Below are 229,916 nucleotides of genomic sequence, written 5' to 3'. Positions count from 1 at the left end.
TTTGCCCCCTTGTCTGCGCTAATTAAGTTTACCGGTCACATACGTCATATCTGAACCTGTTTTGAGGCCTCTGCTACATTGACGCGGCCTGAAATGAGGACCTCATACTGTGTGTAAATGTCGATATTGGGGATACAAAGGTGACCGGGTGTGGAGCTGACTGCGCTCTCTCAGCCTCGTGCACTGCGCCGCCCTTCGTAGGTCATATCCAACAAATTATTGCTATGGTCTCGAAGGCTAAATGGCGAGGAGTCTTTTATTTTAATGTAAGTGTGCGTGTGGGCACGTATATACCAGTACGAAATCACAAATTCGCTGCCAATTTCATAACGCCCTCGGTAGCTCTGGCGAGCTAAATTCTACCTTTGCATCGCTGAATGTGACCATCGCTGAGAGTCTGTTCGAATCTAGAGCTGCCACCAGAAATTAAAACCAAGTGCTCCGTTGCAGCGAGCTGCTGGGGTCCAGCTCGGTCATCAATAACTGCGCAGAGAAAGCACACCACCTCATTGGTTATACGTTTGCTCAGCCCAACCGAGGACTATATCCATGCGACAGGAATGCAATCTTGCTGTTGCAGTGACACCCGCGCGTGGAAGGAACACCGAATTTTGAAGTGGTTCCGTCAAATCGTTTCCAGGGTCATTCCCCCGAGCCGCCATTGCTCGGCATGAATGTGGAGGGCATTTCTCAATGGCGGTTTCTTCCCCCTCGTACACCGACCGACGATGAGATCGCACAATTTGTGAAATCCAAATAATGTATTCGGTGTTTCACAGGAACCCAAATCTACTATGCGCCGTGCCGAAAGCAGACTTTCCAAAACGCCAAAACGGAAAGTTCCGTATTGGTCATAGTTTTGCTTGATGAACATAGTCTACTTTTCTTAATTCGGTGCAAATTCACAATTTTGAGGAATTGGGGATGAGCACTTCTGAGCGGATTAGTAGGAGTGTAACGCCACCTACTCAACATCAGTATATATGTGTGTGTGTGAGGAAAGTGCTTTTTTCACCTTGTACAGTCCGGATGGTCAAACTAGATCATTCTAATTAACAGGAAGGAATTGCCTTCTATATCATTGACATCAAAAAACCACAACCCATGGCGCCTGTTCTCGAGGTGCCCTCACCTGCTACTTTGTCCGAGGGATCCCAATGCAGTATATCGATGGCTTGGGAGATCCTCGTCTGTTAGGTCAGACTCCAGGTCCAGCCGTGCAGGGCATTCCATTGCTGCTTTTTGTTGCATCTCAGAGTATTGTTAAGGGAATTTGTGGTTTTGAGGGTACGTGGGATTTGGGTGCAGATTGAAGGTCGGCGTTCGCCATCCCCTCTTGAGACTTACGAACCATTGAGGTTCCGTGATACGAGCGGCAGGATCGCACGTGTGTGCTTTGTTGACTCACACTCCACATGATGCGAGTATTTTAACTCTCCTTGGCATGGAGTTAACGTGGTGGATCCCGCAGTCGGACTCCTTGGTGCCAGGGTTTGTGCCGATGCCTCATCCGGGACTTTCCCCCCGATCAGGGGGTCCATGTCAACCGTGAGTTTGCGGCACTTGGACCCAGCCGCCACGCAAATTGTGACAGATGTGGCTTGTCCCTGCGGGATCACGTACTTCAGGCAGTCACGTGGGCTTGGCATGAGCGTGCGTTTGAGTCGCACAGTTTATAATTTGCTCAGGGATCAATGTGACGCATGCATTCGGGTCTCTTGACACCAGGGCCGTATGCATCGTCTCGTTAAGTCTCGTTACTTTGGTCCAAGTAAACTGTAAATCAGGTCTCTCAACTCCTGGTTCATTTAGTTTCATTTATTTGGTATAGCCCTGTGAGCCATTCGGCTCTTGAATCGGGATCGTGTGATATAAGGGTGTTGGATTGCCGTGCCTCGGGAACCTTATGAACAATGTATCCCAAACTCCGCAACCCAAGTTTTACTTTTACCAGGTATGTTTGGTGTTGTATTCAGTTTGGGAAAAATTTGCATCTTGACAAATGTAACTTTTCGTCTGATTTTTTTATGTGCCGATGCCTCCCATCGCAAAGAAACGGGTAAACGTCAAAGTGTTTGCTGTAATCTGCGCCACGTCAATATGTGCGTCTCGTACTTAATCTGCATTGAACGGAGATGATTGGTAAACGTGGGAACCTTCTCCAAGGAGGACGTGAGCAAATAGCTGGTGTTTGTAGGTGCAGGTTCGTGCACGCGTAAAGAGTGGTTACATTTGCGGGCAGCTAGACGTGCCAGTTCACCGTTGATTCGCAAATGATAGGGAGGTAACAACGTGCAATAATTACCAACGCCAACCATCATTGCAGGAGGAATTTTTGAGCCTGAGAGGCTCCTATACATTGCATGTAAAGGCATGAATTGGCCACATCTGGGCCTCCACTGTCATTCTGATTGCACAAGGCCTCAAATCGCTTCAGGCCGCTTGCTGGGCACGATCCGTCCGATTTGTGATACGCTGGACTAAGGCATTAACTTGACCCATATGGCAAAGTGTCCGTGCCTCTGACCACACGTGGACCATATTGTGATGTAAACAATCGTACAACAGACCTGGTGACCGATCGGGAGAATTGTGCCAGCGACGTATAAACTACTGTGGCGAGTGTGAGTGTAGAAGGGACTTTAATGCAAACGTCTCCCTAACCTTTATCTGTGGGCTGATTTTTGAAGTCGAGCGTTGAGTTATGCTTCGGAAGTGAGAATATTGTTCAAATGCCTTTTTGTCTTTAACTTATTCATCCAAATGACGATATATGCAAAACAATGTAACTTGAAACGAATCGGAAATCACCAAAATGCTTTGTACATATACGATGTGTACGTTTTCAGAAAAATGCAATGTCTTAAAATGCGTAACTTCTAACTGTTGTTGGAAGATGGCAAATGGTGCGCAGTGACCGAGAAGAGTTTAAATTTATTCAAAGTTTAAACGTGGTCCAAAATGGCACGTTTTTACTTTATTATAGCAGTAAGCCGGAGGAGGGTAATGTAGGCCCTGCAGTTGTTGGACGGCAATTTCTGATTGACCACGGTGCGTTGTAAGCTTCTGCTTAAGGTGTAACAGAAGAGTAGTAGCACGGGGTACAGCTGAAGGGAATCCACTGAATGTGTGCTTCTGGCAAGTGGCAAACTCGTTCGGAGGTGGCTGCCATCTGCCGATACGTGCATCTGCTCAAGAGACCTGTCAGAGATGTACTGAATAAATTTGGTTAAAAATAATGGATGAAAGTCAACGTCGTGTACAAAAAGCATAGGCCTTCCAAAGCAAGTAATGCAATAAGTCAGTAAGCAAACGCTCATACAGCATTAATCCGTAAAGAATCGCCGTGTTCACAGTGAGTTTTTACTTAACCCGTTCAGACGGTATCTGGTTGACCATTGCCCAAGGAACCATTGGCCCTGCGCATTCCACTGCTGGATATGAGTTATGTAGCAGTGGCACCTGAATACCCAACAGCATATTTCAAATAGAACCATTTTGCTCCACGTTCTCGAGACACACACATCTGGTTCGTGAGTTAAATTTCGTCATTTGTATTTCGTAACTTGCCGTGGACGCCAATGGCCTCTGTTACTTGGCCGAGCCGCTCAAAGACTGATCTCAATTAACTGAGAGCTGGGTCAGTAGAAACGAGCACCATTAACGACAGGGGTTAGGAAATCTGTTCATTTACCGCAGGCCATCCAAATACCTTTTGGTGGACCACAGTAACACAAACACCTCCGCAGGCCATTCAACTACCTTTTGGTGGGCCACAGAGTAACACACACAATTGTCACTGCAAGAGGGCTTTTGCCATGACTAAAAGTGACTTGAGGCCACCAAAATAGCAAACTGTGCTGTCAGATCAGACATATTTCTGTCACATGTACCTAAAATAGCGTGCTTGCGAGAGAAGTGTCGGTTTGCAGGCCTTTTCCAAGTGGTTGGAGCCCTCATGTGCCCGTGGGCCGGGCCGTTTGAAATGAAAACGGAGGGGGGGGGGGGCTTGTAAGCTACCTTCTCCACCCCTGATGTACGACGTTCAATTCCAACAGCTAGCTCAGGACCTCCGACAAAGAGATACGCTCTTGTTTAGAACATCGGGACAGTTTACCTGCTTTTATTTATGTATTGGAATTACGTTAATTTATCATTTTTAAAAGGGCAAATTATAATACAAAGTACTTAACTACAATCATATCATGAAGAAAGATTATATGCATTTAGTGTTGAAGGCTTTAGCTGCTTAAAGCTTTAGCATGGGAATGAATTATTTCAACTATCGCCGGTTTACATATGTTTAAAGATGTAATGAACATAATTTCAATTTTAATACGTGCATGCGTATTTATAAATCACACACAGATGTGTGTTTAGTTCGCAAGTGTAGGTACTTAATTTTAAAATACGCATCGGCTCTATATGCTGTGTACACGAGTAGAGGGCGGTTTGTCATATTTGGCCACTTGAAATTGGTCAACTCAACATGAGATTCTGTGTAAGCTGGCTGCAGCCGAAAGAGCGTTTCGCTCACCGCCAGAAAGTTTCAAGTTCAAAATATTGGTTGATGGTTTGTCTCCGCTCATGGACAGTGTATTATTGAATCTGAACCCTGTCATGGTAATGTAGAAGAAAATCCATGTTAATGTAGAATAATATAAATGATCCCCAAAACATTTGAGCACCCATCTTGTATTTACACAGTTTATATGGCGCACATTGTTTTTTTATATATATATAGATACGTTTCCAGTGTGTTGTTTGTAAATATGGTAAGTGTTTTTATAGCTCCGTTGATTCAGAACTGCCGTTAAAAACTTTATTTTATGACGAATGGACTCCATTTATTGATGCATTTTCTCCTTAAAGTAATATCATCCTCTTTAAAGTCAACATTTAATTGCGCAGTTCAGCTTTTCTCAAACTCCAGTTTTGACACAACTACCGTGGTGCACGTTTCCAAGTCACGATAGGCCAACCCCATGCCCCTTAAGTTTACAACGTGAAAGGGGTAGCCACGGAGAGATGTAGAGTATAGGTCAGCTGGTTATACATGACTCCAGCAGTATGGGTTATATCAGCCTCAGAAGCAAAGCGAATGCCAAGGATAGCTGTGTGTGGACAAGGAAAGATGAGAAATGCATTGAGGCTATCCATCAGCGGGCTTGACAAGCATTTACTTGGATAATGTTGATATGGTGTGGAAAGGTTTGACCCTGGAGTGGGATGGAATGACGGGAGTCTTGAGAAGATAACTATCTAAGGTTCCATCACCAAGCGCAAAGCATAACTCGTTCAAGTGTCGCCAAGGACATTGTTGCACGCTTTACACTGTTAAAAACAATACATTACATGCTGCTTTTAGTTTTTTTTTATGAATTGCTGTTGTGTGTGTGCTTTGTTGGCAAAAGTCATCTTTGTGACGGGCAGTCATTTCCATTTCAAATCATTCAGTGAAGACTGAGCGAGCATCCTTAATGCGAGTGCTTGGAATTTGGTCGTGGGTCGATGAAGTGAGAGGCTGCTGTCATGGGTTTTGTTCACATAAGGCTGTATGGAGAATGTCAATCAGTGGTGGTTTAATTCCATTGTATACTTTACTGCATGAAGTAAGACAAGTCACGTGAACTTAATTTTAAAAGGGAAATTATATTGGAAGTGCCTGTATCATCGTTACCGGCAACCATTCTAGATTGCGATGCTGGACATAACATGTTTTATTAATGTGGAGTAAAAACACTTTGCATTCACAATCTGGAATTGCCATGCAGCAACCACTGACTCGGTATTGTACCATTAAAGCGTGTGGTTGCTGACTTAGAAATTAATTGCATTTTTTTAAATTAAAGTTTGCAAAAAATATATATAACAATGTATTGGTCATTTGTATTCAACATTACACTTAAACTAGGTTAAAAAAAATGGTTGCATTAAGTAAAGAAGGTGTGCTGTGCACACGCCTCTGGTGCATCATGTGCCTGAAACCTGCAACTCCGTGAGTGATCTTGAACGTTGCTGCACAGCCCAACGTCAACGCGCTGCTGATGATGGTGCACGTGGAGTTTTGAGTGAAATGCCCCGTCGTCGCATCGTCCATTTTTTTTTAAACACTGCGTTTCACAAAATAAAATAAAAACCCTCTTTGTCGCATTGTGCGATAAGTCAGCACGAAGGTTCGGCGCTGTTTTAGCAATAAAAATCGTTTCTCCTAAAATTTGAATCTCGTGTGGCGCGTTCACTTTGCTACAGCTGCCGAATGCACGAGTCTCCATCCAGGATCTGGGATTTGTAATTGGCGTTAATTGCAGGGGTTCTCAGTCGTTTTGTTTCGAGGGAAATTTATTCCAGTTAAAAAAAAAATAACGTTTTAAAATCAGGATGGATAAAAAATGTAGAGAGTACACCCTTCCACAAAATCCAACTTTTGATTTAAAGCTTTCGTGACTGCAGGGATTCATATTCTTGTTTTTTTCGGTAAAGTCACGTAGAAGGGAAACAATAAAATAATAAAAATATAAAACAATACAATTCTCGACGTTTCGACTGCAACACAAGCAATCATCATCAGGTGTGAAAACCACAAGAAAATTTGAAAAAAGTGGCGTTTTTTTAACGTTAGTACCACGGACAGCGATTTTTGGCAGTTCAGATGGATGAGTCCATCTATGTTCGGAAAAGAGGAGGGGGGAGAGGAAGATAATGGAATGCGGTCTGAAAGTCACCGTAAGCGTGAACACAAGACCCGAAATGGTTTATCAAATCCTTCCAATGATTGCTAAGCCAGAATCCATCTTCTCTGTTGAAATTGTCTCTGTGTTTGTATACGTGGATAGCCTCATGAACGAATCTCTCATGGTAGTCAGATGTCTGGCAGAGAACCTCTGTCTTTAAGAAGTCAATGTCATGTGAGCCCACTGAATTATAACAGTGATCTGCCACGGCCGAGGTGTTGGTCCTACCGTGTTTTAGGTCTGCTTTGTGTTCACGGATACGGTCCGATACATGTTTGGTTTCTCCAATGTAACTACTACCACAGAGGCAACTCAGTTTGTAGACGCCAGGGTACTGCATGTTCGGAATCACATCTTTTACAGACGGAACCAGATCACAGATTTTATGTAATGTGTTGAATCGGACCTGGATCTTGTGTTTATTTAAGATTTTGGAGATCTTTTTTGTGATCCCCGCAATGTAGGGTAAGGTGATGGTTTTGAATGGCTCCTCAAGAGGGTCCTTCTTCATGGTTGGAGTGATGGCTTTGCGGATTGTGTAGTCAGAGTAACTATTAGCCTTAAGAGCTTGGTGTACGTGCTTGAGTTCACTGGCAATGTGTTCCTGGTCGGAGATGCATTGGGCTATTGGGTAAGGTCACGTAGGTGAAAATAAAATAACAAAAAATCACGTTTCGGCCACAACACAAGCGGCCTTCATCAGGTGAAGGGACGAGACTGTCTGGAGGACAGCGCTGGAGTGGAAGAAGCCACGCTTAGATCACGACCTTTAAACTGTGTGAGAAGAAAAAGACCACGTGCCTTGACAAAGGAATTAGCATATAATTTAGCATTGAAATGGCTCATTGAAATAGCTAAGTTAAAGTATACACATCCGCAGAGGTACCCCTTGACAAAGGAATTAGCGCTGCTTGACAAAGGAATTAGCATATAATTTAGCATTGAAATGGCTCATTGAAATAGCTAAGTTAAAGTATACACATCCGCAGAGGTACCCCTTGACAAAGGAATTAGCGCTGGAGTGGAAGAAGCCACGCTTAGATCACGACCTTTAAGCTGTGTGAGAAGAAAAGGCCAAGTGCCTTGACAAAGGAATTAACATATAATTTAGCATTGAAATGGCTCATTGAAATAGCTAAGTTAAAGTATACACATCCGCAGAGGTACCCCTTGACAAAGGAATTAGCATCGAATTTAGCATTGAAATAGCTGAGTGATTAGCTTGTAACTGGTCACAGAAATAGCTATGTTAAAGTTAGAGCATATACATTCACCGAGGCACCTAGTACTCATCAAACAGGAGAATTTAGCGAAACACAACCACGCTCAGACATCGGACCTGTGTGCGAGCAAACAAGGTGTTCTGACAAAGAAATGAGCATAAAAATTAGCATTTGATTGGCGGATTTTAGGAAAGAGGTGGTGTACGTGCCGGTGGACTCGCAGTTTGGCGGGGGGGGGGGGGAAGGAGGGAGGGGGGAGTTTACCTATTGATGGTGTGAAAAGGGGGAATTTATAAGAGCTGCGAAAGTTTGGGGTACCACTTCACCTACGTGACTTTACCCAATAGAACCAAAGAGTATGGATCCTAGCAGTCACGAAAGCTTTAAATCTAGAAATGCATTGGGCTCTATGGTGCAGAGTCTTGATGAGGGAACGCTTGGCGTGTAGTGCCGGCCCTTACAGGATAGGGTGTGGGAGTGCCGGACATAGAAATGGGGTTGACCCGAGAGGACACGTGACCAGTAAAGTCTACACAGGGCCCTCAGGTGGAGGCTAGGGGGTGGTCACGAGGTCGGGGTCCAGATCCTGCTAGAGGATTCTAGAAGGTGGTCGTGGCCAAGGGCGGAGCCAGCCACATCGCAGAGGATATAAGCCAGGTCCCCCAGAAGGGCCGGTGTTGTTGTTCACCTTCGTCGACATACTACGTTCTACCGAGTCTCCAACACGTGGACCGGGACCCGAGCTGTGGTCCAGTCCGTTGTAGCTAGTTACGTTGTAATTAGTGTAGTTAGCCTGGTGGTCACCACCATAGGTTATTCTGTAAAGGGGCAGTTACCTCGTGTGTTGGTGTTAAATAAATGTGTTGCCTCCAGGAGTACGTCTGCGACTCAGTTGAACTCACTACAGTAGTAACTACTGACTATCATAGTCTCTACCGACTCTATAGTAGAAACTACAGATTGTACAGTAGTATCTACCGACTCTACGGTAGTATGTAGTGACTCGATAGTATCTACTAACTGTATAGTAGTATCTACGTATTGTACAGTAGTATCTACCAACTCTACAGTAGTAACTACCGACTTTAGAGTAGTATCTACAGACTCTATAGTAGTATATACTGAATCTAGATTTGAAGCTTTCCCACCTGATGACGGACGCTTGTGTTGCGCCCGAAACGTGATTTATTTTATTTTATACCTACGTGACTTTACCAAAATAAACAAATAGTATAGTATCTACTTAGTCTACAGTAGTACCTACTGATTGTAGTAGTATCTACCGACTCTGTAGTCGTAACTACCGACTCTATAGTAGTACCTACTAACTCAAAAGTAGTAACTGCACACATTGGGGTGGTGGGGGAGAAGAGGACATCATACTGTTCAGGTTTTACCTCAGCGTGTACTTGCAGCAGTAACTATGCTTGATTTTTTTTCTTGTTCACCTTTTTAATGCGAAGGAGAAGCTCCCTCACGTCGCCGCTCAGCGAGCTCATGTGCATTGCTAGGGGCAACAGCGAGTCAGCGTTCCTGCGCGTGTGCAGATGCGTGCTTTCGGCGCCATGATCAGTGTAATAATACATTGTTATAAAGAGTGAGTTTATTAAGTTTATATTTAAGCGAGGGGAAAAACAAATAGCGCGTTTTCGTCCTGGAGCTTAGTGTGTTGTATCTGTGTACTTTGTTGAAACGTAAACCCAAGAGTTTGTCAGATAAACGCGTTGCAAGGCGTGCGCAGACAGACAGACAGAAAGACTGACAGACAAAAAAATGACATTTATAGGTAAAACTAGCAGGAAGTAATCGGCTTTGCCCGGGGGAAAATATATTTCAAAACTTGTCTTCTCTTAAAAAAAACATAACATACACAAATACTAAAAAGTGTTGTAGATGTAGTGAATGTTCTCGTCACTGTATGGTGCCGGGGCTTGCGAAGTCACGGCGAGAGAACTTACGCCGCGCGGGCGGTGCAGCAAACAACCGCTGGTGGCCAGATTGCGGAGAGGACACCCGGCAGGCACGGGGGCATGGCAGGAGACTTGGGAATGGGGCGGCGAGATGTGGGTCGGCGATGAACCCGCGCCCCATGAGCGCCACCACGAACAGCCGCCGGGCAGCCAGGCCACCGAAATGGTGCCCGGCAGGCTCGGCTGCAGGCAGAAGACCCGGGAAGGAGGCGATTCGCAGGCCGCACGGGGCAGAGAGGTGTGGGATGCGGCTCAGCGAGCACCCGCCGACAGTCAAACAGCCCCCCCCCCCCCAGCAGGCGTGGGGTCAAGCAGCACTTGTGGGAGACGGAGTGGCGCCCCCAACCAAAGCAAGATCCTTTCCAAAGTAATGAAACACAAAAGAGGGCCTCCAAAGTAATCACACGAATAAAACTGCATAACAATTATGGAGAACAGAAATAAAAAGAAAGAAGAATGAGTTGGGGATGAATAGATGGACAGGAGAGGTAGCGGATGGCTGCTGCTGCTGGCAGCTTTCGCGTCACTGCCGCCTTTTGCTGCCCCCGCTCCCCCTATCAAAGAGCCTCTTTGTAAACAACATTCTTGGTCTTGCCTGCTGGTGCAAAGCAATGTAAATGTTTTTATTTGCCGATGTTGCTGCATAACAAGTCGCTATAGGTCACTTTACCTGCCACCACGATCACGGGGTAAACTCCCCCCCCCCCCCCTCGGGTGGCCCGTGACCAGAGGTTGACACCCCAGACCCCCAAGGGCTGGGGGCTGGGGGGGATAGAGACCCCCCACTGATTTTAAGACCCTTTAGGATTTAAGACCCTTTAAGACCTTCCAGAAGGTTCTGGAGGAGGGGTAATTATGGGAGGAGTAAGCCCCGACCTGGGGATAAAAAGCCGACCCTCTGAACGGGTCCGGCAGTGTTCACCAACTCAAGCCTGAATCCATCCAAGACCTGAAGACTGGACCAGCACCCGAGGACCCTTAACCGAGGCTCTTGTCAGAGCCGGGTTGTAGCGGACCGGTGGTGGGACCAGCACCCTGGGACCCTCAAGCGAGGCTTTGGTCAGAGCCGTGTTGTAGCAGGAGGAGCTCCCCCATCCCCCCGGACACCCGACCTTAACGACCCCGTGCCATGTCACCATCACCGGCACCCCCGGGTCCCACCACCTTGGGGGAGGCCGTGCCCGTTGGCGGCCCGGCCATGAGGACCCGGTCCAGGACTCATAGATTTTCCTGACCCCCGACTCACTTACGCGCCGCACACACATTTCACATTGAGTCAAGCACACTTTGCTCCTTTTAGTTGACCTTTATTGCTCTATTTTGGGATACATTTGTTCAGTGAGTCCTGGGGTCACTTGTTCACAGATCGTTGCCTCGCCTTTTCATTGGTTAGCGGTTGTGTATAGTGTAAATGTGTACAGATGGGTTAAGGTATTTATGGCGGGTCGCTTACCTTCCTCGCAGTTATTGTTGTTGCTTTTGCTGTTATCTTTGTTCCTGTTGAGGCTCGCGTACCTTGTTCGTTAACTTACCCTTTGGGATTGTTGCCAGCCAGGATGGCTGGGTGCTATGTAGGGGAGGGCGATGTTGCGCCATAACAAGGTGCTGTAGGTAGCTTTACCTGCCACCACGGTCACGGGGTAAACTCCCCCCCCCTCGGGTGGCCCGTGACCGGAGGGTGACACCCCAGACCCCAAGGGCTGGGGGCTGGGGGGGATAGAGACCGCCCACCGATTTTAAGACCCTTTAGGATTTAAGATCCTTTAAGACCTTCCAGAAGGTTCTGGAGGAGGGGTCATTATGGGAGGGGTAAGCCCCGACCTGGGGATAAAAAGCCGGCCCTCTGAACGGGTCCGGCAGTGTTCACCAACTCAAGCCTGAAGACATCCAAGACCTGAAGACTGGATCAGCACCCGGGGACCCTCAAACGAGGCTCTTGTCAGAGCCGGGTTGTAGCGGACCAGTGGTGGGACCAGTACCCTGGGACCCTCACCCGAGGCTCTTGTCAGAGCCGGGTTGTAGCGGAACAGTGGTGGGACCAGCACCCTGGGACCCTCTCCCGAGGCTCTGGTCAGAGCCGGATTGTAGCGGACCAGTGGTGGGACCCGTACCCTGGCAGGGTCGGGTCAGTCTAGCCTCCCTTAGCGGCCGTGGCCAGGGACCTGGGTGTAGAGTAGCAAAAGGTGTGTAGGACACACTAGAAGGAAGGCTGTACCTCCGTTTGGCTATCGGGTTGAAGGGGCCGTACCCCTTCATGTTACAGTCGGTGTTCGTAGAGTTGTTGAAATAAACGCATTGCCTCCAGAAGTCGTCTCCGTGTAGTTAGTTAGACACACAACGCCTACACGAGAGTGTCCATAAAGCTGCTTTTAAAGAGTGTCCTTGCGCCTTGTTAGTGGACATCGCAAAGTTGAGTTAGACAGGGGAATTTAAGCCTCTTAAATTCAAAGACTGTTTCATTTGGCATTATAGGTATGCGAGGGAGAAAGACGTCTTCACCTTCAGAATTGTAATGATTTTTAGCTATGATAACATTTGAATGTAATTTTCACAATTAACCTTGTGCCATTGCATAGTCTAGGTGGGTCCAAGGGGATAACCACATAGCGGGTCGGGACAGCCACCATGCTGCCAGACCCACAGCTTGCAGAGGGCGAAGACAGGTGTCCCAATCTTTAGTATCAAGTTATGTGGTAGAACACCCGGGAGCTCCAGATAATTCAAGAATTCAACTGTATAGTGAACAATTTGATCATGGTCCAACAATGAGTCAATAGACTTGTAGGACTTGTTCTCTCCAGACACTTTCTGCAACAACATGGAATTTATTCCATCAACAGCATAATTTCTTTGGAGCCAAAATAGCCCTCTTCCATTGTTACATGTGTAGTGCGCTAATTCACAGACACTAGTAGGAGGTACTCTATTTTTTTATTCCGGCCTTCACAGCCTTAGGGGATAACCACATACCGGGTCGAGACAGCCAACATGATTCCAGACCCACAGCTTGCAGAGGGCGAAGATCACGATGACGACGGCATGACGAGTTCCACTCTAGATCGCAGCAGCCCCGACTGAGTCGGAAGCTCGCCTTATGTCCTGAACAGCATGGACAGGCTCTGCCCTCGGCCCCACACCCCTCTGGATCCCCCAGAGGGCTCCATGCCTTGCCCACAGGTGCAACTGGTAGAACGGGCTGTTACCCCTAATTCTATTGCCTACCAATCTCCCAGTGGCACGTGCTACAGTGACTCATTCAATGTCACTATGCATGTTTTGGTACACTTTTTCCTTAAGCTCCTCTTCTGAAGTGGAAAGGATGCCTTTAGACACGGTGATAAGTCCATCTGTGCCATCAGCAAGAAAACTGCCATTTCCAATATCAACAAGAGCTTCAGCAAAGTTTCCTGCCTCTTGGCCTCCATGGAGATACGCGTGAATGTTTGAAGTTTGCTTCAGGTTTATCACGTGTCTCCAGAGGAATGATGACTTGATGCAGGCGTTTAATTAATCAACTTTGCTTCCTAGAAGTACTACAGGTAAGGTCTGTCGGAAGTCACCAGTCATGAGAAAAGTTACACCACCTATAATCCTGCAATTGTCCCGAAACTCCTGCAAAGGAATGTTGACAGCCTCAAATGCTACCTTGCGGGACATGGTGCATTCATCCAACACTATTAATTCACAATTAACCAGGACCTGTGCAAGGGCAGTCCTCTTTGAAATATTGCAAACAGGGATTTTTTATTGGGATAGATCCAATGGAAGCTTGAATGTGGAATGGGCAGTTCTTCCTCCAGTCAGCAGAGTTTCCGCAATCCCTGATGATGCCAAAGCCAGAGCAATTTTCTCTCTCTGGAGAACCTTAGCCAGAAGCAGGCTGAGCACAAAGGTCTTCCCAGTACCAGCAGGTGCATCAAGGAAACATATACCTCCATTTTTATACTCAATATCTTCCAAGATTTTCGTGTAGGCTTCTCTCTGTGCATCCATCAGCTTTGTTTAATTTTCCTCAAGAAAGTTAAGAAGCTCTAAACCATAGTAGGATATTTCACGTAGTATATCTTGGGCAATGGCATGCTGGTTGTCCCTGGAGGGTGTTGGTAGTCCGATAGACTTAAGGTCTCTTCCACCAATGGAGTGAACTGTGTCAAGGAGGATGAGGGCCTAGTTAAAGATGACATCAGAAAAGTTAACCTTGAGGTTGAGATTTCCTCGTTGAGCTCTGTGGAGGATGTCCTCACTCATGCCTTCCTTGTATTTTTCCAGTCTCATGGGGTTAGATGGGCTGCAAACTTGAAGAATTATGCAGAAGAGTCTCAGTTGAGAAGGGGACTGACTAACAGAAGCTTCTGTTATAGCTTTATCAAGATGCTGATCATCTTCAAGAATTTCACGAAGATTGTAAGCTTCCCTGTTTGACAGACAACTCCTTCCACTGTTCTTAGGTCTTGGAAAGATTTTGGTCCTTTGACAACACGGGAAAAGCGTTAGCAGAAAGTAGCACTCCTGATTGTTGGGATGAACTGTGTAGACTCTTCCGAAGGCATCGGATCCACTATCACAAGCACGTCGCTTCCATTTTCTTTTTAGCAGTCCAGGTATAGTAGGAGGGAATTTTATGATAGAGCAGGTTGGAAGCAATTGGGTCACTTTGGCATAAAACAAAATATGCCATAAGGGTCGTATCTCGTGGAGCCAGGGTCTATTTTTGGGCATTTAATTCAGGTGAAGTAGATGCGTTGACCATTTTCGAGGTGAACTGCCAAATGGACCGCTGACGGGGGGAACTCTCGTGGAAGGGAAGCCAAGAATTCTCCAAATGGCCTCGTTGCTGCTGATATATCTTCCTTCGTCAAAAAAGTTGAACTTCATCCACACTTTCCCCTCTTTTTGTAAGGCAAACACAGCCATTACGGACCCTTTGTTGATGCATTTGCAAACATTTTATGGCTTTTACAGAATTGCATAATTCCATGTTAACGTGGGCCTCAAAGATCTTGCACACAAGAGGGCAGTAGGGAATGATCCACTGGTTGTCAACCTTTATTTCAGAGTTAGTGCTAGGTCTGATCATTGTTTCAAATCCACCATCTTCAGTTCTTCTGTGACGATATAGAGGATAACCATCATGCCCTGCCCGAGTTTCTTTCAATAAGTTTCGTGGATACTTCTTGGTACACTTGCGGTCTTGCATAGATGGTGAATTTGGATTGAGCTCCCCACATGGGCAATGGGCCATTTGCTTGCAGACCACATCTTTCTTGGGGTCAGGTAGCTCAGCACTGACAAATGTGTCAATTTCACTTGCATGAATTTTTCCCCCTCAACCATAGCAATGTGGGTATGAGGAAGACCACGTTTTTTGCCACTCAATGGTGTGCAAGTTACATCTTGTCTTCCCAAAGATGCCGCCTTCCTTTGTCGTAATAACCCTTGCGAGTTTATTAACTTTGAGTTTAAACACCCTTGCAATGATGTCGTGTCTCTCTGTTGGCTTTTGGTTTTGATAAATCTCAACCTGGATCTCGTTCCATTTTGGATCGCAAGTGAAGGTGATAAAGAGATCGGGCCCTGCCATATTGCCTGACGTAGGTCATTGCATCGCGAGTCCTCTCACGCGTGTATCTTGGTCCACCTGTGAAGGATGAGGGCAAAATCTTGAATTTTCATCAGCATTGATAGCGTCCCTGGGATGAACATGCTGTTCTACACGCAGGCGTTTTTGATTGAGTTTAACGTAAAGAAGGCGCTCACTCTCAATTTTGGCATACTCATCCACAACATACTGGTGAAAAATGTTGGCGCACCTTAATATGCAGTTTCCTCCTTCTCTGTCCATGATCATGCAGGAATAGAAGTCCTTAGAGGAGACTGTTTTGTCAGGATGATTTTGGCGCATTGCTTTGATAATTTGAGGAATCTGGAAGTGGTACCCATTTTGCCCATGCCACAGTATCATGGGGCATCATATGCTCTGTTTGTCTCAGGAATTCGTTTGATGGTGTTGCCTTGGTATCGAAGCACAATGCCTCTCTTACCATGTTCTTCGCCCACCATAAGAACAGCAACCTCACCACAAGTTGGGGCATTGATCCTCTGTGCATGCTCCACCCCTTGGCCCCTTGGATGCACTGATTACAATTCTAGATTTAAAGCTTTCGTGACTGCTAGGATCCATACTCTTTGGTTCTATTGGGTAAAGTCACGATGAAGACCGCTTGTCTTGTGGCCGAAACGTCGTGATTTTTGTTATTTTATTTTTTACCTACGTGACTTTACCCATTAGAACCAAAGAGTATGCACTGATTACAACCTGATAATCATTGGAGAAGACTTGTTGTGCTGCATGTTTGAAACTTGTAATCATTAAATTGTGTTGGTTGAACATGGAGTGAGAGGACAATTTCTAGTCTGGCACCAGGAATATTGCTGCATTGCTGGTTACCTTGCTGGCCTTCATCTCCCATGAAGTATATCTGAATAAACTTGTGCTCTTCACCAGGCAGTGGTTGAATGGATCCGATTCGATGATAGACTTAGTCTTGAACTTTGAAGGTGGGCATAAATCCTATTCCTTTGTTGCACGATGTTGTATATATTAGGTTTTAAAAATGTGGGAAAAAAATGTGTAAGTTTCTGAAAATATGCAAATTTATGTAATTATGCTAATTATTCATTTATGCTAATTATGCTCTGCTTCATTGCCGAGGCGTATTTCCTATCGTAACAATAAAATGAAGGTGTAATTGTATGAAGTTATGCAAGTGTATGTAATTTATACTAATTAGGCTTGGCTTCGTTGTCTAGAGTTGTTTTTCATCATAATAGAATGATTCTCGCTTTAACTTTTACTGATTATGTTTTAGTGTTTATACCAGGTCTCAAAATTCAGATCTCCCTGCAGGATACAGTTCTTACAATTCAGATTATTATGCATGAACTTAGGAAGGGACCACTAAGACTCTTCTGTGTTAAGCAACTTTAATATCTAAAAAAAAACAACACTCTAATATGCAAACTCTTATGCGAGGAATGTCAACACAGTACTCCTGGAAATGTGCTCCTCCTTGATCCGTACATTTAACCTTCAATGGTTACGTTTGTTAAACTGGGTAAGAGAACAATCGGCTAATTCCTCAGAGTAAAGCAACCATACACGGCGACAGGAAAAAGTCCTTAAAAATGAACGTGACAATATTCATACAAACAGTAATCAAGAAAAATGTGCCGAAGGCAAAAGAAAACATCAATGAAATGTTTTGTAACAATGGTGTGCAGCAGTGTGCCTGCTTGTCTAACAAATGCTTATCAATTGGATAAGAGCTTCAATAAATTCGCAGGCAAGATTCTGTGATCAAAAGAAATATTTTAATACAATAGTATATCTGTGAGTGTGTAGATTCGTAACATGTTTATAAATGTTTTGTTTAATCAATTAATTCATTGGTACAGTTATGCAATTAATGAAAACGAATGACTAAAATACTTCTAAACGACCGTATCCACGTAACTCAATGGGCAGCAATGCTTTTCACGATCAGCTAATATTTAATGCACCCACTTTAGATGACCACCCTTTTTGAAACACAAAAATAACTTTCGGAGCAATCTTATTAGTCCCAATATGTGCGTTGTGTGGGTGTATTGTTTTCGTGCTCCACTTTTTGAGTTAAGTGGTTCCCTGCCAGGTGGTTAGTCGTGTATGCGTGGGCGTGTCATACACATAGCGCTCTCTCTCTCTCTTGGCAGCAGCTCCAGGCCTCTCCGTTACAGGCACGATGCTCATCTTTGAAGGTGCCCGATTGCGCTCGCAGCTCGTCCGCTGATCGCTAGCGCCAATATTTTTAATCGGTTCCGCTGGTTACGTGCTCTCTCTCCTTCTCCGAGCTCTCCTTCGGTGGTGCATGACTGCGCTCGCAGCTCGTCCACTGGTCGCCAGCGCCGACACTCTTGCCCACGTGGTATGTATGGTAATACTGCGGAGTACCAGCTTTTGACGACAGCCTCTCTCAATGACAAAAAAACGAACAAAAGAAAAACTCCGCGACCCGTGGCTTCTGCCGATGCCTGTCATGGGGGCAGATTCCCGGAGCCTGCCACTTGCACAACTAAATTGTGTGTTCTGTGTCCTTGCTTATATCTGAAATTCTCCCCCCTCGGTGGATCTTTCACAAAGGAAACGGGGATCCCTTTGAATTCGCTCTCCTTTGTGGTTACAGCTGCTAGTTGCCCCTCCGAGTAGAGCGAGTGCTTTTTTTCTGCCATAATTAATCTGGAAGCAGGAGGGGGGTGGTTCCTTTTGCCCTTTGTTCAGCTGCGTTCCCCCCTTATCTTCCCTCACAGTTGGGGGTATTACATTTTTCTTGTTGTCTCTCACAAAGAGGGGCGCTGTCTTTTGAAGTGTGTCCTCTTGTCACCATGTTTTCCGTTCACTCTTACGGGTTTAGAGAAAAATAAATATTATTTACCGCCCTTTATCTTAGTATTTTTACAGCACTTCGTCGTGATTTGGAATATCTTCATGGTGTTTGATATATCAAGGGGAGGCGCCCTCCCTGCCTACGTAGTTTATTGCTACCATGTGCTGCTGGAAGACAAAGGCAGTTGGGGAGGCTCTGATTTTATGGAATGCATTTTATCTTGTCGTGTGTGATGGACCTATTTCGCCTTGTATCTCTTCTGAATGACTCTAGGTCTAATACTTCATAATTATGATTTGGTTTATGTTCAACCAAGATTTGTGATCTACCATAGTTGTTGTATTAACCTTTGTTCCCAGTCTGTATGGCCAGGGATCCGTGCTTCTCATTCTCGAGTTGTGAGGGGTGAGGGGTGTATTATTTCACCCTTTTTTGCCCCATGCTACACCCCGATCGATTATTACAACAAAAATATTGGCAGAATTACTCAATATACATTTTGGAAAAGGGGCATATATACAACAACCAAAATAAGTCATTTGAAAGCAAGAATTGTACTTCCTGATGTTGGTCAGAAAATGTTTACAGAAGTATGGCCAGATACCAAGGATTTCAGTGGCTCAGGGGGCGGGGAGGTGCACAAGGCAAAGTTTGACTTTTCCATCACTGCAGCACATTCCCTTGGATTCTCCTTTCCACTTTTTAGTAACGCATTCTTCGCAAGTAATTGATATAGAGCCTAATATCACCATAGACTGATAATAATCGATCTCAGATTGGTAATTTAAAGCTGCTTTGTTCCAGTTCGGGTTATTTCTTCTTGTTCTTGATCCAGCAGCATGATGGAATTGCCTATGACATACCATTTTTTTATTTTGGGGTTCCTCAGCCTGTGCTGCTGCAGTGTATGTGCGGTCCCTGGCTTGTCGAGATGCACGATGTTCAGGGTTTTCTGGAGCCCGTGCTGCTGCAGTGACTGTGCGGTCCCTGGCTTGTCAAGATGCATGATGTTCAGGGTTTTCTTCAGCCCGTGCTGCTGTAGTGACTGTGTGGTCCCTGGCTTGTCAAGATGCACAAAGTTCAGGGTGTTCTTAAATCCGTGCTGCTGCAATGACTGTGCGGTCCCTGGTTTGTCGAGATGCACGATGTTCAAGGTTGTCTTCAGTCCGTGCTGCTGCAGTGTATGTGCGGTCCCCGGCTTATCGGGATGCACAATGTTCTGGGTTGTATTCAGCCCGTGCTGCTGCAGTGACTGTGCGGTCCCTGACTTGTCAAGATGCACGAAGTTCAGGGTGTTCTTCAATCCGTGCTGCTGCAGTGACTGTGCAGTCCCTGGCTTGTCGAGATGCATGATGTTCAGGGTGTTCTTCAATCCGTGCTGCTGCAGTGATTGTGTGGCCCCTGGCTTGTCAAGATGCACAATGTTCAGGGTGTTCTTCAATCCGTGCTGCTGCAGTGACTGTGCGGTTCCTGATTTGTCGAGATGCACGATGTTCAAGGTTGTCTTCAGCCCGTGCGGCTGCAGTGACTGTGCGGTCCCTGGCTTGTCGATATGCACGATGTTCAGGGTTTTATTCAGCCCGTGCTGCTGCAGAGACTGTGCGGTCCCTGGCTTGTCAAGATGCACGAAGTTCAGGGTGTTATTAAATCCGTGCTGCTGCAGTGACTGTGTGGTCCCTGGCTTGTCGATATGCACGATGTTCAGGGTTTTATTCAGCCCGTGCTGCTGCAGAGACTGTGCGGTCTCTGGCTTGTCAAGATGCACCAAGTTCAGGGTGTTATTAAATCCGTGCTGCTGCAGTGACTGTGCGGTCCCTGGCTTGTCGAGATACACGATGTTCAGGGTTTTCTTCAGCCCGTGCTGCTGCAGTGACTGTGCGGTCCCTGGCTTGTCCAGGTGCACGATGTTCAGGGTTTCTTCAGCCCGTGCTGCTCTAGTGACTGTGTGGTCCCTGGCGTGTAGAGATGCATGATGTTCAGGGTTTTCTCCAGCCTGTGCTGCTGCAGTGACTGTGCGGTCCCTGGCTTGTTGATATGCACGTTTTGCTGTAGTTTCCTTAGCCCGTGCTGCTGCAGTGGCTATACGGTCCCTGGCTTGTCGAGATTCACGTTGTGCAGTAGTTTCCTTAGCCCATGCTGCTGCAGTGGCTTCGCGGGCCCTGGCTTTTCGAGTTGCCCGTTGTTCTGGTGTTTCCTCAGCCCGTGCTGCACAACTGCATGTGCAGTCTGTAGCTTGTCTCCATGCACACTGTTTAGGATTTACCTCGGCGAGTGCTTCTGCGGAAGTAACTCTGCAGTCTCTGTCTTGTCTCCATACATGCTGTTCAGGATTTACCTCAGCGTGTGCATCTGCAGAAGTAACAGTACAGTCTGTAGCTTGTCTCCATGCACAATGCTCTTCAGTTTCCTCAGGCCGTGCTGCTGAGGTGCCTTCGTTGTTTGTTAACTGTTGAGAAAGCCGCTGCTCCTCCACTGTCTCTTTTACGCACAATGGCACCATTTTCTTTCTGTGTTTTTTTTTCTGGGAGAGCCTTGATTTTTTTCTTTTTGGCATTTTTCCTCGAAGGAGAAGCTTGCTCCCGTCGCCGCTCAGCAAGCTCGTTTGTGTTTCTAGACAAAAAATTACGTTTTTAGGTAAGATAGCTCGGAGGAAAAATATATTTCACAACTTGTGTTATATAACATGTGCATGAACAAATACTAAGCTATTGTAAAAGCTTAGTATATGAATGGTTTCCAAAAATTGACAACCACTCCCCTCCAAAAATCTTTTTACCCCCCCCCCCCGCAGCCAATTTTAATTTGACTTAAAGCTTTCGTGACTGCAGGAATTCATATCTTGGGTCTTTTGGTAAAGTCACGTAGATAGCTTCTACGTGACTTTACGTATGCAGTAAAACCTTGGATTGCGAGCATAATTTGTTCCGGAAACGTGTTTGTAATCCAAAGCACTCGTATATCAAAGCGCTCGTATCAGTTGTGATCAAGTGACGCTCGGAAGACAAAGCGTATACGTACTACTCGTATTGCAAGACCTCGCTCGTTTATCAAATTAATATTTCTTTAAAATGTTTGCTCGTCTTGCAAAACACTCACAGACCAAGTTACTCGCAATCCAAGGTTTTACTGTATATAACTACACACCCTACATACAATAGTCCGTAGTATCTAGTGACTATAGACATATCTGGCTCTACAGTATAATCTACTGACTCTATTGTCGTATCTGCTGACTCTGTAGTTGTATCTACTGACTGTAGTAGTATCGACTAACTCTATAGTAGTATCGGCTGACTCTATAGCAGTATCTGCTGACTCTATAGCAGTATCTGCTGACTCTATAGCGGTATATACTGACTCTATAGTCGTATCTACTGACTCTGCAACAGTATATACTGATCTTGATTTGAAGCTTTCATGACTGCAGGAATTCATACTCTTTGGTTCTTTTGGTAAAGTCATGTAGATAGAAAAACAATACATCTTTATGGTAACCCCTGCTAGGTATCTTTTGGTATGTACCATCTATATTCTTAGTTTTTTCGGTAAAGTCACTTTGAAGGGAAACAACAACATAATAAAATATATAAAACAATAAAAAAATATGTATTTTATATATATTTTATTATTTTGTTGTTTCCCTTCAACATGACTTTACCGAAAAAACTAAGAATATGAATTACTGCAGTCACGAAAGCTTTAAATAAAAATTTTATGTACCATCTGTTAAGTTGTGCCTGCGGTAGCAGTTACATTGGGGAAGCAAAACGACATGTATATTCTTGGTTCTTTCATGTATATTCTTGGTTCTTTCGGTAAAGTCACGTAGAAGGGAAACAATAAAATAATAAAAATATAAAACAATAAAAATCATGATGATTGCTTGTGTTGCAGTCGAAACGTCGTGAGAATTTTATTGCTTTATATTTTTGTTATTTTATTGTTTCCCCTCTACGTGACTTTACCGAAAGAACCAAGAATATGAATCCCTGCAGTCACGAAAGCTTTAAATCAAAACATGTCTCGGACCTTGTTCGCGAACACAAGGCAGATCTGAAACACGGCAGAACCAATACTTCTGCTGTGGCTGATCCCTGTTTTAATGCTGTGGGCCCACACGAAATAGTTTTTTTCCAAGACCAAAGTACTATGCAAACCTTTGGGCTACCATCAAAGATTTTGATTTAAAGCTTTCGTGACTGCAGTAATTCATATTCTTAGCTCTTTCGGTTTGTTTGTGTTATGGTCGAAACGTCGTGAGAATTTGTATTGTTTTATATATATTTTATTATTTTATTGTTTCCCTTCAACGTGACTTTACCGAAAGAGCTAAGAACATCAAATATTTGTTCATGAAGCCATCCAGACACATAAACACAGACATAACTTCAACCGAGAAGATGGATACAAATTAAGCAATCATTGGAAGGACGTAATCAACAAGGTAAAGTTGTATCTTCTTCCATATTCCCTTCATACCAGCCAATATTAGCCGAGTTGCAGTGCTGAGTTTTAGTTTCAGCCTCCCTGCTTTTCTCTCTTTCACTTGAAGACGATTGCTTGTGTTGCGATCAAAACACCTCTCTCTTCTGCTCGTTCCCTCTTTGGATTTCTCACTCGCTTAGTCTCATGCATTGCCATGGCCCTTACCGAGCTTACATTTACAAGCAAATTTCCGGACCCTAGCCGAACTCAACCCTCACCGAGCTTATATTTACAAGCAAATTTCCGGACCCTAGCCGAACTCGACCCTCACCGAGCTTACATTTACAAGCAAATTTCCGGGACCTAGCCGAACTCGGCCCCCGTTGAGCTTCCCCCAACATTTACAAGCAAATTTCCGGGCCCTAGCCGAACTCGACCCTCACCGAGCTTACATTTACAAGCAAATTTCCGGGCCCTAGCCGAACTCGACCCTTGCCGAGCATCCGCCTCGCTCTAGCCCGATGTGGCACCCCCCCCTCCCCCCTCTCTCGGGTCTATATAATGCCTTGTCTCTGCAGCCTGTTTCTCTCTCTCACCTGAAGACAGATGCTTGTGTTGCGATCAAAACGTCGTGATCTATTATTTTTCTATCCACGTGACTTTACTGAAAGAACCAAATAGTATATACTGACTGTAGTGGTATCTGTTTGTAGTATCTACCGACTCCACGGTAGTATCTACCGGCTCTATAGTAGTATCTACTGACTCTACAGTAGTATCTAAGGCCTATAGTAGTATATAATGAATCTATCGTAGTATCCATTGACTAAAGTAGTATCTTCTGACTCTATAGCGGTATATACTGACTCTATAGTCGTATCTACTGATTCTACAGCAGTATATACTATGGTAGTATGTAATGAATCTTTACTAGTATCTATTGACTAAAGTAGTATCTGACTACAGTGGTAAATATTAACTCTATAATAGTATCTACCGAATCTATAGTAGTATCTACCGACTCTACAGTAGTATCTACCGACTCTATAGTAGTATCTACCGACTCTATAGTAGTAACTACCGACTCTATAGTAGTAACTACCGACTCTAGTAATATCTACCAACTTTACATTAGTATCTACCGACTCTATAGTAGTATCTACCGACTCTATAGTAGTATCTACCGACTCTATAGTAGTATCTACCGACTCTATAATAGCATCTACCGACTCTATAGTGGTATCTACCGACTCTATAGTAGTATCTACTAACTCTACAGTAGTATCTACCGACTCTATAGTAGTATCTACCTTCTCTATAGTAGTATTTACCGACTCTACATTAGTATCTACCGACTCTACAGTAGTATCTACCGACTCTATAATAGTATCTACCGACTCTATAATAGTATCTACCGACTCTATAGTAATATCTACCGACTCTATAATAGTATCTACCGACTCTACAGTAGTATCTACCGACTCTACATTAGTATCTACCGACTCTACATTAGTATCTACCGACTCTACATTAGTATCTACCGACTCTATAATAGTATCTACCGACTCTATAGTAGTATCTACCGACTCTACATTAGTATCTACCGACTCTACAGTAGTATCTACCGACTCTATAGTAGTATCTACCGACTCTACAGTAGTATCTACCGACTCTACAATAGTATCTACCGACTCTATAATAGTATCTACCGACTCTACAATAGTATCTACCGACTCTATAGTAGTATCTCCCGACTCTACAATAGTATCTACCGACTCTACAATAGTATCTACCGACTCTACAATAGTATCTACTGACTCTATAGTATCTACCGACTCTATAATAGTATCTACCGAATCTAAAGTAGCAACTGCACACATTGAGGTGGGGGGGAGAGGATAGGACATCACACTGTTCAGAATTTACCTCAGTGTTGTGCTTCTGTAGTTTGTTTTGCCTTTGTAACGCGAAGAAGCTCCCTCACGTCGCCGCTGGGCCAGCTCGCGTGAGTTTTATTGGGCCGACCGCGAGAAGGCCTTTTCCGCGTACGCAAATTATTCTAAAGTTGCGATTTAATTCGTTTACATTTGACGGGAGGGCAAAAACAATTGGCGCGTTTTCGTCCGGGGGGCTTCGTGCGTTGCACCCGTGTACTTTTGTTGGAACGTAAACCCAACAGTTTGTGAGTTAAAAGCGTTGCAAAGGATACGTGCGGGCAGTCAGACACGACTCCCGTGTTAAACTGATTGAACAAAGACGCTGGAGCCAGAGGGAATCCCTCTGCTCTGGCATTGCGCTCCCCCCCCCCCCCGCCCGTTAGAAGCCCAAGAAACTCGCGGACTCCGTGAGGCCGGAAGTGACGTTGCGTCGTTCTTTCGGGTTGGACAAGATGGCGGAGCAACGTGGCGCCCAAGTGGCCGAGGCGCGGCCGAAGCGGAAAAAGATGAATAAGAACAAGAAGAAGAACTGGGTCAAGTGCAGCGATGTCACGGACGTCGAGGAGTTCCTGGAGGACGTGAGGCTGCAGGAGCGGACCACGGGGTGAGCCCACGAGCGAGTTATGATGCCAGGCCGCGAATGCAAGCCTGCCTTTCTTGGTTTACCCGCCGCCGAGCGCGACTCGATGCCCGCGGAGCTAAGGGCTGCGACTTACCCCCCCCTCCCCCCACACACCACCCCTTGTTTGTGGGATTGAGGCTTCTCAATTAAAACGGGAACCAATTCAGATAATTATGTTATAGATGCTTCCCTATGTAGTGTGATTCAGAATTACCCGGCGCGCGTGTGAATCATCGGCTTAGGTTTTACCGAAGTGACAATCTCGCATCGCCTTGGCCGCGTGTCTCCTTGTACAGGGGGCTGGTGAAAGATCAGCCGGATGCAAGCATTTTCTTCTTCGACACCAAAAATAAATCAAAAGGTACGTTTTCGCCGATAATATAAAAGCATACGCATGCTTGAGTCTCACAAAGGGCTGTAAGCACAAAGTGAAATGTTCACATCAGACACGTAACCCAAACCGCACCAGCTAACCTGTCGCTAACCATAATCACGAGCAAATCAAACTTTAAACTAATCGCACTAACCAGCGAGATCCTAGCACTAGTAATTAAACCGATCAACCAGATACTTAACTCTACACCGCTGACCATATTGTAGACGGTATAACACGTGCATTGAAACTTGTTTTTAAATAGTTCTAGAAATAATTATATCACAAGCCAAACTGTATAACCGCTCCCCATCTTTTGCTGTTTCGTTTTAACTCGAGAACTCGGTCGTTTAAGATTGTATTGACTACCTTTCTTCCCCCAACAGACCGAAATTCGAACAAAGGCCGCCAGGACAGGCCCTTGAAAATCGATCTCATTCTGCAGCCCAGCTCCGGAGTAGACACCCCCCTAAAGTGAGTGTTCCTCGAAATTGAGCTTTAAAACAACGACAGTCCTGTACCTGGTCCAGTGACGTGGAGACGAAGGATTTATAATGTGTGCATGGCTTTGCCACTACCATTATCACCTTGGTTGCCGTGCAAAGCTAAATTGGTTCTCACGATCAGAACGTGGCCCGGCAGTCTATACGTCTAAAATAAGTAATTTGGTCGTGATATTGTGAGTGTGTTAAGAAACATAGTTAATCTTTAAACGAATCGCACTAGTGTATTAATAATGTGTAAAGTGTTATAATGTGTATTAATATATAATAGCGTTATTGTGTATAGGATATGTCTACTTTTGTGAGTGTACATGGTGAGTAATATGTAGTGGTTCGTGTGTGGGGTTAGAATTCTACCATTATGGATTTGTTTCTAGTGCAGCAACAGCAAGTGATATCTCGATATGCCCTATGCACGCATTGTCTATTCAACCTTAAATGAGTGCCTGATGCTTTCTATGAACTTAAGCACTTGCGAGACCGAGGTTTTCAGGCTTGGTGCTCTACAAAATTGGCAGATCATGTGGAAATTCATAGCAGCCAACTACTCTTAAACGCCTGTTTCTAAATGTGGAGGGGAAAACCGGAGGACCCGGAGAAAAATCCATGCAACCACGGGGAGACGGACATGTAATCTCCAAATATACAGCAGCAGGCGTCAGGGTCGAGATCGATCCCACAACCTCCTGGATACCAGGCGAGGTAGTTTACATCTCACCACCGTGGCCTAATACGTGCTGACAGAAAGCACTCCGACCGTCAGTCTCTAACGCCAAATGAGGGACCTTTGCAATTGCAGACATGCATGGTGTATATGTATGTGGGTGTTTTTTTAATCGACAAATTACAATAAAGGAACGAATGCTGCACGCATATGCAAGGGGGAGAGTGGCGTTTGATACGAGCGTGGCGCTGTCCAGCCTGAGCGTGCAGCAAGTCCCTGGCGCACGTCGCGCACGCCGGCGTGTGGCGCGGTGCGAGCGGTACGGGCCCAACTCCGGCGCCGACGCTCGTGCCGAGAGGCTGCTGCTTGCGCGGGCACGTGCAGCGCGGAAGCGAGCCAGCGCCCCGCCTGAGCCAGGGAAGGCCGAGCGCCCATTCTATGACTTGTGGGATAGCAACGGTGAGGCCACAGTCGGGGCTGTTGTTGTCTGACAGCTGTTGCGGCCGGCGATTCTTGTTGTTGCTTTGTTTATACAGCTATATTCCAATTGGTGCTGTTGCGGTAATTTAGTCACGAGGTTTTGAAATGTACATTCAAAACTCAACATTGGGACACCTTTAATGATGTACTCTGTTCACAGTGCTTATAGCATGTCGATCATACTAAAATATTTAATCTTTGGGAACTAAAATATGTGGAATTAGATGCTGAACTAAAGTGTTATATACTTTTTTTCTGCAGTCATTGGTGGCTGAGCAGAGACCATTGACTCCATCGTAAAATTGACAACTTGGTTGAATCGCTTGTGGCTGGGATGCAGATTTGAACCCAGTTTCTCAGCAATTCCTGCTCACTGCTCCATTATAGTATCAGCCCTCTGAGCTACCAAGCCACCTGCACGGCTAGATGTAGTCTGGTTATGTCGAGCATTGAGCAAGACATGCCCAGGTTTAAGATGTTTCAGTATGCACGCAGTGGTTCCAATCACACTACAATGTAATTAACTATATCCATAATTGATTTGTGCATGAAACATTCCATATATTGAATGTACACTCAATTGTTAAACTAAAATTATATGAAACAAGATCGTTGAACTCCTTCAGCACCGTACATAGCCAACCGCGCTAATGGGAGGTGCGGGGGAAGGACAACAAACTAAACACAAAGCAGTTCTAAAGAAATGTCATTGTGATGTCGCCGTGTGGTTCAGGGCCCCTGGGCAAGGAGCTGCAGGGCCAGGATGATTGGTTTCTTGAACAAACCAAGCGCAAACGAGTGAAGGTGAGCCCTGCTCACAGCCTCGCTGTTGGCGCATGCTGCTTGTACGCATTCACCACCTGTACGTACCGCTTTCAAAATTCTCACTGGCACCATATGATGACTCCTGCTACATGCTCATTTCGATACTTATTGATCACTTTCCTGGTATTCCCACCCATGTGGGGTCAGTGTTCTTGGTACTCTTTTTAACCACCCAATTCTTTCCAGGGCTTTACCACATTCACTGCACAATCCTTCATACCCTGACTCAGCACTTGGACCATATGCATGCCTCGGTCGATGGCTGTGTTTAGTGTCATGTGGTTATGGTGTATTAATTTGGTTCTGTTTGTGGTTGTGAATGTTTGTGTAGTTGCTTGTCTGCACGTGTCTGTGGGTTGATGTATTTCTGTTAATGCAGTTGTGTGCTCTCTGCTGGTCGGATCTTGCATGGTTTTTCCTTTACAGCCACACATTCTGATGCTGGAAAAGCCATCTCGTGTCCCAGCTGTAGAAGCTCCCCTACCAGGCCTCTCTTACAACCCCGCCTACGAAGACCACCAGGTGATGCATTGTACTTTAAAACACCTCCTTCTGGCAGGCAGACTAATGCACACTTGCAGGCCCAGGTGGTGCTGAGTCACCTTGTGCCGTATAGAAACAACTCACTGAGGGCTCCCTTTCATCTCACTACCCTGGTGCAGTGGCAAGATGTTTACTCCCTCGCCTGGTAAACAGGAGTGCGTGGGTTCGATTCCGACCCTGCCACCTGTATATTCGGAGTTTGCATATTCTCCCCATGGTCATGTGGATTTTTCCCCGGGTCCTCTGGTTTTTCCCTCCACATGATAAGAGACTTTGTTGAACTATCATTTGTGGCCAGGTTGCTTCTGAAAGAGCTACATATCTCAGTGGATAAAATAATAAATTGTTTAGTTGATAGTTTTAAATGGTTAAGACATACAGTATGTAGTTTGTCATGTGTAAAGCGCTATTGAGATGCCCCTTCCTGGAGGAGGGTATTCAGTGTTTTATTATATACACACATGAAGCATGCATGTTGACAATAAATATATCAATGACCTGGAATCAAATCCAGGTCACCAGTATCTGCACAACTGCTTTCCACACCAAACACACAAAGATTCTCTAAAAAGCCTACATAGACTACTGGCACACTCATGAATATGCAAATACTACCTAACTGATAACCAGATGGTCTCTTTCCTAGCTGCTGGTCAAGATGACACTAGTTAAGAGTTATGAGCTGAGCAACAGTGGGGTATGGTTATAACCCACGTGTGCTACTTTTGGTCCTAGTTAATTTGTTCATGAAGGAGGTTTGAGCTGAATTATTAGTGATAGGGCTATAATATGTTGAGTGGCTGCTGAAAGTCATTGTGAAAAGCCAGTCTTAGATACTTTAAAGGGCGAGGTTAATGAGCTAGGGCAGAGTTGAAGCCTTGTTAGTTGGATCATTATGGCCAGTGTTGACAGCTGATTCACATCCCACCGTACCAGCTGTGCAGTCACTTACCTGACCCCAGTGAACCTTCAAAAGTGCCTCTGCGGTGCCCAATGATGAAAGCCATCCTTGCGCTCCCAGTATTCGTGGCCGCAAGGCCAGAATGTGACGACCCGTGTGGGACCCCGTGCCGGCCTCGTTGGCCGCGCTTGCGGGGCTGAGGGCACCGCACTGTACACCCCCCGCTCCTCCATGGGGCTTGCTTCATTCCACCAGAGCTCAGTTCAATCCCAGGCTTGGTTTGAGTCACAGGGCTCAATTGTTGAGAGACTTTGTGAAACTGGACTCTGCATCTGCGCCAGACAACAGGTGCCTTCTTTGGAAATGTTTAGGACGGACAACATTAATTAAAACCAGCTGACAGTGCGTGTTCTGTGTACGTGTGTTCTGGGTGTGTTTGTGTGTGTGCGCTTGTGGGCATGTGTCGTTCACAGATGCTGCTGTTGGATGCCCATGCGGTGGAGGTGAAAAAGTTGCGTGAGCAGAAGAAGCTGGAACGACGGCTTCGCTTTCCTGCGGGGCAAGAACGGCCCACTCAGGTCTTCACCTGCACCGTCTTACACGATACTGCACCATGGTCCCCTACCCTGCACCATGGTCTCTACACCGCAGCATGCTCCCCTACACTGCACCATAGTCCCCTACACTTCACCATAGTCCCCTACACTGCACCATACCATAGTCCCATACACTGCACCATACCATAGTCCCATATACTGCCCCATGGTCCCCTACACTGCACCATGATCCCCTACACTGCACTATGGCCCTAAGCTACACACTGGACCATGATCCCTACATTGCACTACACCACAGTCCCCTACACTACACCACCATTCTACACCACACACTACCTTCCTACACTGAAGTACTCTACACTTCAACCTCCACTGTAGTTACGGCTCATTCTGCACTGCACACTGCACAACGGTACTCCATGGCCCCATCGCTGCACTTCAATGCTCCACTTTGCACTGCACTCAACTTACATGAATATCGTTGACCCATTCTCGCTGCTTCTGGGCTGCACACAGGCATCTCTGTTCAAAGAGATCTGCGAGGGCCTCTTCGAGGAGTCGGAGGGGGAGGCTGAGAAGGCGGACGTGGAGGAAGGAGGTGCCAAGAAGGTGTCGGTCCGCGCCGTGAGCCGGCTGGACAAGAAGACCCCGCAGCAGCGGCGACGCGAGAAGGCAGCCAAGGATCAGGTGGGAGACAAGCACGTGCTGGGGCACACTGGGACCACGCCAGCATTGCTGAGGATCTCATGGAATTGTTTGCGGGCGTAATATTTCAGGGCGCTGCAGTATAAAATGTGACCTCGTGTATAATTTTAGTCCAGCGTTCTTCATTGCAAGGCCCGCAGCGGGGCCACCGGCGGACCCTTGGTGGCCTTTAGTGCGGCCCCTGTACAATACACAAATGTGAAAACGCCCCCTTGCAGGCGGTGTGGTGGCCCTCTCAATGGTGATGTCTCTTGGCGAAAGTGGCCCAACCTCTGAACATTAGTGAAGAACACCGATTTAGTCGATATGCCTTCTTGACACGCATTCCAATTTCATGAATAATTTCATGAATGAAAACCCCACTGTGATGAGTCCATCATCACGGTGACAAATGGGATGCGAGAGTAACAAGGGAGGATTCCAAGGCGAGGGGCTGACACCGTCGTCCCGAGCTATTTCACCCCTCCTACAACCCATCTGTAGCCATGGAGTCATAGTCTTAACGTTAGACAGGCTTAACAGGCCAGTGAAACCAAATGAGAAAATTCAATGTAATGGAACAACAAAGAGCAAAGGTGCGCTGGATTGACACGGAGACGCAGCGTTCACCCCACGATGCACACGTGAAGCCTCGCCGCACATCGCAGCGCACAGCAACTCACTGCGATGGCCCACACGACCACTCCCCTTACGCCACAACCGTCACACGCGATCACTCGCTGTGATGCGTCTTGTCGCAAGCGACCACTTGTCGTGCCGCGACGAGCGATGCGATTTCCCTTGGCGCCCTTTGGTGGGTCGTGACATGCAGCCGATTATCCACGCCGTGCTGCGTGACGTTTGCCCGTGTGTGACCCTCTTTAACGTGTAACGTCTTGTTTTCCCTCCCGCCCACTACCGCCCCCCGACGCGTGCAGGAGCGGCGCCGCAAAGCTGAGAAGGTGGCGCGGGTACGGGGGTTGGAGGCGCAGCAGCTGCGCAGGGTGCGCAAGGAGGTGCACGCCCGGCAAGCGGAGCTGGCCCGGCGTAAGCTGCACCGCCAGGAGAAGCGGTTGCGGAACATCAACAAGCCCAAGAGGCTGGGACGTCTCAAGTGAGCAAAAATAAAGATCCTCCCCCACTCCCCCCTGTAGCCTTAACAGACTGTTGAGGCAAGTGCTGTTCACGAGCAGCGCCTGTGAAGGCCGGCATGGCTACGCATGGGGGTGGGTGGCCAGCACCATGCCCGGCACAGAGACGCACACACACACACGTCAGGGACATGGGTGCGATTCTCCATGCGGCATGAGTAACAGCATTCCTATGCTCTTTTAAAGTACTCTATTAACCAGAAGGAAGCTTCTGCTCTTTTCAGTATACACTGTTTGATGCGAGGAGTTTCATGGCAGGACGCTAAGCGGATGTGTGTGCACTTGTGCTGCAGATATGCGGAACCCGATGTGGACTTGAAACTGAGCGACGAACTCGTTGGCACGCTGCGTGAGCTCAAGGTAACGCGGTTATACGCGCACTGCATGCTTAAGCATGTACTGTATATACATGTGCAAACTCGGATGCGTGTATTCGCATGCTTGTGTGAACGTCTGCGCATGCTCTTGCACAAGCTGTGTGTATGATCGTGCGTGTGTATGCTTGCCAATGCGTGCCTGCTTATTACGTGTATGTATGTATGCATAAGTGTTGTTCCTCCACTTGAATGGGTATCCTCAACATGTTTTAATGGAATTGGCTGGTCAAAGTCATTGAGGCTTTCCTGGATGTAAAGGGCACTGGGCCAGCTCGCACACAAACATACGGAAGCATGCGTGTTTGTATGCTTAAATTTTAGTAGACGTGTTTGCATGATTACATGTGTGTAGGCCCTCCCATGTGATTACGCATGTTTGCTTTGTGTGTGTGCGCATGTGCCTGTTATATTGTACGTGTGCTTGTTACCACATTTTGCATTGTCCATGTAGGCATTAATGCACTGGGAGAACATGATACAAACGGCAGTAATGTTCATTCATTGTTTGTCTACCCTCGTCGCAATTTGTATTCTTGCATTGAAACAAATAGATTTCTCTTCTGGACAGTTATCGAATTGATCATTTGTGATACGAATCTGGCTCACCATTGGCTTGCAGTTGGATATAACTTCGCAAGGTTTTACGTTTTCCCAGCAGACATTACCAGACGACAGAACCAATCTACTCCGTGTAAACTGGCTTCGGACACCTTTAGACCTTGTTGTCCTGCCTTAACGAGCCATGGGGTGGTCACTCAGCACTCACCCTTAGAGGCCACTCGCTAGTGGTGGAAACTCCACAATCCCAAAATGGTGGTGAATCGTGAAGTGCTACTCGATTTATATCATATCCCTCGAGGGGTGATTAGTCCGAGTTTACCCTTGACCAGGATTTGAACTTGGAAATCATCCACTTGGAAGACCGAGCACTCTATAACCACAATCCCACCAAGGCTGGTGGTTTGCTTTGTGATGAAAGGAAATATTGTAAGAGGGGGCTTTCCAGTGATAATTATAGTGTCATTTAACACTTTACGCGTGGAATTATGCAGCAAATTATTATGCCCGTGATACATGATTCCATTCGTGAGCTAGTAATCCATTCTTTACGATTCATACAAATTATTTGGCAACGTAACATTTAGAGGAATGGAATAGAACAGAACTTTAAAACAGAGACCCTAAGGGATTGATAGAAACTTGCAAAAAATTATCGATCCTTGAACCATCACCCCCAAAGTCATGACAACTACATTGAACCACTTCAGGGTTGGATTGTTGTTGAGTTGTTGCTTTGCCTACAAGTCTTGTTTTCCCACCTCTTGACTCCCTTAGCCTGAGGGCAGCCTGCTGATGGATCGATTCAAGAGCCTTCACAAGCGGAACATGCTGGAGCCCAGAGAGAGAGCCAAGTGAGTGGTCGCTCAAGCATAGCAGTGACAAAGCAGTAGCAGCAGTCACTGTCACTGGGTCCCATTGTGGTGGCATCACCATGTCCCCTGGGCCAAGCTCAGACATCATCTAAGGCCACTCGGAGCAGCATTGTGTACATTCATGCGGACACACGTACACACGTACACACGTAGTAGTCCACAGTCTATGTATGCACTTTGCTTCTAGGCATACAGCATGGACGTTATATCCGGTACCCTTTTTGCCGGTATCAAGACTCTCAAAAATAAAAGGCTTTACCCTCTGGCAATAATACAGGAGTTGTCCTAAGATGTTCAAACACCAAACAGACACCTATTACATGAACCACACATTCTTGTGGTGAAAAATGCAAACAAATATGCTTTGATAATGTATGCATTGGCCTTAGCTGATTGTCCTACACCAGAAATAGCCTCTTTTATGGCTTTCTCACCAGTTTTAATCACAGCATCACCTGGCTTGGGTAAAGGATTGAAAGCGTTCCATAAATCTCTTGTATTATTGCTTTCGTAGTGAAACATGCATACGCTCACCCATGCAACCTTCACACGAGTGCAAGCTTATTGCAAATCACTGGTGCAAGCGGGACACCACATTCAGCTTCCCTGCCATGCGTATTTGCAACACTTGCCGACTCTGTTGTTTGAAGTGTAAACCTTCATTTGCGTGCCTACGTTGACATCTATACACGCATATCCTTCCGTCCCAGGTTCAAGAGGAAACACAAAGTGAAGTACCAGGAGAAGAGAGCCTTCCGAGAGATCACGTACGTATGCACGCATTCATCTGTCAAAATATTTAAACTATTACTATCAACTATTTTGTGTTCTACCAGGTAAGGCCCACTGAGCTATGTAGCTCTTTTTCATAAGCGACCTGGCCACAAAATGATAGCTCAACGAAGTGGCTTGTCGCGTGGAAAAATGTAATAGACAAATTCTCTAAATGCGTGTTTATTATAAATGTGGAGGGAAAAACCGTAGGACCCTGAGAAAGAGCCACGTGACCACGGGGAGAGACGTGGAAACTCCAAATATGTAGGTGTCAGTGTTGGGATCGAACTCACGACCTCCTGTATACCAGGCGAGGTAGTTAACATCTTGCCACCGTGGTGTATCTATCACTAAATTCCGTGGTGTATCTACCATTCACTAAAACACTGAAGAGAGCGCGTTAAAGCAGAGGCTGCGAGGCACATAGCGATGCATCATTTGTTTAAAATCGGTTATGTCACCAGCACTATGTTAACCTTTCATTCCCCCAATATTTGTAGGTGACTATTGTATGTCATACTTTTTGATTTTGCACAAGTGTACAATTGTAAATAAAGAAATATACGGCTCTAAATTTAGATACATTTGTTATGTAATGAAAACTTTTATGTAATAAATTTCGTTTCCCAACACGATTGACTTTGTATAACAGTCTGCCCCTCACCATGTTTTTGTTGCTGGGACCACCCCCGATTCCTACAATCGATACAGTGAATCATGTACCTGAGAACCATTTACGCTTCATGCAAGCGATATAACGTGTAGTCAAGTGGAATGAACATTACTGCACAATCGTGACAGAAAAACACACGAGGAACATTACAAAGGAAGACGGTAAATCGAGACGGAAAGAACCGGCGTTGAACCGGGTTCACCAGGTAGGGTGAATCTCGCCGTGCCTAATGTCCACCGCCAAGTCCAGTGTGGGCTCCAGCGTGGATGCAGCCGTACCTTTTTGTTGTTTTTTTTTCCCGGATTTTTCTGTTTGCGCAAAGTTACTTAAAGATGTTTTCTTGTTCATGTTTTTTTTTATTTGTTGCGGTGGCACCCTATTCAAGAGCCGAATGGCTCACAGGGCTATACCAAATAAATGAAACTGAAGCCTTTTTGGTAGTGCAAATGGCACCAACCTGACAATTGTGGACAGCCTTGGAAAGCACGCATGACCCCTTGTTGCTGCCGATGTTGGCCCAAGTGTGCGAGTGGGTAGCAGCTCGCTAGGCATGCTCTGATGAAAGTAAATTCTTATGCCAATGATAGATGTCAAATTGTTCTTAAAAGTTACCTATTTAATTTACATTGATAATATTCTTTCCGGCCAATGGAATGAATGAGACGCGGTACAAGTGAGACATTGAATGAAGCCATTCACAATTCCAATGAGATGTTATAAGTGTCCTAAGCTTCCCATCGGCAGACTCAGCCTTAAATAATAAATACCGGTTTTGGTATTATATTCATAAGCATTCAATGGTCATGGGCATGATGCTGACCACAAAATCAGCCCCTTGTGGTGCTGGCTTAACAGGGGCTCTCAAAGGGCACTTGCCACGACATTGACTAAGACTCAACAGGGACCTCTCTTGCGTGTGTGGTAATTGTTGGATGCTGTGTGCATCTGGTTCTCGTGCCTCAATTCGGAAGACTAAATTGAATGTTTTTCTGCCCCCTTGTGTGCAGGCTATAAAGACCACACTTTACCAAGTTTCAGCAGTCAACCCCAGCGCTGTACAGGCATCAATCCGTAATTAATTCAACATTACAACAAAGAAGTTGATAGACTCAAAAGACCGGCACAGATAACAGCCCAACACAAATTTGTACAACGTGTAACATTTTGTGTTTAATGTATATTCTCAAAACTATTCCATCAACGGCTCGGCAATAAAATGCGTTTTATATGCCTATGTAGTGGGTGGTGCAGAGTGGTTTGCACGTCATTGTTTCGGTCATTTATTTGATTATTTCGGATTGCTATTTCAAGAGCAGAAACCGAGTGCGTAAAGAGTGGGGGGGGGGAAAGGTCAAATATGTTAGATGGCTAGCAACTACCCATAATGTTTAATCATTTACGAGACGACTGCAGTAGTGTGAAATCTGCTGTGGTAATAGTCAGGGCTCATCTTAGCCCATTAACTCTCTCACTACCATTTTGTTGGCAGTCAAGTGGTTGTCCAGTGGAGACACTGGCCCCAGCCATAACCGAGTTTGAATTTCCATCCACGGTTCAAAGCCACCGATGGATGCACTACACCAGGGAGACACTTTGATTTAAAACTTTGCTGTGCCTTGATGAAAAAAAGAGGCACTTTTAAACTCTTTAGGAGCATGAAGACCTTTTTATTATTGTCCTATGAGATATTTGGCCAATTCTTACATTAGATATACAAGTGGAAAAAGAGCCTGGAGAAATGTTTATATAAACTTGGAGAAATATATGCAAACGCAATAATGCTCCGTGAAAACCTATTTGGGTGTAGTGCCACCTCGAGGCACCATCTCATTACATAGAAAGTGGCTATAAATAACAACAATCATCATCATCCTTGTGTGAGCCACCAAACTGACCGTTGAAATTGATGATGACCAGCAGTTCAATACTACCACATCAAGCTGCAGTACCAACAATTAGTTCACAAGGCAATAGCTGCAAGCTACAAGCAAGACACAGCTTTCTGCCTGCAGGGTTCCAATTATGGATCGGTGATCCACCATGAACGTTTACATGGCAGATGGCGTGACAGCCAATTTATTAATTCTCACAAACTATAAGAGGGGATGAAAGTGCTACAATCGTTACGCGTACTAATGCATGTAACAACGCCATGCAACTTCAATTTGGGGATGCGATTCAATTTAAGAATCGATTTTGCCACTGATTTGTCAAATTAGAACGCTTGAATAATCGATTGCCACAAGTGCAATTCTTAGCACACATTGCGAGCATAATTACCCATTTCTATTTGACTCAATACACTGCCACATGACCAATGCGTAGGCACTGTGACGTTGATGCTCAACAATCCCATTGTGGCTTGCCTGTACTCCACTACGCTAAAGCTTCTCTACAGAGGGGGCCTCCCTTTGTTTCTACAAAAAAACCGAGCGAAACCGCCTGTTCTGCAAGTGGCGGTGCTCTTTGCCCACACAATGGCCTACCGTTGGCAAAACATTTTTTTTGAAACCATTGGGCAGCGTGCCATTGACTACCGCACGATGTGATGCTGCGTGTGCCCCGGACAAGCCAGACATATCTTGACTTGGATACGGGGTTCGGCTTGCGCTGGCAGATCGCGCGGCCACGGTTGCACCAGCCCCCCCCCCCCCCCGCCGTTCCTGCCACCCTCGTGCTGTCCAGTAGGGCTGTGGCAGGGGGCACCGTTACAGGGGGCTCACGAGCACCAGCTGCTTGCCAATGTTGCCGCCCTGCATCATGGACACGAAGGCAGCTGCGGGCAGGGGGCGAGGACACAACGTGCATTGTACGACGACCCATCGGGCAACGACGCAGCCAGTGCCAACCTTGCAATGCATACTGGCTTGATGCATACCGTGGCCATGGTCACAGTTATGGCTCCGACCAAGTTATAAGATGGGCTGCGGTCACACTACGATTATACGGTAGTCAAGACATCCTGGATTTTCCTGACGCAAACTACACCGTGTTAAATATGCTTGTGAGAATTGCTATAACTCACCGGTGTGAGTTTAAACGTTAATTGGTGCGTTGTTAAACGCTAGTACACCATGCGGCAATTTGTTTGGCTTTGTCGAGTGGTGGAGGGTCTTGCGGCAAATTTAGCCAAATTGATCTGGCCTGACCCAGAACCAATTATGTACGAGTCATAATATTTCCTTTGGAAACCTACGTCTTAAGTTATGTACAGAACCTGAAGCTAAATGGTGTATTGAGACATCTGTTCTACATGCTGTAGAGCCACCGTTTTCATGTTTTTGTATGTTGAACCTCTTTCACACCATGCGTAGCCAACCGTGCCAATCGGAGGTGCAGGGGAATGACCACAAACTAAACACAAAAAGCAGCTCTAAAGAAACGAGCTTGTCAACTAGATTTAAAAGTGCATAGCTCCAGTGACTTCCCTAATATCGGAAGGAAGAGCAGAAGGACATCTGAATGCGTGCGATGCAGTGACCGTCTTTGTTCGAGTTTGCGCGATGGTTTATGCTCCTTAACGAGATCACAAAACTAATGTAAGTAACATCTATTATGGATTAAGAGTAGTCGGGCAATGAGTGTGCCGCTTTTACACAACTCGGTTCCTTTTGTAAACATCTGTAAGGCTGATCCCTCTTCTACCGTTTCAGTTTTTTTTTAATCGTGCATTTCATACACACACACAATGGTGTCACCGGAAGTTTCACCACCCCGAGCCAGTGGTAAAACTTCCACATTCCAATGGCAAGGGTCATTTCCCGAGGACAACCGCTGTCGAGTTGCCACAGATTGGTACTCGTTAAGCCCAACCCCAGGTGGATTGTGGACTACACGCAGTCGAAACTTTCTGAACATGCTCGCCGATGTTAGCACTTGGACAAAGTTCCAAGCAAATGACAAGTGGCTGTTTCACGCCGCGCTGTGTTGTCAAACTAAAAACTGCATGGGTTTGGAAGCGGTTGAATCGGTAACCAAGATTTGTTTAACGCATCGGCTTTCGCAACCAGTATTATTCATAATAAAGGTTTTTGGGTTAGATCGCATTTTTATAAATTTCACAACCCTCCACTACCCGATATGGCTAGTCAGTAAAAAAAAGTGTTACGTTGACAAAAGACAAATAGTTCACTACTTTAGCCTACCGGTGTGTTGAGTGAATCCACAACATTTACAATTTGAGTACGACGTTGCGCTGGAAATTAAATCCTTGCATCTTCGGGCGATTTGCCAGAATTGTGAAGCCATCCACCTGCTTCCGGTCTTAAATAGTGCAGGATGACATCATTGTTGAGCCCCAACAAATTGTAAATGTTGTGGATTCACTCTTCAACACACCAGTGGGCTAAAGTAGTCTATTTGTCTTTTGTCATCGTAACACATTTTTTACTGATTGGCCATGTTGGATGGTGGAAGGTTGTGACACATTTATAAATAACGCGATCTAACCCAAAAACTTTAATTATGAACCAAGATTTGGTTAAATGTTCAGTCTTGTATAAGTCAGGCAGGTTCAATCGGTCATCTCGGCCACTCCAATTGATGGTACCACACTTTTCCATTGCTTCCTAATGCTAGGTTCATTAGCCACCGCGGGAGTTAACACTTCGTCTCCCAGGACTGCTCCGATCAACACTGCCACTTTGCCGACGGTAACTGACCTATGGGTGCCACTCCAGGGCTGTGGTATTAACAATACTGCTGTTGATGCCCCACACACACACCTCATCTCGCAAACATTTCATTAGCTGAGATCCTCTACCGTGACCTCTGGGCTGCTGATCACTGCACAATTCCCATGCTAGTAATCTGCACTCCGTCTGTAACAACAAAACCCCACCCCCTTTCCTGCTTACATCGGCATTATTTGTTAAAACTTCCAAGCTGCCTGACCTACCTTGCCATAAAGGGCACAGCGTCTCAAGATTCATGACCGCACCTTTTTAACTTGGCTGCAAGAGGGAACCGTTGCTACTATCAACACGCCTAATCATGTACTGTCACTTGTGTCTTAAACTCAATCCTTACCTCCAACGTTTTCTATCCCGTCCATGATTGTCTCTTTCACCTGTCAACGGAAGGTAACGGAAGCAGCTGTTAATCATTTCACGTTGCACCATTCACGGCTTTCCAAGCACAGTATGGATGCAGCTCCAATCTGTCCACCAATATCCAGGCGTACGTGGGCACAGGATTTATACATTTGGATGAGAAGCGTTCCATTGAAGTGACTCGAGGTGTGACTTCGTGGCCTCGATGTCTCTTCCCCGCACCTCCGATTAGCGCGGTTGGCTACGTACGGTGCGAATAAAGTTAAGCGTACACGCATACATACCCGTTTCCACACAACACCAGGAGGCTCTGCCGTTCCGCGCGGAGATTTTCATCGCCTCCGATAACGTCCCTCCCGATAGCGCAGCTGGCATGTCAAACTCGTTCTGCTTTAGTGCGAGTAATAGTCACCTTGAGCTGACCGCTCTGTACCCAGCTGGCGAGCTGCTGCAGACCCTCAGCGTGCTTGTCCGGGTAGTTGAGCACGAGGAAGCGGTCCCTGGATACAAACACGGACGTGCGTTAGACTCCGATCCCAGTGCGCGAGATGGCCGTGTGGTGCGGGGCTCAGAGCTTGTGAGCCAGCAACCGGCTCCGTATGGGTTCCAGTCCAGACAGCCGCCTGTCATAAAACCATGGTCGTGCGTGTAAGTGGAACGTTGATAGTCTCGGCTCAATGACCAACAATATTTATACTGGAGGAATCTGATGAGCTATAAAGCTCTTTTTCACATATATCCAGTAGGGGCGTGGGGAGAACGTTACAACAGCAAACAATACAAAAACATGATGGTCGTGCAAATTACAAGGAAGATAAATCGCCCAAACACATACAAATACAATCTAAAACCATCCCCATTCTGTCAAGCAAAACCAATCATTGCAACGAGAAACTGTCAACTTAATTTGGTGTTTCACTTCGGTGTGGCTCATTTTAGCCGAGACCTAAAATATCTGATCCATTAAAATGTGACAAAAGACTTCATGCAGGGCATATTAAAGATGGCCCTCGAGCGTGGATGAAGAGACATTGAAATTACTTTAGATAGAGCTCTCCAGTGTATTTCAGGGCTCTTGTTTAGTGATGTAGCTGCCAGAGTTTGTACGTTGATTGTCACTGGAAGGGCTGCACTGCTCTAGCTGCTCGAGTTTTCAATCGTGACAGTAGACGTTATGGCCTAGTGGCAGCACGTTCCCCGCTTGTTGCGGATGATGGCGGTTCCAATCCAGCGGCCGCTCCGATTGTTACTGCCGGGTGTAGTGAACCATAAAGCAGTTGGTAAAAACCTAGTTTTACAATGCACACATTTTTATTAGCACCTAAAATGAGACAATACATTCTTTGACCACATTTAAACAAATTTGATGTGCTGAATAAAAGTGGGTGGCTTGCAGAAAGAATATTAAACATATCAAAAGGAAACCACCGACTTTTATTCAGTACATCAAATTTTATATATTTTGGGGTAAAAATATTTTTGTTTCTAGTTTTGAGTGGATATAAAAGTGTGCGCATTGAAAAACCTGATTTTTGTACCTGATTTGTATAAATGTTTGTAGTGTTTTAAATTTCAATTATTTTTAAAAAAAGATCGGCAGGACCTGGACCAGTTCTCTAAAAATATTAACAGTCAAAAGATTTGAAAGACTAATAAACAGACAGCAGAGCAAGTTAAATAAAAGTGTGTAAAATAAAAAAAAAATATGACACGGCGTCCATTCCACAATGGACGTTATAGATCCCCCCACACACTTTTATTTAACTTGCTCTGCTGTGGAGCGGACGTTAAAGATCCCCCTACTCGCAAGAGTAGGCCATTACTTGCCAGCGTCATGGTCCAAATTTGAAAAGTTACCCACAAGTTAATTCTAGATTTGAAGCTTTCGTGACTGCAAGGATCCATACTCTTTGGTTCTATTCGGTAAAGCCACGTAAGTAAAAAAATAAAATATAAAAATAAAAATCACGACATTTCGGCCACAACACAAGTGGCCTTCATCAGGTGAAGGGACCGGACTGTCCAGAGGACAGCGTTGGAATGAAAAAAGCCAAGCCCAGGTCGCGTCTATTAAGCTGTGGACGCGACCTGGGTTTGGCTGTTTTCACTCCAACGCTGTCCTCTGGACAGTCCGGTCCCTTCACCTGATGAAGGCCACTAGTGTTGTTGCCTGAAACGTCGTGATTTTTATTTTTAATGGGGTTTTTTTTTACCTACGTGACTTTACCGAATAGAACCAAAGAGTACCCACAAGTTACTTGATTGGAATAATACGGAGCAATCACAGCCACCCCCCCCCCCCCCCCCCCCGCAAAGACTTGTCAGGATCCTCCTGAAAAAAGAGTCACAAGACGGAGGATATCCTGGGTAAACAAAGCGTAATTAATTCAGCACAATTGGGACAGTGTGGGGTGAGTGGAAACGACAGTACAATTGCAAGTAATCGCGTGTGTTCCTGATTCATAAAGTGAGTAATCGTGTCATGAAAACTGCAGCCACTTTGGATTCTGCGTGCACGATGAAGGCCACAGAGGACGAGTTTTGTCACGAAAGAGGGAGTCACGAGACTTGATTGCACTGCAGAGGAGTGAATCATGCCATGCTTAGTACTGGTAGGAACCTCTGGTTACACCAGCCCACAGGGGATTATTGTGTTCGTCCGTCGTGCATCCAAAAATGGGAGGGGTGGGGCTGGGTGGAGAGGGGAGGGGCTGGGTGGGGAGGGGCTGAGTGGGGAGGGTGGGGCTGGGTGGGGGGTGGGGCTGGGTGGGGAGGGGCTGGTCACCCCGTGGTGCCCTTATAAAACTCAACGTTTAACCTACTCACGCTGGTCTGTGCCCGCCCTCGCAGTTGGTCATTTGCGGAATACACCACGTGGTGGTGCCGCCGTTGACCCTGGCCATTGACCGAGCAACCCAACGTTCCTACCAGCTCCCTCCGCAGGAATGTGTTTACGTACGCACTCATCGCATGCACGTATCCCGCACTACATAAGCGTACGCGCCACGTTAGATGCGGCGTAGCAAAAGCCAAAGGTGAGCCTCTCCCTGCTCGAGCAATAGAGTGGCAGTAACCCCCATTGGTGGTGCTCGGTCAGTGGTGAAAATTATACATTACAATGTCGGGGGGGGGGGCATGTATGTATTAAAGGATTATGTGGATGAATGCATACCTCTGCAGGTGTGTGTATGTAGGGCACCCCTCCTACACATAGCCTTGCCACGAGTTTGTGTGCCCATGTGCGCGTGCATACATGCGCGTGCCTGTTAGTGTGCGCCCGTGTCTGCCCATATGCTGCCACAGTGGGGAGCACAGGTGGTGCATATGCCAGTCATCTCAGCCAGTACACTCTTTTTAACACCCGAGCCTGTCCCGTGACCCACTTGCCAGCAGTGAGTCTTGCACACTTCACGGAATGACTTCAAAGTGTACCGAGCCTGGCACAAGCTCTACGGTGACGTCACTCGGTGGTAGAACGGAGGGCAAAGGCACAACGCTCACAACAACGGGCGGAGCGCCGGGTGGCTAAACCGCAGAGGGTTGGCACAGCTGGTGCACCAGCCAGTCATCTGTCAACCCATGGCACCTGGGTCTGTCCCGTGACCTCCTGCCAACGGGCCTTCGACACTTCACGTAGCCTGAAAGTGCACCTCGCATGGCACAAGCGCCGTGGTGACGTCACTGCCACTTAGTGGCGAGCGGCGGCAGGTTGTTGTCATCATCGTTATGTGCACATGCCTGCTGATGTTGCGTTCCTGCAGCACGGTCTGTGTGTGCAGTGGGAGAGGAGGCGGGTAGGGCACGTCCTTGTTGTACTGGGAGATCTGCCCACACAGCACCACGTGGCCCCCCACATTCATCTGCAAAGAGTCACGCACACCAGTTACCCACAACACCAGTTGTTCTATCCTTCCCCCACGCCGCTTATTAGCATGGTTAGCCACATACGGTGCGAAAGAAGTTCAACATACATACAATACACCACGAGACGAAAATCCCCCGTCTACCTGTTGGGGCAAGTGCTGTTGTAGGCCAACACAGCCAGCACACAAGGGGGTGGCGTGGCAACCACCACGCCTGGCTGCCCTTGTCTCCCCACTGCTGATGCTTACACACTGTGCCAGGTACTTTTTTAACGACACAGTCGACCTAGGGAAGGCCCAGGACCAGTTCGGATATTCGTCACCGATGTTGGCCGTGATTGGGAATTGAACTTAAGTCGCAAGCAGTAGCGAAATAATTACACTACTGCTCTCCGCACACCTAAACCTCACGCGCACATACGCATGTATGTGCACATGTACAGTGGGGGAAAAAAGTATTTGATCCCCTGCTGATTTTGTACGTTTGCCCACTGACAAAAAAATGATCAGTCTATAATTTTAATGGTAGGTTTATTTGAACAGTGAGGGACAGAATAACAACAACAAAATCCAGAAAAACGCATGTCAAAATATTATAAATTTATTTGCATTTTAATGAGGGAAATAGGTATTTGACCCCCTCTGCAAAACATGACTTAGTACTCGGTGGCAAACCCCTTGTTGGCAATCACAGAGGTCAGACGTTTCTTGTAGTTGGCCACCAGGTTTGCACACATCTCAGGAGGGATTTTGTCCCACTCCTCTTGCAGATCTTCTCCAAGTCATTAAGGTTTCGAGGCTGACGTTTGGCAACTCGAACCTTCAGCTCCCTCCACAGATGTTCTATGGGATTAAGGTCTGGAGACTGGCTAGGCCACTCCAGGACCTTAATGTGCTTCTTCTCGAGCCACTCCTTTGTTGCCTTGGCCGTGTGTTTTGGGTCATTGTCATGCTGGAATACCCATCCACGACCCATTTTCAATGCCCTGGCTGGTGGAAGGAGGTTCTCACCCGAAGATTTGACGGTACATGGCCCCGTACATCGTCCCTTTGATGCGGTGAAGTTGTCCTGTCCCCTTAGCAGAAAAACACCCCCAAAGCATAATGTTTCCACCTCCATGTTTGACGGTGGGGACGGTGTTCTTGGGGTCATAGGCAGCATTCCTCCTCCTCCAAACACGGCGAGTTGAGTTGATGCCAAAGAGCTCCATTTTGGTCTCATCTGACCACAACACTTTCACCCAGTTGTCCTCTGAATCATTCAAATGTTCATTGGCAAACTTCAAACGGGCATGTATATGTGCTTTCTTGAGCAGGGGGACCTTGCGGGCGCTGCAGGATTTCAGTCCTTCACGGCGTAGTGTGTTACCAATTGTTTTTTTGGTGACTATGGTCCCAGCTGCCTTGAGATCATTGACAAGATCCTCCCGTGTAGTTCTGGGCTGATTCCTCACCGTTCTCATGATCATTGCAACTTCACGAGGTGAGATCTTGCATGGAGCCCCAGGCCGAGGGAGATTGACAGTTCTTTTGTGTTTCATCCATTTGCGAATAATCGCACCAACTGTTGTCACCTTCTCACCAAGCTGCTTGGCAATGGTCTTGTAGCCCATTCCAGCCTTGTGTAGGTTTACAATCTTGTCCCTGACATCCTTGGAGAGCTCTTTGGTCTTGGCCATGGTGTAGAGTTTGGAATCTGATTGATTGACTGATTGCTTCTGTGGACAGGTGTCTTTAATACATGTAACAAGCTGAGATTAGGAGCACTCCCTTTAAGAGTGTGCTCCTAATCTCAGCTCGTTACCTGTATAAAAGACACCTGAGAGCCAGAAATCTTTCTGATTGAGAGGGGGTGAAATACTTATTTCCCTCATTAAAATGCAAATCAATTTATAACATTTTTGACATGCGTTTTTCCGGATTTTGTTGTTATTCTGTCTCTCACTGTTCAAATAAACCTACCATTAAAATTATAGACTGATCATTTATTTGTCACTGGGCAAACATACAAAATCAGCAGGGGATCAAATACTTTTTTATCTCACTGTAGGTATGCACACCTCAACTTCGCAAACCCACACATACACACTACCAAGAAGGCAACATACAAACACATCAACTTGCAAACTGCAATATACCAATTCACACGTATGAATTCCTGCAGTCACGAAAACTTTAAGTCAACATGTATGTACGTTGAACTTCTTTCACACCGTACGTAGCCAACCGTGCTAATCAGTGTTCTGCGGAAAAGACAACAAACTAAACACAAAAAACAGTTCTAAAGAAATTAGTTATCAATGTACATTTAAAAGTGCATAGCTCCAGTGGCTTCCTAATATCGGAAGGAAGAGCCTTCCAGACGGCTGCAGAAGCGCATCTAAAAACGCGCGATGTGGTGACCGTCTTTGCTCGATGGCGAGTCAAAAGCCGCTGCGCGAATGGTGACCGGAGTTTGCGTGATGGTTTATGCACCATGACAAGACAAGCAAGGTATCGTGGTTCATTTGTGGCAAGCACTTTGTGTGTAATGAGTGTGACCTTGTAATGTATTCGTTCAGCAAACGGAAGCCAACGAAGCTCGGCGAGCACCAGACACACATGGTCAGATGTTTGTTAGAGTACCCGTCACGACATGTACCAAATAATTTTTTGCACACGCATACACACATATCCACACAACCCAACACACATCCCTATTCAAAAACCATAAATAATGTTCAGAAACCCACATACACTTCAACACAATCACACCCACGCATGCATACCTACACACACACTGACCTACACAGACCCACCCCTACGCCGATACACACGGGCATGCGAACACACATGTGAGTCACTGCCACGTCCTCTGGTGTGCTATGTTTACAAATCGCGAATATGATTTTGAGATCAGTATCAGCATTACCTTAGGTCACGCGGGCACACTGGGTTTGTAATTACGTGTTTTGCTGAACCGATGTTATTTGTAGATATACAACTCTCTTGCAAATCTGCTGCCGACTCGGGGCCTCCACACGCACCCATGCGGTCGTGGAGGACGTTGGACCATACCGCGCTGGTTGTTTCATGGCACATAAACTAAACTATTTAAACTAAACTATTTTTTATTTTACAAGGGTAAGGCCCACTCAGCTATGTACCTCTTTTTCAGAAGCGACCTGGCTATCACAAACGATAGCTCAAGGAAGTGGCCGGAAATGTATACCAGTGAAATATTCGAGAAGCACATTGATTCTAAATGTGGAGGGGAAAAACCGGGAGGACCCAGAGAAAAATCCACGCGACCACGGGGAGAGAGACGTGCAAACCCCAAATATACAGGTGTCAGGAGTGGGGATCGAACCCATGATCTCCTGCATACTAGGCGAGATAGTTAACATCTCATGGCGCCACACTGCGTGTGTAACACTCGCGGGTTTGTCTCAGACCATCGACTCAAGGGAGAGTGAAAATTGTGGCCAAATTTCTCCTGCTACACTGCAGATACAGGCCTCCACCTCGGAGCACGGCAGAGAGTCTCGCACAGTGGTGTGTGCGTGCGATCCACCAACTCCGCGTCCAAGGCACTGGGGTTAGAGGCGTGCGCCCCGTGTCAGTTCCCGAGTTTATTTCGTTGAACCAAAAGTGAGAACTCAAAGAGACCGGGGTGACCTGGGTCACCAAAATGGCAAAAGCAATTAACAAGCACTGAGCGCCAGAGGAAAAACAACCGCACCGAATAAAAAAAAATATCGAAAATAGTGGAAAATAAAATAAATTTCCCGAAATTTAAGTTAATATGGGAAAATTTGATTTAAAAACAGAATGAAATGAACACAAAACATGAACCCATATCTAACAGAGGGGGTCCTAGCCTATAAACATCTGGCAGTTCACCAGGATTGGTTCGAGCAAGCCTGTCTGCTGACGAGGCACTGAATGTCAAAACCGATCTAGAGTTTGCTTGTATTAGACCAATGCTGGTGAGTAGGCCATGTGGCTGATGAGATGTGTACAGCATTCCCTCGTTATTCGGGATACATTCCGGAGATGCTCGTGAAAAGCAACTTTTGCAGGATGATATTGGCTCGATGAAAACCTCGAATGAAATACCTTCAATAAATACAGTAGCTATTGAACATGTAAAAATTATCATAACACGCAAAAAAGTGGTTATAATAAACATAAAATGCAACTAACTAAAAGACCCTGCGAATCTTAGCAGCGTTAATTGAAGCTCTATCGTCGCGACAGTTTTGTTCTTTCACCTGAAGAAGGCTGCTTGTGTTGTGGCCGAAACGTCGTGAGAATTTTATTGTGTTATTTTATTTTATTATTTTATTCTCATTCTACGTGACTTTACCGAAAGAACCAAAGAAGATGAATCCTTGCAGTCACGAAAGCTTTAAATCGAAACTATTAAAGTATTAAATAATAGTTTAGAAATGAACTTACCTTAAATGATGATGATGATTATGTTGTACATCATCACTCTCTCTTGAGACGACTGTCATTAAATATACAGTGGTACCCCGGAGATCGAACTTAATTCGTTCCAGAAGGCCATTCGAACACCGATTTGTTCGAACACCGAATTAATTTTCCCCATAAGAATGAATGTAAATGACATGAATTGGTTCCAGACACAAGACATCTCTCATTATAAAGCATTTTTACACGAAGTTTACAGTAATTACATGCATAGAATCATACAAAAAAACAAGAAACACGATAAATAAATGGAATAAATGAATAAATATATGGAATAATGAAATAAATGAACATTGAACTTTACCTGTAGTAAGGAGAGTTGATGGCTTGAGTGGAAGGTGGTTAGGAGGAGGACGTGGTAAAACCTTTGTCTGGGCAAGCGTCATACACGCTGCTGCCACCACGCGTCTCAGCCGTACAGGTTCTTTCAAGTCGCGATTACCGTTCGACCTCCGAATTTCGTTCAGTTTCCGGAGCAAAAAATGTTCGGAAATACTAAATATGTCGTTCGAACACCGATTTGTTTGAGTTCTGGTGCGTTCGATCTTCAAGGTTCTACTGTATTTGTTTTACATGCGGGGACCGAACGAGAACGGCATAGCCGTCTGCAAAGTAGCACCAAGTTACAGAAACAGCAACGTGAGCTTAGTTTAACGCGTGTAGGCTTTCACGACCAATATTATCCATGTGTGGGTTTACCCTCCAACGCACCGGCGTGCCCAAGTAGTAACTAATCGGCACGTTTCGTTTTCGTGATAAACCTTACCGATTGGCGGGTTTAACGACACATTTTACATTCAAGCCATCTGACCTAACCCCCCCCCCTCCCTAAACCCCCCCCCTACTTTACGGACAACGTGAGTACAGGACGCGAGCCCGAAAACCGCCAAGGGCGGCGAATCTGCCACGTCGTCGTCGTCGTCTCGCCTGCTCGATGACGGCGTCGCTGAGCGGCCCCCCGACGTTGTCGAAGTAGAGGTCGACCCCCTTGGGGCACGCCGAGCGCAGCTGCCCAGCCAGGTCCTCCGCGCGGTAGTCAACCGCCGCATCAAAGCCCAGCTCGGCGGTGAGCACGCGGCACTTGGTGGCCGAGCCGCACACCCCCACCACCTTGCTGCAGCCCTCCAGCCGTGCGATCTGACACCAAAGACAAAGACCCCCCCCCCCACCCCACCCCACCGTATAGCCTTAACATACTGTTGGGGCAAGTGCTGTGACCGGGCACATGCGAAGGACAATGTGCGGGCAGCAACCACGCCCAGCCGCCTTTGTCTCCCCAGTGGAGATGTTTTTAATTCGCACCGTGTACTGTGTAATGACTCTCGGACGACACGAACTGTACTCATTTAAATCTGAGTCAACCTCGGAGAGGCCCACAACCTATTTATATATTCGTCACCGAAGTTGTCCGTGATCGAGAATGAAACGTGGACCACTGGATCTGTAGCGCAGTCTGCTAACAACGACAACCGCCGTTCACCTCTATGTGGTGGTGACATCACCACGGCGCTTTTGCCAGGCTAGGTGCACTTCAAGGCCACGGCTCGTTGGCAGGAGTTCATGGAACAGACCCAGCAGGTGCCATGGGTTGACTTGAGGTGACTGGCAGACGCACCACCGACACTACTATACACACATCCACAACAGCAGCCACCATTCACCACTAAGTGGCGTTGTCGTCATTGTAGTTCTGTCCAAAAGGACTCCAACCTGCTCTCGACCGCCTATCTTCTTCACAATATGCGCACTGTTTCCCTGTTCTTTCCAGCAAATGCAATAAAATATCACCGGAAGGTTGCAGCGATGCTTGAAAACTCCGATTAGCACGGTCGGCTACGTACGGGTGTGAAAGAAGCTTACCATACACGCATATGCATACGAAACAAATACTTATCCAATGACTCAAACAGTACGATAACATACAAATGTAAATAACTTCCGAGGAACAACGCGTGTTGGAAGCCTTTACAGAATCCACGCGTGATTTTTTTCATCCTTCTGTCTTTGTAATCACTGACACCCATCAACGCGTTTTGTTTTTTTTACATTCGGACGATGTCCCTGCCCACCTTGGGGGCCCCACGCTCACCTGCCCGACCAGATGCCCACAGGCCCCGGCCGCACCGCTCACCACCAGGGCCTGCCCGCCGCGTGGCTCGATGTGGCCCCCCGTACGCAGCCCCAGCAGCGCCGTGAGCCCCGGCATCCCCACGGCGCCCAGCGCCAGCGAGGGCCGCTCCGCCAGCCACGCTGGAGCCAGCTGCAACACAGGAGAGGCCTGGTTCACCCTGTGGAGGGCTCTACTTGCACAACAAGGAAATCGGTTTCCTTCTCACGGCGAAAGGCGAATCGGTAAAAAACTAACAGCCCGCGGGGGGTCCTTTGGATGTGATCGTCGGTCCATCCCTCCCTCCCTCCAGCCAGCCAGCTAACCAGCTATACTTTTGTCTAATACAGTTGTAGAATATGATAGCGTATCCCGTGCGTTGGCACGGGTACCGTGGCATGGGTTGAGGGAGTGTGGGTGGGTGCTTGATTGGGGGGAGGCGTAGCATCAGCTCGAACCACGAAGCCAGTTCAAGGATATGAGATGCGGGTGGCATCACACAGATGTGCGCTGTGACGTCACCATCCACGCACACGCAATTGTGCACCATGCCAGCCAGGCAGGCGGGAATCCAAGCAGGAAGCCAGCCAGCAAAAAATATTTCTAATATTGTATAAAACAGTCAAAACGTTTCAAGCAGGAGCCTCTTGAAGAAGGGTGTTGAGACTCTACTGAGAGGCTTTGTCGTCTTTATCGTGTTTGCCGAGTTCCATCCTAAAGGACTATCATGCAAAACAGCCAGTGACAGAGATAATTAATGATAGTACAGCAGATGAGAATCAAAGCATTGCTTACATTGAGCAAGCTTATAGGAACAAGGAGGGAGTTCCAAATCGGAGCAATGCGAGTAATGAAGGAAGACAAATGTTTTGTCCAGGATGAGATAAAAACTCAATCCTTGACATGGGTGTAGGTATCAAGGCGTGAAGTTGATTAGAATGACCGTGGTATTAGTACAAAAGGAGCGATAAGTGACCAAATTACAGATTACATCTGAGTAGCTATTTTTAACAAGTACATTGGTGTCACACAAGTCCAGGCATTGTGTCTACGTCACTGGGAGAATAGTGCAGTGAGTTAGTCACGAAGCTACTGCTTCTCCCTGCCTGGCTGCCTGTCTCTCCAGTGCTCATGTTCACACACTCCATAAGCTATGCATGTTAAGGCTGAGCCAACCTTAGTGAGATCCACGTGAGGTGTTGATACAGTACACCTTTCCATTAGTGCTGTTAACCCTTTCCCGTTCCAAGACGTATGCAACTTGCAGGGTGGGTTTCACCGTTCGCCACTGAATCTCGGAACACGCAAGCGGCACGGCGTTCATTTAGAGAGGCGTAGCGCCGTTGTTTTTAAAGGCACTGTAGTCACCACAGAGAACTGTTGTGACACGACCGCACTCTACGATAGCTGGCGCGAAACTGTGCCACGCGCCCTCCTGCATGGCCTTGCGGGAGCCTTGGTACCGATATTTTTATTCCGGTTCCATGTCGATGACGTACGTCATCATAACGGAATCGAAAGAAAAACTGATGACGTCCCCTCTCAGTGATGCAGATACAATGGCCAACATCTGAACCTGGGGTTAGTGACTGCAACACCACTCCATCGTCTACATAAGATCCAAAGATCCAAACACACAACAACATAATATATCTCCATTTTTACTCTTCACGCAAAGAGATAGGCACATGGACACAAGAAAAATAATGGACACATACGTACACACAAGAACCCATAGAGACGCAACAAAGACAAAGATCCCCCGTATAGCCTTTTAACAGACTGTAGGGGCAAGTGCTGTTAGCACTTACCTATTAAGGCCATACAGATAGGCGCACGCACACACACAGAGATCTAGGCATGTAAAAAAGTAATTGTATTCACATACACACGTATGTGAATACAATTACATACACACGTACGAATAACAACAGCTGCAGTTACCACTAAGTGGCGCTGACATCATCACAGCACTTGTGCCATACAAGTTCACATTGAGGTTACAAGTTCAAAGATCATGAAGAGTCCCAGAAAGGCAATGCAACAATCCACTCTCCAAAGATCTGATAACAGCAAGATGTTTGGTCAATTCTATACACACATGTGCAGAAACAGTGACACACACACATGTACAATGACAAAGATTAATCTTATAGCCTTAAGTGGATTTGGCTTAAGTGCTGTTAGCGAGCACCTATAAAGATTGGCATGGCACATGATGGGGTGGGTGGTCAGCACCATGCCCGGCCGCCTTTGTCTCCCCAGTGGCGATATTTACACCACACCAGATACTCATTTGAGGTTGAGTCGACCTAGGGTAGGCCCAGGACTGTTTCAGATAATTGTCACCCGCCAGAATTGGCCATGAACAGGAATCGAACTCGGGTAGCTGGTTTCATAGTGCAACATGCTAACCGCTACACTACCACTCCCCAAAACAAAGACAAAGATCCCCCGTATATCTTCAACAGACTATTGGGGCAAGTACTGTTAGCGAGCACCTATGAAGCACAGCAAGGCATACTTAAGTAAAACTGACAGATGCACCACACATAAGTACATAGCAACAACAGCCACCATTCGCCACTAAGTGGCGGTGATGTCACTTCAGTGCCTGTGCCAGGCTTGGTGCACTTCAGGGCATAGATAAATAAATAACAAAGATCCCCGTTAAGAGCCTTAACAGACTGTTGGAGCAATTATTATTCGCGAGCACCTACGAAGGCCAGAAAGGCACACTAGGGGGTGGGGTGGACAGAACCACAACAATAGATGGCGATGATGTCACCACAGAGCTTGTGCCAGGCTAGGTGCACCCTAAGGCTATCACGTTAAGTGTGAAAGTCTCGCTGGTGGCAGGAGGTCACGGAACAGACCCAGGTGCCATGGGTTGACTGACTGAGATTACTGGCACCACACTCACACCTACTTACACACACGCAGACCCACACACTTGATTGAACACACGCGGGAGCCTGGTAGAGAGACAGCGGGCGGGTGTGCACCTTCTGCAGGCCACTCGCGGGCAGCACGGCGTGCGTCTGCCAGGGCCAGGAGAAGCTGGTGACCACGTCCCCGGGGCTGAGGCCCTCGCCGCGGGAGGAGAGCACCACGCCCACGCCGCCGCCCTCCGCCACGCCACCCACCGTCCACGCCGACAAGTAGTCGGTACCTGGGTCCTCGTTCATGCGGCAGCGCTGGGCACACGCAGACCGGGTACAGCGCGGGTGGCAAAACATCCAAACAAACTGGTGTCGGCAAATCCATTTCAAAGGCAATGTATATATTATCAGACCATGTTTGTTTGCATGTTCACCACAAGCACCGTGTGTGGTTAATGCAGACTTGATTCCTTGCAAAAGGTTTCTCTATTTGGTGTTTGAACATCTTAACACCTCCTGTTTTATTGCCAGAAAGGGCAAAACCTATTCTCATTTTTGATGCCAACTGCAAGAACTCCTGCTGGAGAACGTCTTTGCCTCATGACACGATGCAAATGAAATAAGTGAAACAAAAGGAATATATCGAGGGGGAAGCACACAGCCTCTGTGGATTATGCAACAACCATCAGCAGTTCCTGCAGAAGTGCATTGTGGTCCTCTTGTCTTAAGCCACCGTCGAAATAAATTTGAGAAAATATGACTTTACTGATAGGCAGCAGTAATATGAGATGACTTTGGGCTGGATTCACACTTACTAGGGCTCATCAACATAGTATAGTCACCAAAGCCCACTGCTTCAAAGTCTGATTCTACAAACCATATCTGTGGAGTTCCCACTTGCACACTCCCAGAGGCAAGAATTTGCAGCACTGAGTATTGATAGGTATAGTCGGTCACATTTGCTCACGTTTTATTTTGATGGTGACATACGACAAGAGGATCACAATGCCATTCTTCGGGGACTGATGGTTTTTGCATAATGCACAGAGACTGTGTACTTTTTCTGTGGGTTGTTGTTGTTGTTTGAAATGCGTTGTTCGAAACGTACGGTTTTCCTGCCTGCACTATTAATGGATTTGTTTTATCATGAACACATTTAATCCAAGTGGGTGAAATAGCCAAATAAATAAACATCCATTTCGGTGACGTCTGCTACATTACGGCGACTTATGAAACGGCCGTAAACGACTGTGCACTCGTTACCAGGCAGTGTCTCACCGGGATGTCTCGGTGGTAACTCTCCCCTGGGCTCACTCATCTGTAACGGTTACCTTCAGCTCACCTCACATAAGCTAGGCACGGGCACGCACACCCCAGCAACGTGTGTGCATGCACGTGTGTAGTGGTGAGTATTGCACTTGTATGGACAAAGACAAATACAAAGATCCCCCGTATAGCTTAAACAGAATTTTGGGGCAAGTGCTGTGAGCGAGCTTGTATACGCACGCACACGCGTGGGTGTGCGTACGACAAGTGCCGTTAGCAAGCTACAGTTTTAGCCACAATGCCGCAAAAGGGGCCTAAATTGGAGGTAAGAGTAATAATACGCGCAATCGGGGATTATTTGACAGCCAATGTGACCATAAGTTCAGCCTTTCCATGTCACATGGCATTGCTACACAGCCTTTTTTTTAGACTGCAGACTCAATGATTTTTAATTGTGGCCATGTAATTATTAGTGGTATATATCATGTTTGTGTGATGACACCAGAGAATTTGAAGAGAGAAAAACCCCACACATATGAGAGAGGGGATACAAGTCAAAAATGTATATCAGAATCAAAATCTTTATAAAGACTGGAGGAATCCAATGAGCGATGAAGCTCTTTTTCACAGATGCCCAGTATCGGTGGGTCAGCAAGTTACAACAACATACAATACAAAATGGTTAGCAGGTCACTCGATATAAATAAATAAAAAGATACATTTTTTACATAAGTCCACATTTATCAAGATTGGGCAAGGCAGCAAAAGTAACAACAAAGGCAGTCCCAGACCACACCAAGATAGCTTGGTCACCCGTTTACCACCCTGTTATCCACTGGCCACTTCATAGCCTGGGAGTATTACAAACGCATTAAACCGATTCCCCTGGAGTAGTCCCATTGCATGTGTTGCATGAGTGTGTGTGTGTGCGTTACCATGTAACGCACACACACACATGCCCCCCAGGTAGCGGTTAGCGTGCTGTGCTATGAGTTCGGTTCCCGCTCACGACCAACACCAGTGATGATTATCCTGGGCCTCCCCTAGGTCGACTCAGCCTCAAATGAGTACCTGGTGCGATGTGTAAACATCGCCACTTGGGAGACGAAGGCGGCCGGGCGTGGTGCTGGCCCCCCACCCCCTAGTGTGCCGTGCCGGCCTTCATAGGTGCTGGCTAACAGCACTTGCCCCAAAAGTCTGTTTAAGGCTACACGAGGGAACCTTTGTCTTTGTTACCATGTAAGGGTCCACAGAGAGGTAGATTGTCTTCAGCACAACGTGCCCTTCGGGGGGCTCCTCCACCACCTCTTGCTCCTGCACCTTGAAATTCTCCATCCTGGGTTCCCCGTCGGCACCTATCGTAGCACCATGGAGAAGTGCAATCTCAGCAGTATCCGTACACCTCTGATTCCTTCCCCCGCACCTCCAATTAGCATGGTTGGCTACGTACGGTGCGAAAGAAGTTCAACATACATGCAAGGCAGGCTAGCAAGTGGGAATCGATCAATTCACTCCCACAGTGATTGTGTGAATCTTCTATTATAAAAGCCCGGCGTTCCGTTTGTCTGTCAACTAAATTATTCGAGCCTTTCGGAAGGCCAGGATCAAAAAGTTGTAGAAAGTGGACCCCCCTCCCAGATGTGGGGGTAAAAAGATGATCCAACAGTTTTCCAAAAATTGTTGACCCCACCCGAAAGAATGTCACCCACCCCAACCAAAAAAAATATCTTTTTTGAGACATGCCTACAGCCTACACACCCTACATACAATAGTCAGTAGTATATGTACACATTGGGGGGGGAGAAGAGGACATCAGTGGGGGCGACAAGCGAGGGGCAAAGTGCCGAGAAGCCCTCCGGAATTTGAGTGTAACAAATTGTCACGACTTGGAGTCACTATTTGAGTCAAGAATCAATTCCCATTGTTTGGCTTGAACCATCTCCATCTTGTGTCTCATTATTACACGCTTTTTTTATTAACGCACTCTGTTGTTGCTGTTGTATCCTCAAATCTTGTAACTCAATTTTAACCCACTTCCCAATGTGGTATCGACTGCAAACGTGGTATACTTATGTCATACTGATGACAATACTATATTCTATCATAAAAAATAAAATAAAATATTTTTAAACATTATTTTTGTATATGTTATGTTTCGGCTTGGGTCTAATTGTCCACGCTCAACTGACGTTGGCTGTAAATCACCACGGTCCCCTTACGTTGTGTCAAGCTTCGGGAACACTTACTGGAGTCGTGGAGTTCTTCCATCACGAGTAAGGGTACATTTAATTAAAGCGTGTTTTTAAAAAAGTTTTTTTAAACACTACTTTTATTGTCTCATCACGGTTCTGTTTGCTCCGTACGCCTAAATTATACTTTCACGTTTCACGTGCATTACATTTCCATCATTGTTATTTAAAAAATAATGTGCTAATTGTCAACATAAAAACGGATTAATGGAAGCATTGGTACAAGCCTAGTTGCCTGAAAGTGTATCAGATGTGGCTGGAAAGTGTATCATATGGTATAAATGAATAAAACAACATGAACTAATTAAATCCATAGCTTAGTCAGCTCTGTTGCTTTATGACTAATATTTGTGGCCACATTCGACCTGCGAGAGCTAGCGTTGCAATGGTTGGATGTTTAATATTCATAGAGGAGTGGCGTGGGAGTGGCGTGGAAGTGGCAGGAATTCATCCCATTATCCATTGTCTGTTCTTGGATAATTCATCCACAAATTATTTCCAGAGAGAAGCAACTTCATATTTTCATCAGACTTCTCACAAATAAAATGATACATTCGAAATTTGCGAAAAATGCACCTACAGTGTTTACAATTAATTACCTGTCGGTTAACTGTGGTAAGGAGTTAATTTTTTGTATGACTAGGCACGAACACTGCAGTTGATGCTGCCAATACCGCGACCTAAATCAACGTGGACAAAAAAGGCGTTAGCTTCACTTTATTTTTCTGGACGTGCATTGGCACCCAATAAGCACACTGACGAGCCCTAAGCAAGCGTGAAACGCTTGAGTGTAAATATCGTTCACGCAGTGCACTGCATAATACTATCGTGGAGGGCTTTCAGCCGATTGCCTAAGCCGTATTTGTTTAGCCAATGCTTTGTAGCGGATGCAGGTGAAGGGGGAAAGGTTAAAATAATAATAAAGGTGGTCTAGCCATGGGCCAGCTGTGTTGATGCGTGCTGCTGCAATGTGGTTCGTGTGTGCGGTGTGAGGTCTGCGTCAGTGTGTGCAGTCAAACCCCCATAGCGGCTGCGCGTCTGGTGTGGTACATGGACATCACCACTGGGAAGGAATACAAAGGCGGCCGGGGATGGTTCTGGCCGGCTACTCACTCACCCCCACCCCCCCCGGCTGGTGTGCCGTGCCGGCCTTCACAAGTGTTCGCCTTACAGCACTTTCCCCAACAGTCTGTTAAGGCTACACGGGGGATCTTTGTCCTGGGTGTTGCGCTTCACGTGGTGAGCACGCAGGCAGTATAAGTGAGCGCATGGCCCCGGGTTCACCCACGGTGGTGAGAGATGTGTGGTGTGTGAGTGTGTGGTGTGTGTGACACTGAAAGTGAACGCATGGTTCACTCACCGGGTCGGGACGCCAGGATGACCGCCTTGGCCTTCATTGCCGGTGCCACGATCCCTTCTCCTCTTCAGTAGCCCTTCCTGCTGTGGTTAGCGCCTTGCCCGCCCCGCGTGTGCGGAGAGAAGCGACAAGGACGACGAACACCACCGCCGCCGTTGTTGTTGTTGTTAGCTGCTTGCTCTGCCTGTTGTTCTCTCTGGCTCAGCGCCTAGCCGGTGTGTATGTGTGTGTGAGACACACAAGGTCCTCTCCGTGTTCCTCGCCGGATACGGCTGGACGCAAATACTCCTCCTGCCTTGGCCACCGCCCCCCTGTGTCAACGACTGTGTTCATCATCCACCTCGGGGGATAAATCATCCACCTGGGGGGGATAAATCATCCACCTGGGGGGATGAATCACCAAGGCAGAGAGAGAGAGAACGTTGTTTGGTGCCACCTGGGATTCTCGAGGTGTGAACCCAGCGACCAGCTGAACCTGGCCCCCCTCTGTTTGAGGTGCTGTGAGCTCATAATGGGGCTCGCTTGTTATCCAACAAGCCGTGCACCTACCTTTAACCGTGCTGGGCATCTGTGTGTGTTGTGTGTGTGTGTGGATTGCAAGAGCTTCATAGCTCATCGGATTCCTCCAGTGTCGCTAAAGATTCTGATTCAGGGCCAAAGAGAAGGTCGATGTCTATAATAAACAACTGGCAGTTCAGCAATTTGTGGCACGCAAAGCCTGCATTGCTGATGAGACGTTGAATGTTGAAACTAGGCCCACAGTTTTGATTTAAAGCTTTCGTGACTGCAGTAATTCATAATCTTAGCTCTTTCGGTATTATTTTATTGTTTCCCTTCAACGTGACTTTACCGAAAGAGCTAAGAATATGGCCCACAGTTGTGTTGAAGCTACGCAGCTGAAAGTATGCATTCCCAGGCGGCCCACGTGGTTGATGGGATGTGTTATAAATTACTTTTATTTTTTTTTGTGAGGGGAGGCGAATTGTCCTTACAGTATTTATTTTTCCAGTGATAGACTTGTCAGGACAGGTTGAGATTCTATATGGTGGTCCAGATATCTTGTGACCCCCCCCCAATTAATTGACCCCTGTCATTTTTTCCCTTTCGCATATTAATTTGTTTTAAATAAACCTTGCTTTAAAATAATATTTTTATTTAAAGCTTTCGTGACTGCAGGGATTCATATTCTGGGTTCTTTCGGTAGAGTAACGTATAAGGGAAACAATAAAATAATAAAAAATATATTGTTTTAATTTAATATATTAAGTTTTAGATAATTAAATGTGGAGTCACAAGACATGTGGACCGCCCTGTAGGTATAAAGCCACCTGTGATGGCACCAGGACCTCGGGTGTAGTGAGCCTACGGGATCAGTTTACCTGTGAATTAATGAATATCATCAGCCATGATCACTCCACTGCTGCCTCTACACAAGCCGCCGTGATCTTCCACAGGCCTGCGATGCATTAGCGTATGGGGGGGGGGGAGAAATCGCGGAAATGAATGCTCCGTTGAATTTCCCTAAATTTGGCCTTGTTCGAATAATGTTACGTTTTAGTTTTCCTCGAAGACGTTAAGCCGGATGAGATGGCTCTAAGACAGAACGAGCAGTCCTCGAAGGACGTATCGGCCGTATAATAACAGCTGGTGGTAGTCAAACTCCAAAAAAAAACCCCCACCTTGGACGTGTGTGCACACTATACAACAGCTGTGAAGTGTGGCAGAAGGAAGGAAGCGATGGCCACGTGTGTTGGGCATCAACGGTATTGGCTTTGATGACCTCTTGGCATTGTCCAAAGACAAAGATCCCCCGTGTAGCCTCACCAGACTGTAGGGGCAAGTGCTGTTAGCGAGCAGCACACGAGTGGGGTAGGGGTGGCCAGGCACCACGCCCGGCCGTCTTTGTCTCCCCAGTGGCGATGCTGACACACCGAACCAGGCACTCATTTGAGGCTGAGCCGACCTAGGGGAGGCCCAGGACCTGTTCAGTATAATCGTGAACTATAGGAATCGAACTCGGCTCCACCATCTGGCATCGTCAATCATGCGCAGGAAGTCTTAGAAGCAAACCACGCGTGGGTGGGTTTCATCAGCAGTACGGCATACAGGAGGGGACTTAACACGGGTTGCGTAACATTGGCGCTCATCAGCAAAGCCACGGCAATTCAAAAAGTGTGTCACGAGGAAATGATGCAGGGGGATTAATGTTGCAGAGCTCGTAAAGAACTTCCCCTGCGATGTGTTCTGCGACGGTGGCGCGCAATGCAGCAAAATGCACTGTGATGGACTTGTATTCTCTGAACGAAACGCACTGTTGCACGGCGTTATGAACTATGGTTACACAACAACCACCACCACCCTCCCCAAATCGTGACCCATTAATAGGCGTGTGGGAAGGTCGTCATCCAGCAGAGGACTGACAAAAAATAGTGCACGAGTATTGTACGCTGTAATGAACGGCCGTGGACAAATGCACGTTTAATTTAAGCAAGTAGGTTCAATTGCATTTTAAAGTCAATCTTTAGACCAGCTTTGCAAAATCGGACGCATTGCGTTTGCACGCGGGGAAGGGAGGGAGTGACATCACCACGATCAGAGAAAGGTGACGTCGGCAGCAAGCAGGGAGAGATGACGTTGTTACTGCGAGCGGGGAGACATGACGCCACCGCAGGCCAGCGTTCCGATACAGAAGTCCGACTCGCGGGCTACGGAAGCCGACGGCTGCCAAAAAAATCCATAACCGCGATTCGATATTTACACGCGAGGAATCCGCTTTAAAAGCGTTCGTTCTCATTTCATTACGTAACGCATTACAATGTTTTTTTTCTTCTGCTATTTGGCGAATGCTTGAATTGAACCTCATGGCGGGACACCGGGGTCAAAATCGTAATTAATTAATTTATATTTGGCGACTCCGTCCCACCGCGCACATAAACGCCGCGACCCACCTGGCACGGATCGTTATGTCGTCATGTCACGTCCAAGCGCAGCAGCAGCAGCGATGACGAAGGCGCACAAGAGCTGGACAGGCATTTGCACTCCATGCTCGGGTATGGGCAGGATCATAACAAGTCTTATCAAAAGCTGCTCAAACCGCCTACACTACTTAAGTCCTTAATTGTCATCACGGTATGCATAATAATACAGTGAAACTGCTCTCTCTTATCTTCAGTATTATTTGTGACCTACCAATGTCTGCAGGCAGGATCAATCGATGACAATCCTATTACCTGCAGATGTTTAACAGGCGAGATGCGTTGCACCGTTAATTCCTCCTGTTTGATAATACTTCTCTTGTCCGTATGCATCTGTGCAGATAGGTTTTGTTTTTGCGGTTAAGCCATAGTCCCCACATACTGACGACCCACTGCTCTGTAGAGTAATATTGGTATAAACACTTGTTACAATATGAACAACGCATTGAAAACGCGTAATAGTTTATGTACTGTTTACAAAGTGTGTTCACAAATACACACTTGACGTCATTTATGGACGGCCCCTAAGTAATTTCGTTGAGCTATCATTTGCAGCCAGCCCGCTTCTGAAAAAAAACACTATATAGCTCAGTGGGCCTTGCCTGGTAAAATAAAAAATAGTTTAGTCTATCACTGCAGGAGGGTCCCAGTGAGCTAGAATGTTCTAAATGCGAGATTCCTGCATTTAAAGCAGATGTTACACCTAGCAAACATAGTTTCAAACAGGGAGACTACAGGCGAAGTTACGTAAAGATCCAGGCGAATAAAAAAAACTCCTGTACGCGAAAGATACAATTAAATGAGCAAATATTGCATTGCAAGAATCATGGCACATTGCACACACCAAAAATATTGTCTTTTAAACAGAACGATATATCCAAGCGCGAAAATTAAAAACGAAACATCCATGGTAAGATAGCGTCTTGATAAGTAGAATTGATGGAATCTTATTAAAGAACGATGAAATTACGAACCAAAAGCATTTACAACTAATGCAGGAATTTATATTCCAAGTGATCTAATGTGACTCGGCAGTGAATGTGCCGTTCTAGTGTACATTAAAGTAAAGTGGACTTTAAATGCATTTTCAGTTTAGCCCGAGGTTTGGAAGAATGCACTTCATAGAGCTGCAGAGTAGCTTCATTACAGGTGCCGTGTAGCTCTCATACAGGTCCTGACTAGCTCCAGTACAAATGCAGTGTAGGTCAAATATAGATGCAGTGTAGCTCCATTACAGGTGCAGTGTAGCTCCAGTACAGGTGCAGTGTAGCTCCAGTACAGGTGCAGTGTAGCTCCATTACAGGTGCAATGTAGGTCAAATACAGATGCAGTGTAGCTCTATTACAGGTGCAGTGTAGCTCTCATACAGGTCCTGACTAGCTTCAGTACAGATGCAGTGTAGGTCAAACACAGATGCAGTGTAGCTCTACGTGGTGCAGTGTAGCTCTATTACAAGTGCAGTGTAGCTCTAGTACAGGTGCAGTGTAGCTCTACGTGGTGCAGTGTAGCTCCAGTACAGGTGCAGTGTAGCTCCATTACAGGTGCAGTGTAGCTCTATTACAGGTGCAGTGTAGGTCAAATATAGGTGCAGTGTAGCTGTAAGAGGTGCAGTGTAGCTCCAGTACAGGTGCAGTGTAGCTCTCATACAGGTCCTGACTAGCTCCAGTACAGATGCAGTGTAGCTCTAAGTGGTGCAGTGTAGCTCCATTACAGGTGCAGTGTAGCTCTATTACAGGTGCAGTGTAGCTCTATTACAGGTGCAGTGTAGCTCCATTACAGGTGCAGTGTAGCTCCATTACAGGTGCAGTGTAGCTCTATTACAGGTGCGGTGTAGCTCTATTACAGGTGCAGTGTAGCTCTATTACAGGTGCAGTGTAGCTCCATTACAGGTGCAGTGTAGCTCTATTACAGGTGCAGTGTAGGTCTAAGTTGTGCAGTGTAGCTCCAGTACAGGTGCAGTGTAGCTCTATTACAGGTGCAGTGTAGCTCTATTACAGGTGCAGTGTAGCTCCATTGCAGGTGCAGTGTAGCTGTAAGAGGTGCAGTGTAGCTCCATTACAGGTGCAGTGTAGCTCTATTACAGGTGCAGTGTAGCTCCATTACAGGTGCAGTGTAGCTCCATTACAGGTGCAGTGTAGCTCCATTACAGGTGCAGTGTAGCTGTAAGAGGTGCAGTGTAGCTCCATTACAGGTGCAGTGTAGCTCCATTACAGGTGCGGTGTAGGTCTAAGTGGTGCAGTGTAGCTCCAGTACAGGTGCAGTGTAGCTCTATTACAGGTGCAGTGTAGCTCCATTACAGATGCAGTGTAGCTCCATTACAGGTGCAGTGTAGGTCTAAGTGGTGCAGTGTAGCTCCAGTACAGGTGCAGTGTAGCTCCATTACAGGTGCAGTGTAGCTCCATTACAGGTGCAGTGTAGCTGTAAGAGGTGCAGTGTAGCTCTATTACAGGTGCAGTGTAGCTCCATTACAGGTGCAGTGTAGCTCCATTACAGGTGCAGTGTAGCTCTATTACAGGTGCAGTGTAGCTCTATTACAGGTGCAGTGTAGCCCCAGTGTATGTACAGTGTAGTAGCCCCAGTGTATGTACAGTGTAGTTGCCCCAGTGTATGTACAGTGTAGTAGCCCCAGTGTATGTACAGTGTAGTAGCCCTGGTGTATGTACAGTGTAGTAGCCCCAGTGTGTGTACAGTGTAGCAGCCCCGGTGTATGTACAGTGTAGTAGCCCCAGTGTATGTACAGTGTAGTAGTCCCGGTGTATGTACAGTGTAGTAGCCCCAGTGTATGTACAGTGTGGTAGCCCCGGTGTTTGTACAGTGTAGTAGCCCCAGTGTGTGTACAGTGTAGTAGCCCCCAGTGTATGTACAGTGTAGTAGCCCCTGTGTATGTGCAGTGTAGTAGTTTCCAGTGTATGTAGTGTAGTAGCTCCGGTGTATGTGCAGTGTAGTAGCCCATGTGCATGTACAGTGTGGTAGCCCCGGTGTATGTACAGTGTAGTAGTCCCGGTGTATGTACAGTGTGGTAGCCCCGGTGTATGTACAGTGTAGTAGCCCCAGTGCATGTACAGTGTAGTAGCCTCCCGGCGTATGTACAGTGTAGTAGCCCCGGTGTATGTACAGTGTGGTAGCCCCGGTGTATGTACAGTGTAGTAGCCCCAGTGCATGTACAGTGTAGTAGCCTCCCGGCGTATGTACAGTGTAGTAGCCCCAGTGCATGTACAGTGTAGTAGCCCCGGTGTTTGTGCAGTGTAGTAGCCCCCGTGTATGTGCAGTGTAGTAGCCCCGGTGTTTGTACAGTGTGGTAGCCCCGGTGTGTGTACAGTGTAGTAGCCCCCAGTGTATGTACAGTGTAGTAGTTCCCAGTGTATGTACAGTGTAGTAGCCCCGGTGTATGTACAGTGTAGTAGCCCCTGTGTATGTGCAGTGTAGTAGTTCCCAGTGTATGTACAGTGTAGTAGCCCCGGTGTATGTACAGTGTGGTAGCCCCGGTGTTTGTACAGTGTAGTAGCCCCGGTGTATGTACAGTGTAGTAGCCCCGGTGTTTGTACAGTGTAGTAGCCCCGGTGTTTGTACAGTGTAGTAGCCCCAGTGCATGTACAGTGTAGTAGCCCTAGTGTATGTAGTGTGGTAGTCCCAGTGTATGTACAGTGTAGTAGCCCTAGTGTATGCACAGTGTAGTAGCCCCCACTGTATGTACAGTGCGGTAGCCCTAGTCTATGTGTAGTGTAAAGCAATGCAGTGGGAGTGTGCAGCAGTGCGGTTGCCGGCACGGTTGCAGGGCTCCCCGCTGCTAGTTTTGTATTTTTATTAAAACATCACTTAAAGAAGAAGAATAGCGAGTGCCCCCAGCACGCAGTCAAATGACAGCGTTGGAGTTGTTTGTAGAGTTGACGGAGCTCGCTTGTTTGATCGCCGCCCTTGTTGTTTGTTATAAATCACCGCGCCGATTTAAAATGTGCGCAGTCACCGCGTGGGATGATGTCGCCGTTGTCTTTTAAGGGGGGAGATAACGGATGTGTGTGTATTTTTTTATTTATTTGGTTCTTTCGGTAAAGTCACGTGGAATGAGAATAAAAAAATTAAATGTATATTTTATTTTGTGTATTTGTTAATTTTAACACTTGTCAAATTATTATTTTATCGCGACGTTATCGGCGCGCCATGCGCTGCCTCCTTTTACCCTTGCCCGTACGTATATTTGTTCTAATTAAATGCGCTTTATTTATTTCGCAATGAAATGTTAATTTCACTTAGTAACTTCTCCCGCGGAGGGATACACCGCACTCACCTCGCCGTACAGCTGCTCGCAGCTGAGGCATCAGGCTCCGGCACGCACGCACGCAATGTACAATTACAGCGCTGCCGTCACCACGAACGTCTGTAATCCATCGGAACTTATAACATGTGCGCTTGTCTCGCTCTCTCTCTGTGTGTGTGTGTTGTTTTTATCGTCGCTGCTGTTGCATAAAGTGTTTGCAAGTGTAAGTTTGCTGACGGCGGTACTATTTGTTCATCGCGTAGTGGCCGGGCCGGGCCGAGGTGCCGCGGCAAGAGTGACGTCACGCAGCACTCGTGTGTTTGCAAAATCGGGTTCACCTCATCATCACCACCACCATCAACATCATCAGAAGCAGCAGCAGCACCACCACCTTTGTGTCCTCGTCGCGTCACGACGCCTGCTGCAGCTGAGCCAGTTGCTGGTCCTGCTGTTGCCACTCGCTCCTGGAGGGACTTAAAGAAGCCGCTTGGACTGCACGGGCCGCAACATCAACATCCTGGGTCCATAACCCGGACCTTACCTCGTCATCCCACCTCCTCTGCTTTAGCATCGCCCTCACCTCATCTGTTAGTCTTCTCTCTCCAGGTCATAGCCTTCTGTTTTCACTTGCTGAACTCTCCCAGTTGCTCGGCTGCATCTTTTTCCTTCCACTCACCCAGAACCTCTCTCTCTCTCCCGGTCACCTCGTTTACCTCATCATCACCGTTCTTTCACCAGGCCATTGTCCTCAGTCGTTCCCACCTGTAGCTCCTGCAGTTTTGCTCAAATCTCCCTGGTTTCTCAGCGCGTCTTCAACCTGAACAACAACAAAAAAAACTTCATAAACTTATCTCCTATTCCCGCCGTCAAACTCTTCAACCTCCTCTCTCCTGGACCCCATCAGCTCAATCTCTTCGCCACCTCGTAGTCTAGATTAGATTATTACAATCACCTCGACAACGTAACTTACGACCTCATCGCGGCCGCTTGGAAGCTCAGCAGTGAAGGTGACGAGGTGAGAGCGCCACAATTTTTTATTAATTCAAGGCAAACTTGCGTTTACTCCATTTATGTGTGTGTGCGTGCAAAGTGCTATATATTTGTGTGTATGCAGAGTGTGTGTTGTGACCATACGTCACCCGCTATAGTTATTGATATTTCGTGAGAGCGGGGAGCATAGAAGTATACTGTATTACACACAATGGACTTTGCTTAACTGCAGCAGCGCACCACGAAGCCGCGTAGCAGCGGATAACCAACATCCTGCAATAACAGCCACCCAAGCAATTATTCCAGAGGCTCAAGACCCTGCTTAGATCATGAGATAGGATGCATAAGCGTGGCCGAGGCTCTCATCCAGCAGTGGATTTAGAAAATGATTGTTGTTACGTGTATGGAAATTTGGGGCGGGGGGGGTAAGGTGTTCAATAATAACACAATGTACCCGTGGGCAGTTGTTTTGGTAGGGCTGGCGGTCAGGTCCCCCTCCCACATTTTATGTGGCAAAGATCCAGCCAACTTCGGCTAGCAACGTTTCAAACTTTCTCAGTGGGAGCAAAAATTGCCGGGTCATCAGCATCCACGTAACGTGGTTGACCAGTAGGGAGCCGTTCCTCAACTTCACCCGTGCGCCGATCCCCCACCCCACACACCGTTGCATCTGTACCAGATAGAATGGAAATTCGACTGCAGCAAGCCACGGTAGGCTTCTCGAACTACCTATACAGTACACGATCAAAGTGGTAAATAGTTTTGGGGGAGCAAAGGACTTCTCTGTTACACACACAAAAGGACGCGGTCTCCATCCGTGAGCTCCTCCGGCAGGCGAGGGAGGCTGCGTTTGCTGGCTGGGTCACGTAGCCACCGCATGCATAGCCACCGCATGCATAGCCACCGCATGCATAGCCACCGCATGCATAGCCACCGCATGCATAGCCACCGCATGCATAGCCACCGCATGCATAGCCACCGCATGCATAGCCACCGCATGCATAGCCACCGCATGCATAGCCACCGCATGCATAGCCACCGCATGCATAGCCACCGCATGCATAGCCACCGCATGCATAGCCACCGCATGCCCGAGCGGCTGCTGTAGACGGGGGGGGCAAGCGGGCGCGGCACGGGCTAGAGACGAGCTGGACTGATGCGCGCTACAGGAGGGGGTGTAGAGCTGAGTGGATTTGCCCATGACTAGTACCGGCGGTGTTTAAAATCGGCTTCTGTGGAGGAAGTTCGTGAAGAACGCTGCCACTGGGCAGTTTGGAGGAAGTCGCCCTCCAGCAACAGCGGGGGGGCGGAGGAGAGACGCTCACAACAACGAGCGGAGCGCCGGGCGGCTAACACTACCGCGAGTTGGGGCAGTGTGGGGTATACAGGTTGTTGCATATTCCAGTCGTCTCCGTCAGTCAAATAACACATGGGTCAGTCCCGTGACCTCCTGCAAGCAGCGACAGCCTTCTACACTTCACGTGGCCGCCTCAAAAGTGCACATATCCTGGCACAAGCGCCGTGGTAACGTCACCATCGCGTTCGGGGTGAGTGGCGATTGTCGGCTTTGTTTGTGACTGGTTTATTAGGTCGGCGCAAACAGCGCTCGCCCCAATCGTATACGGGCTGTGTGTACGCAGTGCACGTGCGTGCAGTATGCATGTGTACGGGTGTATGTGCATACGTGTTTACTGTGCATATGGTGGAGCAGCGGTTAGCCCACTGCGATACGAAGCGAATTCGATTACCGCTGACGACCAATAACAGCGACAACGAATATTCGAACTGGTCATGAGCTTCCCCCAGGGTGGACTCGGCCATAAACTCGTACCTGCTGTGGCGTGCAATCGTCAGCACTAGGAACGACGAAGGCGGTCGGGCATGATGTTGGTCACCCACCCCCTTTGTGGGTGCTACTCGGCAACAGCACTTGCCCCAACAGTCTGTTAATGGCTGCAAGGGGGAGCTTTGCCTTAGTGTGTTACTGTCCATGTGTGCTGTTTGCACATACCCAGTATTGCATATGGTGAGCGCTGAGTGACTTATAATCCTGTCTGCGGCATTCTCCACGAAATTAACTCGGCTTGAATTGAGTGCTGTGTGTAAACAGCAGCAACTGGGGAGACAAAGGCGGGCGGGCGTGGTTCCTGGCCACACTTCCCGCCTCCCAACGTGCCCCACGCCGGCTTAGGCGCTTGCGAACAGAAACACGTGCCTCTGTAGTCTATCAGGCGTCTCGTGTTACAGTGCTGTAGTTTGCATTGTAATCGTTGAGGAATTCGCCGATGCCCGGGACTCGTACACCACCCCGGACTTCAGGTGAGTGTCGATGTTGGATCTCCGGTTCGGGTCTGCTCTGCTTGACCGTTCTTGCCTGGATTCCCAGCGGGCGAAGGTGCGAGGCGCCCGGTAGCCAAACAAGGCCCCGCCACCCGAACGTTTTCGACCCTTCGGCCACTTTATGCACTTTATTTTTTTTAGATTTTTTTGGAAGATTTAACTTTTAAAGACTTGTTGTACGTGACACAGATGTTAATGCCAACACGCTGTGCAGCTGAGAGAGCTGAACAGTGCTGAAGTTATTGGTTATTGATTTTTTTACAAACTGCAAGTTGCCGGGGCCGAGCGCTTCAATGCGTGGGAAGGCGTCACGACGTGCAGACACTCACAGACACACACAACTCTTTTTCTCATCTACGCGCTCTTAAAGACACTTGAGCGCGAATAATAATAACAACAACATACACGATGCAAACGGGTCTCTCTTTCCTCGTTAGTGTAATGTGATTGCATGTTTCTTCTTCGGCACTGTAACGTCTTAATTCTCTGCTCTGAGCGAAGGCGTTCGGGCAGAGCAGACGTGTACCGGCACGCAGCCGCTGCCATTCTTAGGTTCCCAATTCAATGCAGTACTTGCAACATGATAGAACAAAGTCTTTCAGTCGAGTTGCAAGATCAATAGGTCAAATTGGCCACCGTATTTCGCTATCGGTTTCTTTCCGTTGCTAGACCCTGCTCTTAATAATTTCACCACCACCCTGACTTTAGGTTTTCCTCTTATTGCACGGTAGACACGTCCTTAAAAAAAAATGTCTACTGTTGTATTACAGTCGCATTATCACCAACGACCACCGTATTGGCTTTAGGCCTCATCCTTGTATGCCGATCTATGAATGCAACCCTTCAAGTGCCTGATCATACAAAACTCAGAACAGTTGCACGCGACAATTGTTGAGACCATGAATGGAAAAGTTGTGGTTTAGCATCGACTCGGTCTCATAACCACGATCCTCATCTTGGTCTCTCCGGGGGTCGATAAAACAGTACCAGCTTGCTGAGCCTGCAGCGTTTGGTGCTGGAGATCGAACATTGGTGGGAGTTGTACAACATAGAACATGTTGTAGTGGGCCCGGTCTTGTAAATGCTGCAGCTGCTCTAAGGTGGTTGGACGTCAGAAGTAGTTGTGTTAATTAATGTATTGCACCGTGGGCATGTGGGATTACAATCGCTTTTGTTTAGGGAAGTCAAAGGTGCTCGACTTGTTTTCCCCGAACTATTATTTCTACCATAGAAACGTGGAGTTTACACACACCTGATTTAGTACCAGCAAGGAGATGAGCATCCATTCATTAGTATAACGTGGAGGACACTTTGTGACATTTAGCTTAAGCTGTGTGAACAGCACTCGAAAAACCTTAGTGTTACACTCTGACGATCCTAATGTATTATTTTGTGCGGAGAAAAACTTGAGTTTGCGGTTACTGGCCTGAAAGGAGGCAGAGTGGGGAAGTCGCGTTGAAATGTTACATGTTTAGCTGTTGAAATGTCACGGAACTTTGATTAATACAAGGACAAATATCCCCCGTGTAGCCATAATAGGCTGTTGGGGTAAGTGCTGTTAGCGTATACGTAGTACCTATGAAGGCCGGAACGGTGCACGAGGGGGTGGGTGGCCAGCACCACGCCCGACCGCCTTTGTGTCCCCAGTGGCGATGTTTACTACACACCGCACCAGGTACTAACTTGAGGCCCAGGACCGGTTCAAATCATCGTCACTGGTGTTGGCCGTGAGCGGGAATCGAACTCGGCGTATCGGGTTCGTAGCGAAGCGCGCTCACCGCTGCACCACCGCTCCCCATTACCCACAGACACAAACAACGCAACTATTGTCTGCCAGTCGAGTAGATTTTTTGCCAAGTTGTGAAAAATGAACCCCCCCAACATTACTCATTTAAGATTGTAACATAGCAATAATCGTAGTGTATTAATTAATACCATTAGCCGCCATTCTCCACGAAGTGACTGTGAACGTGACCACAGCGCCTGTGCCAGGCCAGGTGCACTTGGAGGGCACCTGAAGTGTCGAAGGCTCGCTGACAGGAGGTTACGGGACAGAGACCCAGGTGCCATGGGTTGACTGGGATGACTGGCAGATTAATACAAAATAATTAATACACTACCACATCCACATGCTAACCCTTGCAACACGGGAACCACAACACAGTCGTCAATAACACTCTGGTCTTAAAAAATATATATGTTAAAGGCAACGTTTTGGGCAAATGGCCCATCATTGCAAATCTTACAATACGGGAGCTTGGCAATTGTCTTTGTCACCTCCATACGGAACGTACAATTTCCTGCTATTGCATTAGGCTAGCCTGCATTTGGCTAGTCAGTCAGAACGTCTGGAAGAGAAGGCTTTAGTACTTCAGCAGTTTACGTTGGTGTATGAGAACATTTTTTGTACAAACGCACACTTAAGAAAGTTCGGAAAATGGAGCCATTATGTGAACTGCAGCAACGCTTCATTCATTGCCTCCTGTGTTTGCCTACGTAGTGTGAGGGTGGAGTCATTTGTGCATCGCCAAGGAGAATTCATGACATTGCACGCGCGATTAGCACGGTTGGCTGCGTACGGTGCGAAAGCAGTCCAGCATGCGTACCAAATATCAATACCCGTCATTCGCCACTAAGTGCCGGTGGCATCGCCACGCCGCCTGTGCCAGGCCAGGTGCACTTTGAGGCCACGTTAAGTGTCTAACACTGGCTGACACGAGGTCATGGAACAGACCGAGGTGCCATGAATGAGATGGTGCCAACGGGCTGCATTTTATCACCCGGCGCTCCGCTCGTTGTTGTGAGCGTCGCTCTACCCTCTTGTTGCTGGAGGGCGACTGCCTCCACCTGCCCAGTAGTAGTATCCTTCATGAGCCTCCTCCATATACATACGTACGTACATGCGCGAACGCATTCGCAATGCCGTGCAACCCACCACACTCGCCGAGTCGAGCACAGGACAATGCGCGACTCACCAGAGATAACAAAACAGCACCCGAGGGCAAAGTACAGGCAAAGGGGGGAGGCTTGGGATCTGAGAGCAAGATGTCTCGCTTGTTTTACGACAGTTGTGTGTATTCAGAGTGCGTTGTGTGCGCTCGTGTTGGACAGTTGTTTTGTAAAGCAAAAAAAGCGTCTTCTGTTTGTGATCGAGGCGGAAATGGATTGGCGAGAGCAGCGGGCACGTGAGGCGCTCTCTCTCTGTGGGCAGCGGGGCGCGGTGTTTGCGTTTGCCCGCGTCGTTTTGGGCCGTGTCTGCGGGACGTGGACCCCCCCCCCACCCCCAATCCTGACCCCCTCCCCTCCCCCTGGCCATGTGTGCCCGTGGGGGGAGTCCTGAGTGTTAATAGAATCAGAATCTTGAGTTTTTCTGGAGAAATCCGATGAGCTGTGAAGCTCCTTTTCACAGATGTCCCAGGGCGCCACGGTGGCGAGATGTTCACCACCACCACGGCTGGTATGCAGGAGATCGTGGGTTCGATCCCGACCCTGACGTTTGTATGTTTAGAGTTTGGATATTCTCCCTGTGGTCGAGTGGAGGGAAAAACCGGTGGGCCTGGAGAAAAATCCACGCGACCACAGGGAGAACATGCGAACTCAAAATATACAGCAGGTGTCAGGGTCGAGATCGAACCCACAACATCCTGTATACCAGGTGAGGTAGTTAACATCTCGCCACCGTGGCGCCCCACGAAGGAGGACGCATCACAGCATCGATGCACCCACTCCGCTACTCCTGTATATATGTTGAACTTCTTTCGTACCGTACGTAGCCAACCGTGCTAATCGGAGGTACTCTTAACGCAGTTATCCTGGTTCAACCACGTCAGTGTAAAATTATAGCTGTTTCTCAATATTAACATTAGCCGTACGACGAAGAAGACTGATAAGGCATGCGCACAAATGAATGAAGCACTGCTGAACTACTCACAACGACTCCACATTCTGCACTTTTGTAGAATGTCTTCATTGCCAACTAATTGACAACATGTTAACGTATGGTACGAACACTTTGCATACTGCTTAAGATGCCCCTTGTGTAGACATGTGGCAGGTTCTGCAGTCGTATGTGCTGTAGAGGTTGTATAAAGATGGACATATCATTGTCAAACTTCTGTATTTTTAAGTTTTTGGCATTCGGTCACACGGTATCCGTTTCCTAATTAAGGTGCAATGTTCCTTCAGCAGCTAAACCTGTAAAATATTTCCACGTGACTTCCTCAGTCTGGCACCCAAGCACTGCCAGCCAATGAGTGCTTTTTGTCACAACGGGATAAGGCTCACACCGCCATACTCTTGACACCAGCAACTCAAGTCAAATGTCCTGGCCATACATTATTACATGTGTAATTATCAACAACAAAATGTGGTTTGTAAAGTTGACTTGGGTCTGCTTCGGTCTGACTCGGCCTATGTGAGTACACAGAATCATCAAACATCGCTGCAAGAAAATAAGGGTTGACTGAACCAGCGTGATGCTGTGTACTCTACTTCATTGTGTGTTGTTCAGGATTAAATAGATCCTTGCTAATAGGATGTATTCCAGCAGGTCTATAAGGACAAATGGGGGATCTTTGCCACGTGTATGTGCTGAGTGGTGGGTGTATTGGTAATTTAAGTTTACAGTTATACAATCGAAAGTTGTTTTTATTCAGAACCTTATTTCCCCGAGTAAAGCTCATTGAGCTTAGAAGCTCTGTTTTAAGGGCGACTCGGCCGGGAGACAACATAACATAACAGTAGTTGATTGAAGCTCTATTCTTAATTATTAGCATCTGAAACTGACTTGGGCCTCCTCTAGGATGACTTCCTCAAATAAGTATTTGGTGTGGTCAAAAATGGGTACTAGATGGGACTTACAGTGACTCAACCTGTGTGATGGCGGCCTTCAACGTTTCCTTGTCTTTTATGTCAGCCCTCCATAGATGCTGTCTGACCACACGAAACCAAACAGGCCTGCGAGGCCAACCTTGGCATCTGTGTGTGCTAGGCAAATTATTAGGCAGACAAGAAGGTCAATGTAAGGTGCTTAGCATGTTAAAAGGTTGCATTGTTTAAAAGAGTCTAGAACACATTTGCAGCATACACAGACACCCCAGGCTAACTTCAACCACAGCTACATTCAGTGTTCTGTTGAAATAAGCAAAACTACCACTCGGCATGTATTGTATTCAGCGTGCGCCGTTGCTTGAGAAAGACAGCATCTGGTCAGGCATGATACAGCATTATTGGTTAGGGTCACTGTATCAGGAATCAAATACGGCGTGTTATTTGCTTTTTCCAAGTATTTGATAATGCCCTAAATATAGTTATCTCACTCTGCTTATGGTACACTTGCAGAACTAGAAACGTGGCTTCGTCATCGTTCACTCGGGGGCGGGGGGCTATGGAGATTTAACATTGCCTCTCTGATTTTTGAACACGGAATTTTTAAAAACTTTCGACTGTTAACAAACTACTGTTATTCTACTCCAGTTTTCTACAATGCACATGACTCCGACTTTTAAATCGCGATTAGGTGGAGGCGCACACAGTGATACACCCTCTCAAAGACAATTGTAGCAACACATGTTATCTTCCAAATAGACTCGTGTGGGGTAGGCAGTGCTAGCAAGCACCTATTATAGTCGGGTTACTGGTGTGTGCAGCAATACACGCGCCCAGCTGGCAATGTTCATTAAATGAATGGAACTGCATCGGGTGCAATCTTTTTGGGCTGAGTTGACCCACGGGGAGGCCCACTCAGGTTTAAGGTATCAATAGCTGCTGCTGATGACTAATACGGTCTCTCGTTGCGGCGGTTTGTAACCGTGGGTTGAGTAGGGAACAAAAGATTCGCCACTCTGAGCACGTATGCCAACACACGCGGCAGTAATTCTAATGACGTTTGCACCTATTTAAACGCGAGTGGCACTGGGTAGAGCGGGTGACGGTGTAATTGCTTAACGTTGCTTGGCCTCCAAGTGCCTTGCAGCTATTAAGTGTGTTGTTTACAGCTGTGACAGTGCTGATGTTAATTTGTGCAGTGTTATACTGTATTTCTAATAGCACACACACTACCAAAGATTAAACCAAAAATCCCATATATCCTACATACGCTGTTGTTGGGGCAAGTGCTGTTAACAGTCACCTTTGAAGCAAGCACTTGCTTTTGCATGCATATACACGCACATGCAATATATATCCTGGTACGAAGACAACAAAAAAACCACTTGCATGTTATTGCCAGAGCCATGCCTGGCTGCCTTTGTCTTTCTGGTGCTTATGTTAACACATTGCACCAGGTACTGAGTTACGGCTGACCTAAGGGAGACCCCGAGGGCCAGTTCATATCTTCGTCACTGATGTTAGCCGTAGCCAGGAATTTAACTCAGACCGCTGTGGTCGTAGTACAGTGCACTAATCACGATGGCACCGCTGCATCAGCACACACACTGGCACATACACAGTTGCTGACTCTTGCAGGTTGAAGATACCAATACTTGGTTTATATTTTCAACTGAAAAAGGCCGAATTAAACCTCGCTGTGTTGTTGGAGCTTTATGATAGTAGGTCCAATTTTGATTTGTTAATTGCCAAATTAACCTAATAACAAGTGGACTTCAATTCGAAATAAAAGCTCCTGGCATTTGAACATAGGTGTTGGATGCCTTGGACTGTTATGCTATGATAGGGTAAGCAATTTTAAGTTAGAAACAGAGCATACCAGGAAAACGTGTTTTAGGCATAATCGGGTAGATGAGGTTGCAATGAGCGGGACGCGTGTGCGGAATGGATGAGGGCTGGTTGTTGAGACAGGCATGGGAGCAGTAGCCAGACCTCGGTGACTGAGGGTGACTACTCAAACCAATTGGTTGGGCACCGTATAGATGAAACTTGCAGTTTGGGTGTTGATCGTATTCCATTTGCAAGTCCCAGCATAATAAATGCAACTATGGTAAAGGGAAAGACGCCGAGAGTATGGTGGCATCATCAGTGTGGGCCATGAAGACCTCCTTGCCTGCTGTGTGTGCTTGTTTTAGATGGTGCATTCTCTCTCTGTGCGGAGTGGCTTTGATTGTTGCTTTGTTGCTTCAACTCATTGAATGCTAGAGCCACCGAGATGGCAGACTGTGGGCATGTGGCGCAGATAATGATGGCGGTGGCTGTGTTCCAGATTTCTGGGAATGAGCTCATTTGTAAAGGGGCTCTATTAGCAGGGTGGGGGAGGCAGAAGGACTGTTCCAAGTCGTTTCTATACCACCCCTCTCCACACCGCACTGCTAAACACCCATCTTACACCCACTCACCCCTCTTAACACCCCAAATGCAGCACGCAAAGTAAAATACCCTGTAAACCCTCGTGAGGGTCGGCCCAGCCTCGGTTATTTTAAAGTAAGTTGGACTTTCATCGTCGTGGTGGTCGGTGGGGGGGGTCTTTGTAATGCGTTCAGCGTCTTTCCTGCACACGTAGCGTTACGACGTTTTTAGCGGTGGCACGAAGGTTCGGGGCGGGTTCATAACCCAGCAGATATCCACTGGATTGCCCAGTCACTCAACTCTCCAAACATCATCAACTCTGTTATTAGCACAGTAATATTACATAAACAATATATGAAGCTATTGTTTCATGGTGTGTAAAGATGCGCCCACCTCAGGATTAGATAATTCTCACAATTCGATTAAAGAATAAATACAGTATTTTAAAAATAATAATTGTCAAAGAAATTCAACATACGCAGTCATGTAACTAGTGGCTGCCAAGACCATCTAACCAATTACATACAACATACACAACTTGAAACCAATTAATTATTACACACCCATTTCGTGATTGTATCTTATTTTAATCGAAATCTCATTACGTGCCTAACCGTCCCCATATGTTTTTCAGTCACAAAACAGTGCCCGTGATGAAAGTGAGTGCTTTAGCCGGCTGGGCTGCAGTGTGTCCACGTTCGAGTGTTATCCTTTCATACCGCATAGCGCGCTTTCAGTTGCGCTTCTGAGGCCGTCTGGAACGCTCTCTCCTTAAGATATTGGGAAGCCACTGGAGCTATGCACTTTTAAATCTACAGGGTAGTCCAGATGTCTTGTGACCCCCCCCCCAAATTGAATTCTCTAAAACGTAAAACATAATTTAGGTAAGGTTTATTTAAAACAAAACAAAAAAAATTTGGTAGTCCATTAATTGGGCATCTGGACCACGTTCTACATTGAAAACTATATTTTTTAGAACTGCTTTCTGTGTTGAGTTTGTTGCCCTCCCGCATCTATTAGCACGGTTGGCTACGCTCGGTGTGAAATAAGTTCAACATGCAGTACATACATATGCTTGGCCTTTCTCCGGATACTTTTGATTTCTTCTCACAAGCAAAAGCAAAAATGAAGCGAGCTTTCCTAAGAAGTCGAGAGCAGTGGTTCTTCACCTGGGTGTGCGAGATGCCCTTTCTGGGGCCAGATTTTTCTTCGAAGGTAAATCATCGAAACACAAATTGAGCTTGGGCACCTCAGTACATCTACTTTGTTCCATCAAGCCAATACATTAACATATATTTTTTAACGATTTAGACCAAAAGGGGTGCAAGGCTGCATGCAGTAAAGGTTAAGAACCACTTCTCTAGAGGCTAGGCGTGAAGTTTTTTTTTACTGGGTGACTGATAAATATCAACGATGACGATTGTTAAAATAAACTGCTCTTAGTACGTGTAGCCCAGACGGGCTAGTCTTCGAGGCAGCTGTAATCTTCAACAGGGGCGATTTGTTTGAAGTTGTAGGTGCAGCCACGATGTGTCTGTGGCCTTTGGGGAGGGGAGAGGGACGAAGACCCCTTTTTTTTGTTAACAAGGATTCAGCTTCAAAGTTAATCAGTGATTAAATCAGAACTCAAGAAAAGTTGTCCGTGACTAATGAAGGTATTGTGTGATTTCTTTTTTAAAAACAGGATTTGTAATGAGTACAAAGATCATATTTGTACTGTGGGGAGAAGAGAGTGAAGCAGCCTCTTGTGCTCTTGTTAAAAGTAACTAAAATGTAAATAGAGCTCTCTGGACGCGAATCAGCATTTTAATTAACTTTTTGAAGAATGGGGAGGATGGGGGAGGGGAGGTGGGATTGAGTGAGCTCCTTTTGTACTTTTGTTCGGGAATGTTGGTAACATTTGAAAGATCACAAATGTAAATGGATGCATAATATAAATCTGCATTTGCCTGTACTCAGAGTCCCAGCACGCATGGCCACTGAACACAGTGAAATAAAATAAACTCTTTATTTTACCAGGTAAGGCCCACTGACCTATAAATCTCTTTTTCAGAAGCGACCTGGTCACAAACGATTGCTCAACGAAGTGGCTTATCACGTGGAAATGTATAGCAGCAAAATACTCTAAACCCACGTTTATTCTAAACGTGGAGGAAGAAAAATCTACGCGACCACGGAGAGAACACGCAAATATACAGCAGGCGTCGGGGTCGGGATCGAACCCACAAACCTCCTGCATACCAGGCGAGATAGTTAACATCTCGCCACCGTGACACAATAGTCACAGTGGTGGACAGCTCCACCTGGCTGCATGTCCAGTGCTCGCTGCCAACGCAGCCCAAGCAGGAGGCACCGATTCCGCCCGTGGCTTTAGTGATGTAACTGTTGAGCAATTGAAATGTATTCTTATGGTCAAGGCGAACTTGTGCTTGTTTTTGCACGGCTGGATGCCGGCTTGCCCACAACGTGCAGGGAGTGGGGGTTATTTGACTGTACTTTGCCACACTGCTTTGTGTGGGTTGTTGAAGGCAGGGAGCATATATGAGCACAGAAGTACAGTATAACAATGTATTTTTTCTGCACCTGCCCTTTGCTGCCTACCACGCAGCCTATAACAACCTGTTTCTGCGTCGTGCTCACTCATACAAGCACTATCCAGGATGCAGCCTCCTTAGCCTCTTGACAAGATCGGGCACGTTCTTGATCATTTAATCAATGGCATGGTCAGGATATATTCTTTGTATTGCGTGTGAAAGAATGTATTACTTCCTATAAAAACCTCCTCAGGTACATTACAAACACTCCCCTTTATCAGATATATATATTTAAATTGTACGTAAAGAATTTGGGAAGTGGTGCTTCTACAGGATAGTAAGGGGCAGTGACTTGGAGATAAATTATTTAAGACCACAATTTACAACGTGGTACCCAAAATCTTGAAGTTGACATGTGGATAGCCTTTTTTTAGTCGTACCCACGTAAATCTGCAAATCATCGCAAAGGCAATAGCACGTAATTGTGAGTCGAATCGTGATGTGGAATAATGACGGCTCATTGAATTGCGGAGGAGAGGGATGGGAAGGGGGGAATCATTACATGTCCGGCGCAAACCGAAATCCTTGACTCCGTAAGTTGCTGCTTGACGGCTCACACTCGGTATCTCAACACATCTCATTGTGCTCCTCCCGGCTGGTGCTAATTCAGCGATTATTCACAGACGAGCAGTTGCTAAGGCGGTCGTTACGTCGCGTCCCGAGAAGCGACCCTTTTTTTTCTCACCCGCTGCTTCGTGTTCTAAGCAGGTTTATAATGCAACAGGAATAGCCATTTGGTACGCAGTTGTGCGGCGCGGTGGCTTAAAAGTGCTGAACTTGCAATCGTAATTTTTTAGTTTCATTCCTGCTACCAAGGGGTTGACTCGACCCATCGTCATTTCATCATCGTTATCGACTGCTGGATGAAGGCCCCCCCCCCACAAGCCGTTGCCATCCCTCACGGTGGTGCCGCCTGGAACGCTCTTCCGGTATTAGGAAGGCACTGCAGCTGTGGACTTTTAAATTTAGATTGAAAATTAATTTCTTTAAAACTAGTTTTTGTGTTTAGTTTGTTGTCCCCCCCCCCCTCGCATCTCCGATTAGCACGGTTGGCTACGTACGGTGGGAAAGAAGTTCAACATGCATACTGTACATAATGTATAGATTTTTCCACTGTCAATGGAATGTGGAATGTTGATTATTTCATCAGGGTCGCCTGTCGAGATGATGACCATCCCACGACCGGGATTTAAACTGGAAACCTTTTTGTTTGTGAGTCGAGCACTTGAACCAAAGTGCCACATGGCCAGTGCATTTTAATTCAAGGTTCCTAAAACATCCTGTCTTTATTTTTTGCCAGTTATGTATCATCATTCATAATCGTAGTGTCTCGATGGCATGCGACCGCTTTTGGACGGCGTTGCTATGAAAGGTGCGATGAGTTCATGTGATCCGCGCGTTGTTTTTGTGCCGGCGTAACGTAAGCCAGTAAACAAGTAGTCGCGTTGAAGCATTAAAAAAAATATGTATCAACACTTAAAAGGAACATGTTGAGGCATGTGTTTCTAATAATCCCAGAAGACACACGTGGGGATAACGCAAACAGGAATTGTGCTCGTTGTAGTCGCTGTTAGAAAAGAAAAAACAAGTGCACTTAAAGGATAACTTTGGCATATTAGAGGGAAACTAATGGACATATAACTCTGTCACGGAAGCAAGAGTGGAACCATCAAAGGGTGGAGGAGTGATGACGTAGAGACGCGAGGCTGTGATGGGGACTGCAGCTGTGCTGGGGTGGTGCCCTGTAGCAATGGAATGCAGAGACCTGCATCGATGGCACTGAGCATTTTGTTAAAGCAGCAGGGTTTTAAACGCCGGTCGTGGATTTTGCGTACCCACAGAAAGCTGCCATCAAAGTGGGGCCTTTGGCAAAAAATCAATTACCAAAAATATACCTTCGTGCAAGCACTTGCCGACCACACGTACACGCGTGCACGCACGCTTACACACGTGAACATGCACTTAAACAACAACCGCTCAAGTGGCAATTTTGTAACGTATGTGCTTGTGCCAGGCTTGGTACACCTATATCCATCTGAAATGGTGAAAGCTCACTGGCAGGGAGTCATGGGACAGACCCGCGTGTTATGGTTTTACTGAGATGATAATTGGCAAATACACGTTCCGTACTCCCACCTCTGCCAACTCAGTGTTTTATCCACCCAGCCCTGAGCTCATTATTGTGAGCGTTGCTCCTCTGCCTTGTGTTGTTACTGGAAGGCAGCTGCCACCAACTGGTTGGTAGCATCTTCCCGACAAAGATCCCCCCCCATTAGCCTTGACAGTATTGGGCTTGCCGGGTTCGTAGCGCAGCACGCTAACCGCTACACTGCCGCTCCGTACTTCATCCTCCAGGCTCACACATGTACACCAGCATGCACATGTACACCAGCATGCACATGCATTACTTGGCAGGACTCCTGTCCACGTGAACACGTCTAGAAAACCCCCCACACACAACCTCCCACAACCCCCTCTGGGTCATGACCCTGGTGTCAGAAATCAGCATTTGCATGTGTGCACTGTTCTCTGTGCTCTGCGGTACCCAAGCACCTGTCCTGTTTGTCAACTAAGACATAATGTCACCATCAGCCATTTTACCAGTTGTGCAGCACTGTGGGGGTTAGAGAGATCTATCGGGTGTTCTTTGAAATCTCGGTAAAGGGTCGAATCGTATCTCTCTGGGGTCTAAAAAAAATGAGAACTCCTTGGCAGGACTCCTTGGCAGGACGTCAGAGATTGGCCCACTGCCATGGTAATGTGGAATGTTGACCACTGGTTCAGGACCGCCAATGGAGCCCACAACTTTAATGTCGATGGAGCGTTTTGCAACCGTCATTAACCGTTTCATGAAGTGGAACTCGGGGGTCATATATAGTTTTTAATCTGGTTTGATGGCATGTTTAGGGGTTGGGACAACTTACTGGCCAGGCTTGTAACTTGCTGCCCTTCGATTGTGGCGGGCGGGGGGGGGTGTGAACATTGTAACCACAGGGCCACGCGGCCACATAACAAGCCGCCCCCTTGCTCATTGGAGCAGGGAGACACTGACTCGCAACGTCTGCTAACGTCTAACGAACAAACAAATCCCCACCCCTTCCCCCCCCGTGGCTTGCCAGCGTCCGTGTTCAGAGAGTGTCCCCCGTGAGTGTGGCCGGCAGGGGGTTACGCCGTACACATGCTGCGATGTGTGTGCATTCACGTTTGCGGAGTGACGCGTGTCCCTGCGGGCGAGCACAGAGTGCTGGGCAATATCAACGACAATGCTGGAGAGGGAAAGTAGTGGGTTTTTTTGGGGGGGGGAGGGGGTATACGGGTCGATGTATATGTGCTGTTGTATGTTGAACTTCTTTCGCACCGTACGTAGCCAACCGTGCTCATCGGAGGTGCGCGGGGGGGGGACAACAAACAAAACACAAAAAACTCTTCTAAGGAAATGAGTTTTCAATTTAGATGATTTAAAAGTGCATAGCTCCAGTGGACTCCTAATATAGAAAGGAAGAGCGTTCCAGATGGCTGCAGAAGCACATCTGAACACGAATGATGCAGTGACCGTCTTTGTTCGATGGCTAGCCAAAAGCAAAGTGTGGTTGGCTAGGGGTTAGAAGCGGGACTATTGGCTACTATACTTTTGCTAAAAGGTGCCTGGCTTCTCCTTTCAATGGAAACTCAAGCTTCTTTCCTGGAGTCAGATGCACGTGTTGGTAGGCAAGCGTTGCTTTTAGTCTTTCTTTTTATTATCAGTGACAGCTTTAACGATGTCTTTGTCACCCGACAATCGGAGCAAATTGCCAAGCAGCTTAAGACGACGATGCATTTTTCACCGAAGTGAATCCGGGCCCCCATGTCGTTTACCGGTTGTCTCCCGCGCGCGCGCTCAGGATCGCACGATGCATTAGGATACAAGTGGCCTGGCGGAGAGAAGCCGCCGCGGCTGACAGTCCCCATGATGTCATCGTGACATCATGCTCCCCTTCCAAATGGGGGGGGGGGGGCACGGAGAGGGCGGAGGGGGTGGTGCGTTTGACCGGGAAGCGAGAATGCGTGATGAGTTGTTAGGTGGCTTGCGCTACAAAAGGAGGAGTGGTGGTGCTGGGGTAGGCCCTTTTTTGTTTTTGCATGTTTTTGGAGCGGCTGGATGAGTGGGTGGGTGGGTTGGTTGCACCAGTTTTCTCAAGACTTGTGAGTGCGCGTAGTCAAATAGAACAGCTCCGGTAAAAAAAAAAATGTTGCACCCTTTTTCGTCATACAGCCTGTGCGGATGAACCCCATTTCTTTGAAGGTGGAGATTAATCGCAGGCAGCATTTTTTTGAGCGGCTACTTCACTGCCGTTTAGCGCAGGCTTGTGACTCGAGCAACCGCTCTCAAAAGGCATTTAGTGCTTTACAGCTCCATTACGTTATTGCCCCTTAAACTTCACGGTTCAATGTTCGATAGTTTCGGTTCGGTCCACGTTTTGCAGCCCGCGACTTTTTTTCCGAGCTTAGCGCGGGTACGGATGAGTGACGTGCGAAGTCAAGTCGGAGGAGGAAGAGCTGTGGCGTGAGCTAGGCGTTGGCTGCACCTTCCCCTCCTGCTGCGGTCTTGAGGAAAAAAAAACCCGGGGTGGATTATTTGTGCTTCAAGCTTGAAAAGGAATGCGAGTCCTGCATGCAGTTGCATTTTCCTCTTGGAGGTGAGACGGACAAGCGTTGAACCTGCGCACCCATCAGGCCACCGCTCGTTTAGCGTTTCGGGTCATCATTGTGGTAGTAACCTGCCTTGAAATAACATTTCACTATTCCAAACTATTTCAATCATCGCCTGGGTGAACGAGCAACAACGTTCAAACGTTCTTGCATAGCGGATTCCTCTTCCATCGAATGCGAAGGTAGTGCTCATCAACTGTTAACCCGGAGCTCATACACAGTATCTCATTACTCAACCTCATCATCGTTACCGAGTTGACCCTGTCCAGGATTTGAACTCCCAACTTTCCCCGTTTGCGAGCCATGCACTCTGGCCACGGCGCCACCCCTGTCGGATAACCGTATGTACTCACTTGCTTGCAATATTTCATCGCTGTTCACGCCATCGCGGTTGCTATTGTTGTCCCATTGTTGTGAGATGATTGTTAAAGATCTTTGCGTTTGTACTTTATATCCAGGAAAACCCCCATTTAAGTACACTGCATTGGTGTTTTTTTGTGCTCGGAGGGTTGTTAAAATTACGCTGAATCAAACAGAATTGATGCTATTACAGTGTAATTAATGCGTGTAATAAGTTGATGGGAAGCGTGTACGTGTCCAGTCTACAGCTGGATGAATGAACTTCCCTCGCCGTGTGTGTTATTGACCATAATTCATGCTGGTGACTGCCGATTGGTGAAGGCAGGGAGCATATGCATGGGGGCATAGAAATACTGTATAACAATCGATTTTGCTGCATTGCACTATGCTCCACACCTTGGAGCCCTGCAGCCTATAACAACCTGTCTTATGCATGTTAATCACCCATCCAATCACTATCTAGGGCCAGCCTTGCTTGGCTTACGACGTTTGATGAGATGTTGGGCACATTCGGGGAGGGTCACGTGGTTGAAGGCAACAGCACACTCGCGTGGTAATTGCAAGATTCGGCCAAATTGAGTGATGACCGTTTGTGTTATGGTCGAAACGTCGTGAGAATTTTTATTGTTTTATATATATATTTTATTATTTTATTGTTTCCCTTCAACGTGACTTTACCGAAAGAGCTAAGAATATGAATTACTGCAGTCACGAAAGCTTTAAATCAAAATTAAACTTCGTTAAGTTTTTGTGCAGCGTGCGTTTCTTGTGCAATCCCTTCACTGGTTGGCGAAGACCGGCAAACTCTCCAAACTAGAGATTCTGGTTTTACCTCTCAATGGAGACAGTATTCAAACGCACCGGGGAGTCATCGCTGGTACTGTGACGTCGACATTGCAGCAGTCGGTCGTCTGAGCTGCTCCGGCCACCTTTTTTTACGCAAATGCAAATCACCTGCCCCCCCCCCCCAGCTTCCTTCTGCACGGCTCGCTTCGTATTTTTCGGCGTCTTAACTAATTTGTCGAACCGAAAGTGTCCCCATGAGTCGTAATTTCTGAAATTATTAACTTGGCAAATCGTTCCTTGTGTTGAGCTGCGATAGCATTGCTCGCCTTGCCAATGCTGTGCACGTTGCACCAATTGTTGCACCACCACCCTGTTGTATGCTGCTACCGCGTGCAGTCTCTCTAGAGGCCTTGCAGTACGTTCTGTGCAGGGCGGTTTTTTTTCTGTGCATCAAACAATGGGAGAGGCTGCTTATGCTCTCGGGAAGGTAGAGGAGCGAGATTTCGGATGATTTGGGATCGTGTTGGGATGAGACGAACAAGATGCAGTGAGAAAAGGGCTATGGAGATGCCACCATTGAAGAGCAGAAGGAGTTAAGAGGGGAAATCCGAGGACGAAATGAAGGATGCAGTGGAACGGAGATGAGGACAGTGGGTATGATGGGTGAAAAAAAAAGACGCAGAATAGAGGCACGCGGAGGTAGGAAATCTGAGCAGCCGACCCGGTGCAAAACGAATGGGACTTTTGGCTGAAAAGAAGAAGTAAAATTTTAAATTCAGTATGAGTTTGCGTCACCTTAAATGTACAAAAACAACCTGTGGCGGAGTTCTCTAGCCAGGGGAGGAAGTGGCGTCAATTTGAAAGGCATCTCATCCACAATGGATGTACTGATAAGAGCATTTGTCAAATGGAAATGCAACGAAAATTATTAATCTTTTTTTGGTCATTTGCTTAACTAAACAAAACATTTCATCAATTTAATATAAATGTATTTACTTTATGATTTTGTACTCTGTTTTTTTTTATGTGTAATTAATAGTGACGAGCACCTCACAACACTTCATAGCCCGGTTTAACCGGTGCGTTTTTTTCCCAGATTCAAAGCCAGGATCTCATCTCTAAACTCTGCCCCAATGTCGGCCCTCTGATCGTACCTGCTTTCCTGCAGTGAGCTGCTCGGGCATTTGGTACAGGGCTCACTGTTACCTGATTAAAATGTAATAGATAAGCAGACCGTGTGTCTCCTTAATTTTTCTGTCCACGTGGAAAATATGCAAGTATTTCTTTAACAAAAGCCTTCTGGTAGTGCGTCCTTTCGGCAACATTGATGCACTACAAGCAAGACTATGGACCGGTTTTGACATATAGCGTCTCATCAGCAGTCAGGCTTGCTTGAATCAATGCAGGTGACCTGCGAGATGTTATAAACTACTAAACTACAAACAGTGTTTTATTTGTATATATTTTTTACCAGGTAATCCCCACTGAGCTATGTATCTCCTTTTAAAAGTGACCTGGCCACAAATAATAGCTCAACGAAGTGGCCTATCACGTGCAAACGTATAGCAGCCAAATACTCTCAGCGCACGTTTCTAAATGATTGCCAATGGACCCTGTTTTAAAGATATGCTTTTCACTCTGGACCCATATCGACAAGGACGCTGTTGATTTAAAAAAAATAGACTTGTTTGCACCACTGCTTGCTGTGTGATTTAGTTTTGAGATAAATTCTAATCCCTGTGAAAAATGCAGCTTGTTTACGTTGGGTTCTCTCACATTCCCTTTGTGTGCTGCTCTGAGATCACCGGTAACATTTGTCGCAGCACGAGGTGGAATTTGTCTCCTCCATTCTTCATGTATGAACTTCTCAGATTGATTAAACCTCAACGATTTGAATGCACTTTCGCGAAGGCCGAGTGCATCCTAATTACTGTGCACGTAAGGCCACAGCTGTACAGTAATTGGAGAACAATTAGTCGGAGGAATTAAAAACAAAAATCCTCCCTTAAACTTGACCGGCATGCCTTATCGCTTAACATAAGCAACATCAGCAGCAGAGGCTCATTTCACTATGCAAATTAGGGTTTACAGTGTGTCCGCAGAGCACACAAAGCGCATATATATTGCAGCGTTTGCAGTGGGATGTTTGCGTCATCATCCTTCAACCTCGCCCATTCAGGGTTATTCATGTGTAAACCGGTAAAACAATTATTGCGCCTTTAAAGTTGGTGTAAAAAATATATTTCACTTCCGCCCTCTCGTTTGTGTATTATTGCAATCGATGCGTGCCTCTACAGTGAGGGGAAAAAAGTATTTGATCCCCTGCTGATTTTGTACGATCGCCCACTGACAAAGAATTGATCATTCTATAATTTTAATGGTAGGTTTATTTGAAAAGTAAGAGACAGAATAACAACAACAAAATTCAGAAAAACGCATGTCAAAAATGTTATAAATTGATTTGCATTATAATGAGGGAAATAGGTATTTGACCCCTCTGCAAAACATGACTTAGTACTTGGTGGCAAAACCCTTGTTGGCAATCACAGAGGTCAGACGTTTCTTGTAGTTGGCCACCAGGTTTGCACACATCTCAGGAGGGATTTTGTCCCACTCAGATCTTCTCCAAGTCAGAGGTTTCGAGGCTGACGTTTGGCAACTCGAACCTTCAGCTCCCTCCACATATTTTTTTGGGATTAAGGTCTGGAGACTGGCTAGGCCACTCCAGGACCTTAATGTGCTTCTTCTTGAGCCACTCCTTTGTTGCCTTGGCCGTGTGTTTTGGGTCATTGTCATGCTGGAATATCCATCCACGACCCATTTTCAATGCCCTGGCTGAGGGAAGGAGGTTCTCACCCAAGATTTGACGTTACATGGCCCCGTCCATCGTCCCTTTGATGCGGTGAAGTTGTCCTGTCCCCTTAGCAGAAAAACACCTCCAAAGCATAATGTTTCCACCTCCATGTTTCACGGTTGGGATGGTGTTCTTGGAGTCATAGGCAGCATTCCTCCTCCTCCAAACACGGCGAGTTTAGTTGATACCAAAGAGCTCCATTTTGGTCTCATCTGACCACAACACTTTCACCCAATTGTCCTCTGAATCATTCAGATGTTCATTGGCAAACTTCAGACGGGCATGTATATGTGCTTTCTTGAGCAGGGGGACCTTGCGGGCGCTGCAGGATTTCAGTCCTTCACGGCGTAGTGTGTTACCAATTGTTTTCTTGGTGACTATAGTCCCAGCTGCCTTGAGATCATTGACAAGATCCTCCCGTGTAATTCTAGGCTGATTCCTCACCGTTCTCATGATCATTGCAACTCCACGAGGTGAGATCTAGCATGGAGCCCCAGGCCCAGGGAGATTGACAGTTCTTTTGTGTTTCTTCCATTTGCGAATAATCGCACCGACTGTTGTCACCTTCTCACCAAGCTGCTTGGCAATGGTCTTGTAGCCCATTCCAGCCTTGTGTAGGTCTACATTCTTGTCCCTGACATCCTTGGAGAGCTCTTTGGTCTTGGCCATGGTGGAGAGTTTGGAATCTGATTGATTGATTGCTTCTGTGGACAGGTGTCTTTAATACATGTAACAAGCTGAGATTAGGAGCACTCCCTTTAAGAGTGTGCTCCTAATCTCAGCTCGTTACCTGTATAAAAGACACCTGGGAACCAGAAATCGTTCTGATTGAGAGGGGTCAAATACTTATTTCCCTCATTAAAATACAAATCAATTTATAACATTTTTGACATGCGTTTTTCTGGATTTTTTTGTTGTTGTTATTCTGTCTCTCACTGTTCAAATAAACCTACCATTAAAATTATAGACTGATTATTTATTTGTCAGTGCGCAAACGTACAAAATCAGCAGGGGATCAAAAACTTTTTTTCCCTCGCTCTATTTGACCGTTTGAGGAGCGCTTTGCTTTCAAATGGCTGCTGATGAAAATCTGCTCGTATCAGCTCGATGCAAAGTTCTCAGTATTTAAAGGCGTCGTGCACTGACTTGTGAACAAGTTGCAAGTCAGTCTGGCTGCCCTGCACTGAAGAAGGTAAATTGCCTGAACCGTTGGCCAACTGTACATACTTCAGTCGTATACGGCAGTGCTCATGCCAAAGGTGGAGAGTCCGTGGTTTCTGATTGCAAGGGTTTTCGCTCCGTGATGATAAATTTAACCGTTTCTATGTATACCCTCTTCACCTGATAAACATCGCTACTCTGGTCAAGTACCATGCTTTTAGCATTTGGGGATTTTTCTGTTTGTCCCTACTCATTTGGCTGGTTTCTTGCAGCAGTTTGTCAAAGGGCAAATAATTATTTTTTCGTTGAAAACTTCCTTCAATGGCAGACACACATGAACCTGGAGGATGAACCCCCCCCACCCCCCCCCCGAAAAACGATCTCGTTGCCTTTGGCATCTTCTACGGATCCCTATCTTACCTTGAATTTGAACATCTAATGTAGTTAAAGCGATTACCTGTTCAAACAAGCGGCGGGCGGCGCTCGTTTGCACCAAAGGCCCCTGAACTAGTGACGGATATGACACATTTATATTCATAGGGTGGTTACTGCCACTCTACAGATGTACAGGGGATCCTAAATCTGTGTCATGGTTTACGTTTCATTGACTGGATCGAGACAATGAACTCTCTGGACTACCGAACATAGTTTAACCACAGGTGCGCGGCCTGGTTTCAAATCTCTTTTTCCAACGGTGCAGACCCGATGCTCTGTCATGGACATTGTGAGTCACCTGAGCCACCCCGGTTGGATATTAATAAACAAATGTTGTACCTATTTGTTGCGGTGGAAATATGCAGCTATGTGTATACCGTCGTGTTTTTGCCTCATTACCATATGTTTTTTTCGTTTGAAAGACGATGTTACTTGATTCCCAAGAGCAGGTCGTTGCATGCTTATGTCACAGCCGAAAAGTGAACATTCCTTGCGCCCTGATCTATAAAAGTGACAGACAGACTCGGCCAATGTAACGTGTAATCGTGCTTGTGAATAAATTAAGGATGCCGGCAGGCTGGATTTGGTGCGTTTGTCATGGTGGGGGGGGGGGGGTGACCATACTTCACCACGCAGCGCTAAAAGTCGAATGTGGGTGCTGGCACGCTTGGAGCTGGTGGCAAGCTCACTTTGTGGACAGGCCTGCTCAGCTTGTATTGAGCGTAGGCGCGGCAACTGTATATCCGAGCCTCGCCAAGTTATCTATTGTGGTTGAATTCTTGCGGGGCAGGGAGGGAGGGACAGAGAGAGAGAGAAAAACACCAGCTCACGGAGCGTTAGTCCGGCTCGCAACTGAAAAAAAGTCTTCCGCCTTTGACTTCGTACCGGCTGTGGCATGCGCAGAGTAGTGGCGCATCGTAGCTGCAGTGATTTGCCTGCAACCTCCAGGAATCGTAGCTTCAAATCCCAAAATGAGACTCGTGATTTAAAGGAACACACTGTTATTTTCCAGGGAAAGCCACACTGCGTACAAAGCCTATTTTTACTGTCTAGCACACATTTGATGCCTCTTTAGCAGGAAAACAAGACTTAAAATGTCCGTTTTGAAGACGTATATTAGGGACATTGCCGTGGGGACAGTTTGAAAATTATGTCAGTCATACCACTGAGAGAGTCACTTTAAACTCATGAAAGTACAAAACTAATTTTAGACAGACGGTTTTGGTGTGAGACAAACAAATTTCTTTACATCTTATGGTGGGTTATGCTTGGGTATATTGAGTTGGGCACATTTAGCCCATTCGCCGATGAATGTGAAAACTAAATGACCCTATCCTCGGATACATAAGCTGCTACATCCGACCGGGCGGCGTCGGGGTCAAATGCTTAAGTGAAAATAAAAAGGTGGCGAGTTCAAATCTCGGTCGGGAGTCGACTCAGCCCCATCGTTCCCTGTGGGGTCAATAGAAAGGTGTACCACTCTGTAAGGAAACCAACGTGGAATAAATATACAACACTATAGTAATAGGTTTTACCCTTTTAACTGGCACAAAAACTGACACCTTTATTCAACGCATCATGTTTGCAATAACGACAACACAAGCAGTGAAAATGCAAACAAAAGAGACAACTCTGATAATAATATGCACTCCTTGAATTTGATTGGTCCACACCCGAGACGGCTTTTCTTAGAGCCTAGTCTCCACTGGTGTTGGACCAGAAGACAATCAAATTCAAGGACAGTGCATATTATTATCAGAGTTGTCTTCTTTGTTTGCATTTTGATTGCTTGTGTTGTGGTTATTGCAAACATGATGCCTTGAATAAAGGTGTCAGTTTTTGTGCCAGTTAAAAGGATAAAACCTATTACTATATCTTGTTACTGGCAAAGGAAGTCTCATAATATACAACACTAGTTCAAGGCTTCCAATTGAACACGACTAGTGCATGTCTCATTGGAGAATGGAGTTTGACTTATTGACTTTGTAAATAGACTCTCGCTATTGATTGCGCTGCACCTCTGACTTAAAAAGTATGGGGAGAATGCACTCAAAGTTGCAGCATTAGTGGTGTCCTCAAAAATGGGTAAAGAGATCAATCAGATGGGCCCATTAAAGTTCTAAGTATGCCTCCTTGCCTTAAAAAAATGAAAAAAAGTGTGCAGCTTTGCAGAAACTGCCGAGTTAAGTAACGACAACATTTAGACCGTGCAACTTTGAGCGGCGAGGCTGATTTGAATGGGCCGTGTGGGTGTTGGAAAACCCCCCTTAAAAGTCTGTCCATCCTTCCTTCCTGCCGATGGGGTCACTGCATTGGACCAAAAGCACCACGTATTTTCACAAAAGAGGAAAGATCCCCCTGTTAACCCTGAGAGACTTTTGGGGCAAGAGCTGTTAGCGAGCACCTGCTGGTTGGTACACAGTGTTGCGTCTAGAACAGGGGTCGGCAACCTGCGGCTCCGAAGTCGCATGCGGTTCATTAAGGGACTGTTACGACTCTTTAAATATTTTTTTACCGAATTAGAGAAAAATTTTGCTCTTCTTGTTATTTTGGTTGCTGACCCCTGAACAGGGAAGTCCAGTTGAGCATGGAAGTCCAGTTGAGCATGGGCAGGGGTCTACACCCTGCGGCTCATTAAGGACTTTTTCGTGACGTTATTTATTAAGGACCACATGCATTGTGGCTCTTTAAATATATATTTACCAAATTCGAACAAAAACATATCTCCTTGTTACTTTGGTTTCTTACCCCCTGGTCTTAGAACCGTGCACACTCAGCCGCCTTTTATCTCTTCCTACTGCCGTTTGTTGACGCAGAGCACCCGAAAGTAATGCGATCTTTGTCAGTGCCTGCGTGCTTCATAGCTGTGAAATTAGCATATTCCCTGCGGGATTGATTGCCGCTACGCAGAGATAAGGAGCGCTAAAGTGGGAAAATGTCTCCTGGTAGGGTGTCCTTTGGCCGCGTGAAGGCTAATTGGTTTATTTGCTAATTGGACCTAGGCAAGGCCCAAGCCAGTTTTAGTGTGTAGGCTAGGCAAGTAAGATGCCAGGTTAAAATGGCAAAATGCGATGTCTGCACGTGACCATCAATTGAACTGCTGTTGCCATGCATTCATCATCATGCCCTCACCATGTGCATGTCCACGCACGTAACGTTTTTTTTCTGCGAGCAAGATCCAAATGACAGGCAGCATCAAATGTGTCAAGACAGTGGCAAAGGGAAGCCAGGTTTGCATCATTTTTCTACTATTCCCCCAAACGAAACCGCCCACAGGGGAAATTGCGAGAGCCGCAGCCAGCTGTCCCGTGCTCGCATGTGTGCGTGCATGCGTACTTGCGTGCAAAAATCATGCCTCTGCAGAGCTGTTGCGTGAGTGGAACAACAATAACCAGTCGGTACGTCAGACTTCATCCAGGGTCAAGGGCACACCTGTGTCGCAGTGTTCCCACCGGGCTAATCGTCGCTCATCAGCGTCTGCCGTGTAATGCCAGGAGAGACACCCAGACACCATTTCGTGGGCATTGCTCAGACCAGGAAAAGACGTAGGGATTTAAACAATCCGACTCATTGACTTTGCAAGAACCTGTTATTTGCGACAACAAATAAATGTCGCCAACATGTCACCAGCTGACGATAAGGTGCCTTGTTTTATTCCTTATTTTTTTAAACGGGGAGTTTTTTTTTGGTTTGCCATCTCCCGTTGTTTGCTGCAGTCCGGGCATCACTTGAGTGATCAGTAAAATAAAAATGTGTTTTTGTATGCACAATAAAAGAATGGAATCATGCGTTTAAAAATCGTCTTTTTACAGTTTATGCAAACTTGCACAGAAATGATATGCTATTTTACATGAAAGTAAGGGAGTGAACAAAACAACAGACCAGATAGAAACAAGTTAGGAAAAGTCATGTTACTTTCCAACATGCGTCTTTGAAAGTATTTTATTTCACAGTACAGACAAACGATGGGTATCTGTCAGGGCAATCTGCATTTTTCATATTTGCAAATAGTTTATTTCTCAGTTTTTGGCGGTGCTTTAATCGATTTGGCCAATTTTTAAGAGGGCAGGGCCCAACAGCAGCACAACTGTATTCTGCAGGATTACTCATTGGAGCATCTTTATGTCCACCACTGCCCCATTAGAGACCGATGTACAAATCTAATCCATAAACTCTTTCAACCGTAGTTTTAAAACATTAACAATGAGAATGCAAACAAGTGCGGATTAAACATAACTATAATACATAATTGGTTCGTCGAATTGCGACCCAAAATGACGACACTTCGTGGAATCGCTGGAAAGGGAGGGGGGGGGGTGAGAATTGTTACACGGCTGGTACAGTGCGTTTGTGGAGCCCTGGCACTGCCATTCCGTGGTACGAGTCGGGCTCTTGTGGCTCCGCTGCAATGCGTCAACGCTGCGATTGCGATGAGACTGAAGTCGCCAAAAGCGTTGCACATTGCTGCACGTGCCCAAGGGAAGGTTCTGGTCCCGTTAAGCAAAATGCAGCATTACACAACCATTCGCTCGTCCCCACGCTGGATGGCCAGGCACACTCCGTGTGTTGTGGCTGCGTCATTTTTATTGTTTTGTACCGTGGGTTGGGGAGGACCTGGCTGGCCGCCAGCATTAGCTATGTGATCCGCACCACTGTGTGTGCGCACGCACGTGTTAACAACATCTCGCTTCCATCTTTGTCATTAGCTTTGCCCTGTAACATAAAAACGCGTTATTTTATAGCATTAGCCACAATAATAATGAGGCCTCTTCAGAGCACATCGAAGTGTTGCTGCGATCAAACACGCAAGAGGCCGGGGGCGCGGTGCACATTTTTGTTGGTGCCATAGAGCCAGTGGTGGCAATTTCATATTTCTGTGATGGGATCAAGTATATCCATAGCACAACCACTTGTCTTCCCACTACGTCATGTTGACTTTATTGACCCTATAGATAGGTTATGGGGCAAGTGGACTTCCTCCTACGATTTTGACACGTGCGGCATTCTGATTGTTGGTCGAGTTCTGTAACCACAGTGCCGCATGGCCAGACTCGGTGTGCATAGGGAGGGCAAGTAGAAAGAATATTTGGACCTCTGAGCTGCAAGTCAAAACATTTAACTGGTAAAATATAAATTTACCTGGTATCCAACTATCAAGCAAAATATGCTGGCAGCCCTCTCCTGTGAAGAATGGTCATTGCCCTAAATATTATTAATAAATAATCATGTTCATCCCGTTGTCAATCCACTGCTAGATGAACCCCCCCCCCCCCAACAGTTGTATACATTTTGTTTAATCTTGTAAGGCAGCATTGATGACATGTAGGTAGGCGTATTGGCTGTGTTTGTACATGACTGGTGGCACATATCTTGAGGTTTATGTGGTTTTCAGAGCGAGATGGTTTTGTCGTCAGTTTTCTCAGACGTCGGGACAGGATGCATTTTTTATTGAGTGCCGAAAGCACACCGGTAAGATTGCAAATGAGCTATATTACAGCACCGTGGAGGTTGCTTGCATAACATAAACAACAGGGTGTCCCTGTGCTCGAGTGAGTGTTGGGTGGATTTTTCTTCATTGGTGGCGCAGGATCATCGGTGTCAATTCCACGTTGCGATGCTCAGCACTGTGTCTGCGTTGGGCAACCGCTTCTGACTTCCCACAGTTCCGAAATCCAGTTTGGCGGAGGAATGCACTCTCAGTCGGAAGGTGCGTTCGTCAGGGTGTTCTCAGCCCATAATCTCTCTCCTACCAGTCGGAAGCTAACTGCTGTGCGCTATTCTATGGCAAAAGTGACCACAACTATAGAAACGTAGAATTTCCACACGGGCTCAGGGCAGCCGATGGTCATGGGCGCTCCCCGGTGCTCAATTTAAAGTGTGGGTCCGATTTTAAGATAATAGTGAAATGAACCTGCATTCATGCTTAAGAAGGCCCTTTAAGGGGGATGTTATACTCAGATATTTCACCAATTCCTTGAAGGTTTTTTTTATGTGGGGAGAAAATTGGAATGCATTGAGACAACCCATCCAGATTAGGTTAAGACATCAAAACTCTGGTATTCAACCACTTTGCTGTTCAGAAACCTTCTTGCTCGACTGCACTCTTAATCATCTGTGAATCATTTTCAGGATGCATGTCTTTGTCGTTTTCCTACCGTATCCTACCCATATGCATTGCAGGTGCATATTGCACCTTCCACACTCTGTGTGGCTAAACCAGCTGAGTGTTTAGTTTTAAATGCCATTGTTTGTCCAATATTTTTTTCAACTGTGTCTAATTATAGTGATATAGAATGCCGGTATGTCTAAGTGAGAGGTCACCAACAGGAAGTCCGGAAGTTCCGTCTCTTCTCTCCCTCCCTCCTGGGTATCTCCCTCCGTGTTTATGTTTGTGCCTATGTGTGTGTACATGTGGGGAGTGGCAGTATAGCGGTTCGTGCACCGCGCTACGAACCTGGCCACCCGAGTTCGATTCCCGCTCACGACCAACACCATTGACGATTATCTGAACAGGTCCTGGGCCTCTCCTTGGTCGACTCGGCCTCAAATGTGTACTTGGTGCAGTGTGTAAACATCGCCACTTGGGAGACAAAGGCGGCCGGGCGTGGTGCTGGCACCCAACCCCTCGTTGCCGTGTCGACCTTCATAGGTGCTCGCTAACAACGCTTACCCCAGCAGTCTGTTAAGGCTATACGGGGGATCTTTGTCTTTATTGTGCATCTGCGTTTCCATGGATATCTACGTGTGTGCGTGCCAGTGTGTGCGGAATGTAAATGGACAAGTGTGCATGTTTGGAAATGCATATACGCATGTGTGCTTCTTAATTTTACGTGTTTTGCACTCATGTGTGTAAGTGCCCATGTGTGTATGTTTACATATCTGTGTGTGTGTGAGCACATGTAAGCAGTGGGTTGCCAAGTAGAATGCTGCAGTTTGAGAAACATTGGGTGCTAGAATAGAGCGAGAGGAATGCGAGAGAGGATGCGATGCATGTCGGCGCCATGGAGGAGAGATGTAAACTCCCTCGCCTGGTATTCAGTAGGTCATGGGTTCTATTTTGACCCTGACGCCTTTATATCTGGAGTTTGCATGTCTCTCTTTCTCTCCTCCCATGGTCGGGTGGATTTTTCTCCGGGTCCTCCAGGTTCTCCTTCCACATTTATAAACATGCGCTTAGAATATTTGGTTGTGATGAATTTCCACACGATAAGCCACTTTGTTGAGCTATCATTTGCAACTGGGTCGATTCTGAAAGAGCAGTAAAGCTCATTGGGCCCTAACCTGGTAAAATAACCAAAAAATAGTGTGTGCGGCATGGTGTCAGAGATCAGGCAACAAGGGGAGTGCGAAAAGTCAAATGGAGCTATCGATGTAAAATTTTTCCCACTTTTACAGTTTTATTTATATTCACCTTTTGATTATTACCCCCCCCCCCCATAGCATATTTAGTGGTAGAAAGAAAAAAAACCCTCTATAAATGCATCGCTAAAAAGATTTCGAATTTTATAATGCATCATTTTATTCGTGCCAGACGAGTGCGAGAATTCATTTTAATTAACAAGTTGTTACATCCCTATTTAGAGCAAACTTTGAAGGTCACGTGTGAGCTGTGCAACAGCTGCAGGATGTGGTGGAAGCCGGGGTGGGGGCGGGGTGTGTGATGGTCAAGTGCAGTGGCATGAGCCGTGGTGACCTATTGATCTTTGTCGTTCTGCCTTTTTGCCGGCCCTAAAGCGGGAATCGAACCTTTACGAAAAGCAGCTGAGCAGCGTTTGCTGCGGCTGCCATTGCCGCCCAGGGGGTACCCTGTTGTTCCTGCTCATCGGCCGTCATGACTTTACCGCGCAGAAATTCCGAGCCGCTCGTCTAAGATGCATCAGTCGTACAAATACCGTAATTACATAAGTGGGTTCTGGCTTTAGAATCCCTTGTGATGAAACCCTCCCCCTCCTCTGCCCTCATTCTGTGAGTAACCTCGACTCCTTCACTGCCACACACACACACACGCGTGCCCGTGTGCCACTCGGGGCTTTTGAAAGTGGACCACCAGAGCAGTGTGTCCGATTCGGTTGAGTGTATTTATTAATACGTGTGTTCGGGGCGAAGGTGGGTTGGGGTTAAGTTGTGTAATGCACACAGGGCGAATGGCACTAAAAAAAACAAGCGGAACCCCACCCCCCCTGCTCCTCTCTCTTGCCAGGAGAAATGTAGACATGTTCCTTCTTCCTTGCCGAAAACAACACCACCCACACTTTGCCCCACCACAAGCAATATTGCTTTCACTTGTCACTCGCCTATCCAGCCAGGTGGTGCAGTGGTGAGAACGCACGACTTGGCAGTCTCGAAGGTTGTGTGAGCACAAATCCTGGCCAGGGGTTGACTCAGAGCCACATCCTTCCCGGGTGGATAAATATTCGTGGCAACTCAATGGAGAGTCATCAACAGTTGTGCTATCAAGTGACCCACCCCTGCCATTGGAATGCGGAATTTACACCATTGGCTCAAGACTATTAACAAGATTTGTGGACCCATGCCACATTGGTTGGAGTGGGAAACCAATGACTTTGGATTTTTAGTCAATTATTGGAAAATATGAATCTCCCGTTTATCATTATTAGCTTGTGGTGCAAGTGCTATTAAAAAGCACCTTGAAGAGGTGATGTAACTATGTACATCTGGCCGCCTTTGTCTTTCCATTATTTTTGTTAATGTCACCACCACGATTGCTCACTTTCGTTGAGGTCACCTAGGGTAGGCCCAGGATCGGTACATGTGTCACCTTGTCATTTATGATCGTGTGTATCCTGGTCAGGAATTGAACCTGAATTGGCCGGGTTCATATTGTGCTCACTAAACATGTTGCCTTTTGCACACCGACAAAATTCCCGTGCATTGCTGTGTAGGCTTGTTGGGACAAGTGCTTGTAGCAAACACATGTAGTACAGTATTAAGGCAGATATGCATTGTTGCACACACATTTACACAGCAAAAACTAAAAAATCCCCCATTTTCCTCACAGATTATATGGGTGAGTGCTGTTAGCCAGCATCTACTAAGGCCTTTATCCCTCTGACGTAGTTTACGCACTCGTATTTATTTAAGGCTGAGTCAACCTACCTAGGGGAGATCCAGAACACATTTGGATACCGCTTGCCGGTAATGTTGGTGCATGGCAACAAGCTTCACCGAGACCATGGCTCAGTACGTGAACCATTGCGCCACTGCTTCCCAGATGCTTGCAGACACTGGCAGAGCCAGTGGGGGGTGGGGTGGCACGTGCCCCCCCCCCCATGATCCGATAGAAATCCCTAATTTCGATCGGATCATTGGGGTTTATTAGTAATAAATTGTCATTTTGCGACCCCCACTGCCACTGTGTAGCATATTATTAGGTGCCAGGGACTCTATGAGATGATAGGACAATAGTCTGAGTCCATAATTGGCAATAAGTTACGGCAAAGCAGCTATAAGTGACTCACAGAAGTGTGCGCAGTTGCGTATAGAGGACGCGACTTCCCTGAAGGCAAACACCTTCAGCGAGCGCGATGCCGATCACACACGGTTCGTGTGCCGTGCCGGCCTTCATAGGTGCTACTCGCGAACAAGCACTTGCCTCAACAGTCGTTTAAGGCTGTAAGGGGATCTTTGTCTTTGATGCAGTTATTTGTGCAATGTGCTGTAAACTGGGTTCCATCTCCACCATGCTCAACATCCGTAGCATGTGGTCTCTCCACTCTTCCCAAGCCTTCCCCATATGCATTGCAGGTGCGTATCGCACCTTCCACATCTGTGTGGCTAAACCAGCCAAGTGTTTAATTTTAAATCCTGTTGTTTGTCCAGCCGTTTTTTCAACTGTCTAATTACAGTGATTTCGAATGTCGGTGTTTCTAAGTGTGGGGACATCAACAGGCAGTCAGGGACATCCGTCTCTGCTCTCTCTCCCTCCTGGGTCTCTCCCTCCGTGTCTCTACTCATGTTTATGGTTTGCCTGTGTGTGTGTGCATGTGGGGAGCGGCGGTGCAGCGGTTAGCGCACCACGCCATGAACCTGGAGACCCGAGTTCGATTCCCGCTCATGGCCAACACCAGTGACGACTATCTGAACCGGTCCTGGGCCTCCCCTAGGTCTTCTTGACCTTAAATTAGTACTTGGGGCGGTGTGTGAATGACAGGAATGGGGGGGGGTGGGGGTCGGAGGCAACTGGGCGTAGTACTGACCACACCTCTCCAACGCACCCTGCTAACAGCACTTTCCCTTACAGCCTGTCATGTTAAACAGCTGAGTTTATCTTTGTGCATTAGTAAAGAGAACATTTTGCTTTGCTACACTCCCCGCCCCTACCCACATGCATCCACACGCGGACTGAGATATGCCTGCACACGCATCCTGTTATCAGGGCTGTGTTGGAATGCCAGGCCTTGGAATTGTGTTGTCGATGCCTGTTAACAGAGAATGCACCGCCGAAAACTTTATAGTTTGTGAACCCATGTGGGTATGTGCTTTTGTCACAATCACATATCAAGGTATAAACGGTACAAATATGACCGTCCTAAATGTGGACCAGGCATGTATAAAACATTGATTCGTTGGCTCAAGTGGATTGTTAAGGCTCCTGGTGCATCCATCTCTTTGTGTGAGTGAGACTCAAACATTTACCATATATGCAAATAATATTTTCAAATGTGCTGCAAGCTTGTAACCGTTTTTTTCCCCATGCGGTTATCGCTGTAACGTAAAAACACACTGTTTAAACAGCTGTAATAGCAATTGGATACCAGAAACATTATTCTTGATTTAGAATCGCAACTTCAAATCGTGAAAATGAATTTCATCACTGGACCAGTACAGCATCATTACACGCCTCATAAACACTGTATCATAGTGCTCTGTGTATATTGTCAATTTCGCACGATTGTAATTGCAGCAAAGAGCAAACAACATAATTGGCCTAAATCGTACCGCCAGTAACGTTTTCTCAGTTTTAATGGCGTCAAGTGCTTTAAAGCAGGCCAGTGGGAAGCACCCAAGAGCTCGTTTCTGTGTCATGTAATTCAAATGTACACATGATGAGAAAACCCATCCCAGCTGAAAAACTAATGCAGGCTGGAGACGGATACATTGAACAACACACAGGTGTGCGTGCATTGCGTGTGCAAAATCCCTCGGCCTTATCCAGACCACCAGCTCAAAATAACTGAACCTGTGGCCATTTTGTCGTTCAGACGACCCAACGCTTCGATTTTGAGAAAGTGTGGCCATCCCATCCTCATGTTTGAGCTATCTTCATTGTGATTTTAATTTCATTCTCACCAAGATCAAAAAGGGTCCACGCTGTCATTGCCACTGATGCCACCACACCTTTGCCAGCGCTTCTGTTATAATCCCTCGGCTGTGGGCACAGTTAAGAGCTGTTCTCACAATCCCGTCGTCACCGGATGGTTCCTTTGGCTTGCCGACTTCTGAGTGCCACTCTCGATGCGCGTCCTTGGCAACGTGGCCATGCGTCCTACTCGTGTGCCCAACACGTGCCTAATTACAGGGTTTGTGAGAAGGAGGTCACGATACGTATTCCACCAACACTGTTGTTTTTTGATGGACTACGTAAACCACTTCGAAAGAGAACAGAAGTAAACGTGGTTGTTAAAATGTATTTGTTTGACTCCGCGGCAACGCCTGTGATATTAACTATAATACTGGTATCTTCTTGGTTCTTTCGGTAAAGTCACGTAGAATGAGAATAAAAAAGAAAGAACCAAGAAGATGAATCCTTGCAGTCACGAAAGCTTTAAATCGAAATTTACAATACTGTAATTCTAATTCACCATTACTATAGCATTTCCATTATTACACTTTGTCTACCATGTTCTAGTTTGGATTTCAATGTGTGGCGTGTGTTCCCGTGGTACTGCGTGACTGAGATTTCTCTCAACTTGGTGATGTCGTTTTTTTGTGTGGGAACTGCACACGCTGTCAGTTGCAGGATTCGCAGCAGGCTGGGCAGGATGAAATCTTGCTTTGCACGTCTGTTTACACTGCCAATTTGCTTTGAATGGAGACCCCATGAGGAGTGTTTGGTCTGTTTGATTGGCATGCTTGTGGCAGTATAATAGCAGGGCTACTGAACGGCTGTTGAATTGATCATTTAGGCAACCATCTTTATTATTTATAGAGCACCTCCCATGCAGTTCATCTTGAGGCACCAGACTCACTCAGCAAGGAAGTGATTCAGACTAAATAAATTGTGCAGAAACAATGCAGTGTGGACAATATAGATGGACGAATAAGAATCAACAAGTTTGAAAAGGGGCTCGAAGGCTCCCAGCATCCTCCAATTAGCACGGTTGGCTATGTACGGTGCGAAAGAAGTTCAACATACATACACAATCTTTTTTTATACGACACTTCTGTGCTCCCACATCTATGCTCCCACCGTTACCTGCCTGCACTCAGCCGTATGTACGACCTGCACGGTGTGGGGAGGTCCCCTCATCTAGATTATTTAAAAGCATACTGCACAGGAGTTTTACCCTTAATGGGAATCGCAAGTGAGGCACGGTCTCCTGATGCTCTACACGATGGATATTTAGCAATAATAGGGTTTTTCCCCTTTTTTCTGGCAACAAAACTGAAACCTTTTTTACAAGGATTCATGTCTGCATTAACCACAATACCTGCAGTCAAAATGCAAACAAAAAACATACTATGATAATATATGCATTGTCCTTGAAACTGATTGGTCCACACCAAAGGACGGCTTTCTTTTGAGCCTCGATCCAATTGGTGCTCGACCAGATGACGCAAAAAGGCGTCACACAGCTCAAAGACAATGCACTATCAAAGTAATGAGGGCTCGGGGTGAGCATCTACATCATTAGACCTCCTTTGCCAGTACCAAAATGTAATAATAGGGTTTTTCCCCTTTTTTCTGGCAACAAAACTGAAACCTTTTTTTACGAGGATTCATGTCTGCATTAACCACAATACCTGCAGTCAAAATGCAAACAAAAAACATACTATGATAATATATGCATTGTCCTTGAAACTGATTGGCCCACACCAAGGGACGGCTTTCTTTTGAGCCTCGACCCAATTGGTGCTTGACCAGATGACGCAAAAAGGCGTACAGAAAAAAGGGGAAAACCCCTATTATTACATTTTGGTACTGGCAAAGGAGGTCTAATGATGTAGATGCTCACCCCGAGCCCTCATTACTTTGATAGTGCATTGTATTTGAGCTGTACGCCTTTTTGCGTCATCTGGTCGAGCACCAATTGGGTCGAGGCTCAAAAGAAAGCCGTCCCTTGGTGTGGACCAATCAGTTTCAAGGACAATGCATATATCATCATAGTATTTTTTTGTTTGCATTTTGACTGCAGGTATTGTGGTTAATGCAGACATGAATCCTTGTAAAAAAGGTTTCAGTTTTGTTGCCAGAAAAAAAGGGGAAAAACCCTATTATTGCTAAATGTCCGTCGTGTAGAGCATCAGGAGACCGTGCCTCACTTGCGATTCCCATTAAGAGTAAATCTCCTGTGCAGTGTGCTTTTAAATAATCGAAATTGAAAACTCATTTTGCTGATTTTTGTGTGTAGTTTGTGCTTCCTCCCCCGCCCCGCACCTCTGATTAGCAAGGTTGGCTGCGTACGGTGCAGAAGAAGTTAAATACGCAGTACGAACATGCTGCTTTAAGACTGCGTGACTGTAGAGAGCTGGCCCTCTGGTCAGTGCGCTCAGCTTATGGTCGGAAGCGTACGAGTTCAAACCCTGGTCAGATTCGATTCTGGCCACAATCTCTGTGAGGTCAATGAAATATCTGTCATGGCGGTTGTCTCCGGGAAAGGTTAGCCTCTGCCATAGCAATGTGGAATTTTCACGGCGAGCTCAGCGGGACATCGCCCAACGATTTGAGCAGGAAGGACCTTGCCTCGTGACTGAGTTGGGCGAGTCTGCTGTACACACACAAAGTGCTCTGATAGATTTGCAAGATTTTATCATTTTTGTCACTAGACTTGAGACATTCTGGGTTCCTCTAGGAATGTTCCAGGAACAGTCTGGCACGGTCTGGGTCGCCGGGTTCTTTCATCTTAGTGTGTGTTATCTGAGCATTAGTCCCCTGGCAGATAAATATCATGCCAGGAACGTTTTCGTTAGTTTGTCCTTTACAAAATGGGGCAAAACCATTAAAACACGCAATATTACATTTTATTCCTACACTAATGAACATTGTGCAGGACTCATCTCAAATGGAAGCTCTGAGCCAGTTATGGAAATTTCATATTCCAATGGCAGGTCTATTCTCTTCATAAGACAATTACTGAAAAATATACGCAACAAGTCTTTGACGCATACCCACTTGGCGAGAGTTGAATCTGCTTCCGACCAATGAGATGACTCCTCCACCCAGGGGCGGAGCCAGGGGGGGTGACAGGGATGACATTCTGCGTACAAAGTGTACGACACTCGGTCTGGCGAACTCCGTGCAACTGCATTGTCAGAGTGTGTCGCCAACCGATGGCGTCTAGTTCAACAGCCTGACTCTCTAATCATTCTTGAAATTAAAATTTGTTGAATGTCACCCCGGCCTGAAATCCTGGCTCCGCCCCTGCCTCCACCTCCCTACGTGCCACTCAGTCAAGGCCCTGGGGCAGGAAGTAGGAAATATGGTGCCGTTATCTTAGCCCAACAACTGGGAAGTGCAACCCACTGCGCGCTCCCTCCGTTAGCGAAATCTTGGCGATCTGTGACCTGGTTTGCATTATTGCATTCCTATAAATATCACATGTATTTCCACTGTTCACGTCATTAGCTTTGCTGGATGTTTACGTATTTGATATTTTCATTTTGACATTTTAATGACGTGCAGCATAATAATTTTAATAGGCAGTTGATTCTTGAGACATGATGAGACTTTCTTACGTGAATTATTACATTACTTTTTTAGAGAAGTTGAAAAAGTTTGTCTCCTGATTCAAATTACCATTGGGCGGTGCTCTTTTCTTGGTTGATGACCCCGAGCTGGTCATGGAATTTCCACATTCCTGTGGCAAAGGCCATTATCTCTTTATCACAACCTTTGTGGATGACCACTGTTGACTCAATTCTGGAAGGACGGCCTAGCCGATTCAACCTCCACCTAGGATTTTAACTAAAAATCCCTTCCGCTTGCGAGTCGAGCTCTCTCTAACCACAGCGTCAGCCCACCAGACTAACATATAAAGGGTTATTACCCCCATGCTGTGATCTCACAAGCACATAATAACCTTCGTTCTCACAGCTGATTTCGAGCTATGCCCAGGACTAATGCAGCCACTTACGTAGTAGCCCCTTTGGCTCAGGACGCTGCCTGCTTTCTGTTGGGCCACTCATCGGATTCTTCCAGTATAAATGTTATAATTGCGATTCTGACGTGTGACATCACAGGTTCAACGGGGAAGAGACCCCGTAATCGTTTGTGGTGCGTCCAACAGGTCTGCTTTAAGGGCTGTGCTTTATATCGTAACTAGCTTTACTACCCGGCTTCGCCCGAGACTTGGATTCTTGTCTTGGATTAATACACGGCCTACGCGGAGGGTGGCGGGGGGGGATGCGTGACGTCAGAAGGCACACTGCGTGACGCTGACGCATGCGGGTGACATCACAGATGTGACGTCACCGCTCACTTTCCGTGCAAAATATATCTATTATTGCGCCCCCCCCCCCCCCAAAATACAAAAGTCTATTTTTATACTATAGGTACACATACATGCGCTTGCTGCAGACACACAACTTTCAGGGTGCGTACGGCAGTAAACGACTCAAATAATAAAGCAATGTTGCGCGAAGAACGCCTTAGACCTGCAACACATTTGTATGGCACTTTACTCGTGGAGGGTTGGGGGGGGGGGGATGCGTGACGTCAGCAGGCACACTGCGTCACGCTTCCGCATGCATGTGACATCACAGATGTGACGTCACAGCTCACTTGCCGTGCAAAATATATCCATTATTGCACCCCCCCAAAAAAAAAATATACAAAAGTATATATTTTAATTTTTGCATGGTGTACCACATGGCAAATTTCAAGTACCCACATGGCAAATTTCAAGTTTGTTGCATGTCTGGAAGTATGCAAAACATTTCGAACAGACACACATTCACAAATTCCCCTTTTATATATATAGATTTCCATTTTACATACAGTATATAGATAACACGGCGGATAATCAACCTACATAGATTGTAGCTTGGGATAGCAGCAGCTACCCCTACTACATTATACTGTACACCCTTCTGGCTGCAGAGGAGGAGGGACTGGGCGAGGGGCAGAGGGGAGGGGCTAAACTCAAGGAGCTCCCCGTTGGGACTGGACTTGAGACGTGCTGGGTTGCTCCAGGAATGTTCCAGGAACGGTCCGGCACGTTCTGGGTCGCTGGGTTCTCCCTGCAGCCCTGGACTGATGATTGCCAACAGTGGTAAAGCCCTAAGACTTCTGCTGCTGCTGCTGCTATTGGGGCCTGTTAAAAGTCTCCTCGACAGTTCAGTGTGCCTGGAGAAACTGCTTCATTTGATCCGCGCGTACGCGTCTATCGCACTGCGACCACTAACAGCGCAGTCGATAATAGCAGTTTGCCGGCCGGTTGCAATGGGGATAACACAGTCGATGCATCAATGTCGTCGTAAGCACGTGAGGGTCGCTCTGCTATTTTATTACGGCACTTATGGCATTGATCAATAAACCACATCGGGCGGAAAATGGCAATATTCGCCGATGACCCCGCTGTGTTGCATGCTGCCGTCACGGAGGCGCTTGGCGTGTAACAACTTTAGGCTGTGGGGCCGGGCACCCCTACATCGTTGTACAAATCTTTACTCCTGCAGTGTGCTGCTCACAGTTTCATTATAATGCCACTTGACTTGGTATAGGAATAGGTTTTACCCTTTTAACTGGCACAAAAACTGACACCTTTATTCAAGGCATCATGTTTGCAATAACCACAACACAAGCAGTCAAAATGCAAACAGTTAAAAAGGGTAAAACCTATTCCTATATCTTGTTTCTGGCAAAGGAGGTCTCATAATGCCACTTGACTTGTTTACGTTGGAGTCCCGAGGGAGGGGGGTACCCTTTGTCGACAATGCCCCGCACAAGCACCGATTTAAAAAAAAAAGAACCAGCTCGCTATGTTTGTCATTAATACTGCGTGATGACAGAAAACAAATATATAATAAGTGAACATTTGAAGCATTGGTACTCTTTGGATTGTTCCTGCTTAAGATTAACTTTGTAAATACGGGTTGTTACGTCAAACATTAGCCATGGCTACGTACGGTGCAAAGGAAGTTCAACATACACATATATTAATATTCATCTTCTGTAAGGCATTGTGAATGACAGACGTGGTAGGTTTACTTATGCCATATTTGCGATGTGATTGACATTGAGACAGAATGCCTCACTGCAGTCAATGCACCATTGATGAACCAGCCAATTTCTGCCATCGTACTGTGGACATGTCCATGGTCAGAGCATTCCACCAAAACAATAGCCCACTTAAGTTTAAACATACCCCACCACACTGCATCAGTCTCAGTGGCACCCAGGGTTACCTCTCACGATGCATACTTTTCCCTGTGCATGTAGACTAAGAAGCTCATAACCCTGCACAGTATTTGAATATGGAGACATTTTCTAAACGTTTGAAGCATTTGTATTTTGCACTCTTTTTTAAATAAGGAACGCTATGTTTACATGAAGCTATGAAAACATGTTTTATTTTAAAGCAGTCCATGCATCATTGAGCCAAAAGTCTTAACAACCGGATGTGAGTCCAAAAAGTTATTACAAGTTGTTTTTGTATGACCATTTCTGGGCATGGTGCCAGCACTGCTTAAAAACCTGGGTTCAACTCCAGATGAAACCTTTTTTTAGTTGCTAGTCTCAGCCTGGTAACTAATGACTCTATATTTAATAAATAAAAACTCAAATTGGTTTGTCACGTAATTTGTGTTATTCCAGCGTTGATCAATTAGAGCTTTGGTTTAATTGCCCGATGACGAGAACACTGTGGAGGGCATATAAGACTACGCTGCATCGTGCAGATAAGAAACCCAGCAGATGGTCTCTAGAGGTACACAAGTACTGTACAGGGTTTCCAAGGCATTGTCTTCTGAGGTTGTTCTCCGTCACAAAGTGAGACACTATTCACTGACAGTGTCTTTCATTGATATTGTGTTACTCATTGGTTTTTTCGGTAAAGCCACGTATGTAGAAATACAATAAAATTATATTAAAACAAAAAACAATAACGACGTTTCGATCACAACGCAAGCGATCTTCATCAGGTGTCAAGAACAAATCACGGAGGTAAATACAACAAAAAGATGAGAGACCAGAATTCAACAAACCTTAAAAAACATTATGTGAAGCACATCCAGTCAGGCCAACAACACAGTTAGACACTTCCTGGCGGACCACGAATTTTATAAGAGTGTTAAATTTCGTGTTCAACCTTTGGATTGCACATACCAGCATAGATAGAATGAAAAATACGAGGTACACGGTCGGTAGAAATACATATACAAGTCCACCAAGAGGTAAGGAGGGAGGAAAGACGGACAGGGAGGCAGAGAGAGAGGGGGGGGGGCGGAGGGATGAACAGAAGCTTAAATAGGAAATACGGTTGGAGGGGGGGAGGGGCCAGAGCGAGAGTGGCAGCTCAAACACGCACATCTTACGCATTGTGTTGTCTCATGGAATTATGCTAAGAGTGCAATTAGAATAACATTGTAATGAGTGATTGATTTGAGGGACATCAGCTCTTCAAACATGTTAACCTGCTTTAGCCACATGTGGCTGACGCTTTGATTAAACCGGAGGTTCCCAGTCGTGTCAGCTCAAAGTCTCTCGCAAGCTTTAGCTCCCTCTTTATTTGTATTTTAAACTGCAAAAACAACTTTTGTATTTTACTAGGTAAGGCCTACTAATCTATACTGTATAGCTCTTTTTAATAGCGACCTCTCAACGAAGTGGCTTATCATGTGAAAATGTATAGCAGCCAAATATTCTAAATTAATATTGCTGAAAGGAAAAACTGTAGGACCCGGATAAAAAATCCACACGATCACGGGGAGAGAGAGACATGCAAACTCCAAATATAAAGACGTTAGGGTCGGGATCACGACCTCCTGAATACCATATTCTTGGTTCTTTCGGTAAAGTCACGTAGATAGAAAATAAAATGTAAATAAACATTTTAAAAATAATAAATTTATTATTTTACTTTTATTATCTTTATTTAATTTGCCATCTACGTAATTTTACCGAAAGAACCAAGAATATGATTTCCTGCAGTCACGAAAGTTTTAGGTCAAAATCTCCTGAATACCATGCGAGGTAGTTAACACCTCGCCACCATTATCGGCAATGGCGATGTTTGCCTCGCGACACAACTCGACTTTAATAGCTGCCGTTGTGAAACGGCAAAGCAGCAAGTTTTGTCATGAAAGTGCCGATAGTGACACTGGTTTTACCTATGTGAACGTGACCAACGGTAGGAGAGTTTCCCTCTGCAGCGGGAATACTTGTAAACGTCACGCTCTCCAGTGCAAGTCACAAGCGTGGTGGTATGAAGAGCTCGGCAGTGCCAGTGCTCAATATTTGTAAACAATCTGCTGCACCCAAACTCCAGACGACAAGCCCTGCCCTTGTCACATGACAGCCAATCGGCAGCATGCCACTGATTGGTTGAGGTGGGGGGTAGTGGGAAGCAGATGGCTGGCGATCCAGGTGGTCAGCACCCAAGTTTATTTTCCTGTCTTTTGACAGCAGATTTAGATATATTGGAATATATCCTATCAGTATGCAGTCAGTATCCAAGGACGATGACCTCTTTTGCATCGGGGAGTCCAGTAATCCTTCGGCACCTTGGACGGTCGTTATGTTTTGGATTCTGGTGAGTTCGCTCGTGATTAGCAAGACCAGTGATTTAATGACACACCCCTCCACAGAGATCACAGGCAAGATCAAAACCCAGAAGATCCCTGGGTTTGATCTTTCATGAATCTCATGGTCCACCATAAACCACATCTGCACAAACCATGGCAGATGCGGTTACCCGATGGACAAATGGAAAATAAAAAAAAAAACTTTGGGTGCAGCAGATTGTTTACTGTGGTCAACCAGAGCAATACCGTACAGCATGTAACGACGCAATACCCCGATCCACAAATACAAAGGAGACATCGCAGCGATACACTCTGCTGCTTCTGACACGGTTATCTGGCTTGACCACCTGATTGTGAAATTGTAGTTGTTGCTTTGCCGTCTACATCAGCCGTACGAAAGAAGATACAGGCACTGTTGGCTGAAGGTAACTCTGGAGATCTATCTCCAGCGGTCGACACAGCAACCACCACTCCTGGACCCTCTTCTCCTGGCTTCTTGTTGTTGTTGTTTCTCCGTGTCTTCAACTCGCTGTCTCTCAAGCAACTAGAAACTTTGCGAACATGATTGATTGTAGCCATAAACGATGGGTCTGGATTTTCCCCCTGGAAGACCACAACAGAACTACTTCCAAAAGATAACTCGCCCACTGGGCATATGCATAGTGTCCACAATAGGCGGAACAGTTTGTTATTTTTAGTACTCTACGTGTCAAGTACTAAAAGAGGATTTGGCCGAATGTCTTAAAGCAGAACTCCTCTGAGAAATAACCCTGAATCTGCAAAAAGCCTTTCCTGGTTTGAGTAAGGACAATTATGACATGAGTCGGCTGGTGTTGCCGTTAGAGCCGTCGGCTTTGCATTAGTCAGTGAGTTCGAGTTTGTATCGAGGTCAACTTTTCTGATCTCATAGCCCAAGTCTGCAGCACCTGATTTTCCCAGGCAATCTCCTATCCAAGTACCTCACCAGGCTCATCCTGCTTAGAATCAGAGATTGGTCACATTCATGGTGATGTGGACGCATGTACAGCGTGCTCCAGATGTCTTCTGACTCCGCCCACCAATGAATTGACCCCTAAAATGTTTTTCCTTTGCGTATTTATTTCTGATTTAAATAAATATTACTTTTAAAATATATGAAGTTTTAGAGAATTCAATGGGGGGGGGGGGGGGGGGTCACAATACATCTGGAGCACCCTGTAGATTGCAACACTGCTGTACGGCACAGTCACAAGTCATGACCTGGGGCTAGCAGTCTCAATCTCAGTACTCTGGTGATGGCTGGGTCAGCTCAATTGTCACAGTAACCATCCCCCCCTTGAGCCACTTAGCCACCGGTCTATAGTGGTGTTGCTGTTATTTTTCTAGCAAATGGTAACTTGGTCCTTCCACTGACGCCCAGCGCCACTGTAGTGAGGTGTTGACTACCTCGCCTGGTACACAGGAGGTCGTGGGTTCGATCCTGACGACTGTATATTTTGAGTTTGCATGTCTCTCCCCATTGACGCGTGGATTTTTCTCCACGTCCTCCAGTTTTTCCCTATGTCCCCCAGTTTTTCCTTACACATTTATAAATATGCGTTTGGAGTATTTGGCTGCTTTCAGTTTCCACGTGATAAGCCACTTCGATGAGCTGTCATTTGTGGCCAGGTCGCTTCTGAACAAGAGCAATATAGCTTGGTGGGCCTTTCCTGGTAAAATAAAAAAAATAGTAAAACAAAAATAGTACGGTTTTGGTTTAAACAGGCTCAGTGGCTGGGGCCTCTTTGTGGTATGAAGCCCTGTGGGCACTTGCGCTGCCGCTCCTAAATTTACCCGCGGCCCCGTCCGCCATCGGTAAACAACGGCATGTGACTGCCCTCCCCACTCCCCGAGTGTTCGCGGTCCGTGTTGACACTGTGGCAAAGTATCTGTGACCGGTGTAGGGTTCACCACGCTCGCTGGCAAGTGCTACCTCCGTGCTATCTCCCTGCTAGTGCAAAGTGCGTCTGTGCGTGCGCGTGTGCGGTAGTGCAGTGCGGTTAGTGTGCTGCGTTATGAAGCCGCTGCCCCGAGTTCTATTCCCGTTCGCAGCCAACACCAGTGACGACTATTTGAACTGGTCCTAGGCCCCCCCTAGGTCGAATCAGCCTCAAATTAGTATCTGGTGCTGGTGTAAGCATCGCCACTCGGGAGACAAAGGTGGGCGGGCATGGTGCTGGCCACCCACCCCCTCATGTGCCGTCGCAGTCTTCATAGGTGCTACTCGCTAACAGCACCTGCCCTGACAGTATATTAAAGGCTATACGGAGGGTCTTTGTTGTGTGGAGGGGAACGGCAGTGAACTTGTACTGAGCCTCCGCTTTGTTTACTTGCATGTGACTGCTTGCACAAGTGATAACCACTGGCGGAGCCAGTGGGGGGGGGGGGGGGGTAGGGTGGCACGTGCTCCCCCAATGATCCGATCGAAATCCCTAATTTCGATTGCATCATTGAGATTTATTTGTAATAAATCGTCATTTTGCGATCCCCACTCCACTGCCACTGTGTAGCATATTATTACGTGCCAGGGACTCTATGAGATGATAGGACAAAAGTCTGAGTCCATAATTGGCAATAAGTAACGGCAAAGCAGTTATAAGTGACTCAGAATTGTGCACAGTTGCGTATACAGGACACGACTTCCCTGAAGGCATTCGCCTTCAGCGAGCGCGATGCCGATCACACACGGTTCGAATTCGACCCTCGATCGATGGCTGTGCCATCGCCGCACACGCGTCGAATAAAATGCAAGGGAGAAGTCCTTACTTACTAACAAGTCATCATTTTTCATTGCTGGAGGGGTTGCCCCCTCTACCTGAACCACCCCCTCGTATGTTATGCTGGCCTTAATTGGTGCTTGCTAACAGCAATTACCCTGACATTGTGTCAAGCTAATTGGGGGGACCTATGTCTTTGTGTGTATACGTATATGGGGGAGTAATAGTTTAGAGGTTAGTTCACCACATGACCATCTCAGCCATCTGGGGTTCCATGGTGGTGAGCTGTTAACTACCTCGCCCGGTATACAGGAGGTCATAGGTTTGATCCCGCCTGCTATATATTTGGAGTTTGCATGTCTCTCTGTCTGTGGTGCCTGGCTTTTTGTCTGGGTCCTCCGATTTCCTCCCCACATTTAGAATCAACATGCTTTTTAGAGTATTTGGCTGCTTTAAATTTCCACGTGATAAACCACTTCGTTGACCTACCATTTGGGGCCAGGTCACTTCTGTAAAAAACTCTGTAACTCAGTGTGCCTTTTCTGGTAAAATAAACAATATAGATGTAAAAGTTGTCATCTGATATCAGTGGCAAGTTGTTTCTAAACCTGGCCTAAGTCGCCTCGGCTTTAAATTGATACCAGGTGTGGTTGTTATAAATGTCACAACCGGGAATACAAACTTGGCCGGGCATTATACAGGGCCACACCATCCCCTCCTCGTGGTGTGCCAACCGCAATAGGCGTTTTCTAACAGCACTTGACCCAATGTATTTAATGCTCTATGGGTTTCTTTGTTTTTGTGTGCAAGTTAATCGTTCATAATAATACTCTGAGCCAAGATTGAAATGGAAAACATTCCATTGAGGATGTCCATCTGAATTAAATAAATACTGCCACTACTGCAGCTCTTTACTGTTAGTTGGTTGTGCTTTCATTGTTAGTGATTTAATACTGAATCTTTGTTTATCCTGGATAAATCCAATGAGCTATGAAGCCCCTTTTCTGGGCCAGAACGTTACAACAACAAACAATACCTTAAACGATAGGAGTGCAAAGTATAGGGAAAGGCAAGCAAATCACTAATTAGAAATACATCAGAAAAAGTATACAAGTAAAAATTGCACAAGCACTTAATTTCCCAAGCTTGGGCAAGGCAGCAAAACAACAGCAAACACATTCCCAGACGATACCAAGGCAACACACATTATCCCAATAGAATTGCATATAAAAATTGGACGGTCGATAGATGGGTGTGGATCAAAGTTACAAATCACATGAGAAATGTGATTGTATTCAGCACTAATTTTCTGCTTCTGGATATTACTCATGTCTTTATCTCATTGATAAGTCCAAACCATGAATGTATGTATGTTGAACTTCTTCCGCCACGTACGTAGCCAACCATGCTAATCGGAGGTGTGGGGGGGAAGAACAACAAACTAAACACAAGTAAATTAGTTTTAAATCTCAAACTCATCATCGATTAATCCACCATCCATGCAATGTCCTGGCGGTGTCGCTGCGATCCACGCAGCTTTCTCCGGACTCCTTGGACTGGTTGAAGAAAAAAACGTAGCCTTCAACTATAACACGTTTCAAAAACTGTTGCTTTTCCCGACTGCCATATGAATGAAGAAGAAAGAGTTGAGAAAAGCCAAACCTTTTTTGCAAAGTTCATCGTGGTAAGCGTTGACATTATTTATAGTGCACATGCAGTTGTGTGTGTGTGTTTCCAGTTATTGAACCATTCGTATGTGTAATTTGATGTCCCCTTTTGTGTGTTCGTCCTTTACAGTGCTTGGGTGGCTGAGTCACCAAGTGAACTTGGAATGTCCAAGTCACTGAGCCCGGCACTGCCTGTGGTCTCTTGGGTTCTCATCCAGGCTGCGGCTATATGTGGCTTAAACCGGGTTCTCAAGTGTGTCGAGTTGCGGTCTCAGCCGACATCACCAACGTCTGATTTAAAATGCCATCCAAGTTATATTACAAATGCGCTATGAGTGTCGTGTTAGGAGATTGTTCATTATTGATTTGAAACTGCTGCCTTGTGTTAGAACGGCCCTGGAAGATGTCAAAAGAATTTTATCTCAAGTAACCTGCAGTATTCCAGTTGATTGTGTGTCAATGTGCCCTCCTCTGCAAACCGAGCTTACCATGTCCTCTATCCACAGTCATCTGAAGTCACTTAAACATCCTGTTACCATGCCATGTGACGCAGCCTAATATGTGCAGCAAATTGTGTTCATCGTCACATGGCTATCAAACCAACAGTTTGAATCCTCAGAGCCGAAGTTTACCAAATCAAGCTTTTGCATTCACTGAATTCGATTGCAAACTGATGTCGATCAAGTTGTTTTATGCAACCAACCACTAATCCCTGGGCCATCTAAATAAAGGGTACAGATATTATAACGTAGTCACGCACACAAATGCATGTCTCTGCGTCTTGCATGGGCTTTACATGCGCACTTGCGCGCTACTTTGCAGGATTGGTAGGCACTCGTGTGTGCACGTGTGTGCAGGCCTGTCCTTTGTGTGTGCATCCACGTATGTCTGCACATGCCTGTGTGCGTCTGTGCGTGCAAGTGCACCTGCGTATGGGTCTCCGTGTGCGCGAGTGTGCACTTGCTCGTTGTTTGTGTGTGCCTGGTGCGTAATTTTCAGGAATTTTAAGCCGCCCGGGTGTCTGACTTGGCAGCACATCGGCTGGAACGCCTGATGAAACAGCAGTGACATTCAATGCATCTGACCTGGGCTCTGGCGTTCGGGCCACTCTGCCCATGGTCACACGTGCAGTGGATACAGCAGCATTGCTGTGCTTGTGTCAGCTTACAGCCGAAAAGTGCTTTTAATAGCCTCAGTTTTACTAACTATGGCCCGTTGGGGTTATATTTTATACATACACTTGGGCAGGTGTGTGTGTGGCGGCTTTTGTGCAACTGGACAGAAATCGTCAATGCCACCTTGAACCATTGCCGACATTAACACTCGCTCAGAATCCCTCGCATCGCGCCACCGCACACCCTGTCAACGTTCGTCGCTGTGGATCAAACGAAAGTCGAAGCCGCCCGCCTGCCCGCCTGCCCGCCTGCCCGCCTGCCCGCCTGCCCGCCTGCCCGCCTGCCCGCACACGCGCGTATGCGCGTGGGCGGCGGGCATCTCCGTTGCCCACCCAGAGGCATTGGCGGAATTGCGCATTTCCTCGGTGTAGGCCAAAGGACAGCCTATGTAGACCCTCCCCCCCTCATGAGTTGGTGGGTCTGGGCCGAGTCGGGCTCCAACTGGAATTTAACTTTTTTTTACTTTTACCTTTACCAGGTAAGGCCCAATGAGATTCGTAGCTCTTTTTCAGAAACGACCTGGCCACAAATGATTGTATCAACGGGGGGTGGCTTACCTTGTGGAAATTTAAAGCGGCCAAATACTCTTAAATGCACACTGATTCTAAATGTAGAGGGAAAACCTGGAGGACTCTGAGAAAAAAAATCCACTTGACCAAGGGGAGAGAGACGTGCAAACTCCAAACATCCAGGTGTCAGGGTCGAACCCACAACCTCCTGTATACTAACACAATTTAACTGGGAACTCGCACAGTGATCAGTATACCCACACATTGTGTTGGAGAATAACCCTAGAACAGGGGTTGGAAACCTGCGCATGCCACATGCGGCTCTGTATGTACTACTGCTTCGTGACGTAATATATGTGTGTATGTATTCACATGCATTGCCGCTCTCGAAATATTGAGCTTTGTACCGAATTCGAAAAAAAGTGGTCCCTTTTGTTGTTTTGGTTGCCGACCTCTGCTCTAACCGCATGTGTGGTTTTTAAATGTGGAGGGGGGAAAAAACGGAGAAATAATCCACTCGGCAAAACGATAGTGAGTCGGATGCTTTGACAGAGGCGCCCACCTTGCCACTGTAAGGAGATACATTTCACATCTGGAGTTTGACACTGGCACATGATGTTTCCGTCCTTGAGAATGCTGATGATGATGTCGCCAACGAGTCTTTAATGTCAACTTTTCGTGATTCCCTGCAGAAATTGCTCACCATTGGCCAGACCTGAGTCGTGCAGTCGGTGCAAACTGGCCCAGTGTCAAGTGCATCGGTGGCTGTAGAATATCGCCAGTTCATAACATGTAATTTTTAAACATTCACGACACTCAAACACACACAACCACGCTTAATCCAACCGCGTCTCGACCCTGTGCATGTGTTCATGGCCTACATCGTTACCTGCCAAATGTTGTTCTACTTGATGTCCGAGTTAAAATGTCACGTGCAGTACATAAAATGTCATATTAAAACTTACTTACGACGCACAATCACACGCACGTGCTCGTCGTGTGACATGTACGCTCCGAGAGGACCCTTGACGGTGCGTATGTGGGCTGGCCGTGGTGGCGCCATGAGGTTATTAAGGAATTAAATAACATGCGGTGCATAATTGACACACATTACATAAAACATGACAACGCATGCAGTGGGCGAGCTGTGAAAATGCAGACCGTTGCCACAGAGGTGCGCAAGCCTTAAGGATATGAAGCGAGATAAACGGTGGTGCACGCTTGCAATCCCGAACTTTGACGGCGGCAGTAGGGTTACCGTGAGCTGCGAGACTCGCAAACCTCCAACTGGACTGCAGGTAGCGGTCAAGACTGGCGGTAGTATGGAGAGTAGGATACCGATCGGCTTGTGTGGACTTTCGAGTGTTATCCCTTCGGGTGTCCTCCACATGCAAAACCCTTCGTAAAGGAGTTGGCCCAACAGAGGTTGCATTCGCCACTGTGGTGTGCATCGAATCTAGAGCCCGCAAAACTGTACACGAACCCACAGAGTTTGTGTTGTTACCCCCATGTGTGACTCGAGCGTGCGTCGTGAGAATAATGAAGTACTTTAGCTGCAGAATCTATGCGTCGCTATAGGGGAGCCTCAACTGAGGGTCAATGATCTTAATTTAAAAGGTGCCTTGCAAACCGGCCAGGTCACACTGTGGTTATAGCACTCAGCTGACAATCAAGAAGGTCTCAAATTCAAACCTCTGTCGGTGGGGTTTGAGGTGGGTTGTTATTCTCGAACACAATGTGAGGGTATACTAATCACTGCGCGAGTTCCCAGTTAAATTGTGTTTATATACAGGAGGTTGTGGGTTCGACCCCGACGCTCACGCCTGTATATTTGGAGTTTGCGCACGTCTTTCTCCCCGTGGTCGTGTGGATTCTCCATGTCCTTTGGGTTTTCCCTCCATATTTAGAAACGTATGCTTAGAGTATTTAGCTACAATACATTTCCACGTGATAGGCCAGCCTGTGTAATTTTAATATACTCCTAAGAATAATTACACGAAGCATATAAGAGATGCATGCCAAGTATTACTTACGCTGAGCGACAGAAATAGGAAGACATGGTTCAGGGAATGAACACAAATGATAAACATATTGATCACGAAGGGAAGGTATGTTTGGTTGGGCAAGACGCATTGTTGTAGGGGAAGTTGGCCTATGGAGGAGACTGGTGGTATGAGAGCAAGATGAATGTGGGATTCACAAGGCCATGAGGGATGACAACACCATGTGGAGGGCCTTTATCCGGTAGTGGATGGACCGTTGCGGAGTTCACATTTCTTGTAATTTCTCTGTTCATTATTTTTATACGGTTCCTGACTGGGATGCTGGGCAGCTTCCTTAATGAATAATGTATTTTTGCGCGTGGGAGGAAGCCAAATTCCCAGAGAAAACTCACACCACATGGGGATGTGTTCATTCGCAGATGACTCAGTGGCCCACTTGCTATGCGGCTTTTCAACAGGCCCCACTTCTTTTGTCTTGCAGCTCAAATGACTCGCGCACGTGACGATTCCTGCTGGATTACTTTTGTGCATCATGTCGTGCGTGTAGAATAATGGGAGTTCGTTCCATGAGAAGCAATTAAGGAACGCCCATATGTATGTGTATATATGTTGAACTTTTTTCGCACATTACGTAGCCAACTGTGCTCATCGGAGGTGTGTGAAACATATGGATCGGTCACTTTTAGATGCCTAGCACGTAGCTCATCAGTCACAAGCGAATGCCATCCACCCACCAATTGCCTTGAACAGGGCCCATAAACCCGAGAAAATATCCGACAGTACTTGTGGTGCTGCGGTTGCAGCACTAAACTCACTGTCTCAAAATGTCAAGTTCCAGTCGGAGATTTACTCCGATAATAATTTCCCCGGAGTTTATGTAACGACGACTACTTTTGTAATAAGTCCACAGTGGTTGAGGGGCGTGGGAGAACATGGGGGTGGGGGCATTGGGGGGGGGGAGGCATGTGGGTGGGGGCATGGGGGGATGTCATCCCATTGCTTGCTTGAGAATTCAGTGATGAGTCATTCAGCAGTGGGTAATTGTGGGTAATTTTTTTTTTTCAAATTTGCAAATGACAGCAAGTAAAGGCTTGCTCTTGCAAACGGTGACGTGTGCTTTTGTTGTTGTTTATGCCTGAGCAATTATTTTCACGTAAAGTTGTTTTTTTGTTTATGACGAGGCATAAATGTGCAGTCGCCGTTTGTGAATGCACCACGTGATCCAATAGCATCCACTTGGAGATGTGGCCTTGGAGAACACAGCATGTACGTTTCTGTTAGCAGCCCGGATCTTCGTGTTGGAAATTCCACATTCCTATGTTGGGGGGGGGGGGTTCATTATTTGACTTAACGCAGAGGAGCACTCAATTTCATCAACTATGGAAGGTTTATAGGCCAGGTCCACCTTCAAGCAGGATTTTAATTGGTAACCTTGCAAATGTCAGTCAGTGGTTCTACTCCTACACGACAATGATGCGTTTTTTTGATGCAGTTATTTTTGACCGGGCCGATCGATGTCAACTGCTTTGTTTAAAACCAGATGAGGACCTTTTTGAGACTGAAAGTTATCTTTGCAAAGGGTGATGCGATACACATGTTACAAATACAATGCACATGTAAAAACATTATAATCGCAAATGCAACAACAGCACACAGGCTCGGAATTTTAAGCAAAACAGAAACTCCTTAAATTAATACGAAACATCAATGTAACGGTTTATAATGTAGCTATATAAGATTTAAGCAGCATCATCATCGCGTTGCTCAAAAAAGTGTGTACATCCGTGGTTACTTTTTGTTTTTTTCTGAAATAATTTTGGCCAATTACGCACGAAGAGCGTCGTGGTAACATAAACGGTTAGCAAAGGTATAAATCACTCTTGAGACGTAGCACGGGAATTTTCCCCGCTGCGTCTTATAATGCAAAGTTTTACGTGTGTCGCACCGCTGTTCCGTCACGCGCGACGGAAAACCTGGATTCTGACTCTGCATCCCGGAAGTGGCAGCAGCTCGACAAACGCCCCGAGCCACCATCCAGCCTACGAAGCCAGCCTGCTCGTAGAGTCTTTGACGAGCCACGTGCGACCCGCGCACGCTGGTGCCTCTTGTAATTGCGATTGCCCCAGCAGCATTAGGCGCAATTTAGGTGTTCTAGCCGGAGGGGGTGGGGGGGGGGGCGTTGGGGGGTCGTAAGTGGAGCACGTGGAGCACTCAGTGACGAGCCACTGCAGCAAAAACACCTCGATTACTGCCACTCCCTGTGAGATCACTGCCTATCGCCGAGCGTGGTGTGCTTTTGCCCGACTGTTTGCAAAGGCGACGCCGTGCGTACAACATTGAGACCGCTGATGACTTTATAGCCTGGGCGGGGAGAGCCTAGGGCCGCACGGGCCTGTGCCTTCACACCGTGACAGGGCTAATGATCCTGGAAGCACGGAAGAAGTTGTCATTGGGCGATTTTTCCCCGCCTGTTGCTTGCAACGCCGGGCAGCATTGAAACAGCTGACTCTGTGGCCAGGGCAGAGAGCCTAGGGCCGCACGGGCCTGCGCCTTCACACCGTGACAGGGCTAATGATCCTGGAAGCACGGAAGAAGTTGTCATTGGGCGACATTCACTTATAATGCAGTTACCCAAAGATCTGCACTTTATTTATCAGATGTATTAATAGCGCTACAAAATACTAAAAACAAATCTGATTGTTTACGATTCCTAGATTTCATACGCAACTTTGCTTAAAGGCGTTTTGTGTTACTGCTGCTCCAAAGTTTTGTAACCCACTGCTCTCGTCTCTGGGGATCACCACTCTGCCGTCTCTAACTCTTTTAAACAGACATTATTGAGGTCGAAACTATACAAATGTGAATGTCCGTAATTGTTTTATCAGATCATTTGGTTGTAATTACTTTTATTTATATATTTTTTTTATTTCATATCGTGTTTATTAACTCTTGCTGCCGTGTATCTGCTGGCCGTGTCATCATTGGGCTGTATAGCTCAATGTGTAATTTACTCGGATAATTTATACACTTTTGAAACTTCTAATAAACTTCTGGTATCACATGTCCATACAGCCTTCAAAAAGCCCCAATCGTTGTTTATTTATCATATTAGCCACACGCCCACTCCAATTGGGTAAATAAAGGGTAAACATTTCAACATGGTAATGTGTTTCTAATATTAGTACACTTAGTCACTTTTGTTGCAGCGACAGCAGTGACTGGGGTGTGTTAATGGGAGCCCCTCAAAGGAATTTGAAAGTCCAGCCCTTGGTAAAGAAACAAAAAGAAATGCCCCACCCGTGCTGTGTTTGTTGCCTGAACCGATGTTGGAAACGCGAGATCGTATTAAAAGAAAGCAACGTATAAACGTGCACAAAATAGGAATTAGCCAAACATTCCGAGGAAGGGCTCTCCTGAAAGAGTACCGTGGGCCAGAAAGCTTCATATGAATGAATAATCACAATAACTGTTGTTATTATTGCGATTAAATGTGTCGCTTTTTCTTTTTAAATGTCATTGCATTCCAACATCGGCGGCGATGCTGTGGAGGAACATTAAGAATAAAAAAAATCCATTTTGGGATGACTCGGCGCTGAAGGAAAATGACTTCTGCCTTGTGTCAAGTTTACTGATCATCCCGTGAAGGGAGAAACTGGCCACCACCATTCGTTATCAACGTGGATTGTGAACCGTTATCTCGATCTCCCGACAGAGATGAACGCTGCTTAGTGCTCAGTTGAGCAGTGTGATCCATTTCGGCTTTTGTAATTATTACTGATTGCTGCAGCAAAATATAGAATGTTATGTTTTCCAATATTTAAACCCAGCTCTGCCTTGCAAAAGAGACCTGTTAATTCACTGTGCAACGCTGATGCACGTATACTCTAATTTCAGTCTCTTATTAATATAAATTTTATGTTTACTAAATGGAATGTTCTTTGAATATACTGTAATTATGCTTTAACTGCCATTCAAGCAACACCAAATGAAGTAGGGGAAACTTAGTCTTTATCTCCTGGATACGTAAACCGTGGGGGGGTTAATCCAGCCCTGATTTGCACCTTAGAAAGATCCATAATATTGGCCCAATATTGTCAAATAATCGGATTTCTCGCATTTCTGAACAAATCACTTCAGTCGTTGATTTGATACGGATAATGAGCTGTCCCTCTTGTGGGCTATTTTCTGCTTTGTGGTCAGCCTATTTAAACTAAACTAAAACTATTTTTTTATTTTACCAGGTAAGGCCCACTGAGCTGTATAGCCCTTTTTCAGAAGCGACCCGGCCACAAATGATAGCTCAACGAAGTGGCTTATCATATGGAAATGTATAGCAGCCAAACACACGTTGATTCTAAATGTGGGGGGTGGAAACCGGGGTACCTGGAGAAAATTCCACGCGACCACGGGGAGCGGGACATGCAAACTCCAAATATACAGGCGTCAGTCAGAATCGAACCCACAACCTCCAGTACAACAGGCGAGGTAGTTAACATCTCGATGCTGCGGCGCCCTCTGTGTTTCCACCTTGCGCTCCTCATCTGTACGCTTTTGCTTAATTCCTGTGCAGTGTGCGTATCATCTTCCAGATGCAAATGTAGCGCATTTTGGATTGCTTTAAAAGGCATTAGATTGTAGTAAAGTTTTCCAACCACAGCAATATATATTTTCCCCTCCATTTGCAGACATCACCAGCCAGTGTAACTACTGTCATCCACTTTGCTTCTCCTTCCGTAGGGGGGGGGGGGTCTGACTTTAAACATTGAACACTATCGTGAAACCGGCCAGATGGCACCGTGATTGAAATGCTTGGTTCTTGGCTGTGATTCACAGCACAAGTTGAAATGTTATCATAACCTAGCACGTGTATCCTCTAGGTCAACCTCTGCCTTAGTATCTGGCGAGGGGCGTTGTGACCAACATCAGCACTGACGCATTCAGGCGTGCACAATGGTGGCTACACACCATCCCTATTGTGCCATAAATACCCTCTTACCAGGTGCTCACAGCGCGTTGCCTTTCAGTCAAAGAAAATAATACTGAATCAAACTTTACACGTTTTTTTCGTGGATTTTTGACATTTAAGCAACAACAACAGAAAAACTTTGGCAAAACTGGGCACCAGTAATTTGACAATGGCACCAGCGCACGCCTGCACGCCCCCCCCCCCCCCCCCACGAGACTGGTACAGTGTTGGCTTTGGCAAATTCAGGGCCTGGGTGCCAACGCCGTGTGCGCTATCACTACGGTTTAGCCTTGATTAGACACGACTGATGGCATCTAAATGGCCAATGGTAGTAGCGGCAGCAGTGCCGGGCCATAGCCTACGCTGCCGAGCTCTCACACACTCGTGGCTCGCCTGTCGCTATTTCTGTTGCTCGCTGCAGCGGTGCATAGCAGCGCTGGCTTTTGGACCAGTCGCACAGCTGAAGTGAAGCTTTTGTGTGTATGTAATGTTCTTGTCATTGCTCCAGTGACACTGAGAAGGCTGATAATGACCGCGTCAAGAGCACTGAACCGGCACTCGCTGCTGTGATGCTATGTGCGTGCGTGAGTCTTGCGTTGACGGCACTGTATTGTGATTGAACCAGATTCTCAAGTTTAGCGATGTTGATGGTCTCGCCACAGTCACGAATGACTGCGCACAAAAAAAATGTTACTTCAGCATTTTCATTTTCTCCGAAGACTAAACACCAGGGTTTTTGACGCAATGGCTATAACTTGGCAAGGCCTACGAAGGCGCGCCACCTGGTGTGGATAAGTGGCCTAGCGAGGTGACAGCATCTTCCCCACGAGCCGGCAACCAAAATAACAAGAGGGGCCTATTTGTTTCGAATTCAGTACAATATTTCAAGATCCGCAATGCATGGGAATGCAACAACAACCGCCATTCGCCACTAAGTGGCAGTGATATCACCACAACACTTGTGCCAGATTATGTGCACCTTGAGGCCACGTGAAGTATCGAACGCCTGCTGGCAGGAGGTCACGGGGCAGACCCAGATGCCACAGGTCGACTGACTGAGACGACTGGCTGATGCACCACCTGTGCCCCCCACTGTGCCAACTTGCTGTGCTTTAGCCACCCGGCACTCCTCTCGTTGTTGTTGGAGGCGACTGGTACCAGTCATCGGCAAGTCCACTCAGCTCCACATCCTCCTGTACCACAAAACTCCATCTCTTCTCTGACCCGTGCCGTGCCCGTTTAGCCCCCTCTATCCAGCCGAACAAAAGCTGTTTGGGCATGCGGTGGTTGGGCATGCGGGCTACATGGCCCAGCCAACGCAGCTTTTCCTGCCGGAGGAGCTCACCGATGGGACTTTGTCTAGATCTTTCAAGGATTTGTGAGCTCCTCACTTAATCTAGCCTGGTTAAACCCTTGATGTATTGTAGGTCAGGCCAGCCTAAATATGTATAACTGGCGAAGATGTTCCATTAGGGGGGACCACGTTTCGCAAGCATAGAGAAGGGAGGGAATGACTGTGGCTGAGAAGACCTGAAGCTTCGTGCGGAGCGACAGACCAGGTAGCTTCCACACAGCGTTACGCAACCGATGAAGAGAATGCCGCTCGACTGATTCAGAGTGAGACCTCTGCTGTTAAACCGGAGCCGGTCATGAGCACACTGCCCAGGTATGAGAAACTCTCCACCCTCTCCACAACTGCCCTATCACCAATTGGGAGTTGTGGGGATGGAGTGTCCGATGGTACAAAATATCCAGGCAGGTACTTAGTTTTGGTGGGGCTGATTGTAAGGCCCCACCTCTTAGTGGCAAGTTCCAGGTTAAGCAGCAGCGCCTCCAACTCCTCCTTTGAGTGAGCAGCAATTAACAGATCATCGGCATACATAACATGGTTGAGCAATAGGGAGCCATCCCTTGACCGCACCCGGGCATCGATCAGCCTCCCATTGTATCTGTTCCAGATGTAAATTCCTCCGGTACAGCTATTGAAGGCTTCACGAACTACGTGGTCGAAATAGATGTTAAATAATGTGGGAGCAATAGGACATCCCTGTCACACCCCAAGGTGTACAGGGAATCGCTCCGACTCCCGGCCACGTAGTTTTACCCGGGCCCGCTCACCATCATGAAGGTCCTTAATGATCGTGAGCATAGGGTCAGGGACTCCGAAAGCACGAAGAACAACCCAGAGCCCAGGCCTACTGATGGTATCATAGGCCTTGACCAGGTCAATAAAGCAGAGATGTAGGTCTTGTTGGAATTCCCTACACCTCTGCTGTACCAGACGGACAGAAAATATTCCTCAACAGATGATATCTGAGCGAGCAACTCACAAGGGATGACTTCTTCTTCCAATATTTCAGGCACCGCAGCCTCGGCAGGGTCATCCCCACTTTGTCCCACGTTGTTTTCCAGGATGAGGGATTTCCCCTCCCGCAGGACCTCACAGAAATGCTCAGCAAATCTGAAAACCTGTTCCTGGGGGTCGGAGATTGGATCACCGTTCTTTCCCCTAATGATGGTAATTCTGTATGGCGCTGCAGGTTACTTTTTTGATGGAATTAAAGAGCGATTTGTGATCACGGGCAATTGAGGCAGACTCCATCTCCTCAGAAACCCGCGACCACCACCCATCATTATAGCGCCTCACGGCTCTCCGAACCTCCGAGCGAAGGCTGCGGTAAGCCTCCTCATTCTCCGACGTGGGATGCTGTAGCCGATGAGAGTGGGCTTGTCACTTTTTCTCAGCCAGCTTGAACACCTCCTCTCTCAGCCAGGGTCTCTGAAGATGTCTGAACCGTGTACCAAAAGCAGCCATTGTAGCTGCATGAGCCACAGTCCTAAACCTTGTCCATTTCCCCTCGACATCAGGAGGAGTGGGGGACGATGCCATCCCCAGCCGCAAGCGATGATGAAATTCTCGGTTGCAACTTTGATCAACTAGCTGAGACCATGCCACTAAGGGTTTGAATTTGATCCTGGGTGTACACCCACCACCGGAGTGGAAGAATGGCAGGCGCATCTTCCAGATGACAAGTCGATGGTCAGTGGGCAGATCAGCTCCATGGTAGGTCCTGGTGTCAAGGACATGGGCCCGCATCCGCTGTTCCATCACTATTTAGTCCAGCAGATGTTCTTGCTTGGACCCGCCATGCATCCATGATGTTGTGTGGATGCGCCGATGCCGGAACAGCGTGTTGGTAATTACAAGCCCATGGGCAGCACAAAAATCTAGCAGCCTCCTGCCATTGTTATTGAGCTGATCTGGCCCATGCCTTCCAGTCACTCCAGACCAGGTGCCAGCATCATGACCAACTCGGGCATTGAAGTCACCAAACAAGATGACTCTATCCCAAGGGGCCACTTTAGCTAGCACCTGTGCAGGAGGTCATAGAAGGCATCTGACTCATCGGCTTTGCCTGCATCCCTCCACGGATGTTCGTCTTCAGTGGGGGCATAAGTAACCCCGACCACCACTCCTCGCCTCTGGTTGATGTGTGTTGGCCGTGAGCGGGAACCGAATTCAGGTCGCCGGGTTCGTAGCGCTGCGTGCTAACCACGACCCTACCGCTCCCCACTCATACACACACAACATACATTACGTCACGAAGCAGTCTGTAAAGAGCCGCGCGCGACTCCGAAGCCACAGGTTGCCGACCCCTGCTCTAGCACAATGTGAGGGTACACTGATCACTGTGCGAGTTCCCATTTAAATTGTGTTTGTCTCATGATACCGATGGAACAATAGGAATTCGACTGAGAGAAGAAAAAAAGATGCAAATATGTCGAGTGTCATAATTTCATGCGCGAGGCATTGCTCATTGAGTACTGTATAGAATTGCAGTACAGTACAACAATGGATTTTACTGCACTGCCATCTGCTGCCCACTAAGCAGCCCCACAGCCTGTAGCAACCCGTTGTGTAGAGTGCACCCATCTAAGCACTATACAAGCTCAAGTCTGCTTAGCTTTCCAAGCTCTGATTAAATGAGGTGTGTTTAGATTATTACAGGTGTCAGGGTCGGGATCGAACCCACCACCTGTGTGCCAGGCGAGGTAGTTAACATCTCGCCACCGTGGCGCCCTAAGGAGCGTGGACGTTGCGTGTGCGCATTAATGACAGCAGAACCCCTTTTTGTGCTGCCGGCAGGAGGGGCGTTGAGGCCTGCGTGGGAGATGTCCCTGCACCCGGGGTCGGACTACACTCGCTCGAGCCACGCCGTGGGTGAGCGCTCCAGCTGGAGACACGGAGCCACAAAACCAACCCGTTACACCCCTAACATGCTCCCGTCTACGGACAGCGAGAAACTAGGTCTGGGTCGGCATCCAGAGGTCAATAATGCCATCGCACCTCGCTTTTTCCGCTGCCTCGTGCGAGGATCTCTCGGCTGTTACACAGCTGACATTTGATTTCGGAGGTCTGCTCTAACAGTCGCATCACCACCACCACCGTCCTGTTATTTTCCCCTTAGTCCTCAGCTTCTGGATGCCACTTGAGTTCCCGTGCCTTATCAGCTGCCGCCGTTCGTCGTGACCTCCTTTTCCTATCATGACATCGACAACGCATTGTCACATGGCATCAGAACGTCCATGTGGGCTACCCTATATCCTGCTGTCAAATTCATTGCGTCTTCCTCGTGCACTGTTACCCAAAAGCCCAGAAGTTGTATTTTCCATTTAACTTGTTAAAGAGCAGCTCCTGGAGCTGGAGACTTCAGTTGACACGTCTATTTTTAAACTTCACTCGTTTTTTTTAGGGACTGGACACAACAGGTTCCGTTCAAACAACATCCTATTCACACACACACACAGAGAGCTCAGACTTTCACTTCCCCCCATAAAAGCCTTTGAATAGATATAGACGCTATTCTGAAATATTGCAATCTTACTGGAAGTGGTACAACATTTCAAGCCAAGTAGCTAAGTTTAAATTCCAATCAGGAGTTGGTTCATCTCATCAAACCCTCTAAATTTCCATGAAATGAGTACCACTTTGTGGCAAGTGAAAAGTGCTTAACCTCTTTCGGTAAAGTCACGTAGAAGGGAAATAATAAAATAAAATAAATAAAACATAATCAAATAAAATGATCACGACGTTTCGGCCACAACACAAGCAGCCGTCTTCAGGTGAAGAAACAGAACTGTTGGGAAGACAGCTTTCCAATGAACACTGCTAAGCTTGGCAGCGTCTTTTTAAGCTGGGTGGGAGGAGCAGAGTACCTTGACAAAGGAGTTTACGTATCAACAGAATAATTTAGCATTGAAGTAGCTAAGTTAATGTGATAGATTATGGATATATTGGACCCTGGCATAGGCATTTTATATTTTCTCTGCTTGCCACCAACAGATATGAGCACTGCCTCATGCTAATTGTGCAGGGAATAAAAAAACGTTTAATGGATATAGGGAGACCATACAGAAACACATCCTTCATAAAGGGTCACTCGAACCCGTACACCACATGCCACTTGTAAACTCATGGATGTAGCTATAGAGGTGCCGGACCTGAGCTTATAAAAATCGGAAGCGATCTTTCCCTCTGTCTCACCTTAATGGAATGTTATGCCATGCATTGTAATGTGGAAACACTAAAAGAAACACAGCCCCGGATGTGTTGGGAGAGAGCTTTACACGGTTTTGATATTATGTCTTGCAGGCCGCAGAGGAAGATGAGAGACCTGGGCCCTGATTGGACTAGTGTCGCCATCGCGTCCGTCCCCGCAATGTGACCCACTCCATCGCAGCACGGGAACGGGGGGGAGAGAAGACCCCAAATACGCACAGAGACACGCTCACAAGTGGGAAGACGGATATATATATCGAAGTCCCTCCAAATACAATGCAGGTTTGGTTGGCGGTAAGGCCTGACAACCTCCATAAAAATAGAGCGATAGTTTAATACATTTTGCGGTGTTATTTTTCGACAGTGAAATACTACAAGTGGCAATTCACGAGACGCACTCGAGCTTTCATGTCTCAGGGACCCGACGTTTGGTTTTGTCATTGATTCGGAGCAACGGCAGTGTCGACAAAAAACCGCCCCCGACGCGATTATTCCTCTTGCACATTCCTGATGACGCTGTGCCCACACTCACCCCCGATCACCGTAGCCGTTTAGTTCCTCCCATGCGTTTTATTTATTTGACCTGAGCCAAATTGCGGTTACCGCGGCTGGGAGCGCGCGAGAGAGACATGGAGGAGCACTCGCGGGATGGCGGGAAGCCTCCAGGCGCCCCACACTCGCACCTGTATGGCAGCGCGTTCGCCGTCGACGCCGCCGCCAACGCTGCCGGCGTCGCCACCGAGGCGCAAGTGGCGGGCGCGGCGGTCGGAGTGTCGGGTCCCGCAGGCAAGCAGCCATCCGCCCTCCAGCCGCCGCTGCTGCCGCCACACCGAGGCACCGGTATAGACCCGCCGCCACGACCGGCGAGCCTCCCGCACACCGTCAACCATGGGGGCCAGGCAGCGGCGCCAGCGGACGCCGGCATGTCGTTGGGCGAGTGGCCCAACAGCGTGGGCGCCTACGTGGGCTACGTGGGCATGCAGTACGGCGGATACGGTGTGGAGCAGCAGCAGGGCACTGTGCATGAGCGGCAGCAGCAACCACAACAACAGCAGCCACAAAAGCAGCAGCAGGTGCAGCAACAGCAGCAGCAGCAACAGCAGCAGCAGCAGAGGGCGGCATCTGGAGCCTTGCATGACTTGAACTCCTTCACGCAGACATTTGCGCAGAGATTGCAACCGCCACCCTCTCAAGTGCAGCAGCAGCAGCAGCAACAACAACAACAGGCCACCCTCCAGGGCAGCACTCTGAGACACCTTTTGGTGGTAAAACCTGAACAGCCCACACAAGTGAGCACTCAGCAGCAACAGCAGCAAATTCAGATAGAGATGCAGCAACGGCAATTGCTGCAGCGGCAGCAGCAGCAAATGCAGCAGCAGGAGCAGCAGCAGCAACAGCAGCAGCAGCAGCAACAGCAGCAGCAGCAACAGCAGCAGCAGCAACAACGTTTACAAGAGCAAATGCAGCAGCAGCAACATCTGGCCGGGCTGTATCTGCTACAACAGCAGTTGAGGAACAGCAACTTGCAAGTGCAACAGACTGCTGACATGCAGCCACAGCTGCAGTCACATGCCATGCAACAGCAACAGCAGCAGCAACAACAGCAAGGCATGTCTTTGTCGCAACAGCAGTTGCATCAGCTACAACTGCAACAGCAATTTAAGCACAACCCGATTAACCAAAAACATCCGTACCAAATCCAGTTAATGCAGCAGCAACAGATACAACTACAGCTGCAGCAACAGCATCTGCAGCAACAGCAGCTGCAACAACAGCAGCTACAGCAACAGCTGCAGCAGCAAGAGCAGCAACAGCATTTGCAGTTGCAGCACAGCGGCAACAGACTGGCGCAGCTGACTGATGGAACGCAGCAGGCGGTGCTCGCAGGGGCCACAGCAGCAGCAGCTTTGGCGCAGCAGCAGGCACGGGAACAGCAGCAGCAGGCGGTGGTGACGGTGATCGGAGCTGGCCTTCCTGTTGGAATGGCTGCACTGGGGCCCCAGCCACCCACGCACAGCAGCGAGCAACGGTAGGAGTCCGCGTGTGTGTGTGTGTGCGTGCGCGCGGGAGTCCATGGTACTCTTACAATAGTCTTGAAAGGAACATGAAACGAAAAAAACAATCACTGGGTTCTGTTTAATGCAGTTACCGAAATAGCGTCCTTCCATGTCTGGCTTACTAAATGGGAACCGCCCCGATTTAACCCGGGGACCCTTCGGTTGTCCTTTATGCAAAGTTGCACTCTGCTTGTATGCAGGCCGGTGCCAGCAAGTATGCAGGCAGACAAGCCAGCAAGTGAGCCATGCCCACCAGAGCTATCCCAACATGCCTTGGAGCACTCAATGACCACTCCGTTGTCGGGAAGCCTGGATGCCGACGTTCGATCTGAGGACGTGCCCTTTTTCCGGGTAAGTACTGCTGGGCGGGGGTGAGGGAGGGAGAATGAGGTGGGAAGGGGGGGATGGGGGGGGGGTCAACATCAATAGCGAGGTCCCTTCAATTGCCTCTTCCACATTGTGACATGCCCTGATATAGAGCTGTGCATCCCCTGGGTTTTAAACCAGCAATGTTTAATTCAGTGCTGAAATATTCTAAATTAAGTAAAGAACCACTTTTTCATATGATGGCGTTGATTTTTTTCGTTTAAGTCATTGGGTGTGGGGGTGTGTGACTGTCAAAAGTGTGGCATACATTGCCTTTTTTGTTTCTTCACGTTTGTAAACAAAAATAATAACATTACAATTTTACGATTGGCCTCATTACAAGATAATCTTTATTTGGAAATATTTGCACCAGGCAGCCTCATACCCAGTGTTAGAGATCAGCCTCTAGGTTTCCCAGCCTGGGAAGCATTTCACAGAACTGCTGCAGGTACATTACTACGGTGTTAATCCCACAAACTACATTAGTGGGCCCTTTCAAAGTGGGCAGCCTCATGTTGGCTGGTGCAGGCCTTAGGATCCCTAACCCTGCACTGGGCAGACACATATATAGTATTTCTGTGTGGTGCTGTGGTTACAGCCTCCTGTTTACGGTGATGATTTTACAAAATAATGCCAACGACGGCGGCGCTGGTGGTGATGATTGGGACAATTTATTGTCGTCCGGAACGAGCAGGACCCGGACGAGCAGCAGGGCGATCCGGCACCGTTCGTCATGCCCGTGTCGGTGCCCGTGTCGTCGGTGCCTGTGCGCCCGCTGTCCGGCGAGGGTGTTGCGCCGGATGACCGCATGCCTGTGCTGCAGCGCGTCTCCGAGGCGGGCCCCGCCAAGACTCCGCCGCCTCCCACGCTCGCCCCGCCGACCCTGCCGGCCGTGACGCCGCCCACGGTCCTCGCGGACACGCCGCACGTGCGTGCCGCACAGCTCGCGCGCACGGCAAGAGCGCGCGCACGCATAGATGTGCATGCTGTGCATGCCAGTGCACGCATGCACACACGCACAACAACATCCACCGCCGTTCGCCACTCAGCGGCGGTGACATCACCACGGTACTTTTGCCAGGCGAGGTGCACCTTGAGGCCAAGTGAAGAGTAAAATGCTCGTTGGCAGGCGGTCACGGGATAGGCCCTAGTGTTTTCGTTTGACTGGGATAATTGGCAGATGCACCAACTTTGCACCAACTTTGCAGCACTTTAGCTGCCCAGCGCTCTGTTCATTGTTGTGAGTGTCACTCCTCTGCTCTCCGTTGTTGGAGGGCGACTGCCTCTAACTGCCCAAGGGCATTCTTCACGAGCCTTCTCCACAGATGTTGATAACACTAGGACAGGTTATCAGCAAGTTCAATCAGATCCGCATACTTCTGTACCACATCGTTCTATCATACTTTTGTACCACATCAGTCTATCTCTTCTGAAGCTCGTGCCGCATCCATTTTAGCCCCCTCTTTCCATCCAAACAGCAGGTGCTTGGGCATCCAGATACACACACCACACACGCAGACAACTAAATGCAGATGTGTGTTTGCGTACAATTGTGTACGTGTAAGCTGTACACCCGCACACGAAGACAGAGCATGTGAGCATACACACTAGGCCCGGGGCACACAACTGAGGTTTTCAAGGGCTGCCTTCCTGCAGGGTTTAGCGAGATGTTGAAATCTCCAACTGCTTAACAGCTTAAAACAATGAAAAAGGTCCAATTGACAATTGAGGGTTTATTAAGTAATTGAGAGCTCATGTCGAATAAAAACCAGAAAACATGTGCCCCTCCCCCCCCATGTGATGCAGTGAAATGTCAAGATTAAAGAATCGATTAATGTACTAGCCTGTAATCACAGCAGGGATCACATGAAACCGTTACATTAATTGTTAATTAATAACTGATACTCGTACAATGTTGTGCATGTATCATGTGTGGAAGAATGAATTCCAGTCGATGATGAAGCGATGCATTGTTTACGCGCCTGCTGGGCACCTAACAATTCATCAATTACAAATGGTTCTTACCATTTCAGGTACGTGCGCAAAATTGTGCGTGTAAGAATTAGTTAAAATGTACGCAGATGTTTTCTTTAGGCCGAGACAGTAGTATACAATTGGAGAGAGTACAAGAATTAATCTTTATGTTTAATCAAATCGTGGAATTTGTGTGCTTTGGCATACACACACAACACATACACACAACACACGGACATCGGGGAAGCCAACGTTCCGTGCTCAAGCCAGCCGCCTCAATGTCGTTCCCACAGCGTCCATCGTCGCGGCAAGAGGTCACACGCAAGCACTCTGTGCCGGGCAAGTGGAAGTACCGGCATCGCCCCGACCCGCTCATCATCCCTCCGCCGGGACCCCTGCTGGTGTCGCAGTCCTACCCGGGTGCCACACTCTACCAGAGCCAGCTGCGATCGCCGCGCGCGCTGGCGGCCGACGCCGCGGTGCCGCCCTACACACCGCCGCCCATGCTCAGCCCCATCCGCCACGGCACGGGCCTCTACTTCAGCACGGTGCTGTCGGCGGCCGGGGCTCCGGCCAGCGGCGCCGCCACGCCAGCGTTCACCACGCCGCGCACGCTGCTCAACCGCACCGGTGAGGTGGCCGCGACGCGCCGCACCGGTTGCCGTTGGCGATTGGTCGCGCGGCACTTTTGAGAAGCTATGGGGCCCCTGCAGGCCACATGCGGCCCGCTGTTTGATTTACAATTATTATTTTTTTACTATTTTTATTTCATTTTACCAGGTAAGACCCACTGAGCTGTATAGATCTTTTTTTTCAAAGGCGACCTGGCCAGAAATGATAGCTCAACGGATGTGGCTTATCACGGGGAAATTTATAGCAGCCAAATACTCTAAACGCATGTTTATAAATGTGGAGGGAAAAACCGGCGGACCCAGAGAAAAAGCCATCGACCACAGGGAGAGAGACATGCAAACTCCAAATATACAGGCGACAGGGTCGAGATTTAACCCACAACCTCCTGTATACCAGGCGAGGTAGTTAACATCTCGCCACCATGACGCCCTCAATGTTGTACTACTCGTGGACCACATGGGAAACATTTCCCCACCCCTGCGCTATTTGTGCCGGGGGTGTTTGCTGTGCGAGTGTGTCTCATTCGTTGCATGCGTTAGTACGCATATGAGTGATTAGAAGACTGTTTCTGGGAAATAGTGGCACACTTGGCCACGGAGTAGTTCACTCACTGCACCCTAAACTTAACACTCTTAATTTCATTCCCTGCCATGGCTAGCATCAGTGACGAGTGATGTCTGTACTTGTCATTGACCCGCTATTGATCCACCTCAGCCTTAAACGAATACCTTGTGTGGGGTGTGTAAACATCAGCATTGGGGAGACGAAGCTTGCCAGGGGTGGTGTTGTTGGCCATACCATGTGTACCAAACAGTCTGTCAAATTTTATATTCTAATTTGTTTAATATTTGTGTTTGTGTGTGTTTGCTTACACTTGGGGACGAGTGACAGAGTCGTTCACCTCCTGTGCTACGATCCCAGCAACTTGCTGTGTGATTCATAGGCCATGTACATACAAGTGCCCGTATCGTCAATGAGGCTAAGTGAGGTGTCTTTGTGGCGTCGTCTGGCCTTGCAGTGAGTGCAGAGACAAGCAGTGCGGTCACATCTGCAGGGGAAGAGATGCAGATTGAGCCGTGAGTTAAACATGCACTCGGACAAAACGAGAACAGACCTCCATACACACACACACATGTATGCGCATGTGCACACCAACGTATCGGCTCGCTCACACAGACAGGCGCACACACAGACACTTGAGCGCACACACCCCGTGAGCACATGCACACACGCAAGCAACAACAACCGCCATTCGCCACTAAGTGGCGGTGACGTCACCACGACGCTTGTGCCAGGCCATGTGCACCTTTGAGGCCACGTGAAGTGTCGGACGCCTGCTGGCAGGAGGTCATGGGGCAGACCCAAGTGCCACGGGTCGACTGACTGAGATGACTGGCTGATGCACCACCTGTGCCCCCTACTTTGCCAACCTCCTGTGCTTTAGCCACCCGGCGCTCTGCTCGTTGTTGTGAGAGTCGCTCTTCCGCCCTCCGTTGTTGTTGGAGGGCGACTGCCTACAACTGCCCAGTAGCGTCCTTCACGAGCCTCTTCCACAGAGGCCGATCTTAACACCGCTGGTACCGGTCATCGACAAGTCCACTCAGCTCCACGTCCTCCTGTACCACATCACTCCATCTCTTCTCTAGCCCGTGCCGCACCTGTTTAGCAAGCACACACAAGCACACACACATTGTTGCACAGCAAGGCCGCGTGGAAGGGGAAGAACTGACACGAGATCATGAGACTGACCAAACTATGGTTGTTAATTCGTTCTCACAAAAATATTTTCCCCAACAGTCTTTGAAGAACTAGTGTATGGATCTCTGTTTCGTGTATGTAGAGGTTTGCGGTGATGTAGCGGTTAGCGCGCCGCGATACAAACCTGGCAACCCGAGTACGATTCCTGCTCACGGCCAACACAAGTGACGATTATCTGAACTGGTCCTGAACCTCCACCGAGGTTGACTCGGCTTCAAATGAGAACCTGGTGTGGTGCGTAAAAACACCCCCTCGTGTACCGTGCCGGCGTTCATAGGTACTACTCGCTAACAGCACTTGCCCCAACAGTCTGTTAAGGCTATACGGGTGATCTTTGTCTTTGTGTGCAGTCATATAAACATCGGGCCCGCGTTCCAGGCCGACATCCCCCATCTTCGTGATAAGCGGCTCGTGGAGAAGGACAAGCACCCCGCCCACATGGTGTGGCAGCCGTGGCCCGACCTCGCCAAGCCCGACACGATGGCCCAAGGTGACTGCTGCTTGCTGCGAGGATGGGTGCTTGCTGCGAGGATGGGTGCTTGCTGCGAGGATGGGTGCTTGCTGCGAGGATGGGTGCTTGCTGCGAGGATGGGTGCTCGCTCGCTTGCTGCCCGGGTGGTTCCCTGGGCTGACTCGTGCAGTCTGAGCACTCGATCCGGCTGGAGCCCCCGTGTGTTCGTGTTGGTTCTTGTAGTGGGGAGCGGTAGTGTAGCAGTTGGCACGCCTTGCTACGAACCCAGCGACGCGAGCTCGATTCCCGCTCACAGCCAACACCAGTGACGATTACCTGATCCGCTCCTGGGCTTCCTGTAGGTCGACTCAGCCTCAAATGAGTACCTGGTACGGTGTATAAAATCATCGCCACTCGGGAGGCAAAGGCGGCCGGGCTTGGTGCTGGCCACTCGCCCTCATGGTCCATGCCGGCCTTCGTAGGTGCTCTCTTACAGCACTTGTCCCAACAGTCTGTTAAAGGCTATACGGGGGATCTTTGTCTTTTTGTTCATGTATGGGGGAACGGTGGAGCAGTGGTTAGCAGGCTGTGCTTCGAACCTGGCAGCCCGGGTTCGATTCCTGCTCAAGGCCACCACCAGTGATGGTTCTCTGAATCAGTCCTGGGTAGGTCGACTCAGCCTCAGCATTGGAGAGACAAAGGCGGCTGGGCGTTGTGTTGGCCACCCACGCCTCTTGTGCCGTGCTGGGCTTTTTGTAGGTGCTCACTAACAGCACTTGCCCCAACAGTCTGTTAAAGGCTACGCGGGGAATCATTGTTTTTGTGTTTGCTTGTATGCTAAGGTACGTGGCGTTGTGTGCACGTTTGGTTGTGAATATGGAGCAATGGTGCTGAGGTTTGTGGCGAATGGTTTGTCTAAACCCATCCTGAACCTCACCTTAGCTGACTCAGCTTTCAATGCTGTGTAAACATGCACTGGGGTGTTACAAAGTTCTTTGGGTCCGGAGCTGGCCATATCTCAACCCCATTGTGTGCAAGCCTTAATAAGTGCTCACTAACGGCACTTGGCTTTCACAGCCAATAAGGCTATATGGGGGTAACATTGTCCTTTGTACATGTGTATGCTTGTGTGCAAGTTGGTGCATATATGCTCATTTGTGCGTAAGTACTGGCATGTGCGAGGGAGTGTGTACGCGCATGAAGTGTCAAAGGATGCCATCGACACTTCACGTGGCTTAAAAGTGCACTGTGGTGACGTCACCGTTACTCAGTGACAAATGGCAGCTGTTGTAGTTGTTATGCGCGTGTGTGCCTGTATCTTTGTTCGGCTCCTATGTATGCTTGTATAATTGCGTATCTATTATTGTATTGGTGTGGATGATTGTGCTGATGTGTGCGTGCACACGTGTGTGGGGAGCGGCAGTGTAGCAGTTGGCGCACTGCGCTACAAATCTGGTAACCCGAGTTTGATCCCCGTTCACGGGCAACACCAGTGGTGATTATCTGAACCAGTCCTAGGCCTCCCCTCGGTCGACTCGGCCTCAAATGTGTACTTGTCACGGTGTGTAAGAACATCACCACTCGGGAGACAAAGGTGGGTCGGACGTGGTGCTGGCGTCCAGCCTCTCTTGCGCTGTGTTGGCCTTCATAGGTGCTTGCTAACAACATTTGCCCCAACAGTCTGTTAAGGTATTCTTTGGGTCTTTCGGTAAAGTCACATCGATAGGTTCCTGAAGACGACCGCTTGTGTTGCGATCGAAACGTCGGAGTTTCTTGTTATTTTCTTTGAACCTATCTACGTGACTCTACCGAAAGACCCAACGAATATGAATTCCTGCAGTCACGAAAGCTTTAAGTCAAGATTTAGTCTATTAAGGCTACATGGGGGGGGGGTCTTTGTCTATGTGTGCTGCAGTGGAGCAGGTGCTGAACCTCGCGTGCTCCAGCGCCCTGCCAGGTGGTGGGACCAATCGCGAGCTGGCGCTGCACTGCCTACACCGCACCCGTGGAGATGTCATGGTGCGGCTCCTCCTCTCTCCCCCCCTCCTCCTCATGTCCCCGCTGCGTACTCCCCCCACACACACACAGTGCCCGCCTCATAACTCCGATTTAGCACGGTTGGCTACGTACGGAGTGAAAGTACAAAGGTCCCCCATAATATAGCCTTTAACATACTGTTGGCGCAAGTTCTGTTTGCGAGCACTTATGAAGGCCGGCACGGCAGAAAAGGGGGTGGGTGGCCAGCACCATGCCCGGCTGCCTTTGTCTCTCAAGCGGCGATGTTTACACATCGCACCAGGTATTCATTTGAGACTGAGTCGACCTAGGGGAATCCCAGAACGTATTCAGATAATCGTCACTGGTGGCCTTGAGCCAGAATCGAATTCGGATCAATGTGTTCGTAGAATAGCTTGCTAACCACTACACTACCACTCCCCACCTCCTCCACACACAGCCCATAGACAACCGATTAATCGGGGAGAATCAGTGTCCCAGTCTCCTGAAAGGAAGACCCAAACCAAAATAATATTTGGTGAGTGGCTTAGCTATCAAGTGTGCAGGCAGTGAAACTGCAACCGGGGCCCTCGAGCCAGAGAAGTTCGTGGTTGTAAGGAGGAGTGACATTGGACAGGAGGCCTTATTTTTTGTTATTTGCACCAAGGCTGGTGATGCCTCGCCAAAACACGGCAGTAAAAGCCTTCTTGCGTTAACAAAGAAACCGAATGCTTTGCCTCTCATCCTGGCTCTGGGCTGCAAGGCCGTTGCCACCATAACGGGCTTCAAATCTCCCGGCATGCGCTGGGCTCCGTTAGACTAACTGGGGGAGGCTTCCAGCATGCACCACCACCTGTCATGGACGTAGCCGGGGTCAGGGGCCACCACCTCCTGGGTGGAGGTGAGGGGGCTCCAGCGTGGCTGTGTCGCCACTAGACGGCGCTGGCTGCAGTGAGTCTGAGGGTCAACGTGGCTTTAACTTTCGACTTCTTTTTTCTCATTTATGAATCTTCAAACGCCTGTTGGACATTGCGTGACACAGCCTAGGTGTGTATCTACAAGACAGCATCTCTTTGTTTTTTTGGGTTGCGTCTTTCATTCACGATAAATTGAGTCGAATGCAAATTGTATTGCCGGTGTTAGGCCAGGGGGTTTAACACACTTTCCCCACAGCAGCGTATAATGCAGGGGTAGGGAAAGGCATAATATGACTTTAATAAAACCTTTGGGTGAGCAACATTACAACGCACCGCAGTCGCACTTCTGCCACCTCAAGAGGTCCTTGCCAGATAGAAAGTAGTCCCTTCTAATGCCCAATCAGAGTGACTAAGATTATTTCAGTAAAGGATAAGTACCGATTGTGGGTCGTTAGTAAGTAGTCGGCCTCGTATGGCCACGGGCCATATAAAATGAAGATTTGAGGTGTATTTGGCCCACAGAAATAACTGAGCGTGCTAAAATGAGAAACGCAGTGTTACCACACCGAAACTATTCCCCTCTACTGTCCGATCAAGCTTAATTTGCTTGCAGTGACCGATTAATGTCGCTTGTGGGCCATTTAAAAGTGGTAAGCCCCACGTGGCCACAGGCTGTATAAAATGAAGCTGTCAGCTCCCCCACCTCTGCTGTAACGGTTGCGCGTGTCACCTCCTCCTCCGCGTGTGCCATGCGTGTGCCATGCGTGTGCACGTGTCTAGGCTGCAATGGAACTTCTCCTGCTGCGCGGCCCCACTCTGCCTCCCTCTGACCCTCTCTCCAACTACCACTACGCTGGTGAGCGAGTCGTCACTGCCTGGATGGATTGTTTTCTTGTCCCCCCCCTCCACCGCACCTCCGTTGAGCACGGTTCGCTACGTACGGTATGAAAGAAGTTCAGCGTAAATACATTTGTGCGTCTTTTCTTTGACGGCATCAAGGTACAGAATGCTTCATATGAAGATCGCTGGGTATCACTGCATGAAAGCTATTATGCACCAATTACTGCCATGCAGATCTACGGGCTGCCCACAGCTTAATATGTTCATACTCGGTACAAAACACTGCCACGTTAGACTTTTGGTCATGTTACATTTATTAGGCATTTAACAGTGAATACCCCAGCATTTAAATAGATTTTCATGATTCCTGGTCGCAATTTCAATCAAGATTTGATTAATTCTTTCCATTATTTCATTGTCTCACTAAGGGTTTATTTTTTCACGTGTTTATAGTTTTTGTAGTTCAGTTAGCCTAAGTGTATGGATCACATTGTGTCGTTTGCATGTAATTTGCACAAATTGCTAATAATCTACTTGTACCATGAGCATTAGGATCGCTCTTAAACAGATGCATTGATGCATCGCCGTAACATTCCTAAGAGTAATGTACAGTGTCGTTTCCCAGCTGCAAACGAGTGTTGGGGGGGTCCTTGAACCAGCGGTGGAAATTCAACATTCCTACGGTGGGGACCAGGCTCTCTCGAAGATCAACCGCTGCTTTCCACACAGTGGTCCTCAATTTATCCCTACAGAGAGATGATGGGTCGAGTTGACTCCCAACGAGGATTTAACTCGCAACCTGATTGCGAGTCAAGTGCTGCCATCGCCCCGGCACCGCCTTTGCCCATCTATCAATATAAAGCAGTGGCATTCACCATCGCAATACAGAATACTGGAGTGCCGTTTTGTGTATGTATGTTGAACTTATTTCGTGCGGGCTGTAGCCAATCATGCTAATTGGAGATGCGGGGGTGGGGACGACAATATATCATGTGCGAGATGACTGGATTAAAATAAAGTAATTTAATCGTTGTAGTGACACCTAGTCCTGCCTATCCACAAACACACAGTGTATATCATCGCATTACAAACAGGTTCAAGTCATCAAGTGTCTCCATGCTAGGAGTTCGAGGCAGTGCCTACATGCAGCCTGACAGCCCTGAGCCAGTCATTTGTGGACAAATCCGCATCGTGGGGTTCATCTCTCTGTAATAGCACAGCCAATGTTAACTTATTGTGCTGGCTGCTCATGAAATGCGTCATTGATTATCACCTCGCACCACTTGCAGGGTCGGACAACTGGACGCCACTGGAGAAAAAGCTCTTTTACAAGGCAATCGCTGCTCACAACAAGGACTTCATCCTGGTGCACAAGAAGGTGCGCGCTTGTGTCTGCTCGCCTGCTGTAGCGTTCCATGTCCCCTGTTGTATGTATAACTTCTTTAACACCGTGTACGTAGCCAAATCGTGCTAATTGGAGGTGGTGGTACGTCTGAAAGCCTTTAAACAGGACACTAAAATGTAGTGTAATCTGTTAGGGCTGGAACATGTCGTTTAGCTATGAACTCCCTTGATGAATTGTGGTGAATAGCAAATAGGTGCTTGGGTTTTCTTCATCAACAGTTATATTTAGTTGGGCATGGGAAGATTCAACCCGCTAGTGACCCTATGAATTGTATCACTTTTGAGTTTAGATTTTATTCCAGAATCTGGCTTTTGAACTCATTTCCATATAATTTACCGAAACGTAAATTTATTTTGGCACACGTGATTCGATGCCTGAATCATGTACGAATGACTGAATGACATCTGCATATTTTTCTACGTAGAAAAAATAACATTTTAGCGGTGTTCATAGACTGATCAGATTATAATCTTGATATTACAACACTCGTGTCAGGAGAAAGGGGCCCTTGGTTTGTTTTTCGGCTGGTCTAAACATACTCTTCCACAAGCGACTCCCCCTCACTTTCCTCTTTTCGCACTGCCCTCAGGTGCTATCTCTTTTCGCTTGCCTTTCCCCCTCCTCTTCCGCTACCCCTACCAGCACCACCTAATGCCCTTAATGCCTCCACTGCCGTAGCCTCCACCTCGCTCCCTCCAGCCTAGTCATTACCCGATCCTCCATCCCTTATCTTTACATTTTGTGCTTTAGTCAACAAGCATTGTTAAGCACTTTGGTGAAAGGCGCTTTATAAATACAAAATAGAATAGAAGAAACCACACGCATAAAACATAGACAAAACGTATCAAACGTATGTCCCCCCCCCCCGATCTCCAGCACGCTAGCTGTGTGAGCGCTGCTGCTCTTAACGGCACGTGCGCGCCACGCTCATTGCCTCCAGATTAAGAACAAGACGGTGGCACAGTGCGTCGAGTACTACTACACCTGGAAGAAGGTGATCAAGTTCCGACGACACCACACGCGGCTCTGCGGCATGCGCCCCGGCGACCTGGTGAGCGGTGGGCTTGGTTTGTTTGCGCTTGTGTACGGTTAGAGGAGTGTAAATACCTCGATGGTTTTCAGCGCTTTGTAAGTTGCCTGCCGAGCGAATGCCTCCTATGCCCTGCGTCGATCGTTGGGAGTTGTTCGATGGGACTTGACCGCACACGTCAGTGCGGGGTTGGTTAAGGGGAGAGAGCCCAGGACCAGTTCACTTACCACTGATGTTTGCCGGGGGCCAGGACTCGTACTTGGGTCATCAGGTTCATAACACGGTACAGTCTAAAAACTGCCAGATTGATGGGTGGGCATGTAAAATATTAACAATCATAATGACAATGCCAATGCTGTTTCCTTTGCCAGGAAAGCCTCACTGAGTCCCAAGATACTTTTTCAGGAAATTCCTGCTTTTGGATGTTTGGCCAATGTGGGCGGCAACCCGAGTATAAAGAGAATACCGATGTACATTTGGGGAAATGACAATCAATTGGCAGCACAGCAGTGGAATTCTCATCGGTGGGGCCCGTCATGGGATCGTGGAATTTCTACAACTAGCCCAACTGATGAAAACATAGATGACCAGCGCCGCACCTCCTCTTGAGCAGGGAGTCATTTTGACTGGGGGGAACCTCATAATTCAAACCTTTGATGATCAACCACACTTTAGTTGAAACGTTGATCACACTGGGACTTTGTGCTCAGAACTATATATTCTTTGGATCTTTCGATAAAATCACGAAGATAGGTTCAAAGAAAATAAAAACTACGACGTTTCGATCGCAACACAAGCGGTCGTCATCAGGAAAAGTGGGTTTGCTTCTAACGGCAAACTGTTTCTAAAGGTTTGAAATAGGCGTAGCCCAAATGTCAGCAGCATGGGCGGGGCAGCTAATGTTAATGTGAGTGGTGGGCGGCGACCGCGATGGTGGTGGGTTTTCCTCCAATTGAAGGGCTGCCAGGTAAAAATTAACATGTTGATGTAAAATCGGTAAGCGGCCTCCACGGCGAGCGTGCTGAGGTTGCTATGCTAATGTGAGATATTAGCATGTTAATGTAAATCGGAGAGCCAAAAATAACAACTAACATTGGAAGGTGGTAGAATGGGAACATCACAGCCAGTTATGACTTAAAGTGGTTGATAACGTACTTCCAATGATTGCTCAGTTTGTACCCATCTTCTTGGTTGAAATTGTGTCTGTATATATGGATGGCTTCATGAACGAATCTTTGTTGATAGCCAGTGGGTTTGCAAAGTACTTTCATCTTAGATAAATGTATTTCATGTGAGCCCACCACATTAAAACAATAATCAGCCACGGCTGAGGTATTGGTCCTACCGTGTTTCAGATCTGCCTTATGTTCACGAACACGGTCCGAGACATGTCGCTTAGTTTCCCCAATGTAACTACTGCCGCAGACACAACTTAGTTTGTAGACGCCGGGGTATTGCATGTCAGGGATCACATCCTTCACGGATGGGATCAGATCACGAATTATACGTACTGTGTTAAATCAAACCTTGATCTTGTGTTTGCTCATGATTTTGGAAATCTTTTTGGTGACCCCTGCTATGTATGGCAAGGTGAATCGAAGTCACGGATATGGTCCACCAGCGGTCGTAGAGGTTCCCCTGGCCCCCCCCCCCCCCCTGGTGTTCGCCGACGCGAAAAGTGCGACGTCAAAAAACCGCCGCGGCTTCGCTCGTCATTTCAGGACGAGCTGGAGAGCAGCGGCTACGACCCTGGGCGGTCCTCGTCCCCCTCTCCGTCGCTGTCATCTCCCACGTCGTCGTCGTCGGTGATGGAAGAGGAGGAGGAGGAAGGGGAGGTGATGGCTTCGCACCGGGGCTCCCGGTCCTCGGTGGCCGCAAACCCTCTGCCGCCGCCTCCCCCTCCTGCCGCTGCCGCCACGACGTTCACCTGCGACGTGCCACGCTGTGGGGCGGTGAGAAATGCAGACGATGCGCGTGTGCGCTCTGCGTGTACACACGCGTTCATGAAAATAGCGGATGGGGGACGTGGCGCGTGATTGGTTTGTTGCACTTCCCCCGCACGGTTGGCTACGTACGGTGTGAAAGAAGTTCAACATACGTTCATCGCCACATGTAATAATCGTACTTCTGGCTGCTACGTGCTTATCCTGATGAGTGTTGGTAGTGGTCTGTATAGCCTGGCTACCTTCCTCAGGGGGTTGCTGTCGCGGGCCGGCACTAGTAAAAAGAAGCAAGTGTGAGGCCGGAGTTTTCTGCTGCTGTAGTGCCCAGAAGCACACTTTATGACACACACACAAAGATCCTACATTTAGCTTGCACAAGCTGTTGGGGCAAGTGGTGTTAATGGGCACATAATTATGGCCGGCATGGCACATGAGGGCATTGTTGTGTGCGAAACGCCACACTCGGTCGCTTTTGTCTCCACAGTGGTGATATTTACACACCATACCAGGTACTCATTTAAGGCTGAGTCGACCTAGGGGAGACCTAGGACCGGTTCAGATATTCGTCACGCTGCGCTACGATCGCCGGGGATCGGAGAGCAGCGTGCTAACCGCCATGCTACCCGCTACACACGAGCACAAACAGCACCAGGAGTCTGCTCACACTGCCGGATGCCCTCTCTTCCCCAGATCTTTCCATCCAAGCAGGCGCTCAACGGCCACGCTCGTGTGCACGGTGGCATCGACCTGGCGTTCCGCACCGGCCTCGCCAAACCCGGGCCGCCCGCCATACCGCCACCCCCTCCCTTCCGTGGGCCCCTAATACGGCTGCCCAACCCAGCACCACCGCAGCCGCCGGCCCCGGCAGAACGGGCCCAGCACCCCACGCCCGTGCCCCCCTCCAACACCGTGCCCCCCTCGGCAACGGCGCAGCCCCGGCTATCCCCCGTACACGCGGCCACGCACCTTGGTGGGCCCAGGCTACCGACCTTGATGCAGCACCAGCAGCAGCAGCACCAGCAGCACCAGCAGCAGAAGCAGCAGCAGCAACAGCAGCAGCAACAGCAGCAGCACGTGGCGATGACGGTGACAGTGAGGGCTCCCCGGCCTCCCGCGCCGTCCGTCGCGTACACGGGGCCTCGCACCAAGACCTCGTCGTCGAACCGCACCAAGGCGTCGATGGCCGTGTGTCACTACGACGAGGACGGCACGGAGATCTTCCCCTGCAAGGAGTGCGGCAAGTACGTGAGGCCACCCCGACACGTGCTCGCTCTCGCGTCGTTCGTAAAGGGAGGCATTCCACTGTCCACATAGTGGCTGCCTGTGCCAGTGAGAATGCTGCCCTGAAGGATGACATGGGTGCCATTGTCAATTATGAGAAGTGCCTTTTAGATAAGACGAGTTTTGACTTAAAACTTTCGTGACTGCAAAGAGCTCTTTGATTGGTGTAGACCGACTGCCGGTGCCGGAGACCTCTCCTACATTAACATTAGCTGCCCCGCCCATCTCTAAACCTTTATAAAACAGCTCTCTGATTGGTGTAGACCTACCGCCGCTGTCGGAGACCTCTCCTACATTAACATTAGCTGCCCTGCCCACCTCTAAACCTTTATAAACAGCTCTCTGATTGGTGTAGACCGACTGCCGGTGTCAGCCCTCTCCAACATTAACATTAGCTGCCCCGCCCATCTCTAAACCTTTATAAACAGCTCTCTGATTGGTGTAGACCTACTGCCGGTGTGAGAGACCTTTCCTACATTAACATTAGCTGCCCCGCCCATCTCTAACCCTTTATAAACAGCTCTCTGATTTTACATTATGAGACCTCCTTTGCCAGTAACAAGATATAGTAATAGGTTTTACCCTTTTAACTGGCACAAAAACTGACACCTTTATTCAAGGCATCATGTTTGCAATAACCACAACACAAGCAGTCAAAATGCAAACAAAAGAGAGAACTCTGTTAACAATGTGCATTGTCCTTGCATTTGATTGGTCCACACCCGAGACGGCTTTTCTTAGAGCCTAGTCTCAACTGGTGTTGGACCAGAAGACGCCAAAAGGCGTACAACTCAAAAACAGCGCACTATCAGAGTATTGAGGGCTCGGGTTGAGCATTTACATTATGAGACCTCCTTTGCCAGTAAAAGGGTAAAACCTATTACTATATCTTGTTACTGGCAAAGGAGGTCTCATAATGTAAATGCTCACCCCGAGCCCTCAATACTCTGATAGTGCGCTGTTTTTGAGGTGTACGCCTTTTGGCGTCTTCTGGTCCAACACCAGTTGAGACTAGGCTCTAAGAAAAGCCGTCTCGGATGTGGACCAATCAAATTCAAGGACAATGCACATTATTATCAGAGTTGTCTCTTTTGTTTGCATTTTGACTGCTTGTGTTGTGGTTATTGCAAACATGATGCCTTGAATAAAGGTGTCAGTTTTTGTTCCAGTTAAAAGGGTAAAACCTATTACTATATCTTGTTACTGGCAAAGGAGGTCTCATAATGTAAATGCTCACTCCGAGCCCTCAATACTCTGATAGTGCGCTGTTTTTGAGGTGTACGCCTTTTGGCGTCTTCTGGTCCAACACCAGTTGAGACTAGGCTCTAAGAAAAGCCGTCTCGGATGTGGACCAATCAAATTCAAGGACAATGCACATTATTATCAGTTGTCTCTTTTGTTTGCATTTTGACTGCTTGTGTTGTGGTTATTGCAAACATGATGCCTTGAATAAAGGTGTCAGTTTTTGTGCCAGTTAAAAGGGTAAAACCTATTACTATAGCTCTCTGATTGGTGTAGACCTACTGCCGGTGTCAGAGACCTCTCCTACATTAACATTAGCTGCCCCGCCCCATCTCTAAACCTTTATAAACAGCACTCTGATTGGTGTAGACCTACTGCCGGTGTTAGAGACCTCTCCTACATTAACATTAGGTGCCCCGCCCCCATCTCTAAACGTTTATAAACAGCCTGCCTCAGAGGCTAACCCTCCTTGTTCCTGATGACGACCGTGTTGCGATCAAAACGTCGTGATATTTTTATTGTTTTATATTCACTTTATTTTCATTTTTATTATTTTTTCTACCTACGTGACTTTACCAAAATAACCATAGAATATGAATAATTCTAGATTTGAAGCTTTCGTGACTGCAAAGATTCATACTCTTTGTTTTTTTCGGTAAAGCCACGTAGGTAAAACTAAATTATTTTAGAATATGAATAAGACAAGTATTTAGAGTGTGCGAGTCCATGGCAAAGTGTCCAGTCGTGTGTTGCGTGTGCGCGTGTGGATTTTGTAAGGTGTGTTTTTTGTATTTGTGCGTATGCCGTGGATTTGTGTGTAATCGTATGTGTGGTCGTGTGTGTATGTGAATGTGTACACGTGTGTAAGGCATGTGTTTGCATGTTTTTGTGCATACACGTGATTTTTGTATGCATATACATGTGGAAGTGTACTTTTAACACGTAGACTTTCGTGACCAATATTATGATTCATAATTGATCCTTGGGTGAGATCGCGTGAGTAAAACATGTGTCGTAAACCCTCGTCCACCCGACAGACAATTTATAAGGTTATCACGTGAACAAAATTGGCAATGTGTTACCGCTTCAGCAGTGTGTTGGACATGGTCCCCTCCAAAGACGTCAAGACGTTTTCACAATTCTGGCTACTTCTAACTATTATTGAAACATCATACCCAGTTGTTAAATGTTGTTTCATTGCTCCCCACCACACTAGTGTGCTGCTGAAGCAGCAATACATCGGCACTTTTGTTCATCATGTGACAACATTATTAATTGGCTGTGTTGGGCGGAAGAGGGTTTACGAAACACATTTTACTTACACGACCTGACCCAGAAACCAATTATGAATCGTGGTTGTCTGCGTGTGCTTTTTGTGTGTGCAATGTGTGTGGTCATACATTTGATCATATTTGTTGTGATCATGAGATACCATGGTGGTGGGATGTTAACTTCCTCGTCTGGTATACGGGAGGTCGTGGGTCTTATTCCGACCCTGACGTCTGTATATTTGGAGTCAGCATGTAATCCCCGTGGTCGCCTGGATTTTTCTCCATATCCTCCGGTTTTTCCCTCATTTAGAAACATGCGTTTAGAGTATTTGGCTGCTATTATTTTCCGCGTGATAAGCCACTTCACTGAGCGGTCATTTGTGGCCAGGCCACTTCTGAATAAGAGCTATATAGTGGGCCTTACCTGATCAAATAAAAATAGTTTCTAGTTTCATCATGTGTGTCCGAGTGTGGTTGCGTGTAAGCATGCCTTCAATTGCGTGTGGATAGGCGCGGTCGTATGCGCGGTCACGTGTACGGCCGTCCGCATGATCGTGTGCGCGCGTGCGCTTTTATTGTGACTGACCAACCTACGCGCGCACAGGGTGTTCACCAAGGTGAAGAGCCGCAACGCGCACATGAAGTCGCACCGCCAGCAGGAGGAGCAGCAGCGACAGGCGGCTCGCAAGGCGACGGCCACCGCACAGGCGGCGATCGCGGCGGCGGCGGCGGCGGCGGCGGCGGCGGCGGCAACAGCCGCCCACCCGCCGTCTTCGGCAAGCAGCGTGCACGCCGGCAACGCTCATCCGCCCGCCGAATCCAGGAACATTGGCACGATCGCAGCAACGGCAGCAGCTGGCGCGGTCGGAGTCGTCTCCGTGCAGCCCCCGTTGCAGCAGCGGCCGCCTCCGTCACTCGCGAGCGTCCACGCGCCAAACGCTCGGCCACACAACGCCACCGCCAACTCGTGCGCCAACGCGCACACGGCTGCCCCCGTGCCCCCCTACTTGGGTGGAGCCGGCGGCGGCAAGAACAGCAGCGGCGCGGTAGATGGCGTTGGTAACACGCGCATCGACGGTGGTGGCGTCGTCGTCGGCACCCAGCAGCAGGCTTCGATTGTCTTGGTGCCGAGTGCGCAGGGAGGAGCCGCTGTTCACCCGGACACGTGGTGTGACGAAGAGATAGACATGGTCTTCATCGACTCCGACCTTGTCATCGACGAGCAAATGTGAGGCCGCGGGAATTAACGAACAAGCCCTGGAGGTTCGTGTGGATGAGCGCCAAGAGGGAGAATGGGACAGATGGGGTTCAGGAGATGGGCAGATCTGAGTAAGTTTGTGAATGAACAGCATGGGCAATGTGGACGCTTCTATCTGCTGTTGCCAACTTTACCCCTCTTATCCTGTGCACCATTCTGCCAGCACCTAGTGAAACGTATCGGCCTCGTGGCGGTTGTGTCAGAGTGATCAGTGCATTCTTCTCCATATTCACTTAGTGCTTCCCCAACCACAGGCCTGTTGGAGCAATATGAAGCGTGGGCAATTACACAGTGCTTTATTTACCTGGGCTCAACATTGATGTGCCATCCAGCAGGGCCTGCCTCCAGCCATCTATTTTAACTCCGTGTTGAACGTACACACTGTCTATATCCAGTACCCATTAGGTAATTTAGTTTGCAAAGTGTTCGCACACTGAAAGGTTCGTTGAGGTGGGCCCCACCACCCACCCTGTTGGCAGTCTTGAGCCAGTGCTATAAGTTCCATGTCCTTGTAGCTGTGGATAATCTCAATGTAGAACAGCTGCTTTTTGCCGACTTCCCACAGAGTGTTACTCGTTTTATGGACCCAGGGTGATGTTTGACGGTGTTCGGAGTCAAATCTGTCAACCGTGATCTCAACTAGTGTCACTATAACTGCGAGTGGAACACTCGAATCGCCACGCCATGCAGCCAGGGAAAGCGGTTTAAAGTTACCACCACGTCGCCCTGCACAAATCAGTGGTGGAGCTGCACTCATGTTCATTGGTACCCCAGGGCCAGTAGTGGAAATTTTTACAATCCTACGAAAGCATCAAACAAGCCCCCCCAAAGGGAGGAAATACAACCAAAAGTACATAGCCTGCTCAGATGGAACGATCAGCATGCATTTGCTCATTGGGACAACGTCCTACAGAAGTGGAGAGGATATGTTATCTCTCTCCCCTGGTACGCAGGAGGCCGTGAGTTCGAACCCGACCCTGACGATGCCTATAAATTTGAGTTTGCGTGTTCTCTCCCCATGGTCGTGTGGATTTTTTCCGGGTTCCTTCGGTTTTGCCCTCCACTTTTAGAAACATGCGTTTAGATTATTTGGCTGCTACTATAAATTCCCACGTGAAAAGCCACGTCGATAAGCTATCATGTGTGGCTAGGTCGTCACTGAAAAATAACTAATAGCTCTATGGGCTTCACCTGGTAAATTAAATTCTAAAAAAGAAAGCAGTATATTCACAAAGAGCTTAATATTCTCATTTATCTAATATACGGAAGCCAGCTGTATCTCGGAACATATCATTTCTCCTCACCTCTGGCTTTCCACATTGTCCGTGTTTTCAGCAAAGGATGAGCACCAAGCAGCAATGACCTCCCACAAAGTGTTAATTCCTTCACCGTGGAGAGATGAACGGTTGAGTTGACCCCCAACCCTTCACACCTCCCCTTCTCTCCGACTTGCTGCCTGACCTCGCCTCCTCCAACTCCCCTCTAAAGCTCACCACCTCCCCAGCCCCCCTCCTCCCTTCCCGCATCAGCTTTACCAACCTTCATTTCAAGCCATGCTACTGAGCTGTGACCAAATGCCACATTTCACGACCACTGTTGTTGCACCGGTAAGAGCACTCGCTCCCTCCTCGGTGGCTCTCAAACAACGCTTGTGCTTAACTTGTTCCCACCACCAGCTCTGGGCCCCCAGTTGAGATGCGCATCACCACTTTGTTCCAGCTTGGCATTTTTTTACAGTATGGTGCAAGTGCACTGCCTCGGCGAATCGTGCCATAGTTGGTAAATGGAGGCATCAACACGTTCACCAGAAATTTGATTAAAAATGACTGGCCAACTCGTGATTTGAGCCTATTGAATTGAATCAAACAGCCGAACAACCAACAAAAACAGGCTTCACTGCAACGATTTATTTCCATCCGTTTATAACATTGCACAGTACCGTTGCTAAATCTCCGTCACCTCCCTAAGCCAGTGGTGGTGAATACATTTCCATGGCAGGAACAAGTCTCTCAACCAAAGTTGACTGCCCACAAAGTGGGTTACTCGTCGACTGTGGAGAGATGACAAAGTAGATGTATTGAGTTGACCTCTGACCATCACGCAACCCCCAGTGTACATTACCGAACCCTAAATATATATAAATGCAACGACTGGAGCCTTCAGGATCTGCAGGTGAAACCTCCCGATCAGGCGACATTGGTAAAAAAATGGAACACTGTCGAGAAAGTTGCGTGGCTATGTGTGCTCGTAGCACCAAAAAGAGTTTATATTACAGAATATAAAAACACAAACTCGTTGTAAAAAAAACAATCATGATGAGAGAAAAAAGTTATTTATCGTTCTGCGTTAAGAAAATTACCTAAAAATATTTGGTGTACATATATTTTATTTGGAAATACATTTTTATAGGCTAAACACTTTGATACACACAGCATAACGTTGCGTTTGTTGGAGGGCGTGCTGTATAATGATGGTTCTGCTGTTGGTTATCTATGCAAGGTATGAAGGGCAGGGATTCAGAGGTTTTTTTTTGGATGAATTTTTCAAATTCAACGTCTGAGACGCATGCCGAATAAAGTTTTTTTTTTTCTAATGAACCTTTCGGTAAAGGGATTTCTGTTTTTTCTGAATTGTATTTGAGATTTTACATTTGACTTTTTTGGAATTGTTCAATAAGAATACATATACGGTTGTTTCTTCCAGTAATAAGTATAGAGGGTTATTTTTGTTTTATTTTGTAATGAATGGCATTGACAAGAGTTGGGTCAATGGGAACACTATTCGGAAATAAAACTTGTATACTGAACTCAAGACCTCTAAGCGTGTGTTTTCGTCCCCTTGTATGTACAGTGAGGGGAAAAACGTATTTGATCCCCTGCTGATTTTGTACGTTTGCCCACGGACAAAGAAATGATCAGTCTATAATTTTAATGGTAGGTTTATTTGAACAGTGAGACAATAACAACAACAAAATCCAGAAAAACGCATGTCAAAAATGTTATAAATTGATTTGCATTTTAATGAGGGAAATAAGTATTTGACCCCCTCTCAATCAGAAACATTTCTGGCTCCCAGGTATCTTTTATACAGGTAACGAGCTGAGATTAGGAGCACACTCTTAAAGGGAGTGCTCCTAATCTCAGCTTGTTACCTGTATAAAAACACCTGTCCACAGAAGCAATCAATCAGATTCCAAACTCTCCACCATGGCCAAGACCAAAGAGCTCTCCAAGGATGTCAGGGACAAGATTGTAGACCTACACAAGGCTGGAATGGGCTACAAGACCATTGCCAAGCAGCTTGGTGAGAAGGTGACAACAGTTGGTGCGATTATTCGCAAATGGAAGAAACACAAGAACTGTCAATCTCCCTCGGCCTGGGGCTCCATGCAAGATCTCACCTCGTGGAGTTGCAATGATCATGAGAACAGTGAGGAATCAGCCCAGAACTACACGGAAGGATCTTGTCAATGATCTCAAGGCAGCTGGGACCATGGTCACCAAGAAAATTGGTAACACTACGCCGTGAAGGACTGAAATCCTGCAGCGCCCGCAAGGTCCCCCTGCTCAAGAAAGCACATATACATGCCCGTCTGAAGTTTGCCAATGAACATCTGAATGATTCAGAGGACAACTGGGTGAAAGTGTTGTGGTCAGATGAGACTAAAATGGAGCTCTTTGGCATCAACTCAACTCGCCGTGTTTAGAGGAGGAGGAATGCTGCCTATGACCCCAAGAACACCATCCCCACCGTCAAACATGGAGGTGGAAATATTATGCTTTGGGGGTGTTTTTCTTCTAAGGGGACAGGACAACTTCACCGCATCAAAGGGACGATGGACGGGGCCATGTACCATCAAATCTTGGGTGAGAACCTTTCCTCAGCCAGGGCATTGAAAATGGGTCATGGATGGGTATTCCAGCATGACAATGACCCAAAACACGGCCAAGGCAACAAAGGAGTGGCTCAAGAAAAAGCACATTAAGGTTATGGAGTGGCCTAGCCAGTCTCCAGACCTTAATCTCATAGAAAATCTGTGGAGGGAGCTGAAGGTTCGAGTTGTTAAACGTCAGCCTCGAAACTTTAATGACTTGGAGAAGATCTGCAAAGAGGAGTGGGACAAAATCCCTCCTAAGATGTGTGCAAACCTGGTGGCTAACTACAAGAAACGTCTGACCTCTGTGATTGCCAACAAGGGTTTTGCCAACAAGTACTAAGTCATGTTTTGCAGAGGGGTCAATACTTATTTCCCTCATTAAAATGCAAATCATTTTATAGCATTTTTGACATGCGTTTTTCTGGATTTTTGTTGTTATTCTGTCTCTCATTGTTGAAGTAAACATACCATTAAAATTATAGACTGCTAATTTCTTTGTCAGTGAGCAAACGTACAAAATCAGCAGGGTTTCAAATACTTTTTTCCCTCACTGTACGTATGTCGAACTTCTTTCACACCTAGCCAACCGTACTAATCAGAGGTGCAGGGGGGTGAAGGAAAACAAAACAATCCATCCACTCGGCGACGGCTCACTCACCAGCGTCGTGGGAGTTGGAGAGGGAGGCAGAGCGGGGCCCCGCAGTGGGAGAAGTTCAATTGCATCCTGGATGTCACTACGTGATTACGTATTGTAACGATTTCCCCAGATTTCGATTGCGATCTTCGGCGTCCCGTTGTTTATCACGAGATGAAGAATTTCCCGCGTTCGTAGTTAATCCCAACTCCGGTTAGAAGTGCACCACCTTGTGTTACAGAGCAGCCGTCCGGAAACGTTGCAATCCTAAAAGACATTATTATATCCACACCACTGGGTGCACCCGTTGTATGTCTTGCAAGAAGTGGGAGATGTTTCGTGCTTGGGAGTAGGTCTATAATACATAAAGTGACAGACCAAATATATTTATTTTGCGTGGAGTCACTGGATTTCCTGCGCAAGTACAGGTAGTCCCCGACTTACGATGGTCCGACTTACAATATTTCGATCTTACGAAATATCCTGAGGGAGAGCGGCATGGTTGCAGGCAGACATGAAGCTGGGAAGTGTTTGGAATTGTATCTCACTTACGAAGCAGACCTGAGCGATAAACTAAACAAACAAAAACGTTCTTTTCCAGGTAAGGCCCACTGAGCTTTATAGCTATTTTTTAAGCGACCTGGCTATCGCAAATGATAGCTCAACGAAGTGATTAATCATGTGGAAATGTATTGCAGCCAAATACTCTAAACACATGTTAGTTCTAAATGTGGGGGCGGGTGGGGGGGGAACCAGAGGACCTGGAGAAAAATCCACGCGACCACAGGGAGCGAGACACGCAAACTCCAAATATACAGCAACAGGCATCAGGGTCGGGATCGAACCCACGACCTCCTGTATACCAGGCGAGGGAGTTAACATCTCCTAGCCACCGTGGTGATGAGAGAGAGACACGCAATCTCCAAATATACAGCAGGCGTCAGGGTCGGGATCGAACCCACGACCTCCTGTACAGCAGGCGAGGTAGTTAACATCTAGCCACCTTGATGATGATGAGAGAGAGACACGCAAACTCCAAATATACAACAGCAGGCGTCAGAGTCGGGATCGAACCCACAACCTTCTGTATACCAGGCGAGGTAGTTAACATCTCCTAGCCACCGTGATGATGAGAGAGAGAGACACGCAAACTCCAAATATACAGCAGCAGGCGTCAGGGTCGGGATCGAACCCACGCCCTCCTGTACACCAGGCACCCGTGGATGTTGCCGTGGTGTGTTGGTTCGCGGCGCTGGAGTTGCAATCGAGAAGTCACCGGTTAGATTTGATCTCCGGCACGGCAGTTGTAATTGGACACGTTCCGAAATTTCCGCCACAGTCTCTGTCCACCTAGCAACATGAATGGGTCCACGACTGTTGATTGGTGGGTTTAATTTGTGGGGGTCGAGCCAGCCACCTCTTCCAATACAGCCTGGCAAAGTAGACCAAGAGGCTATAAACCAAATAGCCTCGACAGCAGCGTTCTTCATCGCAAGGCCCGCGGGCCATTGACGGCACCTGGTGGCCTTGGGTACAGCCCCCGGACGTGCGGCCCCGGACGAAACACAAAGAGTGAAAACACCGCCCCATCGTCATCATAGTCGTGCTGCTGGCAACATCCCCCAATGGTTTTAAATGCGTGGCGGCCCCTCACACTGACGTTGTCTTCTCGGCGAAAGTGACCCCCCCCCCCACTCTGAAAATTCGTGAAGAACTCTGTGATCGAAGGGGGCTTCTCTTGAGCTACCTCTGGTGGAGGACCTTCCGCCAGCAGTTTCATGGGCAAGTCATTGCAGGGCTGCGCCTTTATACGGGTAGCCAGTGTAGTCCCTGATGAGCTTTTGAGTTTAACATTGTTTAAATCTCACTTTCATTATTTGTAATAGTATATACCGTGTGTTTGTCTCTTAACTGTGATTCTTAACTATGTTATTGTTAGTTTTAATGGTGGGTTAGGTTAGAAACAGTTAGGCTGTGCTCGCCAGTTTCCTGCGCGAAAAGTGGTGGGCTAAGGTAATGCCCAATCCTGGCCAACTGGCTCAACAAACTTAACGAACTCAACAAATTTTGATTTAAAGCTTTCGTGACTGCAGGGATTCATATTCTTGGTTCTTTCGGTAAAGTCACGTAGAAGGGAAACAATAAAATAATAAAAATATAAAACAATAAAATTCTCACGACGTTTCGACTGCAACACAAGCAATCATCATCAGGTGTGAAAACCACAACAAGAAAATCTGAAAAAAGTGGCGGTTATTTTTAACGTTAGCACCACGGAGAGCGATTTGACAGTTTGTTCAGATGGACGAGTCCATCTATGTTCGGAAAATAGGAGGGGGGAGATGAAAAATAATGGATGCGGTCTGAAAGCCACCGTAAGCGTGAACAATCAATTAAGACCCGAAATGGTTAATCAAATCCTTCCAATGATTGCTAAGCCAGAATCCATCTTCTCGGTTGAAATTGTCTCTGTGTTTGTATATGTGGATAGCCTCATGAACGAATCTTCTACGTGACTTTACCGAAAGAACCAAGAATATGAACTCAACAAAGCCACCTGCTACAGTGGAACTCGTCTTGACTACGCCTCGATGATTTCTATATCCACCAAAGTTTTGTGTTCTATCGGATTAGAACAGTCAATTACAGCCGGACAGGACATAGCTGATGCACACCTAACACGTGCATCTCAATCGGCTCTTATCTGGTCATATACATAATATAATACGCATGTTTTCATATTTTTTAGGGAAACATCTTGGTTAGAGATCATGAGGCGGGGAACGATCAGACTGGCTGACGTTGGAGGCGGTTTTAATGGTGATTATGATGGGTCGGGTAAGATATACTTGCTTTATACACCTTTACACAAACCGTAGTGATGTTTCCCATATCTATCTAAATCCTTAGCATTTAGAGACTCATGGTGAATATAAATGCCCTTCTTTGGTCGGTTCCTAATACTTCGCGGCACCCAAACGAAGGCTTTGTTTGTAGAATCACACACGGGGCCGCGTAGCGTATTCTGCCATCTCGTGGCTATATCTGGCATATAGACACATCAGGACGAGGCTCATATCCCGATGCATTCCTAATATGTTTACCAAATTGACCAAGTTTACAGAAAATTTTTAAGTGGCTGGCTACAGGGTGATGTGCAGTAAACCGAAACTGAACTGTTTATTTTATTTTATCAGGTAAAGGCCCACTGAGCTACACAACTCTCTTTCAGAAGCGATCTGGCCACAAATGAGAGCCCAACGAAGTGGCTTATCATCATGTGGAAATGTGTAGCAGCCAGCTACTCTAAACGCGTGCTGATTCTAAATGTGGAGGGGAAAATCTGAGGACCCGGAGAAAAATCCACGCACCTACGGGGAGAGGGAGACACGCAAACTCCAAATATACAGCGGACGTCAGGGTCGGGATCAAGTCCACGACCTCCTGTATACCAGGCGAGGTGAAGGAGAATTGTCTTCTTATTTTTTGCACACTTGATCACTGCTTTGGTACCCGTGGGTGCGTACACACGGGACCCAAGGTGTTTCTGGATCTCCCGTTTGGGATGGAGATGGACACGGGGGTCTCTTGGCTGAGTCCTGGTAGAGTTCCCTCCTGATAAGTGACTGCTCTCATGTCCCAGGGACATTCAGGTGATCGATAGCATCTGTGGCAAGATGTTAAGTACCTTTCCTGGTATGCAGGAGGTCGTGGATTGTATATTTGGAGTTTGCATGTTCTCCCCGGGGTCGCTTGGATTTTTCTCTGGGTCCTCGGGTTTTCCCTACACATTTAGAAACATGCGACCAGAGTATTTGGCTGCGATATAAATGTCCACGTGATAAGCCACTTCGTTGAGCTATCATTTGTGGCCAGGTCGCTTCTGAAAAAGAGCTTGATAGCGCAGTGGGCCTTACCTGGTAAAAAAAATCTATTTAGTAATAGTTTAGTTCAGTATCACGAAGGTAACCTTACGTTTCTAATAAGTCACTTGATTTAGCTGCTATGTATGTGGACATATCGGGATTTTGTGCTTGATGGGTTTTGCATCTGTCATTCACCTGGTGACTCAGTGGTAGAGCGAGAAACTCGCCTCGTTTGTCAGCTGGTCCGGTCTCCCCAGTCCTCTCTCTCTGCTCCGGCCCAATATCTCTCTCTCTATTTAAGGCCTCGGCACAGATTCGTTGTCTTTCTGTTTGTCTTGGTGTGTGTCTCGCTCGGTGTGTCTTTGTGTGTGTGTGTGTGCCTTTCTCTCTATGTGTGTCTGCCTATGCTGTTCCCGTGTCTGTGTTTTATCATTCATTCTTACCTGATGATGGTTGCTTGTGTTGCAACCGAAACGTCGTATTCTATTATTATTTGATTTTATTTTCTACGTGCCTTTACCAAAAAAAATCAAACAGTAATTCCTGCAGTCACGAAAGCTTCGACTTTAGTTTAAAAGTAATTTCTTTTCACCACGTGCTTGGGCTTTTCCGGGTTTTCCCTCCACATTTAGAAATATGCATAAAGGTTATTTACATTATTTTGCTGCTATAGATGTCCACATGATAAGCCACTTTGTTGAGTTATCATTTGTGGCCAGGTTGCTTCTGAAAAATAAGTGAAAACCTCAGTGGGCTTTTCCTGATGGGATGGGGATGGTTTAGTTGTATTTGTGTGTGTTCTTGGGTGACTTATTTACCTTTCTTGTACTTTGCACAGCTACCGTGTTTTTGTACTGTTTGTTGTTGTAACGTTCTTACCAGGGGCGGAGCCAGGGGGTGACAGGGTATACAATTGTCACCCCCGAGAAAAAAATCGAAAAACTGCATTGTCAAAGCGTGTCGCCAACCGATGGCGTCTAGTTCAACAGCCTGACTCTCTAATCATTCTTGAAATTAAAATTTGTTGAATGTCACCCCGGGCTGAAAATCCTGGCTCCTCCCCTGGTTTTTACCCGCCCCACCCGGACCTCTGTGAAAAAGAGCTTTATAGCTCATCGGATTCCTCCAGTAGAAATAAAAAAAAACCTGATTCTGATTAACATTTCATTATCCCATCTTGACCTTTAGTTTAAGTCGCGGTGCATAATGCGCGTGTTGTAAGGCTGCTGCGGCTCGAATTGCAGCATCCGCCCTGGTTATTGCTGTGGTGTTATTAGTCGTAAAAGTAAAATATATGCTTCGTCCGCTTCACAGTGGCCGCTCAAGATCCCGTGACGTCATTCTCAATAGGTCACTGTGTGCTGGCATCTGGGTCCAAATTAGTTTAGGAAAAACAATACTCCAAAAAATTTATACATTTCTAGATTAAAAACCAATTTCTTTATAACTGCTTTTTGTGTGTTATCTTGTTGTCCTTCCCGCGCACCTCCGATTAGCGCGGTTGGCTACGTACGGTGCGAAAGAAATTCAACACACGGTGCATATATGCGGAGCAATCATCGGCCTCCGCTGCGAACACCCCGCGTTACTTTGGCAGAAGCCCTCCTTGAAGAAACGGTCACGAAGTTGGGCATTGGAGTAGCAATACGGGAGGCGCTGATGTACACGTGGCCTTCTGAGTAATCCCTGGCCGCAGTAAGCGTTCAGGATTAATCACACGCAGCTATATTCATGAGGGCACAAAGAGGCTTAGAGTCTGGACTGCTGCTGCTGCTGTCCCTGCTGTCACTTGAGGTCCCATTAGACAAATTGCCCTCTGTGTACATCCACACGGCTTCCTGCCGCCCCTGCCTTTCTGGTTACATTCGAATATTCTTTAAAGAAATGTGTTCCTAAGATGTGTGACAGGTCGAGTTGTGTTTAATGGGGTTTTTATTTCTTACGGCTGTTTGCTTTATTTAAAAATTTGTGACAATTTCTATGTACGTGTATATTTTCGATATTCGCAAAACCTCAAGTGTTAGTCACGATTTACAAGTGCATGGAAATGAATGAACATTTGAAGTAGCTTATAAGGCGAAAACCAGTCTTCGCTCGACTTCTAATGGATTTATCACTATTTTAAATGTTACGAACGTGTACGTGATAGTCACTTCAAGGTAATGAAACGGGAAAACAAACCGAGTTGAGAGAAATACGGATAGGGTTTATGTAGGCCTCTCTGAAAGAGGGCGTTCTTGTACAAGGGATCATGTATTTATCATCGAATCATCCATATAGGTGAGTACAAAACTCCGCGCACAGCTGTGGGTGCTGAAGTAATCTTTAATCATTAAACAACGTTGCTGCAAATATTATTAATAAGCATCGATTTACTGCAGAAATAACAGTACAGTCTTCATAACAAAGGCTGATATCTGAAGAATATTTAACATTTCCTTATCGAAAAGGTAAAAAAATTGAGAATAAATGTGCTGTACTAGATGCTGTCAATAAGTAGAATGTAAATAGATTATGGCTGCCGTGTTATGTAAACCACGAAAACGTGAAATTGGCAACACAGCCCTAGGGGCAATTTGGGCGTCTGTCCCTCTTTGTGACGGTACATTCAGCCAATTTGTGACTTGGCTCTCTGTCAGTCCGTCGGTGGTCGTTGTGTTACTGGCAGGCGGTTCTCAAGTGTGGACCGGGCCAAGTTGCTCGCGTGCTTTTCTCGGTGAACTCGCCGTGCCAGGTTTATTCCACCCCCCTCCTCGGGTTGGGAATCGCCACGCCGCCGAGCCAGCGACAGCTCTTTCAGGTGTGAGCTGTGTCGAGGACTGGCCGAGACAAAGCCTCTCCCTCCCCGACGTTTTCCTTGTTGCCCTTAGTCGTTCCAGCTTGTCGGTGACTTCGAGCATGCTCTGTGAACGACCGCTGCCGCCGGTACCAGGTGCGACTCCATCACAGCTAAGCTAAGCTCGCTAGCTGTAGGTGACAGTCAAGCGTTGGGGCTCTCCACCCCCCCCCCCCCCCCATGTCACGGCAGAAATTGAGAGCCAGAAAAGCTAAAAGGAGCGGGCCAGTTTGACCACTGCAACATAATTTCTCTCCTAAGCCATTCGTCGATCCAGCCAGCACCAACCCACTGGTCCGCCATGGGCTGCAGGTGTTGACAGCCCGTTTACCCCAACCATCGGGTGGAGGTTCAGTGGCAGGGGGGATCTGTGGCCGGGCCGGACCCACCAATTCCACCAATTCCACCCATCCCACCACCGGCCAAGATCTCGAGATGGCAGTTCTGCGTGTTCGGTTCACCAAGGAGAAGCGTGTAAAGCTGGCTCAGATCCTCTGGATCCTCAACTGGATCTCCGTGGTGTCAGGTCTGCTGCTCTTCAGCCTGGGCACCGTCTTGAAGGTTCGTGTCTCTGTATGTCTGTCTGTCTGTACTCTGTATGTCTGTCTGTATCTCTATGTCTGTCTGTATCTATGTCTGTACTCTGTATGTCTGTCTGTATGTATGTCTGTCTGTATGTCTGTCTGTAAACTGTATGTCTGTCTGTCTGTACTCTGTATGTAAGTCTGTACTCTGTATGTCTGTCTGTATGTCCGTCTGTATGTCTGTCTGTACTCTGTATGTCTGTATGTCTGTATGTCTGTATAATCTGTCTGTCTGTATGTATGTCTGTCTGTACTCTGTATGTCTGTCTGTATGTATGTCTGTCTGTACTCTGTATGTCTGTCTGTCTGTATGTCTGTCTGTATGTCTGTATGTCTGTCTGTCTGTATGTCTGTCTGTACTCTGTATGTCTGTCTGTATGTCTGTCTGTCTGTACTCTGTATGTCTGTCTGTCTGTACTCTGTATGTATGTCTGTCTGTATGTCTGTCTGTACTCTGTATGTCTCTGTATGTCTGTCTGTATGTCTGTCTGTGCTCTGTATGTCTGTCTGTATGTCTGTCTGTACTCTGTATGTCTGTCTGTATGTCTGTCTGTACTCTGTCTGTTTGTACTCTGTATGTCTGTCTGTACTCTGTATGTCTGTCTGTATGTCTGTCTGTCTGTATGTCTGTCTGTACTCTGTATGTCTGTATCTCTGTATGTCTGTCTGTATGTCTGTCTATCTGTACTCTGTATGTATGTCTGTCTGTACTCTGTATGTCTGTCTGTATGTCCGTCTGTATGTCTGTCTGTACTCTGTATGTCTGTCTGTATGTCTGTCTGTATGTCTGTATGTCTGTCTGTATGTCTGTCTGTACTCTGTATGTCTGTCTGTATGTCTGTCTGTCTGTACTCTGTATGTCTGTCTGTATGTCTGTCTGTCTGTACTCTGTATGTCTGTCTGTATGTCTGTGTATGTCTGTCTGTACTCTGTATGTCTGTCTGTATGTCTGTCTGTATGTCTGTCTGTACTCTGTATGTCTGTCTGTATGTGTCTGTACTCTGTATGTCTGTCTGTATGTCTGTCTGTCTGTATGTATGTCTGTCTGTATGTCTGTCTGTACTCTGTATGTCTGTCTGTATGTATGTCTGTCTGTACTCTGTATGTCTGTCTGTATGTCTGTATGTCTGTATGTATGTCTGTCTGTATGTCTGTCTGTACTCTGTATGTCTGTCTGTATGTCTGTGTATGTCTGTCTGTACTCTGTATGTCTGTCTGTATGTCTGTCTGTCTGTATGTCTGTCTGTCTGTCTGTACTCTGTATGTCTGTCTGTATGTCTGTCTGTACTCTGTATGTCTGTCTGTATGTCTGTCTGTACTCTGTATGTATGTCTGTCTGTATGTCTGTCTGTACTCTGTATGTCTCTGTATGTCTGTCTGTATGTCTGTCTGTATTCTGTATGTCTGTATGTATGTCTGTCTGTTTGTCTGTCTGTACTCTGTATGTCTGTCTGTACTCTGTCTGTCTGTATGTCTGTGTATGTCTGTCTGTACTCTGTATGTCTGTCTGTATGTTTGTATGTACTCTGTATGTCTGTCTGTATGTGTCTGTACTCTGTATGTCTGTCTGTACTCTGTATGTCTGTCTGTATGTCTGTCTGTATGTCTGTCTGTCTGTACTCTGTATGTCTGTCTGTCTGTACTCTGTATGTCTGTCTGTATGTCTGGCTGTACTCTGTCTGTTTGTACTCTGTATGTCTGTCTGTACTCTGTATGTCTGTCTGTATGTCTGTCTATCTGTACTCTGTATGTCTGTCTGTATGTATGTCTGTCTGTACTCTGTCTGTATGTCTGTCTGTATATACTCTGTATGTATGTCTGTACTCTGTATGTCTGTCTGTATGTCCGTCTGTATGTCTGTCTGTACTCTGTATGTCTGTCTGTATGTCTGTATGTCTGTCTGTCTGTCTGTATGTCTGTCTGTATGTCTGTCTGTACTGTGTATGTCTGTCTGTTTGTCTGTCTGTACTCTGTATGTATGTCTGTCTGTATGTCTGTCTGTACTCTGTATGACTGTCTGTATGTCTGTGTACGTCTGTCTGTACTCTGCATGTCTGTCTGTATGTCTGTCTGTATGTCTGTCTGTACTCTGTATGTCTGTCTGTATGTGTATGTACTCTGTATGTCTGTCTGTACTCTGTATGTCTGTACTCTGTATGTCTGTCTGTACTCTGTCTGTCTGTACTCTGTCTGTCTGTCTGTATATCTGTCTGTCTGTACTCTGTCTGTCTGTACTCTGTATGTCTGTCTCTCTATGTCTGTATGTCTGTCTGTCTGTATGTCTGTACTCTGTATGTATGTCTGTCTGTCTGTACTCTGTATGTCTGTCTATGTCTGTCTTTCTGTCTGTATGTCTGTCTGTCTGTACTCTGTCTGTCTGTACTCTGTCTGTATGTCTGTCTGTACTCTGTCTGTATGTCTGTATGTCTGTCTGTACTCTGTATGTCTGTCTGTATGTCTGTCTGTATGTCTGTCTGTACTCTGTCTGTATGTCTGTCTGTCTGTATGTCTGGACGTTGAACTTCTTTCGCACCTGTATATAGCCAAGTGCGGAGGGGCAGGGAAACGACAACAAACTAAACACAAAAAACAGTTATACAGATGTGAGTTTTAAATTGTGTACAGCGGTGTCGTGTCTAGTTGTGTAGTGTATGCTGTAGTGTATAGTCGTAGTGCATAGTAGTGACATGATAGCGTAGTGTATGGCAGTGCATAGTGTGTTGTATAATAATGTATAGTGTAGTGTGTATGTATGTTGAACTTCTTTCGTACCTTACGTAGCCGTGCTGCTAATCGGAGATGCGGGGGGAAGGACTACAAACTAAACACAAAAAAGTAGTTCTTAAGAGAAGAGTGTTTAGTTTAGTAAAGTGGTGTAGTGTATAGTGTAGTGTAAGTGCAGTGTATGCAGTAGTGTGTGTAGTATATAGTAGTGTATAATGTAGTGTGTATGTATGTATTTTGAACTTCTTTCTTTCGCACGTAGTAAGGACAACGAACTAGACACAGACGCCACTGCCGAATGCTGTGGCTCAGGCACCCGGCTGGAAAAACAGTGGAGCGTAGCATATGTGGCTCTCTGGATTTGAAGTTTTCTTGACTGCATGGATCCATACTCTTTGGTTCTTTCGGTAAAAGTCAGGTAGGTAAAAAATAAAAAAATATATAAACATCTGTTAGAGCTTTTAACAGACAACGGGACAAGAAAGCACAACCTGCGGTTGTTCCCACCTGATGACGAACGCTTGCGTTGCATCCGAAACGTCGTGATTTAATTTTTTTCTACCTACGTGACTTTACCGAAAGAACCGAAGCATATGTGACTGAAGCATATCCGCCTTGGCCATTTAACCGTCCAGACCCAGTCCCTTGTTTGTGCACAGTGGTAACTTGTCATTGTCGACAGATGTTCGCAAATCCGACCTTGTCACATGTTCAAGTCCGATATGCGACGTTGTACCGCACCGATAACCTGATTTCAAAATCAAACTTTAGTCACCTGTCATAAAATGAAACTCAACACATCGGTGATACGCTATGAAACACGGGCCATTGGCCATAACGTCTATTAGTATAATTCGTATATATATTTGTGTATACAGTATCATATTTGTGTTTCCTTTTAAGGCGGTGTTAATGAACGTGGTGTGTTTCTGTTACTTGTGCTTGCGTACCCCACTCCACTTTGCTCGCACATGGTGCCAGCAATTATGTCCCGGAGCTAAATTGGCCGGGCAATGTCGGAAGTCCTGCTGGACACAACGAGAGGGCTCCGGGAGTTAAAGAGTTCGTGGCGTTTTGAATGTTTCTCAACAGTTGCAGACTGCAGCGGGTTAACCCGTTGGGTCAATAGTTTGGGTTACATGCTAACAACACTCTGCCGTACGTGAGATCAGAACAGAAACGTCATACTTGGCCAACCCTACTGATTTATGTGGTATGCTGCCGATATTTACATCCTTTTAATCCGCAAATTAACTTTCGGAGCTAATCATGGCGCTTAAAATGTCATTTTGTTGTTTCTCCTCGCCTCCGTTACTTCCGATGAGCACGGTTGGCTGCATACTGTGCGAAAGAAGTTCAACGTACATAAGGAGAAAAACAATTTGTTGTACGTACGTACGGGAAATCGGTACGCGGGCACAAAGGGTCTCAACATTGGCAGCCCCTACCATTTAACTCTCCGAGGCCTAGCCAAAGTAGACGACAAAATCATCACCAGGGGTGACATGCAGAGTATAAGTAAGAACATGCTGTAGGTATATGTTGCGTGGACAGACAGAGATATATATGAGGGAGACACATCTGCTAAACTGTTTTATTACTTATCCTCTCCACGGCGACACGAATGTTTATTCTGTGTTGTGTGCTATACAACTTTGCGTAGAACTACATAGGACCAATATCGTAATGAGAAGCGTACCTTCCTATAAACATCTGACATATTCATCAGCAAGCCTGACGTTGCTGGTAAAAAAACACTTTATGTCAAAACCGGTCCAAAGTTTTGAATCGGTGACACTGATGTGTACTCCCAGAGGGCCGTGGGGCTAATGGGTTGTGCAAATTTTTTTTACTTTAAATGTTTACGTGGAGAGACAGGTATATGAAGGGGACATTGTCTGCTAGTTATTTTTTTTTAAATTGATGTTTAGGGTACCTAAATAAGTTTGCATGACTGACACGTGACGAAACCTCTCCATGGAGGTGATTAAGACGTGCCATCATCCTGTATTGTATAATTATACTGGTAGGAACGAAGTTGTAAACTGAGTGTACCAGCCTGCAATAGATTAATGTGTCCGTCCGTCCGTCCCCTTTCAATACTTTCACGAAGTAAAATCTCGTGCTGTTGGGTGTAAAAATTCCAATGTTCCTACCAGCCCACCCTGCAGGGACCTGTTCGGTTGTAATTGCCATGGCCCAAGCGGAAAGAGCTTGGTGTCATGCTCCAGGGCCCCCATTGCCTGAGGTAGCCAAGGGAAGCTCTTCTGGTTCCGTCTTGAGGACGATATCCATCCAGGATGATGAATGCACGCGTGGGTTGCTGAAGCAAAGCGGCACCCGTGAGCACCTAGATGCGCTTCTGCGGCCGTCTGGAACGCTCTTCCTTCTGATATTAGGAAGCAACTCGAGCAATGCACTTTTAAATCTAGATTGACAAACTCATTTCTTTAGAACTGCTTTTTGTGTTGAGTGTGTCGTCCTTCTCCCGCACCTCTGATTAGCACGATTGGGTGACGTGCGGTGCTAAAGAAGTTCAACATACACATATACAGTACAACAGCAGTGGTAAATAGTGGCCGACCCGAAAATTAATTTCTGGTTTCGGCCGAAATCGAAACCAGACCGAAAGTTAAAAATTGACTGTCGGCCGAAACCGAAAGTTTAACTTCACTTTCGACCGAGACCAAAACAGAAAGGTATGTAACCGAAGTTACCGAACACAAGATTTATGAAATATGTCATGATGCAATGCTACTTTAATTAAAAAGAAATCTAGAACTAATTATTCAGAGCCTGCAGTAAGGGTCGCTAAATATCAAATCTTTAGGTGTTACTTAGTAATTAAATCCAAACAAACGAATGTTGTATTTAAGAAACAACAGTTTTTCCGCATTCAGCCAGACAGGCTGCCATCTATTGACCGGTCGTATAAACATTAGCAGACCACGGGTTGCTGCTGTAACCTCGGTCCCAAGCTGCTGCTGCTGACGTGTGTGTGTTTGTGTGTACGTGTGTGTATGTGTTTGTCCGGCAAAACAACCCCCTACCTCCTCGCGGTGCCGGACGGGCAACTCTGTCGAGGAATGGTAGTCGTGGTTACTTATGCCCCCACCAAAGATGAACATCCGTGGAGGGATGCAGGCAAAGCCGATGAGTCAGATGCCTTCTATGACCTCCTGTCACAGGTGCTGGCTAAAGTGGCCCCTCGGGATAGAGTCATCATGTTGGGTGACTTCAATGCCCGAGTTGGTCATGATACTGGCACCTGGTCTGGAGTGATTGGAGGGCATGGGCCAGATCAGCTCAATAACAACGGTAGGAGGCTGCTAGATTTTTGTGCAGCCCCTGGGCTTGTAATTACCAACACGCTGTTCCGGCATCGGCGCATCCACACAACATCATGGATGCATGCCGGGTTCAAGCAAGAACATCTGCTGGACTACATAGTGATGGACCAGCGGATGCGAGCCCATGTCCTTGACACCAGGACCTACCGTGGAGCTGATCTGCCCTCTGACTATCGACTAGTCATCTGTAAGATGCGCCTGCCATTCTTCCACTCCGGTGGTGGGTGTACACCCAGGACCCCATTCCAACCTAAAGTGGCCTGGTCTCAGTTTTCTGATGAAAGTTGCAAGCGAGAATTTCATCATCGCTTACGGCTAGGATTGGCATCGTCCCCGACTCCTCCTGATGTCGAGGGTAAATAGGCGAGGTTTAGGACTGTGACTCATGCAGCTGCAATGGCTGCTTTGGGTACGCGGTCCAGACCTCCCCAGAGACCCTGGCTGACAGAGGAGGTGTTCAGGATGGTTGAGAAAAAGCGGCAGGCCCACTGTCATCGGCTACAGAATCCCACGTCAGAGAATGAGGAGGCTTACCGCAGACTTCGCTCGGAGGTTCGGAGAGCCGTGAGGCGCTGCAAGGATGGGTGGTGGTCGCGGGTTACTGAGGTGATGGAGTCTGCCTCAGTGGCCCGTGATCACAAATCTCTATTTAACTCCATCAAAAAAGTAATCTGCAGCGCCACACCTATTACCATCATTAGGGAAAAAAACGGTGATCCAATCTCCGACCCCCAGGAACAGGTTTGCAGATTTGCTGAGCATTTCTGTGAGGTCCTGGGGGAGGGAAAATCCCTCAGCCAGGAAAACATCGTAGCACAAAGTGAGGATGACCTGCTTAGGCTGCGGTGCCTCAAATATTGGAAGAAGTCACCCCCTGTGAGTGGCTGGCTGAGGTGCCATCTGTTGAGGAAGTACTGAAGGCGATCCGGAGTCTGAGACCAGGAAAGGCAGCGGGCAGAGATGATCTCCCAAGCGAAATGCTGAGGGAGGGCGGCGTTTGTGCACAGATTGCCCTATATGACATCATAACAACAGTCTGGACCACTGGACGGGTTCCGCAGGATTGGAAGGATGCCCTGGTGGTCCCCCTTTTTAAGAAGGGAGACCGCACAGACTGTAACAACTACAGGGGCATCTCACTCCTCCGTGTGCCGGGGAAGGTGCTGGCAAGGATTATTCAACATCGCCTTGCCAGGCACGCTGAGGAGAGGCTTGCAGAGCCCCAATGCGGTTTCAGGAAAGGGCGGTCCTGCACAGATGCCATATTTTTTGTCCGTCTGCTACAGCAGAGGTGTAGGGAATTCCAACAAGACCTACATCTCTGCTTTGTTGACCTGGTCAAAGCCTATGATACCATCAGTAGTCCTGGGCTCTGGGTTGTTCTTCGTGCTTTTGGAGTACCTGACCCTCTGCTCACGATCATTAAGGACCTTCATGATGGTGAGCGGGCCCGGGTAAAACTACGTGGCCGGGAGTCAGAGCCATTCCCTGTACACCTTGGGATGCGACAGGGATGTCCTCTGGCTCCCACATTATTTAACATCTATTTTGACCACGTAGTTCGTGAAGCCTTCAATAGCTGTACCGGGGAAATCTCCATATGGTACAGATATAATGGGAGGCTGATCGATGCCCGGGTGCAGTCAAGGGATGGCACCCTATTGCTCAACCACGTTATGTATGCTGATGATTTGGTAATAGCTGCTCATTCAGAGGAGGAGTTGGAGACGCTGCTGCTGAGACTGGAGCATGCCACTAAGAGGTGGGGCCTTACCATCAGCCCCACCAAAACTAAGCACCTGCCTGGGTATTTTGTACCATCGGACACTCCACCCCCATAACTCCCAATCGGTGATGGGGCAGTTGTGGAGAGAGTGGAGAGTTTCCCATACCTGGGCAGTGTGCTTATGACTGGCTCCAGTTTAACAGCAGAGGTCTCACTCAGAATCAGTCGAGCGGCAATATCTTTTCATCGGTTGCGTAACGCTGTGTGGAAACTATCTGGTCTGTCGCTCCGCACGAAGCTTCAGGTCTTCTCGGCCACGGTCATTCCCTCCCTTCTCTACGCTTGCGAAACGTGGACCCCCCTAATGGAACATCTTCGCCGGTTAGAAACATTTAGGCTGGCCTGCCTACGATCCATCCTGGGTTTAACCAGACTGGATTGTGTGAGGAGCTCACAAATCCTTGAAAGATCTGGGCAAGGTCCCATCGGTGAGCTCCTCCGGCGGGGAAGGCTGCGATGGCTGGGTCATGTAGCCCGCATGCCCAGCTAACGCATGCCGAAACAGCTTTTGTTCGGCCGGATTGAGGGGGCTAAGCGGGCGTGGCACGGGCTAGAGAAGAGATGGAGTGATGTGGTACAGGAGGACGTGGAGCTGACTGGACTTGCCAATGACTGGTACCAGCGGTGTCAAGATCGGCCTCTGTGGAGGAGGCTCGTGAAGGACGCTACTGGGCAGTTGGAGGTAGTCGCCCTCCAACAACAACGGAGGGCGGAGGAGCGACGCTCAGAACAACGAGCGGAGTGCCGGGTGGCTGAAGCACAGCGGGTTGGCACAGTCGGGGCCACAGGTGTTGCATCAGCCAGTCATCTCAGTCAGTCGACCCGTGGCACCTGGGTCTGCCCCGTGACCTCCTGCCAGCGGGCGTTCGACACTTCACGTGGCCTCAAGGTGCACATGGCCTGGCACAAGCGTCGTGGTGACGTCACCGCCACTTAGTGGCGAATGGCGGTTGTTGTTGTATGTGTTTGCAGCCTATTGCATAGTATTGCCTAGTGCTGACTGACCAGCCTGTAAGCAGAGTGATAGACGTAGCACTAGCGTTATATTCTAAAAATAGATCTTCGGTTGACGAATGATGACCGAAAGTCAATATCAGTTTCGGCCGTAACTGAAACTAGACCGAAAGTAAAAAATTGACTTTACAGCTGCTACACGTGTAGTAGCTGCTACACGTGTAGCAACTTTTGCTACTAGGATAATCCGGCACTGCTCCTACCTCTGCAGCTGCTACACGTGTAGCTGCTACACGTGTAGCTGCTACACGTGTAGCTGCTACACGTGTAGCTGCTACACGTGTAATAGCTGCTACACGTGTAGTAGCTACATGTGTAGTAGCTACACATGTAGCTATGGGCCCCGCACTTTCAAGGGCCCCGCACTAAATGCTTTCAAGCTATCAATTCTGGTTCAGTGATTCTGCTCTTGCTCTATTACTATAATATTATAGCACCTTCAACTTTTATGAACGGCTGGTTGTTTAAGGTTAGCGATTTGTCGTATTATCTGGCTGTATAGCAAATGAAAACATACAATTACTTTACTATGCAAGTAAAAAATGTGTGTTTAAATACTCTTTGGTTCTATTTGGTAAAGTCACGTAGGTAAAAAATAAAACAAGAAAAAATCACGACGTTTCGGCCACAACACAAGTGGCCTTCATCAGGTGAAGGGACCGGACTGTCCAGAGGACAGCATTGCTGTCCCTTCACCTGATGAAGGCCACTTGTGTTGTGGCCGAAACGTCGTGATTTTTTGTTGTTTTGTTTTTTACCTACGTGACTTTACCGAATAGAACCAAAGAGTATGGATCCTTGCAGTCATGAAAGCTTCAAGTCTAGATTCTGTTTAAATATTTGTGTTTTAAAAAAAAATTAGGTCCCCTTTATAACATATGCTACAGGCCCTGCACATGCTTAATCCGGCACTGAGTCGGGAAGAATATCGCAGCGGATGGATAGAGGCGAGAGCCAGAGAGACAAATGTAGGCTTCTGAGTCGTTTTCTGACAGAAGATGTCAGATGCTTAAAGGGGATTTAAGGCCAGGATTGGCATGGGAAACTCAGCATTCGGCGAGAGAAATCCTGCTGACAAGACGAATGAGGAGAGAGTTGAAGGAAAGAGCCTCATGGAGGCCCTCGTATGGAGTGTAGGGTTGTGTGTGGCAGAGGCTTGGACTCTGGGAAAGGAAGACAAAGACTGGAAAACCCTGAGATGCGTGAGTGTGTATGTGTGTGGTGTCGTGGTGTGTGTGGGGAGCGGTGGTGTAGCGGTTAGCGCTACGCTGCGCTACGAACCTGGCGACCCGGGTTCGATTTCCACTCCCGGCCAACACCCAGTGACGATTATCTGAACCGGTCCCTGGGCCTCCCCTAGGTCTACTCAGCCTCAAATGGGTACCTAGTACGGTGTGTAAACATCGCCACTGGGGAGACAAAGGCGGCCGGGCGTGGTGTTGGCCACCCACCCCCTCGTGTGCCGTGCCGGCCTTCATAGGTGCTCGCTAACAGCACTTGCCCCAACAGTGTGTTAAGGCTACACGGGGGTTGTTTGTCTTTGGTGTCGAATGGAGAACATCAAGTGGAGAGAAAGAGAATTGAAGGAATTCTCGAGCAGGTTCAGGAGGAGAGAAGTCTAATTAGAGCAATATAGAAAGCTAAACATGTGGCTGGGAGGCAGTCTCCAGAGGCGGAGTTTGACTTCGAAATTGGGGGGTGGGGGTGCAGGGCTTCGCTTTGTCCCTCATTAGGAATCGTGGGTGCATATAATTAATTTATTTCTTTTTTATTTGAATTGTAAGCTATTGAAAATACCTACTATAATCACCCAGGAATGGCCTTAACGGTCGTGACGTCACTGCACATCGACCATCCCCCCTCAGTAATATTCATGAATGTCTGTGTGCATCGCTCGTGACGTCACTCCGTGTCGACCAGCCCCCCTCATTAATAATCATTGTAAGGTGACGTCCTCCAAATGGACACCCCCCCCTCCATTCATAATAATTAGCGGGTGACGTCACTCCACATGGGGGGGGGGGGCGAGGCTCCTCCCCCCTCCTTGGCGTCAACTGACAACCCTCACTACAAAGGCAGAACCCTCACGTCACGTGATCTCCGTAATGCTACTGAGACATCAAAGTAAAAAGGACGTTGTGATGAACAAGGGATTATAACCTTAAAAATTAAAATACGTCTGTGTCACCGCGCCCTTACAAATTGCACACGAATTGATGCAATGAAAATCACGTCGGGGTCTGATTTTCGCTTGAAAGTTTCAGATTTACTGCAATACACCCGTCGTTGGACGGGTAAAAGGCTAGTAAATTAATAAAGGTCTCCAGTTTTTTTTGGGGGGGGGGCATTGTCCCCCCCCCCCACCCATGACATTCTCAGAGGTGATAGCTGGATGAAGGAAGTTCTACAAGGATGTTGGGAAAGAGGACAAAAGGCAGAAAAAAACGATGTTGCTTGACAACTTGAGTGAAAAAACTAGATTCGAACCTTTCGTGACTGCAGGAATTACTCTTTGGTTCTTTCGGTAAAGTCACGTAGAAAATAAAATCAACTAATAATAGAATACGGACGTAACTTAAAGGAAGGTGGCCCTACGGTAACATGAAGAAGAAATGCCAACATCTGACATGATTGAGGGCGTTAAGCCAAGATCCTGCCATTGGGCAGACGACTAAAGTCAGAACAGAGACGTGTCTGTGTGATTATGGCATCTATGGTGTATTGTGGCACAGTAGGGGGCACAGCTGGTGCCTCTTCCAGTCACCTCAATCAGTCAACCCCATGGCACCCGCTGGGTCTGTCCCGTAACCTCCTGTCGGCGATCCTCCGACAACTTCACGTGGCCTCAAAGTGCACCTGGCCTGGCACAGGCGCCGTGGCGACGTCACCGCCACTTAGTGGCGAATGGCGGCTGTTGACATTGGTGTCTTTTCTGTCAGGTGGAGTTGCGCCGGCGTGCGGATTTAATGGTGGAGGGCGGCGCGGGACTTCACGGCCTCCCCAACCTCCTGCTGGGCGTGGGCCTCCTGGCCTGCGCCATAAATCTGCTCGGAGGCAAGATCTGCCACGACTTTGCGACGGCCGACTCGGCCAAGGTGTCCCGCTGGCGCCTCGTGCTGCTGCCCTACACGGTACGGCCACCAAAGTCGTCCTGCTGTGGCCGCGCGACGTTTTGTCCAATCGTGTCACAGCGGAGTTCATCAGCATGATAACTGTTGTCGTTATTATTTGTTTTTGACAGGGGGCCCCTTTACGCGAGGGCGACTCGCTTCACACGCGGCAAAAGCAACTTACGTCACAGCTCATCGAAAATAGTTCAAAGGGCACCTGCCTTCCCCCTCCGTCGACAGCTGTCCCCTGTGCTGAGGCACAAGGTGACAGCAACACCTGGTCGGCGTTAGTCGGCCGGTAGGGAAGGGTGGGGGTGGCGTTGATTGCTGCTGCGAGTAATTCCGATTGAGTCATTTGCGAGCAATTTTCGAATTTGGCAAATTTTGGCCATGACGCCGGCACGCGGTGGCCTACCGGTCGCGGGATCTCCACCGTCCACCTTGAAGCAGATGGTGCGTTAATCGTTAATACACAACCACAGTAACAACCAGGGTGGCCTGCCGGATTTGAACCGCTAACCTTCGCACTACAAGCGGCGAACCGTGCGCTACCGACAGGCTATGCCACCGTACAGTTTACAGACCTCTCAAGTAAACGGAGAAAAAAACGAGTGTTCATGTATCGTAGGTCGTGTGAGATTTACCAATGGCAGCATGAGACCAGTGGGGGTGGGGGGGAATTGGGAAAAAGGAGGGGGTTGTTACTGTGATATTAAAATGACAGACGATCAACGTGTGAGAAGCAACGCTGCTGCCTTGTTTGATGTGAAGTCTGACGCTGAGTGCGGTTGTGTGAAAGTCAAAAGCTTCGGCTTTAGTCTCTGAGCCAACCACGCAACTATCACCATGGTTTGTGTCCTCAAGTAAGCCGGGGGAAATCTGCCCATTCCAATTTCGCCCTTGTTTGTATTTAAATGCCTGTTGGGAGTTCTGCGATGCCACCAACCATCCCGCCCGTTGTGCTTCGCTACGTTGTCCCCACCTGAAGAAGGGCGCTTGTGTTGTGCCCGAAACGTCGTGATTTAATTCAGGTTTCATTTATTTTTTACCTACGTGACTTTACCGAAAAAACCAAAGAGTTTGAATCCTTGCAGTCACGAAAGCTTCAAATCTAGAACGAACTGATCTCATTGCTGTCATTCTGTCACTTGCCTTGTCAATCAGCCATCATCACCTCCTTGCGGTGTGTCCTACCCCAGGGCACTTTTCTTAACAGCAAATGTGATGCCTCTGATTTGTATTTGTTTCTTGATCCAATGTGCTCTTTTCCCTTCCCGTCTTGTAGTTTTACAAGAATGGCTCTTTCCACACCACTCCGTGCACGTTTTCAGCATTGCTTTTAGTTTCTTTGTCAGTGTGCACGTGTCACTCGGAGGCAGTGTACACTTGTTTAAGAAAATAATTATTCGACATCACCGCGAGAGTGTAGGTCATCTATTCATACTCAAACCTGTGGCCAATTTGTGAATATTAGGAACAGGTTGAATTGTTCGTTCGTTTCTCAGGCCGCTCGTCCTGGTGAGGGTCGCGGCGGCAGTATGTTGAGGAGGGCGGCCCAGACCTCCCTTTCCCTGGCGACAGACTCCAGTACTACATGACTATACACAACTGCACTATAACACTCCACTGCTATACACAACACTACTATACACTGCTATACACAGACTCTAGCTATTCCTGGGAAATTCCCAGGCGTTCCCATGCCAGCAGAGTGACATAGGTTGAATTCTAATTTTGCTGATTACATTTGCATACATGTCAACACAATGGCATGTGTTTACAAAAAACATGTATTATGGACAATGGCATGCACGGCGAGGCTGTAACTGATGACAAATTAAGAGAACGCTAACAAGGAGTGTGTGTTCTCTTATCAGCAAACATACCGACTGCATGTCACTTACAGATACAAGAGAACACCTGAATTGGTGTTTTTAGTGTTTTTATGGCACGTTTCACATATTTACATTTGTATACAAATATGTGTAAAAAAAATCTCGTACTATATGGCCAAAAAGAGAATAATTAACTGTTTGAAAATAGCAATCGTAATGTAATTTATTCATCTGGGAAAGTTTCACCGAGTCTCGAGTCTGCTGTTCTAGGAGGATCTTGCACTGGAATTTTTGTTCAATTCCTTAGCAAGTATTATTTCACGTTGGAAACAAAGGAATAACAGTGAAAGGTTCACATGCAATAATCAGTCATCACTAGCGGAGAATATAAGCACAGTGTAATATATACGTATTTGTTTGTGTTTAATTAATGCCCCTGAAATGACGCACTACCAGAAAGCCGTGGGGCTGATGGGTTCCGTGACAATTACTCTAAATATTATTGGTTCTTTCGGTAAAGTCACGTAGAAGGGAAACAATATTTATATTATTTTGTTTCCCTTCTACGTGACTTTACCGAAAGAACCAAGAATATGAATCCCTGCAGTCACGAAAGCTTTAAATCAAAATTACTCTAAATGGTTTTTTTTTAACGTGAAGTGACAGATCTGTGAAGAAAATATATTTGTCTGCTAAGGATTCACACAGATGTGTTTACAAACCCGCTGAATCGTACTACAATCTTCTTACCAGCTTGCAGCCCATTGGGTTTGGTAGTTTCACACATCTTGTGTGATCTACCAACCCTTGCCTTTAAAAAGCATTGGATTAAAAAGTACAGTAGACTGGGTGTAATCATTCTTCATTATAGGTATTGGAATCTGTGAATGCTCACCATGCATGCAAAGAACCGTGGGCACGTAATAATCTTTTACCGTATTTCAATATTAATTATGTCTGTATCATGTATGTTGAACTTCTTTCGCACCATATGTAGCCCACCACGCTAATCGGAGGTGCAGGCGAATGACAACAAACTAAACACAAAAATCAGTTCTAAAGAAATGCGTTTTCAAACTAGATTGTTTAAAAGTGCGTAGCTCCAGTGGCTTCCTAATATTGGAAGGAAGAGCGTTCCAGCACGCGATGCAGTGACCGTCTTTGTTGCATGTGTTATAGGTTCCTTAAATCCTGCAAAACAAGACGAAAAACAGAGGCAATTCACAACCCTGAATCATGCCAATTTATGACAATTCACCCAGCAGTGGAACTGGTTCCACCATGTGATTCCATCACCAGGTAGCACCGCGGTGGTGAGATGTTATCTCCCTTGCTGGGTACGCATTTCTAAAACTGTCAAAAAATTGTATTCTTCCAGGTAAGGCCCACTGAGCTATACAGCTCTTTTTCAGAAGCGACCTGGCCACAAATGATAGCTCAATGAAGTGGCTTATCACGTGCACATTTATAACAGCCAAATAGTCATGGGTGGGCAAATGTTTTGACTCGCGGGCCACAATGGATGGAGTGTTTGTGTGAACTAATATAAATGACATGTAAAAATCATTACATGAAAGCATTTGGCCTTTAACAGGTAGCAAAGCATTTATTTGCAAGGCAATTTAACAAATTGCACGAACATGAACAATGCAAAAACATGTCGTAACGTGACTGATCAAACATCATGAAAGCATCTGAGACCTGCGCCCAAACAGATTACCACACTCCCGGTCAAAGTTCGCCATCTAATGGGGAAATGGGGGCATTACAGGAGAAAGGTAAAATGTAATTTAATAATAATATTTGGACAAGTTCGGCGGGCCGGATTAAAAAGCCCAACGGGCCGGGGCCATATACGGCCCGGGGGCCGTACTTTGCCCATGTCTGCTCTAAGTGCGTGTTTCTACATTTAGAGGGACAAACCGGAGGACCCAGAGAAAAATCCACACGAACACGGGGAGAATATGCAAACTCCAAGTATACAGCAGCAGGCATCAGGGTCGGGATCGAATCCATGGCCTCCTGTATACCAGGCAAGGGAGTTAACATCTCGCCACAGTGGTCGTATGGAGTTTTCTCCGGGTCCTCTCCAGTTTTGCCCCACTCTGCATTTATAAACGTATGATAAGCTACCATCAGGTGTGGCCAGGTCGCCTCTGAAAAAGAGCTCATATTTCAATGGGCTTTCGCTGGTACATGTTTCCCTCGCTTGATGCGATTTCACGTTTATACGATGCGGTTTGAATTCACTCAGATGCAGTTATGCGGCCGGACGTGGGACAACATTGTGTGTGCGTACTGTGTGTGTGCTCCTCGGCAGGCAGCTGTCTCCTCATGCCGTTTTGCTTTGTGTGCCCCCCGTTTTGTGGAACGCATCTGCTGCTACCGCATAAAGCGAGGGAAACCTGTAAAATAAAAGTTGTTTAGGTCGCGTGCCGTGGGGTAAAGCGTGAATACTCCCACCTCTTCTAATACGTCCAGTCAGCGTTAAAAAGAGAAGACCAGTTACAAGCTAGTTAGGATACCTCACAAAATGGACAATTGGTTAAAATATTGATGTTCATTATTCAAACATTTATTTCTCAGAACCATATTGTGGTTAGACAAGGGGGGTTACTCGGATGAAACAAATTTCAACAAGAACCACTACATACATATAATATACAGTGAGGGAAAAAAGTATTTTACTCCCTGCTGATTTTGTACGTTTGCCCACTGGCAAAGAAATGATCAGTCTATAATTTTAATGGTAGGTTATTTGAACAGTGAGAGACAGAATAACAACAAAAAATCCAGAAAAACGCATGTCAAAAATGTTATAAATTGATTTGCATTTTAATGAGGGAAACAAGTATTTGACCCCTCTGCAAAACATGACTTAGTACTTGGTGGCAAAACCCTTGTTGGCAATCACAGAGGTCAGACGTTTCTTGTAGTTGGCCACCAAGTTTGCACACATCTCAGGAAGGATTTTGTCCCACTCCTCTTTGCAGATCTTCTCCAAGTCATTAAGGTTTCGAGGCTGACGTTTGGCAACTCGAACCTTCAGCTCCCTCCACAGATTTTCTATGGGATTAAGGTCTGGAGACAGGCTAGTCCACTCCAGGACCTTAATGTGCGTCTTCTTGAGCGATTCCTTTGTTGCCTTGGCCGTGTGTTTTGGGTCATTTTCATGCTGGAATACCCATCCACGACCCATTTTCAATGCCCTGGCTGAGGGAAGGAGGTTCTCACCCAAGATTTGACGGTACGTGGCCCCGTCCATTGTCCCTTTGATGCGGTGAAGTTGTCCTGTCCACTTAGCAGAAAAACACCCCCAAAGCATAATGTTTCCACCTCCATGTTTGACGGTGGGGATGGTGTTCTTGGGGTCATAGGCAGCATTCCTCCTTCTCCAAACACGTCGAGTTGAGTTGATGCTAAAGAGCTCCAATTTGGTTTCATCTGACCACAACACTTTCACCCAGTTGTCCTCTGAATCATTCAGATGTTCATTGGCAAACTTCAGACGGGCATGTATATGTGCTTTCTTGAGCAGGGGGACCTTGCGGGCGCTGCAGGATTTCAGTCCTTCACGGCGTAGTGTGTTACCAATAGTTTTCTTGGTGACTATCGTCCCAGCTGCCTTGAGATCATTGACAAGATCCTCCCGTGTAGTTCTGGGCTGATTCCTCACCGTTCTCATGATTATTGCAACTCCACGAGATGAGATCTTGCATGGAGCCCCAGGCCGAGGGAGATTGACAGTTATTTTGTGTTTCTTCCATTTGCGAATAATCGCACCAACTGTTGTCACCTTCTCACCAAGCTGCTTGGCAATGGTCTTGTAGCCCATTCCAGCCTTGTGTAGGTCTACAATCTTGTCCCTGACATCCTTGGAGAGCTCTTTGATCTTGGCCATGGTGGAGAGTTTGGAATCTGATTGATTGATTGCTTATGTGGACAGGTGTCTTTTATACAGGTAACAAGCTGAGATTAAGAGTGTGCTTCTAATCTCAGCTCGTTACCTGTATAAAAGACACCTGGGAGCCAGAAATCTTTCTGATTGAGAGGGGGTCAAATACTTATTTCCTTCATTAAAATGCAAAGCAATTTATAACATTATTGACATGCATTTTTCTGGATTTTTGTTGTTATTCTGTCTCTCACTGTTCAAATAAACCTACCATTACAATTATATACTGATCATTTCTTTGTCAGTGGGCAAACGTACAAAATCAGCAGGGGATCAAATACTTTTTTCCCTCACTGTTCGTGGTTCCAGGATTGGCCTTATGAGTCACCCACGTACTCACAAACTCCGACCACCGTCCCTGTCCACGGACGATCATCATGCTCGACCTCGAGAGATCCCAGACGATGACGTACGTACGTGAGCGAGCAGCACACCTGTCAACCCCTTACCTGTGCCCTACCTTATTACAGACCAAGTCAGATCTTATTGCCCTTATAAGTCTCAACGTTCACCCTACAAAGTCCCATCATGAGGGAGAAACACAAACAAATAGACAAAAAAATATGTTTTCCCGTATTGAAACGGCTGAATGTCGTACGGCACCTCAAAACTAAATTTCCCTGTACAACAATACGGAGCTAACCGTGTGGGTTGACGGCTATACCTGCGCGGGGGTGGGGGGGGGGGGTGGTCCGCCCTCGTTGTGCCACGGCCTCAGGTGTGCACGCTCGTCTTCACCGCGTGCCTGCTCGCCGGCGGGCTCATGTGCTACGGGGCCAGCGGGGCCCTGGACGGCGCCCTGCGGGCCGGCCTGCGCAATGCCATGCACTACTACCGCGACACGGACGTGCCGGGCCGCTGCTTCATCAAGCGCAGCATCGACCTCCTGCAGATGGAGTTCCACTGCTGCGGGAACAGCGGCTTCCGCGACTGGTTCGAGCTGCAGTGGATCAGCGTGCGCTACCTGGACATGGCCTCCAAAGACGTGCGCGAGTGAGCGGCAGCCTCTTGCCTCGGTTTTGTTTAATCGCGTAGAAATACCGCACGCGCGTTTTTTCATGTGGCGCCTTATTCCAAGGCGCTTTGCCACAATTATAAAATGGCACATAAAGGCGACAGTGGCACGCAATAAGGAGTGCGGTTGTTAAAAGTGGGTGGTGTAGTTATGGCGACAGGATAACAGGAGGAAGACGTTAAGGAGGGGTTGGGGTAGGGATAGTGAGAGTAATAGGGGTTGGGGTAGCGGTAGTGATAGCAGTAGGGGTAGTGATAGAGGTTGGGATATTGATAGCAGTGGGAGTAGTGCTAGGGGTAGTGATAGCGGTAAAATCAGTACCACTTTGTGGTACTGATCTTATGTCGGCCCTCTATAGATGATGGGCTGAGTCAACCCTCAGCCAGATCTTGAACTTGCAACTTTCTGATCGCGAGTCGCTCCTCGGTCTAACGCTGAGTCACCCTGGTCAGACGTGGTATTTTCTAGAAAGATAAAATGGCATTTTATACAAACGTAACATATTTGGATGATACAACAGACCCTCGTCCTTTTACTTTCCCCAACTCCAATTCCACCCCCTTCCGCCGGTCACCACCAACCGCTCCGCTTGACCTTCGCCTCCCTTGCCTGTCGTCCCTTTGCCCCTCGGCCCATGGTGCCCAAGCCGTCTCAAGAGCAACGTGGATGGCAAGTTCCTTGTGGACGGGGTCCCCTTCAGCTGCTGCAACCCCAACTCCCCGCGCGCCTGCATCCAGCAGGGCATCACCAACAGCTCCGCGCACTACAACTACGACTACCTGAGCGAGGAGCTCAACCTGTGGATGCGAGGCTGCCGCGAGGCATTGCTCGAGCACTACACGGGCATCCTGGCGTACGTCGGGCTCACCGTGCTGCTTGTATGGCTCTTCGAGGTACGCAGCGGTGGCTTTGTGGGTTAAAGCCGAGTCAAGAACGTCTCGCGATGTGTTGGGGACGCTGGCTCCTTTTCCACTGCCGCATCTGAGATGAGCCAGAGCAGGGTTCCTCGTAATACTGGTGGGTTTTTTTTTTTATATCCACTGGCTGTTTGGCGTACCGAGCTGGAGCCAAGTCGTTATATCCTGGTAAAGCCTCGCACCTCCGATTGGCATGGTTGGCTACGCACGGTGTGAACGAAGTTCAGCATACATAGATGGCATTTGAATCTGGCTCCGGACCGAACGTCAGCGCCCCCCCCCCCACCCCCCATTCCTGTGCCCCATGCCGCCCTTCATAAGTGCTCGTCAAGAGTGCTCGCTCCAAAAGTCTGTACAGCCACACGACCGACCGACTGCTCTCCCTCCATGCGTGTGTGACCCTACGCGCAGCTCTCTGTGCTCGTGGGCGTGCGCTACATGCAGACGGCCATGGAGAACGCGCTGCTGGCCGGAGATCCGGACTGTGAGTGCGAGGGCTGGCTCCTCGAGAGCGGTCTCGCTGAGACCGCACGCTCCAACTTCAACGTCATCAAGAACCTGGGCAAGTCCAACCAGATCGACTCCGTCATGGGGAAGGAGGATCCCAACTTGGATGTTCCCGTGCCCCCCGTGCCTGCACACTATGGGCCCAGGGATGGTGTGGCCGTCACTGGAAGACACATTCCCCTCGACAGCTGAATCACTTGCCCATGTCCCCCGGCTTCTCCCGCCTGTATAGATGGTGCAACCCATCCTGATCTCCCTCGCTCTGCTCCTCCCAACCTCTTGGCTGACATTATCTTTGCAAATTACTCGAGGGCTCTGAGGCTGCGAGGTGGCCGGGAGATAGCATTGCACCCGTAGGTTCGTGAATCCATCTGGGCAGAGTTACTGTATTGTTTTGTAAAAAAGCTGCTTAGCTCAATGGGCCTTACCAGCTGAAATAAAATCTGAGTTTGCATGGATTTTCTTTAGGTATGGTCTATTCTCCTGGAACACGTGTGTTTTTTGTATAACGTGAAGTGGATATAACGCCATGAATTTACGAGGGAACACAATTTTTATAATGTGGATGTGAATTGGATAAAACGCAATCGAGTGAACGGAACTACGTCATGCGAATAGGAATAAGCGGTCGTACGGCAGCCTCGGCGTAGCATCATCACACAAGGTGGGATGCTGCTGGATGCTTCTAGATGCTACCCACACGTCTCAGTCTTTGTTCAGCCTGCATACGCATCTCATGTGTTATCACGGACTGTGCTTTACCCCTCAATTATATATGATTTACTCCTCTTTGGGTCTATCGGTAAAGTCACGTAGATAGAAAAATCACGACGTTTCGATCGCAACACAAGCAATCGTCTTCAGGTGAAAAAATACAGCAGATGAACTGCTGAGGCAGGAGAAATATAGCGAGATAATTACAGCAGCAAGAGGTTATATAGGTTTGAGATGGGTACAACCCAAGGGTCAGTAGGCGGGGCTAGAGATGGAATTTATTAGTAATATACCTCGGCCATTGTATCGCTAGAGATTAGCATGTCAATGTGTTAATGTAACCCCACGACTACGGTGCTGAAGAAGCCATTGTATTGCTCGAGATTAGAGATTAGCATTTCAATGTGAGATGGCTCCCGCAGCAGCGGCTGTATTAATGAGACACATTCAGCCTATTAAACAACGAGAGCCACTGCCACATCGAGGAAAAGGGAGCAGCAGCGATGTTAGTGAGACATTTAGCCTGTTAATGTAAAGACATTTGACAAGGTAATGTAACTCAGAGAGTCGGAACTAATTCTTAACCTCGGCAGGTAGGATGGAAGCATCACAGCCAGTTATGAGTTTACCTGGTTAATAACATCCTTCCAATGATTGCTGAATTTGTACCCATCTTCTCGGTTGAAATTGTGTCTGTGTTTATATATCTGGATGGCTTCATGAACACATCTTTGTTGATAGCCAGTGGGTTTGCATAGTACCTTCGTCTTGGAGAAATTAATCTCATGTGTGCCCACAGCGTTAAAACAATGATCAGCCACGGCAGAGGTATTAGTCCTACCGTGTTTCAGATCCGCCTTGTGTTCACGAACACGGTCTGAGACATGTCGCTTGGTTTCTCCAATGTAACTACTGCTGTGATGTCGATGTTAACAGTTAGATTATCTGAAAAATGTCATTCAGCTTAAACTGCAGAAAATACCGCATTCCTGTTTTTCCTTAACCTCCATGTAAATAGTGTTTATGTTTACATGTGTAAGGATAGTAAGGGGCGATGTAGGGACAGTACGGCTCCCCGTGGCCATGGTTACTAATTAACATAACGGGAACAGACAGGGTCACGTTAGGGTAACGTGGGACCTAAGTGGTGGCTAATAATGATTGATGCGACAAACTTTGACAGGGTCGCAAGGGGAAGCACGTGACCTAACGGTCGTAAATTGTAATAAGGGCAGAGACAGACAGGGCCAGGTGCGGTGAAAGAGGGTTCGGGAATAGGGGCGTGGCCGGGTCGTGAGGGGGATAAGAGCCGGCATGAACTGGGGCTCTGGGCTGCTGTTGTGGGGGAATTGTCATCGCCGTCGTCACCGTGGAGCGGCTCGTCTTCGTCATCTTGGAGTGGGCACTTTGTAGTCTTGGAAGGCTATGAGTTATGTTGTCTCAGAATAGAGTTACCTAAGTTACCCAAGTGTATATAGTCACTCGCGGTTACTCGTTAAGTTATCAGTGAGTCGGTGGACTTTATTCATGATAAATATACATATAACCGAACAAGAAGGTGTCTCTGAAAGCTACATTACACGTGTATATGCAAGTATGTCAATAAGTACTGACCATGTATGGCCAAGGTGCAACACAATTGGAAGAGCAGCAGAGCTCCCAGTTACAGTGAGGGAAAAAAGTATTTGATCCCCTGCTGATTTTGTACGTTTGCCCACTGACAAAGAAATGATCAGTCTATAATTTTAATGGTAGGTTTATTTGAACAGTGAGAGACAGAATAATAACAAAAACATCCAGAAAAACGCATGTCAAAAATGTTATAACTTGATTTGCATTTTAATGAGGGAAATAAGTATTTTACCCCCTCTCAATCAGAAAGATTTCTGGCTCCCAGGTGTATTTTATACAGGTAACGAGCTGAGATTAGGAGCACACTCTTAAAGGGAGTGCTCCTAATCTCACACTCTTAAAGGGAGTGCTCCTAATCTCAGCTTGTTACCTGTATAAAAGACACCTGTCCACAGAAGCAATCAATCAATCAGATTCCAAACTCTCCACCATGGCCAAGACCAAAGAGCTCTCCAAGGATGTCAGGGACAAGATTGTAAAACTACACAAGGCTGGAATGGGCTACAAGACCATTGCCAAGCAGCTTGGTGAGAAGGTGACAACAGTTGGTGCGATTATTCGCAAATGGAAGAAACACAAAAGAACTGTCAATCTCCCTCGGCCTGGGGCTCCATGCAAGATCTTACCTCGTGGAGTTGCAATGATCATGAGAACAGTGAGGCATCAGCCCAGAACTACACGGGAGGATCTTGTCAATGATCTCAAGGCAGCAGGGACCATATTCACCAAGAAAACAATTGGTGACACACTACGCCATGAAGAACTGAAATCCTGCAGTGCCCGCAAGGTCCCCCTGCTCAAGAAAGCACATATAACATCTGAATGATTCAGAGGACAACTGGGTGAAAGTGTTGTGGTCAGATGAGACCAAAATGGAGCTCTTTAGCATCAACTCAACTCGCCGTGTTTGGAGGAGGAGGAATGCTGCCTATGACCCCATGAACATCATCCCCACCGTCAAACGCGGAGGTGGAAACATTATGCTTTGGGGGTATTTTTCTGCTAAGGAGACAGGACAAATTCACCGCATCAAAGGGACGATGTACCGTCAAATCTTGGGTGAGAACCTCCTTCCCTCAGCCAGGGCATTGAAAATGGGTCGTGGATGGGTATTCCAGCATGACAATGACCCAAAACACACGGCCAAGGCAACAGAGGAGTGTCTCAAGAAGAAGCACATTAAGGTCCTGGAGTGGCCTAGCCAGTCTCCAGACCTTAATCCCATAGAAAATCTGTGGAGGGAGCTGAAGGTTCGAGTTGCCAAACGTCAGCCTCGAAACCTTAATGACTTGGAGAAGATCTGCAATGAGGAGTGGGACAAAATCCCTCCTGAGATGTGTGCAAACCTGGTGGCCAACTACAAGAAACGTCTGACCTCTGTGATTGCCAACAAGGGTTTTGCCACCAAGTACTAAGTCATGTTTTGCAGAGGGGTCAAATACTTATTTCCCTCATTAAAATACAAATCATTTAATAAAATGTTTGACATGCGTTTTTCTGGATTTTTGTTGTTGTTATTCTGTCTCTCACTGTTCAAATAAACCTACCATTAAAATTATAGACTGATCATTTCTTTGTCAGTGGGCAAACGTACAAAATCAGCAGGGGTTCAAATACTTTTTTCCTCACTGTATGAGCTTAAATCCTAGCCAGGGTCAATCCATCCCCATCATCACTGTCATCATCGCCGCCATCGACATCCCGATCGTCATTTTCAACACAACTTATTTGGTTTTTCTTAAACCAAGACTCCACCAGACGCATCTGTAAACAGTGTGCGAGAGTAGTTTTCTTATGTGGAGGTTAGTCTCAACCATGGGTATGTGAAATTTCCATGAATGACATGATCGCCTTTGCCGATAAGCATTTCCAAATACTCAATCGAGCAAACAAAGGGACATTTAAATAGTTTTAGCATACACACCACGTGTACGTACATATTATGAATGTGGTTTTAAATCAAAGTTTCAGTTTTTAAAAATGTTTTGTCTTTGCTTGTTTATGTTGGTAGACAAATTATTTCTTCTTATTGTAATTGTTACCGGTGTTCATAATGCGGACTGCATACAGCAGAGCAGTGCTTAAGGCATGCTTGTTTAAATGCTTGTATCACAGGTTTAACAATGCATCTACATTATTACATTATTAAAATATGAATCTATAAACACTCTTGTTTATGCATTCATTGTTGTTATTATTCAATATCGCATATACATGTATGTTCACACACAAATAGAGCTTTTTTGAAAAGACGTAGGTCTCCAAAGTAGCTGAAGAGACTGGGCAAGTGCTGTTAGAGCACCTATTACGGTACGTATGTATGTTGAACTTCTTTCGCACCGTACGTATTCAACCATGCTAATCGGAGGTGCGGGGGAAGGACAATAAACTAAAACACAAGAAGCAGTTCTAAAGAAACGAGCTTTCAATCTAAATTTTAAAGTGTATAGCTCCCAGTGGCTTCCTAATATCGACAGCATGATGCAACATCGAGCGAGCTCTCTGTTACGCATGCACAGATGATCCATGCCTGCATGCGCTAGGAGTGTGTTATGCCACTGTTTCCATGAACGGGGCTCGTGGTCCATCCAGCTGGCCACGATCTCCTTCCTGGCTATTATGTTAAAGGTCTGGGAGCAGAGCTGCTGATGTCTCGTCACCGTGCCTGATGTCTCGTCACCGTAGAGTTTTCTTTTTGTCCCGCACAAGTCGTTGAAAGAGCCCGCCAGCCATGCACGTGGCACGTGCATGGCTGGCGGGGGATTTGGAACCACGATTACGCTGAATCCATGCCAGGGTGGGTGTCAATCCTGGGGCAGCAGCACTTAGTGGAAATTATCCAACTGATTGGGATGAATGCGATGTGCACGGAGCATCTATGCCTCACCTTTCATTGATAAACCACTCCGGGGTGTCTGACAGTACATTGATCCTTCACATATCTTCCATGTGACGCTCAATTGGTAGTTTGCGTGTGTTTTTTTTTATTCTACAACAGTTATTTATTCAACAACTCGACGAGACAAACTTTTTTAAAAAATAAAATGTGCTCGTATTGTACATTTCAACACAAGAGAGCCATTCCAATTGTGCCATCATCATGTAATCACGAAATGAAGACATTTCCCCCTTGAAACAACACACTCCGTGTTACAGAAGTTCAATTGTCCCTCCCTTCAAATTGTCCCTTAACCAAAATCACGGTTGTTGCATTGGAATTGCCAACCTGTCCTGGGTTTTCTTTACAGGATCCTTTTGTTTTTGAGATAAAGCGCATTCTGAGAAATATCTTCATATCCTCGGGACTTTGAAACGTAAGAATCAAATGCGTAAGAATTATACATTACATTGTAATTCCCCTGCCCCCTTTTGGTATTGTGCAGATGTCTTCTTCCCATGGTATATCCTGGCTTTATCATACATCAAGAGGTGGAAAGCCCCTTGAGGTATTTGTAGAATTACAATCTGACGTTTGCTCGAAGGCAAAGACAAAGATCCCCATATAGGCTGTAACAGACTTGGGGCAAGTGCTGTTAGCATGTCGCACCTATGGAGGCCAACACGGCATACCAGGGTGTGGATGGCCAAGAACCACGCCCGGCCGCCTTTGTCTCCCCAGTGGCGATGTTTACACATTGCACCAAGTACTCATTTGAGGCCGAGTGGACCATGGGAAGGCCCAGGACCGGTTCATATAATTGTCACCGGTGTTGACCGGGTGGCCGGGTTCGTAGCGCGGCATGCTCGAACTACACTACCCCTTCCCATTCACACGGGCATGTGTAAAGACAGTACGGAGCGATAGAGGGACAGTATGGTTCCCCGAGACCATGGTTACTCATGGACGTGCTCATGATGATTGGTGGGACAAGCGTTGGCAGGGTCACGTGAGGGGGAGCACGGGATCCAATGGCGGGAAAGTGCAATAAGGGCGTAGATTGACAGAGCCAGGTGGGGTAAGGAGAATTCGAGAATAGGGGCGTGGCCGGATTGGGCGAGGCATAAAAGCCGGTATGAACCGGAGCTGGGGGCTGTTGGTGTGGGGGAATCGCCGTCGTCATCGTCGCCTTGGAACGGGTCGTCTCCATCGTCTGCGAGTTGTCTTGAGACTAGAAGCTACGTTGTCTCAGAATAGAGTCGTCTCACTACCCAAGTGTATATATTCACTCGTGGTTACTCGTTATCAGTGGACTTTATTCATAATAAATATACGGAAAGACAAGACGGTGTCTCTGAGAGCTACATTACAAATGCACGCACGCAGACTCACGAATGGATAATTACATAAGCCGTGTGGTGGTAGAGACAGGCGAGAGGGGAGGGGAGCAACACTGCGCCAGGAACCCGGTGACCTCTGAGCTTAATTCCCGGACCACGGCCAACATCAGTGACGAGAGACATCTGGTCATTATTATTTGAAGGGTCAGCGGCCTGGCCACCACTCCGCCCCCCTCCAAACCCATGAATAACCAGCACGGTGAAGTATGGTCAAACATCCCACGTGACTCGCAAGGCTTGAGCAGGCCTTCATCCAGCAGCGGATTGACAAAAGGGCTGCGTGCTTTGTATATTTAATTGCCAAAAACAGATTTAAGCGCCCTGTGAAAAAGTACGAGCTTTGATTTGCGATTCAGACATTGCTGTAATCCAGGCTCCAGGTTTTGGCAACCTTCCTAGCCTTTGTATTTGATATTTAGAAATGAAATAAAAATGAATGTAGTAATAGCGCTTAGTAATTATTTTATATTTTGAGTTGTACACGTAGCGTGTGGGGGGTGGGAGGTAGCGGTGGCAATGGGTCACCCATAGCACAGTAATTGTTTGATTTACTGGCCAGGGCAACGTATCAAAGTGGCGCTGTCATCGAACGATAACATCGAACACCCGACAATATAAACCGATCACAGATTTGTCCACCCCCCGGAATATCCATAATAGAGGTTGTTTGGGTTAGATCGCGTAAATATATAAATGTGTCGTTAAAAGCCGCCACCACCCGACACAGCCAACTAGTAAGGGTTGTCACGTAAACAGAACGTGACCAATTCGTCACTAGTACAGCACTAGTGTGTAGTGTATAGTGTAGTGTATAGTAGTGTGTAGTGTAGTATACTAGTACAGCACTAACCGGTGTGTTGGAGATCCAAGCCACAACATCTGAGCACGACGTTTCGCTAATAATTACAACCAGCTTCATCAGGCGACAGCCAGATTTGCGGAGAAGTCCACCTCTTTCGTTCCTTATATAGAGGCGTAGATGTGGTGACCACGCTTCTGCGCTCTTGCACCATGTGGGGGGAGGGGGGGGGATTACTGAGGCAACGTACATTATGCGTGTGCATTATGGTTACTAATGGACGTGTTAATACGAAATAGATTTATCCAAGACGAAGGTACTCTGCAAACCTACTGGCTATCAACAAAGATTCATGCAGCCATCCATATATATAGACACAGACACAATTTCAACCGAGAAGATGGGTACAAACTGAGCAATCGTTGGACGTTATTAACCAGTTTAAGTCAACTGGCTGTGATGTTCCCATCCTACCACCTCCCGATGTTATTTTTCAGCTCTCTGATTTTTACATTCAGAGATTAAATTTCTCACACGAACACAGCCACCTCGCTCGCCATCCTCGAGGTTGCTGCTCAGCGATCTGCCATTAACATGCTAATCTCTCACATTAACATGTTAATCTCTCACATTAACATGCTAATCTATCACATTAACATGCTAATCTCTCACATTAACATGCTAATATCTCACATTAACATGTTAATCTCTCACATTAACATGCTAATCTCTAACATTAACATGCTAATCTCTAACATTAACATGCTAATCTCTCACATTAACATGCTAATATTTAACATTAACATGTTAATCTCTCACATTAACATGTTAATCCCTCACATTAACATGCTAATCTATCACATTAACATGCTAATATTTCACATTAACATGTTAATCTAACACATTAACATTCTAATCTATCACATTAACATGCTAATCTCTCACATTAACATGCGAATCTATCACATTAACATGCTAATCTCTCACATTAACATGCTAATCTCTCACATTAACATGTTAATCTAACACATTAACATGCAAATCTCTCACATTAACATGTTAATCTAACACATTAACATGTTAATCTCTCACATTAACATGTTAATCTCTCACATTAACATGATAATCTCTAACATTAACATGCTAATCTCTCACATTAACATGCTAATATTTAACATTAACATGTTAATCTCTCACATTAACACGTTAATATTTAACATTAACATGTTAATCTCTCACATTAACATGCTAATCTCTAACATTAACATGCTAATCTCTCACATTAACATGCTAATATTGAACATTAACATGTTAATCTCTCACATTAACATGTTAATCTCTCACATTAACATGCTAATCTCTCACATTAACATGCTAATCTCTCACATTAACATGTTAATCTCTCACATTAACATGCTAATCTCTAACATTACCATGCTAATCTCTCACATTAACATGCTAATATTTAACATTAACATGTTAATCTCTCACATTAACATGTTAATCCCTCACATTAACATGCTAATCTCTAACATTAACATGCTAATCTCTAACATTAACATGCTAATATTTAACATTAACATGTTAATCTCTCACATTAACATGTTAATCCCTCACATTAACATGCTAATCTATCACATTAACATGCTAATCTTTCACATTAACATGCTAATCTATCACATTAAACCCACCACCGCCGCAGTCGCTGACCACCACTTACATTAACATTTGCTGCTGACATTTGGCCTATGCCCATTTCAAACCTTTATAAACAGTTGTCTTTCGAAGCTAACCCCCCTTTTCCCAATGACGACCGCTTGTGTTGCGATCGAAATGTCGTAGTTTTTTGTTATTTCTTTGAACCTTTCTACGTGACTTTACCGAATGACCCCAATAATGTGAATACCCTGTATAGCCTTAAAAATACTTTTCGAGCAAGTGCTTTGAACGAGCACCTACGAAGACCAGCACGGCACACGAGCAGGGAGTCGTGGTTGGCCAAGACCACACGTGGCCGCCTTTGTCTCCCCAATGCTGCAGTGTACATACCCTACCAGGTACGTTACTGAGGTCAAGGCCGAGTCGACCTAAGCGGAGGCCCAGGACCAGGACCGCACTCAGAACAGTCGGCGGAGCAAACACACGTGCAGTGTAGTACTCCCACGCAGAAGGGCGCGTGGGTCAGAGGTCAAACTTAGGGCCTTCTCGCTGCGAGGCGCGCTGTAACAGGGTAATAATGAATCCGCGACAGAATGAATGACACATTACGTTCATGCAGAGGGAAGGCAGTTGGCGTCAAGGGGATCGTTTAAGATGGGCAATTCTTTTTGTTCGATCCACAAATCGGATTTTAAGATCTAGAAACCACGTGACAGGAATCACTTCATCCTTGCTGGAACACATGCACACAGGTATTCAAAATATCGTTCGAGCAAGGATCAAACATGGATCAAGTTTTGTATCGTAAAACCCCCGTTTAATCGGTAAATAAAAAAACCGTCAATTCCCGTTCCAGTATTATTAATCATTTTCTTATTTTAATATATAAAAATCCAGAACCCTGATGGCACGCTAACTCCGCAACGCTATCATTAATAATCATGAGCGGAACATTATTTTCGATAAAATATTTCAGATTGACTGCAATACACCCGTCCTTGGACGGGCTATAAGCTAGTTCCTTAAATGGGCAAACCCACGTCCAAATTCCTCTATGGGCCTAAAATATGAACATAATTAATCATTCATTCTGTTGCAGATTCGTGTTGATGCTATCAATACAGCCGCATGTTGCAGCATATTCCGCAAGAGGTTTTGGGGCTCTTAACAAAAAAACCCATTACCAAAGACAAAGATCCCCCGTGTAGTCTTGACAGACTGTTGGGGCAAGTGCTGTTCGCGAGCAACTATGAAGGCCGGGTTCAGATAATCGTCACTGACGGTGTTGGTGGCTGGCCGTGATCGGGAATTGAACTCGGTTCACCGGGTTCGTAGCGCAGCGTAGCGCTAACCGCTGCACCACCGCTCCCCACCGCGACCACCAGGCCCACGTGCGCGCCGCCGCGCTAGTTATCGCGCGCTCCGATTGGCCGAGGCGTCGCTCGAATCGCGCGCTGCCTTCTTGGACAGGGGGCGTGCACGCGCGCGCGCGGGGGGCCTCGTTTTTAACTCCGTGAATTTCCGACGCAGTTTAAACTTTAAGAGTATCTCTTGATTTATTGTTGTTGTCGTCGTCGTTGTATATTCGTGTGAAGAATTCGGAAGAAAAAAAAATCGCCACGACTTGCGTTTGAAAGTTTCCTGCCAACCCGAGGCTCTGGGTAGGTGCGTGCGAGTGTTGCATCGGCTAGGCCTCTCCATTCAACGGAACGCATCGCGACAACACCGCGGCGTTCGCGATAAAGGGGGTCATCCGTTTAGTGAGTACGCGCAAATCTGTCAAAAACTTGACCCCACTCCCTGTACGCACGCGGACTTTTTACCCCCCCCCCCTCCCAAACCTGAGGACGTACAGCCTGAGGCCCCCCCCCCCCCCCCCCCAGAATCCTATAGAACGGTCGATGTTTAAACCACGCAGAGACGATCAAGGATGTTAAGCAAACAGATAGTCCACCGCCGGCTGCATTAAAGAATTAAGTTGCGTATCGTGAGAACTTATTTTGCCGATAGCTGCAGGCAGGGGGCACGGTGGCACACGAGTGACACCTCTCCCAGAGGCCCACTTCTCCCGCTAGTACTTGTGGTCTGACAGCTGGAGACACTGAACTGTGGCTCATTTGAAGGCCAATGTAGACAAATTATTATCGCGGCTTCACCTCCCCCCCCACCCCGTTTCCTATGCGTACATTGTCAGTAGACCCCCCATACGCAAGCTACGCGTTTGGGTTAACACCCCCTGCCCCGAACTCTACGGCGGTCCCTAACTCCCTATAGCCCCGTGAGGTTGGCAATAACACCACAGCGTTCGCGATAACGTCACAGCGTTCGCTATAACGCCAGAGCGTTCGCTATAACGTCACAGCGTTCGCTATAACGTCACAGCGTTCGCTATAACGTCACAGCGTTCGCTATAACGCCGCAGCGTTCGCTATAACGTCGCAGCGTTCGCTACAACGTCGCAGCGTTCGCTACAACGTCGCAGCGTTCGCTATAACGTCGCAGCGTTCGCGATAACGTCGCAGCGTTCGCTATAACGTCACAGCGTTCGCTATAACGTCACAGCGTTCGCTATAACGTCACAGCGTTCGCTATAACGTCACAGCGTTCGCTATAACGTCACCGCGTTCGCTATAACGTCACAGCGTTCGCTATAATGTCAAAGCGTTCGCCATAACGTCACCGCGTTCGTCATAACGTCACAGCGTTCGCTATAACGTCACAGCGTTCGCGATAACGTCACCGCGTTCGCTATAACGTCACAACGTTCGCTATAACGTCAAAGCGTTCGCCATAACGTCACCGCGTTCGCCATAACGTCAGCGTTCGCTATAACGTCACAGCGTTCGCCACAACGTCACCGCGTTCGCCACAACGTCACAGCGTTCGCTATAACGTCACAGCGTTCGCTATAACGTCACAGCGTTCGCCATAACGTCAAAGCGTTCGCCATAACGTCACAGCGTTCGCTATAACGTCACAGCGTTCGCACAACATTACAACGTCGCTTATCAGTCCCGATCAATCAATTCACCGCATATCCCCAACCTGTGCATTGTATGATCATCGGCTTGTATGGATATTCACATATCCGGCCTTTTCACAAAACATCTGCATATACAGCGCCTCAGTCCCAGCCAGCCACATACGCGACTTACCGTGCGAGTACAGTACATGTGTAACAGCCCCCCTATATGTCTATAAGAATAGGTTTTACCCTTTCTGGCAATAAAACAGGAGGTGTTAAGATGTTCAAACATCAAATAGAGAAACCTTTTGCAAGGAATCATGTCTGCATTAACCACACGTGGTACTTGTAGTGAACATGCAATCACAAAACATGCTCTGGTAATATAATGCATTGTCTTTGAAACTGATTGGTCCACACCAGAGACAGCTTTCTTTAGAGCCTATCTGTCCACTGCGTGTCACGGTGGGGTTCATTTGACCATACTTCACGATGGTCTGTGCCGGTGGGTAACCCTGCCACCTGCTGCCCCAAGGCGTATCGCAGCTCCCCCCACACGCTGGTGTGTGCCTGTGCGTGCTTCAAAACGATCGGTGTCGTGGAGAATTATAAATATTACAATAAGCAAGTGGACAATTTGCCATTCGGACATTCCACAACTTGCCATTTTGAACATTAATTTCGTTAAATGTGTACCATGCCTATAGCAATCTAATATGAGATAAGATGTTCTCGTTAGGGAGATTTCAAGCGAGCTGCGTGCCATGGTGGCGAGATGTTCACTCCATTGCCCTGGTACACAGGACAGGAGGTCGTAGGTTCGATCCTGACCCTGACGCCTGTATTTATGGAGTTTGCATGTCTCTCTCTCCGTGGTCGCGTGGATTTTTCTCCGTGTTCTCTGGTTTTTCTCTCCACATTTAAAAACAACATGCGTTGAGAGTATTTGCCTGTAATAAATGTACACATAAGCCACTTCGTTGAGCTATCATGTGTGGCCAGGTCAATTCTGAAAAATGGATATACTCAGTGGGACCTTACCTGGTTAAATAAAGCAAATTGTTTAAGAGTTTTCAGGTTTGAACATCTCATGGTTTAAGTAGATTGTTGCCACATATCCGTCTCTCTGCATACATAAATAAAGTATTTCTTACACAACCCATCAGCCGGCATGGCCTTATGCGAGTCCACAGTGTCTGGAGCATTGTTTTAGGACAAGCAAATTCTGGACCGGTTTCGACATGCGGTGTCTCATCAGCAGTCAGGCTTGCTTAAGTCGGTGCCGGTGAACTGCCAATCTCACGATGTGGATCCAAGTTCGACGCAAAGTTATATAATGACTCAATGATTTGCGTCGTGAATAATATAGATTAAAAAAACTAAATGGTTTGCACAGCAGTCGTTGAACAAACTTATTGGCAACCAGGAGCAGCCGGAATACTCACCACGTGACAGGAAGCAGATGAGTAAAATAGTTATTGACAGCCGCACACTGCCGTCAGCAGTGAAGACCGCGAGTTACTGGGAATGGCTATTGGTGAGGACCTGAAGTTTCTGAGATAATTTTCTTTGCTTTTTTTAATTATGTTATTCCAGATTGCTTTTGAGTTGGAGGATTTCAAGTTTCCTTTTGAAGACTGAACGCCCCACAACTGCCATGGCCACGCAAGCCGTGGCACCAAAGAAGGCGCTTGCGCCAACGGTGGCGCAGATCAATGCGGAGTACATCACCCAGGTATGTCAGGCCGATTCATTGTACAGTTTGCATGGATTTCCTTTAGGTGCATGTAGTTTTCATAACGCGAATTGGATGAACGTATGAGGGACACATTTTTTTCATAACGTGGATGCGAATTTGATATATAATGCAATCGAGTGAATGGAACTACATCGTGCGAGTAGGAATAACCAGTCGTACAGCGGCCTTGGCGTAGCATTATACAAAACGGGATGCTGCTGGATGCTTTAAGCTGATACCTACGCGCCTCAGTCTTTGTTCAGCCTGCGTACGCACCTTATGTGTTATCGCGGACTGTGCTTTACCCCTATATTATTTATTACGATGCGATTTGTCCACAACGCCGTGTTCTTAAGGAACGCAACTGCTACCGCGTTATAGGAGAATAGACTGGAATGAGAAATAACCCCCTACAACTCTTGCCTGATCGGAGAGCGCTAGAGCTGGTCAACCCAATTATTTCAGTAATCGATTACTGCAACGATTATTGGTTTGGTTTCTCGACTAATCGGATAATACGGAAATAGTTGGTGTACGGGAGGTAATGGGCAAGGCACGGTGAGGCCATCCGTGATCATCGGTCACGACACGCTGGGCTGTAGCTTGCGGGGGTTTCCTGCCTTCGTGAAGCAGGACGTCGGTTTACTCCCACTTTTAAAGGGGTTTTGGCAATCGACCACAAACAATACTACATACCTTGTTACAGGCCAATTCAGACCTTATTGGTCACTCCGTGCCCTTATAAATCTCAACGTTCATCCTACACAGTCCCATCACAAGAGAGAAACAGACAAATTAACCTTATGGCGGTACCATAGTTACCCCGGCTCTCGCATAATCTCCGTGATGCAGTCATTTTTGGTCTGTTGATGGTCGGGGATGCGGCAATGGACTCATCTCGACGAGCTGTACACGATGCACCACTACGGTGTGTACGAGCGTTCAGGGTTTCAGCACAGTCGTCCTCGCTGCGTTTCGACATCGCGGAGTAGCACTGATTTCGGATTGATTGTTGCCCCAGTCGCGGAGTTAAGTAACACCCCTAGAAAAAAAAGTGTCCTAGAAATAAAATATTTAATTGCCTCGGTCATTTTGTATTATGTGGTACCCCGGGGTACCGGCATAAGGATCAAATAGACAATAAAAAAAATGCCGGTATTGAAACGGCTGTACGCCGTGTGGACCTGGAAACTAAATTTCCCTATACAAGAATACGGGTAACCTTATGGGTTGACAGGTATGCAGTAGTCATTTGCATTATTTGGCCTATTAATTCATACATCTTCCCAGGTTTTTAAAAATCTTCCTCTTCTGCTATAATCTCACCCGTTGCTGCCTGCACTAACGGCTCCTTGTGTATCATGTCCAGGCTTAAGACTCCTCTTCTCCACCTACATCTAAAAGAAGATGTAAACACTGAAAGATGAGCGGTTGAAATTATTTAACTGTGTCCCCCTCTATTGTATGCCTGTAGCTCTCAAACCAGTACTGGGCACCACACATCAAAAAGAAATTACCCTTCAACCCAAAGGTAAACAGGATTGGAACATTAAATGAGACTCGCACTACTGCATAGGATGGGAAATGCCTTTTGACAGAATAATATCCTTATCCCATTGTTAACGTGTATTTTGTAGGAGAAAATGATTGCTGTCTACCCGAATCCTAACCAGCCAGGATGTAATGGTTTGTTACATCCACTGAAATAGATTTTTATGCTCTGTGACAATTCATCATTTTTATATCAGAAGCGAATAGTTAGATCCATATTAACTAGCCAGAATGATTCCTACCTAATTGACTTCATTGACATTGGAAAATTTCTTTAGAAAAAATATGTATGCACATGTTTGATGTTATAAATATAGTAGAGGCATATTGTACTTTGAAAATGTTTTTAGCTTGATGAATTTTAATGCAGGGCCTTATTTTGAGTGGCCACTGAGTTCCATATTCAGATAGCCACTACGCTGTTGTGAGCCACTGAACATAATTTCCATACTTAAACTTGCCGTGTAATACTGTACACATTTTATGAGTTTTTTTCATTGTTATCTTTTTAACAGGTAATCGAAGACATTTATGAGAGAGAAATGTTGAAGACAAAGTAAGTGTACACCTTGCACTGTTTGGTTTTGCTCACGTTGGTCCAGCAACTAAATTGTGAAATGTTTGGGCTTTTAACCAGGTAAATATATTTAATGGCGTGAAATGCTACGACTGAAAAGCATTAGAATCCGTCAGTCATTTTGCAGCTAGGAATTGAAAATTGGCGTTATAGAGAAGGTGAATGATGTTGTACGTAGCCAATCATGCTAATCGGAGGTTCCGGAAATGTTGATTGAGGCACTGATACCATTAATACGATAAACATGTTTGGTGGAATACAATTTACATGAAATGAATAAAGTAATACTTTTCTTTTGCCTCCGTTAAAATTAATATCACACCTATATTCTCTCCCAGTTGAATTTCTTTTGTGCTCTGTCGTGTTACTTAATACGACGAGGTATCGCTGTGGTTTGAATGCCCAGCTCGCAATCACTTTGTGAGTTCAGTCGGACAATCAGCTCATTCAGTTAATTCAGCCTACCATGCGCTTGAGCTCGATATATCAAGAAAAAATACAAAGACCCCCCCCGTATAGCCTTAACAGACTGTTGGAACAAGGCCTGTTCGTGAACACCTATGAAGGCCGGCACGGCACACGAGGGGGTGGGTGGCCAGCACCACATGCATGCAGGTTATCATATGAGTCGACCTAGGGAAGGCCCAGGACTGGTTAAAATAATCGTCACTGGTATTGGCTGTGAGCGGGAATCAAACTCGAGTCACCAGGTTCGTAAAGCAGCTTGCTGACCGCTGCGCTACCGCTCCCTACTACGAGCATTCCCCAAATTACGAACGAGTTACGTTCCTGAGACCTGTTCGTAAGTAGGAACGGTTCGTAAGTTGAGCACTGCCTGTACCACTTCACAGATAGTCAACAATAGTCATCGTTTGGAAATACTGGCTCCTGCCACAGGAACCTGGAAAGTATGCCATTGCCTCGGCCACCGACAGATGTGAGTGCAGACAGATCCTTTGTTTCCTGGAGAAGAAAGCCCGCTGTGAATTTGCAAATGCAGGCACCGTGTAAATCCTTGCATGTAGACGGCTCAGCCATCTGAGTTGTTTGGCTCAACGCTGGGCAGTAATGGTTGCTGTAGATGGGTCGCTGCATTATTTGTGTTCTCTTTCAGGTTTGCCATCAGAAAAATCATGCTCTTGGAGTTCAGGTGAGAATATCTGAAGTATTTATTTTTTATACGAATGTCAGTGACCAACTAACGGTGTATATTTGCAGATTGAGACAAGTTTGTTCAGTTTTAAGTAAAAAGAAACTCGTATTTTTTTACAAATAACAATTTTCAGTCAGTTTTTTTCTGTTGACTAAAAAGGTTGCATTAGTGATGTTGAATGTGGAATTTCTTGTTTTTGCGTCTGCCTTGAAAGAAGCCATCAATGAAATCATTGACCTTATTTTCTGACATCCAACTTCAAATTCTGTCCTGCAAAAACAAAAGCACACTTTCATGAACACAAGCCCTTCTTTCTCATTGCGCGTTGGTGAACAAATCGAGAGGCTGATGATAATCCTGACCCGTATTTCCCCAATCCCTTTAAGACCGGTCCACCCGACCACATCACAGTACCTCGTTTGTAACGGGTTGGCTCAGCTCCTGCATGCATGCAGTGGCCCGGAAGCCACGAGAGACCGCTGTACCCGCGCTCACCTTTGGTCTCGCCCCCGTGTCGGATCGGCAGCCAGTACCTGGAGAACTATCTGTGGCCAAACTACACGGCGCAGACGAGCAGCAAGGCGCACCTGCTGTCCATCTGCTGCATGCTCAACGAGAAGTTCCGCGAGAACGTGTCGGCGTGGGAGGCAAGTCTCGATGCTCTCTGATGCAGGTGTTAAGATGTTAAAACACCAAACTGAAACCTTGTACAAGGAATCATGTCAGAATATTGTTTTTGTTTGCATCCTGACCACAAGCATTGTGGTTAATGAAGACATGATTCCTTGTAAAAGGTTTCAGTTTGGTGTTTTAACATCTTAACACCTGTTTTGTTGCCAGAAAAAAAGGGAAAACCTATTTTCATAATTTGGTACTGGCAAAGGAGGTCCCATGATGTAGCTGCTCACCCCGAGCTCTCGTTACTCTGATAGTGGCGTTGGCTTTGTGCTGTGTGATGCCTTTTGGCGTCCTCTGGTCTAAAACCTTTTGAGACTAGCTTCCAAAGAAAGCTGTCTCTGGTGTGGACCAATCAGTTTCAAAGACAATGCATATATTATCAGAGTATGTTTTTTTGTTTGCATTCTGACCACAAGTACTGTGGTTAATGCAGACACGATTCCTTGTAAAAGGTTTCAGTTTGGTGTTTTAACATCTTAACACCTGTTTTATTGCCATAAAAAAGGGGAAAACCTATTCTGAATGAATTAACTATTTGTACAGCAGACTAGTGTTTCGAGATGAGTTGATGAGAAGTAGTACGTGAATTTGATGATGCGTGATGATGGTGACGCATTCCTCCACCATTCATCGACGATTGTCGCAGCTCAACAGCAGTCGCGTTGGCTTTTAAATATCAGAGACCGTTGCGAGCGCAGGTGGGGAGGTGGGACTGGCAAGGAAGAAACATTAAAACAACCCGGGAACACGTTCTGCTCTCCCATGCCACACGCGCGCCACGCACAGGCCTTCAAGTTGCGCCCGCAGCACGTGCCAGCGTTCTTCCAACGCCTGCTGGCCACCTCGCTGTCGGAGGAGGGCTCGACGGTGACGCTGCGGGAGCAGACGCTGCTGCTCGTCTTCCTCGACCACTGCTTCAACAGCCTGGTGAGCCATGCGGCACATCGGGGCAGCGCTGCACAGTGGTTGGTTTAATAATAATCGAGCACATTTGGTATTAAAACGAAACTATACTGAACTATTTTAATTTAATCAAATAAGGCCCACTGAGCCGTGTAGCTCTTTTTCAGAAGCGTCCTGGCCATCGCAAATGATAGCCCAACGAGAAGTGGCTTATAGCATGTGGAAATTTATAGCAGCCAAATACTCTTAAATGTATGAAGCTAAAAAAAGAGGAGGACCCGGAGGAAAAAATCCACGCGACCACGGGGAGAACGCGCAAACTCCAAATATGCAGCAGGCATCAGGGTCAGGATCGAACCCACGACCTCCTGTATACCAGGCGAGGTCGTTAACATCTCCTAGCCACCGCGGTGCCCACATATTTGTGCCGTTGTTATATTTTGTAGTTGTCTAGACGACGCTTTATTTCACAGTCCTATATGGTCTGAAAGTAGGAAGCAGCGTTGGAACGTAGGAATCCCGATGGAATGGTTTGTCGGCAAATCTGGACCATTACACGTGTCACGCGATAACCCACTCGTTTCAAGTGACGTCGGGGAGCCTCGTCTCAAACTGTGTTAGGCCAGAGGACAGATTTCTTTTGAGACGAGGCTCAAAAGAAAGCTGTCTCTGGTGTGGACCAATCAGTTTGAAGGACAATGCATATATTATCAGTGTTTTTTGTTTGCATTCTGACCACAAGCAGTTGTGGTCAATGCAGACGTGATTACTTGTGAAAGGTTTCAGTTTGGTGTTTTAACATGTTAACACCTGTTTTGTTGCCATAAAAAAGGGGAAAAACCTATTATCAAGGGTAATCATGAATAACAATAAAACTTTGCTGCTGTCTGTGCATGCTGCTGTTGCCCAAATGATGGGCCACATTGTTGAGGCTGGGTTGCTTCTGAAAAATAAGTTAATACCTTAGTAGTGGGCTTTGCCTGGTAGGATGGGGGATGGTTTAGTTGTGTTTTTGTTTGGGTAATTTGTTGACCTTTCTTGCACTTTGCACCGCTATCGTGTTTTTGTACTGTTTGTTGTAACGTTCTTACCCACCCCTCCTGGACATCTCTGAAAAAGAGCTTCATAGCTCCATTGGATTCCTTCTCCAGTATGAATATTCTGATTGTTGTTGTTGTTGCTGCTGCTGCTGCGGCTGTTGTTCGATGTTGCGGCCGGATAGGAGGTGGACGTGATTCGCGAGCAGGTGCAGCGTCTCATCTCCCTGCCTACCTGGGTGTGCCTGCTGCCGGTGAGCTTACACGGCCAATTTTGATAAATTTTTACTGCACAGCGTCGCGTATACGACCGTCACGTGTCCGCCCTGACCCATTAACTGCTCATATCCAGTGCCGTCTTTGTGCACGGTAGAGCTGCCTTTACATCGAGATGTTCGCTAATATGATGTTTTCGTGTTCACTAATGCTTTCTTAGTTACGCATTCATCCGTTTACTCCTGAAAGTACAGGTGGGATGGTCCAGAGTGTGACTTAACACACGTTGGCACGTGTCCCTTAGTCTCGTCTGGAGCAAGAGCTCAGGAAGACGCCCAAGCTGAAGAAGTTCTGGAATCTGATCAAAAAGAGCGACGAAAAGCTGGAGCCAAAAGCAAAGGAGCAGTAAGACTCGAGAAACACACTCGCGCGTAGGCACACTCCGCAGGCAGGCAGGCACACTCGCACGCAGACACACGACAGCTGCCATTCACCACTAGGTAGCGATGATATCACCGCAGCTTGCATGCTAGGCTAGGTGCACTTTAAGGCCACATGAAGTGTCAAAGGCTCGCTTGCAGGAGTTTTCAGGACAGACCCAGAGGTCATGGGTTAATGCACTGAGATGACTGGTAGATGCACAAATACACGTGCATGCATACCGACACACAATTTTCACACTCATAAAAGACAGAGATCCCCCGTATAGCCTTAATACTGTTGAGGCAAGTGCTGTTAGCGAGCACCTTTGAAGGCTTGCACAGCACATGAGGGGGAGGTGTGGCCAATACTATGCCCGGCTGCCTTTGTCTCCCTAGTGGTGATGCTTACACGTAGCAACAAGTACTCATTTGAGGCTGAGTCAACTGTTGAAGGCCCAGGATTGGTTCGTTGGCCGTGAGTGGGAATCAAACTCTGGTTCATAGCACAGTATGCTGGCCACTACACTACTGTTCCCCACATACACGCATTCACACAAACCGACACTGGCACACAAAGCAGATAGGTGTCAGTGTCATAGAGAAAATGCTTTGACGTGGAGTAGCGAACAGAGGATGGATGATGATGATAATGATGATGATTTAACGATGATGCTTGCCTGACTCTTTCAGGGCTGATTATGAGCGCCGGTTCCTTTCACGGCTCATCCAGAAGTTTGTTTCCGTCCTCAACTCTATTCCCGCAAAAGGTGGGTGCAACAAGGGCACTTTGTGGCAGGAACAGAATCCTGGTAATCATGGTTTTGCGTTAAAACAGCAATCGTGTCATTAATGTACCCAGGGAACTTTTGTCGGAGAGGACCTTGAATTGCAATGTTGTGCCAATACCATTAATGGGTGATTTGGTTATTGTTATCTCCTCCTCCACATGGTGGTACCACTTGGTTGACAGTTATATATTTGCCACTCAAACAGAATGAGGAGTGAGAGGAGAGAGTTTGTCTTTTCCTCAAATTAGTCTATTTGAATGTGGTTGGAAATGTAGAGTGCATGAAAACAATCCAGTCATGCGAGAGTGCCAGGGGTTTATGGTATGCGCTGCTGTGCCTGTGGAATATTTAAAAAAATGTATAGCATTATTTGATAATCGAATTAATGTTAATTCAATTATTGCATAGATATGCGATGCGTGTGCGATGCACTGGAGAGTGGGATGAATCGGCATTCTTGCCGTGGCTGTTTACTGCTGGCGTGCAGGGGATGTGAGTGCTGACAAGGTGCATTACTGCGAACGTTTCATTGAGCTGATGATCGACTTGGAGGTGAGTGACCTGGAAAATGTCAATCCAATCGTATATATTGCACCATTCGGTTCCATAACGGTCGCACAATTATAGCGCGCACTGCGGCGTTTTGCTGTGGCGTTGCGTTGTGATTTTACCGCACCCGTCGCATTATATTCGGTTGCATTGGTAGTGAGTTTAACTGAGTCGCAGACGCACTCTTTGGAGGCAACACATTTATTGATACCAACACAATTGCGCAACTGCCCCTTCACCAGATAACAGCCTATGGTGGTCGACCACCAGGCTAACGACACTAACTACACCGTAACTAGCTACTTAACCACCAGGCTAACTACACTAATTACACTGGGAGTAGCTACTACGGACAGGACCCCAGCTTGGGTCCAGGTCCACGTGTTGGCGACTCTTCTCGGACGTAGAACGTAGATTCTTCAGGATAACCACAGCAGCTGGTCCCTCTCCGGGACCTGGCTTATATCCTCCGTGGCGTGGCTGGCTCCGCCCTTAGCCACGACCACCTTCGAGAACCCTCGAGCAGGATCTCGGCCCTGACACGTGATCACCCCTAGCCCCCACCATCTGCAGACTTTACCGGTCACGTGTCCTTCGGGGTCAACCAGAGTGCCATGGCCCTTGGTAACCCCGTTCCCATGGCCGGCACTCTCACACCCGACCCTGTAGGGGTCGGCACCGCACGCAGGGCGTGGTGCCATCTCACCGAGCCCCTCTAGGGCCGGTAGTGCACCCACATACACGTGGTGCCCGCGATGTCAATACATCGCACGCTGTGCTTCTAGGGCCGGCATTACACAGTGACATCCGCGATATCACTACACATATGTAACATTTGGTTTAAAAAAAAAACGAAAAAACATCTCACGGTTGTTCTACACTCAAACTTCACCCGGTGGCCACTCGTGGGTTTTCTCAGGCCCTGCTGCCCACACGCCGCTGGTTCAACACGCTGCTGGACGACTCACACCTGGTGGTGCTTAGCCACCTGTCCGAACTGGCGCAGCGCCCCAAGGAAGGGAAGCTGTTTATACAGGTGAGCAGTGGCCGTCGGCTTGTGAATAAGTTTCTACCCACCACCACCCCGCGCCACCAAAACCGCATGGCGTACGTATATATAGGAGAACCCCTCTTAATGACCACCGATGTTAACGCCTATCGTATTTTCCCGCATATAACCCGCGGGGTATACCACTTTTTACAAAGAAAACAAGACCCTTCGGGGTATATGGAGGTGCGGGCTATCCCAAAAATATTTTACACGTGTGACATGTCATGACTCGTTAAAAAAAAATTCATGGTAGGACTATCCACACTTGCCTTTGACTAAAGCGCTGCTGAATAAACCACTCACACTAAAATTGCACGTTATCACGTTTTAAATGAATTGTTTGTACAATTAAACCGCGCACTGTTTACCCGCGATGGGAGAGCTGGGGGGAGAGAGAGGCGGGGGTTGGGGGGTGGGGCAGCTAGGGGGAGAGAGAGGTGGGGGGTTGTGGGCGAGGCAACGGCGTTACCGTAGTGCCGCTATTATCTGCGCAGTGCGCAATCTACTAGTGCTAAAACTGTACTGTTATGTGTTACTTAAAACTGTTATGTGTTACTTATTTATTGTGTATTTACTTTTGTTACTTATTTACTGTTTTAAGTTCACTCGTTTCCGGTTAGTTAGTTTTCTTTGTGCACGTTATGATTTTAATGTTAACAATTGATAGTGGAATGTATTACAAATGTAAACTTCGTATTAATATGATGGAATTAAGCTGCGGTAACGACGTTAAAGATATGAATACATGCGGGGTATATGGAGGTACGGTCTATCTGAAATTTGTTTTACACAAAACGCTATTTTTGCGGGGTATTTGCGGGAAAATACGGTATATTGCGTGGGGTTGCCTGTCCATTTGTTTACAGCTGTTGGAGATGCTGCAGTTTTACTCTGGCTTTGAGATCAATGACCAGTCCGGAAACGCCCTGACCGACCATGACATGACCAACATGCACTACGACCGCCTCACTTCTCTACAGGTATGCAAATACTCACCTCTCTGCGCACGCATGCAGACATCTCCCTACAGATATGCAGATACACACCTCCCTGCAGGTATGCAGATACTCACCTCCCTAAAGTTCAAAATCAGAATTTATAGACTACAGGAGGAATCCTGTAAGCTCTGAAGCTCTTTTTTACAGATGTCCAGTAGGGGCACGGGGTCAGCAAGTGACAACACCTAGCAGTGGGTAGATGGTGGTTCGTAACGGTGACGACAGTGAGTAATGTTATAGGCCAGAGACCCGCACAAGTTTGAGCCTGACTCAAGTCCCGTCAGCAATGTTGCGATATGTTAATCCGCCGTCGCTTGTTGCCTCGATATTGCACAACAGCAGCCTTGCCTAGGATTCAACTTGCTTGGTCATTGTCAGCATGATCCAACCCCCCATTATACTGTGGCCATTGGTCGCACTTGTATTATGACCAGGAGTCTTGTACAAGTTCCTCCTTCACTTACCTTTATCCGCAAAGATTCTGCCTCTTTAAACCAATGTGGAAATAGGTTGCCCTGTACGCAAGTTAGTCAACCAGCAGTTCACACATGGGGGTAGTGCAGGTCGTTCCATCTCTTTCACCGGGAACGAGTTGGCCAGATACCCTCTGGAGGGGGCCTCCAGCGGAGCTCCCTATGCTGGAGGCGCTTTCTGGCAGCGGTGGCCCGAGCGAAGCAAGTGCAGGGCTGCGGCTTTACACCGATGCAGTCGGCGACATCAGCCTTCGATGGTGCCTTTGGATCGCCACAGAGTGTCGCGCGTGTGTCGTGTGCGCAGCGCGTCGCGTTCGCCAACTTCCCGGAGCTGCGCGACTTTGCGCTGTCCAACGTTGCCTCCATCGACACGAGGGACTCCCTGCTGAAGCACTTCGGAGAGCTCTCGTGAGATGCACAGCCCCACCCGAACCATGCCAGCGAGCAAACCTACCTATTCTAGATTTGAAGCTTTCGTGACTGCAAGGATCCATACTCTTTGGTTCTATTCGGTAAAGTCACATAGGTAAAAAGTAAAACAACAAAAATCACGACGTTTCGGCCACAACACAAGTGGCCGAAACGTCGTGATTTTTTGTTTTATTTTTTACCTTCGTGACTTTACCGAATAGAACCAAAGAGTATGGAACCTACCTATGCTCACACTTTTTAAATGTGTGTGTATATCTGTGTAGGGAGCGGTAGTTTAGCGGTTAGCGCTTGTTACGAACCCGGCGGCCCGAGTTCGATTCCCACTCACGGCCAACACCAGTGACGATTATCTGAACTGGTCCTGAGCCTCCTCTAGGTCGACTCGGCCTCAAATTTGTACCCGGTGCGGTATGTAAACATTTCCACTGGGGAGAGAAAGGTGGCCGGGCGTGGTGCTGGCCACCCACTTCCCTCGTGTGCCGTCCCGGCCTTCATTGGTGCTCGCTAACGTCACTTGCCCCAACAGTCTGTTCAGGCTATACGGGGAAGTTTTGTCTTTTTAGGGAGTGGTAGTGTAGCGGTTAGCGCGTTGCGCGACGAACCCGGTGACCCGAGTTCGACAAGGAACACCAGTAACAGTGAACTGAACTGGCCCTGGGCCTCCCCTAGGTGTTGTGTGTAAAGATTCCCACTTTGTGAGATCAAGGTGTGGTGCTGGCCAATCCCCTTTATTGGTGCTCGCTCACAGCACTTGCCCCAAAAGTCTGTTGAGGCAATATGGGGGATCTTTGTCATTGTATTTTAAAAAAATATTTAAATTTACAATTGTGCCCTTGGGCGTCATGTCACAAGATGAAGACATTTTCATTCTAAGGCACCGCAGTTTTTAAATGACAGAGGGAGTTGGTGTCACAGTTGTTTACAATCAATTAATTTTAGTTAATTAGCAGTTCTCTATTTTTACCACAGCCTGTTTTAATTAAATATATCTATTTTCGAAAAAAATAAATGTCAGTCGTCACAATATACTGCACACAAGTCCGTCGTCTGTTGGTGTGAGCAGGCTGTAGTGTCGTGCTTAAATTATGTGGTGCGTTAGCTTTCAATAAACGTAACAACATGTGACACTGTGAACTGGGCACGTATCATGCGCTGGCTTAATGTGCTGTGGTCTATGTCGGTTTCTCCTCCGTGTGTTCCCAACGTCACTAGCACGGAGCTTCTGCACCGGATGGCGGCGCGGCTCAACTTACTGCCGCCTCTGTCGGATGGAGAGAGCAGCTCCTACAGAAAGGAGTTCCTCGTTGAGATGATGGTGCGTGCGTGCATGCGTCTGCCTGCGTGCGTATCCTCTAGTGGAGAGCGGTGGTGCGGTGGTTGGCGCACTGCGCTACGAACCCGGCTCCCCGAGTTCGATTCCCGCTCACGGCCTACACCGGTGACGATTATCTGAACCTGTCATGGGCCTTCGCTAGGTCGACTTGGCCTCAAATGAGTAGCTGGTGCAGTGTTTAGTGAACATTGCTGCTGGGGAGACAAAGGCGGTCTGGTGTTGTGCCTGCCACCCACCCTCTCGTGTGTCATGCCGCCCTCAATTTAGATGCTCGCTAACAGCTCTTGCCCCAAACAAAGTCTGTTGAGGTTATACGGGGGAACCTTTGTCCTTGTAGGATGTTAGAGGGACTTCTCTAGAGCTCCCTCTTGTGGAGGCACTTCCACCAGCAGTGGCGTGAGCAAGCAATTGCAGAGCTGCAACCTTAACTATATGGTGAACACAGTACTAATGTAAACTGCATATCCTTACGTTGCACCCATGGGAAGAAAACAAGCATACTTCACATGGTAGCTAAAACTAAACTACTAAACTGTTTGTTTCTTACCAGGTAAGGCCAACTAATCTCTGTAGATCTTTTTCAGAAGCCACCTAACAATCGCAGTGGTGTGCTCCTGTCCCGTCTCGGCTGTGTTGGAGTCCGCGACATGTCTCCCCCATGTGTCGCTCGTGTGCCCAGGTCTCGCGTCACGAACGCCGTATCTCACAGATCCAGGCGCTCAACGAGATGCCCCTCTACCCCACGGAGAAGATAATCTGGAACGAGAACATCGTGCCCACCGAGTACTTCTCGGGCGACGGTAGTGGCCGCTTTATCCTCCTCTTCCTCCCAGTGTCCACGTTCACGGAAGCGCTTGTCCAGAGCCAGCTTTTGTGATTGTTCGCTCATGAACTTCTCCCATTGGCCAGAAAACGTGTTTGAATCGTACGGTTACAAATAATCTATGCCTCGAGTTTCCTGGCTAGCTGCTGGCTGGGCTCCTTTCTCCACCCCAACAATAACTCCATTGTTAGTGGCCGCTGGGCAGTTGCCACCGAAAACCAGCCGGGTAACTGGCTGCATGGGATTGTAAAAAAATAAACGTTGGGTTGAATTAAAATGGCAGAACAAGTTTGGAAGCCGTTTAATAATAGTGACACTGAAGAGGTGGGAGTAACGAATACAGAAGAATGACACGACTCATCTAAAATCGTGTTAACTTTTCAATTTGTGCTCCCAGTAATGTCATACTTTTAGGATCATTTTCTTTAAATCCTAGAGTTTATATAATAACTCAATACATGTTATTTTGGCGTTTTAGTTACAAAAAAAGCAGATTACTCTTCGTGCTAAGAGCACAGGAGGAATTTGAAATGAATGTGAACATGACAGCTGTCTCTTATTTTTCGTTGAGAGTGACTGGTTCTCTACTCGTTCGTATAAACAAAACTTTATATTTGTATATTGAACTTTAAAAGCACCATACGTAGCCAAACGTGCTCATCAGAATGCATTAGCAGCAGTAGCTTACACGGACAAATAAAAGTAAACTCATACCATCATCCGTAACACTGTGTTGTAACATACCGTACGTTTAAAATTCCAACCTTTTGGCTAATGGCCTCTATTCAGAGCAGAGAGAGACAGCATGCCGATTGGCTGACCCTGCCGTTAGAGGTTGTACTTTGCACATGTGGTGCCTTGGAAACGCCATGAAATTTGAGAAAAGTCTGCATTAAACTTATAAACATTGTTTCAACATTGCAAGTTCTTCTAATTTCCTCGTGTGTGTGTTTAAGGCACTGCACTAGACTACCTTGTCAAAATATAAGTCGCGTCTACTGTGACGAAGGGCTTTTGCCCCCACTGCCGCATGAAAGCCTGCTTTATATTTCCCTTTCATAACACGGGGTTAATGTTGATGATGGTGGTGAGTATTTTATTTGTTTGTATATTGAACTTCTTTCGCACCGTAAGTAACCAGCCGTGGCTAATTGGAGGTGCAGGGGGAAGGACAAGAAAATGCGTGGACAACCTTGCTTGTAAGCGTGGACAGACCTTGCCCCTGGCCTGTGCTCTTGACAGCAGTTGGTGCCCGTTTTGTTTTGCAGGTTGCCTGGCGCTGCCCAAGCTGAACCTGCAGTTCCTGACGCTGCACGATTACCTCCTGCGGAACTTCAACCTCTTCCGGCTCGAGTCGACGTACGAGATCCGGCAGGACGTGGAGGATGCCGTCAGCCGCATGAAGCCCTGGTGAGCGTCAGCGCCCGCTATCTTTATCGATGGCCCGCGGTGCCGTCCCGGACTGCGATTGGGACACCGGACTGTGGAATAAAAATGAGGGCCAAACTGTGGTTAAATAAGAGGATGTGAAGTAATGAATCGCAATCGGTGATCAGTCGTCAACAGCCACCTTCTCGCATGCTCCCCCATGTACAATTGGTCTGTATGTTCGCGTTTATCGACGTGTACGTACTTGTCCGTCCGTGTGGGTGGGCTGGTGCGTGCAGGCGTGTGGAGGATGGCAGCACGATATTTGGCGGCTGGGCGCGCATGGCTCAGACCATCGGGGCCTTCTCCGTGGTGGAGGTGGCCAAGCCACACATCGGCGAGAACCACCCATCGCGCGTGCGAGCCGACATCACGCTGCATCTTAACATGCGGCAGCACATCAAGGCCGAGTGGGAGGGTGCGATCGCACGCGCGCGCGCGCACACACACGCTCGCGCACCCACCCACACATGCTTGTACATGCTCGCATGCACGCACACCAATACCCACCGTTCGCCACTAAGTGGCGGTGACGTCGCCATGGCGCTTGTGCCAGGCCACGTGTACTTAGAGGCCACGTGAAGTATCGAAAGCTCGCTGACAGGAGGTCACGGGAGAGACCCATGTGCCATGGGTTGGCTGACGCACACACACACATACACATGCTCGCACACAAAGACAAACCCCCCCCCCCCCCCCCCAATAGCCTTAACAGAATTTAGGGCAAGTGCTGTTAATGAGCACCTATGGTGGCCGGCATGGCACACGAGGGGATTGATGGCCAGCACCACGGCCTGTCGCCTTTGTCTCCCTCGTGGCAATGTTTATACACCGCACCAGCCATTCATTTGAATTTACCTAGGGGAAGCCCAGGTTCAGATAATAGTCACTGGTGTCGGCCGTAGTATAGTGGGAATGGAACTCGGGTCGCCGGGTTTGTAGCGGACCACGCTAGCCGCTACACTGCCGCTCCCCACGCATGTACGCCACCGCCATTCGCAGATATTTTGTGATGCTCGTGCCAGGTTTGGGGCGCTTCAAAGCCACGTGATGTACTGAAGCCTCACTGGCAGGAGGTCACGGGACAAGAGCCCAGGTGTTATGGGTTAAATGACCGAGTTGACTGCCAAGATGACTGACAGTTGTCATAGAGACAGTTTTGAGTTGATTTAATAAAGGTAAAATACTCTATACACATCATGATTATCATTAGTCAATGATCTATTTAGTGCCGGGTGAAGGCTTCCCGAAACCATTGCCATCAAACACGTTCTCGTGATGTAGTAATCCATGCAGCCCTTACGCACGAGTCGATCATTCCTCGCTCCACATTCTATCCAAATCTCAAAGTTGCTCATCCTGCTCTGCCTTACACGCCGTGGTCACTGCTGTGAAGTCAATTGGCTTTCGCCCTTTCCCCCCTGCGCTGCATGACCTCACAACACGAACGATAACTTGGACCGTGCGAGAGGCACTGTTGTGATGGCGACACGAGGGGGCGATGTTTCACGCGGCGTGCGCCAACGTTCCCCCCCCCCCCCACCTCCCGCTGCCCGTAGGCCTGCGCAAGCACGACGTGTGCTTCCTGGTGACGGTGCGCGGCACGCAGCCCTGGGGCACGCGCTACACCCCGGCGCGGCCCTTCCTGGAGCAGCTGGACCTGGCGTGCGTGCGCGGCTGCGAGGTGCAGGGCCTGCTGGATGACAAGGGTCGCGTCATTGAGGACGGTGCGTTTGCCGGCACCCGCTGCTTGCCACGTCCTCCCCCCTGCTCCCTCCCGGTCCACCCTTCCCCACCAACCCCATCCTCGATCCTTGCCAGGCTTGTTTGGCAAGATGGGCGCCGCGGTGGCGATTCTGATAATCGTCACTTGTGTTTACCGTGAGCGGGAATCAAACTCAGGTCGCCGGGTTCGTAGTGCAGCACGCTAATCGCGACACTACCGCTCCCACACGCACAACCACACACAGGTCCCGAGCCTCGGCCACAACTCAAGGGAGACACGCGCACGATCCGCGTGTGGCTCGACCCCAACCAGTACCAGCAGGACGTGGCGGCCGTGATCCAGCACCACGCCGACGACGTCTACGAGAACTTCAACCTCCTGCTCCGCCGCAAGCCCAAGGAGAACAACTTCAAGGTGACGTGAACACTGCCCCCCCCCCACCCTACCACCACCTCGCTGGTGGCGCCAAGTTGGCACCACTGAGTGCTCCACGGTTGATTCTTGGTGCCCGCGATCCAGAACGTCAGGGTTGATGGATCGTGAAGGGAATTGGGGGGGGGGGGGGGGCACTGTTATGCGGTCCGGCAGGAGCGGAGTTTTTGCCGCTTGTGCGGAGGTTTGCAGTTCGAATCCGGCACGCCGCCATGGTTATCACTGCGAGTGTATTCGCCGTAAAATACCACGCGGCCCACAATGGACCTGCTCCCCTTACCATCCGAACACCCCGCCCACTTATATACTCGCCATCTCTGTTTTTATCTTATGTTTACACCGATGACACAATTTGTTTGAATGTATGTTTTCGTGTTTGTGTCTTTCTCCGGTTGGGTGCCCTTGGAGTGTGCTTTGCATTTGAATGTTAAATAAAATATTGCTTTGGCTAAAAAATATAGAGATATATAAAACTGCACGCCGTCTGCTTCACAGCTGACGTTCAGGATTCCCCGACGTCATCTGAAACGAGAAGGCCATTGTGTGCTGATGTCGCGGTCCAAATGTGACCAAATTAAAAAAAAATTACTCAATTGGGATAGCAACGTCGTCCCTACTGTGAAACGACCGCACGGCAAAAACGTAGCTCCTTCGCGATAGTCTTGCGCTATAACAGTGCCGCACTTATAACACACAAAGTGCTTGTCACAAATGAGCCACAGTGCCTTGCTGATCTCGTCAAGGAGCATAAACCGTCACGCAAACTCCGGTCATCCTGGCAGCGGCTCTTGGCTAGCCATCAAACGAATACGATCACTGCATCGCGCACTTTCACATGCGCTTCTGCGGCCATCTGGAACGTTCTTCCGATGTGCGGAAGCCACGAGAGCCATGCACTTGTAAATCCTATAGATTGAAATCTCATTTCCTTCAAACTGCTTTTTGTGTTTAGTTTCTTGTCCCCCCCCCGCACCTCCGATTAGCATGCTTGGCTACGTACGGAAAGGAGTTCAACATACATACACAAACGGCAATTGTACTCTTCTTTGGTTCTTTCGGTAAAGTCACGTAGAATGAGAATAAAATAATACATTTATATTTTATTCTCATTCTACGTGACTTTACCGAAAGAACCAAAGAAGATGAATCATTGCAGTCACGAAAGCTTTAAACGGCAATTGTACTGTTATTATCGGTTGCCATCCATTGAGGCGTATACGTGTTTGGCACTTCCCAGGCCGTGCTGGAGACGATCCGTGACCTCATGAACACGGAGTGCGTAGTGCCCGACTGGCTGCACGACATCATCCTGGGCTACGGCGACCCGGGCAGCGCCCACTACTCGAAGATGCCCAACCAGATCCGCACGCTCAACTTCAACGACACCTTCCTCAGCATGGAACACCTGAAGGCCGGCTTCCCCAGCCACGCCGTGCGTGTCGTCGGCGACCACCCGCCACCGCACAAACCGCCCTTCAGGTGGGTGCGCCGTGCCGCTCAAAAGAGACGCAACGCGGTTGGGCCACTCGGTCGTGTTGGGGGGAGGGGGGGGAGATCATCTTGGCCACGTTTGGCAACTCCGAGCAGGCACCGCTGAGCGTTACTGTGTTTATAATTGTCCACTCATTTATACCAAATTGTATAATCGAGTCAACTGTGTAGTACGTATAAACAAGAAAAAGTGCCCAATAGCGAGTTCGGAGCGGGATTTCTGTGAGACTGAGGACAAAGCAGGCAGCCAAGGGTGGCGTGGCAAAGTCTTCGCAGACCGTTTCGAATGCCGCAACATTCTACGCGTGCCTCTCCGGTGGCGGTGGTCTGGCACTACGTAGCGCGCTCGTGAACGCTCTAGTCCGGCGGGTCGCAAATAGGGAATTAGTAGACATCTAGTAACTTGCGAAACTCGCGAATCCAGAACTCGCGTATAGCGAGGGTTTACTGTAATAATAAACATAAATTCTAACGCGCGTATATATCTCACGAATTGGGACACGTGGTTCGATCGAAAACTTAAAGGTCCGAACCTAGAGCTCAAAGTCCCTCGTACGTCGGCCTGGACAGTTGAGAGCATGGACAGGTGAGAGCATGGACAGTTGAGAGCATGGACAGGTGAGAGCATGGACAGTTGAGAGCATGGACAGGTGAGAGCATGGACAGGTGATGGCATGGATAGGTGATGGCATGGACAGGTGAGAGTCTGGACAGGTGAGAGCATGAACAGGTGAAAGCATGGACAGGTGAGAGGATGGACAGGTGAGAGCATGGACAGGTGAGAGGATGGACAGGTGAGAGTCTGGACAGGTGAGAGCATGGACAGTTGAGAGCATGGACAGGTGAGAGCATGGACAGGTGAGAGGATGGACAGGTGAGAGTCTGGACAGGTGAGAGTATGGACAGGTGAGTGTCTGGACAGGTGAGAGCATGGACAGGTGAGAGTCTGGACAGGTGAGAGCATGGACAGGTGAGAGCATGGACATGTGAGAGCATGGACAGGTGATGGCATGGACAGGTGAGAGCATGGACAGGTTGAGAGTATCCTTGGTTATCCTTGGTCAAACAAGCATTGGAGCCTTGATTATCTCTTGGATGGGCCCTGAACCGGTAGTGAACATTTCCACATTCTCACGCCATAGGCCAGCACAGCCTTGCATTTTACAGCCAGTGACGTCTGCTGGACCTTCATCTCTGCGTTAACACCTCCGTCGATGGTGCTGTCCGCACACAGGATCACCTTCCCGCAGAAGAAGGATGGCAATAAGAGGAGGGCGGGCAACGCGGGAGAAACCGCCTCCGGTGGAGAGGACAGCCTCACGCTGCTTGTGGAGCCCTACGTGCCGCCAAACCCGGGGCCGTACCCATACAACCAGCCCAAGCGGTCAGTCTTCTGCACGCTTCTTTGTCGCACTTTCCCCTTGTGTGAAGCAGGTTCGTGGCCGTACGTGATTCTGATGTTGTCGAGGTCGCTGGAATGTATGGCGATGTGTGCCTGTGTTTATGTTGAACTTCTTTCGTGCTGCATGTAACGGCCGTGCTAATCGGAGGTGTGGTGTGTGGTGGAAAGACAACAAACTAAATCCAAAAATCAGTTCTAAAGAAATTATTTTCAACATAGATTTAAAAGTGCATAGCTCCAGTGGTTTCCTAATATCGGAAGGAAGAGCGTTCCAGACGGCCACAAAAGTGCATCTGAAAGTGCGCGATGCAGTCTTTGTTCGATGGCTTTCCAAAAACCACTGCGAGGATGACTGGAGTTCGCGTGATGGATGACATTTGTGCTGTTGCCTTTGCGTGTTGCCTGTAGGAACACGATTCAGTTCACCCCGACGCAAATTGAGGCCATCCGTGCAGGCATGCAGCCTGGGCTCACCATGGTAAGGCCCCTTATCTGGCTCCACTACTTTCATCACCATTCATTGTCATCGTTGTGTGTTAATGGCAGGCGGTGCGGTAGCGTAGTTGTTAGCGCACTTCCCTAAGAACCCAGCAACCCGAGTTTCAGGTGGTGATTTATTTGAACTGGTTTTGAGCCATCCCCTAGCTAGTTGCAGCCTCAGATGAATACAGGGGGTCTTCTATATTCGTCACCCCGATATACGTTGTTTCGCACTCATGTCGCTGACTTTTTAAGGAACACGACGTAAATTTTCCCCACACTCAACGTCGTCGCAGCATTTTCGACTGGTCAGCTGAAAATTGTCGAAAACATTGTGCGTGGGCGCTTAGCGGCTCGCAGCGCTGCGCTACGAACCTGGCAACCCGTCTTCGATTGCCGCTCACAGCCAACACCAGTGGCGATTATCGTTTTCGATTATCGGTTTGGACTCGGCGCAGCTGAATTTTGGGGGGGGGGCGGGGGGGTATAGAGGTACTCTACAACTCGTGCATCCGCCGCTATCTCTTCTCAGTCCCATCGTGTCCTTTCACGTGCATGCCGAGTGCTCATTGTAATTGGCGTGGACTTTATTGCAAATAATTGTCGCAACCTTTCAACACAACTCATCCACTCAAGGTAAGATCGTAAAAATGATAAAAAAATGATGAAATGCTGTTTGAGATTCTGTGTTTTTTTCCACTCAAAATGGCTTTCTGTTTGAGTCATTGAATAAAAAAAGTCACAAATGTTTATACTACAAAGAAAAACTTTTAAAGTGCACAGGACTGGTTCTAAATACTCATAAAAATGTATTCTTGGGTCTTTCGGTAGAGTCACGTAGATAGGTTCAAAGAAAATAACAAAAAATCTGAAATTGGACTGTTACTCTGATGTCACCTAAATGCAAAGATAACCTGATTTCCAAGTTAAACCTCCTTTCCAAGAAGAAGCCAGATCCACACATCAAAAAGTTAGACGTTGACAAGATTGTTATCAATCAGAGTAACAGTCCAATTTCAGATGTTTGTTATTTTCTTTGAAGTTGAGACAAAGGAGGCCTGGCATAGTGCTGGCCACCCACCCCCTTGTTTGTCGTTCCGGCCTTCATAGGTGCTCGCTTAACAGCACTTGCTCCGGCACTCTGTTAAGGCTATACGGGGGATCTTTGTTACGGCAACAACAGTGCTCGGTAAATGGCGCGATGCCCCTTCCGTGCAGGTGGTGGGGCCCCCGGGTACAGGCAAGACGGATGTGGCTGTGCAAATCATCTCAAACCTCTACCACAACTTTCCCGAGCAGCGAACGCTCATCGTTACGCACTCCAATCAGGTGAGGAACGTCGGGACGGCAGCGCTGCTGGGAACTGCCCCGCATGCCCTGCCCTCTGTGTTTAGTTTGCTGTCCTTCCCCCGCACCTCCGATTAGCACTGTTGGCTATGTATGATGCGAAAGAAGTTCAACAAATGTACACACATAACGCTTGCCCTATGTGTCTCCGCTAATGTGTTCTGTAGTTGTCACTTGTGAACTTGGTTGCCTCTGCAACTGTCAAATAGTAACGGTTAATCGTGATGAGACTGTTTGGCAGTCTTGGAGGGCAGGCTTCGACTACAGCGGCCGCGGGATCTGGCAGAAGGAAATCGCGGCGATGTGCGGTTTGCGCCGGCAGCGTTGGTTGGCTGTGATGGGACCTTGACCGTCACTTGGCCTTGACCTTCCTCTCTTGTTGACCCGTAGGCCCTGAACCAACTCTTCGAGAAGATCATGCAGCTTGACATTGACGAGAGGCACCTCCTGCGTATGGGGCACGGCGAGGAGGAGCTGGAGACTGAGAAGGACTTCAGCAGGTGATGCCACTGTCCCGTCACCTGCCTCCTGGTGCCACCTGCCATGGCAAAACCACAGGCTGTCTTCCGGGGCCGCACTAGGGAAACAAAGGCAGCCGGGCGTGGTGATGACCACCCACCCCCTCTTGTGCCGTGCCGGCCTTCATAGGTGTTTGCTAGCAGCACTTGCTCCAACAGTCTGTTGAGGCTGTCTTTGTGTATGTAACCCATAACACCTGGCCTGTCACATGACTTCCTGCAAGCGATCCTTCGACACTTCACGCGGCCTCAGCGCGCATATATCCTTGCACAAGCACTGTGGTGATGTCACACTGTTGTTACGTTGTTGCCGTTATGTATATTTACATGTGTACATGTATGTTTGTGTGCGCACGTGTTTTCTGCATGCAGGTACGGCCGTGTGAACTACATACTGGCGCGGAGGCTGGAGCTGCTGCACGAGGTCGGGCGCCTGCAGGAGAGTCTGGGCGTCCCAGGAGACGTCTCCTACACGTGCGAGACTGCCGGACACTTCTTCCTCTACCAGGTACGCGCTTCGTCCTCGCTAGTGTTCATCGGCAAGCCGCGTCCGGCTACGGACCGCTTCACACACCCGTAATGTGCGTGCGTGTGTGTGTGTGCGGGGAGCGGTGGTCTCGCGGTTAGCGTGCTGTGCTACGAACCCGGCGACCCGAGTTCGATTCCCGCTTGTGGCCAACACCGGTGACGATTACCTAAACCTGTCCTAGGCCTCCCCTAGGTCGACTCAGCTTCAATTGAGTGCCCAGTGCGATGTGTAAAAACATCGCCACTAGGGAGACACACGCGGCCGGGCATGGTGTTGGCCACCCACCCCCTCGTGTTCCGTGCCAGCCTTCGGAGATGCTCTCTAACAGCACCTGCCCCAACAATCCGTTCAAGCTATACGGGGGACTTTTGTCTTTGGTTTTGGCTGCGTGTGCATGCATTGAGATCTCACTTGCTTTCTTACGTGCACGCATGCATGCATGCCTGCCGGCTGGCCTGCATACGTGCGTGTGTGTATGTGTGTGCATGTACGTGTGTGCGTGTTCAGGTGATGTCGCGCTGGGAGGAGTTTCAGAGCAAGGTGCGCCCGGCCAGCGGTGGCGGTGGCGACAAAGGTGGCATGGCCGAAGCGGCCGCCGCCATCGCCGCCCACTTCCCGTTCGATCGCTACTTCGCCAACGCCCCCCAGCCGCTCTTCCACGGCCGCTCGTACAAGGAGGACCTGGAAATCGCCGAGGGATGCTTCCGCCACCTGCGCAAGATTTTCACGCAGCTGGAGGTGAGAGCTTCCCCCCGTCAAGCGCTGTTGTTCGCTAGTCTGCTCTGGCTTCCGTCTTTTTTATCTCTTTCCGATTTAAGAACACAGCAACAGACTCTTTCGTGCCGCTTCAGTTACCTGAAATGCCCGTCCGTCGTGCGTCATATGCGTGCTGATTAGTTTGTAGCGCGGTGGGATATTCCCACCGTTGATCGTGAATATTCAATTAGTTTCCGTAGGACGAACTCGCGCCCCAGGTCCTATCAGTTGTGGGTCACTTGGTCAACCGTAGCAGGTACTAGAATTCACAGCGGGTAGTAACCACAGCCCTCTCGCAATTGGCCTCAACCATAGTGAGAGCTCGACTGGATGTGGTGTACTGGGTTGGGGGAAACGTTTTCCGGAATCAGCAAACGCGATCTGCACCTGTCCAAGCTTGACCTCAGAGCGGCGTCGATAACGATGCCGTGCTTTTGTACGCAGGAGTTCCGGGCGTTTGAGCTGCTGCGCAGCGGCCTCGACCGCTCCAAGTACCTCCTGGTGAAGGAGGCAAAGGTCATCGCCATGACCTGCACGCACGCCGCCCTCAAGCGCCACGACCTCGTGCAGCTCGGCTTCAAGGTGCCAACGACGCTGCCTTGACAACGCCGCTTGTTCACCCTTTGCCCCCCCCCCCCCACCCCCGCCATGCGCACCCCGTTTTTAAACGACGACACGAATTTAGCTTCTACGAAAGATGAACAAATATCAGCAGTCACATCAGAAGGCACATACATGCAAGGTTAACATCAGCATGTCAAAGGGATGCGTGGGACGTGCCCTCTGGGTAGGCTTTTCTCCTTGGAACATTGAGGAGGCGCTACACCATCTTCGCGCGCACATTGTAAGGACACATTGTAAGGTCGCACTCATTGCACACAAAGTGCTCGGCACAAATGAATCACAATACCTTGCTGATCTCGTCAAGGAACAATAAACCATCACACAAACTCCGGTCGTCGTCGCAGAGGCTTTTGGCTAGCCATCAAACGAAGACGGTCAGATGCATTTTTGCGGCCGTCTGGAACGCTCTTCCTTCCGATATTAGGAAGCCACTGGGGAGCTACGCACTTTTCAATAATCCAGATTTAAGAACTCATTTCTTTAGAACTGCTGTGTATGGCGCGAAAGAAGTTCGACATACATAGTTTAGGTGTACCAGGTTATTTTTCTAACCCAGGTGTGGGATGGGAACTGGGGGTGGAGGGAAGGAGAAAAAGGGGAGTAGAGGGGGGGGCATTACGAAGGTAATAAGCCATAAAGTAAAAAAAAGAGGTACATAAGGCCCACATTTGCTCATCATCCCTCTAGGATCGACCATCTTGCAAGGTACGCTGAGAAAAGAGTAAGTCCTAGAGAAACTATCCATCACCTGTTTTGTTGTTTCAAATAATTTCTACAACTTAATGTGACCCATATCCTGAGGGTGGTGTGCAGAAAATGGTTAGAATATTTACTTTTAGAGAGGCAGTCAGTCAAGGCCTTCAGCCTAGATTTGATGGCTGGTGGGAAGGGAAATTCAGGCAATGATGAGGGCAACAAGAGGAGAAAAACCGACTTCCCACTGAGTGATGGTTGACTGGCAGGTTCGACAAAAATCCTTGGCCGCGAAAGCCCAGAGTGTGTGGAAGTCGGGGAGGGGAGTGAGATGAGAGGTAAGCAGGGTGTGGTGTCCGTGAAGGATCTTGAAGACGAGGAGCTATGATCTCGAAGTTGATAAAGTGATAAGCACACCGCTGTATTTATGTACGATGAACTTCTTTCGCACCCTACGTAGCCAACTGTGCTAATCGGAGGCGCACTGCTCTTATCAACCCGGCGGCCCGAGTTTGATTCCTGGTCATGGCTAATATCAGTGGCGAGCGGTATCTGAACCGGTCTTCCGCCTTCCATTCACCAACCCTTCATGAACCAATGTGATCCAGTATGGTTGTAAAACTCCCGTGACCATCACAGCTTGGGGTGGGGGGGTTGCCTTCATCCAGAAGTGCATTGCCGAAGAGCTGGAACGTTACTTTCATCTCATTTGTGGTGACACTCAGTCCTGTGGCTGGGAACGACGATTGTGAGGTCAAGCCGATTTCAAATGCCAAACTAGTCGTAGATTTTTACACGGCTTTGACAATGAAACGCAATAGGATGTGGTTCTGTTGAGCCAAAAACTGTGGCATTATTTACCGTGGATTTATCATGTCCCTGGGTCTTTTTTTACAGTATGACAACATCCTCATGGAAGAGGCGGCACAGATCTTGGAAATTGAGACATTCATCCCCCTGCTCCTGCAGGTAAGGAGCCGGTGCTCGTAGGAGGCAGTACAGTAAGTAGGACGCGAGCGTGGCGGATGTTTTTGAATGTTCGAGCGCATGGGATTTTTCCATTTACTGTGGTTTCTTCCTGCACGTGCAAATTTAAAAACGTAATTCCAGAGGAGAATTGGACAGACACCTCAAAGCAGGTTCATCCTGATAATGATTTTTAAGACTCGGTAAATGTATGTGTGTGTGTATATATATTAATGTAATTTACTCAAGCCCTGATTAGCCCGGATTGATGATGGATGAGTCAATCCACGGCCAGTGCTCTCACCCCAGCACCGCCTGGCTGGAGTCCAGAGTAGGACCAGGTATTATAACACAGAGCGCTTCACGAAGAATGTAAGTTTCTGCTTTAGGAGAATCCTGCTGGAGTCTTTGGCCAGTGCTGCTACGGTACTCAAATATGTTTTTTTTGAATTTTTTTGCGTTTGGGAGACAAACCAGAGTTCGCAGAAAGAAAAAAAAAAACTTGCACAATACTAAACGCGAACACAAACACTGAATGCACGGTACGCCACACGCTTGTAGCATCTTGTAACACAGCCACGTGTGGTATGGCATCACACTCTGACAGGGCTTTATTTCTCACCGAGTGTTTTCTTGGTCACTGGTAAATTGAAGTAGGCGACTGACCAGTGGCCACAGCCGTAGCCAAGAGGTACACCGGACCTGGTGTCGGGCGCAGAAATGTTTTCCCCGAGTCGTCGATCGGGACGTGGCGAGCCGAAACGAAGCGATGGGTCGAACCACGGCACAGGACACGACGCGATGCACCCAGGCGGACGGACGCCGGGTCCCCCGTTTGCGCATCGCCCACCCGCACGGGAGAAGGAGAAGTGACGCGCGACTACTCGTGCCCACAGAACCCTCAGGACGGATTCAGCCGCCTCAAGCGCTGGATCATGATCGGTGACCACCACCAGCTGCCGCCCGTCATCAAAAACATGGCCTTCCAGAAGTACTCGAACATGGAGCAGTCGCTCTTCACGCGCTTCGTGCGCCTCGGCGTGCCCACCGTGGACCTGGACGCCCAGGGCAGAGCGCGCTCCAGGTGAGATGCGCCCAGCGGCTACGCAACGAGAGGCGAAAGAGAGAGATTAGGCATCTGATGCGTATTTTAAGATTGAGTTGACCTAAGGGGCGGGCGGTCCAGGACGGGTTTTGATGTCACTCGCCGCTCATTTTAAGTTGTGGTACAGAAATCGACAAACCCGGGTCGCCGGCTCACTGGCGCAGAGGGGTAACCACGACCCCATCGCTTCCCGCAGACACGGGCATGGTGATGCACAGTGGTGCATGTGTGCACAGAGACAAAGATCCCCCGTGTAGCCTGCACAGACTTTTGGAGTAAGTGCCGTTAGCTAGCACCAATAATTGGCGACACAGGTGCACGAGAGGGTGGTGTGGCCAGAACCTCACTCAACCGCCTTTGTCTCCCCAGTGTTCATTTTTAAACACCGCACCAAATACTCATTTCAGGCTGTGTTGACCTCGGGAAGCACCAGGACCGTTTCAGATATTTGTCGCTGATGGCAATCAGCTCGTGCGCACTCTTGTGGCCGGGTTCCTAGCGCAGTGCACAAACCACGAAGCCACCGCTCCTCTGTCTTTGTATTTGCGCACGTGCACAAACAAAGACAAAGATCCCCATACAACCTTAACAGACTGTTGGGGCAAGTGCTGTTAGCGAGCACCTATTAAGGCTGGCACGGCACACGAGGGGGTGGGTGGCCAGCACCAAGTACTCATTTGAGGCTGAGTCGACCTATGGTAGGCATAGGACTGATTCAGAAAATCATAACTGGTGTTGGCTGTGAGCAGGAATCAAACTCGGGTCGCCGGGTTTGTAGCGCAGAGCGCTAACCGCTGCACTACCGATCCCCAACTGACACACTCGTCCACACACCCACCCACTCACTCATCAGCCCACTTCTTCTCTAGCCCGTGTTACTCGCACGCAGATACGTCGCTGATGCGTAACGTCCTGTGTGCGTGCATTCACAGCCTGTGCAACCTGTACAACTGGCGCTACAAGCGGCTGGGAAATCTGCCTCACGTGCAGCTGCTGCCCGAGTTCCGTTTCGCCAACGCGGGCCTCTGCTACGACTTCCAGCTCGTCAACGTCGAGGACTTCAACGGCGTGGGCGAGTCCGAGCCCAACCCGTACTTCTACCAGGTGGGCGCTGTGCGGGGGGAAGACCGCGGTTACACCGCACTGGCCGCTGTCCCCTCACCGCCGCCGTAGAGCTATGTCGAAGCTGGTTTAACACGTAGTAGTAGTAGTAGGCTTTCGCGAGCAGTGGTAATCCATAATAGAGACTTTTTTTGTGTTCAATCGCGAAAATATAAAATGTGTCGTTGATTCCGCCGCAAGCCGACGCGGCCAATTAGTAAGGTTTGTCACGTAAACGAAACGTGCCAATTAGTTACTACTTCAGCACACCGGTGTGTGTTGGAGAGTAAACCCACAACGTTTGCAATTCGAGTGCGACGTTTCGCCGATAATTACAACAACCAGCCTCATCAGGCGACAGACAAAATTGATGTGGAGAATTCCTCCTGTGGAAGCTATCGCCGTGCACACCCACGGAGCTCTGTTGAAGTCAAATCCACCGCCATGGAGCGCGATTGAAATGACATTAATTTCCACTGAGCACTGGTGGTGCCACCTGCCGGCCATGTCAGTCTTTTAACCCATTACGTCTGGGCTTGTGTCGGAACCTCACAGCGAGCCTCTGGTATCTTCTCACTGTATCAAACGCGCCTATCGCTGGCACAAGCTTTGTGCGGACGTCACCGTCACTAGGTGGCGAACATCGGTTTGCCAGGGCCGCCGTTGTCTTTGCCGTTGTTGTGCTTAAGCGTGCGCGTGCTCGTGCTCACCGCACAGAACCTGGCGGAGGCAGAGTACGCGGTGGCGCTCTTCATGTACATGCGCCTGCTCGGGTACCCGGCCGACAGGATCAGCATCCTCACAACGTACAATGGGCAGAAGCACCTGATCCGTGACGTCGTCAACCAGCGCTGTGGAGAGAACCCACTCTTCGGCTGCCCCAGCAAGGTGCCGGAACAGCCCCCCCCACCACCACCCCCGCCCCCGCCCCTTCTGGGGTCCCACCAGGGGGGGCCCCCCGTCCCTCCGCACCGCCGCCCCTCTCTCCCGCTACCGAGCGCCCGTGCCCTCCTCTGTCGACATTTCAAACCATCGATGGCAATTGGCGGTGCGGTTGCCGCACAGTGAGTTTTCGTTTAAAGATAAATTGTTAAGATTTAAAATAGTTGCGTTCATCCCATCGCGTGTCTAAAAATCTTATTATTTACCATTTGTACCGACTATAAAGTAAATGATATACCATTGTGGTTTAAGGGAACTAGACTGACAATACATATATTTATTTATTTTGAAATGCACCAGTGCATCTCAAGACTCTTTCTCATCATGGACTGTGTGTTACTTATAGGCGTGCTTTTTGAGATGCTGTCTGTAACCATGTCCCTGTTGTACATTTGCGCGCTGCAGGTGACGACCGTGGACAGATTCCAGGGTCAGCAGAACGACTACATCATTCTTTCTTTGGTCAGGACCAAAGCAGTGGGTCACCTGAGGTGAGATTCTCATAACCGCATCCTTGCACCTTATCGTTAAACCCAGCACTTTGCCAGCCCAGGCATCTCATGTGTTATCAAAACTAAACTGAACTATTTTTTTTTATTTTACCAGGTCAGGCCCACTGAGCTATGAAGCTCTTTTTCAGAAGCCACATGGCCACAAATGCTAGCTCAATGAAGTGGCTTATCGTGTGGAAATTTATAACAGCCAAATACTATAAACGCATGTTTTCTAAATGTGGAGGGAAAAACCGGAGGACCTGCAGAACACTCCACGTGACCACGGGGAGAACATGCAAACTCCAAAGACACAGGCGTCAGGTCGGGATTGAACCCACGACCTGTTTACCAGGCAGGGTAGTTAATATCTTGCCAATGTGCATGTGAGAATGCAGTCTCTCCATTGAACGTGTAACGGGAAGCGTTGAACGCAGGCGGCTTCGTGTTGTCTTGCGTGTAAGGATGTGAGCAGAGCACTCTCGACGCTCAAATAGCACCCTGTGCCGATGGGGGGCAAAGGGGACCCTGCACTTAGCCGAATAGACACGGGAGATGTGGGGTGCAGTGGTCATCGTGAGAGACAGACACAGAAAGAGACTTAGAGAAGGGCACATAGCCATGGAGAGAGAGAGAGAGACAGAGAGATGCAGAAATAGAAAGATAGAAATACAGAAACATGGAGTTGTGCAGATGACGAGATGCAGGGACAGCCAGGGAGTGATAAGGAGAGAAACACACAGAGAAACATTGTGCACGTGCCACTTATGCACAAAGACTGCCTTAACATGGGCCGACTTCATTTGCGTTCACGCAACACTGCATAACACGTCTCGATTTGCCGGCATCTCCCACCGCACAGCAGTGCCGAGTAATCCAATCGGTCGTCCGCCACCCTGTTTATAAGCAGCGGACATTTACTGAGCGTTGACGTGAACGGTGTGCGCCGTGCCACCTCACGGCTGCAGGGATGTGCGCCGTCTGGTGGTGGCGATGTCGCGTGCCCGCCTCGGCCTCTACGTCTTCGCCCGGGCGTCGCTCTTCCGCAACTGCTTCGAGCTGACGCCGGCCTTCGACCAGCTCACGGCACGGCCGCTCCAGCTGCACCTGTACCCGGACGAGAGCTGCCCGACTCAGCGGCCGGTATGCACGCGCCCCGCCGCTGTATGTCACCGTTGTTATTGTGAGCGAGCTTTTGGCCGTGCGTGCTCAGTTTGCTTCTCCGAGATAAATATTTCTGCAAGCATTTTTTTTTGTTTTTAATTGTCGTTAAAGAACCCAAAATAACAAATGGGAATTTCAAAAGAAGGGAAAAACAAAAGATCACGCCTTACATGCCAGGGCGTAACGCACCCTCGAAATTATGAAACGAACGAGGGTGTCCGGGTCATTGCCCTACCACGGTAGAGGTAACGATCGGGAACAGTGAATATAAGGGGGTGGGGGGGGGGGGAGAATGAGAATAGGAGAAAGGGGAGAGGGGGAAGAATTACGTAACCGAACAGAACCCAAAATAAACTAACAAAGTTTGTCTTGTTTTCTCCCAGTAACAACGGTTACCATGTGATAAGGGGGGGAGGGTGCTTCTACCGCGATTTTAACCACGCGCTGATTTCAATGGGGCGATCGTCGTGCGCGCTCACCGCCGCGCCGTGCGCATTGCAGAACGGCGAGGCGGCACGCTGTCCGCCGCTCATAGTCAAGGACATGCCGGAGATGGCCACCTTCGTGTACAACATGTACTTCCGGGTCCTGCAGCACTACCAGCAATACTACCAGGTGATGCCTCCTCCCGTAGCAGCGCTGCACCTCCACCAGGGTCCCGCTTCTTTGTCACCGTCCTCCGCCTTCATGGCGCTCCTTCATCCTGCTCCGTATTTTCACCATTCATTAATTTCCGGGGTTGGACAAAGTGGTGGTTTAGGTTCCAGAGCTTGGGCAATTGTTGGCGCTGGGTCGGGGCTGCCTTTCGGCTCCTCCTCTGGTTTCCCCCATGTGTCTGAATCTAAAACGAAAAGGGGTGCGCGTTATACGTTTCTGTATTGGTATTTATCGTGCGTCGCACGTGCGCTCGTGATCCAGCATCGTAATTCTCGTTTATTGTCAGAATTGTCAATCGCGGCCCGTCACGCCGCTTCCGGCCGACTTGCGTGACTCGGGTGCCCACGTGACCGCAAACACGCCGTCCATCGGCAATTAATTTAAAACATTCTAAAAATAGACGACACATTGTACGACTTCACCCATTCTAGTGGTTAACATTATCTGTTTTTTTTTTATCCTGGCCGCCCCCTCACCTTTGTATTTAGTTTGTTGTCCTTCCCCCGCACCTCCAATTCGCATGGTTGGCTACATACGGTGCAAAAGAAGTTCAACATACGTACATACATGCCCCATGTCGAGGTTTTACTCCACTTGCGCTAATCTTACCTACTTCCTGAATCCTCTCATCACACCTCATTGTCTTCGTCTTGGTTCTTGGTTTTCATTCCTTGTCTTCGTGCTTCTCCATCACGCTGCATAAGACTTCCCCGTCACGTTTTATCGGGAGCTGTACGGTTTTTCTCGCAGGCTTTTGCACGTTTTCCCAGCGCACGTGCCTTCTCCACGCTTTACCGCCCTACCGAATGCTTCTGCATTACGATTCATCACAGTGTCTTTGTGCCTCCTCACCACGCAACATCAAGAATAATCATCTATATTTATATAGCGCTTACTGATGCTCACCTCTGTGAGCGCTTTAACGCTTCAGCGCTTCCTCGCATGTTATCCCTTAATCGGTATTCAACGTGCGTCTTCAGCAGTCTTTTCCCACTTCATCACACTACACCACCGTGTTTCAACATGGCGTTTCATTCGTCACAGTACTTTCGCGCCACGTTACTTCATCCAGCATTTACCCCACGCTTCTTCATCACACTTCGTCGCACGGTTTACACGTCCGTCACTTTCCTTCATCGTGCTTCTTCACTCGAGGAATTCACATTCAAATGAATGAATGAATGAACGATGTTCTGTTGTTCCAGCCTCTCGCTCAGCCACCCAGGTCCAGGGTCCAAGCCCAGCCTCCTGTACAGCAAGCGAAGGAAGACACCGCCAAGGATGGATCGGACGGGGAAGCCACGGGAACCACCGATGCCATGGAAACTGACTCCGCAGCAGCTTTAACCACGGAAACGCCCAGCGCTGTTTCCGGGGATGTAGAACCCATGGATACGAGTGAGGCGGCTGCCACGGATAGTAAAGAGGATGGTGACGGTGATGGTGATAAGGAGGAGAAGCATAAGAAGATGCCGGAACATCCGGGGAGGGACAGCGACAGCGATGGCAGCGAGGACGAGGCGGATGAAACCGCAGTTGCCAAAGAGGCGGTTGTGAAGGCAAAAGGTGCTGATGGAGCCGTTACTAAAGACGCGGTTGCCGAGGTAACGGATGGCAAGGAAATAGTGAAGAAGGCAGAGAAGGCAATTTCTACTGAGACAACACTTTTCAAGGAAGCGGTTGCTGAGTCAGCAGCCGCCAAAGAAGCCGTTGCTGAGACAACTGCTTCCAAGGAATCTGTTACCGAGGCAGCAGCTGTCAAGGAATGTATCGCCGAGACGGTTGCTAAGGAAGCCGTAGCTGAGACAACAGACGCCAAGGAAGATGTCGCCGCGACAAAGGTTGCCAAGCGAGATGTCACTGAGACAACAGTTGTCAAGGAATCCGTTGCCGAGGATGCAATTGCCATGGCAGTCGTTGCTAAAGAAGCTGTTGCCGGGGAAGCCATCGTCACGGATACAGAGACCATGGATACGGCGGAGGGGCTGGTGGAGAGGCGGGGGGACCAAGAGGGCGAATCTGTGGAGGCACAAGAGGGGACAGGGCAGCAGGAGAGCTAAGTGTGGGTGGGAGAAGGATGAGAAGGGAAACGAGCAGGAGGGGTTGAACTTCTTTCACACCGTACGGAGCCAACCACGCGAATCAGAGGTGCGGGGGAAGGACAACAAACTAAACACAAAAAGAAGTTCTAAAGAAATTCGTTTTCAAACTAGATTTAAAAGTGCACAGTTCCCATTACCTTCCTAATATCGGAAGGAAGAGCACTCCACAGACGGCTGCGGAACGCTTCTGAAAGCATGCGATGCAGTGACCGTCTTTGTCCGATGGCCAGCCAAAAGCCGTTGCGAGTGAGCGGAGTTTGCGTGATGGTTTATGCTCCTTGACGAGATGAGCAAGGTAGTGAGTGCATCTGTCGCCTTCCAAAGAGTCATTTGACATTTCAGACAACACTTGCTCATTTGTGCTGCGCTCCATGCTCAAATGGGCAATGTTTGTCTGCTTTGGTGGCCCTGGACTCGAAATTCCATGTTCCCATGGTATAGAAGGATAGTCTCCTCATAAGTGAAATACTCTTTACTTCCCTCAAAGTGGCACTCATTTATTAAACTTGGAGAGATGATGGGCTGGATCGATTGGAGACCTCCTGCAAGGTGTTATCACAGCTCTTAATCATGGTGCCAACCAGGTCAAAGGGTAATCCAGGGAGTATGAGGCAGGGTCGGTGGCTTGAAGAGTGACGAATGTGTACGGTGTGTGAAACGCTGGCCAGCTGGGGAGTGAGGTTTTTGCTCAAAGATATTCATCGACAAGAAATAAAACAATATATAAGCTTTACAAAGGCAATGTTTTCGGCAAATGGACATTTTCATTGCACACCTTCATTGTGTCATGAAGAAGCCCCATTTGCCCAGCACATCACCTGCTTATATATTTTTTCTTTTCACGACTATTGGTGTTATTGGCGGATGCGGTGAGTTTTTTTGTAATCGTTCTTGTGCAGCACTGCCAACGCAGCATCACCAAATCACCTGCAAGAAGTTGCGGCAAGCTTTCTGATGGGTTGAGGCATACGGCGGGATCTGACCGCTGTCGCCTCGTGCGCGCGTGTGGGTTTTCTCTGCGCACAGAAAGAACCGAACGATCATTTTAAAATCTGCAAAGTAAGGATTCTCTTGTAAAAGTGAGGATTCTCTGGATAAATGGACCCTGCTGTTTGTTATGAACTAAAACCGGTAAAATACAATATCTTTGTTCAGTTTTTCATTTGTAATTCCGTTTAACGTGAACAGATCAGGCCTCATAACAGCTGAATTGAGACGTTCATGTAACATTTGTGGTACAGGATTGCACACCTTTCTTCATTGTAAAGTACAACAAAAATGATAGTGCACGAACAGCTGCACTTGAGTAGAAGGTTTGTTAAGCAGGCATATAGGGTGCACATTTACCATGAGCCCACTCATTTTGATGCTGCTCAATGTTGTACCCTGTTAATAATTCGGCTTGTCATGAAAGTCAAATGAGTTGTCGTTATCTTCACGTGCTTAACTTTTGTAGTAAATGATTTTTACATTGTAAGAACAAATGGTGTGGTGTCTTTTATTACTCGTATAGTTTCTGTGTCCTTAACAATCATTGACGTGTGGAGGGGACCATTTTACCGATAGAGATTCCACCAATCGGGGACCCCTGAAGTGGGACTTGGTAGCATGGACAGACTCGTCTGGTTTGAGTAGGTCATTAGATTTTTTGTGACCCTGTGGGCTCTTAGTAGATGAATAGCAAAGGCACAACAGAAGGGCCTCTGCTCGAAAGGAGCTCTAGAGAACTCAAATTAGCTATTTTGGTCTACTTTTGCACGCTGATCAGACGTCTTGGAAGAGTTGGGAGAGTACCCACACTTTACCCCACCATGCCTGCTGATTGAACAACTGTGTACACGGCTGAATGGACAGAAGCAGGGTGGGGGTTGAAGAGCTCTGCACCATCGTTTCAACTGCGGCGCCGAGAGATTGAACCAACGACCTCTGCACTAGAAGTCCAGTGGGCTAATGATAATTACCCCACGGCACTGGTTTTGTAAATGTAACAGACTATTGTCGCTGTATAGGCATCCTATACTCAGCATGTAAATATGTATTCGTCCATCAAGTCAAGTCTGTTCATATGCTCACGACACATACATCGAATGATCCGTATTAATAATCGATTGATGTATACAAGCTGAATGAATATAGGTAAGCTGTTACATTTCAGTTGAGATAAAATTAGAACTGCTCAGATTTATCGATACAGCCGCTTAATTGACCAAAAACAATCGTTGCGTTTTGCAGGCGATTACCGTACTCAGGGCCATTCCAAAAATATACAATTGCAGCAATTGGCGGGTCCCAGGGGGCCCATCACTGCCCCGGGGTGGGAAAAACCGCGTCGCGACACGAGTCTTGCCTTACCGACAACAAAACTCTAGTGGGTCAATCGATTGGCCTCGTCGAGAGCTACTCGGGGCACTAAGTTTGGTAAAAAGTTAAAAAAATTACATAAACACGTTAAATTCACTGCCCTGGGGTGGGGGGGGGGGCGGTGGGGCTCGCCTTGGCAAAGAAGCTGAGGATCGACGGCTGACCGGAGGGCGTCGTCGTGGCCGCGCGCGACTGCGGCGGACGCCCCCCGGGGCTCGCGTTAGCCCGGTGGGGTGGCGCCCATCGTGTCGATCGCCGCCTGCTGCTGCTGGCGCTTGTTGGTGCGAGTCTGGGCGGGCGGCGCGTTGCTGTCGGGGTCACGTAGTGGGCGGACTGAAAAATAATAATTATTATTGACCTGATTTTTACGGGACCCCGGGGTCCCGCCAAATGATTCAATTATCCTGCATCCTGATGGCAGGAAACCCTCCACAAGTTTACGCCCAGCATGACGATGTCAATGATACGGCACCGTCGTGGCCAACTGTTAACTGTCTCGCCTGGTATTCAGGAGGTCGTGGGTTCAATCCCGACCCTAACTCGTGTATATTTGGAGTTTGCGTGTCTCTCGTCGTGTTGATTTTTCTCCGAGTACTCCGGTTTTGCCCTCCGTATTTAGAATCAACATGCGTATTTGTCTGTTATAACTTTCCGCGTGATAA

The 229,916-nt window shown here is 47.5% G+C and overlaps 5 protein-coding genes and 1 long non-coding RNA gene across 11 annotated transcripts; 4 read left to right on the top strand and 2 right to left on the bottom strand.

Annotated features, from left to right (window-relative positions):
• Window positions 1-16,894: 16,894 nt before the first annotated feature.
• LOC116948492 (uncharacterized) lies at window positions 16,895-25,063 on the bottom strand. The gene is made up of 2 exons (XR_012945900.1): window positions 24,702-25,063; window positions 16,895-20,960 (listed from the first exon to the last, which is right to left on the bottom strand). It is a non-coding gene; the product is annotated as an uncharacterized LOC116948492 (long non-coding RNA).
• Window positions 25,064-25,130: 67 nt separating this feature from the next.
• On the top strand, window positions 25,131-36,508 carry NOP53 (NOP53 ribosome biogenesis factor). The gene is made up of 13 exons (XM_032965218.2): window positions 25,131-25,316; window positions 25,631-25,695; window positions 26,094-26,181; window positions 27,131-27,333; window positions 28,088-28,158; window positions 28,606-28,701; window positions 30,097-30,201; window positions 30,697-30,867; window positions 31,803-31,978; window positions 32,309-32,375; window positions 33,728-33,804; window positions 34,536-34,592; window positions 36,280-36,508. Exons 1-13 carry the CDS (start codon window positions 25,165-25,167, stop codon window positions 36,284-36,286), a joined length of 1,335 nt encoding a protein of 444 aa, XP_032821109.2. The 5' UTR covers window positions 25,131-25,164; the 3' UTR covers window positions 36,287-36,508.
• Window positions 36,417-64,459, bottom strand: PTGR2 (prostaglandin reductase 2). Of its 2 annotated transcripts, XM_076071554.1 has the most exons (11): window positions 59,903-63,868; window positions 58,527-58,906; window positions 56,154-56,272; window positions 53,775-53,966; window positions 50,752-50,922; window positions 49,590-49,799; window positions 44,062-44,183; window positions 40,736-40,823; window positions 40,301-40,340; window positions 37,954-38,048; window positions 36,417-37,852 (listed from the first exon to the last, which is right to left on the bottom strand). In XM_076071554.1, exons 2-10 carry the CDS (start codon window positions 58,561-58,563, stop codon window positions 37,981-37,983), a joined length of 1,047 nt encoding a protein of 348 aa, XP_075927669.1. In that variant the 5' UTR covers window positions 58,564-58,906; window positions 59,903-63,868; the 3' UTR covers window positions 36,417-37,852; window positions 37,954-37,980. The 2 variants fall into 2 exon arrangements, with proteins under 2 accessions (XP_075927669.1, XP_075927670.1); XM_076071555.1 differs by lacking the exon at window positions 49,590-49,799 and having other exon boundaries at window positions 36,417-38,048; window positions 59,903-64,459.
• Window positions 64,460-65,772: 1,313 nt separating this feature from the next.
• LOC116948491 (uncharacterized) lies at window positions 65,773-150,971 on the top strand. Of its 4 annotated transcripts, none has more exons than XM_032965213.2 (15): window positions 65,773-66,768; window positions 126,327-126,401; window positions 127,833-129,768; window positions 129,997-130,147; window positions 130,857-131,090; window positions 132,430-132,766; window positions 133,788-133,845; window positions 134,878-135,017; window positions 136,894-136,997; window positions 138,671-138,746; window positions 140,020-140,108; window positions 141,076-141,186; window positions 142,887-143,117; window positions 143,799-144,349; window positions 147,507-150,971. In XM_032965213.2, the coding sequence occupies exons 3-15, from the start codon at window positions 128,369-128,371 to the stop codon at window positions 148,132-148,134; spliced, it is 4,110 nt and encodes a 1,369-aa protein (XP_032821104.2). In that variant the 5' UTR covers window positions 65,773-66,768; window positions 126,327-126,401; window positions 127,833-128,368; the 3' UTR covers window positions 148,135-150,971. The 4 variants fall into 4 exon arrangements, with proteins under 4 accessions (XP_032821104.2, XP_075927668.1, XP_032821107.2 ...); XM_076071553.1 differs by lacking the exon at window positions 65,773-66,768 and adding an exon at window positions 66,775-68,290; XM_032965216.2 differs by lacking the exon at window positions 65,773-66,768 and adding an exon at window positions 68,297-69,062.
• Window positions 150,972-153,437: 2,466 nt separating this feature from the next.
• LOC116948490 (photoreceptor outer segment membrane glycoprotein 2-like) lies at window positions 153,438-182,679 on the top strand. The gene is made up of 6 exons (XM_076071552.1): window positions 153,438-158,817; window positions 159,408-159,934; window positions 171,771-171,962; window positions 178,450-178,724; window positions 179,393-179,639; window positions 180,075-182,679. The coding sequence occupies exons 2-6, from the start codon at window positions 159,809-159,811 to the stop codon at window positions 180,360-180,362; spliced, it is 1,128 nt and encodes a 375-aa protein (XP_075927667.1). The 5' UTR covers window positions 153,438-158,817; window positions 159,408-159,808; the 3' UTR covers window positions 180,363-182,679.
• Window positions 182,680-190,692: 8,013 nt separating this feature from the next.
• AQR (aquarius intron-binding spliceosomal factor) lies at window positions 190,693-228,377 on the top strand. Of its 2 annotated transcripts, none has more exons than XM_032965210.2 (36): window positions 190,693-190,913; window positions 193,814-193,952; window positions 195,430-195,486; window positions 196,022-196,062; window positions 197,198-197,233; window positions 197,763-197,883; window positions 198,701-198,841; window positions 200,040-200,108; window positions 200,375-200,475; window positions 201,183-201,259; window positions 201,768-201,832; window positions 202,749-202,865; window positions 203,747-203,860; window positions 204,656-204,759; window positions 205,996-206,098; window positions 206,796-206,916; window positions 208,208-208,349; window positions 208,607-208,785; window positions 209,927-210,094; window positions 210,338-210,507; window positions 211,763-212,004; window positions 213,251-213,400; window positions 213,827-213,896; window positions 215,117-215,227; window positions 215,636-215,745; window positions 216,136-216,271; window positions 216,800-217,030; window positions 217,493-217,630; window positions 219,263-219,334; window positions 220,228-220,415; window positions 221,369-221,540; window positions 222,255-222,425; window positions 222,885-222,970; window positions 223,939-224,113; window positions 224,636-224,749; window positions 225,997-228,377. In XM_032965210.2, the coding sequence occupies exons 2-36, from the start codon at window positions 193,875-193,877 to the stop codon at window positions 226,849-226,851; spliced, it is 5,025 nt and encodes a 1,674-aa protein (XP_032821101.2). In that variant the 5' UTR covers window positions 190,693-190,913; window positions 193,814-193,874; the 3' UTR covers window positions 226,852-228,377. The 2 variants fall into 2 exon arrangements, with proteins under 2 accessions (XP_032821101.2, XP_032821100.2); XM_032965209.2 differs by having other exon boundaries at window positions 190,693-191,012.
• The last annotated feature ends 1,539 nt before the right edge of the window (window positions 228,378-229,916 follow it).

Source organism: Petromyzon marinus, chromosome 33 (genome assembly GCF_048934315.1).
Source record: "Petromyzon marinus isolate PM22_M1 ecotype Great Lakes invasive population chromosome 33, UKy_Petmar_22M1.pri1.0, whole genome shotgun sequence".
NCBI classification, from domain to species: Eukaryota; Metazoa; Chordata; class Hyperoartia; order Petromyzontiformes; family Petromyzontidae; genus Petromyzon; species Petromyzon marinus.
The sequence above is the reverse complement of the archived record's forward strand: the minus strand, read 5'-3'. Positions and strand labels throughout refer to the sequence as shown.

Coding starts and splice junctions, on each gene's coding strand:
- NOP53 (XM_032965218.2), top strand. CDS start 25,165: ATGGCGGAGCAACGTGGCGCCCAAGTGGCCGAGGCGCGGCCGAAGCGG. Junction 25,317..25,630: donor CTGCAGGAGCGGACCACGGG/GTGAGCCCACGA, acceptor CTCCTTGTACAG/GGGGCTGGTGAAAGATCAGC. Junction 28,702..30,096: donor CCGCCTACGAAGACCACCAG/GTGATGCATTGT, acceptor TGTCGTTCACAG/ATGCTGCTGTTGGATGCCCA.
- PTGR2 (XM_076071554.1), bottom strand. CDS start 58,563: ATGAAGGCCAAGGCGGTCATCCTGGCGTCCCGACCCG. Junction 44,184..49,589: donor GCGACGCCGTCATCGAGCAG/GCGAGACGACGA, acceptor GACTCTTTGCAG/ATGAATGTGGGGGGCCACGT. Junction 40,824..44,061: donor CAGGAACGCAACATCAGCAG/GCATGTGCACAT, acceptor GTTTGTATCCAG/GGACCGCTTCCTCGTGCTCA.
- LOC116948491 (XM_032965213.2), top strand. CDS start 128,369: ATGGAGGAGCACTCGCGGGATGGCGGGAAGCCTCCAGGCGCCCCACAC. Junction 129,769..129,996: donor ACGCACAGCAGCGAGCAACG/GTAGGAGTCCGC, acceptor GCTTGTATGCAG/GCCGGTGCCAGCAAGTATGC. Junction 138,747..140,019: donor CTCCAACTACCACTACGCTG/GTGAGCGAGTCG, acceptor CACCACTTGCAG/GGTCGGACAACTGGACGCCA.
- LOC116948490 (XM_076071552.1), top strand. CDS start 159,809: ATGGCAGTTCTGCGTGTTCGGTTCACCAAGGAGAAGCGTGTAAAGCTG. Junction 171,963..178,449: donor TCGTGCTGCTGCCCTACACG/GTACGGCCACCA, acceptor CCACGGCCTCAG/GTGTGCACGCTCGTCTTCAC. Junction 179,640..180,074: donor TGCTTGTATGGCTCTTCGAG/GTACGCAGCGGT, acceptor CCCTACGCGCAG/CTCTCTGTGCTCGTGGGCGT.
- AQR (XM_032965210.2), top strand. CDS start 193,875: ATGGCCACGCAAGCCGTGGCACCAAAGAAGGCGCTTGCGCCAACGGTG. Junction 201,833..202,748: donor AGCTGATGATCGACTTGGAG/GTGAGTGACCTG, acceptor GGGTTTTCTCAG/GCCCTGCTGCCCACACGCCG. Junction 210,095..210,337: donor GGGTCGCGTCATTGAGGACG/GTGCGTTTGCCG, acceptor AACCACACACAG/GTCCCGAGCCTCGGCCACAA.